Here is a 288,358-nt window from a genome sequence, read left to right on the forward strand (position 1 = left end):
ATTTATTAAGATTAAAATATAAATTAATATAAATAAAATGCTATACATATAAATCATTATAATAGTAATTATTGAAAATCATTTCTTCTTAACCTGAATGAGTGTCTTGTGTATTCTAGATATCTGTCCTTTATGTTTTAGGTTTTACAAAAATATTAAGCTATGGGGGCTGGGGTTGTGGTTCAGCGGTAGAGCATTCATCTAGCATGTGTGAGGCCCTTTGTTCAATCCTCAGCACCACATACAAATAAATAAATTAATTAAATAAATGTATTGTATCCAACTACAACTAAAACATATTAAAAAATATTAAGCTAGTCTCTGTCATCTATCTACTAACTATCTGAAGTTTTCTTTTCCTTAAATAGAAAATGCTTAATTTTGTAGTCAAACTTTTGTTTTTTAAATTTTTATTTTGACTATATGCTTTGTGTACTTTGGAGATTTATTTGAGAAAATTTTTCTTCATTTTTCAATATCACAAAGATATTTTATATTTCTTTTTATATTTAGTTTCATATTTCCTTTTAATCCTGGGATTCACTTCTGGACTTCCCTGTTAATTGGTCCACCTGTCTCCTATTTACTTATTCAGCACACTTGTATGTAAGAACCTAGAGGGATACAAAATATAAATATTCATAGACAGTTATTCATGTAGTGGGGAAAATAGAGAGCTGTATAAAAGATTTCACATTCACTCTACACACATTTAGAAGGTCTAGCAGATGAGGGCACAGGAGTGAGCCTGGGGAAAGGAAAGGTTGAGGAGATGCCCTTGTGCTGTGCCCTGGAGTGATGGGGATTGGAGGCAAATATGAGAAGGGGTCACATTCCAGGAGAGGTTGTTCTCCACAGGGTGAGCATCTATATAGCCTTCTGGAAGCAGAAAATAAATACTGGCAAAGATTTGGAGGCTTTCAAGGCCAAGTAGAGGTGCTGGGATTCAATATGACATACAGCATCCACCATGTGTGTGCGAGGGAAAGACCAGGAGGTTAGTAGTGACATCCCCACTTCAGTGTTAGGTACTAAAAATGGGTGGACTGGGATAAACCAGGAAAACAGGAAGTAGGGAGATGAAGGTGACAAGAAGTATTCAAATCATCTTCTCTAGCAGTGGGAAGGAACCTTACCAGATCAGGTCACAGAAGCTGAAGTGTAAGGTGGCATGATGTGTTGAGGGAAGAAACAATGGCTGGGGTTTGACTTCTGGCAAATGAGGCACAAGAGAGCTCCCCAGGCTGCAGGCCTAGGTTTCTGGAGAATGGGGAGCCCCTCAGTGGTGCATTGGGCACAAGGTTTTTGTCTTATAAATTGTGTCCCAGGTACAGTGAACTGACACTTAGCAAAACTTGACAAACATTTAATGAGCAAATTAAGATGTGGAGTTGGAGGCAATCACTGATCCCTCTAAAGGAACATGCCTTACACAGCTGGAATACAAACAGAAGGGTAGAAGTTGATATTATCCCACCCCATGCTCCACTCCCAGCACCCACAGAAAACAGGAAGAAAAACAAGCAAAGGTGACAGAGAGGAACAATCAAAAAGGTAAGAAAACAAGTCAAATTAGTATCTTGGAATCTTGGGAAGGGTTTGGAGAAGTTTGAGAGCATTGCCAAATGCTGCAGAAATCTTTTGCTGGTCACTGGTAGGTTTGTGCAGAGCAGAGGAAAACAACACAGGGTTAATATTTATTGATGGGGAGAGGGTATAAGAGTATCATCAATGTGGCAATATCCTCCCACATTGGGCTGGATTCACAGAGCACAGATTCTTTAGTACTAACTGCAGACACACCCTGAGTTAACAGCTGTAAGGAAGGAGAGATAAGCATGCAACCCCAGCCCGACCTTCAAGAACCAGACAACCCAAGTGTTTGACCTGAGATCATAAGGGACTGGAAATTAATTGAATTTTAGACAATGAAGAGAAAGTTTAGATTTCCTTGGAAAAAGCTTCAAGGGACCCACCTGGCATTTCTCTTAATTTGCATAGATTTAAAAGCTGTGCCACAATTAACTTTTACACTGAAAAAGCAGTATGGGTTACCATTAAGCAATCTTTCAAAAGTATAGCCAGTGAGTCATGAAATATTGGGGTGGACTATTCAGCTTATTCAAGTGTAGTTTATTTGGATTTTTTGAACAATTGATCAAATCTTTGTCATGTACCTTGAAGAATAGTGCTAGGGAACAGCCAGGTTGGCTCCATCCTGGTGCTCCAGAACAGGAGTCTTAAATCAGGTCTAAGACAGGGTCAAGGGCTATATGAAGGGTGAACAGAAATATGTGGCTCTTGATTTTCAAATTTTTACCAAGAGAATATTAGTTGTTGTCTTCTCCATGCAGCTACCAAATGTCCGATTCCATTTCTTTGAGTCTGGAAAGAGGCCGCAATGATGGGAAGACGGTAGCTACAGCATCACATGGCGGAAGGCTTCCAGTAGATTGCCAGCTGCTCTTCTCCCAAGTACCCCACAGGATGTCTGCAAGGTTTCTCACTGGTTCCCAAGTCAAGAACGGAAGGCAAGCTTTTAGTTAGGCTCCTTTGAAAAACTAGTGGAGTTCTAGCAAGGCCAATCTGTTGACCAGTCTATTTCTAAGGCTTCAAGGTGTTCAGCCATGCAATTTGTGTATTATAGAGTACTGAGCCTCAATCACTTTTAAATTCATGGTTTCTCATATTTTTGTTTGTAGTTTCCCAAAGGTGCTTCTAGTAATGGGCCACCTGACTGGGACATGGGTCATGCTGGGATTTTTCTAATAGCCTGAGTAAAGGTTTCTTTGTGAGCATTCAGAATTCTGAACCTGCACACTCTGTCTTGCAGCTCCAGATATGATGGGTATGGTCTCCTGGCTGACTCCAAAGCTGTCCTAGCTTTGTCGGGAAGAGCAGGCTCTGGTGGAAGACATAACAATGTGGCATATGACCTCTTCCTGTTGCAGGGGCTGTGGTTACCCTGAGATATCAATAAAAGTTCAAACTGCCAGAGGACTTTGTTTTGCAGTTATTCGCATCACACAGGTTTAAAAGCAATAGGTGGTGTTGGTAGGAATGCCTGGTAGGTACACTTTTCTTAAGAAGTACAGGCTTTCTTTATCTGACTAAGAACTATTTGGATGTTTGCATGCCATTAGGCTTGTAAGAGGAATCTTAAAATATAGAGAACAGGCTCAGATCGGGCTTCCTGTGTCCAGCCCATTTGGTATAAAACATAGCTACAGGGCAGGGGATATAGCTCAGTTGGTAGAGTGATTGCCTCACATGCACAAGGCCCAAAGTTCAATCCCCAGCACCACAAAAGAAAAAAAGAAAAAAATATAGGTACAAAATTGCCAATATATGGACAAACAATGTGTCTACAATGTGTTGGTGGCTTGTGTGTACTCACACATCCCTTTGAAAATCCACTTCTATGGAAAAGAGCATTCACTCTACATCAGAGGTCATTTCTGCAGAATAGCACTAAACCATCTGCTTCTCCTGCATTTTCAGTGTAGTGGGAATTCTTGGATGTTGGCAATTCCTGAGACAAAGAATCTGATTATTTAGTGTTTAAAAACTCCAAAGGTATTTAAAAAGAATCAGGAACATGTCATCTTGGACAAACATGATAGATTCACCTAGGTAGGTTTATCTAGGAAGTTCAGGGCAAAACTTATCTAGGTCATGTTCTATCAAACTGTGCATTGGCAGGGACACTATGGGCAGAAGTACAACAGGAATTTCAGAATAACTGCTCCAGGAGATGTGGCAATTATCTTCATAGAACATGAGGTGCATATTATTATTAGAACACATTTTTTCAGTCTTGACTTTTAGCATCCCTTATGCAGTATCCATATTACAGGTGTTCTATTATAAACCTCACACTGCTGCATTTCTCTTGCTAAATCAACAGCCATGCTTCTGGGCTGTGGCATGCTATTTTCTTGCAACTAAACCAGCATTCATGATGACCCATCTTCCCTGAAAATTAGCCCTTTGAAAAACCATGGGTCAATAACAACAATCTCCCTATTAATACTTAAAGCATCAAATTCAGTAATCTACCAGGAGAATTTGAACCATGAATCAGAAATAATTACCACACTTAAAAGTCTAAGAATGCACATTCTTGATTAGCCTGGACTGTGTACAGAATTATATTAGAGGAGAGGCGTCTAAATAAAAATGAAATGTTTTTGTAAGAATCCTCTTCTGGTAACAATGGCCCCATGAATTGACTTTTCTATTCCACTGGATTAAATATTTTATGTACCTACAAACATAAACATGCCAGAAAGAAAAGTGACCAAAAAAATGAGGCTGGCATGGAAAGAAATTGCTGATTATGAAAGTTGTAATACTGTCAGTGATTCACAGACCGGGGGTCCACAGCCGACACCTTTAAGGTGTCTCCCTCCTTAGCTGTTATTTGTGCTCTAGTAATTGCTGGTTATCAAGGAACACTGAATGACCAGCAATGACTGGAATGAAGGGGGAGGGGAAGAGACAAGGGGCTATGGAGCACAACCCAGGAGGAGCAAGCATATTTCTGCACAAATAACAACTCCAATATAAATTGTTTCAAGTAGTGTGTCCAACTGGAAAAAGGATTTGGGGGTTTTTGTTTGTTTGTTTGTTTAAAAAAAAAAAGACTCATAAAAAGGAATTAGGGTAATTGTTAGAGATTACCAAAGGTTTATTTGGAATGACACAGCACGGAAAACATAATTATTACAGATGATTTGTGGATACAGCATACATCACCTATTTTCTTTTAGGACAAATCTGTGAAGATGAATTGCATAAATATAAAGATGTGGGAATATATAGGAGCTATTTTAAATAGGTTCTTTGGGGAGGGATGGATTAATATGCCCCATCGTCTAGCCATTCTGGTAAAGGCAGAAGTGAAGACCACTTAACTGCTCGTCCTGGACTAACCTTGCTCTAGCCACAGCAGCTGGACAGCTGTGTAATCGGGCCCTGCTTTCTCCAGAGGGGCAGCAGCTTGGACGTGCTATTTGTCATTTCATCTTGAAAACTGCACATGACAAACACAGATACTGTTGACTGTTTTGGCAATGGGATGGCTGGTTTTGCCCTGAGGCAAAACTGCAACTGTAATGCCAGACAGAATAAGAGCAATGCATGTATCAATGACACTCGAAAGGCAAAGAGCTACAACGGAAAGGAAAGAAAGCAACTATGCATATGTAGCCTTCTGCATACACATAGACCCAGCAGTCATGGGAACTAGCTCGTGTGACTGTGTGTCTGTATATATATGTATATGTAGGTGTGCAGAAAAAGACCATTGAGAACATTTGCAGCAGTTTAGTTTTAAACACAGTAAACTTGAAAGGGAGAGAATAAGATAATCTTGTACTACAGGACAATTCATCACATCTTCTGCAGGGCAGCCACTGGATACCGTACACTTGGTGCAGAGAAATTAAGGTCTGGTCTGGAGAAAGCTACTTTAGAATTGGTGGGAGGGGAATCAAGTACAACAGTGTCCACAGTTGGGACAAAGCACAAACAAACCTGTAATCGACCACATGGGAACTGAGTGAGGGTTTTTTCCTTAATTCGCATTTGTTTTCCTCTTACACCTTTTGCACACATGCTCTACCGAAGGTCTTGCCCAGCTTTGTCTGGCGTCAGTCTGGAAATCGTTAAGAGTGTAATAGCAAAAGTGAACTCCTTGGGATTTTGCGAAGGTTTAAAAACCCAGTCATTGAGCTCTTTCAGAAATACTCGCAGCCTTACTCCAGGCGTCGAGTGAAGTTCTCTGGAAAGAGGCCTTTGTAGGTGGCCAGGTCTCTGTACTGCAGCCAGTCTGACTCCTTCACTCCCACCAGCCAGCCTGCATCCTGCAAGACAAGGACAGCCTTTCAGGGTTTCATTAACTACCAGAAGCATGTGTACTTCCAAGAACTAATATGTGATTTGTTGAATCAGTTTTGTGGTTCTGCCCTGATGTCATGGTACATGTGAAGTGGTGGGATATGACCAGTGGGGAAAGCAAATAATTTAGGAGTGAAAGAAAAAGAATGAACATTTGAAATTATTTATTTACTCTATAGGGTTAATTGAATTAACATTCTAGTTTTGTATGATGGCATAGTGAATTGATGTCATCTAGATCATAGCCTGAGAACAAAAAATACATAGTGTTCAAGGAACATGTGGGTCCAGTATCCTGAGAATTCAAAGGACTCCTGGCGAAGGTTACAGAAAGTTTGTATTTCACCCTGAGCCACTTGTTTTCAGGAAGAGTCTCTGCTCCACAGCTCACATCATATAAGCCCAATAAACACCCTATCCAGGTCATAACAAAGACTAAAAGTTACATATGTACTGCCTGATTTTGTTGTTGTTGTTGTTGCTGCTGCTGCTATTAATGCCTGATATTTCAAGTTTATATAAACTACAAAGCATTTTAATATTGGGACATTCATATCGGAGATATTCATATATTCTTTATAAATTAACATTTTTCTGTCATATGGGAGGAAAACCATTATCAAAATAAAGACTTTAAACCATAGAAATGTTCAAGAACCCATCCATGATTGGCTTACAAAATAGGAGAGGATACTTAAAACCGAGAAGCAAAGGCCACTGACTGCCTTCGGCCTTCAGCAGGTAAGCAGAGCCCCACTGGACACAGTGGAGTTGGAAGCATGCAGACTGAGACCGAATGAAGTGAGACTAGTGGGAAATGACTGTCTTTATTATGTTAACCAGCGCAGGAAAAGATCTCACTTAGGATGAAAGATGGCCAGATTTAATCTGAACCAATCCCCAGCACAGTTCAAGTACATCAGATAAAATGAGGTTTCAAAAATTAAATAAAGAAGCTGAATACATTCCCTTTTGATATCATCTGAGACTATAAATTGATGCTGCCATATAGACAAGAAATATAAGCACTTAGACAGGCCAATTTTTGAAGGCAGAAAAAAAGAAAAAATACTGAGAAAAAAAATGACCCAATAAAATAACTGATAATATTCTCGCTGATGAGGAAAAGTGCCTCTTTAAAATTATGATGCCATATATGTGAAGGACAAAGTCCTCCTTAAAGTAAAAGATGGTAACTAAATATTTTCTAAACCTCTAGTATGCAATATAAAAGGTCATTTCCCTCCACACAATTGTCTATATTTGCCTTTATTTATAGTGAGTAAAAAATCTAATGGGGGCCAAATAGAGTCAAGCATTTTAAAATTGGTTCAATAAAGGAAAAAAAGCCAAACACTTCCAAAAACCCATAATCAAGATATATTTCAACATATATATTCTGAAATAAAACTTAAATCTCAAACTAAGAATATTAGCTAATCCCAAATCTTAGTTAAGAAAAATTAGATTTTTCCTTATTAATTAGATTTTCCTTATTAATTTCCTTAATTGCTTAAAATATGTGGTAGACAAGGATTTCCCATTCTGATAATGGCAGAATAATTTCAATTAGATAAATGATTCTGCAAAGAATAATTAGAAATACTAGAATAACTCTCTCTACATGCACATGTATATATGTGTGTATCTCTATATAAATCTATCTATTTTATAATGTTATAAAATATGTAACATAAAATACAAGTTACATAGGTGGGTACAGTGCTGCACATCTATAATCCCAGCAGCTCAGGAGGCTGAGGTGGTATAATCGAAAGTTCAAAGCCAACCTCAGCAAAAGTGAGGCACTAAGCAACTCAGTGAGACCCTGTTTCTAAATAAAATACAAAATAGGGCTGGAGATGTGGTTCAGTGGTTGAATGTCCATAAGTTCAATCCCTGGTACCCCCCCCCAAAAAAAAAAAAAAACAGTACAAGTGTACATATAATGAGGTAGGCATTAATCATGGGCACAACTCTTCAAGGAGTGCAGCAGGTGAGACCTAAGCTGATCCTGTCCTCAGTCCATGTGACATAGGGCATTCGGAAGAAAGTGTTTAGGGCTGCTGGAGAAACTGTACATTTATAGGCAGATAGATTATAAAGGAGGGAGCCATGGTGGGGTTCCCAATTATGCAGAGGCACTTCTTGAAATCCTTGGCTGACCCCCAAGCTTGCATGCATAAGGCGTACTCCAAGAACCACGGAGGAAAACAATAGCAGAACTCGGCTGAAAAATCGAGTAGAGATTTAGGCATTGCAAATGGGGAGTGCATGGGGTTTGGAGTTTGCATTCCAGCAAATTAAAAGTATTAATAAGGCCTGTGGATTTTCTATTGATATCCCAGGAATCCATGACTTAGACATAAAAAGTCCCAGGACTAAGAATCAATGCTAACTAAAGGCACCCAACCTTAACAGTATAAAACCAACTTCCACAAATTAAAGGTAATTATGCAGTGATTTAAATATCTTCTAGAACAAAAATAAACAGAACATAGTCATTGGAGATTATCTACCTCTATGTTCAGTATTAATATAAATATTATTACACAGAAGGAAAAAAACAAAAAAGATGGCTCTAAAGATAAAAGGCAATCAATGTAAATATGCCCTGAAGTGGTAGGTATTAATCATTTGAAATTATCAGTAAGCAATTTAAAGCAGTTATTATAAATATTGCCAAGAACCTAAATTGAAAGACAGTGATAACAAGAAAACAGATGGGAAATCTTGGCAAAGAAATGGAAATTATAGAAAAGAACAACAAAGAAATGTTTGAACTGTATAAGCATAATATCTGAAACAGAAAAGTCACTGGGTTAGCTTAACAACAAATTCAAAGCTGCAAAGAAAGAGTCAGGGTACTAGAAGACAGATAACAGAAATCATGTAACGATAGAAAATATATATAAATCCCTCCCCACTGCAAAAAAACAACAAAACCAGAATCTTAGAAATGAAGAACAAGGACATAGAATAATTGGAAATCCAGAAAAAAAAAAGAATGAGACTGAAAAAAATTAAAAGAAATAATAGCTGAAAGTTTTCCAAATATAATGGAAAAAATCAAGTTGCAAGTCTAAAGAGCTCAGTGAGCCCCACGTATGAAATCATACACAAAAACACCACCTAACCACAGTATAATCAAATCAGTGCAAGCCAAACACACAGAGAAATGTGTCATGGAAGTTACATTGTACATTGAAAAATAATATTAAACAAATCACATCTGATTTCTAATTATAAATAAGAAAGACTGTAAAACAATGAAACAACAATTAGAAGACTTAAAAGAAAAAAGTCAATTCAGACTTCTTCCCCTTATGAAACTATCTTTAAAAATGAACACAAATGAAGACAATTCCAGATAAACAGAAGCTGACAAGATAAGTTGCCAGCAGATTAGTACTTTGAGAATTGCTAAAGGAAATTTTTCAACCAGAAAGGAAATGAAAATAAGTAAAAACTCAATTTATCAGAAGGAATGAAGAACATTAGAACTAGAAAACATGTTGGTAAATGTAAAAGATGGGTTTTTAAAAATTTTATTTCTTTAAAAATTAATTTATAGGGATGGGATGTAGTTCAGTGGTAGAGTGCTTGTCTAGCATGCATGAGGCTCTGGGTTCAATTCCTAATATCTAAATAAATAAATAATAAAAATTTAAAAAGATTAATTTATGGTGAATGTAAAACAAATATAAACCTATATAATGGAATCTTTAATGTTTTTGCAATGGTTGATTTTTTTGCCTATATTAATAATTATGCTTTGTCACTTTTTATGGAAAAGTCTTTTTAAGATTTTAATAATAATAGTGTTAATCCTTTCAAGGAGCCAACTTTTGGCTATATGTTTTAGGTTTTGTTTTATTGCATTCATTTATGAATTTATTTTTATTTTTTTCCTTCCTTCTGTATGCTTTCTGTTCAACTTGACTCTCATTCATATTCTTAGGCTTAAAACTAAGAATCAATGATAACTATCATTTTTTAAAATTTACACTATTATTTCTGTGACCCATGAAATATTTAGAAGTGCATTTAAAATTTTTTAAGCACTGGGGCTTTCATTGTTTTTGTTAAATTCTAATCTTATTGTGGCAGAGACTCTGGGTGCTTGACCAGCCCCTGATTTATGTTGGAGGCAGGTGTCATCACCAAAAGAAAGAACAAAAGGTTGGAGCTGTATAAATCTTAATCTCAAACTCTGTGGTGGTCAAATTTACTTTTTTTATGGCAAGGACTCATATATCTCTTTAGAAGTAGAATGGAAGTCATAGATCTTTGCTCCAGAAAAACGCGTTCAGAGACCCATGGATATACCTCTTTCAAGAGTCCACAAATCTTGAACAGGAATAAAATGGGAGTTCCCAGCACCTTAGTATCAGACCACTCTACTAGGAAGGTTTTGGAGGTTGCTGTTTGTTCTGTAATGGGATTTCTTTTAAGGTGGGGTATAATTTAAACATTTAATGCAGAGTTGTGAGGGTACAGTTCAACTAATTTTGACAAACATACCCACACCCCATCACAATACCTAGCATTTCCATCTCCCCAGAAAGTTCTCCCCTGTTATTTCCCAGTTAACCTTCAGCCCTCAGGGTTGAAGGGGATTTTGAAGGGGATTCGCAAGCAAATTCTGTATTTCCTGAAGAATGGTATCATGACATCCCTAGGAATGGTCATAGAATAAGATCATTTAATTGCATACAAATGAAATCATGCAAAACAGCCGGGAAGGGTATCCTTAAAATGAAGCTAATAGTGTGCTGGGGTCCAAAGCCCTTAAGCCCTTTTCAGAATTGGACTGCAGCATCTGAGAGAACAGAGGTGTTTTTAGGAAGTCACTGTGTCCTACTGTCCCTCAGGAAAAACCAAGCTGGCCTGAAGCATCTTCCAACCTTTTACCTGGTCAGCTTCTGAATCCGAAGGGACCACCAGCACCACGTCACCCCTTTGTAGGGTAAGTTCATCTGAATTTGCTGCCTCAAAATCATGTAGTGTTTCCACCTGCAAAATATTTAAATCACTTATTAATTTTAGAAAGAAGAAATGTAATAGCATGGTTTCTTAGTCAGATGGTAAGCAGGCATGCTTAGCAGCATTCTTCAAGTGGGATACAAAGATGAAGATACAGACAGGGTTTAATGTGAGGTGTACTCAAGAGGTTCATGTGCTGGAGGGTTGGTCCCCAGTGTGGTGGTATGGGAGGGAAGGGAACCTTTAAGAGGTAGCGTGTAGCAGGAGGTCATTAGGGCAGCTCCTTCAAAAGGGATTAATGTAATTCTCATAAGACCCTTGTTAGTTTTGTAAGAGGGTTATTATAAAAGAATAAGACTAGCCCTTTCCCATGCTCTGGTTTCCTGTCTCATCATGTGATTTCCTCCTACTTCCCACAACACCATCTGCCATGTGATACAGCTGAGGGCACCCTTCCCAAAGCAAGAGTCATGCTCTTGAACCTCCAGAACTGTGAGCTACATAAACCTCTTTTCTTCATAAAGTATCCAGTCCTGGGTATTTCATGATAGTAATAGAAAAGAGACTAACACACACTCCAAGGAAAAAGAAGACCTCTAAAGACAAAAAGGAAATACTATTGTTGTTTACTTAATACCCTTGATTCTTACTGACTTATATGAACTTCTATGAGGCCATTTGCAATGTATATTTAGTAATGCAATGCCCCCTGCAATATCGGAGAATATTCTATTATTTACTTTTTAATTCATCATCTCTTTTTTAACGACTTTCATATTATAATCACTGATGCTTTATTATATTTTGTTGTTTAACTTGAACTAAAAATGCCCTGCTGAAAGTTCCTCTAACTCTGGCTTCTGTCAAATAACTAAAAAACTATCACTTGCATATTGTATAGGAATTATTATTTAATCTCTGTGATCAATTTCTTTGTAAATAAACTTGATCCTTTTCTTGTCCTACTATGACAACCTGTTTTACTTTACCCCTTCAAAAATATCTTTTTAAAATCATATTATAGAAAAAAAGCAAAAAGCTGGGCATGGTAGTGCATGCCTGTAATCCCAGAAGCTTAGGAGACTGAGGCAGGAGGATCACAAGTTCAAAGCCAGCCTTAGCAACTTAGTAAAACCCCAGAATAAAAAATTTAAAAAGAGGACTGGCAATGTGGCTCAGTGGTTAAGTGCCCTTGGGTTCAATCCCCAGTAAAAACAAACAAACAAACAAAAGAAACAGAAAGAAAAGAAAAAAGCAGAAAGAACAACGTAATGAACATCCATTACCCCATCTCCCAGCTTGAATGACTAGACAGTCTTGGCAGTTTAATTTCTCTCATGTCCCTCTCCTAAAACCCATCCATGAGATTAAACAACATGCTTTTAAAATATATATTTTAAAGAATCATAAAATAAAAGAGCTGGAAATACTATATACAAAATTAACTCCTCTGATCACAAACTGAGGCCTAGAGAGGGGTTAAATAATGTGTCTACATTACACCAGTCAGCAAGGAAGCCAGGGATGGCCCCGCCTGCCTTGGCCTTGCCTGGCACATGGCTTCCTTGCCTTCATGTGCTCTAGTTAAAACACAACACAGCTGGACACAGCCCCCTAACCTACAGAATTCTCCATATTCATATATTTATAAATATAGAATACCCATACCACACCCCCTTGAGGTAGCAAGACAGCCATCACTTTCTAAAAGAGAACATTCCACTATTTAATGCTACCCCATGAATACATGCAAATTTAACACTCTTTAAAGGCAAAAAAAAAGTAGCTGTATTTGGAAATATAAAACCAACTTACAGAATTAAAAATTCCTAACCAGGTTCTATTAGAGAGCCCTATCTGCCTTTAACACTTGGCTTATGTCAGGGTTTTTAAGCAACTGCTCATTTTGTGGGCTGAGGACCATTGAGTTTATGAAGACTATAAGTAGCCTCTCTGGGAAGAACCTTCTTCCCATTAATGTAGGCTCCCATTTCTTCCTTTTCACAGAAACCTATTAATATCTTTATTCGTTTGAGAATATTTATTGGCTCCCTACTGTTATGCACTAGTGCTTCTTGCTTCCTGCCCTGATGATCCCTTTGGGGTGCACCTTGGTAAACAGGTGACTTGGAGGAACTGGTCTGAGCCATGCTGGACAGTCAGGCTGGGGGAAATTAACCCCTTTATCACCCAGGGGGAGTGCCCTGTAGTGAACTTCTCATTTATTATTCTTTGCTAAAACATGGAAAGTATTACTGTAGGTTTTGCTTGTCCTGCAGCATAGAACTCCTGCCATTTTCCAAGGTGAGTTGAGGTGAAGGAAAGCAGTTATGAGAAAAAACAATATTATTGAAAAAAAGTACAAGTAACATATCAAAACACCAAAAGTTTTTTGGGGGATTGAAGAAGGGTTGAGGCAAAGAAAGGACAAATGACCATGAGGAAGACCTTGTAGAGAAAGCCAGGAGGCACTTCTGGAGAGGCCTCTCCTGCAAATTGATCAGTAGCACCCGCTGGTGCGGAAGGCAGGGCTTGAGAGTCCTCTGGGGGCTTCTGTTCTGTGGCCAGCTCTGGCGTCTCACTGGTAGGGCCCAGAGGAGCCACATCCTCAGTGGCCTCCTTAGTCTCTGCACCCAGGGTCATTTCATGTTCTCCTTCCCCTTCGTTGTTGGAGGCGGGCTCAATGACAACAGAAGGGATGACCTTCTCCTGGAGGAAGAAGAAGGCAGTGGTGTCAAGCAGAGCCTGAATAACAATAAATGTCTTCCTCAGCCACTTACACTTCCCTGCCCCACTATCCACCTGCTGTTCCCTCAGCCCAGAAGGCTTTTGAACTTTGGGTCTCTGTCTTGTACCTTGGCTTCCTTTCTGTCTCTTCTAAGTACTAAACCCTCAGTGGGATTCATGCTTGGATCCTTGAGCAGTCACACAGCTTGGTAAGTCCGTGGAAACTGGGAGGAGGGATGGAGACTGAAGGGGAAGAAGCTGTATCATGTGGGGTCAGGGAATAATCCTGAGCAGGAAATGCCAGGAAGGATTCCATGCAGGCTGATTTCACTTTTGCAGCAGTCCATTGCTGTCCCAATCGCAAGAGCTGTGCTGTGTTGATTTTGTGTGCTGCTCTGTAGCACTGATGGATTGGGGCTAGCTCCAAATCCACGTATGTATTTAACAGCCCACATTTGAACATGGAACCTATGGATAGGCCCTTGGTAAAAGAAGCCTGCTGGTGATTCTGAGGCACTCTTCATAAGCACAAAAGAGTAACAATACTAATACAATTTTGTAACAGTTGGCTTCCCAGTGTAACAGCTGCTCCTTTAAAGTTGAAAAAGAAGGAGTCTAGCCATTATCTTGTTAATTATTTCACCACCTTAACTTCCTACAGGCATTCATCAAATGAAAATGGAAGTGGAACAGAAACTGTCCCCTAAAGCCTGGGTCCCTAGCACCAGGAGGATGTCAATAGGACCCAAACAACCAGAATGATGACACACCTCTGGTCCAGGAGCCTGACTAAATAGACAAATGTCTATTTTGCCCTCCCTGCTTTGTTCTTCCCTATTTAATCCCAATGCTTCTAGGAAGCAGCAGGCAAGACAGAATAGCTGTCTTCCCAGTTTGGCAAAATTGCAATGAATTAATTTTTCTTTTTATATGATTCCTGATGAGAGTGGGGAACCAACTCCAGCCTATTAGGACCCCCAGAGGCAAAACCCTGACCTGTGACTCCAGTGACATTTTCACTGCTAATATTGATTTTTCACTGTGTGCGTGACACTGGGCTAAGTCCTTTATGGGCATTTCCTCATTCCTTACAACAGACTATTGTTCTATTCTTTCTCTGGTCTTCCCACCATTTTTATTTATTTATTTATTTTTGGTACCAGGGATTGAACTCAGGGGCACTCAACCACTGAGCAACATCCCAAGCTCTATTTTGTATTTTATTTAAAGATAGGGTCTGACTGAGTTGCTTAACACTTCACTTTTGCTCAGGCTGGCTTTGAACTTGTGATCCTCCTGTCCCAGCCTCCTGAGCTGCTGGGATTGCAGGTGTGCATCACCGTACTAGGCCACCATTTTCATTTTCTTTATTATCTATGCTCCATTCCTTTCTTCTATCACTTTATTACAGTTTCCTTTTTTCCTTTCTTTTTTTCCCATATTTTTATTAGTGCATTTTAGGTGTACATACTGATGGGATTTGTTATTACATGTTCATAAATGCACATAACATAACAATATAACTTGGCTAATATCATTCCCCAGCACTAACCCCCTTCCTCCCTGCCTCTCACCCCATGGTTCCTCTCCTCTACTGATCTCCCTTTGATTTTCCTGAGATCACTGCCCTCCCCTACCTTTCTTTTCCTTTTTCCTCTCTAGCTTCCCATAAGAAAACATAAGACCCTTGACCTTCTGAGTTTGGCTTATTTCATTTAACATGATGGTCTCTAGTCCCATCCATTTTCCTGTAAGTGCATAATTTTATTTCTTTTTGTGGCTGAATAAAACTCCATTGTGTATAAATACCACATTTTCTTTATCCATTCATCCATTGATGGATATCTAGCCTGGCTTCATAATTTGGCTATTGTGAATCGTGCTACTGTACGTATGGGTATGCATGTATCATTTCTTTTTCATCATCCTATGGTTAGGCCCCATCAGCGATAGGCACTGGGGACCTGTGTGGAACCGGCAGATATCAAGTGGATGCTAGGACCATTCTGAGAATTAAAGGATATGTAATTTTTTGATGGAATGGGAACTTACAAGATGGCTACAAACCCATTCCATGTGCAAAGCATTATCGCCATTAACCCCCAGATAGAGCTCTCCAGCCAGCACTGTCTGCCCATATGTTCTTTCTTGAGGATACTAACCTGAGGCATTGCTGCTTCTGTCTCTGTTGGTTGAGGTCTGTCCTTGTCTGTAACCTCTGTGGGTTCAGTATCAGTTTTGGCCTCCTCTAGACTTCCTCCCTCTTCAGCAGGGAGAGCTACCTTCTCTGCCTCTGCTTCCTCTACCAGGGTCCCCTCTGCTGGTAAGGTGGTTCCTGCAGCCACATCCACGTCAGTTTCAGGGATCTGTAAGGCAGAAACAAAATAGGGCATGTCTGATTCTTCTTGGGCTTCCCACTAGGCCTCAAACTTTCCCTACCTCTTTTCTCCCCTTTGTTGAATCTCATGAGATTTCAAAGCTTGCTGTGTGTAATGTACAAATCCCAGGATTTGGGTGCAGCAGAGTCTGATATCAGATCATCAAAGCTGTCTTCTTCCTGAGCCCCCATCAATTTGACATTGCTCAGCTTTCCCTGAAGTAAGGTGTAGCAAATGGAGTTTAAATGGAAGTGACATGTCATTCCTGAGACACTACTTTTAAGGTGTGCATGGCCTCCCCTTCACAAGTTATTTCCATTTTTCTTGACTGAAAGCAGAAGTTACTGAATGAGGGGGGTCATCCAAGTCACAAATCCCAATATCTGGGTCATAGAGGAAAGTCACATAGCAAAACAGCCTCATTGTGCAATATTAGAATTTTTTTTAAAATTGCATTTCAGTACAAATTTTCAAATTTTTGTGGGGAAAGTTTCCAAAGTTAAATCATTCTCAGGGAAAAATAAAGGAAGGGTTTCTCAAATAGATCTCCTGACTATGATGGAAAAATAATTTTTGTAATCAAATATGTGTTAAAATAATCCAAACCTCTGTAGAGTTGTATGTGGGCCAGAAAAACATCAAAATCATATTTGGGGTCTTTACTGGAAGAATCAAAATAGAAAAAAAAGTCTTAAGGAGTATTAAAAACTTGCAATAATAAAATAAAGGAAGTGTAATCAAAAGTTTTAATTTTGAACAAATTTGTTTGGAGTATGACTCTTTAATAAGATTCTGATAACATCCACTTGGCAGACCTTATTTGAGGGGTTCAAATCAGAAATACTGAGGAAGGATACTAGATTGATCTCATATAATATACCCAGGATACAGATTTCAAAAATTGATCTTTTTCAGAGATGTGATTAGCACCAGCTATTCCTTGCCTTTACTGAATAAATTCTACCCAGTTCTTTTGATCAAGTCAGGAAAGTCCTAATCTTGGAAACCTCTGAACACTGGAATGGCATGGAGCACACTCTGTGTGGGTATCAGATGGAAAATGAGGGACATAAGCCACACAGCCAACCTTGTTATAATGTACTTTCCAGAAGCATCCTCATCAGGCAATATCAGAGTTTTAGAAAAACTTCATTTCAGTACAAATTTTCAAATCTTTGTGGAGAATCTTCCAGAAGTTAAGTCACTTCCGGGGGGGGGGGGGGAACCTTTCTTCTGCCTCAAACTTACAATAAATTTAATAATAAAAATAACTTGGTACCAAGTACCTTTTCTACAACATAGTTTTACATTTATGAAAAAAATGTAAATAGCTGTGCTATTTGTTACATAATGAAGTGCCACTCATATTCTCAGAAATTTACTTTTCTCTCTCATATAAAATCCTCCTATTATGAGAATTTGGCTTTCCTACAAAGTGAGCAATGACCCAAAATGTAGTTACTTGCCAGAACATAGCCTTCATTTCTTTATTTTCTACCGTTATTAAAACGCATGAGTTCCGAAAAGTAATTCTTTTATGTGAATTGTAAGAGATAATTGTTTAAATTGAATCATTAATGCTGATAATTATTGGAGTAGGTTAATAACTACTTGGGGATTCATATTTTGGTGAATGACTGAAAATTCACATTTAGAAATTTAAGAAAATTACATCTCTTGTTTTACAGAACCATCCATCTTTTAATGGATGTTATTATTGTTGTTGTCAAAAGAATAATAATCAGATCATAAATTAGGAGTGCATCCTAATTCCCCCCAAAACAATGAACAATTGCTTGTGTATGTGTGGTACTGGGGATGGAACCCAGGTGCACTCTACCACTGAGTTACACCCCCAAATCCTTTATTTTTTTTTCTTAAGACAGGGTCTCACTAAATTGAGCGGGCTGGCCTCAAACCTTCCTCCTGAGTTGTTGGGATTATAGGCATGTGCCACTGTGCCCAATTACTCATAGCTTTATTTTGAGAGAAATCAGCAGACTTTCACCAGAACATTAAAGACCTAGCAAAGTTTCTTCCACATTGGAAACCATTCAAAAAGACAATGTGTAGATAATAAACTTAAAGACTCAAATGTAGAAGGTTAAGTAGTATGTTCACACTTCTGAGTTATTTATCTGTCACCTATGAGAATCCCAGTGGTTTCAATAGCTTTGAACTAGATGGACGCTAAATACATACAAACTGTATGGATAAACAGAGTATATGTACCACTACACACACACCAACCCACAAAGACACATTACTGTAGATCAAAAAGCAGACATTATGTTATTTCATAGGACACCCCCAACTATACATAAATGCCAAGCACATATTATTAGTAATTAGATTTCTCTGTCACCTGAATTGACCAGACCTCTTTTTAAGTGGATATTTTTCTGTGACTTGATGTGCTGCCAAAAAGGTAAACTTTTTAACTCATTTCATATAATTCTAATCACTAGTTCATAATTGATCTCTATTCTCTATATATCTACCAATTTGACTGTATCAGATTTTATGTTGCAAGATATACATGTTATCATCCTTCTTTTGCTGAATAATTTAAACAGGGCTTGTTGGCTAGACATGCTTTAGTCCTAATGGCATAGTTGCTTTGCCACCAACCACCAGCAGATGGAGGCCAAGGGCTCTGTCTGACTGCTCCCGTGTTCTCAAAGCTAAAAGAAGCAAGTATCCCAGACTCAGCACCTCAGCAATTGATTTTGTAATAGATAGATAGATAGATAGTGTAGATAGATAGATAGATAGATAGATAGATAGATAGATAAAATTTATATACAGAATTGTGTATAAGAATAGTAACAAATGAAAATCACTAAAATATTGAAATAAATGCTGTCAAATACAAGGTACTAAGGAAACCAGCACTTTGAATCTAGATAGGAATAGCCAAATAAATTGAAAAACCTATTTGAAAAAGGAAAAGAGAAATTAACCCTCCCACATTCCCTTCTGAGTCCATTAGTAATGAATTTCCATTTGTCTAGATGCTGTTCAGTATTGCTTTGATTTTACAGGGTTTAAAAACATTACATAAACAGAAGGATTTTTCACTCTCTGTACTTCCCCATAGCTTTTTATTTCTGAGATTGGGCTGAAAATCTTCTCTTTCTGTCTGGAATCTGTTCCACAGTTTTTTCTCTCCTCTCAATATTTCCAATGTATATTTACTGACAACAACATTAAAACAAAGCAAAGACCCCTCCCCATCCTTACTAAAATTAGGTGTTAGCTCCAGATAAATTAAGTAAAGAATGGAAGGGTTTGGGGTCCCACAGTTAACCTTCTTTTATTCTTTTTATTCATCTCACATTTTGGCTATTTTTAGATCTAGAAAAGAAAAACATTTTCTACACCCTGCTTGCTATGGTAGATGTTACATCTGCTAGGAAACCTCAGAGATAAATGACTGCTATTTTCTCTTCTAAAAAAATATTACCTAGGAAGACCAGAGGACTGAAACTACTCTAAGTATCTCAAGATTCTGATAGTCAATACTATCCAATTTTTCTCTTCACTTCAAATCTTAAAACACCATCATCCTATCTTCTGCTAACACTGTACTATCTATTGGCTAACTATATTTATGGTTGAAATATCTCATGCAAAGAGAGACTGAAAAAGTTCTCCCTGACCTTGGATACATGTGGTTTACCATATCCATGAGGTCTATGAGGCACAGGCATCATGATTACTGCTGACTTGGATATGCATCCCACAGAAGTTGCATGTACCAGCACAGAATTCTTCTTGGGGAGGGTGAGCTGTGGTTTTCACTATACTATACCATATGGACCTCCCTGCTTTCTTATCTTCTGCCTTGGAGGAAAGCAATATGACTATGCCATTCATGCCAAGGTCCTTTCAATACCAATAACTGTGTTAGCAAAATATTCTGGAAGTGGAATGATGGATACAGTACAACAACAGCCTAGGTGTCAAATCTGCAAAGTAGGCAATCCGAATTGGGTGACAGAAACTCCCAGCCCTTCCATGAGATGGCACTCTGAAAGCTAGACCACAAGGACTGAAACCCCAAAACATGTAAGAGTAGTCACAGGCTGTAGGAGAATTTGTGATTGCCAAGGTTGATGTCATCTATTCATTCATTCATTGTTTAGTTGGCAGCATTAGCTCTGAACAATGCCTAAAAAGCAGCTTGCCAATGTTACTGTTCTAGATGAGGACAACTGAAGATATTCCCTCAACTAAGTATGAAATTCCACATTTATTTATAAGGTAGATTATTTTAACTGAGAATAGGCATATTTCCCATTTAAAAAAATGGATATCAGGGATTTAAACATGATAAAAAGAAATCACTCATGATATATTCTATGTATTTGTATTCATGTTGTAATTGTACAGGGGTTAAATTCCTTTATTAGGTAACACAGACCGTGTTTTTTTATATATTTATTTTTTAGTTTTAGGTGGACATAATATCTTTATTTTACATTTATGTGGTGCTGAGGATCGAACCTAGTGCCTTGTGCATGCTAGGCAAGCGCTCTACCACTGAGCCACAACCCCAGCCCCCACAGATCGTGTTTCTTAGAAAAATTGTACCAATGGCTATACAGTCCTTTTATTAATTTTTTATTTAACCATTTGTTTAACAGTTCTTCTACCATTAAATACCAGTTGACTGCCAGTTTTTAAGTATTATAAATGACAAACTGAGAAAGAGCTCTTCAGTTTGTAAACAAATAATTGTACAGCCTACATATTTAAATGATTTAAATACACTGCCATCTTTATTTATTTATGTGTCTCCATGGAAATAATTTTTAGGTTTATCCAAATATTTCATTGTGAAAATTTCAAACATAAGAAATCAAAAGAATTATATAGCAAACCTTCAAGTGCTCACCATCAAGGATCTTCATTTGACAGGTTGCTACATTTCTTTTACCATGTCTTCAACTTATCCATAAAATTGATTGGATTCATCTTTCAGTCAATTGCAATATATCTTCATAAAATGTTTTTGAAAAATTTTATGGAGCATCCACAGACCCTTAACAGCTGTCTTTCTGATGTTTTCATACATGACCCACTACTCATTTGGAGTAGATTACTACAATGTGATTTTTTCTTAACTCAAAACCTATACGTTGCTACAACAACTTCTGATTGTGTTTAGAAGTGTGAATATGAGGTCTATCTCATTGTGTTTTTTTTTTGTAGCACTTTTTTATTTCCAATCGTTTGTGTAACTTTGTTTTTTAGCTTTCAATTAAATAAAAAACAGTATTCTCTCCTCATTTTGCCTTTTGATGGTGATTTTGTATCATCTACATGTAATAATTCCTTCAACTAGGAAAACTTCAGCTCAAATACTGAAGATCAGGAGCTGGAGAGAGATTCATCAAGTCTTTATACATAACCACCTGATTTGAATCTTCAAATATAGGTTCCAAAGGATGTAGTAGCATGGGAATAAGAGCAGGCCCCAAGGCCTTGATGCTTTAGAAGGGCAGTTGTATAATCTGGGGATAGGGGAGGTAGTTTCCAGTTGCCTTGTACCTAGGGTGGGGATGGACGACACTGCCACATATTTCTCTATTTCAGTCTCATTATTATAATTCAAGGAATCCTATGCTTTGCATTAAAGTGTGTGTGTGTGTGGGGGGGGGGAGTCCTGATAAAAGTTAATTTATTTTTTTGTACTCTTTTTAGTGTTTTCAGTTTTCTCATAGTATCTTCAATTTATGCCCTCCTACAATGTATTTCATGTTCTCTAAAATATTCCTGAGTAAATTACATCAATGATAAGTAAAAAAATAAGATGTATATATTTCAATTTTTAGCTAAATATAATATACCCTTTGATGGCTACAAGACAATTAAGTCAGTGTATAGCATCTTCCTGACATTTCTCTTTGTGAGATCCCTGGCTGAAAAAAAAAAAAACACTAAATTCCAGGCTTACCAATTTGCCCCAAGTATAAAGAATAATAATCCTGATGCACAGAGGGCTTCTGCTTATCAGTTTCTAGATGTGCATTCCCTGTGGGGAAAACTGACATTTACTGTGAATCTATAGTTTTCCAGGTGCCAACTCAGAGGGTTCACATTCATTGCATATTGTTCTCTAACACTCCATTAAAGGTAATTCCCATTTTCTAGACAAGTTAACTAACAGAGTTTAAGTAATTCACCTAGTCAGTAAGGCAGGATTAGAACAGTCTATGTTCTGTGTTTTTCCACACTAGTCTGCATCGAAAAGACAACATGCTCCTAAAATTCAGAAGTTGTACCGTAATTATGAGAACTGGAGCACCTCCTCGTACTCTCTGGTTCCTACTGACATCTCCAAACAAGCTGCATTTGATGAAGAATATGAGTGCATCCATACACACAGCTGATGCAATCACCCACATTCTTGAAATGCCACTCTTTAAAATAAGATGCATTTTTAAAAAATTCATGTACTATTGGGAAACCTAAGAAACTATGTCATCAAATCCCTTTATCGACAGGGCAAATTACACAATAAAAAATACCAATAAGATATTAGTTGGATAGAACTTCTTTATCTTGTTTAGGCCAACTGTCCTAAAGATTTCACTATTTAGAAAGCACAAGAAATGGTGTGTGTGTGTGTGTGTGTGTGGGGGGGGGGTTCAACTGCTCATTGGCTGGATTCACCCATTGTAGTGCAACTGAGAAGAGTTAGAAATTGAACACTTAGATATTTATAATATGTTCATGAGTTAGAGATTAGCAGTATCCCAAGCTAGAAGGTCCAGATGGCTGAATGTTCTCATATGCAAAAAAGGAACTATGATGGAGTAGAAGTAACATCGGAGAAGAAGCTGGCGTTTTAGTTCTGTCTCTCCCGCTACCTGGTAGTAGAACTGGAGAAAGTCCCTTTGGACCTGACTGTGTAAACTCAAGAAGATAGCAAAAGGAGATAAGCATGGTGAGAATCCCAGCCACAGGCTACTATTGCCTTTCACTGCCCACTCCTAACTCTAGATCTAACTCAAGCTCTTGACTTGTCTAAAGATCCTGGTATTTTTATGAAAAGACAAAATTTTCTTCAGGATCCATTTTAAAGAAATGCTCAAGAGGTAGCTATAATCCCAGGGAGGAGAATCCTATAAAAAGACACAGGCTGGTGGCTAGTACTCCTCTTCACACAAATTATGTAGAAAACACACTAAGTCAAAAATTTACCCCACTCAGACAATAAAGGCAAATTCTCCCTTGCAATGATAGCCCCAGTGGAATTCCTTTCAAAGGTAGTATCTGGTACTGTACATTTTTTTACACATTTATGTACTTTTTATTAAAGGAATTTAGTAGGAATTACCCTCCCTAATTTTCATCTCAATCATCTTTTTCATCTGCTCTCCTAGGCTTGCCTGCAGTCCTATCACAAAGTCTTAGCTGCTGGGTCCTGGTGCAACCAAATGGCTGGCAGCAGGTTGCCAAGGCAACAACTGTTGGAATTAGCTACACAACTTCCTTGAAAAATTAAGGTCTTCTGCAGAGGTACCAAAGATAATTATTTCATTTTTGTTAATTTGGCCTTTGAAGACATGGCAGAATATCCAATAATTACTCATATCAGTATTTAGAATTCATGATTTATCTACAAAGCAAACAGGAGTGGTTGAGTCTTTTGAAACTAAAGTAAATATTATGCTTGCTCAGAGATGGAGAGATGTGAAAATAGTGGTTTCTGGAGCAGCCACAATGGACAGTTTCTATGGAACTTGCCAATAGTTTGTTAGAGATTGTTTAACTTGACTTTAAAAATTTTTTTTTGTAGTGTTGAACATCAAAGCCAGGGTCTCATGTATGCCATTAAGCAAATGGTGTACCACTGAGCTATGCCTCTATCCTTGGAGTTGTTTTTTAAAATGCCTTTGCTTCAAAATAAACATTTTATCCTGCCTAGCTATATCATCTTTGCATGATATGTAAAGCAGTGGCTGTCACTGATCAAACTGCCTCCTCCTAGGTTTTTACTAAAACTTAACCTCTCTTGGTAGTTTGGTCATACTATATATCTTTCACTTCAGGCCACACACAAGACTTCTCAAAGGTAGCATTTGAACTGCTTCACACTCAATGTTGGAACCAAAGGCAATTTTCCAGGGAAAGGAAGAGATATCTGATTTCAAATCAAGCACTTTTTCCTTATTATGCTTATGGTTCCTGCTCATGTCTATGTAAGACTAACACAGAGTGGTCTAAGCAGCAAAGGGCCTTTGACTCTGGAGGTTTTGAGGGGATGAACAGAATAAGAAAGTGCAAGAAGGGTATCAGCACACATTGATCTGGGGGTTACATTCATGTTATCTATGAACTCAAGAAATCTCTGCACTGTCACCCATAGAGTGAGAGAGCTGAACCAGTAGAACACAGCAGTGTGATTCTTTCAGGTCTAAGTTCTGACCCCACATATGGGGTGGAACTGGGCTTGATATTGGGGTTTAGGGCTTTAGTATTGAAATAAGTTGTCTTTCTTAGCATTTGAATGGTAGTATACAGACTACCTAGTGGTACTGATGGCCAGGAATGGTTTCAGTGGAGTGTTATGAAATGAGGCCAATATGAACTAAGAAAGAGATTATGAGTTTTTTATCCTGAGGTCAATTACAACTGAAGCCATATTAGAGACACTGAGCTGAAGTACTAGATTTAGTATGTGACAAAAAGGATATGTCAAAGTAGACATATAATCAATCATATATTGTATGAGTCCATTTATATGAAAAATCCAAAACAGATAAATCCATACAGCTAGAAGGGCCACTGGCAGGAACCAAGGACTGAGGGAGAAAACAATGGGAGTAACTGCTAAACAGATGCTAAGCCGTGGATCTGGAATGTGCCCCAAAAGTTAATGTGTTGAAGATTTTGTCCCCAAAGCAGCAATATCCAGAGGTGGGGCTTTGGGAAAGTTATTAGATAATGAGGGCTCATTAGTGGATTAATCCATTTGACAGATGCATAATGGGAATGGACTACTGGGGGGAGGTGGAAACTGTAGGCAGGCAGGGCATGGTTAGAGGAAGTGGGTTACTAGCCCCTTTCTCTCTCTCTCCCTCTCACTCTCTCTCTCTCTGATTCTCAGATGCCATGAGGAGAGCAGCCTTCCCCTGCCATGCCCTTCCACCCTGATGTCCTGCCTCACCTCAGACCCAAAGCAATGGAGCCAGCGGACCATGAAATGAAACTTCTGAAACTGTGAGGTACAATAAATCTTTCCTCATTTAAGTTGCTCATGTCAGGTAGTGTTGTCACTGCAATGAAAAGCTGATTAACACAATGGGTATGGGATTTTAACCCGGGGTCATGAAAATGTTTTGGAACTAGACAGTGGTGATAGTTGTAGAACATTATGAATGTACCAAATGCCACTAAACCATTCACGTTTAAGTGATTTATTTTGTTATATGAATTTTACATCAATAAAAAGTACATGCTAAAAGTAACAATTAAAAATCACTAGGCAGCCAGGCATGGGGGTGCATACCTGTAATCTCAATGACCAGGAAAGCTCAAGCAGGAAGATCACAAGTTTGAGTCTATCCTTGTCTCAAAATAAAAAAATAAAAAAGCTCAGTGACTCGGTGGTAACATGCCCCTGGTTTCAGTTCTCAGAAGCACACACACACACACACACACACACACACGGCTCCCCCATTGTGCAAGAACAATCTGAATCCTGATGTTTCTGTTCACATATAATTATGATAACACTGAACAAATAACATTACAGAATTCTCACTTGGGCCTTTGGGATATCAAATCTCAGAAAGCAGAGAAGATGGATGTCTGTGTGTGCTACTCAGCTGCTGCTAGGTGGTTAAAAACAGTACCAGCCACGTATCCAGTAACAATAGCTCCTTGTTCTGGAGATGGAATAAATAACAAACCTAGGCCAACCTGCTCTGAAATGTGTGATGATGGCCCCAGTCTCATTACCTTCATTTTATTCTTGGATACCTTCATCTCTTCCTAGAAAAGATCAAGGCCCAGACACTTGAAATTGGATGTACCTGGAGGTCATCTGCCTTTTGTCCTCCATTTAAAACCACCTCAAAGGAGGGCACAGCTGAGACAGCATCCCAGTTCTCTGAATACTCACTGTGCCCTGGCAAAGAAGGCCAGGAAATCCCCTACCAAAGGACTCAGAGTGAAGGACTCCAGAAGAGACAGAGTCCTCTTAAGAAGAACAATGTTGTTGGGACACAGATTCTTTAGAAACCAAAAGGAAATCTGTGATGCAAGAGACAGAGATATAAGGTCCCTTATCATATGTGAAAAGAGGCAAAACTGGAAAAGCATTGTCATTGTCCCAAGGCTGCCATCTCCTTCCCAAGCATGTGTTTTGCCTGCTTTTGTTGATTTGCTTCTCATCAACTTTTCACGAGGACGATCATGATAATATCATCAAAATGTAATTGATGGAGGTACTTGATGTGCCAGATGCTCAAACTAATGAGACATATTATTTCTAAGCCCTCATAGGAAAAATTTTAAGTTTTGTAGCTTAATTGCAAATAACAATCATTACTAACTCCATTTTTACATCTGAGACAATGAGGTTTAGATGCCACAAAGATACTCTGAAGCAGAAAAAGAAAATTAGCACTGCTTTTGATGACAAGTGCCTTTTTTTTCCTAAATAGAAAAAACCAAAGTATCTGAATGGGGAAGGAAGGAAGGAAGGGAGGGAGGGAGGAAGGAGGGAAGAAAGAGAGAGTGGGGGGAGGAAGAGAGAGAGGGGGAGGGAGGGAGGAAGAGAGAGAAAGAAGGAGGGAGGGAGGGAGGAAGGAAAGAGGGAAAGAAAGAGAAAATGAACATATTTTCATTTAAAGAGACTAAACTATAGAACTTTTCAAGACTCCTAAACAACAGTGTTAACCAAACAGCAAAACAACAATTGAGAATTTGCTTGGCATGTGTCACACACCCTGTTCTGTGCTGGGCACTGTGGAAGAAGACAAAAATAGAATCTCCTGTTTGGCCTGAGGAATGCTGAAAATATAATTAGATGCTAATGGAAATATAATCAAACTCAGAAACTAACCATTTCTACAATTTTTTTTCTGAGAAAGGTAAAAAGCTATGTCTATCTCCAAGGCTCTTTTTAAAAAATAAAAGACACACATACACATACATGTGTATTTTTTATCATAAAATTTTAATTTAAAGCATGCATACTTCAATTTGAGCACTTAGAGTTTAGAGTTGAGTGATTCTGTATCAACAAAGGACAGACAGTAAATCAAGTTCCCTGGCTTCATCTAGTCTTTGGTATCTTCTCTTACATTGGGAGATCACATCTTGAGGTACAGTGGAAACCCCAGCTCTCATGCTTACTCTGCACATGGAGAAAACTGAAATACTGTTCCCCATTTATATGACTGCTGCAGAAGGAGTCCCTGAGCTCTGTGTAATGTCAATCTCCACCCCAAGTTTGGAAAGCAGGATGCAGGAGCCATGTCTGTTTCCTGCATCACTGTGTTCCCCAGGGCTAGAACTGTGCCTTATAACTAGGAAGATTCAAATATCCCTCTCAACTGAGAGAAAGAGAAATGAACACAGGCATTCTATTCAAGCAGACAGAAATATTCCTATCAAGGGAGTTCAGAGGATATACTCTGGCAACTCTAGTATATTCTTATTGGAGTAATTTGTCTTGATGAGTCAACATATGTTTGTTAAAATTTTTAAAAAACAAACCACAGCAAAACCAAAAGTAGGTACTCAAATAATTGGGTCAATAACGTTTCATCATCCCCATGATTCTCCAACTATTCTAAAAACATCTTTACTTCAATTTTTCTTCTTTTACATGTTAAGTTGTACTAACCTTAAATTTAATTACAGCACATTATTTCTTTTAAAATAATAGGCAAAAAAAGGGTCTACTTCACATCAGCTGACAGGAATTTAGAGAAAAATAGAAGGGGCCTCCCTTAAAGAAAATGCAATTAAAATTTTATTCCTTTAAAAGAAATTGCACAGGGGCTGGGGATGTGGCTCAAGCGGTAGCGCGCTCGCCTGGCATGCGTGCGGCCCGGGTTCGATCCTCAGCACCACATACAAACAAAGATGTTGTGTACGCCAAAAACTGAAAAATAAACATTGAAATTCTCTCTCTCTCTCTCTCTCTCTCTCTCTCTCTCTCTCTCTCCTCTCTCAAAAAAAATAGATTAAAAAAAATAAAAGAAATTGCACACATGGTAAATGGTCAACTATGACTAAATTATATATTATGAATTGATTCTATACATATATTTATCTGCATTTTTAACTTAATTCTCTGATGAAATAAATATAATAAAATAAACACTGAAATCCATTGTTTTCTGAAGTTTGTTTTCATTACTCACATAACAGAAATGTCTAGAAAAAGTAAAGTAAGAGTGTTGATTTTAAAATGTATCCTGTAGACATACTGGTAAAATTTGATTTTCTAAGAAAAAAACAAAGACAATATGTGGGAAATAAAACAACAAAACAAAACAGAAATATAGTAACTAAATGTTTCTTAAAAACCTCAGGTTTCTTTGGGAACCACTACTAAAATTTCCTGTTCTATAAATTACACTTGATCTTAGACTTGATTCTTCTTTTCTTTTCTTTTCTTTTCTTTTCTCTCTCTCTCTCTCTCTCTCTCTCTCTCTCTCTCTCTCTCTCTCTCTCTCTCTCTCTCTCTCTTTTAACAAAGCCACCACAAACTTCACCTCACCTCAGATGAAATGCATTCTGTCAAAAGCTGAACTAATAACTGTGTGGTGACATTTCAGCAGTAAAAAGGATTACCTCCAAAGGTCACATCAACCCAGTCCTGACGGATGACAACCATAGCCGCCTATTAATTAATGCTAGGGACAAGGTGTGGGTTTTTATTTTTATAACTAAATACCATACATCTAACAAAAAAAGAAGTCTTTCTTTTATATATATAAAAAAGAACTCAAATAAAATGACCAGAAGAAAGAAGATATATATCTACTCTCAAAATCAAAACTATATTCTATGTGGTATAATTCTTCTATGTAGAAGGGAAGAAGTGCTTCATCCAAGTCTATTTAGGAAACATGAAAAGCAGGCACTTTAGGTGAGTATATTTTGGTGAGTATATTATTTAACACTATTACTACTATTTCTCAGCCCATATAGAGAAATGAACTTGATGTTTATTTTTCTTTTTGGAAAGAGTGGTTCACACTATGAGCTCTGCATCTATTATTCTTATATCATCTCTGGGTCTCAGGACATGCCTGAATCCTTCCAAAGACACTCTAATTGCCTTATATTTCACAAAGAATTGCCATTTTTGATCGTCTAAAGTTTACCTATAAGGTGGAAAAGTATTTTTAGAATAAAAATTCACCCAAATAGCTTCTTATCCAGCATTAGGGATTTAGTAATGGTTGATGCTTGTACAATAGTTGGCTAAATATTTTTTAAATCACCCTCAGTTAAAAAGATTATAAGTCATGTGCAGGTTCAGCGACCCCAGTTAGAAAATCCAAAATCTGAAATGCTCCAAAATTCAAAACATTTTGGGATCTGACAAAATAGTGCCGGAAATAAAAAATTCCACACTTGGCCTCATGTGAGGAACACTAAAATATATTACATAAAATTACATTCAGTTTATATGTATAAAAAATTATGAAACATAAATGAATTTCTTGTTTAGACTAGGGTACCATCTGTAATATATTTCAGTATGTATATACAAGTAAGTATTCTAAAATTTTAAAAAAAATCTGAAATTAAAAATATTTCAGGTCTCAGCATTTCAGATAAGGGATACTTAATCTGTAATATATTAGGTACTACTTAGTAGGTATTTGATAATGGGTAGTTGTGAATATTATTAATTAGAAAACCAATGAACTTGGATTTTATTAAAAAGTTACTTCTAGAACTTTAGAATGGGGATAAGTATGAGTTGGTAGGTGATCATGGCAGTCTGAGAAGGGATCAGAAAGAATCCATGTAGGTGTCTGTAGGTTAGCTGTCTACTCACATCTCCCACCTACTGCACATCAAATGCTGTCCCAGCTCAAAGACATGGGCATTATGCATTAGGCCTAACACTGAATAGCCTGGGGCACTAGTGTCAGTGTAGTTCAAAAGCACTGGTGAAGATGAAGACTGTGCTGCCATTCAAAAGAGAAATTTGATGAGAACTTTTGGAATCAATTTCCTTCAAATCCTAACCAGTATCTGTTATTGTTTGGATATATGGTATCTCTCAGAAGTTCACGTATAAGACAACACAAGAAGTTTCAGAGGTGATAAATGATGAGAGTTGTAACTGAATCAGTAGATTAGTCCATGGCAATGGATTAACTGGGTGGTGACTGTAGGCAGGTAGGATGTGGCTAGAGTAGATAGGACATGGGGACATGTCTTTGGGGTTAATATTTTGTCCCTGGTGATCAGAGCTCTCATTCTCCTTCCTTGTTGTCATTTCCTGATCTGCTTCTCTCCACCCTACCTTTCAGCCATGATGTTCTGCCTCATCTTGGCCCCAGAGCTATGGAGTTGGTCATCTATTAACTGAGACCTCTGAAACGGAGCCCAAATCAGCTTTTTCTCCTCTAATTGTTCTTGTCAGGTCTCATTGCTACTACAATCAAAAAGCTGACTAAAACAGTGTCTTTATAACTCCCTGTCATTGGGCATATTCATTTTAAAATCAACTATCTCCTTAATTATAGCAGTAATTAAAAAGACAAATATGTGGAGCGATTTACCCCCAGATGAACACATTTCTTGTTTTCCCTACAAGACTAGATCTAACTCTATGTCTTTAAATAGAAAATATGATAATTGAGTCATTATTAATTACTATGTCCAATCACTATCTATCCCTATTATTTATTTCTCTACTTATAAACTGTTGATTTGATAAATGAACTACTCAGTGAAGTGACCTCATGCAGTAACATGAAGTATAGCTTTCCTCTTTCTAGGCATCTAACCTAGGAAATCCTACTTTCAGTAATAGGGAAATTGTTTTTCTTATTTCTGTATATTCTGTGAAGGCTGTAATAAATAGCACCTTAATTGACATTATTGAGAGACATTTTACTGCATTTCATAAATATATACCTTTCACTCAACACTGGCATTTTCAACTTTATATTTCATGAACTTGGTGCATATTAGATCTCATCCCAGTTTGCAATGAGAATTTTTTTTATAGCAGCATGAATCAGGGTAAAAGCAGGTGTCCAGACAGACAGATGGATCGCCATACATCCTCAAGGTCCCCATTATCCTCAGAGACAGAACAGAGTTGATTTCCATTATTCCTAGCTGTATACATAGAAATCCTAATAGATTCATGGGTTTGGAATACGAAATTTCAGTCCCTCACTGTGCCTTTACCAACATACAAAACTAACATTATATGCAATTAGTGTGATCACACAATCTGTAAAGTTCTTACTCTTATTTTTATCACATATAAGTTGGTCCCTAGTTAAGGATGGGTCTCCAGCCATCATAGGTGGAGCACTGAATTGACAAGTCTGATTCCCTGCAAGTAATATCACAAAAGGGAGAGTATCGGAAAGAATCAAGGTGCCCTTCTTAAAGAGTCATGCCTGTGGCAACACTGCAGTTTTCTCTAGATCATAACATCAGCTCTATGGGTATCTTCCTGTTTTTAATAAAATGAAAAGGCATGTAGTTTCATTGTCAAAGTAACAAAGGCTACTTGAACTGGGGGAACCATGACAGATACGAAATTTGTTTGGACAAAGTGAGGCATGGATGGGAAGTGATACACAGGGTCAGGAGATGAGCAAGATGATGGCAGCAAGGTGAATGGATGGGGAAGGAAGGCTGCTCTCACCACTGCCTCCTCCACTGGCTCCTCAGCCCTAGTTTCCAGTCCAAGGTCCAGCCCGACAACAGGTGCAGCAGCAGCAGGAGGTTCCTCTGCTTTTGGCTCTGAGGGTGGAACCTGTTCAGATTCAGCCTTGGATTGTTTGTTTTGGGGTTAGAGGAAAAAGATTCAACATGTCAATAGGTAACATTATAGAATATTAGATAATAACGTTTTTTTTTTTTTTTTTTTGTCATCGTATAGGTAGCTACTAACTTCATTAAATCCGTGCTGGAAACAGATAAAATTCCCTTCCATTTGGCATAATGGACCATTACAGAAATGAATCTTGTTAAGCTTCTCTGTTTTCATCACCAACAACTACATGCATTTCATTGAAGTCAGGCAAACACCACAATTTTGGCTACTCATTTCTTTTTGACAGCTATAAAAAGTTCTTAAAATGATACTTTCTGCTATTTGGAGGAGAGACAGAGAAACCCTAGGAGGGCCCATATTTGCTTGTTGAGAGGAGTGAGGAAGAAATTTCAGGGAACACAATTCTGGGATCTTTTAATGCTGTTAATATGTATTGTACAAAAAAAAGTGAGGGGCCATCCCCATATTTAGATTAAAATGTATTCATTTGATTCTATAGGTCACTATGAAGTTAGGATGCCATCTCCAAAGCTAGGGGACAGCAGGCCTAGCCACATGGCTGCTTGAAGCACAACTATAAATATTTTGTTTGTCTGTTGTAAATTTCTAAAATAATCCCTCTTTCCCTTCTCTCTCCGACAAAATCCTTCGCAATCCATTTAATTCATACAATAAACTAATTCTTCAAAGAACCACAGAGCAGTACTTTCCATGGTATCAATTAGATCCTTTTAATTGTGTGGGCAAGGTGAGGTCTTTTCATTCCCCATGGGACTTCTATACATACATATCATCTTAATTCTAATTATATACTGAATCAGATCTCTGGCATCTCTTAGCTCAAGACTTTTTGTTTTAAAATTAACACTATAAAATAACAACAGACCATTAAAATGCCATAGCTAATGTATATCACCACAGATACTGCCAATATTCTCTCTTTGTCATTAATGTAATAAACATATTTATCCAGCATGACCATTTCACTAAATAAATGAACACTAGAGGGGTCATTAAGATCTTTTTCCATCAGAACTTTTCCATTTAAACTGCAAAAAAATTTTAAAATTATGTTCCAAAAATAGTAATAAGACTCCAATTAATACTTTGGAGAAATCAGTTAAGTTCTATGAGATTCTCACCTTAAGTAACCAAAAGCTACATCTGTTTCTCTTGTATGTTTACCTAAGTCAGTGCACATGACAAGTTTCATGGAGAAGTTACAAGAAAACTTATGCTGAGGTTATATAAAATAAATAATGAATTGCCTAGTGTTGGATAAATATATAAATTACATTTTTTATGCCCTCCACCAAACCATTTATTGTGATGCATGCCTTGACCACACCACTGATCTTTTCAAAGGACAGTAAAATTAAAAGACACATTGGTAGACAAGTATGCAGAGATTTGATATTTTTATAGGCTTTTATAACCTTTAAGAGATGGTCTGACACAATTTTTAAGAAACAGTGAGATCGAATTTACTCTAATATGATCTCAGGTGTTCTTTATTGGAAAAGACTTCACTTTTATTGTTCAAAAAGAATTATCTTCATAATGGAACAAGTTTTCATAGCAGATGCTATAAAAGCTCAGAATATGATATTTCCACCTGGGAAGTCAAGGTAATTTTCTCCAGAGGATGGTATCAAATGACCTACACAATGGAGGACATAAAGGGCTATTTGACAAAGCACATAGAATTCCCTGGGCAGGTGCTATTCCCTGGCAGGTGAGTCTATGCTGTGGAGGAAGTCTGAAGGCAGATTTGGAGGCAAGAGAAGTTTCAAAGTATGAGTCAAATACATTTATCATTCTATATTTAAAGAAATGCAAGGATAATTTAAAATGCAAAACAGTTGTTTGCATCAGAGTCTGGGTTTCTAGAAGTCTGAGAAAATTCTGAAATTGTATGCTGTAGCAAGAATAACTAAGGTGACTTTATAAATAAGTCTAATTGCATTTGCTTGCTGAAATTGAACAATGTAATGGCTGTACAGAGGATATAGGTCTGGTTATGTCCTCTTAAGCCACAACATATTTTACCATATTATCATATCATACCAAATATTATGACATTGCAACTTAAATTAAAAGGAGATAAATGTAGCTCACTGAATGATAGGTAAGAATGAAGCATGATTGCACATAAAATCTGCTATTCTAATTTAGAAATAGAAGTGTCTTCTATTTCTTTTAAGGTAGCATAAAATCTGTAGATATTCTTTCAGAATAGAGAGAAAAACAAATATAAATTGTAAGCAAGATCTTGTGGAAAGATCTAAATAGTTCTACAGGAATTGTGCCCTGCCTCAACCCCACCCTCCTCTTTTTTTTTTTCCTACAGGATATCTCCCTTGACAGATGCTGCTAATGACTTAATATCATGTTAAACTATTTGGGAGTGCTGGTAATGATTTCCTATTATCTGAAGTAGCAGTCACTATACATTCAGAGAAGAGAGAGACCATTTAAATGTATTGGTGGCCGCAGAATGCTACAATGGTTTTGTTTGGGGTTCAAAAATGGAATGCTTCCCTTAGAATAAAATTGACAGCGTGGCCTTGTTGTGCATGTTCTGGAGTCCTCTGTGATGAGATGAAGCCAGGTCAATGCAGAGGCAGAGAAGATGGTATGGAAGAATGAATTAAGAGTCTATTCACAATTCAATATGGTGCCTGCCTTCTCAGATCTTGGGAGAGCTATTTTAGAGAGAATTGCAAAGGTCCTTGGGGGAAACTCTGAGCCCTGAGCAAGGTTTTGGGGTTCAAAAGGGTTTCATCTTGTACTTTAGGGATGATCTGTGGGGCCATGAGATGCAGGCTGGGAGATGTATAGCTGAGTACTAGATTTCAAGCCTACCTTCTCAGAACAGTCAATGAAACATTATTTTTAGGGAATTTTCCTGCTCCTAAAAAGATCCTGTATAATCACAATATACTGAGAAACATAGGATCACTGTGATTTCATAGTTCCTCACAACATAAGGAATGTTAGCAGCACCTCTACTGCTGGGAACGAGAAGCTAAGTTCCCAAGAGAAAGAAGAGGCATGGTGTCTGTTTCAGAGAAGATATATGGAGAAGGGCAGGCATGAAAGCTCCTACAACTAACTAAGGACAAAAGGAAATGTTCAAAGAAATTTAAAAGCCATAGGATTCTGGGCCTGAATCTTCTTCATCAAAGTAATATTGTTACTTTAATTATAACCAAATAATTATAACCAAATAATGGTTTTTATGCTAGGATTTCTCAATTTTTCTTAAACAATTCACAATTGATAATTAAAAATCTCATCCTTCAGATCTATTACCCAGGCTGAGATTCATCAATGAACATGAAGAATGAGTCTCTCTGGCTCCAAAACTGACACCATATAATTTCTTTTGGAAGCATTCAAATATTTATTTGCAGGCCATAGAGATTTAACTTGGTAGTGGCAGGGGAAAAAAAAGTATAACAATCTACAGGCAAGGTAGTAGAGACACACTTGTCTTGCAAAACTATCAAATTAACCTTTAAGACAAATGTCCTAGAACAGAATTCCTATCTTAAAATTGAAATAGTCTAAAATGAAAAATTCATTCTACTTAAACTTAATTCCAAGTTTCCAGAGAGAAAGGTGGAAGCTGGGATAATCATACATTATGTACATGGGAAAATCATAGTGTTGCAAATAACTCTCATGAACTAACCCTCACAGAGACAAAGTCTTCTGTAATGCAGCAGTGTCAAGCTCACAAATCACATGTCTCAAGGTCTCTTCATTCAGCTTTCTGGTAAGATACTGCTGAAAGGGCTTCCTATGGTAACTGCAACACCAATCTTACAGAAGAATCTCCTTTAATGCCAAGTCTAACTCTTTCTGCCTCCTGCTCATTCCCTAAGATTTCTCTACTCTTATTTTTCATTGAATTAGGAACCACAACTCCACACTCTACATTCCTTCTTTCTATAACTCACAAGATGAAGGGATGAGATGAGAAGCAGGGTGCTCTTATTTCCAAAATAAAAAATAATAAGAAGAAGAATTTTGAAGCATAAATTCTTAAAGCAAATTCATGTTCAATCCTGTAGCTTAAGTTCCAATTACATGGAAATATTCACATCCTTGATAGATCCACTGTTCTCCACTGAGGCCTATACCTAAAATACTTTGGTTTTTGCTGGGAACACTGTGCCTTTTATAAATAGGAGTAAACAAACTCAAAATCACAGTAAAATTTTATAGATGTGTTCCCTCCTGATTTCTACAAAAGAGGCAGCTGCAGAAATCACATTCTAGATATTCAAACTCTAGACAAACCAGAATGATCAATTTATATTAGCATTACCACATCTGGTGGTATCTGACAACTTCCCAAAGATACAGACCCACATCAACTTACCAAGCTGCCAATCATACTCTGATCTGTCTGTATTGTAAATAATGAAGTATCCTGGGGCTGAAAATGAGGAGAAAACACTTCTTTAAAAGATATTTAAGTTAGCTATTGTCAGTTTGTTGATAAATACATTTCTAAGTTTTAAAGGTCCCTTTTTAAAATCACTGAAACAAAAATGAAAATGAAACATTAACCATAGTTATTCTAAATATAAATCTTGGTTAACAGTACATTGTGAGAGTCATAAAAGCAAAGGGCACTGGCTTTGGGGACATCTTTCTTGCATAGATTCTCTTCTGGATAGTGACACCAAATTAGAAATTAGTAGTTTTACACCTGAAATTAACCTTCAAACTTTTTAAAATAATGGCAATGCACTCTCACTATATCACTTAACAGAAAGGGTTATTTATGTGTTATTTAAAACCTTTTAAAAGGATTTTCATTGATCTGAAACCTCAATCTAGAAGACATCATAAGGAATAATGGTCTCTGACACAAGGCTCATCTCCCATTGTACTGGTAGCCAAGCTCTGTACCTTCTGGATGGGAGACCAAAGAGTCTTTCCCAGATAATCTCACCATCTCAAGGGAAAAAATATGCCTGAAGAATCTGACATCAGGGGCTCCCCACAGAAAAGAGGAATCAAAGACTTTGGTTAAAGACGGTCATTTGAATGTGTGTAATATAATTTTGTTACCTACAGAATCTAAACTAAACTACTATAAAGGGATATTTTTTTAAAGGCATAATACCACAGGATGAGACGAATGGGAAGAAAGATAATTAACAAAATTTTAATTTGGAAAGCCATTGAATAAGCACTAAGTAACTTGGTGGAGCCCAATGATTTGTGTTGAAAGATGATGACAGAAATGTCACAAATCAACCCAATTCATTGCTCCCAAAGAATCAAGGATTCAATGTGTAGGTAACCAAGGGAAATGGGAGGCAGGGGGGCTGCTCAAGACAGGGGAACTGGTTCAAAGTCTATCAAAAAGTGACCAAAGACTGGGGGCTATAGCTCAGTAGTAGAGTGCTTCCTAGCATATATGAGGCATTGGGTTTGATCCTCAGCACCACACAAAAATAAATAAATGAAGTAAAATTACTGTGTTCATCTACAACTAAAAAAAAAAATTAAGTGAGTAAGTCTCAAAATACTCTCACCTATTCTGAAAACACAGCATGAGCCTTCCTATCCAGCAGAAGACTTTCTGCTGAGACTAAAACAGTGGGGTTCTGGGCTGGGAGACACAAGGGTATATTAGGAAAGTAGAAAGAATAAGTGAGCATTTATATAATAAGTATGGAGAACATGTGTCTTCTGTTACAGTACAGCCAGGCTTATACTCCTCAAAACAGGAGACCATAGGAATCTTCCCTAAGGAGTCTGACCAGCTTAAAAGAAAAATCCTAAAAAATCTGACATTAGGAGCTCTCAACAGAAAATATGAGCTGGAAAGTCCTACAACAATGCCCACAGTCAATGAGGCCTACCAACTTATACAAGTTTCTACTTAGTTTCTTATCATCCCACTTTAAATACGATTATTCAGTCAAGATTCCAGAGATTTGAGAAAAGCCTCAAAAATGAAAAGGAAAAACTAAATTTTAAAAAATGCAAGTGGAAGAAACAAAGAATTTGTATGAAAAAATATAGCTACAAAAATGGTTACTAATATCCTCAGAAATAAAATGGAAGATGTGGCATTCATAATACAAGAAGACGATGCTATTAAAGAACAAATATCCAAGAATAAGTAGAGCCCTTGGAAAATGACAAACGTACAGGATGAAAGATCTGTTGGAAGAGGTAGAAAGCAGAGAAAGTGGAGAAAATGAAATGAGAAGAAAAGGTTAATTGGACTATTTCAGGAAGATATCATATGAAAAAGAGAAGCATTGCAGAATGAGAGAAAAAGAAAACCAAAAGAGAAATCGTTAGTGAAAAAAAATTAACTTCAGAATTCCCCTAAACCAAAAGATATAAATTTTGGAATAAAAGGATCTAGAACAATGAATGAAAAGAGACTCAGATCATAACCCATCCTTGAAAAATTTAAGAAACCCTGAGCTTAAAAGAAGATTCTACTGCTCCAGAGAAAGAGTGAGAGACAGAGAGAGAGAGAGAGAGAGAGAGAAGGAAGATGAGCAGAGAGGAATGTGGGGAAGGAAAGAGAGAGAAGGTTTCTTAAGTTTCAAAAATCATAATATGGTTTTCACAGGCAACATTTAAGAGTTAGAACTGAGTAGAGGAATGGCTTTAAAATTCTAAAGGAAAATTCATTTAAAACTTTTCGCATAATATTAAAACAGTTCTTTAGGTATATGAAGACATTTTCAGATGTGTAGAGTCATGATTATACCTCCTACAGACATTTCCCTCAAGAAGTTACTGGAGGATGTGCTGAATCCAATTGAGGGATTAAACCACAAATAAGGGTGATTTTCATCCAGAAAGCAGGAGATGGACAGCCCAGAGGGATGAAGGCAATCGTGGGATAAACATTACGGGAGAACAGCAGGTCGTAGGCTCAGAGTACACAGCTCCAACTACAGTGAGCCCAGAAGGAGAGCAATTTCTTCAAGATGAAACTGCTTTCATATCCAATATTTCAACAAAATGAGAAAAGGTTTATTTAGTTCTAGAGTAGGGGGTTCCCCTGGCACCTAGAAACCTAAGCAAACCAATCAACAGGCAAACACACAAGATTCACAAATATCCTCTAAACCAAAACAAAAAAAAATTGACATGAAATGGAAATGTAAACTTCATGACTTGGCTGTTAGCACTTATGTCACTAAAATATTGCCACAAAATGACTGGATGACTATGAAGGAACTCCATCAGAGGAAGAGTAAGATGCAGAAGAGAACTTGCGGGTAGGAGTAGAACACACTGTAATTTCTCACCTTCTAGAGATTGAGTCAATAGATAATGTTTTAGAAATAAAGATGTAGCATTAAGAACATCACATGCACTGATACAGGGTAAAGCTATAGAATGTGTTAAAAAAGAGAAGAAAATATATACACTTCTATAAAACAAGAAATGGAGGAGATGTATGATAGTCTAAAGTTTTAAAATGGAAAACTGTGTAAACTTCATTATTATTAAAATTATATGCATTAATAACTATTAGAAATATAAACTTGAAACAATAAGGAAAGAATGATGATCCCTGAGGTGCAACCTTCCAAACAAGGTTTTTGAAGATGGAAGAGATGCATTGTGTCACCTGTCTTTGTGATTATGTGTCTCTCTATTTGGGTACAGGAGTGGGTCTCAAGTTTTTATAGGTAACATGGGGAACAATAATGAAAAATTTAAAAAGAGAATTAAATTTATGAATATATTATGAATATCTGTTTATATAATTCTAAATGCTAAAATTATCAGAAACTGTGCATGTCTTACATTTTGACATGAAGCATTCATAACAGACAAGCCTATTTGAGGTCAAACTTCAAAAGGTTATCAGAATCAAAACCAGGAGCTTGGTAGCCACAAGGCCTGCCTTTTACATGGATTACACCTGGCTACCCACTGGGACCTATAAAGAGGATGGGACAGTCCATCTTGTGGCTCCTTCTTCTCAGACTCCCAAGGAAAATGCTGGCTTGTTGGACAAAGTCAATACGTGGTTTCTGATCTTTCAATGGCGTTTTGCTGAAGAAGCGTGAAGAAGTAAGGCTCTATGTATGAATTTTGTGTGGCTCCTCTATGAAACCTTAGAAGGAGGCTCCTAAAAGCCTCTGATATTTTCTAAAGACCCATCTCCTTAGTTCAAAACGATCCCCTTTACTCTTTTCCAGCAGCTAAATTCAGGGGATCTCTCAGATCAAGACAAATTCTAATTACTAATAGATTAATCAGCAAAAAGTAAAAGTTCACACTATAACTAAAAACACAAGTATTAGCTAGCTGAAGTCATAGAGAACTTAGCGTATGCTGGGCTAGTGCCCTATATTCATATCTCATCATAATACTCCTACAGTGTTGCTAATTATTATGTCTCCATTACTCCATCTGTAAATAGTGGGGTCAAATTTTGTTCTGATGCTCTTCATTATATTCAACCAGTGGCATAGAGTCACATTGAAAAATTTGGCAGCATTCTCAACAGATAGATCTTGTTAGAAAACAGATTCCTTACCTGGGTAAATCCATTAAATGAACCACCGGAAGCCTAGACAGAAATGGAAATCAGAGTGTTATTTTTTTCCCATCACTTTGACAAAATTAATAAATAACCATTAGACAAGTCAGAGAATAATAACTACCACACATTTTAAAATAATACAAAAGGTTGCTGTGCATGAAAGTGCTGAGGAAATGTAAAAGACCATGCTGTATTATTTTAAATAGGCTGACAAAAAATGAAAGATTAATTTTACTATTATTGTTGGTATGTGGCTCAGTGCTAAGGAAAACCGACTTTCTTAATAATAATGAGAAGATGATTACAGAGAAGGACCATGAGGGGTTAAATAGCTCTCTTTCTAGGACGTACCTAAAATCCAGAAGGAGCTTTTCAATCATTTCTATAATCCATCATTTTAATGAACAGCAATTATGGGACAGTTTCAATGGGCCTGGGTAGAAACATTTCCTGTGTTCTTATTAGAGTAGAACCACTTCAGAAATAGTAAGCAAATTTGTACTGCTTGTGACTTAGCACATTTTTACTACTAAGTAAAAATGAAAGTAGAAATAATGGACTCAGAGAATGGAATGGTAAGAGAAGATTCTTATTAATTCTCAATAGTAGTTATTCTGCTTTGGGAGAATTTTTTTTTTTTTTTTTTTTTTTTTTTTTGGTCAACCTATTTGTGATTGGTTTGCACAGATTTGAAGAGGTACATGACAATCTGTCCAGGAGATCAATTAGACCTCCAAGCAGATAGTGATGGATAATGAAGTAGGTAAGAGACATTAGGAAAAACGGATCCTACGGAAGTCTTTGGCTAGTCTATGCTACATACTGGGGTAAGTACCTCGTCTTTATCAGCCTCTATTTCTTGGTACAACAATCCATATCTCTGGTTAGCAATTTCATCTTCAGATAAATCTGAGTTGTTGATGTCATTGTCTTGGGAACCATCAGAACTCTCAGTGCTAGTGTTCCAGGAGGTTCCCAGAACCAAAGGTCTAGCTATCTCCTGACTCTGTTCTGGGCAGCTAGCAATGGCTTGTTCCCCACTTACATCTGTTTTACTCTCAACCACATTTACATGTTCCCAGCAATTATCTATGGCTCTCATATCTCTTATAGGCTGGTGGTTATTAGAATCCAGACAATTGGTAAATCCACTTGCTTGGCTATCTGGTATCCCAGGGAATTCTGGTACATCCATATTATTTACTGATGAATTTAAGGTTGGCTGACAGATTTGACCTGGATCTGTGTTTGCTATTCTTGGCAAGTTAATGGAACAACTATATCTCTCAGTTGTTGTGCTTTCCGACCCTTCTATTAATGAATCTTTTCTCTCAGATGAATACTGATCTCTTTTGTTTGCATCAGTTTCCAGGGAATAATTAAGGCTCATCCCAGACTGAACTGACATTTTTGTTGATAAAACAACATCCTGATTGCTATCCCTGTCATACCCAGGAGTATTTAACATATTCTCACACTGAATTTCTTTAACATCTGCCCTGTCCTGTGCTGGGTAATATATCATCGCATGGTTGGAAGGGTTTATTAAATTATTCTGTATGTCTTTTCTAGTTAAATCCCATCCCTCTGGACCAGCATCTTCAATATTAGATACAGAGTTGGTCCGGAGAAGAGGTAGAGTCAAGTTGTCTGCATAATTGGCAGGTTTAGCTTCAGAACCTTCTGTATTTTCACAATTATTGATTATTACTTGAAACCTATCATGTGGCCCTTGGTCTCTGTTACCAAATTCATCTTCCATATCTACTTCTTTCATGTCATTTTCTAATAGGTCAGTTTTCTCAAAATAATTTTCATAGGTTTTTACACTTTCCTTACAACTCACTCTTAGATCTTTCATAGTTTCCATTTCACTAATTTTGAAGGCCTCCTGATTCTGCTCTGCTATTGTTTGGGGATAATTTACTGCTTTGTTTCCTGTACTTTCCTGTTCTTTCTCTTCAAATTCCTCTGTATCATTTACTGCCTTGTTATCAACAGTTCCAGTGTCTACCTGCTGACATGTCTCCACACCTGCCCAAACAGAATCTTCTATCTTCTGTTTCTCTTTTTCTTCATCTGACTTTTTAACATCTTCATGACCTTCTTTGAGCAGGCCAGCTATTTCCATGGCTGGCATCTCTGCATCAAGTAATTCACACGGCTGTTCCATCTCCATAGTAGCAGCAATGGTAACTCCAGCCCTGTTCCCGGGGTTTGGGAACAGCGATTCATTTCCACCTGGAGGGGCTGGCCCCAGGACATGCTCACCCTGTTCGGCTACAGTGGACCAGTCAGCAGAAGAAAATATTATGGTGGATAATCTCGTGTCTTTCTTTGCTTCAGAGAGACATGCAAAGTCTTCTTGAGTCATAGTTGGGGTAATTTCCTGGCTGACACTGTCTGTACTAGCATCAGGGCCCCAAGTAAATGCAACTATGTCATTTTGACATCTTTGAATTTCTTCAGCCAACCCACTGTCTGGAGTTTCCTCCATGATCAGGTTACACAGGGAAAGACTTTTTGAAGAGTCAGTCTTTAAAATATGCAGAAAAGCAAAGAAAAAGAAAACATAAGATGAAATAGACCATGGTAAGATTTGATGAGAAACACAAAGCTCTTCATTAGGGTGACACCAGTTAAACAACTAGAACGTGTTTAAATTAGTTGACTTAAGGTTAAATCCATGACTAGAAATGCCATGGGGAAAAAAGTTCGTTCTAAAATTCACCTCATATATAAACAATGTTAAATATTTTAAATTCCAGAATTTTCTGGATATTTACTTACCGGTTGTACCAAATCAGTGCTTGTCTGTATGCATTAAAAAGAAGAAGAAGAAGGGGAAAAATTCACTGGCAAATTAAAATCTCATGCTATTTAGAAACTATATTCTGCTGAAGGCTATTGCTTTTGTTGGTTTGGGATTCAATTTGACAACTGATTTTGCAATAGGAAAGATTTGTTCTAAAGTTAAGACTGCTGTGGAAAAGGTATAATTGAAACACAAAGTCTCTGTGATTTTTTAGCATTAGCAAGGATATTTTACAGCTGGTCCATTACTTCAGCTTTAGCAGACTCTGAAATGCAAAGTTTCAAATAAACAAGCAAGTCTGAGAACACTAGAATAAGATCAAGCACTAGAGGTCAAGAAATTACAGAGTATCATATACTCTGACACAGTTATCTGAAGAAAATCTTCCCCAAACTCATCTTTCACTTGGTTTCACCTTTTGAGGTAGGTCTATGGGTGGAGAATGATCTGATATTAACCACTGTGACTCCCTGAGGGACTCTCCTGATGTTCTTCCCTCAACCTAGAAGTCATTTTCTGTAAACAAGGAAAAATCCCTGGGATGTTGAAAAGAATAAGAACTATGAGCAATTATGTTCATCATGCATTCTTACCATTCCTAAGAAGTCTGTCCTCTGAAATAGTCAGAAGCTCCTTTTATATAATACCTTCCTCCTCACCATACCCCTCCCAGCTAGGGAAGAAAACTGCTTTACAGCTTCAACTAAAGATATGAAATATGCGAATAAAAAAAAAAAAAGGACTAAAGACTCTGCATTGTCCCCTTAATTCCAAGAAAATTAATATAGAGTTGAGGCTAGAATTCAAACACCCTGAATGTCAACCCATCCATCATGTTTTTTTGTGTGTGTGTGAATACACAAGTAATACCAACTCACTACAAAAAGTATAACTTAGTCATAGGTTGTTTCACCCTTTCAACTGATAGCTTTAGCTCTTCTCTTGAGAGCTTTCCCTGATTCTCAAAGAATCCTAAAGAATGCAGTATAAACCTGCTGTTCCAGAAAAGAAGAGAATGACCATCATTCTTTGAAGGGGAAAAAGTAACAATGTCATTTCAGAATACCAGACCCACTAAGAAAAAAAAAAGAAAGAAAGAAAGGAAACATGAAAATCAAGTTGGGTTCTTAAGACCACATAACCAGAGTTTTTCCATGACAAAGGCCCTTCCCTAAGAGATTCCAGACTTGATACAGGTGCCACTGGTCTCCTAATTTCATGGTACTAATGTAGCACCACAAAAATCTGTTCTAATCTCTTTCCCAAATCTAAGTTCTGAAAATACTCATCCTTGAACATCAGACTAATGGAATAAACACCATCAGGAATAATATCTATTTTTTTTAAATACAAACCACCCAAAGGGCTAAACACTCTACAAATATATTATTATTTAATTCTCTCACAAATCTCTCAGATTGGTGTCATTATCCTTATTTTACAGATGAGAAAACTAGAGGCTTGGAGAGTTTTAGAAATTGCTCAGAGTCACAAGATTATAAGTCACAAGATTATAAGTATAAAGTTAAGAGTCAAATCCAGAGTAGTGTGGATCTAGAGCTTAAAATGTTATTAACCAAGCTTCATGAAATATAACAATGAAAAAAATGTTTCCTATCACTTTGCATTTTTTCATCTACATTTGACCTATATTCTATTTAAAAGCAACCACATATATGCACACCTTTCACTACACTAGCTCCTCTGGCCAGCAAGGTCCACAGGAGAAGCAAATGGATACAACTTCACATTCTTGACCTCTAGTGATCCAGCAGTTGGGACCACCGAAACACTTTTCTCTCCCAGGATCTCTATGTTCCTGATATACACAGAACTGTTGAGAGTTAAAGATTATTCTAGGGTAATATGCTATCAATAATATAAGGATCTTCTTTCCATCACAAGTGAAATAAAATGTAATAAGATTTCCAAATTTGTACACATCATTATGGCATTTGCCAGTAAATGGATGGAGTTGTAGAATATCATGCTAAGTTAAATAAGCCAATCCCCAAAAAACAAAGGCTGAATGTTTTCTCTAATATGTGGATGCTAATTCACAATGAGGCAGAGGGCACTAGAGAAGAAGAGCGTTATCTTAAATTAGGTAGAAGGAAGTGAAGAGAGGAGAGGGGATGTGATGTGGGGATAGGAAGGACAGTAGAATGAAACAGACATTATTACTTTATGTATATATGTGACTGCATGACCATTATGATTCTACAATATGTACACTCAGGAAAATGAGGCATTATATCCCATCTATGTATGATAAATCAAAGTGTATAAATGCATTCTACTGTCTAATTAAACTAATTAAAAATTAAATTAAAAAAAGATACATTGAGTTATTAAAGGTCTTACCGTCCATAAGTCCCAGGGTAATGTCTGAAAGGAAACATACAAAAATATTATTAGTATATAAATTGTAAGCATCTGAAGAAATACAGATGTAAAGATAAATACAGAAAGGTGATCAAAGTTCTTGAAATTGCACACTTTTTTTTTAAGCATATGGTAAAGCACTGTTCACAGAACTTCTTTTATAATGGAACTGCTCCATATCTTTCCTATCCAATATGTTTTCCACTATCATATGTGACTCTTGGGCACTTGAAATATGCTGATGTACATAAACAAGTTTGAAATTTTACATAATTTTACTTAAGTTTAACTCATCACATGTGGCCAGTAGATACCATATTGGATAACAAAATTCTAAACAATTTGCCTTTTGCTATGTAAGTAGAAAACTATAGGTGAAATATGATGAATGGGGTTATTTTAACACATACACACACACACACACACACACTCACACCATTAAAATAAACAAGGTGTCCAGATATTAGAGACTAATTATCACAACATTAAAGAAATAGAGATCTTAATCACTGCTCATGCTATTCCTCTATCACATTCAATAGGATATATTATGATCATTTTGATGGCAAATAAATCCCAGAAAAGTAGTTCTTCAATTTTCTAAATTAGATAACACACAGCTAAAATAATTGGTAATCATGTAAATTACCAGGGTGCCCACGAGGACATAGGAGCAGATTACACCTACTAGTGAAATTTCAATTATAAAGTCTATTGATCCTGAGGATTGAATCCAGATAGTTTAAGTGACTTCCACTGTGGGTGGGAAGATTGGGGAAGATCTTTCTTATTTCCTTTGTGATTGAGAATCACTGCTGAAGCCACATTCCTTCATATCTGTGTTTTTTGAGGCTAGAACATGTTCACCTTCTTGTTTGAGATCACTAAATGTGAACAGAAATCTAGAAAGCCTGGCACTCCCACTTTAACTCATGGTTTCCAGAGGAGATTATAGATGTTTCATTTGGATTCCGTACAATAGAGAGTGGATCCTGTGTTTCTAACTGATTCCCCCATACCATGCACATAACACACTTGGCCTGGGCTAAGTTTAACTGAACTGAACTGCCTGTTCTCTATCTCTATGCAGCTTCATTTTTCTCCGGCTTAAAACTTTCTCATAGAAAAAGAGACAGCAGAGTAGAATCGCTCCATTCAAAGGCACACTCTTTTTGTACATGGATTCCTGTTTTATCTAATATGCATTTTTGATTGTACAGATGGTTTCTGCTCCCTTGCTTCACTGGTCCTGAAGAAGTAGAAACCATGCAAGCCAGTACACATCTCTGCATACTGCAGACAGCACCAGTGTTTTCTGCAAAGGAAGGCAGCTATAGGAAACACCATGCTTATCACTCCTCAGGATCATGAAAGGATGTGTTAGCTCACATGGACACTGCAGAGATCACAAAATGAGGTGTTCTGCTAGCAGCAAGAACATCAGTTGAAAACAAGAGGTCAGCAATGGGTAAAGAAGATAATGTTGAGTAAAGTAGAAGGAAGGCCAGCAGAGTCTAACTGTCTTGTGCTTACTGTCACTCAGCCTAAGCATTTCTTCTTTAGGGAAAGAGAAGAGATGTGATTGGAGCTGGACAACAAGACTACTCTGCAGTGAGATGACTCAATTGCAGCCCCCTGGAGACCAGAGAAATTTACTACCAGGCCCCAAGGAAAGAATCCAGGGATACACACAGAGTTTGCCCTGCCCACAGAGTGTTTCCTTTAGAACAAAGACTTTTGAACATATAATCAAAGTGGGGATTTTTGTTTGTTTCATTCTGAGAGAACCCTTTAAGCAGAGAATGGCAGTGTACATCTGTAGTCCCAGAACTTGGGAGGCTGAGGGAGGAGGATCCCTTGAGCTCAGGAGTTCTAGGCCAGCATGGGCAAGATAGTGAGATCCTTTAAAAAAAAATCTGTATTAAATTCTCACAAAGCTGCATAATTTATGGGTTAATTATAAGTTGATATAAAAGATGTTTCTCCCTTGATTTAAATTAATAGAAATACTATGGAATCTCACCCACTATTTATAGCATCCACTGCAGAAACTTTTGCTTCTTCCATGAAAATAAGGAATTTTGCAAGTAAGGTGGAGGAAGCCCCAAGAATTCTGCTATCTGCATACAACACCAGAACTTTGAGAAGGATGTGTATGTGATTACCTGGACATACATTTTCTACTTTTCTTGACCACCAGGTAGAACCCTCAAACTTGTTAAAGTCTACTACTCCAACATTTCCCAAAATATATTTTAGAGAACATTCCAATGAATGTTAAGAAAAGTTTGATTAAAGCAGTTCTACTATCAACCAAATTAGGGAAACTAAGTTAAACAAATAGTTCTGTGAGTGTGTGTTTATAGTTGCATGACTTCTAACTGCCCTTCATATTCTAATGCATATTGTTAATAATTTCCTATGAGAGGTTCAGCTTTCCAAAATATTTATCCAAGAGACCCATTATTTTGCAAGACATATTTAAGGTTAGTGTCTGGCCTAGTTAATTGGCTACCTATTATAATATTAGACTTTTACTGTTATTATTTTACAATAGGGAGGCCTTTAGATACCCAATCATGTTCTAGAACAAAGAGCATGGATTAGAGAGAAGCCTTATTTATCTAGGTCCATATTGAATAATTTGTTCCCCAGTGGTTTACTGTAAAGTACCAATAAGGCTTCATTCAGTAAATTGAGCTAAGTCTTAATTTCACAACAAACTTTTATTAATTAATTTATAGTATATTCTAACATCTTTGGAATTGTCCAAATTCAAATGTGAAGCCCCAATAATATCTGAAATATTGATATATGAGCTAGGAGCACAGATCAGGGATATAGCATGTGTTGAACATGCATGAGACTCTAGGTTTCATCCTCAGCATCAAAGACAAACAATAAACACCAAATTTTGAGTCAATTTCATTCTACTAACATAGACAATTGTAAACCAACCATATTCCAGAGGAATCATATGCAGGCCATCAAAGCACCTGCTATCAGTATCTCTGACAGAGAATCTTTTTTACAATAACTATTGGAATCGAATCGAGAGCAAAGAAATGATGAGCAAGAATACATTTGGATAAGGAAGGCCAGTTCAAAATCAAGCTGTAATCAGGATTACAAAAGGGGATTTCTGCAAGGTGAAAGATGAGCACAACACTATTAAGTCCAGACTCTCAAGACTGTAAAACTTTTCTATTGAGTCATAATCTCATGGTTATTTCAAATATGCCTTAACTTGCAAAATGCAAGGAATAAACTAGAGAAAAAAAGGAAGAAGAATAATAAACCCAAAGCCAAAATGAGAGTTTTATTGAGGGAACTAAACCAACATTATCATGGAAGCCTGGACACTTTTGAGAGCAAATGTTCATTACTCTATGAGAAACAATTCCTGGGCAAACAGGAATGTATGGTTATGCTAGCCCTGTGGGAAGAGAAAACTAATGGTAGGGGGAGGTAGGGAGAATAATTGATGTTGAGGGCCAAGGATATAGCTCAGTGGTATAGCACTTACCTAGCTTGTGCAAGGCCCTGGGCTCAATCAATAGTACCAAATAAATAAATAAATAGAATAATTAATATTGATAAGATCCTCTTTATACCCACCCTTCCTATCAGGAAAAGCTCACATGTAAGACAATGCAAGAAGGTTTGGAGGATTAATGGTTGGGTTATATCTTTAAACTAATCAGTGAATTCATCCCTAATGGGTTAACTAAGTTGTAACTGGAGGCATGTGGGGTGTGGCTGGAGTTAGTGGTTCACTGGGGATGTGGTTATGAGGTAAATATTTTGTATCTGGAGAGTGGAGTCTCTCTCTGCTTCCTGATCATCATCTGAGCCACTTCCCTCTGCTATACTCTTCCTCCATGATGTTCAACCTCACCTTGCGCTCTGAAGAATGGATTCTGCTGTCTATGGATTGATACCTCTGAAATCATGAGCCCCTAAATAAACTTTTCCTCTCCTAAAATTGTTCTGGTCAAATCTTTTAGTTGTAGCAGCAAAAAAGCTGACTAAAACACTGATCAAAGGTAATAGTCAATTTGAAAAAGACAGCTGTCATTGGTTTTTATTGAGCTTCTGAAGGTTTATGAAATATCATCCTCAAACATCTATAAATCACTTGATACCTGAGACATGGGTGAATGGGTCACTCCAGCAGAACCCGCAGATACCACCTCAGGCTTGAAAGGGTCAAAGTCCAAATCCAGTAAAGTCTCCTCTTTCTTCACCTCAGGGACTTCATTCTGTTAAAACCAAGCAAATAATGCATCAGCTTAACCTGATTCAGCTTCATGATATATCTCATAGAGATACCCTCTAAGATAATTATTCATCTCCTCCAAACATACTGATAGTTTACCATTTTGTGGCTCATCCACACACTTCTAAATTCACTCATGTGGTGAGAAATAACTAGCTCCTCCCTGACTAATCTACATCACAATAGGACATGTTTCAGGCTCCAGTTCCTGTTCTTTGTCCAGTTAAAGTCCAATCAGTCAATAAATAAGGTCTTTGAGAGGTATCCTAATGCTTCTCAGATGCAGGGATCTCCTTCACTGTTAGCTCAGAGAACTCAGGTCAAACAGTTAAAGATGAAGAAAGACATAAAATAGGTCAAGACTTATACCATTTTATAGTGTCCCACTGTTGTGATGCTCCTAGGTGAAGCCAAGGAAAGAGACCAATGTGTACTGCTGACCCTATCTCACCTGCCCCATCCCCTCAGGTTGCCCTATCCCTTAATTTAGTTTTCATATGATCCATTCTTCATGCATATTATTGTTTCCACTGTTTGTACGTGAGAGGGAAAGTGAGAAAAGAAAGAGAACTCTCTGGGAGAGAGCCATGCCCCCTAACATTCTCTGCAAGATGATCCCCCACAATAACACTATTGATTAGAAAAGAGGTAAGCCAAATAAGACACAGGATGAAAGTCCTGCTATGATAGTAACAAAAACCTAAAATATTAAGCACTAACACTTGTTCATTTACTTGTGGTATCATCACATAGGCAAAAGACAAGGGCTTGTGAAGTTTGTCTAACCCAGGCTCAAGTTACACAGTACAGGGTAGAACTGAGCCATAATACCCAAGAACTATGCAACAATGAAGAGAATTGCAGTGAGTTTCACACAAATTCAAATTAAATGTTTTTCATATTTGATAAGTTTCATTTTTGAACATTTTGTCATCTTGAAATTAACAGGTCATACCAATGGGTAAATTATTACATGAAAATAGAAACGTTTGGTGCAAGATATTTAAAGCATAGGAGTTATTTCCATTATTATTGGTCATGAGCATTAACTTTTCAAAACTTAAAAATGGATGAAAAGCTGGGGGGAAGGTGCAATGAATGATAGTTTGTTTAGCATATCCACACTCACTGTGAAAGGAAAGCTCTGCTTATATATCAGCTTATTAGCCTTATTAGCATTTTCCATTTTACAGCATGATTGCTCATCATATACTTTTTAAAGTTTCATAAGGACAATGTTCTCTGAGAACCTTTCTTTCTTTAATAATTATAATCACAAAGCCAATTCTATTGCCCCGTATTCAAAATCTGCATTACTTTTGGTTTTCACCAATTTTTGTATTTGTATTAAAATTATATATTTTAACTTACACTTAAGAATGTTCAAGACATTGCTCTAAGAACTTGATGTATCTGAACATCACCCATGTCAATGAACTTTGGTGCATTCTAGTGATGTCAATATTATTGCCTTTAAAATGGTGACTTTACCATATACTCCAAACTGCATTTTTTCTGCATTGTCTAATATAATCCCTACACAAAATCAAGTGGAAATGATATCAGTCCCCACTTGCAGGAACCAGAACAGGTTGAACAAGGCTATTTATTGCTCTATTCCTATGCTGCAGTGCAGGACCACATCAAGTCGTCAATGACTCCAGTGCCTTCTGGGCCACTGCTGATCTCACATCTCTCAAACAGGGACCCCAAGGATCTGCAAGTTCACCATACAAATTTATGACACACAAATATGTCCTTTATTCCCTCATGAGCCTAAAAAATATACTTAAGGAAGCATGAATGAAAATTCAGAGATCATGTATGAAAAGAGGGTTGCACTAAAGTGGGCTATGCTCAGACTGTGGTTGAGATAATCTGTAGTTACACCTCAATTTTGCAACTTGCTATGTGCATCTCCCTGAGCTTCTTTGAGACTTGTTTTCTTCATGCATAAAAAAGTGGTAACAATACCTAGTAGAATTACCATGAGTAATAGACAATAAATGCACTGTACATAATATAGAGAGGATACTTAGATGAATGCTAATATTATTAATGACTATTAACAACATAGCTCTATAACAACATAATGACTGTTAATCCATAGCTCTGTATAATTACTGTCATCAAATATTCATAGTATTTCTTTGACTGCCTTCAAAATGTGCATCTGTTTTCTTAAAGCTCAATTTCTACTAGTTTTACCACTTAATTATGAGAATTATCTTTTAAGACATATATATCAAAAATATTTTCATAGAGCTCAAAAAAGGACAAAAAGGGATTGCCTGTTTACAAAATATTACGATTTAAAGGGGCAAAGAAGTACTACAACTTCATCATTGTGTCTTGAAACATAGTGAGATGTAATATCCCTTAACACAGCAAGAGAAACTAATCCTTTCCCAGGCATTTCACCTACCTCATCGTTACAGTCTAATCTAGTGTGGTCCTGGTCCCAACATTCTAAGTTCTTGGTGAACTTGATCTTTAGTACTCTTTTTGCCAAAAAGAGACTGGAAGAAGTGACCTGGAATGTGCTTCTATGAAGGGAATTCGCTATGGAAACCACAGTGGGGGAAAGCCATCCAACGGGAATGTATTAGAAGTTAAACTAATCTTCTATGCTGTGTTTCATAAGGCTTCTTCTCACAGGGACATCTAAGTTTATCTGTATAGCACTGGACCTCTTCTGACATGCATATACAATGTGAGCATGAACCTTATGACTGGAAGTTGCTCATTATAGATGGATTTTATTTCCCTGTGCTTTAACGTAGGGCTGACCATGTGTCATACTTTGGCCATTGGGTATTACTCAATATAGTGTAAGCAAAGTAATGAAATGTGCTTGCATGGTCAATTTGCATTTTTGTGTTGTTTTGTTTTCCTGCTATTCACTTTGAAATGTGCAGCCATGGATAATCACTGGTCCAAGGAGGAAGAGACACATGGAGCACACTTAGAATCATCTAATCAAACTTCCCCAAACCAGTGAGCTGGTGTAATGCTTAAAAGGAGCTAGAGAAAAAGAGACACATCACATAGAGAGGAGTCAAAAAAAAGATCACAAGATTTCTCACCAGAATTAATGGAAGCAAAGAGACATGGGAGCACATCTTTAAAGTTCTGAGAGAAAGACACTGCCAACTTAAAATTTTATGCTCCTTGAAAATGCTTTTTAAACCCCTTTCTTTGACGCTCATGAGACTCAACTCAAAGTGGATCAAAGACCTAGTCACTAGGTCAAAGACCCTGTGTCTAATAGAAGAAAAAGCAGGCCCAAATCGTTACCATGTCAGTTTAGAAACTGACTTCCTTAAAAAGACCCCTACAGTGCAAAAAATAAAAGCAACAATCAATAAATGGGATGGACTCAAACTAATAAAGCTTCTTCTCAGCATAGAAAACAATAACATTAACAGAGAGCCTGCAGAATGGGAGAAAATCTTTATTACATTTACCTGAGATAGAGCACTCATCTCCAGGATATATAAAGAACTCAAAAGACTCAACACCAAATAAATAAATAAATAAATAACCCAATCAACAAATGAGCTAAGGAACTGAACAGATACTTCTCAGAAGGAGATATACAATCAATCAAACATATGAAAAATTTTTTTACATCTCTAGCAATTAGAGAAATGCAAATAAAAATTACTCTAAGATTTCATCCCACTCCAGTCAGAATGTCTATTATCAAGAATACAAGCAACAATAAATGTTGGTGAGGATCCACATTGGTGGTGGAACTGCAAATTGGTGCAACCAATCTGGAAAGCAGTATGGAGATTCCTCAGAAAACTTGTAATGGAACCACCATTTGACCCATGTATCCCACTCCTTGGTTTATACACAAAAGACTTAAAATCAGCATACTACAGTGACATAGCCACATAGCAGCTCAATTCAGAATAGCTAAACTGTTGAACTAACCTATGTGCCCTTCAACAGATAAATGGATAAAGAAATTGTGCTATCTATTCACAATGGAATATTACTCCACCTTAAAGAAGAATGAAATTGTGGCATTTGCAGGTAAACAGATGGAACTGGAGAACATCATGCTAGATAAATTAAGCCAATTCCCCAAATCCAAAGGTCAAATGTTTTCTCTGATATGAGGATGCTAATTCACAATAAGGTGGGAGGGGCTAGGGAAAAATAGAGGTACTTTGGATTAGGCAGAGGGGAGTAAAGTGAGGGGAGGGGGTATGGGAGTAGGAAGGATAGTAGAATTAATTGGACTTTAATACCCTATGTATATGACCAGTGTGATCCTATGTCATGTACAACAAGAAGAATAAGAAGTTATAGTTTATCTATGTGTGGTGTGTTCAGTATGCATTCAACTGTCAGGTATATCTAATTAGAAAAAAATAAATAAATAAATAAATATGTCTTTTAAAAAACAAAAATTAAATGAATACCTTTCCAGATGTACAACAGAAAGAATAAACCACCATTAGAACCACATTAAAATTAATATGGAAGGACATCTTTCAGGTAGAAAATGATAAAAAATGGAACTACAAATCTACAAAATGGATGAAAAAACACCAGAAATGATAATGGAATAGGTAAATATAGATGATATTTTGTATAGTTTGGTGTCTTTAAAAGATAATTGAGGGTTTAAAGAAAAATAATAACAAATTTAAAGTGAATTTTATAAAATAGGTAAAACTAAAAACCATGAAAACAGCACAAAAACAAGAAGCAGAGATTTGGAAGTATACCACTGTGAGATTCTTCTCTTTGTATTATATCTGAAATGGTGTCATATCATTTGAAGGTACACAATGATAGTTAGCATGCATACTGAAAGCCTTAAAGGAACAATTAACAATACAACAAACTAGGATAATAAACAAAGAAAATAATAAAAATGTTCAAAGAACCCCCTCAAAAAAAAAAGAGAGAGAAAAAGAAATAGAAAGGCTAAATGAACAGAGGAGACAGCAGAAAAAAAATATCAAGGTATTAGATTTAAGCCTCACCATATTAATAATCACCTTGAATGGAAAATGGTCTAAACAATGCAATCAACAGGGGGAGATTATCGAACTGGATAAAAAAAAAAAATCCACTTAAATACTCTCTAGAAGGAACTAACTTCAAATGCAGAAACATAAATAGGCTTAAAGCCAAAGGATGGTAAAAGATATAGGTTTGGAAGAAGTTACCAAACATCAAACAAAGTAAATTTAAAATTAAAGAAGATAACCATGGATAAAGACATTTCCTAAAATAAAATGCAGTCAATTCCTATATACTTATAAATTAAAGAGCTTCAAAATACTGAAAACAAAAAACAAAAAAGTTGCAAAGACAAATATAAAAGCACATAATTTTACAAGAAAAAAATAATACTCCTCTTTCAGTAATTTAAAGAAAAAGCAGAAAGAAAATCAAGGTTAAAAAAAAATTAGACAACACCATGACCTATACATGACCTAATTATACTTTTCAAATCCTCTACCCAACAAGAGAAGAATATACTTTATTTTCAAGTGCACATGGAAATGTAACATGATAAGCAATAGTGAGGAATACAAAAGAGGTCTTAATAAATTTTAAGGGGCTGGGGATGTGGCTCAAGCGGTAGCGTGCTTGCCTGGCATGCGTGTGGCCTGGGTTCAGCCCTCAGCACGACATACAAACAAAGATGTTGTGTCCGCCGAAAACTGAAAAATAAATATTAAAATATTCTCTCTCTCTCTCTCTCTCTCTCTCTCTCTCTCTCTCCCCCTCCCCACCCCTTTAAAATAAGAAAAGCTATTTGGAGTCTTCAATTTAAAAAATAAATAAATAAAATAAAATAAATTTTAAAATATTCAAGTTATACAAAGTATGTTCTCTAATGCCACTGTAATTCAATTAATTTAGAAAACAGAAGGACCTCTGGAAAACCCAAATATTTAGACCATCCAAGATGATTTCTAAAACATCCACAAATAATAAACTTTCAAATAACTAATGAATAAAAGACTAAAGTGGGAATTAGAAAATATTTTAAATTTGATGAAAATGCAAACAATATATCAAAATTTGTGGGATGCTGCTAACACAGAACTTAGAAAAAATTTTACAGAATGAGGCCTCTTTATATGATAAACAAAGAAAACTTTCAAATCAGCAGCCCCAGCTTCTCTCTTCCTCACCAACTAAGGGGAAAAATTTTTTAAAAAAAAGTAAGCCTGAGAGAGAAAACATTGATAAAACCAAATGCTAGTTCTTTGAGAAGACCAATGAAATAAATAATTCTTTTTAAAAAAAATATTAGCCAGACTGATCAGGAAAAAAAAAAGAAATAAGACACAAATTTTCAGTTTCAGGAATGAGAAAAGGGGCATCATCCCAGATACTACAGATTTTTAAAATAATATGAAAATACTATGAGCTACTTTATTCCAAATACATTTGACATTGTAGATGAAAAGGGCAAATTTAGTGAAAAATACAAACTACCAAAGTTCACTCAAAACACAGATAATCTAAATTGCTCTATATGTATTCAAGAAATTGTATTTATAATTTAAAACATTTATCAAAAACAAAATAAGTAAACAACAAAAAAAAAAAAAAAAAAAAAAAAAAAACAGGCCCAGATGGGTTTCCTGGAAAATTTTACTATCTAAGGAAGAAATAGTAACAGTCCTACATGAAGTCTCCAGAAAACTGAAAACCAACAAATATTTCCAAATTTATTCTATGAGGTAAGCATTACTTGGTATTAAAATTGGGAAAAAAGATACTATTGAAGAAAAATAATAAAATACTCGACTAACATTCCTCTTGAACAGACATGGAAACTGTAGACAAAAAATTGACACGCTGTTCTCTGTCTCTCTATCTCCCACCCCTTTCTACCCCCAAATATATGTATAAGATAGCACATATGGTCATATAAGGTTTATTTGAGAAATAAATGGTTTGAAAATCAATCAGTGTAATTCACTAAACAAACTAAAACAGAATACTTGTCTGATCCCCCTAATAGATTCAAAAATAGCATTTGAGAAAATTCACATCCACTACCCTTCAAAAGTGTCAACTAAGTAGAAATAAAAGACTACTTACTCAACCTGATAAAGTCATCTTAAAAAACCTACAACCAATACTATGTTTAACAGTAAATTACTAGATGCTTTTATCCTAAGATCAAGACGGGATGACTGCTTTACCATTTCTATTCAACATTACACTGGCTGTAGAAGACAATGAAATAAGGCAAGAAAACAAATACACAGCCAGGCATGGTGGTGCACACCTGTAATCCCAGCAGCTCTGAGGCTGAAGCAGGAGGATCATGAGTTCAAAGCCAGCCTCAGCAAAAGTGGGGTGCTAAGCAAGTCAGTAAGATCCTGTCTCTAAAATACAAACTAGGGCTGGGGATGTGGCTTAGGGGTCAAGTGCCCCTGAGTTCAAGCCTCAGTGCCAAAAAAAAAAAAAAAAAAAAAAAATATATATATATATATATATATATATATATATATATATATTAGAAAGAAAAAGGAAAAAATTGTCTTAATTGCAAAAGATATGATGACCTATATAGAAAATCCAATGAAATGTACAAAATACAAAAGTTTGGCAAAGCTGCAAAATACAGCATCAATATAGGAAAATCAGTTTTATTCGTAATAATTTTGTGAACAATCAGTGCTACAATAGCACTAAAAATATAAAATATTTAGAAATAAAGCCAAAAAAGAACGTGGAACAGTTGCACACTGTAAACTACTATAAAACATAACAAACAGAAATCAGAGAAGACCTTAATAAAGGGAGAGATACACTCTGTCTATGGGTCAGGCAACTCAATATTGTTGAGGTGTCATTGCCCTACAGATTCAATGCAATGCCAATTAATAGTACATAGGGTTGAATAGTGTTCTTCAATATTTATGCCCATCTGGAGTCTATGAATGTGACTTTATGTGGCAATGAGGTCGTTATAGATATATTAATTAACTTCATACTGGTGATGGTTTTATGGGTGTATACATGTGTCAAAATTTATCAAATAATACACTTTATGTGCAGTTTACAGAATGTCAATCACATCAAGCTAATTAATAAAAGACAAAAAGAAAAGAAACCAAATGATGGAAGTGGTTAAGCCTAGGATAATACATTCTTTCACTGCAGTGTTCTTCTGTACCTAAAATGATAAGACCAAACTGCCATAAGAATATTTTGCTACATTTGTAGTAAAAAAAATAAAAAACAAATCCCAGAACTTATTTTAAAGAATTTTTTCAAAGCTATACATTGTCTTCACTACGTAAAAGGGGAAATTGTGACATTGTACAAAAAGAAATTATCAAAAAAATGGATTTTTTCCTGGAAATTTATACTTTCTAGTTTTTGCTTTTTTGCCTTTTACTAATTTTTTTCACATTGGCCATATATCTTTGGGGGCATCCTTTTTAAAAGTTATGAAATAACAGACATTGCAACTTATAGTTACAACTACAAGACATTCAAGAATAAAACATATAGCTCCAAATCAGCCCCACAGCTGCTCACATAGTAATTTCTTAACTCATAATAAGTAGTATTAGGAGGCAATAGGTACTATGTACAGAAATTCTTGATCTCATATTCTTTCATTAAACATATTTTAAGATATGTGTTTCATTAAACACTATTTCTCAGGTATTCTGTTAGACATTTGAACTCCTCAAAGAGGTCAAATAGGCAGCTGAATGTGGAAAGGATAAAGGACCTTTTAGGAGCAAGGTGGCCTATTAGGATTTATTTTTCATGTGATATAAATTCTTTTCATTTAAGAGTAATAAAATAATTTATAATTTCTAACAATGAATCAAGTTTTAGCATTTTGTGAATGAGTATGATGAAGCAGCAGCCTGGGGAATTTCAACTTCATGGTTGGAAGCCTATGACAAGATTGCTATAGATGGAGAATTACAGTTCACATGAATAATAATATTAACTATAGTATATTGACAAGGTTCAAGCATCTTATATTTGCAACCTTAGAATGGAACATCTTTCAATCATTTAAAATAATGTTGTCATGTATTAGCTCCATGTTTGCCAGACATGGAATGAAAAGAATGGTACAGTGCAGATCTTTCTATTCACAATCTAGACTTACCAGTTGCTCTCCCATCACATTTGCTTTTAATGCCTACCCCCATTTAAAGAATCCTGCAGTGCCCTAATGATTGGACACACAATAAACTCAACGCTTCTAGGGAAATGCTGTTCTAGTTTTTTGTTGTTTTGTTATTTTTATAGAACAAGTTAGTCAACTGCAAAGTCATTCTTAGTGCAGTACCTCATGGGTTTTATACACACTATGACTAAGAGTGTAAAAGTTGATAGTATTGAGAATAAAGAGAGCAGAAAGATGGAGTGGGCCTAAACTTTGAACGAGTTTCTGTTATGACCAGTGGATTAAACTGGTTCCATGAAGACCCTCCTACTACTACCTCTTGGTATTTATTAATATCACTGATGCATAACCACCTAAAGAATTTACAAATACTGAAACCCAAACAAGCTCTGGAATACATGCATCCTGGACACTAAAGAGAGAGGCAGTTAAATAAATTTGATCATTTACTGGATGCCTCATATCTGCTATTCTTCAGGTGCTTAAAATGCTGGCACCCTGTGACATTCTGCTTCCCATGACTGCCCTCAGAGCACCATGGTATGGCAGAAAAATCATATGTGTTTGCTCATCTGATAAGTAAGGGATAATGACATAAATCCCAGAATCAATGTCAATGTTAAATTATGTAGACCTTACATATAGTATATTCAAGGACCACAGATATTTTATTAGAATCTCTGGAGTCTGAGAAGCTTAGATAATTATAAAGCTAAATAATATAATCATTTAAAAATATTTTCATAATATTATATGATAAATAAACTGCACTGCTTAGTTATGTCTGCTCAAGGACATAACTAAGCTTAATGACATTGATGATCCACCAGGGTGATAAACTGACTAAATTTGGGCTTGAAACACACTGCAATTTATCTCCCTTACAAATTCCATCTTAATAATTCTTTCTCTATTAAAATAATGTTAACATGTTTATTTTGAAAAACAGCAAGTAAAAGAAGAAGCAACTGGTCCAAAAGTATCCTACATTGAAAAGAGAGCCAATGTACTACTTAAAACAAGGTTGCAAACACCCAGCAAGTGAGTGATGTGTATGTCCATAATTACAAGCAGGCTTCATCAGGATTGCAGAGAAAAAGGAGGCCATTTCATGCACTGATTTTGCCAGTTGAAAACCTATTTCAATTTAATTGGCTAGGAAAAATTGGATGATTTTATAAACTTAAAAGGAAAGATGCAGTACTGGGCTGCAAAACAGAGATACGTGTGGAAAATGAATGGTATTAAATTGGTCTCAACACTCAGAGGGCTGAAAGACTATGCTCATGTCTTGTCTGACAGGATAACAGACATCTCCACAGGAGCCATGAATAGGCTTGGAAGAATAAGCTTGAATGCTCAAAGGATAAATCCCTCTGGATTTGTAAAAGGGAAAACCATATCAAAGAGAGAAGATATGCAATATTATTACTGGGAAAAAAATTAGGAAAAATTTCTGGGATTTTCTGCTATGGAAAAAAATATTCTAAAACAGACATTTCTTCTTCCTCTCTGCCACTGTACAGAAAAAGGTACTCCTAGACTTAGAGAGACCCACCTCTGACCCTGCATCTGAGAGGACCCATGCTTTTAAGCACATTTCTTAAAATTTTCTAAGTCCTTCTCTGGTAGTTGAGACCAGTTGTGGCTGTCAATCCTGTCTGGTCAGGACCACACAAGTTTGCATTAAGACATGCATTGGACAGGATCTACATATCTCCTCTTGGGGTACTGTCCAAACCTATTCTATATATAGATTTGATCATAAGCCCCAGGAATTCTGGGGCTCATATTTTTGAACTTGTCCCAGAGTATGGGGGCCAGGTCTGTTTTCAGGAGGATGATTGGTGAGTAGACTGCTCCCCCAGGCTGGATGGCATTTCACTTATAGAATACCATAAGACTGGGTACCAGAATGTTGATGATATGCTCATTTCAAGTGACTCAAATTATTAATATGGAAAAAATACTTGCTCAGGACCACAATCCTTTAGAAAGACCTTGGAGAGAGGGGAGAACACATTTCGATTGAAAGTCAAGTCATCAATCTGGGATAAAATGTAGTTCAAACATTTTTTAAAGAAAAAAGAGAAAATCTTGCATTTGTGTGTACATGATTGCTTTATTTTTTATGGATCTCTTGTTAAAAAATCTTGTTTATATCCATAGATTTGGTTTCCAGATACATAAGATCTTTTAAATTTTCATTTCCTAAAATATTTCACCAAACATTTATTTCTCAGGAGCAAGGTATTTTGGATGGGGGGTAGGGAGATTGTTTGAGAAACTCTGGCTTAAATGAAGTTAAATGGAGCTTCTTTTGTTGCAGAACTTCCCAGAGTCTTGAACATGCTGACATGCATTATGAAAAAGCAAATGTGGATGCAGCCCCCACCCAGCACCCGCTTTTTCACAGCATCCAATGAGATCAGTATTCCTCAAGAACACATTTTTTAAAAGTGCTATTTTAGAATAATGCTGGGACCACTTATAGAAGACTTTTTCTATTTTTGTTCCTGGGAGGGCAGAAGAGGACAGGATACGTTGGTTCTCTGAAAGGTCTATTTTTGTAAACAGTGAACCATAAATGCAAGATAAGCTTTTTGGTCTGACAACTGGGCATCTCCTTATGATTCAGTAAAGACTTTTCCTAGAGAAAAATCCCATGATATAGTTAAGGTGTGGGCCATTAGAGGGCTCTGTAGGCCTGATAGATCTCTATTTTCAACACCAGGACACACTGAGAGAATCACTGTGTGATGACACTGGGTGGTGTGAAGATGACACGCTGACACTTAGAGTGAGCTATCCCCAGACTGGGTGCACTTCAACCATTACATTTGGAGCAAACAGCAGGATTAACACAAATACTTTTTTTTCTCCATTAAGTTCTTGATAAAAATAGCAAACTGGAGATATAAACTCATCTTCTAAATGTAGGGCAATTCAATTAGAAAAAATTAAAATTAAAATAAAACTTAAAGGGATCATTGAATATGAATGTTATCTGGGTAAACCCTTTTCAGATACCTCTCAGCTTTCTAGTTCTTGGTACTTCTTTGTGGTTAGCAACTCATTTTCTCCACACATTGATTGCTATTTATTCCCTTTTACCCATTCATCAGTATACTGCCAGACACATTATATCAAGATAATGCAATCCATTCATTTATAACATGTAGCTTGGCATTTAGTGTGAACAACACATCTAATAGTGTAAGCACATAGATGTATCCAACCGTCCTAAATAAGTAACATTTTTAGTCATATTATGTTTTAATATTATAGATATAAATGGACAATCAAATGTACACTTGGCTTAGTTGGAAGAAATCTGTTAATTCACTGTGATAGTTTGTGAATGAGGAAATTCTACCACAGATTTGTACCATGAGAAATCCTGATTACCTAAAACCACTGTGGTTCCCACAGTGGGGTCCCAAGACCAGCGGCATCAACACCAATAGAAAGCTTGTTAAAAATGTAAGCTCCTGACCCCACTCCAGACCTGATGAATCAGGAAGTCTGCTGGATTGGCTTAAACAACATAAAATGGCTATTTATAGTTATAAACAAGCCACTAAGTTATGAACAAGCCACTAAGGAGATTGTTAAAACACTTCAGGAAAAGACAGGGTCAGCATATTCTTAAATAAAGCTAGATTATCTCACTAAATAAGCCAGAAAGGAGAGTGAAATGCAAATCCTGCTTTGCTTCCTCTCTTTACATCTTGACATGAGATGAGTGTCATTTAGTCAATGGAAACACTTCACATTGTAGTCCAGGGTCCAACTGCTGGAGCTGAGTTCCTTTGCAGATTCAGAAAAAATGACAGAAAACCCTTTCTGTCTCCTTATATCTCCTTCCCATATTTAAAGAAAATGTTTCAACACTCAAATGTAGAATCCTCAAATGCAACCCCATAACAATGTCTCTGGAAGTTGTTTTTTTTTTTTTTTTTCAAATTTGGTCAGCAACCAGCAACCAGTGCTGGTAGAGAGGTGTCCCAGGGTCTGTCACAAAGTGCTAGCAAAGCTCAGAGGGGGCGGTTTCACCAGTGATTTGTGTCCTGATAGGAGCAGTAGCTGGAGAATGGATGTTTCCATTTGGAAAGATACTTCCTCTCCCTTCCCCAACTCTTTAACTTTTTTTGTCACTGTCATGCAGCAATAAAAGCAAAAGTTAATGTTCCCAGAAGTACTTAGGAACCTCTCTAGGCATTTGTAATTTTCAAAAGTGCTTTGAGTTGTTTTTTTTCTCCTACCCATCAAGGGTCCTTATCTAGGTGCCTGTAAACCTCAAATAAAAAAAAAAAAAAAACATTTAAAAAGAAAGAACACTCTGAACCTCATCACCACTTCAGAACTAGTCTGTGTGTCATGTTCTTGCCACTTCAGTTGCCTCATCTCCTAAATGCAGATGTCATTACTGAGTGCACAGGCTTCAAGAGGACCACCATCTCTACTAGTGATGGAATTGAGAGGATGCTCCTGGAGGGTCCAAGTAAAAGTACCTGCGTAAGAGCATAATTCCCCTAAAGCATTCTCAATGTGAAAATCATGTAGCAAAAGAGAAGAGTAGCAAAGAAAAGGGGACAGTACAACTTAGAAATCAAATCTGCTAAAGCTTGGTGTCAGAGCAAATGGCAAGAGCTGGGTAAGATCATGTGCCCTAGCATAGCCATCCCTGGAGGCATCTGTATGTCTACAGATAGAATTTGCCCATGCATCAGTCAACATACAATTCCCCCTCTCAAAGGAGCTGCTAAACCACACTGCAAACTCTAGTTAGCTCATCAAATTCAGCATCCTGTACAAACAACCTAAGAAGGAAACCACATCTCAGAAACCAATGCACCCATTGACAAATGCCTTAAAAGGGATAATAAATAATGATTTTTCTACTGCATCACTCCTGAGTTCAACTTTCTGACCTTCCTGTTATTGCTACTATACCTGAGAGGTGACTAAAACTGGGATATTAAACATAGCATTATTATTGATGTACTTGGTAATTATAGTATTATTGTTAGCACCTCTAACAAAATGTAAATATAGTAGGGACAGGTCTTCAGATAGCTATACTTGGGACATGTATACCCAGGCATCTTTCCAAACAGTGTGAACCCTAATATTCCCATTTGCTGAGTCATAGAGATGATAGAAGCTGAATGGCAGAAGACTTAAAATTATTCAGTCTTCTAATTTTATTTTCCTATTCTCTACTAGGAGTCATTATAAAAGAAATAATAGAAGACACAAATATAAATTAGTTTATATACAGATATTCACTGAAATGCTGGGGAAGTAATAGAAAAATTGGAAGCCACCTGTGGCCAACAATTAGGGGTTGGTATATCCAATGATAGAATAGTAGGCTTAAATAAATTTCTGCAAAGACATTACTGTGACATAAAAACATGCTCAATATATATAAGTAGCAATCAAGATTATATAACAATACAATACTCAGGGTGGAGGAAAGACTAAAATGGTCCAAAGTACATTAGTGGGTATATCACAGTGACATGATTTTAGTGATTATGAAAATTCTTCCTGTTTTTTCAATATTTTTCTAATTTTCTATAATAAGTACAATGTTCTTAGTATAAAAAACGAGAACATTCATATAGTGTACATTTCCCTTATAAGAAAGCTTTAGGAATACAAAGTAATTAAAACAAACCAACATGACAAGTAAATTCATATTGCTGATTATATTGTCTGCCACTTGTTCTAGAGCTGACCTCTGAGAGTCCCTCCACCATGATACTTTCATGGGCATGCCAGCTCTGTACAGGCACTCACCTGGGAAGGTGTTGTCACACTGATTTCGGGAACAAAGTTGTCCTCAAAGAAGTTGATGATATTCTCCTGCTGCAGATCCTTTGTTGGGGTGACTTTAGGCAGAGGTGGGACAGGAGGTCCTTTTCTTGTCTAGAAACATTGAATATAAACATTAAAGCAGCCAAATAGGACAAGCAAGACAGGCAGAAATGTCACAGGAACAGAACTCGATGGAAAAATTAATCTCAAATGGAAACTTGGACCTGGATATAGATATAGGCCTAACTAATTGAAGTAAAGAATGCAGGATGTCTCCGATGGCTCTCTGGGCACTGACACACTATGGTCCAGTAAGAAAAACCCAGGCTGTGAGAGTCTGTTCATCTCAACACAAACACTCTATGCAGGGATACAGGGCCCGCAAGGTTTAAACTAAGCCAACATCTTCTGTGATCTAAACTGAAAATGATTTCTCATTTCAACAATAACTTAGAGTTTCAAAACTAAAACCAAGCAAGCTTTTTATTAGAATCACTGAGATCAACTATAGGCGGTTTCCATTTCACTTTCTGCTCCAGGATTTTGAAATGAGAACTAAAGATCAGTTGTAAATACCTTCTTATGACTTTCGTTGGTTTTAACCATATTCATGAACACTTGAACTGGGCTGGGAATTCAAATTTTCCTATAGGCCTTTTATTTTCACCCAAAGTAGGAAACATAAAGATGATAATTTTCCCATTTGGTTACTTTCAACGGGCCCTTACTGTTTCTTTCAATCATTTGGTCCACGCAGTTTTATTAAGTGGCTACTCATGCACAATAAACTGTGAGTAATACAAAAGTGTGAAATGATACATAAACTTAACTGCTTTTCTTGGCAGTACTTGCCCCAAGTACAACCTAAAGCATTAAAAAGAATGAGGAAGGTAGGATTAAATGAACCTTTGAAAAAAAAATAATAATTCTTTTTTTTTCTTTTCTTTTCTTTTTTGCAGTACTTGGCCTCAACCTCAAGTCCTCATGCATGCTGGGCAAGTGTTCTACCACTAAGCCACATCCCTAGCCCATGAAAGGTAGGCTTCTGAGAGCAAGATAGGATAGAAGAAAAGTACAAGCTAACCCGAGGAAGATGAGAATGTGGCAAGAAGTCTCAAGAGGTTAAAACATAAAGCATGGGAAGAAATATAAAAGTCAAACAAGAGAACTGGATTTCTCAGTGGTAATTACAATGCCTACAGGCTCACAGCTCAGTTTTCCTAGTTGGAAACATCTCTTAATGGCCCAGCACCAGAGAATGAGCCATGGGGTCACCTCACATGAGTTTTATCCCCCAGTGTGTGTGGTCTCCTACCTGTGAAGGCGACCTGGGCCGTGCTGGTACAGGGGACGCAGGCGCTAGTGTATGATTGGGACTGGCTGTGGGGCTTGGCAAGGGTGAAGCCTCCTCCGGTGGTGATGGTGTCTTTGCAATGCGGAGAGGACCTGAATCACTGGATGAACACCGGGGGTTAAACAAGGGTCCTTCTGAGAAACAGGTCTCATTTGATCAGAGATTCTCCATGCCAGGGAACTCCTGAAACTTAACAGGTACTGGTATCCTACTCCCCACTTCCAGGGTTATTCTGGTTATTAGTAACAGAATGGTTATAACTGGTACCATTAACTGTCCACTCTTAGCCAGACCCAATGCATATATTATTTCTTATCTTCAAAACAGCTATGCGCTATTGCCCCACTTTACAGATATGGAAAGTGGGGTGCAGAAGATTGAAAAAAAATAACCTAAAAGCTCTCAGCAATATAGTGATTCTGAATTCAGGTCTTAGTAATGCAAACCTCTTGTTCTTTTCACTATATTAAACAGACTAAAGATTCTTCCAAACATCAGCTGAGTTAATTTAACCAGTTTCACTTTATACCTCCAAAAGAATTTTGGCATATCAAAGTCTATAAAAATAACTATGCATAAAATGATAAAGTTCATATTCAAAGGCACCTTAAGAGAGTATTAATAAACCTTTTGTAGAAGTATGCTTTCTGATAACATTTTAAAATAAATTCAGTTATAATTTCTCTCTACACCTTATAAAACAATGACTCAACTCAGACACCCTGAAATGTGCAAACAAACCATGTGATGGGCAAGATTCAGTGATGTTTGTTGAGAACCTACCATGTTCCTGGAACCAAGCCAGATGCTTAGAAACAGCTAAATGCAATGAAGAAGATCAGGACACATCTTACTCTAAGAATTTCTAAAGTCTACAGCTAGAAGGAACAGAATCTGTACCCTAAAATTAACAAGCACAAACACAACAGCATGGTCTACATATTTAAGGGCCTTTAGAGAATAGACATGCCACATGATTGGGGCCACCTGCCAACAATCATGGCTTCTGATGGGAAACACAGCCCCAGTCTAGGCTCCAAAGAGATTCCACCGAGTTCACTCACCACCTCATTCTGTAGAGGAATGTTGGAAAAAAATGAAAGGAACATTTGTTAAGTGGTCATGACCCCACTTTCTCCTTACTTTATCTGATTCAGCAACACTGAAATTTTCCATGAATTGTTTCTCTCATTTCCATTTAAGGAAGCAAGCCTTAAATATTTTTAATATACTTAATTTTAAAATATCCAAAAGTCATTTTGATAGTCCTATTCTAATTCTTCCTTTGTTTCTAACCCAATATTGTAATCACCATATTTAAACATTAACTCTGCCCTTTTCATATGTCCCTTTAGGCAATGTTCTTTCCCTTAGAGAACTTGGGATAGCAGCTTTAGCAGGCACCAAAATTTTGAATTCAAGAGTAGAAAATGAGAAAACTAGTTATCTCCAGAGGAATCCAGACACGGGCATATGTAGATGTTTGTGTATGACTATGTGTATTTCCAAAAATGCAACTGTATGATTGTTTGCACTGATTGATATTAAAATTGCAAACATAGAATGTCAGGACTGCATTTTACCTTAGAAACTATTTCAGTCAGTGGTATCATATTTTGTCCAATGATTTTAAAATAAATGAAATATTTAGGCTGAGAGTTTACTGGATTTACTCAAAGAAAGCAAAACAAGATAACAGCAGAATCATAAAACTAAAAGCAGGATCTTCCGACTTCTAGTCTAAGACTTGCTAATCTGCATTCTCTGAGTAGCCAGTGCCTGAGAAGGATGAAAAAAAGGAACTCTCATACATTGCTGGTGGGACTGCAAATTGGTGCAGCCAATATGGAAAGCACTATGGAGATTCCTTGGAAATCTGGGAATAGAGCCCCCATTTAACCCAGCTATCCCTCTCCTCAGACTATACCCAAAGGACTTAAAAACAGCATATTACTGGGACACAGCCACATCAATGCTTATAGCAGCACAATTTACAATAGCTAAACTGTGGAGCCAACCTAGATGCCCTTCAGTGGATGAATGGATAAAAAAAAAATGTGGCATATATACACAATGGAATTTTACTCAGCAATAAAAGAGAATAAAATCATGGTATTTGCATGTAAATGGATGGCATTGGAGAAGATAATGCTAGGTGAAGTTAGCCAATCCCCAAAAAACAAATGTGAATGCTTTCTCTGATATAAGGAGGCTGACTCATAGTGGGGTAGGGAGGGGGAGCATGGGAGGAATAGATGAATTCTAGATAGAGCAGAGGGGTGGGAGGGAAAGGGAGGAGGCAGGGGATTAGCAAGGATGGTAGAGTGTAATGGACATCATTATTCAAAGTACATGTTTTAAGACACAAATCGGGTATCAACATTCTTTATATACAAACAGAGATATGAAAAATTGTGATATATAAGTGTAACAAGAATTGTAATGCAAAAAAAAACCAAAGTACATGTATAAATACATGAATTAGTGTGAACATACTTTATATACAAAGACATGAAAAGTTGTGCTCTATATGTGTAATAAGAATTGTAGTGCATTCCGCTGTTGTGTATTTAAAAAAATAAAATCAATTAAAAAAAATAAAATCACAGGAGAGAGTTAGTGTGAAGCCAAACCTGGCATACAAACAATAACTATGTGCAATGAAATAACAGAACAGTGTTTGCCAGATCAGTCACAGCAGAGTATGAAAAGCTGAGGACTCGCCTACTTCTTTCCTTTCCCAAAATGCATTCATCATAGATGTCAGCACCAATGATAAGAATCAGTAGTAGGTGTCAGGAGTTTGGACAATTCCTTTCTCTTTCAGAGAAAGGAATGAGTGGGCAAGTAGATTATTTATTTATTTCAATTGCTCTCAGGGCCTATATTAAGCAGAGAGGCAGCTAGTAATTTCTTCTGTAACAATAAGAACCCTCATGGGGCAGCCAAAGACCAGAAGTAAGTGTAAAAGCAGAGAAATGAGGTGAGAATTAGCCTCTTCATAGCAAGACTCCTTTCAGACTCTTATAACATGCTGGTCTACAGACTGCAGAAATTTCAACAAGTAGCATGATGAAGGTACAGACAAGAACTCAGCTCTGAACAATGGCCTACCTGGGAGCTCCTTGGATGGTGAAGGCCTTGTCAGCGTGCTGGTCGCCCAATTTTGTCATCACTTCATACAATTTGTGGCAGAGCTAAGGGGACAGAAGCCACTTGTCTATTAGCTGAACATTATCCTTGTGCAAACCCAGGATATTTTCCCAGGGGAAAAACATTATCTATTGAGAAACTAAGAATCTTATGAGAGTTAGGGTGGTCTCAGGACCACTGAAATTCTGCCTATGGCTCCACTTTAAAATCCACATCAAAACTCAAACAAACTAAACATAAATAGATGTAAAATATCAAAACATACTTTTTCACCATTTTACAGAGTAGATAACAAAAGCTTACCATTTAAACTTATTCTATTAGAAATAGTCACATAACTACCCTGTTGAGCTAAGAAAATATCAGTCAAGAACAGAACTGCTCTCTGAATATATTGAGACCCTTTTTTCATCATCTTAAAGTAGCACTTGACATTCCAACTTCATAAGCTCACCGAAAAGGAAAAAGAGACTGTGAGGCTGTAACAAAATCTTCAAAAGTGTAAAGAACTATGTGGTCACTACAAACAACTGCAAACATTACAGAGTAATAACACACTGCCACAAGAAACCCTTCCTTTACTTTGCATTCCATTTGTAAAAATAATTATCATTACTCACCACTGCAATTTCCTTGTGAAACTTGGCCTCAAGGCTGGAGACATTTTTGAAAGTATTAACATAAAATCCAACTCGTCTACCATGTGGAAATACAAAGAGAGATAAGAGAAGGAGAGAGTAGTTAGCAAAAATCAGATTTACAATGGCAATGAAACATATGAAAACCAGGTGTTCTTATTTTGAGTAACACTGGATGAAATAAAAATACTTAAAGCATTCCCAACCTTACCTCATCTGTTAATAAACAAAAAACCGCTTTTGGTACCCAGCATGGCCTTCTCTGAAGTTCAGTTACAACCTCAGGACAGTGGCTTTCAAACTTCAGTGTGCATCAGAAACACTTGGAGCATTTGCTTCTGATTCAACAGCGGGTGGAGACTGAGAATGTCCACTTCCAACAAATTTCTAGGAGATGCTGATGTCTCTGATACAGAGACAACACTTTTGGACCACCATCCTGAGAATTTGTTTGTATTTTAGGCATAAATCTTGACAATATCAAGATCAAGGTTTTTTTTTATTTTTATAAAACATAATAGTTTTAGAATTCATTGTACTCCATGTATGTATAATATGTCAAAATATACTCTATTAGCAGGGCACAGTGGTGCACACCTATAATGCCAGTGGCTCAGGAGGCTGAGGCAGAAGAATCACGAGTTCAATGGTAAGGTACTAAGCAACTCAGTGAAACCCTGTCTCTAAATAAAATACAAAATAGGGCTGGAGATGTGGCTCAGTGGTCAAGTGCCCCTGAGTTCAATCCCTGGTAGCAAAAACAAAACAAAACACTCTACTGTCATATATATCTAAAAACAATAAATTAAAAAGATTTAATGGTCTAATATCAGTATTATATATTTGTACTCCCAACTCTGTGTAATGGGAAATAACAAAACCCATAAATTAATCCTAATTGTTCAGAAAAAGTAAGAGCATACTATTATTGAACAAATAAAATCATAAGCTGCATATCAGCAATGTTTCAAATGTGTTTATGACGGAAAACCATTGGGGGAATATCCTGGAACATAAGCAAAGTCCCCTGGTTCTCATTTTTAGGACCCTAACAGTAAGTGTATCAGCCAGATGTGGATTCAGCCCCATTTCCCCAGGATACCCCTGTCTCTAAATAAGGAATCTTTGGACTCTATGTTAATTAACTCAATCCTACTGAATACATCTGACAAAATTAATACTTTAATTAATGTACATTTTTGTTTCAATGACATTCTTAATATGAACCCCAATAGCCTTACTATTTAATTAGATTCTAAATCTCAATCCTGAATTAGTAAGGACTTTGGTACCAAAAGCATAGGTAGATCTAATAGTGGACCAAGTTATATTGAAAGATTTTATAATGTAGCTGGGTAATAAAATGTGCCTATATACAGTAGGCATCCATCTTATATAGATAATGAGATAAAAGGACAGAAAATAATGAAACTCTTGTGATTTAGTCACACCTTGCTGTGAGTAGGATATCCATAAGCTGAGGAGGATAAAGGCTCCCTCCTTATCAGAGCCAAGAGAAACAGTTGCCACCTAGGTAATTTTATATGCTGCCTCACTTAATTTTCCTAACTATGTCCTAAGGCAGTGATCACCATTGACCAGGAAAACTAAGGCAAAGAAAGAATAAATGGTCAAAGTCATATCATTAATATGTGAGGAATGCGTATTTGAAAACAAAAGGAAGAAAATGCAATAGAAAAAAAACATGGACAGCTTGAAAGAAATGCTGTTTAGCAAGGATTTTGATATTCCACCAAATCCTGTGCTTAAATTACATTGTTTATGATTTTAAACAAAATAAAAGCTTGAAGTTCAACTTAGATATTCAGAAACTAATTAATAATTGGGTGGTAAATCCATCCCACCAAAAGAATTTCTTCTTTTGTGACTAATACTGTACCTTAAATTCCTACTTAATCTTAGTTTCTTATACCCACAATCATTGTGTGACCCTGATTTCATATTTTTCTTTTAACTTATTTCAAATCACAGACTTATTCATATATATGTGACTATATACAGTTGGCTCTCTATATCCATGGATTCTGCAACCTCTGATTGAACCACAGATTAAAAATATTACAAAATCCACTTGCACTGAATATATACAGATGATTCTTTGTTCCCTAAAAAATATAGCATAGCAAATATACATATATACATTTATATATGTGTATATATAGTAATTGTATTAGGAATCATACATAATCTAGAGATGATTTAACATATATGGGAGGAAATATGTAGGTTATATACAAACAATGCCATTTTATATAACATACTTGAGCAAACGTGGATTTTCATATCTGCAGAGGGTCCTGGAACCTGTTCCCCACAGATACCAAACACAACTACAGATATTTACATACATGTATATAAATGCATATAGGCGTATATTAATAAGGAAAATACTGGCACAGTGTGTTCAGGAAATAGTTAAGTACTCAGAAATGTCAGACCAGAGGTGGAGAATGACAGTCTAGTAAGGTAGAAGGTTCTTTAGGGTAGGGGCCCTTGCCAACCCACAAAGCATGTTTATTTACAGGCATGGGCAGTGCTTAGACATGTTTCAGACACTTTTTTTTTTTTTGGTACTAGGGAGTGAGTCAAGTGGTGCTACAACTAAGCCACAAGCCACATCCCCAGCTCATTGTTTGTTTGTTTGTTTGTTTGTAGAGACAGAGTGTCACTAAGTTACTTAGAGCCTTGCTAAGTTGCTGAAGCTGGCTTAGAACTTGCAATCTTCCTGCCTCAGCCTCTAAAGCTGCTAGGATTACAGACATGCACCACCACGTCTGGCCAACATGTTTCAGATAGAGGAAAGAAGAGGGATTGTACCTGGATTTGAGGACACTAACCAACATGGCAGTTTGTTGGAAAACTGAGCAAAGAGTACTCATTGTACTCTTGCCAATAAATCTTCCTGGGGCACTTTGAGTTGATAATCTGTGACCCAGCCTAGAACTCCAATCAACTAAGACTATGTTCTTGACACCTTTCCCCCTTCAATCCCTCATCAAAGGACTTATCAAGCTCTGGGAGCATGTACAGTGGTAGGCTTCATGAACTTACAGTATAGTTGGTGAAGCACCCAGAGGGGCTTATTAATGGACATACACTCTTTTCACACAATAGGAATATATTGAAAGAGAAATACAGAAATTACAAAACCATACATGAGGGTTAAGTACCCCAAATATTCATGTCCCACTATATGTCAAAAATAAGTGGATATAACAAACAGCTAAAGAAACCAAGAGGAGAGGGAGTAACAGGCCCTGTGCCAGCTGCAAACATCTGCTGCAGAGGTCAAATAGGCTGCCCAAAAGGATAGGTTGGATTTAAGTAAAAGGTTAAGTACAGATGGGAGAGAAAATATTGTTGATATAAAGTTGATAGAAAAGTTGATAGAAACTACAGTTGTTTCTTTTTATTGTGATAAACAAAGCCCTGATGAATACCTATGATTTAAACTTTGTGCACAATTTTATAATTTTATTGGAATATGTTTCTTGCATGTACATTCTGGTGAAAGAAATGGACAACAGAATTTTGATCTGTCAAACTGTTCCCACCAGGCTGGGCCATTTATACACCCTCGACTTTGAATATGACCTTATATATAAGGTACCCAATGGTATGCAATCTTTATAAATTTGTTACCTAAAAGTTGACATCTCACCAGCTTTTGTACTTATATTCCTATAATTAAGAATAACACTTTTTTATCTATTGACCATTAATTTTTCTCCTTTTGTGAATCCCCTATTCATATTTCTAGCTTTTTAATCATTCTCAAGGACTTTTCTATTAAGTGTTGGAATGTGGATACATTTAGCAAAATATAAATCCGATTCCTCTATGCTTAAATTTTGTTTCCTAATATACAGCATAACTTATGTTGTTTTATCAATTATTATTTAGAAAATTAATTGGTACAACAACAGAAATGCTTTATTTAAAATAACTAAACTAGTATCTATGTTTTTCTAATACAGTGTTTCTTTGTAGAATTTAGAAGTTAACTAGTATGATTTATTTATATTTATATTCAATATTTGTGAAGCAATTTATCATATAGTGATTTTCTCTAATTTATGAAATCAGAGACTCTCTCAAAATAGGGATTGTTTTTGATTAGGTCACTAACATGGTCCCAGCACCTAATAGAGCACCTGGTACTTAGTAGTGAATAATCCACAGATGAATGGGTGGATGGATGAATGAATGAATGAATGAATGAAAAATCCAAGGAATAATAAACTTGGCATCTGTTTCACTGAAACTTCTGGTTTATAAAAGACTAGTGTCACCAGCAGTGAAATATACATACACAAGAGTACCAGACTCTGGATTTCGATATTACCTGCTTGAAAGACTTATTTCATAAGTTCTTCATCAACAAGGGACTGTGAGACACTACCAGGTCCATAAAGGACTTCTCTGTGGCATCACTAGGCCCTTTGTGATTAGCTATCAAAATTGACTTGATTTCTTTATTAGATATTTCCTTTTCCTTGGATCCAGTGGGAAGAATTGACAGCTGAGCTTATCACAGCCTCAGTTTTCAAGCCAGAACACTCTCCCTCTACAATGCCCAAAGAGAAACCATCCTTTCCCAGAGGTGGATATCAGGGCTTCCTTGGGACCCCCTCAATGGAAGGAGCCTTCTCTGCTCTCCCGTTTACCATGGAGATGGAGTGGGAGGAAGAGGCATTTTCTCCAAACTCTCCTCAAACTCCTGCTGCTGAAATTTATGATCTATGTACTAAACCTCTTCACAGCTCACTGACATCCTCCCAACTCTCCCTCCCAGTCCACTCACTGAGCACAAGGGTGTGTGTCATGGATTCCTACTTTCTCCTTCACCCAATCCTAACACTAACACAGCAGATCTCAAAATCCATGTGACTGCTTACCCCAAACACAAGGCCCCAGCTCATGACTTCAACATCCCAAGTACACATCCTGCCATGACCATGGCGCATCCTTGCTTTTGCCATCATTCCCAACTGCTCCACCTCTGAAATGGGGCAATCCAGTGACACACTTACTAACCTAATTTTCTAGCCCATGGGATTCCTCATGCCTTCATTTCCATCCACCTGCTGACCTTTCTGTTAACATTTGTGAAATCAATGCTCATTTTCTTCCAGCTCTAGCCCCTGCTCAGGTCCAACTCCTGCTTTATCAAGCTTTGCCCTGTGGCATAGACCCCAGTGCTCTCAGGCTAGTTCTCTCAACACCCTCACTTCTTATCCTTATCCCCTAGTGTCCCACATATATTCAGTACCATCCCACCTCTGCCACTTCCACCACCATCTTCTCAAAATGATAAGAGCTATTTTTCACAGGTTTCCCTTGCCCCATCAAACTCTCAATATCTGCCATCACTAATCCTCCTGTCCATCGTAGTCAAGATTCATTGTCACTGCTTTCTCACTTCCCAAAGTCTCCAATGCCTGTAATTTAGCTCCTGAAACTACACTAGAAATTCATCAGAGGCAACACTGAAACATCTCTAGAAGTTCACCAGAGGTGATATACCTGCTTAATCTTTCTACATATGATATTCTTGGCACTTACTCATTTTAAATATTCTCTCCTTTCTTACCTTTTTATGATACCGCTCTTCAGAACTCCTGGTGCTTCTCTGATTATTTCTTGTTAGGTTTTTCTGCAGTCTCCTCTTCTGCACATCCCTTACACATTGGTACTCTCAAAGTTTCCGTCTTTGACCCTCACCTTGCCACCTTGCCATATGATCTGTCTTACTATCTATCTGATCAACTTTTAGAGCATCATTACCATCTGGACTCCCAATCCTCTTTTTGAGCTCCAGACTTACCTTAATAAATATACGATTTGGACTTCCTAATGATTATTCAAATTCAGCATTTTTCTAAAGCTTCCTTTTCTTTATATATTGCTTTTGTCTTGGAGAGATGCCCTCCTTACCCACTCAAACTATGTACTATGTCACTTTGTATTAAATTAACTTGTTTTATTTTCTGCATTGAACTTATTGCCTGATACATATTGTTTTTTTACTTATTTTCTTGGTAACTGCCTTTCTCCATCCTTCAAAGTAAGCTTTAAGAAAACACTTCCAGGGTAGAAACTGTGGTATTTAAAAGAGAATTTGACACATAATGGATGGTCAGTAAATATCAGAGGAATGAATGACAACTGAATCTGGCCTCTGCCTCTCTCCTGCTTTCTCACAACAAGCCTCTCCTGGATACTCTCACTCTGATTTCATGCTATGTTAAACTAATTAGTGTTCCATGAACCCACAGATATGCTTAAATCCCATGCCTTTATTAATGTTCCTCTTCAATCTAGAATATCCTTTCCACCAAACACTGGCTTTATTCATTTTTTTAAAAAAATGTAACAACCATTCTTTTTGGAGTCCTTCTTTCTTTGTAATACTTCTCTTTCATCCCCTATGAATTATAAATTCCTTTAAAACATACAAATCTACTCTAGTATTTTTTTCTTTTGAAACTGAACCCACATTGCCCTCCAACTCATAGTTCATTTCTCTTCTCCTTTACATGCCAAAAATTTTGAAACAGTTTTTCATGCATGGCAATAATGGAGGAGTAAAATAAGAAAAAAGACATGAGACATCCAGAAAGCAGTTATCAAAATGGAAGACATAAATGCTATTTTATCTGTATCTACATTAATGGTAAATGGACTAAGTACACCAATCAAAAGGCAGAGGTTGGGAAAATGGGTAACAGCACACACACACACACACACACACACATACACACATACACACACACACCCCAATGATCCAACTGTTCACAAGAGGCATATTTTATATTCAAAGATGCAAATAGGCTGAAAGTAAAAGACTGGAAAAGATGGACCATGCAAAGAGCTATAAAAGGATAGTAGCACTTCACTCCTACCACAACACCATAACAAAAATGTTCTGTCCCCTCAGATACCACAAGGCTATAGTAATATATGCCAAAATAGATTAAATGTAATGTAAAGAGAAAAAATAGACATACAGATAAAATAATTAAGAAATCACACCAATTATAAATACATATACAGTTAAGAATATAGCCCCAAAATACATGAAGCAAAAATAGATAGAATTAAACAGAGAAATAGGCCAAATAATAGTTGGAGACCTTAATGCCTCAGTTTTAGTAATGACTAGAACAACTAGGCAGACTATAAATAAGGAAATGCAGGACTTGAACAATACTGTATCTCAACTGAACCTAGCAGATACATACTGAACATTCCACCCAACATTCTAAAGGGTATGAACACCTTAATGCAAGATTTCAAACATGTTCATTACTGTGTGTCCTATGCATTTCACCATGGAGGCACAGAAGATTTGAAGTGCTAACTTCAATTTTACAGTTGAACAATACAGCTGGGAAAAGAACATAAGTACAATGAAAAATGATAGATTGTTTCCTTTGGTTGCCATTTAATTTTCCAAAGTTAACAGCTTCAAAGATAGCAGGCTGGAGAACCCAGGAATGGCAGTACCAAAAAAGAGAAGTTATGTTGAAAGAATGAATAAATTCAGATGAACAATGAGATAATTGCATATGCTTAACATTGAGTAATGGCTGAACATTGAGGGAGATATTTCCTACAGGCTAGGTTTACAGTAAAGTAGATATAATTTAATGTAGCTATTTCAGTAGTTCAAAAGTTAATACTGTCTTTTATCAGCCAAAATTTGAGAGCATTAAGGATGACCCTGGAAATAGACAAAGTTCAACCAAGATCATCAAAATAACTATGGTTTTGGAGGTTAGGTAGAAAGCTCTACCTAAATAGAATTTTGTCTATAGGAAGATGTTATGTTTGGATAAGAGGTATCCCAAAAAAGTCCCTGTGTTAATGGAGAAATGTTTGGAGGTGAAATGATTGAATTATGAGAGCAGTAACCTAATCAATCCACTGTAGTCTGAGTGAACTGATTGTGTGGTGACTGTAGGAAGGTGGGGCATCGCTGGAGGAGGGGAATATGCCCTGGAAGGGTTCATCTTCCCTGTGGCCCTTCCCCAAACCCCCTCTCTGCTTCCTAGCTGCCCTGAATGGAGCAGTGTACTTCTGTCCCACATTTGTGCCATGATGTTCTGCCTCACTTGGGCCCAGAGCAATGGACTCAGCTGAGGATGGACTGAACCTCTGGAACAATAGGCCAAAATAAACTTTTCCTCCTCTAAGTCGTTCTTGTTGGATATTTTGATTACAGTGATGCAAAAAGTGACTGACACATTTTCTTTATGGCAACCATGTGGGGGAAAGCTAGAGGATTTGACTTAAATCAATATGTCATGCAAGCACAATTCTATTTATTAGGGATGATATCATGAGGGTGCTGATGGAAACCAAGAAACATGAGACCTCACTTCACCCAGCAAATTGTTGGTTCTACTAAAGAGTAGAAAAAATAGAACAAACTATGGAAAAGGCACTTTATGTCATGATAAATGAAGAGCACCAGTAAATAAGAAGAATATTTAGTGCCTGAAACAGAAATAGAATTCATGTTAACAGGTCAGGGCTGAAAGTACAGGGGTTAGCATCAAGCCAGAAGATTAGACAAGCTCTTAGAATAAGGAAGTTCCCTGAATAGCTAAAAGGGAAACATTTAAGCTCCCCTAATGCCTCTAATGGAGATGTGGGTCTTTATCTGAGAAATACATCAAGGTCTAAAACAGTGTCATGCAATATATCAGCAGCTAAACACATCTGGTTGTTCAAATTTTTAAGCAAATTAAAATAAATTTGAGTTGAAATTCAGTTCCTCATTCATACTAGCCATATACCACGGGCTCAGTAGCCACATGTCTATACTAGACTATGCACGTATAGAACACTTCACTGGATAGTACTGAAGCAGCACAGACAATAAGGACAACATAAGGGATATTTACTGTTCTTGATTTTCTAATAGGGGCAGGTGTAGCATGTTCAGAAACATTTTTACCTTGACCATAATGATGGTAACTCTTCTTGTAAGTCAACATTAAACTCCTCAAACACTTTCTGTGCTTTTTGAAATTCCTCTTCTGCCTAGAAATTATACATAACATGGTTTACATTTAAAAAGAAAAACAAGCCATTTCTATACAGAACAGAATCATTTAGTATAAACTAGGAACAGCCTTATGACATCCTGGAAAGATTTTGGAAAAAAAGAGACATTTGGCTAAATTCTACACCATTTTTTTAATGAAACATGGAATATTAAGACTCATTAAACAGGAAACTGGATTGATTACAATGGCTACTCCTGAAGTTTCTTTGCAATTTTTCATTTTTTTTAAATTGTAGTTTTATTTTTCTACAAAAACTTTTTAACTAAACTACATGTCTAGTAAACAGCTTTGCTCTGGATAGTGGGCATGGATACTCCCCCAAGATAGTCCCAGTCCAGTGAGAAGCCTAAACAATGCAGTGTATTTCCAAGAGGGACTTATTATCCATTATGGGGCATGCTATAGGAAAGGTGGTACAGGGAAGAGAAAACATTACATAGAGAGAAGGTGATATTTTAACTGAATATTAAGAATCAGAATCTGCTAAAGAAGTGGGTCAGGTACACATCACAATACATAAAGGTGGTGGTCCTTTGAATGGTAATCTAGCTTAATGAACATGAGAATTTGTCAGACTCCTTTACCTTTCTGCACCTTAATGTCTGTGGTGGGTATGAAGGAAAGGTGAAGCAGGTGAAGTGTTGAACAGGGTGCCTGGTATCTATGAAGCCTCTGTGAAGACAACTGAAATTATGGCTGCCAAGGAACTGAAATGTAGGTTGCATAGGCTCTGCTGAGGGTGTGTGCATGAAAGGAGAAGAGGATGGGGCAAGACTTGAAAGTCAATAAGGACAGGCAGGTAATTCATAACCAATTTGTGAAAGTCTTGCATGCCATACTAAGGGATTTAGAATTTTTCCTATAGGTAATGAGAATCATTAAAAGATATAAGCAGTAGAGAAACATATATAATTATGTAGAAAGACCATTCGGGAAGCTGTCTGTAGGCAGATGAGAAAAGGCAAGACTGGAATCAAAGGCAGTGGTCTATAGTGTCACCTATAGGTGACATCAGTAGCTGCCATCTGTAAATTGTAGACATACATGATAAAAGCTACTGAAATGGATTTCTAAAAGAAAAGTAATGTCATGGAAATTTAGCATATGTCTGCATTCTCAATCATGAGCTACATCTGAATATTTCATGCTTGGTTTCCCATCTGAATCTACATTTCAGCATGGATCATAGATCACACCATAGAAAGAAGTGCAGACACACTTTCTTTGATCTTGCGATACTTGCAAGGGGACAAAGTTTATTGGGATCAGAATGTGGGAGTCTGTCTTACCCATATGAACTCTATAATAACATAAAAACTTATTAAACAATAACAAAAAGAAGCCTGTAGCACCATGTTTAAGTTTAAAGCAAAGCTACTACAAGTCATAAGACATGGAGAGTAATATCAACCATGGAATTTATCCCTACCTTAGAGATCCGGCTCTCATCCTTCCTTTTGGAGCTCTGCAGGGCTTCTAGGTGGTGGCGGGCACTGTCATAGTCCACCAGTTTTCTGCTGCGCTTAGCAATGCGATTCTGCCAACAGGAAATACAGCACTGAGAAAAGATACATGGTCATAGTCTCCCTTTGCCAAACACCAAAACACTTTCCTTGTCCAGAGCAGCTGAGGACTCTGAATGGAAATCAAGGTGAGGGGTAATTTCAGTAGATAAAGAACCCTGGAAATCAGACTACAGCCTCCCATGCTTTGTGTGGAGACCATTAGGTAAATTTCTCCCTTCTGATAATAACTAGGTTAGCCGTGAAGAGCTAAAGGCATAGGTTGCTATCAAAGATCCAGAAAATTCCAGAATTGTTAGGAGGAGCAGGTAAATCTTTGCTCCCATTAGCCTCTACTCTAAATCTTAAAATGTTCCCATTTGAAGAGAGTGGAAAACTATGTTGGATTTGGTGTTATAATCTTAATTACATACATAACATAAAAGAAATTCTATAAAATAGATTTACTTCCTAAGGAATCCTCTTTCCTACAAGCATATCACAATCCTTTATTCATTAAATCACCTGAGCTGATGTGGCACTTTGGAACAGCTGGTGTTCTACACACAGGGGAAACTGCCTTAATGGGCAAGCTTGTTCCCATAGGCTTCCATTGGATGTTATGAGAAAATTGAGGCAAGACACTTCCTTGCACTGCAGGTAAGAATGAGCTGGGTGATCTATGGCTGCTAAGGGATAGGTATAAAAATGCGTCCAAGGACCATTTTCTCTTAACAAGAAAAATCTTTAAGCTGCTAGAGGAGGAAATTCAAAACCTTCCTGCCCACAGGCCAGGTAAAGGCCTCTATTTCTAAGGAAGAAGCAGAAAGGCAAAGTCAACCTAGTCAAGAGAGAGGGATAGAAAACCTCTAGCTTTTTGATATAGGCCAATATAATTAATATATGCACAAGAGTAAAAGAAAAATATCTCAACACATAGGGAAGGAGAATAAAACTTCCTGGGCCCAAGTCTTGACTCCTACAATAAACATGGTCTGCTCCACTTGAGCAAGGAAGGGAGACTCCAGCTCAAGACTAACCATGATTATAAGACAAACTGCTTTACTTTGGATTACAGATGGTGCAATCCTGTGATCCCAGAGTCTTGGGCAGCTGAGACAGGAAGTTCGCTAAGATAAGGTTAGCCTCAACAATTTAGCAAGACCCTAAGCAACTTAGGGAGACCCTGTCTCAAAATTTAAAATGGCTGTGGAGCCAGCTCAGTGGTAGAGCACCTCTGGGTTCAGTCCCTGGGATAAGGAGAAGGAGAAGGAGAAGGAAAATGGCCAAATGAGCAATAGCTGCCAACCACGGAGGAAGGACAAGTACACGAAATATAGTATAAACATATAAGGAAAACTTGACTCCAATAGGGAACAGAACAAAAGCACTGAAAAAAACCCTCCACACCCAAGGACCCAATATATTTGGGTCAGAGAATAAGTAAAAATCAGATTTTGACTCAAGAGTGAAAATGCCATAAATCTTGAATATAAATAAGCACACAGCATTAGCAGTCAATTTTTAGAAAAGTCTGCAAGCCATAATGTACTGAAAATAACAACAGCAACAACAAGAACCAAGTCCAATTCAGGTCCTGATTAGATCAATTCCATGCCACACACAAATGGACTAACAAAAGGACTTGCCTGTTTCTAGGCATAAATATTACTTCAGTCTTTACTATCCTAAACATAATGTCTGTACAATTGAAAACTATAAAACAAAAGAAAACATATAAAACAGTAAACAATTAGGTTCATAAATTACCTAGATGATGACAGTAACAAGCAGGAATTTTAAAATAACTGTGACTGATATGTTAAAATATCTAATTGGAAAAAGTAGACAACATACATAAACAGATTTTCAGCCCAGACATGGAAATTTTAACAGGCAAATGTAAATGCTTGAAAAATGTTAAAATGGTATCAGGAAAATTTCTTCAATGAATCCATAGCTAGACTAAAAATAGGTGAACAAAGAAATGGTGCAACTATGAAGATAAATTATTCCCATTAAACACAAAAAAAATAAAGTTGAAAGGGAAAAGCCCACAGGGAACTGAGCACACAGGATCAATAATACAATATAAGTAATCTAACATAATGTGATTGAAGAGATGAGAGGAAGAGTCAGAAGAAATATTTGAAGAGATAATGGCTAAGAATTTTATAAAATAATGACATCAAAGTACTGGTCTAAGAAACTCAGAGAATGCCCCAAAAGGGATCATAAACAAACAAAAAACCAAAGTTTAAAGGTAAAAATCACAGCAGGCTAATCTTCAGGAACTATGAAAGGTAGAACACAATGGAACATCTTTAAAATAATGAAAAATAAAAAAAATAAAATTATATCTACCAACACAGAATTCAATACCCAATAAAAATATCAAAGATGAAAGTAAAATAAATAATATTTTCAGATGAACAAAAATGGAGAGAATCTATTGCCATGTGGTAGAGTGCTTGCCTAGCACATGTTAGGCACTGGGTTCAATCCTCAGCACCATATTAAAAAAAAAATAAACAGAATAAAGGTATTGTGTTTTTTTAAAAAAACATTGTATCATCTTAAGAAAGAGAATTTTAATCTAAGTGGAGATACACAATGAAATGGGTACCAGAAAGATTAAAAATCAAGATAAATACATGATATTATCTTCTCTTATAATTTTTTGAATAGGTCATTGGTCATTCAGAGTAAAAAACAGAAAAAAATGCATTGTGGGGTTCATAACACATGTAAAACAAAATGTATTCAAATAGTAGCACAAATAGGAATGTGGCCCATTCCTATAATCCCAGGGGCTTTGGAGGCTAAAGTAGGAGGATTGCAAGTTCAAGGCCAGCCTCTGCAACTTAGCAAGGCCCTAAAGCAATTTAGCAAGACCTTGTCTCAAAATACAAAATAAAAATGGCTATGGATGTAGCTCAGTAGTTAAGTGTCCCTGGGTTCAATCCCCAGGCAAGAAAAAAAAAAATTCAAATAGTAGCACAAATAGGCAGGTGAACTAGAAGTATGTATTGTAAGGTTAGTAGATGTGGCATGAAGTGGTATAAAATATATAAAGTTAAACATGGCAAGGTAGAGTAACCACTAGAAAAATAAGTTACATAAACAGGTATAGTTAATGGACAAATAGTATAAAATATTCTGATTCCTGAGTCCCAGACTAAGAGTCTATTTTAGTTAATCTGAGACCAGGCCTAGATAATTGTCCTTTTAAAAACTCTCCCCAGGGGTCCAGTTACGCCTGGCTAGTCTAGTAATAAGAACTATTAATGGAGAATACACATTTAAAACCATTAGAATTTGAAATAGTAGGAAGAAGCAAAAACAATAATGCATATGTTTATGTTTCACATCCCATGGATCCTCACAGCAGCCTACATATAGATGTGGCAGAGATTGTCCCCATTTTACTTAAAGAGAATTTGGAGTTGCATCAGAGGAATCTCTAACTTGTCCAGAATTGTTCAACAAATCTGTGGAATAGATGACTTAGATTAGAAATAAGACCTACAACTAGCAACAGAAGGTGAGTGAGACAAGTGAGACAAACTCAAATTTTAAGAAGGCCACTTACTCTCAGGATTAAGTGTCTTCTATTTCTAGGACCATCACCTGCCTCACCTGACCCCACCCTGCTCATGAGTGTGGTTAGTGCCCTTCTAATCACTCTTGCTATGTCTCTGACAGACTCGTTGAGTCAATGACCATCTGTCACTCTGCTATGCCTCTGCAGCCCCTTCATATCTGGTGATAGGTGGGTTGGGACATTTAATCTTGTTGAGCCACTTTCAATCACTTTTATTTTACCCACACCTACCACTTCCAACTGGTGTTGACAGTGAAAAGCTTTGTGGCATAGCCAGAGTTGCTTAAAGATGCATGATATAGCCCAGACAGGGCACAGTGAAGTCCTTCATTAAGGTACAGAAGGCACTGAGTGCTGTTAAGGTGATAAAAATCATTATTTTGAACAAACATCTAATGGTCACCTTCACAGGTGGCACGACCCTAGAGGCAATGGCCCATGCGACTATAAGCAATTCCTACAAAGCCCTGCTTTATGGAACCTGCCTTCTGGCATGGGAACACCTTTAATGTCTTCCAAGTAGCAAATCTTGACTTTTGGAAGATGAATCTAAATTTTGAAAGGGATGGAATTCAATTACTTCAAAGTCTGGGAATCAGGAGGAAGAGTAATTTTATTTTTGTTCCAGAACAAGAAATGAAGTAAATAATGTGACTCATTTTCTCTTGTAACTGACAAGTCAATTACAGAGGATAACTTAGCAGGGTAGAAGTGACTATTTTAAAGGCCATCACTCATTGTGACACATAATGTTTTCATGGTAGAAAAATAGATCAATCCTATTTGTTTTCCTATATGATATTTGGGAAACTTGGGGGAAAAATACAAATCTCTCGAGGGTAGAATTCATACACATTAGCTTTGAAACATGATACAATTCTTATGTAACCATCCAGTAATAAATTTAATTAAATAATAAGTAAATTTAATTAATATTAAACTTACTTTAAATAATAAATTTAAATAAAAGTTCTTGATATTTCCCATTGTGCACTGAATTTCGGCAGTGAAGAAAACAACTTATTATACATTTTTTTTTAAGATTCAATAATAATCCCAATTTGAAAATCATTTGGCATCCTGCATTAAAAATCTGCTTAGCTGCTCGTGCACAACTGCCAAGATGGAATCTAAACTACATTTTACGATAACTGCTCACAGCTGTAAGCCTGCCTGGGTTGGTGAAAAGCAGGGTCTTTTTATAACATTGACTTTAGATGTCAATGCTGCATAATGGGAAGCATAACACAGGGTGCCCTGCCAATCACAGCTGGAAAAATCAAACATCATCCCCTCATGAATGGGTACTTCATAACACTCACTGATAGGTTGCAGTAAATATTTGGAAATTTGCCTGAGGTTTTAACTGCACATGGACTGTTGATTTTAATGAGATCGAGGAAGTCAATTAAGTTCCATGCTTTGAAAATTCTCCACTCAGTATTTTTAACTGTTATGTTCCTGATCATTAATAAGTCATTCATTACATAATCACTCGGGGCTCATTTTATGAAATGATGCAGTCTATACCTACTTCTTACTTCTATTCACCAACTAATGGTGTGCAGAATAATTTGTCTATTCTCACACAAGAAAAATCTTCCAAATATTAAATACAGCTATCTGTCCTCTCTCCAGTTTCATATTATCTCTTCTTAGATATACATTGCAATGTCTTAGATTGTTTGTTGGGTTACATGGTTTCCCAAATATCTATCTTGTTAATAGCCTCTGTGTAAATTTTACTCTTCTCAATGTAGCTTAAGAGACAGGGAGAGATTAGAGGGAAATTGCCTCCATCTCTTTCCATGATGCATGGAAAACCATGATGTATATTTACTCTCAGAGTATCTGGCAAAAGACCTAGATGATATTATTTCTGATTCTCTAGATGATTCAGCAACTGGAGGATCATCTTTCTATGAATTCAACCACGGATTACAAGAAAAGAATTGCTTAAAGTAAAAGTTCTTCTGAGTTCTTTATCTCTTTTGACATGAAGTGAACTGAAAGATTGAATTGATATAATCTATTATGGCTTTTTAAAAATCTATGTTTCACCACAGATACTTCTATGTGTATTTGTCTTCTGAAATTATAAGCTCCTACAGAGTAGGTCCAATTTTTAAATAACTATCTCTGGGTAGCACTGTAACAACTAAGATCTTTACAATTTGTTGATGATACCAAGTTTTTGTTCCTGAAACTCAAAAATCTTTCAAATGTCATCTTCTCCAGTCAATTACATGTTCCTTTGCTAATCTAGGTCATGCTATGAATGTATAAAATCTATTAAATAATAGCAAGCTGCTTTGGAGTTTTCTGGTAGGAGGATACAGTATTCCTTATCTTCTTCTGATTTATTGGGTATTGATTTTTGAAGATATAGATTGTTATTTAATACAATTGCTACTAGAAGATGAAGGATATAACCTGGCTTCTCTTCCCTCATGGATACACCAATTTAGCAGCATCACATGAATCAATCCTGCTGTGAAACCCAGAAAATAGTTGAAAAGGTCCTGCATTCTAAGATAGTGCAAATCAAAGCAGTGGTTGGAATGGTTTCAACTAGCATGCAGCCATTTGCACTAGTTGCTTCCTCTAGCTCAGCCCAGAGTAAGTGGGCAATAAACCTCAACTCCAAGCTTTTACCTGGGGAAGGAAAGAGTTAACTTCTCAAATACCAATTTTTCCAGGAGCTTCTTAAAGGACCGGCTTCTGTCTTGGAATAATAACTATACTCTAGCCACCTGGGCACCAGAGAGTACTAAGATGGCAGTTTGATCTACTACACAATTAGTCACTGCAATTCATTCTTCAAGCTCAATGCAAGATCCCATTTTCTACCTGGAGAAAGAAAACAACAGCATCCAATGATCCAAATTTCAGGGGACTCTTGTGGAACTGGCTTCAGTCCCATTTGTGTCAGAATATTAATGGGGCCCAGCATTCTCTAGATGCCCAGATGTTGCTAAGAAGAGAAATAGTGAGCTAGATTAGCACAAAATTCAAGAGGCCTCCAAAAATCTCTGAGTGAGCCCACTGGTGAGGGCCTTTTGTACAGGCCAGTCTGTGTTTTGTCTAATGCAGACACCAACACAGAGAGTCAAGGAAAATGAAGATTCTAGGAAAGCACTTTCTTTTTGTTGTTGTTGTTTTTGTTTAATACTGAGGTGTATTTTATTCTTTCCTTAAAAGTTATGTCATTTATAATAATGTGTACATTAAATGTGGTTTAGAAACATGCAATTTTTTTTTACAGAATGCCTTTATTTTATCTGTTGATTTTTATGTGGTGCTAAGGATAGAACCCAGTGCCTCACACATGCTAGGCAAGTGCTCCACCACTGAGCTACAGCCCCAGCCCACAAACATGCATTTTTTAAAACAAAAGTGTTTTAGAAAGTTCAAATAAGAAATTGTATGTATAGCTAGTTTTCACTGTATTACTGTTAACACTTTCTATCTGTTATGCTAACATCAGTGAGAATCTATCATGTGGGTCTCTGTGGCCTTGGGCCAACAGAGTAAAGGTGTCTAGACTGATCCATTTAGGTTATTGTCCAAGGCCCCTTATATCCTAAAAGCTCTCTGTATATTGGCCAACTACCTTTAGATGAATAGTGTGGGAACAGGAAAACTTCAGTCATCACTATGAGTGTTTTGTTGCTAAGAAGTTTCCATATGTCTCTTGGCCAAGGCTGGTGCACATTTCTGTAGTTTCCCAGTGTTTGACCATGTCTACAGTAATCACACAGAAGGTAGAAACTCCATTGTAACCAGAGAGCATCAGAAGACTCCTAATGAAATACTACAGATGCACACACTGATGTTGATTCATGGCTTCCTCATCCTACCAGAAAGATAGGACATGGCTACCTTACCTGGCTCTTCACCTTGAACACAGAAAATAAATGAGAGGCTGGGATACATGTAATGCTGCTCAAATGGTTCAAAAATTATCTTCCCCTCCAGTGTCAGTTCCAAACTTGTCTATTTTGTCTATTTTACCTAAATCTAGAATATACACTTGTCTATTTTTTTTTATTTTACACAAGTGTCAAACAAGATAGATGTATTAGATAAAATATTTTGGGGTCCAGATGCAAATGTATTTAAAATAATTATATATTAATATTTCACTTTGAACCTGAACATTTCAAGGAGAAGAAACTTACCCAGCTGCACTATGGCCACATGCAAAATAACTAGTAAACAGGAAAGATAAGATTTTGCTATCTGGTTACAATAAAGTTTCTCCCTTCTGTGTCATTACTGTTTCATTTAATGCACATACTTATCCAATGCTACATAATAAAAAGTTTGAATGTAAAGAAGATTGGAACTTTTGTACCTCTGATTTAGGATTTTTTTTTATCTACAGGCTTTAAAAGAATTCTGGAAAGAAAGAAAAGCTGAAGCAGTTCACTAAAGCAGACAATGTAATTTCTGTAACCAGATTTCATTTCAAAATCATAGGAATAGAATAAAAATCCCATGCTTAAATAAATGAAAAGTTACGAACTGTCTTTGATGTCAGTTTGAGTACTTTTAATTCTCCTTATCTTGCCCATCTTTCAATAACTACATGAGACCATTCAATTCTTCCCTTTATATAAATAGACTAAAATACCTTTATGTCAGGAAATTGGCCCAGGTAGGTATCCAGTGTCAGCAAGGACCCATCCACTAGTTTTTGATGGAAGTCTTCCCATAGCACATCACATTTCTAAAAGAAAAGGAAAAATAAAGAGATACCTGCTGAAATATTTTAATTGGATGCCTTTCCCTAAACTAAAATTCTAAAACATTTGAAACTGTAAAATTATATAAATAATAGTCTCCCAGACATTAGATATTAAAAATAATGTAGATTACTTAAGAATATGAAAAAATAGGGCAATTTGTTAATTATATATTTAACAGTACAAGCTGAGATCTCAGCTCATTTTTAAAAACTGTATTTCTGATTCTGAATGACTAAAGAATATAGAATCTTCAAAGGGCTCCCAAATCCCTATAGATGGACTTTGGAGCTAAAAGACTGAAAAATTCTACTGAGACACTTAAATTCTCTGAAGGAATTCAATAAATTAAAAATCAACCCAGACAGAAACAATTAACCATTGCTGAAGCTTTCAAAGACCTATCATAAAATTTACAGTCTACTGGAAAGAATCTTACCATTTATGGAGTATCAACTATGATAATCACACAATGAATATTATTATTTTTATTACTACTACTATTGCTATGATTACCCTATTATTATGTGGGGATACACATTTAATTTTCATGATAGTCTTCTGAGGAAAGATGTGTCATTGCCAATGTATAGAAGAGAATACTGAAATCCATAGAAGCTACCTAACTTGGCCAAGATCATACAGTGGATAAAGGAAAGACCTAAGTGTGTACCCAGTTTTATCTCCTTGAATTCAAAGCTCATGACTATCAATTAATCCAGGCTACCTTACCAGAGCAGGATTCATATCCCAGCTGTGTAACTTCAGGAAACTGAACCTTCCTGAATTTCAATTTCCCCAGTTAAATGAGTAGGCAAAATAAAATACTTATTAGAATCCCAGGCACCTAGCAGGTGCACAACAATATTATCTCCACATTTTTCCTACTGCTACATTTGGGGTCCCCTGACATGGTCTGCTGCTTATTCTTCAGTTTATCCTTTTTATCTTCTTAATAATTGAACCTCTAATTTCAGTTGTGCACACACCTGCCTAGGATAAAGATTCTAATTCCCAGATTCCTTTAGCTAAGGGTATCCATGTGATAAAGTGGCCAATTATGTACTATAAGGAAGTGTCCCCAAAAGAAGGGTATGGGCTAGACCCATATTCCAGAGTTCATTCTTACTAAATAGAATGCAGAAATGAGAGATAATGTCCACTGCACAAAGGGTCCTCTTGAACCTGAAGGAGCAAAGTAAGGATAGCAAAGAGAAGGCTCTGATACTTTTGGGTCCGCTATGTCATCTGACCTCCAAATTCCTGTATGTGAGAGATGCTTCTATTTTGTTAAAAAAAAAAAACTTTTTAAAATTTGCTCTTGTATCATTTTCACACTTCAAACCCTAATCTTAATTGTTATAATCCTCAATTCAAGAATTTTATGCAATCAAGAAAATTTAACTCCACTGTAGAAAAGGTTTATTTTCATATGAGTAGATCCTCTGAATACAAAATACCCAGTTCCTTCATCATCAAAAGAGCCCATATTTTCATCTGCAGCTAAGGATTCAAGGATACTGTCAGCCACAAGGACTGAGATTAAGATAGAAGCCACTTTCTTAAGGAACCAACATTTGCCATATGTAGACTATAATGATACAGTGTTCTGAAAAGATATTTATACAAGTTTCTGTTCTTCCCTTAAAATTTTCTCTTTTGTGTTGAATTTTTAATAATGCAGCATTAATCAGAAACTTACAATGAATTAAGCATTTAGCAACAGAGTGTTGAAACAGTGTCTTTATACTGGGAAAAAATGTAAGAAGATACAATAGCATAATAACTTCATTTGAAAATGATGTGTGGAAAATGTTTTGGCCAAATCCATATCCTGAAAGTCTTTGAAATATGTTATAGGACCAATGATAGCTTTTCTAATAAATAAATCTCTGTTTTTATCTCAGTCCCAATGAGACTATGAAGATCCATGTTGGGATATCAGCCTGGAGCTCCTCTGTTGATTCATGTTTTCCGAGGGTGCCTAGACTTTCCTGAGCTTTGACTGTGACATCTGGTTCAGGTTTTTTGTGCCTAAAGGAGCTGTAGTCATTCACCCAATATGGAGGACATGACTGACTTTTGTTTTAACAAAGGATTTAGAGAACCCCTGGCTGGCAGCTTTAGCACATCAGTGATCCAAACAAGCACTAAACACTAACTGGGGACATGAACACAAAGGCTCAAAGTTATGAGTAGGTACAATGATTGTTCTCATTTTGTAGATGAGGAGAGTAAAAGAAAGAACTGGTTAGTGAAAGAACTAGTTTTAATAATGTAATGGATGCTCTTCAAAGCTGTTGCCTGTTAATTCAGGGAGAGTTGGTCAGCAGGAATTTAGGGACTAATAGGTGACATTACTATATAAAATCTCACCCATAATCCAGTTTTGTGAGAAATGGGTTGCTAATACCTGTAGTATAAGACTAAAAAAGGCTACTGTTATTTTGAAGAAAAATAATCTTTATAGCTCTCTACTCAAATGGTTTTTATAATCATCTTTGCCTCTCATTTGAGTGTGGGATAACCAGATAGCAGAACTGCCTGTCACTTTCTGGGAACCTGTTCTCCCTTTAAGATTAGGACATGAAGGAAGGAGAGGGGGCACGGGCAGTTGGAATGAGCAGGATTCAGTGGGAATCTCGTGGACACCACTCCACCTCCTGCACACTGCCACCCCAGATCTTACCTCGCCAACCATTTTCACATCTTCCCGCCCATACCAATCTGGCTCATAGACTTCATGCAGTGACTCAGTGAGCTTCATGGAGGCTTCTTGCATGCCTGAGATTGGAGAAAAACAACTCCTGTTACTTCAAAATGGATGTGAAATCTCTTCTACCTCCCTCTCTAAGTGAGAAAAAAAATCTTAAAATATTGCTAAATATTTAAGGAAGAATCTTGAAGGCAACCTGCCACATACAGCCACAGTCACATCTTTCCTTGAGGGCCTCTAAGACATATCACATTGTACATTGTCTGTTATTTACATGATGATATGTACTGTATCTTTGAAAAAAAATCAACACCCAGCCCTATTCTGAAAAATGAAATAAAAATAATAATGTGTCCTATTATCACTCAACAAATGGCATTCAATCACAAATATGTAGATCAGTGAGAATCATATTGGTCTATGAAACTGAAGAGGTCTGAAAATAAAGTTAATCCTAAAAAAAACTTTAAGTATGAGAAATAAAGCATGTTTAGAAGCAGATAAAAACAAAATAAACACTAATTTAGGACATAACAACTGAAGGTAATTCTGTGGTTTAAAATAATAAAATTTCTTGAAGTGGTTGAAAATGGCTCAGAATTTAAGTTGAAGAAGCTTAAAAGTTTAAAACAAAGAAAAAAGATTGCATTTCTTCACTATTATTAAAACCATGAATACGGGTTTAATTTGTTTTTTGTGATCTTGGGGATCAAGCTCTTGGCCTTGTGCATATAGGCAATCACTTTACCACTGAGCTACATTGTCAGCCATTTTTATTTTATTTTAAGAGAGGGTCTCATTAACTTGCTGGAGCTAGCCTTAAATTTGCAATCCTCCTGTCCCAGACTCCTGAATACCTGGAATTGCAAGAATATGCCACTGCACTGAATACCATTTTAAATCAAAACTCTCAGAAAGCTTAGTGTTCTTAAGCCTATAGGTCTAAATTTTCCTTCAAGGCAAATCTGGTATGTTGCAAAATCATGGCTATTAATAATAGTAAAGATATAAAATTTGATGGTAACATGATGATACAAAGCATCATCAAGTTTTTTCCAGTAACCTTACTCCCACTGCAGAACACAGAGGTTAGTGCTGGGTCACCAAGGAGATGACTCATGGCAGAGACCAGAACAAGGTACCAAGAATGGCCAGAGCTTGTAGCCGCTCAGAATCTATCTAGTAGCTAAAAGGTGGAAACTGCCCAGGTGGGTGTCTTGGCCTTTGTCTCTCATGGGTATGAAAAGGGGCTGGATAAAAGGAGAAGAAAGAAAACCAAACCTCAGGGAATTAAAGATGGAAACCACTGATTAAACTAAAAACCGAACTACATGGCTGCTGGACAGTACTAAATTTGGGGCTCAGTTCTAAGATAAAAAGACATAATAAAAGATGTCTGAAATGATGGTAGTATATCCTTGAAGAACATGGATAAAGTTGCTATGCAGTTTGGTACTTTATCATACTATTTCATTCTCTAGACAGAGAATGACCCCCCCTTGGCTCCCCCTGATAACTATAGATAAATGTTTGGTCTTTAAACCCCAGAGGTTTGAATGTGTTTCAGAGTCACATGAGGTACAACTGCTTGCATTTTCCTCTCCATAAAGAATATAAATCATTAAGCATCATCAAGGATGCCCTTGAAAATGCAGTGTACAGCCCACACAGTTAAAGTGAGGTGGCCACCCCTTCCAGAGTGAAGGCAGGGAAAACCAGTGATGACTGAAGTCTTTGGAGACTCTGATGAAACTCATGTAGGTGTAGAGACAGCCAACAATGATGCAAAACCCTTCATCCATCCCTTCACACTGTGAATGTGAATAAGTGAGAATAGTTTCCCTCATGACTGGGTTACCATTGACATGACAGCTACATTATCCCAAGTACCACAATCACCCCCACCGAGGTAAATCTATATCAAGAAATGTATCCCTTGAATTTATGCCAAAAGCTAATCATTAATTGTTCCCTTTCTACAATTCAGATGCCAAACAGCTTATGCAATTTCCTTCAACTCTTTGTCTTGAGTCTGATGGAAATTATAAATAGCTATATAGACAGATTCTTAACAATGTCTTAAGGGGAAAAATAAAAATGATAACATTGGAGGACAAATGACCTTTGTAGTGAAAAATGAAACTAATGTAAGCTCAAAATAAAATTATCCAAGATTTGAATCATAAAGACTGAAAGTAAGTACAATGTTGCAGTAAATAGGTCTGTTAGAAGTCAAACATAACTACTCATCACTGTGTAAATAAGTAGTGATGGGTAATTTGGATAGAAGTCATTGTGACTTAGAAAATGGTTTCTGAGATATCTACTCCATAGAAAGTACTTTGATGGACACACAAGGGAGCAAGCTCAAGCCTCACTTCCAAGAGGATGCAGACAGCTGATATTTCAGCAACTGAGAAATGCTATGGTATTAATGTGTCTTCCAAAGCTCATATTCTGGGAAGTTGGTGCCCAATGCAACAGTGTTGAGAGGTGGCACATTAAAGAATTGAATGGGATGTGGAAGCTTTGCCCTCATGAATAGATTACTACTGTTATCAAAGAAATGGGTTTGTTATTGTGAAAGTGGGATCCTTATAAAGAATGAATTTGTCCCCCTATCTTATTCTCTTTTGCCCATGGGATCCCTTCCACCATGCTGTGATACAGAAAGAAGGCCCTCACCAGATGGTTCCCCTTGATCTGGACCTCCCAGTCTCCAATAAGCCAAATACATTTCTATCCTTTGTACATTACCCAGAAGCACAAGACAGACTAAGACAAGAACTTACTCTGCTGATGCAAAATAATAGAGAAATAAATATCTAAAAACTAAAAGTCAAGTTCCTTCAAAGCAACTCAATAACTTAAAACAGAATATATGCTAAATACTAATACCAAATATTTTCTTAAAAGATCAGTGATATCTTGCAAACCCTTGCCCAACATCCTAAGTAGAAGAATTAATATTTTACTATTGGATGGAACTTTTCCCTCTATTCAAACATTTGGATCTTGTCCAAAGGCATCTAATGTAACATCTTCTATTTTTATTTGCAGCCAAATTTGTGAGTTTCTATTTTCATCCTCTCTGATTGGTTGCATATATTGCAGTGCTACATGAGTATTCTTTGCTTGCACAGCCTGAGGGTATATGTTCTAGTTAAAAATAACTCAGTTTAAATATATTATGACATTAACCACAAGCAATGATGAACCATTAAAAGAATGTCTGAAAGATGGCAAATATCTAGCAGCTTTGCCCCTTGTTTAGAAGATAGCTATTTAAGAAGATAGCAGCTGCCTCAGAGGAAAGCAGGAAGGGAAGTCTTTCTCTTAAAACTGCAAAGAAAAAAGCAAGTATAGGAGCAAAAGAAGAAAAAAAATAAGCAGATGGTGGGGTAGCTCAAGAACAGTCAACCCTAGCCCCTGCCGTCATGCCTGCAAAGTCACATGGAACCAATACATATTAATTATGACATCTGGGCCAGGTTCCACTTAGAGAAAGGTTTTCTGTGTTCTTTTCCATGTATTTGGCCTCCAATGCTGCCACATATGCTAATTCGAAATCCCTAGTGGACATCACTACATGAATGTCTCACCAGCATCCCAAATCTCACTAGTCAAAAACACACTCCTAACTTTCCTATCTACATCTGTTCCTCTTCCTTTTCCCATCTTCATGAATGGCATCCAGTTTTCCCAGTTAGAGTACTAGAAGTCATCCTAGGTCATCCTCACAAAATGAATGTGTCACCAAGACCTACCAATCCAATCGTGTCTGTGGCTAAAATCCACCCCCTTCCTTCCCTGCTCACTGTATCTGCCCTGTATTATGTACTCATTGTCTATTATTTATATTAGATGAAATCTAACCCATGAAAAGGGTTTAGCAAAGTATTTGGCACACAATAAATATTCAAATGTCAGTCATCATTATAAAAAATATTTTTGGAGCCAATATGGCATAAGAATCAAGACTATTATTTGCAATCAAGCAGCCTTTGTTAAAATCTTGGTTTTACCACATGCCATCTGTGTGATTTTGAGCAAACTATTAATCATCCTGAATCTCAGTTTTCCAAAGTATAAAAATGCCAATAAATAATAGTACCTTCCATAATGTTATGGTAAGAATTATATGAAATGAGGCATTTTAAAAAGTACATCTTGGTATCTGGCACATGAGTATTAAGGAAATGTTAGCTATTATTATGTTGATTAAACTATTGGACTAGACCTCTAATACATCTCCTTGCAGTTTCACTCCCTCTAAACTGAATTCCGTACAATCTCAAGAACTATATTTCTGAAGTTCTAATTTGATCATGTGACTTATTCCCTTGCCTACAATTATTAATGATTCCCTCCACACTGACAGAATAAAATCCCAAGATGATATGATACATAAAGCACTTCTTTATATAAATACTGCCACCTTTACACATCTCAACCAGCTCAGTCTTCTGCCTTCACCACTAATCTGTTGGTTCTCAGAGAGTCCATGCTTTCTTTTGCCTTCTGGTCCTTTGGCTGCTTCTGCTACTTGGAATGTTCCGCCAACATCCACCTCTTTGTCTAGCATATTTCATCACTTGATGATCACCTCTTGCCTATTCCTGAGTCCACTGAAGAATAAGTTCCTTGGCAGGGCCATTCCTGACCCTGTCTCCTGCTCTTCAGATAGTAAAAAATAATATTAGCTAACTAATAACTCCAGCTAAACAATTGTACTAAATCAGAGGTGAATGTTACCCAGAGACCAATAATAATAAAAGAAAGAGTAGAAGCCATTTAACTCAGTTCCACAGAATTCCAGTTTTAGAGCTTTGGAGGGCTGAGAAGAGAAATGGAGTACTATATGAATGAGGAACCCAAGGCACAGGTTAAATATATCTCCCCAGAGCTCTCTTCTTCCTCCTCCACTGGTTTCATTTCTTTGCCTTGCTTGGAAAAGGCTAGAAACCAATGCCAGGCCCTCTCTGTTCCCCATGTTGTACACTGGCAGGGCTGCACCTGCATCTGCTTTGTGCAAGCCACAGACACACGAGGGCCATGTTTCCTGATAACCTTCCCCGACCTCTATTACCATTCTGTGTACTTTCCATCAAGAGGGCTTGGGAGTGAGACTGTGAGTGTGCATTCTTGCAACCTGCCCTCCCTTAGAATGTAAGCCAGCTGCAGTCATTCTTATATAAGGGCTCAAGCTCACTGTCTAACAAATCTTCCTAGAAATCTGTGGCATGTGGGTGGCATTTATTCTTAGTTTTCAGCATAAGGGCAGATATGTTTTGTCCTTGTGTATTCTGATTATTGTTTCAATGGGAATTTGGAAGTAGGTGGAATGAAACACCTGTGCTCAAGTACTGTACTTGCCAGAAAGCCAAATGGTCTTGTAATTAACACTCCATCCAGTCTCTTACACATTCCAAGAACAACCTGTGCTTGGTAACATGCCGTAAACAACACATACACATTACCTTTGATTGCTGCTAAATATCCTCGGAGTTCTCGCTGAAGTCTGGTACCCTCTGCCTGAAAAGCACACAAGCACAGAGATGCTAAACATTTTGGCTATATTTTGCATGCAAACATGTAAGAAGCAGTAAGACTCAAAGTGACTATCACCAGAGCTCATTCTTAAAACAACATAAATATGTGGACACAGACTAAACAAGGTAATAATGCCCATCATTCTAGATATTTATAGAGATTGTATTCAGTTTGAAAGAAGAAAAGAAGGCAAAGGAGATTTTTTTAACAGTAGAATATATGACTCACCATATAGCCTCCTATATATTCAAGAGCTATGGCTTCATTTTGACATATGGGGAATAATGGTGCACAACTGATCACCTGTTTCCAACACAGTAGCCACTAGTGACATGAGCACTACAATGTGACGAGTCCAAGCTGATTTGTTCTATAAGTGTATTACCCTGTGAGGGTATTGTATACAATGGAGTTCAGAGGCTGAGTAAAAAAAATATTTCATTAATATATGCTATATATATTAAAATGACAATATTTAATATGAGTTGAATAAACTGTTATTATTGAAGCAATTTCACTTATTTCTTTATACTTTTTTCATGTGGCCCCTAGGGCCCTTGAAATTATATGTATGATTTGCATTGTATTTCTATTGGACTGCATCAAAATTGACAAATCAATAAATCATAAATTTTGACATAAGAATGCTTGTTTTGGTTTAGATTCCCCTTAGAAAGTACAAGACTCTAAGACATAGACTAAACTAAAAGACATTTAATTTCTTAATAATCCAGGAAATTATGATAGCAGAGAAGAAGAGTGAGGCAAGGCAAAGAATGGAACCAATGTGGGTGCATGACTGTGAGGCATTGGATCCCATTCCCACTGGGGAACTCAGGCAAACCAAACAAACATCTTATAGATACTCTAAACAAAGATCAAGGGAACAGAGGCATTTATCCATCAACTTTTGTCATTCATTGCCCCTGGGGGACATTAATCCCCAGTATGTCCAGTCAAGATCAGGGAGTTCTCCAGTAGCCAGGGAAAGCTCTCAGACAAAGAGCCATCAATACTGGAAGTTACAGGTCAGTCTGCTGGCCTTGAAAAGTGGGTGCTAAGAGCAAATGGATGGGCACCATAGTGTCCACTTAGACACTGCTACTGAAAATATAAAATCTACATGCAATTTAATTTTCCAATATCTCTCCTTTCCCTCTCTTCCTTTCCTGTACTCTACTGGACCCCCTTCTACTTTTTTTAATTGATGTATTACAATTATACATAATGGTAAGATTCATTGTGATGTATTCTCACGTGCACATAGCATAATTATGTCCATTCACTCCCCAGTAACTTCCCTTTCCCTTCTCTCCTCCCTCTCATTTGCTCCCCTTCCTCTATTTTACTGGTCTCCCTTCTATTCTCCTGAGATTCCTTTTAATTTTTTTTCTCTCTAGGTTCTGAATATGAAAGAAAACATGTTGCTCTTGACTTACTGAATCTGGCTTATTTTGCTTAGTGTGATTTTCTCTGGTTCCATCCATTTACAAGCAAATGACATAATTTCATTTTTCCTTTATGGCTGAGTAAAGCTTCATTGTATATATATACCACATTTCCTTAATCTATTCATCTATTTTTTTCTTTTTATAAATTGATTTTTTAAAAAAATAAATGACAGCAGAATGCATTATAATTCCTATTACACGTATACAGCACAATTTTTCATATCTCTGGTTGTATATAAAGTATGTTGACACCAATTCGTGTCTTCATACATGTACTTTGATGATGATATCTATTACACCGCACCATCCTTGCTAATCCTCTGCCCCCTCCCTTTGGGTTCCTTGGAAATCTGAGAATGGAACAACCATTTGACCCAGCTATCCCTCTCCTAGGTTTATACCCAAAAGACTTAAAAAATAGCATATTACAGGGACACAGCCACATCAATGTTTATAGCAGCACAATTCACAACAGCTAAACTGTGGAGCCAACCTAGATGCCCTTCAGTGGATAAATGGATAAAAAAAATGTGGCATATACACACAATGGAATTTTACTCAGAAATAAAAGAGAATAAAATCATGGCATTTACAGGTAAATGGATAGCGTTGGAGACGATAATGCTAAGTGAAGTTAGCAAATCTGCCCCCCAAAAAAATGCCTAATGTTTTCTCTTTTTTTTCTTTTTATTTGTTATTTTTGGTTATATGTGACAGTAGAATCTATTTTGATATGTTTATACAAGCATAGAATATATCCTAGGATCCCAGTCTTGTGGATATACAGGATGCTGAGATTCACTGTGGTATATTCACACATGTACATAGGAATGTTTAAATCCATTCATCTATTGATGGATACCTAGGTTGATTCCATAGTTTGGCTACTTTAAATCGTGCTGCTATAAACATGGGTATGCTTGCATTGCTATAATATGCTGATTTTAGTACATTTTGTTAAATATCAGGATGTGAGATAGCTGAGTCATATGGTGTTCCATTCCTAGGTTTTTGAGGAACTCCCATAATTATTTCCATACTGGTTTTACTAATTTGCAGCTCCACCAACAAGGTAAAAGTGTTCCTTTCCCCCTGTATCCTCACCAGCATTAATTATTTGTTGTTGATGACTGCCATTCTAACTTGAGTAAAATGCAATTTCAGTGTAGAAAAACTACATACATCTGAACTGCATAATCATTTAACAAAATTACAGAGAATGACTCCATCCTGAGTTCAATAATAAGATGAACTAAAATAATTATATTCAATTTAACACATAATTATTAATATTTTCACAAAATGTGTGTTGTGGTATTATCCTGCTTCCCCAATAAATTATAATCTAGTAGGAGAACTAAAATAGCTTAGAATAAAAAAATATTTTTAAAAAAGCATTGGAATACAGATGACATTTAGTTCTGGGACAGCCAAAGTGTTTTGGGGTACAAAGCAATGGCAAAATGTCCTTCATGCTTAACAATAGATGTTGACTAATACAAAGAAACTGAAGGGAAGTGTTTGCCTTAAGACTATGCTTGACTCCAAGCACATTCAATAGAGCACTTGCAGAGTTCAAGCATAGTGACATTATTTTTATGAAATCTGTGTAAAGTTCAGGTAAGGTTGTCTGTATTTGAGTAAAGCTCCTGCTATTTTTGCAGATCTGTAAACTCAGTATAGCAGAGAAAAGCTTAGGGTTAATTCATGTGGTGGCACACATGAATTTCAACCAAAATAGTTCTATTTAAAATATAAAATCAGAAATCACCAAATTTCTACACAACAAACTCACTTTCTAGTAGACCAATGTGGTTTAATATCAAAACTCTAAGTGTCCCTCAACTTGCTGAGCATTCAGAAATCTACTGTGAAAGCAAACTGCCATAATTTAGAGGAACAAAAAACAAATCATGGTGGATTTCTAAGACAGCAAAGTATGGTGTAAAACTTACTAGTCTAGGATGAGAACACACTGCTGATAAACACAGATAAAACATAAAAGATGGATGAAGATAAATAAAGAGAAACTCTTATTGAAAGCCATCGATAAAATGAAAAAGATGAAAAGGATACAGAGAACGAACACTTGGAATCCTCAGTACAACCAAGAAAAAAATTTAGAAAGAAAGAGGTGTCTTTCCCCTACTGAGTATCCAAGATATGCAGGTATGGTGTCAGGTTCTGATTACACCCCCTCCCCACTTATCAGAAGTTTTACTTTTTCCAGGTTCAGTTGCCAGTAGTACCATGGTCCCATAATTAGAAATTCCAAAAAAAATTCACAAATTTTAAATTATGTGCCTTTCTCAGTAGCATGATAAAATCTCATGCTGTCCTGTCTATCTTGCCCAGGCACACAAATCGTCCCATTGTCCAGTGTATCTGCTCTGTACATACTACCCACCCATTCGTCACTTAGTAAGTATCTCATATATTGTATCAATTGTCACTGTTTTGCAGTCCTTTTGTTCAAGTAACCCCTATTTTGTTTATAAATGGCCTCAAAGCACAAGCAAAGTAATGCAACTGGGATATGCCAAAGAGAAACCAAAAAAAAAATGCTTCAAGAGGAAAGTAAAAGTTATCTTCTTAAGAGGAAAATCATATGCTGAGGTTTTAAGCTATTATTGTCAATTTCCTGCTGTACCTAATTTATAAAATTAAACTTATCCTAAGTGTGTATATATTTAAGAAAAAACAGAACTCATTAGGTTCAGTACTATCTGTGGTTTAAGGCATCCATTGGGGGTTTTGAAATGCATCCCAGATTACTGTATGTGAAATACTGAAAGCAAATCAGATTTGGAAGATTTTACTATTGTCAATCTATACTGCGTCTCCCTACCAGATCTGTTTTGGGAATAAGATTATACTTCCTATCTCAGCAACATCAGACTAGGTTGTAGGGATTCCCGACCCAAGACATAAGGGTAAAAATGACGTTCTATTTCCAAGCTGAAGCCATAAGATTCATCACACGGTCTTGCCATTTCTTTTCCCTCTACCATGAATCCTGAATTGATTCAGACAGGGACTGCTTCTCTGACCTGAATTCCCAAGAAAGGGATTTGGTGCAGCACAGCTGCTGTTCACATTTTCATATGTGAGAATAAGCACCTACGAGGAAAGCCACTGAGATGTTTTGACCACAGCATAAGTTAGCCTCAACTGCTTGATGAAATGAATCACTACCAGTAGCAGAAATGCCAACATGTTAGGCTGAAATCTAACAACAATGAAAAGTCCCAGCAGATTTGATGAGCAGAAAAGCAATAAAGGCACTTACAGAAAGAAACATGACAGAAAAGAAACCAAGCTAGAAAGATTCAGAACCAAGTGGATGGTTCGACAATGAAATCCCAAAAGATGCAAAGAGAAGAAATGGTACTCAGAGAGAGAAGCCAGGGTTCAGAATCACCTTTCTCATCAGATAGCACATAATCTATCTTAAATTAGACATGAGATTTCCCCAGACAAATCCAGACCCAAACCAATCCAAAGCCTAAAATCCTAAAAGGTAAAATTAGGAAAGTGTAAATCTCTTAAGGCCACATTTCTCAAACTGGGTAAATGTACAACCTGGGGAAGCTCTATGGTTTTTCTGGAATACATAGAGCCACAAAATAAACTTACATCTCTCTGTCACATGAAGGTAGTGAGGTGGAGACGAGCAAACTGGAATAGAAACCCTGATTTTGCAGCCATTGAGACACGTGCTATGAAGAAGAATAAAAACTGCACACATGAGAGGCAGAACTTCGCAGACATCTCCAGCTTTCTGTCTGCTCTGCTCTTCAAGAGTCCTAGCATGGAAAAATTTAAGAGGCACTAAAGTAAAATAAAGCTCACTTCCCACCCAGAAGGATGCTTTTATCCTCAAAAAGGCACACAAGACCCACCATGAAAACATGACTATGAGTCACTAGGCTTGTTCAGAGTATCGGGAACCAGCAAAAGAGTAGCAGGGAATGACATTCATTTCCCAAATATTCAAGGAACAAAGTATGTCAAACCAAGCCCACAATTAAATTGCTGCCTTTTCTTTCAAAACAAGAAACAAAACAAAATAATTCAGACTCCACTCCACATACTGAATTTACCTCACCAAAGAGAAACAATACTTTTTTGGAAAGTGTAAAAACAATAGATTTACATATATATTCTAAGTGGAAGAAAAAGCTCAAGTACATAATAATGACTTAAATAGATGAGTTCAATTTAAGCAGATAAACTAGAGGCTAATTTGAATGACTTGCTTCTTTTGCACTTTTTACATTAAAATCTTTAATTTTCCCCATGAGCATTAACGTCACATAACCATGTTGAATTTCACTTAAAATTCTACCTGAATCAAAAAGGCAAAAAGCTCTGAAGATAAAGTCTCCACTTATAATATATTACAACCTTGTTTCGTCTGCACAAAACCTGAGGCCCAACAAAATTTTCCTAACTTCATGTGAACCACAGATGTCATAAATTAACACATTTCTTATATGTATGTCTACATCATTTGATACTCATCAATAGCATATTCCAGGATGTGTAGCATGAATTGGCTATGTGATCTAAGGAGAATTGTATAATATCTCTAAACCCTAATTGTTTCTTTGTAATCTGAAACAAATCAATACCTTCCTAGCCCCCTCTGACATCACCTAACTGTTCTATAATATTCTGTCCTATGGCTTTTGTTCCCTTCCTTCTCTTTGTCCTTGAATCACGTTCCCTGCATTTCAGCTACATTTGACATATTGACATCTCATTCTTTTTGGAAATTGTTCTTCCTTGGCTTATTTCCATAACACCACCCACTCCTGATTTTCGTTTTCTCCATCCTTTTCTAATGGTTCCTCTGTTTCCTTTAATGCTTCCTCTGTGTCATCACAGATCCCAGCACTCAAAACTGGTTCTCTTTGTTTTAAATTAACAAATTTTTTTCACCTTGCTCATATTTCACTGAATTTGCAATTCATTCCAAATTCCTCAGAAAATTGCCATTTCGATAGTTCAGCCATGAATTACGTATTCTGTGTGTGTCTGTGCATGCGCGCATGGAGAACAGACTCAAAGTTCTACACCCTTGGGGCTACATGCCTGTTATTTTCTCCTTTATTGCTTGATGTCATTCCCTACAAGGTAAGATTAAAATTGTTATGCTATTTCCTGATCACACTCTCTGAGGGCTCATGGCAACAGGAGGGGAAGAGAGTCTATTATAATTAAGTTGTCTGAATTGCCTAGCAAATATTCCTCTTTGGACAAGATCCAAGAAGGATCTGCCGCCTACGAAATTCCTCGCCCTGCCATATACTGCAGTAGAATAACATGGCTTCAGTGTTGGTCAGAGGTCCTTTATTTTGCCAATTGAATCATTTATCAGTGTCAGGAGCTGCTGCTTCCAAAGCCCAGCTGGTCCTGCAGGCTTCACTTTCTTCCCACACAGTCTGAGGGAGTTGGAATGTTTTCCTTCCTCATTAAAGCTACTCTCACCCACTCCCTCCCTCAGGGTCTTGTATTTCCACAGGGTGGGGAGAAGGATGCAGCCTTTTAACCTGCCTGCTCTTCAGCTCTCCTAGAAAACTAGCCAGGTCTCATCTTGAATATATCAAAAATAAATAGGCATGCACAAAGTAAACATGGTTTAAATCTCCACAAAGTTCTGAATGCCACTGCCTCTAGTTTTTTAATTTTTTATTTAATTTAATTATTTTAATCATTTAATTAATTAATTTAATTATTTATTCCCATGCTAAGTTGTACTTTGACACTGCTGTTTTTTCTTCCCTTATCCCTGTGTTTATTTCTTTAATCATATTTGTCCATAAGTATTAGAATAGAGGTAAAAGTCAAACTAAATAGAGAAACAGTAAGGTAGGCAAATCAGCAAAGGATGTTTCAGAGATCTTTATTACTTAATACAAAGGAATCATATCCCATGCCTAATTCAATGTGTTTCCATGTTGTTTTGCAACAGGTTGATTCTCAGTAACAAAGCTTCCTTAATTCTTTGCATATATGCCAGGGGTTGGAGCATGAAGGTGGAGGGAGCTGTTCCCAGACAGTCTGGGCTCAGGGGCAGCACCTTGGACAAGGGCTGTTCAGCACCTTGGACAGCCCCCAAGACACCTATGTGGTTTTCAAACATTGAAAGGCATGATCTGTGTAGTACCAAACAAGCAGCATTAATGCTATTGAACCAAAATTTTCTAGCACACTCTGGTCAGAGCACATAAGGGTGACACACAACTTTCTCTAAAATAAGCCATGTCCCTGATAAGAAGAGCTACCAGAGACTTTGAAAGTCTCTTGAGCAGGACTGCCATAAGGTATGATAAATTGCATAAGAAAAATAATGAGTTTTGTGTTTATTGTTTAGATACACTGAATTCTGAAGCATTAAAATATATTAGTGCTACTAAATGCTTATGCTGAAGACTTCAAGCACTGCACAGTTGGGGTCAGTGGGAACACACGCCACCATGTGCATAAGGATGTGTATTACTGTGTCCCTGATGGTACTTGCAAAACCAAACACAGTAGATATTATTACTAAGGTTATACAGGCCTGGAAAATAAGGCAATAAATACTTGATACCTGTTCAACAGGCAATAGCTTCGTGAATTCCTTATTAAAATATGGTAAATGTAATAATTACTGACATCTTTATAAGTAACTTTTGCCATAAAAGGGAAAAGAAAGAGGAGGAACAAAATCTCATACATAGAAAACTTTTTCATTGAACTACCTCTCTAACTCAGAAACTAACTGTGAGCTAGCATTTAGAAAAATGCTCAGGTGGAAAGCCAGCAGTATGAACAGATGCATGAAACCTGGATCTGAGAAGACAGTCACAAAAGTGTGACTTCACAAAGCTGAATCCTGTCATCTCATCTGTGACTCTAAATCCATACATGTTCCCATCATTACATTATAATTTTTGGCCTTTGCTGACATTTTTCTCTTGAAAATAGCTTAAATAACACATAAAAATTAAAATTGGCTCATTTTTTCAGTTCAGACAAGCTAACTCAGTCATGAAATTAATGTTAATCAATGTACTTATCGTTTCTGTAGCTTAGAAGAAAATTAGATTATCAAGGAGATGAGATTTAATGAGGACATAATCAGCACCTTGACTAACAGATGACTAATTAGGCAGAACATCCAAAAACACTTATGATCAAAGACGAAAGGTTTCTGAGCACTGCAGACACTCTTGGTGTGCTAGGAAATGGCGCCCTCCGTGTGACAAGTTCATGTGCTGTTAAATTGGAAGAAGATGCAGGAATTTCAAAGGAAAAAGCATTGAAGTGTCTGAAATTTACTTTTCCATTTCCTCACTTTAAGCTCTTTGTAGTAACAAGAGCTGTCATTAGGAACACAGCACTGATTTCATAAAACAATTTCTATGACTTTTTCAGATGCCTTTTCATAGATATTAATACAGAAGATGTGAGAATAAATAGGGATGGATATTTGAAATCTTGGCATTGGACCTGGGGGATAGACATCACAGAGAACATCTCAGCATCCACAGTTGTATCCAAAATTTGTGGCCCAATTTCCAGCTGCTCTTGTCATCAATTCCAAGAATACCTATGATCTGAAGACCAAAGTAAACATATGTTCTATCTTTCAACAAAACAAAATAAGAAAGCTAGCTAATAGTCACTAGTACAATTTCTCCATTCATTTCCTACAGGCAAACTAACTTGTATACCAATCTGTACTCAGATGTTTTGGAAAAGTTAATCCATAGTGTGTGCAATATGATAGAACTGTCTAGTTAGCATTATCACAGCAGGCAGGCTGAATACATCTGAAAGACATGCTCTACTGCAACTGAGTTTATGACCCTTGAGAAGCCAGCTTTTCTCCTGTGTGTGTGTACGTGTGTGTGTACGTGTGTGTGTGTGTGTGTGTGTGTACACATGCATGGGTGGGTGGGTGGGTAGGTGTGTATAGCAATGACTTATAAGGTGCACTGAAGCATTATTTAAATATCTTTCGACCTTTACCTTAATGCCTAAAACAAAGAATTGAATTTATCAGGGGAGGGGTGGCTGATTCGGAAATCACCCAACCACAACTCTGCCAATTGTTCTGTATGTTCCTTTCTATGGGTCTGAATGCCAGCTATATCTATAGTATTCTCTCATGAGCAAATTGGGCAGGATGTGAAAACACTAGAAAAACAATTGGTGTTTTCAATTTAGAGGGATACATGAATGAGAGAGAAGGAAGTGCTTATCTGTCATACTCCAGTCACTTAAAACACCTAAAATGTTCCTGAAGCTGCCATTCACAATGCCTGCATTAGCTTGTTAGGGCTGCTATAACAAAATACCACATACTGGGGAGTTTAAATAGCAGAAAACTACTGTCTCACAGGTCTGGATACTGAAAGTACAAAAGCAAGGTTTGGCAGGTTTGGGTTCTTGAAGCCCTCTCCCCTTTGCTTACGGATGTCCACCTTCTTGCTATGTCCTCACACAGCTGTGAGTGTGTGTGTGTGTGTGTGTGTGTGTGTGTGTGTGTGTTTTCCAGGTGTCTCTGCCTCTTCTTATAGGAACACCAGTCTTATCAGATTAGGGCTCACCATATGACATCATTTAACCCTATTCATTTCTTTAAAGACCCTATCTCAAAATATAGTCCCATTCCAAGGTACTGGGGGTTGCACTTCAACATATGAATTGTGGGAAACACTAATAAGTCTATGACTGACTAATGTCCTCAATGGAACCCTTTAACATGGAAACATACTCACAAAGAATAACACTCAGTGAGTAGTCACTTTGTTCCAGGGACCATCTCAAGTGTCACAATTCAACTGTTTCATAATAACTTGATGAGGTTGGTACCATTTTGCAAATAAGAAAACTGAAGTACCGAGGCTGAGAACTTGCTCAAAGTTACACAACTACTAGATGGCAAATCAGCATTTGATTCCAAGTATTCTGAGTTATTTAAGCCTTAATTCTTCCTCAAGAATACATAAGGTCACCCTTGGCTCACGACTTCAGTGCTCTAGGCTGTGAAGACATGGGTGTTGATGATGATAAGGGATGAGGCTGTGCAAGAAGAGTCAACTGTTGACATGAGGACAGTTTAACTAAAGGTATCATTCTCCATGTTCTCACATACAGTCCTCATCTATAAATAAATATACCAAAATTGTTCACTTGTTTTTATCAAAAGCTCACGATTCCACAGAATTTATTGCATAGTGATAAAGTCTGTGGGTGCTAGAATCACACACTGCCTGGCTTTAAAATATGAGCTGCCTCTCCGACTGTGCAATCGTGGGGAAGTTACTTAGCCTCTGTAATTCTCATCTGTAAATAAGGGTGACCACAGGACTCACTTCCTTGCGCCAACATGAAGATTGAGGGAGACGCTCCAGGTAAAGTGATCAACAGAACACTTGGCACCCTGCAGAACTACCCTGCAGTCCATACATGTTATATGTCGCTGTTATTGCTCTACACAGTACTTTTTAAATGATCAGCTGTGCTATCAGTAGATGTTTCATAAATGTTTGATTGAACCAAGTTTTGCTACATTTCATAATACAAGAATATCAGGAATATCTTCATGAGAAATATAAAAAAAAAACCTCCCCAAAACAAGATCCTTGGAAGTTTGTAATGATTCCTTATTTTTCATTTGTACTTCTAGGTATCAAACACACGGTCAAGTTTCTCAGAGAGTTTTTTATAGTCTTCAATATTACAGTAATAGAGGATCCCAGAGTACACAGAAACAATTATACAGATGTATAATAACCACTTAACAAACGATATGGAGAAAAATCATGTTAATATGATAAATTGCTGCCTAAGGAAATTCAAACACATGATTCCAGTAGTCAAAAGAATAATCAAGCTTATTTCCAAAATGACAATTTTTATGACATATACTCAGTTTTCTCATATGTAAAAAAGAATTATAATTATGGATCACTGTGAGAATCAAGCAAATAGTACCCCAAACACACTATAAATACCAAAGTACTATTTGAGGAAAGGAATTATAATAAATATGCTTTATCACTACTTTTGTCTAAGGCAGTGTGGTGGGGCTTTGATATTTGAAAAATTTTAAAGCTCCTTGGAAGATTCTTATAAATAATCAGGTGTGTGATATGCAATCAAGGAAACCATTATGTTTACTGTGTCTTTATAACCTCAGGCTCATATCTAGGTCCTAACATCACAGGTGATTCTTTACAGGCACAAGTCAAATAAAGAACTCAAGAATATGTACTTTTAAAAGGCCTCCAGGTGATGGTTATTGGAAATCTCTAGTAAATTTTTTCACTGAGTCCAATGAACACTTAGTGTGTTGATGGAAACTCTAGTACATAGCTCTAGAATAAGATTGTTTAAAAAAGATACTTGTCTGGCTCCAGGTTTCATTCAGCCACCATAAGACATGACTGCCAATGCGCTTACTTCATTGAGATTTCTACTCCAGTGACAAAGTCAACCACAGGTTTTACAGCATGGCTTACAAAATAGAATCACAGTAGATGTAAACCAATAAAACAGATGCAAATCTTAGAACCAACTGCAGCTCATTTACGCAGATGTTCACAGTCATTTCAGATAGTCTCCCCAGGCCTAAATAAGAGATATGCCTAATTCTCTGTATCCCATTACCAGAATGGTACAGCCAGTCTGAGGATTTTTTAGAAGGAGCCTCAAAAGTTGAAAATGAGCTTTCCTCATAAGAATAGTGGGAGATACTTGGAATTGGTCTCTAAATGAATGCTGAGGAATGGGAATCTAAGCCTTCTGAGTCTGCATCATTAATTAATATTGAAAAGTGAAAAACAACTAAAAGTAGGTAAAAAAAAAATAGGATGGAAACCTTCAGAGAAATACCATGAAGAGCCTCCTTTAGAAGTGATTTGTTTATTTTTTTTTTATTTTTTTTAAAAATTTTTTTATTGGTTGTTCAAAACATTATAAAGCTCTTGACATATCATATTTCATACATTAGATTCAAGTTGGTTATGAACTCCCAATTTTACCCCAAATACAGATTGCAGAATCACATCGGTTACACATCCACATTTTTACATAATGCCCTATTAGTAACTGTTGTATTCTGCTATCTTTCCTATCCTCTACCATCCCCCCTCCCTCCCCTCCCATCTTCTCTCTCTACCCCATCCACTGTAATTCATATCTCTCCTTGTTTATTTTCCCATTCCCCTCACAACCTCTTATATGTAATTTTGTATAACAATGAGGGTCTCCCTCCATTACCATGCAATTTCCCTTTTCTCTCCCTTTCCATCCCACCTCATGTATCTGTTTAATGTTAATCTTTTCTTCCTGCTCTTCCTCCCTGCTCTGTTCTTAGTTGCTCTCATTATATCAAAGAAGACATTTGGTATTTGTTTTTTAGGGATTGGCTAGCTTCACTAAGCATAATCTGCTCTAGTGCCATCCATTTCCCTGCAAATTCTATGATTTTGTCATTTTTTAGTGCTGCGTAATACTCCATGGTGTATAAATGCCACATTTTTTTTATCCATTCATCTATTGAAGGGCATCTGGGTTGGTTCCACAGTCTAGCAATTGTGAATTGTGCTGCTATGAACATCGATGTAGCAGTATCCCTGTAGTACGCTCTTTTAAGGTCTTCAGGGAAAAGTCCAAGAAGGGCAATAGCTGGGTCAAATGGTGGTTCCATTCCCAGCTTTCCCAGGAATCTCCATACTGCTTTCAAGATTGGCCGCACCAGTTTGCAGTCCCACTAGCAATGTACAAGAGTACCCTTTTCCCCACATCCTCTCCAGCACTTGTTGTTGTTTGACTTCATAATGGCTGCCAATCTTACTGGAGTGAGATGGTATCTTAGGGTGGTTTTGATTTGCATTTCTCTGACTGCTAGAGATGGTGAGCATTTTTTCATGTACTTGTTGATTGATTGTATGTCCTCCTCTGAGAAGTGTCTGTTCAGGTCTTTGGCCCATTTGTTGATTGGGTTATTTGTTTTCTTATTATTTAATTTTTTGAGTTCTTTGTATACTCTGGAAATTGGGAACAGACTCCATAGGAATCAGCACAGTGATGTTTGAAACATCTGTAGTTTGGGTCAATTTTTAGTTTGGCTTAAAGCTTTTGATTTATATAGGCCAAAACTGAAGACAGAATCTTGATGATGAATAGAACAAATAAAAGTAGTTAATAGATAGACATGTTCCCCAATAAATGTGTCAAGTTTTTGCTTTCTTTCTTCCATCTGGCACCATGGACAGCATCCCTAACATTTATAAGAAGTAGGCAGACTTATTTTACATGAGCAAAGACAAGAGATTTAATAAATGTGTTGGATATTAAATAGATCATAGAGGGATGCAGAAAAGGTTCACAAGCAAGGACCAACACATGCTTTTGACACCTATACTATCTGCTCGCTTCCAAAGAAGTCAATTGCATTAACAATCATAGTGAGTTTTAATTAGAAAAAAAAAACATTAAATCAAGATTATAAAGAAAAAATACATGTTTCCCACAAAAACAATATTTAAAAAAGAGAGTGACCATCTTAATTCAGTGTTTAATGGACAATTTTCATTGTTATTTTGGCCATATAGTGACTATTTATATAAATAAATTAAACTAAGACACTCATAATGACTACTAAGTGAACTACTTTATAGGGTGAGGTCCTTTGGAGTAACATCTAGTAAACACCCATTTAGCCTGGGAGTCTATCTGGAAATGGGATTATGAGACGGTATAGAAATAATATTTTTTTCTAAGAATACTAATTTGGGTGAGGGAATACTCAAGCATTAAAGGTAGATGAAGAAATTAGGACATCAAATTATATCATAATGTTAATAGTACTGTGATATCATGTAAAGTCTATTTCTTTTGTCTACCATTTTAATTGCTGCAAAAGAAAAAGGATTTCTGTACACTTACAACACAAAGTTGACAAAGAGGAATTGCATTTGAATTGTTCATTACTTCTATCCAATGCCCTGTACAATTCCATGCCTGATAGGCACTCAATAATTAGGTGATGGGTCAGTCAAAAAGGCTTTTGAAAGACACTTATCCATAGAGAAGTTATCCCTGCCTTTTAGCTGCTAGCTAGTAGCAGCATTGTGCTCCTCCAGCTGTGTACTATACCCAACCTCCACCTGTCTACTCAAGAATACAGATCACCTGATCTCCCCTTTCACTGGTGAATCATCACATTTTCTTTTCGGACTAAATGATAATGAGTCCCATTAGTATATAATTGACATCTTTAAAATATGTACTCTGGACCCTACTTCCTCTGCCAACTGAAGTCCTATTTCTTTGTTCTCCTCTGAAGCAAAACTTGAAACCCAATGTCCACAAGCCTCCTGATATCATGTACCTTGCTCTATTTATTTCCCACTTACTTGTTTTTCCACACTCTTGCCATATTCTACAAAACAATATAATCTACTTATATACTGTATACTTATTTTCTTGGAATACAAGATCCAAAATGACAATGATCTTTGTCTGTCTTGTTCACTGATGATTCTCAGTGGCCTATATCAGTTCCTGGAATATAGAAGACAGTCAGTCATTGCGTGGCAAGTGTATACCTTCAATAATTGTATTAGTTTGTTCTATATCGGCCTCCATGTATTATAACCTATTAAACAACCTCAAAATATTTTTAAAGTTGATTTTAAAATAAAACACTTTAAGTGTTATGAAATTTTTGTATGCTTTTGGTTTTTCAATATTATAAAACTCCCACATAAATAAGAATAAAGAGCTCCCCTAGGTGAAATTTACTTCCAGCGATGCAGCTGTTTATACTGATTTTCTCTGTGATTTTTGAGCTTAAACTTTAATAGGAACCCTTTATAAATTCAGACAACAAATTACAAAATTCTCTCAAAAACAATTATCAGATATTAATTAAATATAGTAATGCTTTTGATAAAAGGCTCTTTCTTTCAGAAAAGATAAAACTTGCTCTAGAATATAATACATCAGGAAAAAACTAAAACTTCTACAAAATGGAGAGCTTAACTGGGATTCAAGGATAAGAAAAATTATTTTGCATAATTAAAATTATTTACTATATTGTTTGTAAAAGCATGAAAACTGTGAAGATTGAAAATACTATATGTGCCATCAGATCTTTATGGAGCATCATAACTACCAGGGCAGCTTCAGAACCTAGGGTAGAATAATGCCCAGGCCATGTCAGAAATACCTCCTTGGATATCCTACTGAGAAAAAAATTATAATAAAAGAAGTAAAATAAGCTACAACAAAGAGGGGCTTCAATATTGAACAAGTAAGGAGGCATATAGCATGCAAATTAGAGGGTAAATCCAGAGCATATTTGTGACAAGGAGGCAACTCAAAATTAGCTGTATTAAGCATCTCACAGGTGCTAATATTCATGGAGTTTACTTAAAATGATTAAAACAGGATGTCTTTCTTTATGTAATAATCTGATGAGGACACAGGTACGAATCAAATAACTGTCACATATGAAAACTGGACTACAAATAATGAACTAGTGAAATAAATAGAGGAAGAGAGACTCCTGACAAAGGGGGCTAGAAATCCAAAAGGTGAACTGTATCTTGAGTTGACCTTAAAGAAGGTGCACTTGGATATGAACATGGCAGATGAGGTAAGGGCAATCATAAGGGAGCAGGTGCAGAGAGGGAAGTGGGAAAGAGCTTGGAAGCAAGCAGTGTAGTCTCAAATGACTCCATCAGACACTGACCACCAACTATTCACTGCATCAACTTCCTTTCTGCCTTTAATTACAACAGAGCATCTTGATTCAGATAAGTCTCCTTAATGTGATCCCTCAAGAGAAAAGATATTTGCTTGGCTGGTTGGCTGCTGAGCTCTGCCAAGTACTAAAAGAGGAAGTACGATCACATCCCTGGGTATGGACAAAGAAAGGTTTAATGCCCTTAATGTGAAAGGAAGCCCAAAGCAAATTGCACCTAGAAATAATTTCATTTTTTTATAGAGCAGGGGAGTAAATAAAGAAAAAGAGCAAGCAAGTAGAATTTGTCCCATGTCATGTAAATAAATTTTTTTTCTTAATTGATTTTATTCCTTAAATACATGACAGCAGAATGCATTACAATTCTTATTATACATATAGAGCACAATTTTTCATATCTCTGGTTGTATATAAAGTATGTTCACACCAATTCATGTCTTCATAATGATGTCCATCACATTCCACCTTCATTGCTAACCCCCTGCCCCCTCCCTTCCCCTCCCACCCCCTGCCCTATCTAGAGTTCATTTATTCCTCTCATGCTCCCCTCCCTATCCCACAATAAGTCAGTCACCTTATATCAGAGAAAACATTCAGTATTTGTTTTCTGGAATTGGCTAACTCCATTTAGCATTATCCTCTCCAACTTCATCCATTTACCTGCAAATGCCATGATTTTTATTCTCTTTTATTGCTGAGTAATCTTCCATTGTATATATATGTCACATTTTAAAAATCCATTCATCTACTGAAGGACATCTAGGTTGGCTACACAGTTTAGTTATTGTGAATTATGCTGCTATAAACACTGATGTGACTGTGTCCCTGTAGTATGCTATTTTTAAGACCTTTGGGTATAGACCGAGGAGAAGAATAGCTGGGTCAAATGGTGGTTCCATTCCCAGATTTCCAAGGAGTCTCCATACTGCTTTCCATACTGGCTGCACCAATTTGCAGTCCCACCAGCAATGTATGAGTGTGCCTTTTTCCCCACATCCTCACCAACACTTATTGTTGTTTGTCTTCATAACAGCTGCCATTCTGATTGGAGTAAGATGATATCTTACCATAGTTTTGATTTGCATTTCTCTAATTGCTGGAGATGATGAACATTTTTTCATATATTTGTTGATTGATTGTATATCCTCTTCTGAGAAGTTTCTGTGCATGTCCTTGGCCCATTTATTGATTGGGTTATTTGGTTTTTTGGTGCTTAGCTTTTTGAGTTCTTTTTATACCCTAGAGATTAGTGCTCTATCTGATGTGTGTGTGTGGGGGGGGGTAAAGATTTGCTCCCAAAATGTAGGCTCTCTATTCACCTCACAGATTGTTTCTTTTACTGAGAAGAAAGTTTTTAGTTTGAGTCCATCCCATTTATTGATTCTTGGTTTTAGTTCTTGTGCTATAGGAGTCTTATTAAGGAAGTTGGGGCCTAATCCCACATGATGGAGATTAGGGCCTACTTTTTCTTCTGATAGATGCAGAGTCTCTGGTTTAATTCCTAGGTCCTTGATCCACTTTCAGTTGCGTTTTGTGCATGGTGAGAGATAGGGGTTTAATTTTGTTTTGTTGCATATGGATTTCCCAGCACAATTTGTTGAATAGGCTATCTTTTCTCCAATACATGTTTTTGGTGCCTTTGTCTAATATGAGATAATTGTAATTTTGTGGGTTAGTCTCTGTGTCCTCTATTCTATACCATTGGTCTACCAGTCTGTTTTGGTGTCAGTACTGTGCTGTTTGGTTACTATTGCTCTGTAGTATAGTTTAAGGTCTAGTATAGTGATGCCACCTGCTTCCCTCTTCCTGCTAAGGACTGCTTTGGCTATTCTGGGTCTCTTATTTTTCCAGATGAATTTCATGATTGCTTTTTCTATTTCTATGAGAAATGCCATTGGGAAATTGATTGGAATTGATTAATAAACAAATATTCTTAATGGAATAATAATGTATGGGCACTACCACAGACAAGAAGTCAGATTTTCCTGTGTCAAAATAAATATGTGGACTCAGACATAATTTTATCAATTGCAAAATTTATTGCTGGAGAGATTTTTGGAGAAGTACAGATTTGGTAGAACATGTATCAGTTCTTACTTTAATATACTTCATTAAAGGAAAAGAAATTCTATCACCCACCCTATTGCACGCTGCTCTCTTTGTCCATAGACTACTCATTATTTGTGGTATATTTCACATGAGGCCATAGCTTTCCATAGAAAGATTTCCTTACACATTCTTTGCTAAAATGTCACCAGAATACTGTTCCCTGGTTTTCCATGTCCATCAACAACCTTCATGGGTCTCCCTCCTGCATCCAAACATTTTCCTTTCCCTTCCTTTAACACCTTTCCCATTACATAAAGAACATAAAGGTAAACCTTATCTAATTAATACTCATAGTTTTCTGTTGAGTATACCTACCAACAGGCAATAAACTGAACATGAGGGCCACTTCACCCATTATACACTTAACAGCATACTGTTTATTGAATGTGATGGCTGCTGGTAAGTAGCATTGTAAATATTTTGATCACTGTGATTTTAAAGAGCCCTGTTATATCTGTATAAACATTATTTAAACTTATTATTTTTTTCACCCTCCTCAGCCCTGAACAAATTATATTTCTTTTCTCAAATATATGACCTGGAACAATGTCCGTTTTAGTTAAAAGTACTGAAAATAGACAATAGAAAGATGCTCTATAATAACAAACCTGTAATTTGTACCAGAGCTGCTCTGGCAGGAATGAACCCTCTTCCCAGTGCTGAGAATACTACTGATTTCCGTCAGTGGCCACTGTAGAACAGGGATAATTGGAGTCCAAGCTGTGAAATTAACTGCTATACTTCTAATAAGAATTTCCCGATAAAGCAGAGGGGAAACTAGTTACAAAAGATCTGCTTGGGATCTCTAGGATCACTGCACAAGGTAAAGACAATACAAACCTCAGATGAGATCTCATACTTCAAAAACACAAGAAAAATGTTTAATCCTTCAAGGGCAAATGCAAACACACCATACATCTTTAACTGATAGCTGTCATGCCAGCAAAGTCTAAAAGGCAGATTGCCCCCTAAGTCCACCAACTATATTAACTACCTACTACCTTTATTTTAAGACATTAATAATGCTTATCAATTGTTATAAGTATATATGTAATAATGCTCATATGTTTCATATAGAACAGCCCCTGGATCAATTTCATCCCACAGACATGGATTTTTTTTATAATCCTCATTATAAAATTGAATTAGGTAACAATATTTAATAACGATATTTCCACTGACACAGAACCAGATTTATTGGAAGTAGGGGGAAAGCTCTCTGAGGCACAGAAGTGAGGGCAGACCAGTAAGCAAAGGGGACTGTCAGCTGGGGCACTGAGTGAATGTGGATTCTTGGCCAGCAGTCCTCAGGAGTGGAGGGAGGAGACAGCACAGTGGATATGAGTCAGTCACAGCTAGAAGCAGGGGAAACTCTCCACTGGAGTAACACAGCAGATGGGGAGATGGCTCACATGGTCAGAAGACTGGTTACATAAACTGGCAAATACACCATTAAATACATATATCAAAAGCAATGGAAACCAACTTTCTTACTCTGAAAGAAGGAGATGTGAATATAGGAAGGGGGTCAATTAAAATAAAGCAGGAGATACTGAATGGCAACTTGAGGTGTCATGGTTTCAGACAGAATTAGGAAGTGTTCCCTCCTCTTTCCCAAAATAGTATGTGTAAAATTGGTATTAATTTTTAAATGTGAGCATTTTCCAGTGAAACCATTTAAGTCTGGAGAACTCTTTTTCAGGTTTTAGATTACAAATCATTTATAGGACTATTACAGGACTATTCAGATTGTCTATTTCATCTTTCAAGCTTTGTTACTTGGTGGTTGTAGAGCTATTGGTCTTTTGTGGTTGTAAAGAGTGTAAAGTACAAGTTGATGGTATTATTTCATTATTAACCTTTAAATGGCTGAGGATCTAAAGTGATACCTTTGTTTTACTTCTAATACTGGTAATTTGTATCCTTTAGTTATTGTCACTCTTGCCTACAAGTTTCTCTATTTTTGTTGTTGTTTTTGTTGCATTTTTCTCTCTCATTTTCCTGTTTTTAGAGCTATTGATTTTTGCCCTTATATTTTTATTTCCTTCATTTTTCCTGTTTGGTTAAGTTTATTTTGCACTTCTTTTTATGTTTCTTGAGGCCGAGACCACATAATTGGTATAAGACCTTCCCTGTTTCTGATGCACATATTTAATGCAACCAAATTTTCCTCTGTTCTGGCTTTAACTGCTTGTAAAAAATATGTTTTCATTTTCAAGGCCATATATTTGGTGCACTTACCTAGTTCCCCAAATAAACAGGATCCTACTTCTAGATTTCTAATATTTTCTATATTCTCCCCCTATTAAACCATAGGATGTAGAAAGAGTCTCATTAAACCCAGTGAGGTGTCATTGGGTCATCATTCGAATTGACAAGGCATCCAGCTTCCAGCATGACAAGCAGGGGAGGAAGAGAACTCTGATACTGTACCCCAAATCACACCTATTAAAGATCAGATGCTCTTAGTGGATTTGATCTATATATATTGTGAATAATCCACAGCATGACCACCAACCAAATCCTTATGCATATTTTGTCTTAAAGGTACTAAAAATAGATGTCAAACATAGAATTTTCAAGTACCAATCAGGAAAAAACTTGAAAAATTTGTATGAGTTAGTGCAATGAATGCACTGAGTCCTTGGTGTATTTTCCCAGGACCAGTATCATGGGCATCACGTGAGAACTTGTCAGACACACAGATTCTCAGGGCTCACCCCAGACCTACTGAATTAGGAACTCTGGGAGAGGAGCAGGAATGTGTCCTGCACCAGATGTGCTTTCCGGATGATTCTGAGCCAATTCCAGTCTGATAAACACTGCTCTGGTGGACACAAAATCCAATCTCTGAGCTTGAAACTTAGAACCCAAGTTTAGTAACCTGACAGGAAGATCTGCAGGCTGAGTGAGGTTCTTCATGCTGTCATTTAAAATTAGACCATTATTCAAAACAGACCTGATGGAGCCACATAAAAGGTGAATGTATCAACCTATTCGCATCCTGGTTATCTGTCATTTTTAAAAAGTGTTTGAAGGCATTTGCTAAGTATTTGCAAATTGCAAACGTATGCACAGAATACGTATAATTTACCATAAATTTAAAAAACTATCATAAGTTAATGTACTATGGTAGTATACTATTTATTTACATGCTCTTAAAAATCTTTTATTCTGAAGGTTTTAAAAATTTTAATCATAAATATATGGTTCTAAATAACTCTCATAAAACTCTTTCCAAAAATAACACAGTATGCATCTCTTTGATCCCCGATATAAAAATATACTCTAGGAATGCACTCAAAATTATAATTATTGCTGTTAGTCAATTTTAGAAACGATTTGTTAAACTTCCATGAAAAGCACTGGGTCCTATGAAGATAAGAAAATGAAAACAACAAGACAAGCTGCCTGTCCCAGGAGGATCAACTCAAGAGTAAGGAGAAGATCTGACCCAGCCTTCAATCACTGTAGCAGCCTAATAACTTTAGTCACTGGTTCTGAATTCTCACAGGTTGAGAGGATGCCAAGGTCACAACATTTCCTAGTTTGTATAGGTTGAGCATTCCTATTCCAAACATCCAAAATCTGAAATGCTCTGAAATCTGAAACTTTTTGAGTAATGATATAATACTCAAAAAATTTTTAAATTTAGGTGCATTTTGGATTTTGGATTAAATTTTCAGATTAATGATGCTCAAATGGTAATGTATAATTAATACCACAAAATACAAAAATCTCTGAAAGATGGTCCCAAACATTTTGGATAAGGAACACTCAACTTGTAAGAAACCAAAGTCAGGCCATTGCTTAGGAGGGGGCACAGAGAGAAACAGCAGGACAATACTAATCTACTGTTTCAAAAATGAAATGGAAAGCTACTGATACAGGAAAAGGAGAATCAAGTCCTGATCTTAGGCCCAGTCTGAATTAGGGTGCTCACATCCACACCGACTATGATGCGATCCAATATTTGGTTATCTGAGCCCAGGCAGTCCATGATGTATTTTGTTATTGTAATTAGCACACCTGCCCAAACCGTGGCATCTTCCTGGGCAAGTTCATTGACAGGAAGGAAAGAGAAGCCAACAGCCTTCCTTCCCTTGTAAAACCTTTTCCCTGCTCACTAACAGATCATTGGCAGGCAGCAAGATGCACTGACAGTAGCTGGTGTTCACACAAATCAAATTTGCTACTTATCAGCAGCTCTGATAAGAGGTAAAATGGAATAAAAATGCCTCTGGGGAGGAAGCACTAAAATCAGATTTGTTTTCTTCCTTGTGGATTTTTATAATCCATGCTTTCCATAGCTCTCATCATGGAAAATTTTGAATTCTTTATAGAGGAGTTCACTCTGCTTTCCTTTGTTAAACACTCCCTTTCCCCCTGCCTCACTCTCCTAATTAATTGTTTACAATAATGTAAGATATTTTTCATGCAAAAATATCTTCCAAGTGAACCAAAGGGGGCCATGAGTCTTCTTGAGAAATAACACTTTTCACGTTTCCAGTTTATTTCCTTCACTCTTATAAAATAGAATTGCTTGTTTAAATTTCCCCAAATTTTTAATTTTTACCCAGGTTTTAAAATCTGCTAAAATTCTTGAGAGAACTAAGGTATAGCTTCCAAGAGTGATTTTATGCAATTTGCCCCATAACATTTGAAAAATGTATATAGTGATAGGAATAGATGGTAGAATGGCCCTATAAAGCCACCCATGCTGCTTTCCTGGTGGCACAGATCATTTAACCAATATAACTGATGGTTTAATCAATCTAACTTTTCTCTAGTACTTTAGACAAAAACAATCCTTATCTGGTTCAGTCAGGAAAGTCAAAAAATAGCAATAAAAATCCATTAAAATCAGAAAATTCAAACTGCTTCCTAGACATGAATGTATTACTGAACTGATATTTCCCAAATTAGCCTTCTGGGATGTCAACTGTCTCAAAATGTCATTAAAATGACAAAGAAAAAAAATGCTAGGGCAAAGAACTAATTAACTCCATAGGGATACATCAGACCTGAAGTCTAGGTTTCAAACAGTAGATTATCAATAGTTAAGCAGGGAAAACTATAAACAGAGTCACTTCTTCAATATAAACCCAATCTTTTAAAGCAGACATTTGGGATTGCCCTGCAAAGCAATGGGGTATTAATTGACAGGTTTTCCTGCAGTCCAAGACAAAGATCTGTATGAGTGATACCGGGTGAGAGTTCACCAGAAGAGGGCAGAAATTGATGCACAGATGGTTCTCCTTGGGAAGACTAGGAGACAACTAATTCTATGGGCCTACATCTAACATACCTCTAAGAATTCTCTTTTCCACCTCCATCAGTCCATAGGTGTCTATAATATTCAGTAATTTGGATGTGATCAATTGTTCCTGTTCCTCTTTTTTTACAACTTTCCCCCTTTCTTTTCTAATTTTTAGATAGAATAATATCCCTACTCTGTTGAGTACTTACCTGCTGAGACATTCAGAAATGTGTTCTAGCAGATCTACATGGTCTACATGGTCCTACTGATCTACATGATCCTACACATGCTGGATTTTATAACACCTCTCAGTGAGGAAAAGAAATAGCATGTGTCCAGTGAGAAAAACAACAGAAACACTGATACATATAGGGAAGAAAGGAACCTCTAAGATCAGGGATTTTTATGCAGGAACAAAGGAGGCAAAATAAAAATTGATGATTTTTCCATTACTGTTGTCATCCAACGGCCATAATTTTCTTTGTGAACACTGGTAACTCCAATAATAGCAGGAAATTAGTCCATGTTCTTACATTGGCCCTCTGTCCCCATTTTCCAGAATCTATGGGCCCTGCCTTCTTCCTACCCTACTTCTAGTATGAAACCTAAACCCCAGAAAGTTTCAAACATCAATCCAGATCAAACATCCCTCTAAAAAGTGATATATTAGCCAATTCTCAATTGACCAAGTATTGTCAATCAAAACAGGTCATTTGAAAAGTAGTTTGTAGTTTTCCATATACGTTAAACACACACCTGTCCATAAAAGGAGCAAACATCACACACACACACACACACACACACACACAAACACACACACACACACACACAGTCTGAACCTTTGTTTTTCATTATCACCTCATCTAAGGAATCTTCTTAGACATTTTTCTTAGTTATACACCCCATGAAATTTTAATAACATAGATGTACTATGTATTTATGTATCTAATGTATGCTTATCTATTTTAAGCATTAAAAGAGTGAGACCTTTCTTGGACCCACCAAGAACCAAGTTCCATCCATTGTGAGAAGTGTAGTCCCTCACAATAATGCATGATGTTGAAGCATGCAACAATTGAAATCATTTTTCCAGAAATATTTACTGCCTCTCTAATATTGGGTGGAATAGAAATGATCAAAACAACATCTTTCCTTTAGATCAGTCACTTGGGACGGAAGAGGTCCAGGACAGCAAAATCTTTGTCTCCTGGTGTTCCAAGTCCCAAAACTCCCTTTCTGCAGTGCTTGCTCCCTTGTCTTCTACAAAAGAGTCTCCACAATGAACAAGTTAATTCCAACCCCATTGTTCTTTCTCTATTTCAATTTTTTTTTAAATTTTAAATTGTATTAGTCCATCTTCCGCTATCAATAAAACAAGACAACAGACTTGATGAGTTATAAAGAAGTTTATTTTGGCTCATGGTTCTGAAGGCACGTGGTTGAGGGCCGACATCTGGAGATGGCCTCTTTGCTGACAGTCCTGAGGCAGAGCAAAGCTTCACATGGCAAGAGACAGGGAATATGTGTGTGTGTGTGTGTGTGTGTGTGTGTGTCTGTCTGTCTGTCTGTCTGTCTTCTGGTCTCTGTCTCTTCTTTTTATAAAGGCCCTATGATGCAGACTTGGGACTCCACCCTGATGACCTTATCTAATCCTAATCACCTCCCAGAGATTCCCCCCTAACACTATAGTAGGGCTGTTTCCACCCCCTAAACACCTCACTATGGAAATTAAATCTCAACACATGAACCTTGGTGAGCCCTAAGTCCTATCCAAACCATAGCATGTGCTAACATACATACACTGTTAAAACCATCTCCCACTCCAGAAATGAGATTAACGGACTCACCTCTTGCCGTTTGAAGTTCTGGACATATTCTTCAAACTGTTCGTCTTTTGTCTCATCAGCTTTCCCCAGTTTCTGGAGGACCTATTGTGAATAAAGCAAAATGTTTTGGTACAGTTGTATTTTCAGAGGAAGCTGTGTTTTCAGTGAACAGGCTGAAAAAAGCTGCTGCCTTGCTGTAAGGAGTCTGAGGAGAATCCTCCCTCAACACTGTTAGTTTTCCTGTTCTGAAAGCATTTGGCTTGGTGACTTTGTAGTTGAACAGACATGGATTTTAATCACAGATCCACCACTCACAAGCTGTGTGATTTTGTACAATGGTCATGCTACATTGCATTTTTTTAAATTATATATCTGTTTCCTCCAGGAGGCTGCGCATGACTTAAAGAGAGAAGCAATGCCTTTCTTGTTTATTGGCCCAAAGCATCTGACACAAAGCTTAATACATAATATGTATTCAATTATTTGTTAATCAACGAAGCAGAGCTGTTTGACTGAAGTATTCTTCTATTTCCTAGGGATGGTATGAAGCTCTCCCCAGGTATATTCTGATGCTCCCCTCAATTCAATAAATACTCAGTCATGGGACACACAGGCCCCATGCTAAACACTGGTCATCGAGAAATACAAAGACAAATAAGAAAGGCCCTAGCACTGGCCCTAAAAAAAATGTGTATGTAGTGGAATAGACAAGGCACATCCATAAATAAGAGATTAAAGATGATGTATTAATAGCCATATGAACAGTTGCATAGTGTTATTAGCAATCCATAGTCCTTGGAGTTGATGTCTTTAGGGAATGCTTTCTAGAAGTTATTTACATTGTGCTGAGAAATTTGACAGAGCTCTTTCCAGCCAAGGAAGTGGCCCAAGGGAAAATCACAGCAAAAAACATTACATATCATGAGCCTGGGCATGAATAGTCCTGCTTGCCTAAAGCACAGTACAGGGTACCAGGAAAAGCAGAAAGTCTCTTGAGGACAGAGCAGAAGGATCCAGACCATCATGATTGGGTTCACTGTTCAATCCTGAATATTCCCTCATCTTGTACCCAAAATATCAACTAACTCAAGAAAATAAAACTGTAACCATTGCCCCCATGGCATTAACTTTTAATGACAAAAAAATAAATTTAAAAATAAATAAATGAGCATTAAAATATATAATGATATAAACCACATCCTTGACTAGGTTTTGCAACAGATTATGCTACTATTTCCCAAAATTGAACCCAGAGCCTTATGCGAACTGAGAAATATTGAAGTGGCCTTTTAAAGAAAGGACAGAATGAGAATGTCATCTAAAACTCAGAAAAGTCATCTAAAACTCAGGAAGTCATCTAAAACAGTGATCTCTGGTGGTTCTTCAGGGCTATGCTTACACGTAGTTTGCACTTTCAATTGGCTTCCACTGGACCATGCTGTTTCACAACTCCACAAGGATGGAAGTTGACTTGAAGAATTTGATCCAGCAGAAAGGCAAATATTTCTATCCAGGGGATAAGATTCCAAAGGTGATGGTTTATGTCATTGACTAGTTTTGTATCTAACCTGGCAATCATATTCTAAAATTCCTTTATTAAATAGCCTGTAAGTAGCTCCTCAGTATGCTTTGAACAAGTTTAAACATCTTACTGGAGACCGCATTAATTAATGAACTGAATAAAATCTTCAATCTAGTTTATATTTTTTTTTCATATGCTAGTAGATTTTTATTTCAACTTGGGGAAGTCTACATTGGACCTGCCATTTCAACTTCACTCTCATTAATAGGAAAAAGTTCTCCCTAAATGAAGTGACTCATTCAAGAACTTCAACTGTGAACTTTTAATAAATCAAAGGTGGATCCTGGCCTTCTTTCTGGCTATAATACCTCCACCTGGAAGCCAGCTGCTGCTTCAACTCTATGCTCACCAGGCCAGTCTCTTTTCCTAGAGGATGTCTAGGGCCATGCAAGGGTCTCCCTCTGCTTGCTGCCTCTTTAGGAAATTCATCTGCTTTGAATTGTGCCTGGCATCCTCCAAGGCTGTAGTTAGAGTCAGCTGGAACACAGGGAATACCTTTTGGTGCTAAAGCCAAGATCACTTGGGATGTGCCAAATAACCCATCACATACTAGCCCACCTTTTTCTATGTTGAATGGGCTATCACAGGATCCTGGAAAGGGATATGAATAATGATTTCCTAAAAATATAACCTTCTCTCCCAAGTGCTGGAGGTTTGTCTCTGCCAAAGCAAATGGGTTAAGTGGTCTTGGATACATCAACCACGAGAACAACTGGGTCAAGCAATGTTACGACATCTGATTCCAAGGCAGACATTTTCTAGGGGTCATCAAGGCTGGAATTCAAAGAATCCAGGGTTCTTATAATCACTGAGGTTTATGACTCTTACTGTTCCTATCATTTATTTCATATTTTTAGAGTTGAAACACATCTCCATATTTATTCCTTAAGTGCTTATTCCTCACCCCTAGCTCATTGCCTGTTTGGTTCTTATTCTCCTTCTGCAGGGGCTGCACCATGGACCTGAAGGAGAAATGTTTCTTCAGTCTTTTCCACCTGGAGGGCAAATTGTCACTAAAGTCTCAAGCACAGCTGTCCCTTGTAGAGCAGTCAAGCCTGGGGAGGTGTTGCTTCTCATCCTAACTCAAACTGGTTGGAGCTGCTAGCTCTGGGCCAGGATTAGGAATTCTTAGATTTTCTCTCCTTTTTGGTCCTGGAGGCCATGATGCTGAAAAAGAGCCCAGGAGCCAGAGTTTGAAGATAAATGGCCAAGAAAAGCAGAAAGTCAGCCAGGATCACATCTTTCTTCTTCTTCCCCACAGCAGCAACAACATCTTTGGCCACCTCTACAGGGCTTCCATCCCTGGGCTGTGTTCTTGTTAATAGCTCCATATCTGGACCCATCAGTGGTAATGGCATTTGCAGAGAGGTTGGTATAGATGTAGCCAAGGCTGATTACAGTCACCTGAATCTCATCCTGTTCCATCTCAGCATGCAGACAGTCAAAGAAGGCCTGGGTTGCATGCTTGGAGGCTCCATATGCTGATTGAAAAGAAATGCTGATTTTGCCCTAATGGTGATGATGTGGCCTTGCCTCCTCTTGATCTTGGAGGGCAGGAGTGCTTTTGTTAGAGCAATAGGGCCAAAGTAATTTGTCTCCATGACTCTCTTCAACATCCACTGTGGTGTCTGTAATGGTAGCTGATCCCAGCATTGTTGATGAGTATGTCTACATAGCCAAAGCACTGCAGGATCTTAGCTGCCACAGCCACAATAGTCCCAGTGTCTGTAGGGTCGAAGGTCACTGCGTAAGGCTTGTGCACCTGCCCCTGGGAGGTAATAAAAGCAGTGAGCTCTCTAGTGAGTTCTTTGGGGGCCTCTACATTCTGGCCACAGAGCACCAGCTTAGCTCCATGGAAGGCTCTGGCACACTCTGGTTGCTGGAGAGCCTACAGTCTTTCGATTTTATGCTCTGGCCTTGGAAGGGACATCAACTCAGAGATCTACTTTATATTAATTTAGTCTTTAACTTTTAAAAGAAATGATCCTTTAAAAACAAATTCAAGGGGCTGGGATCATGGCTCAGTGGTAGAGTGCTTGCCTCACACGTGTGAGGCACTGGGTTCAATTCTCAGCATAAATAAATGAATAAAATAAAGGTCCATCAACAACCACAAAAAAAAAGATTAAAAAAACAGGTTCAACTTAGAAGTGTTACATGAAAAACTTTAAGAGGCAAAAGTTTAAAGCCTATAATAGGTTACAATTAAATAAACAAAATGGTGATTTGTTGGGTAATAAAAATTGAAGTAGAATTTCAGGGTCTCTCCATACCAGCTTTAGCTCTCATTTTCTGCCTTGTTGGTGAGCACCTTGGACAATGAGACCTCAGCAACCTAGAGGCCTCACTGAGGTCAGGCATGCAGGCCACTGCTCAGAGCACCTTACCTTAAGAGGAGTCCTCAGTTTGATTTTTGGCCCCTCCCCCACCTCCAGCTAAGGAGCTGCCCCCTTAGGAGCCTGGACTTTGGCCACTATCTCCTTTTTGTTTAGTGAAGCAGCACCATTCTTGTCCTTTTTTTTTTTTTTTTTTTTTTTTTTAGTAACAGGGATTGAACTCAGGGGCACTTAACCTCTGAGCCACATCCCCAGTCTCACTGAGTTGCTTAGGGCCTTGCTAAGTTGCTGAGGTTGGCTTTGAACTTGTGATCCTCCTGCCTCAGCCTCCTGAGCCAATGGGATTACAGGTGCTCACCACTGCATCCGGCTCAATTTTTTAAATTTGTTTTTAGATATAGATGACAGTAGAGTTTACACTGGCATATTCCACATACATTAAATATAACTTATTCTACTTAGGATTCCATTCTTGATGTCGTACATGCTATGGAGTTCCACTGGTGGTGTATTTATATTTGAACATAGGAAACTTATGACTAATTTATTGAACTTGTACTATTATTTTGTTACTATTATTGTGACAAAGATAAGCAAAGAAAAATTTCATAGTCCACACTTGCAAGAGAAATAAAAATCAATGACTAGGGATTCTTGGCCTCCAATAAACCTCCCTATTTTCATTCTAAGAATAATAACTCTAAAAAAGGAGAATCTGGCTTTATTGTCCCATTGTTCTATCTGCCTTTTTAAAAAAATGCTTTATTTTAACCTATGTCTACCAAACCACCTTCTACCATCCCCCCACACACATACTCCCCCACACAAAACTAAAGGTAATAGGATAAAGGCACCTAGCATTTATCACATAGTTTTTACCCCTAGTTCTCAAAGTCCACTAATTCATACATGTTAGAATACTCAAGATGGTGTAAGTCACTGAGAAGCAGCAATTCCTCATCTGACAGCAGCAGTTCAAGGCCAAGGAAGATTGCAAACCTCTTCTGAGCAAGAAGTAGCAATCAAAATCTCAGTTCTACAAATTCATAGAGAGTGAATGGGTGCTGCTATCTCAGGGAGTGGGAGCACAAAGCTACAGATGTTTACTGAAATGCAGAAGATGATTTACACACTCTTTGGTCCTCAAAAACTTTCTATATGGTACCTATTTTATCCATGTGACAGCAGAGGAAATAGGTTCACCCGGTTGGTTAGTGATCTATTAGAGACCCCCAGGAAATTTCCCGTTCTGAGTTCTGATGCCTCTGTCACCACTATGAATAGACTTTACCCTCTTATGGGAAGCACACAGATAGACACATCATAAACATATTCTCATCTTCTCATTAAAGGACTTGAAGCCCACTGTACCCTGAGAAAAGCAGAGCTTACAGGCTGCATAACTACAATAGTGGAAGGACCATTCACAGATCCCAACTTAAAGTCCTCCATTTAGATTTCAAATCGTGGTCCCTCACTTTTCATGTTTCTAAAAATTTACAGTATAAATAAAATAGCCAAACAACCACAAACACTGATCTTAGGTGTAAAGAGAGATAAAAGAATAATAACTAGATGATGTCATTGGCCCACATTTTCTCCTCTAAGGAAAATAATAAGGTATACAGAACTCTAGAGTTAAAGCATACTGCAAATTTTTGTTGTTGTTGTTCCTTTTAGATACACATGACAGTATGTTTTGACATATATTTACAAACATGGAGTATATCTTATTCTAATTAGGATCCCAGCCTTGTGGTTGTACATGGTGTGGAGATTCACTGTGGTGTATTCATATATGTACACAGAAAAGTTACGTTTGATCCATTCCACAGTCTTCCCTATTCCTATCCTCCTCTATTCCCGTTATTCCCCTTGGTCTAAGCACACTGCATCTTGATGCCAGTTGCCTTTGACAGCAGAAGCCACAGAGGAGATGGGAAAGTCATGGGACAGAGGGAAGAGGGGACCTGGCCTTTACTAGGAACCTTTTAAATGCCAGTAGTTACATCACCAAATTTCATTTCAGCTGATTCTCACAACAGCTTGTCATCCCTAAGTTAGAGTTGAAGGAACTCAGACTCAGAGGAGGGACAACCTGCTCAAAACCATTCACTTTGCTATTATCAAAATCCATATTTGATCACATTCTTCCACCCATTCCCCATATCGTCCTCTGCACAGAGAGCAAATCCTCCTAACACAATCCTGAAATATCCTGGCTCATATGTTTTTCCCACCTAGATTCGAGTTATAATGTTATTAATAAGCCTAAGTATGAATTTATTTAACCAGTGTCCATATAGACCAGTCTAAAAAGCACACTATTTTAGAAAAAGAATTACGCTAATATGTAGAAAATGGTGGTTTTACTCTATTCTAAAAATAATTGTTCATAAAATATACTATTTCTTTTTTCCCAATCAATAATAAATGAAGATATGGTTTAAAATAAAATACTATAGACTTACACATACATTAAAAAGTAGTCAGAATTACTCAATTTCATTGCACAAACCAATATCATATATAGATAACAGGAGAGGTATCTTATTCTTCAGTGCAAATTTATTTTACAAAAGCTAGAGGGATCTACTAATATAAATATAAAAAGGGAATATAATCATTGTACCAAATAATAATCTCCTGTTACTTGTATAAGAGTCCCTTTAAAAGATGGAAAAAAATACACTGCATTTTTAAAAGAATTGGGCATTGCCACTAGGAAAGAATTGAGAGGCATAAGAAAAATAAAATTATATATATATATATATATATATATATATATATACAGATATATAATATATACATATATGTGTTAATGCAAGACTATATTATAGGTTAAAAAGTTAATACTGATTATTTCTGCATAGTAAGATGATGATAAAGCTGATGATAATTTTCTTCTTTGTAATATTCTGTACTTTACACACTTTATTCAATGGTTATATGTTGCTAAGGTGTTAAGAAAAAAATCATAAAGATAAACAGGAGTTTTTAAACACTATATCTTGTATATAAAATAATTATTTATTAGATTCTAGTATAAGCAAAGGAGTTGGTTAATAACTGATTAAACAACTCTCCTCAAAACATATTGATGAGTGAATCAATGTCAATTGAAAGTAAGACTTCCAGAAGCAGCCATCAGGGGCTCACATTCAATTTAGCAGCTCATGTATGAGGTAAAGGTATCAATAGTATCTATTTTCTAATATTGGGTATAACTACCAGGGATATGTATGGAAATGCTGAGCTATAATGCCCAGCATATAGTTAACGCTCAATGAAATGTACCTATTATTTTTATAGATATTATTATCTAACCTTATTGAATAATTTCCTCTATTGTGAAAGCTTATGTAGACAGAAAAATGGGGAAGAATACTGAAAAAGTTATATGATAAGAATCAAGATCCACAAACAATCTTATCTAACAAGATGAAATTCAACAGGGAGAAAACGTAAGACAAAAATAAAATTGCATAAGTACCAAATTTATATATTTGACTTTCAACTAAAATGCAATGGGATGGATATTAGAAATGCAAGATTTCTGCCCTTAAGTAGGAACAAGGAATGACTTTAGCAGATAGTCAATATGATTCAACAAAGTGATGTTGCTGCCAAGGCATCTAATATAATCTTGGGCTGCACTATTAAAGCTTAATAGCTGCCAGGGAAACAGTCCAGTAAGCTCTCTGAGGTGGACACATTGGTAAACACATAAATTCACAGGCCATATGGAGCCAAGTAAAAGAGAACCCCACAATGCAAAGAGAGTTGACGTCATGTGGTAAGAGGAATATTTAATATAATTTGGTATCTTATAGGGAGAAGAAAAGATCCAGGAGTACAGATAGATCCAGACATTTGAAGGACCATCATAATCAAGAAGGATCAGACTTTTTCTGCCCAAAACCAAGATCAAGAACTAGCATCAGCAAGTAAAAGCTACATAAATTAATTAATTAATTAATTAATTTAGTTTATAATAAAATTGTCATCATTTTCTAGAAACTTAACAGTTGTTGACGGAGGTAATGAATTTACTTCCCTAGAAGTTATCTGAGGCTAACCAATAGTTAGGGTGCTAGAGAAGAAATTTATTCATCACATAGGTGATGGACCACATCATACTTCAAATGCATTCTTTTTCATGGCAGGGAGGGTTACCAGGGATTGAGTTCTCAGGGGCGCTTGACCATTGAGCCACATCCCAAGACCTATTTTGTATTTTATTTAGAAACAGGGTCTCACTGAGTTGCCTAGCACCTATTTCAAATGCATTGTAATCCCAGAACTTCATTTATCATATTAGACATTTTCCCTAGAGATGAAGACAAATCACAATGAGTAGCAGGCAGGGAAGAAAGCCTTTTCATACTTACAAAAGACTGTGGGCCAGACATTGTGCAAAAGATTCCAGAAAAAGGTAAGATGCATTATCTAGGGCTACAATAGTGTGATGGTGTTGAGCACAGGGTGTGAGATGTGCAGCTGGAGTAGAGGAGGTTGGAGCAACAGGCAGAGGGCAGACTACAGAAACCTTAGCCGAAAGACTATGGACTCTAGCTGTCTTGTATAGACCATGGAGAGTCAATGAAATATTTCCCTAGAGGAAGTCCCACCATTAGATCTGTGCTCCTTGGTAAAGATGCCAAGGACGAATTAGAATAGAACAAGAGTGAAATAATGAGGTCAGTTAAAGAGTTACTTAAATAACCCAGGCAATAAACAACAGAGCATGAGCTAAGGAACAAATAAGACAAATATTTAAGAAATAAGATATAGTACTTCATAGCTTATGAGAGAAAATGATAAAGGTCAGAAAAGAGCCAAGGTGACCTCAGATTCTTGCTGAGGTCATTGGTGGTTCCTTCAAACAAAACAGACATCATTTTATACATCAAAGTTTCATATACCACTGTGGCATCCAGGTAGAGATATGGCAAACAGCTTAAAAGACCAAGGTTCTGAGAAAATATTCTCAGCTATAGATATTCTTGGAAATCTCCAGAATAGAGTGGTAGTAAAGCTACTGGAGTGTATGAGAATATCCGCAGGAAATAGGGTGTGAAGAAAGAAGTGGACCAAAGAGTCCAAGAGAAACGTTATTTGAAAATGGGCAGAACGAGAGAATCCTTGAGAGGAGATTAGAGAGCAAGAAATATGTTGGAACCAGGGGTAAATTCACAGAAACCAAAGAAGGAGACAATTTCAATGGCTACAGAGAAGTCATGCAAGATAAAGGCCAACAAAACTAAAAGTGTCTGTTGAATTTAGGAACCAGGAAGATGCTGGTAACTGTGCTAAGAGCTATTTAATAGGATGGTAAAGTAAGAAAACAGACCACAATAGACTAACTAGGAGGTGAGAAATCAGAGACAGCAAGTACTCTGCAGAATTTAAGGGCATTTCAGAGTCCATGGAGAACTTCCCGAACTGGGTAAAGCTCAACCCCATTTCTAGGGAAGGAGGAACCAACCACAGAAAGGAAGAGACAAGAGCTATAAGATACAGGATTGCACAATAAGAAAAAGCTCAAAAGGAGATGACAGTGCCGGGTGGGAGGTATGTCAGGGATAGAAGGGTTTGTCTTGCTTAGAAAAAGGTACAACTACTTCTCAGAACTGCAAGGAAGAATGAATGGGAAGGCAGAGAAGTTCACCTGTATAGAGGAAGGAATCTGAAGGAAGGAATACAAAGTAGATCCATCTTCCTTATGAGGTTAAAAAAATAATAATCCACCAAGAAACCAGGGGTATCAGGTCATACAGCAAAGATCCCAGGGAGATGGGAATGGTTCATATTTAGAACTGACAAAGGTCAGGACCAGAAACACACAACAAGGCTTCTGAACAGAACTGAAGGCCCAGCAGAGGCAGAAATAAGGGACAGTACAGATGCTCACATTTGAAGAGTTTTATGATTTTTCAATATGGGTGATAATATACATCTGCTATATACCTTAAGACATCAAAGACACTGAAACTTAGAATTAAGATCATTAAAAACCTATCTTTTGCCTTGTTTAAGGTCACTAATATTTTGACAGTGTGTCGAAGGCTTAGATGACCTCTCCCATTCCTCCATTGGCTATGTTGAAAACACCAACTCAGCCTGAATAGGAGGATGGCTATAAATTCTCATATCCAATATGCAGATTTTCACATTATAATACATCTTCCCCCTACAAGATAAAGCAAGAGCATTCTATGACTCCTGTCTTTTGGTTTAGGACTTGGATCTTTTATTTCAAAGATAATTCTCATCTGCATTGACACCTCCCTATTGTGGAACAATAAGATTTTTGTTGTTTCTTTTGAGGCTACTATTTGTATATGCCAAACAATATACTAAGATGAATATGCTTCTCAAACTGTACTCGCTTTCAATAACATTCTGAAATATTCTCCTAGGACTGTGCACTCATCCATCTTCTCATCCTCACTCCAGGCTCAGAAGTCCCAGTCTTAATAGACATCATGACACAGGCAAATAAAAAAATAAATAGGAAGGAAAAGCAAGAAGATAGCAACTTGGAATATTTTATCTTAAGCCCTTTTTTAGTGTCTCCTAAAGCAGTTAGTTTCTTGGCTTCAATTGCAAAGGACTGTCCCAATAATATGGATCTCACATTCTTTTCTATAGCAATTGCTCCTATATAAAGTGCCCCCCCAAAGTCACTAAAACCTTGGAATTCTTTTATTTGGGCAGTTTTCCCATCCTGTATGGCTAAAATTTTAATCAAGTTTTAATTCTCCTAAATCAATGAGAATCAAATTTTGACTGTCTTAAGTACTGAGAGAATAAATGCCTTCTCCTAACATTTTGTACTAGTAATGGAATAATGTTCTGGCAGCTTTTTAAAAAGTAGTTCCATTGTAAGTCAGAGGGAAAATTCATCATCTTCCATTGCACATGGAAACACCTTCTGTTAAAAGAAAAGATCAAAGCAAAGTCAAGCTACTGTGAAGTGTGACCCCAAGCAAGAAAACCAGTACTATGATCAGATATGGGGAAGTTGATATGGGCACAGGATGCAGATTACAGAGAAGTTCAAGATGAAGGCCATGAGGAGCTTCAAAGGCAAACTTTTATGCATGACTTGATACTGTGCCAAGAACGATGGTTAAAAGAACTTGGCAGGAGGGGCCCCTGGGATTCCTTTAATAGACTGGTGCAATGAGACAAAGACGAAGACTAGACAAGCATCCAACTCTGGGTGACTCATGCTTCTCTAAGACTCTAAAAGTTAAGAAGGGAATCATACAATTTAACTAGTCTTCTCTGAACAGGGAGGCATTCCTTTCTTCACAGTTTCTGTCTTATAAAAAAAAGGAAGAGAACATATCATCATGTTTACATTACCCACTGAATCCAGTAAACTATGTAGGATGGCCCAGCTACCTTCTGGACAGGACATGGAGGCCCTCCATCCTGCCCACAGCCGAATGACTCACTCATTTCTTTGTCCACAAGTTCAACTATTCACCTGCTCGTCCAGAGAGCATTTATCTAGTGCTTGCTCTGACAATCCCAGGTCCCATAACCTAGAACTGGAGGAAAAACCATTAGAGGAAGTCGCTGCAGTGTAGCTACTTGTCCTAACACATCCTACTGGGCAAGTACCACACTGTTTCTCAAACTTCAGGGTACAGGTTGTTTGACCCCTTTCTGGGTGGATTGTATGACTTAAAGAAATGACTTTAAATTGCCCTAACTAAAGAGAAATAAGATGAATCACTAGAAAGTCATCTTTTCATGTGGTCCATGAACTTTCGAGGTCTTTACATTATCCTCTGGCTTATCTTTTGGGGGATAGATATTTAAACCACTTTTGCATCCACTCCGTATTCTGTCAGATTTCAATACTATATTAGCCATCCTGGCATCAAAGCCTCTCAGGTTGATATGAGTCTTACTACTAATTCTGGGGAATAATTTTTAGAGGGTGAGCAAGAATAGATAAAGCAGGGAATGTCCTGTTGCTGCTGAGTAGCTTTTAGACTATAAAAATGTTTTTTCTGTCTCCTTTCAGCAGTTTCTAGACTGTAAAAATCAGAGCACAATTATACAAAAAAGAGAATCTGCATGTTTCAAAAATGGTAGACTCAACCTAAGTAAGACAAGTGCAAGTGAGAATTAGAAAGTTATGCAGGAAAGTATGCAGGCTCTAAAGAAGACAGAGATTAAGTGAGAAGGTCCTTTATTGTCACTGTAGTGACAGTAAATACCAGCCAGTGCTGCTTTCCAAGCACATATCTCCCTGATAAGGTTACATGTTCCAAAATTCTGCTCTTCCATCCTTCCTACTCCCTTAAAGTGAAGGACATCAGGTCCTCTGACTTAAAAAAAAAAAGGAGAAAGGGTGGACATCTTGGTATAAATGAAAAGACAGCATGATATTGATCTAGCAAAGATGAAGGGATTATGAGCCCTGGCTTCTGAGGCCCTCTTCTATCTAGGTTGGGTCACCATATCTCAGAACTACTTTTCTATGAAACCTGATACCTCCAGTATCCAAGCCAGTGTACAGCAGGTAGATCAAAATTCAGTGGAAGTTGCTATAGCATGTGGGTCATTCCTTGAAGTTCTAGGAAGAACCATGTCTTCCTTTGCAAATGGCTCCCCTTCAAGGACACAGTGCTATCTTGTGTCAAGATTACATAGGATAGGATAATATAAGGATCCTCCAGCCTTATTAGATTATTTAAATTAACCCACTTGCTTCTTAGCTAGGGCAAGAGATTCCTCCACCAATCACTGGAGCAATTTTTGAGAGAAAACTCATGACTGCCGAAACATCATCAAACTACTTTGTACAGAAGTTTCTCTAAACATATATGGCCATTGTCTTAGTCAGCTATTTCACTGCTGTGACTAAAAGATCTGACCAGAATAATTTTAAAGGAGTAAAAACTTATTTGAGGGCTCATGTTTCAGAGGTCTTAGTCCATAGAAAGTTGGCTTCATTTCTTAGGGCTCAAGGTGAGACTGAATATCATGGCAGTAGAGTGCAGCAGAGGGAAGCAGCTCACATGGTGATCAGAAAAAGCAGAGTGAGCTCCACTCTCCAGATACAAAGTTATACCCCACGCCCCCAATGAACCAATTTCTCCAGAAACACACCACCTGCCTCTAGTTCCCACTCAGTTAATCCCATCAAGGATCAGTTCGCTGATTAGTTTAAAAATATAATGCTATCCTTTCTCCTCCAAACCTTCTTGCGTTGTCTCACACATGTGAGCTTTTGACTGACACCACATCTAAACTACAACAGGCATGGAAGCCAGGGGGGTTCTACTTCCAGCAATTCACCATGAAGCAGCCCCATTCCTGGTAGCTTTATACAGATTCTTCAGGACAGTTTTATGATGATTGTTACTCACTATACCAAGAGAAGATGAATCAGCAATTTGAAAACAGACCTGCAGCACAAATATCAATGTTGGTTCAGATAGGACCTAAGTCCACAAACCCTCTCCAGGCTACCCATTGGAAGCTACAGTTTGCCTAAGGCAAAAGAGGTCTTCATGCTAATGAATAGGAAATTGAAGAAAAGGAGAGTCGTCGGGGAATAGAGAATGTTCTTGGTTTTCTTATTCTTGGGAAAATGTCTTACTATAACTCCATTGATATCTAACTTATTAACTATTACCTATGAAAATTTAAAATGTTTCAAGCACAGTTCTAAATACCTTATATTTTAAAAAATATTTAATGCTAAATTTTATGATTTAGGTTACTATGGTTATCCTCCTTTGATGGACAAGGCCACTGAGGGAAGGTGAGTATAGTGGAGCTATGTGAAAATTACAGGGATTAAGTAATTGACCACCACCATGCACAAGTGTATAACTGAGCCCAGATTTAAAGCAAAAACTCTGAAGCCAGCCAGAGTCAGTATCTAACCGCTAGGCTATGAATTCCTAAAGATTGAAGCAAGGAAGGGAACACAGTCTGGCATCTAGACTGTTCACTCAACAACTGAGTGTTTCTCCTCTACTTAGTATTTCACCCTAAGTAATCATATCAGATTGTCAGGAATACTAATAGAGCTACAGCTTGACCCATACTCTTGTCAAATTAAATCCATATAACATTATTTCCATCCAAAATAGGTTACTACCCTCACTTATGGAAACCTTCCAAAGAGCCTTCAACTAGCAAAAGGCCAAGGACATTACCTTCTTGTAGAAATCTTATAGAACAGGTCACCATGGATGACTCACTGGAACAGCAAGAAATAGTCTGGAAAGAAGCTAAACATCCTCACTTGATTCCAGAGACATCAAGACAAGTTCATTCCATTAGTACAGGTGGTAAATTCCCAGGGAGTTCAACACAGAGCTCAGGCTTGCCACCACATCTCCCAACCTGGGAATTAATATTGTCAAAATGGCTGTACTACCAAAAGTGTTTTACCGATTTAATGCAATTCTTACTAAAATCCCAATGACATTATTTGTAGAACTAGAAAAGGCAGTCATGAAATTCATTTGGAAAAGTAAGAGATCCAGAATAGCCAAAGCAATTCTTAGCAAGAAGAGTGAAGCAGGAGGCATCACAATACCAGATATTAAAGTATACTACAGAGCAATAGTAACAAAAACAGCACGGTATTGGCATCAATTTAGACATGTAGGGGCTGGGGTCATAGCTCAGTGGTAGGATGTTTGCCTGGCATGTGTGAAGCACAGGGCTTGATTCTCAGCACCACATATAAATAAATAAAGATCCATTGACAACTAAAAAAACAATAAAAAACAATAGACATGTAGACCAATGGTACAGAATAGAAAACACAGACACAAACACACATAAATACAGTTATCTCATACTAGACAAAGGTGCCAAAAACATACTTTAGAGAAAAGATAGCCCATTTAACAAATGGTACTGGGAAAACTGGAAATCTATATGTACCAAAATGCAATTACACCTCTCTCTCTCACCCTGCACAAAAATCAACTCAAAATGGATCAAAGTCCTAGGCACTAGAACAAAGACCTTGTACCTCACAGAAGAAAAAGTAAACCCAAGTTTTCGTCATGTCTGATTAGGACCTGACTTTCTTAACAAGACTCCTAAAGAGCAAAATCAAGAATCAATAAATGAGATGGATTCAAAAAAAAAAAAAAAAAAAAAAAAAAAAAAAAAAATTCTTCTCAGCAAAGGAAACAATCAATAATGTAAATAGAGAGCCTACAGAATGGAAGCAAATTTTTACCACACACACATCGGATACAGCACTAATCTCCAGGATATATAAAGAACTCAAAAATCTTAATGCCAAAAAATAATAAATAATCCAATCAATAAATGGGCTAAGGAGATGAACAAACAGTTCTTAGAAGATATACAATCGATCAACAAATATATGAAAAAAGTACAACTTCTCTAGTAATTAGAGAAATGCAAAACTAAGATTTCATCTCATTCCAGTCAGAATAGCAATTATTGAGAATACAATAAGGACAATAAGTGTTGGCAAGGATGTGGGGGAAAAGGCATACATTGCCAGTGGGACTGCAAATTGGTGCATCCAATCTGGAAAGAAGTATAGAGATGCCTCAGAAAACTTGGAATGGAACCACCATTTGACCCAGCGATCCCACTCCTTGGTCTATACACTAAGGACTTAAAATCAACATACTAGAGTGACACAGCCACATTAATGTTTATAAACAGCTCAATTCACAATAGCTGAACTATGAAACCAACCTAGATGTCCTTCAGTAAATGAATGGATAAAGAAACTGTGGTATATATACAGAATAGAATATTACTCAGCCTTAAAGAAGAATGAAATTATGGTATTTGCAGGTAAATGGATAGAGTTGGAGAATATCATGCTAATTGAAATAAACCAAACTCAAATAACCAAAGGCTGAAGATCTTCTCTGATAAGCGGATGCTGGTCCATAATGGGGGGAGGGGCAGTGAAGGCACTTTGGATTGGGCAGAGGTAAGTGAGAGGAGGGAAATGGTATGGGAGTGGGAAGGATAGTGAAATGGGATAATATTATTACCCTATATACATGTATGATTACACTACTGGTGTGACTTTGTACAATGTACCCCCAGAAGAATGAGAAGTTGTGCTCCATTTGTGTATAATGTGTCAAAATGCATTTTACTCTCATGTATAAGTAATTAGAAGAAATTAAAAAAATAAAAAGTCATATATTTAAGAGAGGAATTAAGACTTCAAAAGAGAAATAATTCTTGATTGATTTATCCCAAGTGTAAGCTTTGATTTTGGAGAAGTTTTTAAAGAAAACCAGAAGTTTTAAAAGCTCCAAAATGACAAATATTCCCTACAGGAAGAAAAGAAGTATCATTAAACCAAATGCTATAGTGACAAACAAGACACTGGTTTTGAACATTGAAGATTCACATTCCAGAACTGCCCCTCAGAGTCAGCTGGACAAGGTTTTTATATTTATCCAACAATTTCCTCATGTATAAATAGTAATATGAATATTCACAGTGTGGGTCTGAAGATCAAATGATAAAATATGTGTAAAAGTTTTATTTGAATGCCTAGCAGTAAGTGCTCAAAAATGTTAGTTATTAAAATTATTGATATCCTAAAATAATGCTAAGGAATCTTTAAGTACTTGAAAATAGAGGCTGTAGATGACTCCTCGAGCACCCATCTATTCTGAGATTCTGTGATCACACAGCTGCTAACTAGAGGTATTCTCCCTTTAACGAAGACAGACCTATGGGAACAATCACAATAATATGAACTTTCCTGAATTGAGACCTGCAGAGTGAGTAACTCAAAGACTGGCTACGTTTTCCTTGAGGGGGGAAAAAAAAAACAGACCATAGCCTTCCTCTAGACAAGGCTCTGCATCTAGGATCCATGGTGAGATACCAAAGAATGGCCCGAAAGGAGATGGCTAATTCAATATGGGTGTGCCTTTAATGAGGAAAGGGTCGCTGCTCTCAGTCTGGTGAAGAAACACTGCTCTGATGACATCATGGGTTCTGTGGAAAGAAAATAATTCCGAAAATCAAACTAATTGGTCCTCACTAGATCAGTTTGGAGATCTGTACAACTTTGGCAAAATTTTTAACTTCACTGAGCTTCAGGTTCCTCATTTTTAGAAAAAAATCAGGAAAATACAAATTCTGAGATTACATAAGAACATAAGCAAAAGCACCCAGCCTGACTCTGAACAGTGTTTAATGAGGGTGGGTTCTTTTTCTTCTCATTTATTTAATATATTCACTTCAATTTGTCATATAAATGGGCTACAGGGAGCTTAGATTTTATACTACACAGTTCATTGATCCAGCAGATGAAGCACTCAGGAAAGTTAGGTGTACTGCCAAGGTCACATCATCAACTTTCTATGATATAGATGGACCTTTTAAGGCTAATGGAATACTGTAACGACTGTGGAAGTATCTTTGTTTAGACCATACTTTTCAGGCAATTCTCTTCCTGCAGCTCAATAAATATCTCTTGAGCCATTCTCTATCTAATTCCCAGACCCTTTTACATGCCAGCAACACTGACAATGTCACCAGGAGGAACTAAGTGGCTGTTCAGGTTCCTAGAAATCATCTTTATAGGTGACTGCTTCACATCACATGAAGCATTTGAGGTGAGTTTTGTAGCTGCAGGGAATGGAATTATTCCACATGACTGACCCTCCTTCAAACCAGAGGATCCAAAGCCACCATCAGACCTGCTCCGACATCTCTTTCTGAATCAGGAAAACCTAGGCCCGGGGACTTAGGGTGAAACCTGACATTATCCTATAACAACTTTGTTTAGATTATATTTTCAAGACTAAAAGTCACTTAAAGAGGTAGTTTTGGTTTTGTTTTTGTTTTTTTCTTTGGTTGTTTTTTTGTTTGTTTTGGTTTGGTTTTGGTTGTGTGTGTGTGTGTGTGTGCGCGCGCGCGCGTGAAACCAGAATCTTCACACCAGTATCCTTTGCATTCCTGCCTAGGGCTTCTAAGTGACAATGGGAAGCCCAACTTCTTAGAGTAAACCTTCCTCCTTTTTTATTAATTGATTCCCTGCAAACACATTGTGATTAAAAAACTTTTTAAAAAGACAACTTACTTAGACAACTTTTGAGAAAAGTTTCTTCATAAACTAATACCAGGAGATATTCTGCATAATCTCAGGGTGGGATAACACAAAAATTCCACAGATTCTTGAGTGGTCCCACAGAATCCATGCAATATACCCCAAATGCCAGAGCTGCTGATTACCAAGTATTTTAGATGGATCCAACAGGTTGTGTGACCCCCAAAGCAACCTCATTAATGTTTTGTATCTTTAATATTTATTGAGCCAAAATAACAGTAACTTGATTTAAAAAAAATTATACAAGTTGCAGATTCGAGTAGAAATTTTTAAAAAAAGGATTTTGCTAATAAGTATGAAAAAATGGTTCTTCTTCTGAAAATGACTTCCAGCACAGGCTAGACACAATATTTTCAGTTCAATATTTTCAGTTTGTCTTGTTGTCTAGAAAGCTGTGCTAAAGAAGGAAAAAACCCTGAGTACCTTCTCAACCTTCCGGGTACACGTAAACAGAAAGGTGACACAAAGTGCCTGAGAGATGCTGCTCCTGAGTCTGGCTGAGGGCCACCTGCACACAGCCCCTGGCTTCTGGGCACTCAGTACTCAAAACACTCTTCACAGAACAGGCATTTGCCACAAACGAGCAAACAAAATAATAAATGGATGGATGGATAAATGAATAAGTAAATCATAAAGCACTATTTTTGCATACATTTCTGTACTTTGACCTATTCCTTGATTTTCAGTTTTCTGTAGCTATTTTTAAAATCTAAGCAGCACAAAGCAAATAACTACGGAAGAGAAGCTATCAAACACATTCTGGAAGGAGGCCCACTCCAGATTTAATTTTGGATTCTGGTAGTGGGATTTCTATAATCCTGTGCTTAACATGGATATTTTAAAGCTGAACACAAAATCTACATGAATTTTTTAAATAAAATTAGAATTTTATAGAAGTACTGTGCTAACACTATGCTGCTTTGGGACATATCACCAGACTCTTGTTTGCATTTGGGAATATTTTAGGGGGACGTTTTTAAGAAGCATGGTTCTGGTGCACAAGAAATACTGCATGATAGATGGGTAGGAAGAATATAATTGCATTCTGGAGACCCTGAGTGATACTTCCATAATTCTTGCATAAGTAAAAATGGGAGTTCATAACCCACTTAAATCAAATGTATGAAATATGATATGTCAAGAGCTTTGTAATGTTTTGAAAAACCAATAAAAAAAATCAGTGAATGGAAATTTTAGAAAATCCTTCCACTCATTCTTCATGTCCTCTCTAAGTACTATCAAATGCTTCTGTGATTCATTCTCTCTTTGCCTCTTTAAATTCATAGTGTACCCTTCTCCACCATGCTCAGCATTCCAGGAAGTTGACTACGAAGGGACTGCGTCCTGCATTGGCCCTCTGGCTACTGTCTGGAGTCAACCCATGAGAAGGGCCAGCAGGAAATAGAAGAGTGGGAGAAAGGAAAGATTGAGGCTGGAACCCCTGGCTCCCTTGCAGCCAGCACCATCCATGGGAGCCTCACTATACTCCCTTTAAAGTGTTCTTCCAACAAGTACATCCCTGCCCTCTATGCTTGGAGAATAGCTCCCTCCTCTTCTTGGTAGGGAGTCCCTGGCACCCTCCACAGCATTAGCTTCTCTATCACTTACTGGTTTCCATTAACTCTCCCCACAGAGAATTCTGGATGAAAATATGGACCTCAAAATCCCTAACTCAAAATCTTCTAATACTCTGTATCTCCCAACTATAAGAAGTAATCAATTAAAACAAACCAACATACTTCTAAGACAAAAGAATACAATAGTGATGACTAGAAACCGGAAAGGGCTGGAGGGGCTATAGAAAGAAGTTAATACCAAAATACCATTACACAGGAGAAATTAGTTCTGGTGTTTTACAGCACAGTAAGGTAACTTTAGGGGCATTTTTGAGAAGCACAGTTTTGGTGCACAAGATATGCTGCATGATAGATGGGCAGGAAGAGAGTCTGAGTGATACTCCAATAATCCTTGCATAGGTGCAATTCATTATATATTTCTAAATAACTACAAGAGATGACTTTATAAAGTTCCCATCATATAGGGATGATAAATGTTTAAAGAGATGGAAAAGTTGATTACCCTGATTTGATCATTACACATTGTATACATGTTCTAAATTATTATACTGCACCCCAAAAATATATTTAAACATTATGTGTCAATTAAAAATGAAAATATATGTGTCAGCATGCAAAGATGATCTAAAGCAAACCAGTACAATTCATTCTACCAGAAACAATGTTCATGATAAGCAAATTTGATTATACTAATCCCACAACAATGGGTTTTGCCAGCTACAACACTTTTCAGGAACATAAGCCCTGCAGTTGGCAAAGGATAATTATCATTAAAAAGTGTTTAGTAGGATTTTTTCAGCCTTTGACTAAATGCATTTCAAAGGGCAGAAGCTGTTTTTCCATTTTAATGATTCCAAAACTTTTGTCATAGGAGATTACATACATAGTTTCATCAATATTATGAAGAGATTGATTTTCTCTTGTTGCAATATCAAAACAATAACAACCAGAATCCAAGAAGACTCTTTCAAAGAAACTAATTCTAAAATTTTTAGAATTGCATTAAAATGTAAATTAAACTACCAACACTCAGAACCCCTTAGATTTGGGAAGAATAATGTTGCTGAATTTACTAAGTTTGCTAATGTTAACTGCCAAAATTTTTTTGAAAAAAAAAAAAAAAGAATAAAGAAAGTTTGCTACTGCCCACTCCCAGGTCCTTTAGAAGTCAACTTACAGATTGGAAAACTAGAAAGTTGATGACTTACTTCTGTCCTACTAGAAAGGCAGTTTCATCCAAAATGTTTAACTTTAACACCTTATAAATCTTAAGTAAAAACAACCAACCACAAAACAACTAACTTCCTATCAGTTTTATTCCATATTCATGGAGAAATTGAATTCCATATGGGGTCTCGGTGATAGGCACAGAGGACCTAAGATAAAAAACACCTGGGGCTGACTGTGTTTCTAGGACAAAACCTCTCCCCACAGACTGCATCCTCCTGAGATGATTCCTTTACATTTACTGGTTCCCACACCTAATGATACAAAATAATACAGAAGTACTTCTCTGCCTTCTATTTGAAAAGGACCCAGATATACCTGCTTTCTAAAATGTTAGCTCTTTTCTTCCCACTCCTATTTAACTCCTGTTAAAGCCATAATTTATAACACCTAATACTTGAGATAATTTTGAAGTCTGATCAATATAATGTCCAGTTGATCTAAAAGAATCAAACAATTTCAAACCTTGTGATTGTACAGCTTCCATGAATGAATCAGTCAACTTGATGAGTGTGTTCAGTAGTAAGTGGAACCAATTCCTTGCTGGCTGGAGTCTTTTCATCCTGCTTACATTTCCTCCTCTAAAACCATGCCACTCAACATGAGTCTGATCTCACCAGCAGTATCAGCCTCCCCTGGGTGCCTGCTAGACATGCAGAATCCCAGGCCACCCCAGAGTGGAATCTCCACTTTAACAACATCCACAGGCAATTCATCTTGCACTGAAGTTTGGAAAGCTAACTCTAAAATGACAAATTTCATATAGATACAGACAAAAGTCAGGATAATTAGTTTGAATCTGTAATGATCACAGAATAGCACCCTGAATGCTATGAAAAATGAATGCATGATCTCTGTTTAGTGTTTCTCACATTTTCTTAAAGCAGAGAACTGAACTTTTTTCCAAATGGTTAAGTGTTCTAGATGGTTGAGTGGGTTCTGAGTGTTGGTAGTTTAATTTACATTTTAATGAAGTCATCACAATTAGATTTTTGTAAAAGGATGATTCTGCAAACCACTCCATAGGAAGGGAATTATTCTGATTAGTCACTTTTTTTTCCCCAAAAATGTGAACTTCTGGCTCAGTGACATTCAACAGCTTCATATAAATGAAACAGTAACATCCATGAAGTTTTTCCTGGCCATGACCCACAATGGTAAATAGTCGCTGGCCTTGCTCAAATCCCCTGATGAATGATCCTGCCCTTTCATGTGGAAATAACAACTGAAACCAGATGAGCTACATCTGGTTTTGGATTTCAGAACCAATGTTTCAAGCAACTCAAATTGCAGGCAGTGACTTTCAATATCAGGTAATCGCAGTTTAAACTAAAATCAAATCTATGTCAAATGTTCCATAAAGATGTTTGCATAAAATAAGACTTAATTCAATAGTTTGCATGTGATACCATCATTAACATTGCACCAATCTTTCCTTCTTCCTCTGAGACACAACAGCAGTCAAAAACCAAGCGTCCTCTCAGCTCTTGGCTGTGAATGAAGCACCACATTTGCCCCATGCTAGGCATCTACAAGTTTTAAAAACAGCCTTTGCTACCTTCAAACTCATAATTGGGAAAATGCAAGTTTCTCTCCCCATCATTGCTTTCTATCCTTCTTCCCTTATTTCCTCACCTTTTATTAGGATTCCCATAACTGACTTTGGTAGCATAAAATATTCTTAAATTATTCTGTGAAAGGGGGCCAGAATTAGCAAGAGAAAGTTGCATTTTGTAGAAGTGTCTCTCTAATGTATGTGAAGGGCAAAAGCAACTTCCAGGAATGTGCAGAACCTCAAACCTCTCCCTGTATTGTCCATGGACCTAGGACCCTGTGGGAAGAGTCAAAAAGACGATGGGAGAGGAGGAGAGGAGGAAAGGAGGAGAGGACAAGGCGAGAGGAGAGGCAGATAGATACTGGCTGCACATCCGAGGGAGGCTGCTTAGGAATGTTAAGAAACAAACTTTGAAGAAAACTGACATCTTCATCATGCTCAGGCTTCCATGTGTGTGCATGAGCAACTGTAATGTGCTTTCTTTCTGAATGCGGACTGTATCTCCACTCGGTGAGTGTTAAGGGCCAAACTAAAAGGTTACAAAACTAATTAGAAAGTCCAAAGATAAACTGTATAAACATAAATAATTTGCTCTATAAAGTATCTAGGAAATAAGATAACTTCATCTAGCCTCATTATTGCCAAGTACATTTCAAATTCCTAAAAGGAAAATGTAGAATGTTGTTTTCCAATTTCTTTTTCTTAATGAGAAACTCTTTTATTTATTAATATGGGACATGTTAATTAGTTTTAATGTGATTTATTTTTTTTCAATTTTCTTCTTAGTTGTAGATGGGCACAATGCCTTTATTTTATTTATTTGTTTGTTTATTTATTTATTTATTTATTTATATGCAGTGCTGAGGATGGAACACAGTGCCTCACACATTTTAGGCAAGTGCTCTACCATTGAGCTACAACCCCAGCCCCTCCAATTTCTGTTTTGACCAAAGAACTCTTTGGCAAGACAATCTCTACCAATTACACCTGGGTGAACCCCTGGATGGTACCAGAGACATCCAGGAACTGCTTCAGGATCACCTGGCAGGCCTCTGATGCAGCAGGTCAGCAGCAGAGGTCATTCTGATGAGCTACAGAATTGCTCTCATTTGACTGATGTAAGCAAATCCTTAAACATATTCCAAATGAGTCATAATTTTAATATCCAACTTTTATGACTCTCAGAAGTGAGCCATGACTCAGCAACATAAGCTCATAATTGGATATCTCAATCTGACCAGGTACTAGCTCTCAGGTAAGTCACCAAAGCTCTCTGAGTTCTGTTCCTCATCTGCTTACCAACCCACATCTCAAAGCCTTCTGAAAACCACTTGTTACCAGAGTCCTTATATTATAATCCCTGCCAGGGACATTTAGGATACTGGGACACATGCATCAGCATCATAAATTTTCCTGTGTTAACAATTCAATATAAACTGGCATCAAATAAGGGACAGAAGAGCTTTGGAGAAGGTCCAAAGCCAGCTCTGCCCAGTATAAGCAAACATTTTGTCACCTTCTCCTCTTCTCCATCACCATTTCACCATATAGGTGACAAAATAAATGAAGTACATAAGATCATCTGTGTAACACACATACATTGGGACCTTCTAAAGACAAAGACCTAGCTTTTATCTAACCCCGAATCCATTCTCTGCCACCCCTGTGCCCTGGGGACTGACCCAATGAACTGGTTCCCCCAACCTCCCTGGCCTCAACTGCCACAGGTGGACCAGGGGAGGTGAGCAGGAAGTGAATGGCCAAGGCCCTGATCCATTCCTGCTGTGAGCTGTTGCTGGCAGCAATTAGGTTCCTTCACACCTGTCTGGAGACACTTCCTTTATGACTGCAGCTGTCCCTCAATCCAGTTATACCATTTCCTCCCATATCTCTTCAGGCCTAGGAGTGCTTACAGCTTCTTGCTGCTCTTACTGGTCTCTGGAAAGCTTCACATCCACTGTTGGTTCCCCTAACACTCCTACACTTCTACAAACTGTCCATTCAGCAAAACCTCTTATCTGAGCTGAACTCTGCTTCCTGTCTGCTGGGCCCAGCTGACAGAGTACTATTTCATTTCTGCCTGAGAATCACTGTGCCGGTGTGACCATCATGAACTCAAGAGCAGTTCAGACCACCTAGTTGCAGTTTGAAAACAGATATGCAAATATACATAGTCACAGAACAAAAATGGTCTCCCAGAATTGGTTGGAGGAAGTTCAAACATTGACTTTTTAATGCACACCAAGTAGTATGCAATTATAAATTATATGGAGTCAAATCTCTGGAGCTCCAATTTCAAAACAAGTCTGTGCTCTCGCAAAGACAATAGACATTAACTCCGGTTAAGGCCCTTAAAAAATTGTCCTCCTGAGCTTTTGTTAAAGCTGATGGGGCCTTGACTGAATTTGATTTTGGTAAAATAAGATTCTTAAATGTTAACTGATAAATATTGGAGCCTGGTAGTTTTCATAGTAAGACCCTCTTGGAAGGGCTAGTGCTTCATGCTTAAGGTCTCAGCCTTCAACTCTACAGGCTGGAAAAGAGCTTTGGCTTTTCCTACAGCAGAGGAGAGAGATCATTTACAAGTTCCTCCAGAATTATTCAGAGTACTGAGGTTATTGGTGAAGTTACAACCAGAAAGCCTGGTTTCTTTAAGCATCACTAGATTCTGCCTCGAAAAGAAGCACCTCTCTAGGAGCAGACCCAGGCTGGTTCCTTTCTGCTGCATCACATTCATTACCCACACTCTTCTACTTCACCCACCAGCTGGGACCAGCTACCTGACACAGGGAAGATGCACAGAGCCACATTCCAGGCACTTTCATCAAGCCCACAAAAGCCTTGCTCCCTTTGAGGTCCAAGAGGGAACTTGGATTTGCTTCAACAATAATTTTGATGGCCTCTCATGTTTAGTAAATAACAGAGTAAACCTGGGACTTCAGTAAATCCAAGGGCATCCTAGACCTTCCTGCCTGCCCCAGATAGAAGTCTCAGGAGAACTCACAGTCATGTTCTCTAGGAGGCCTTAAATTAATACATGAATGTTGTCAGGGCATAATCTAATTCAATCTTTTTGTAGTATGATTTGGTAGCATCTATCAAAATCCTTAAAAATATCCATACTTATTGTCACAGAAATTTTACTTCTATAAATACTCTCAAGAATTAGAAGAAGGGCACAGATATCTTTACAAGAATGTTCATTATTATAACTTATTATGGGAGAAAAAGTAGAGATAAATTATTTCAAAATAGAGAAGTCGTTAAATACATTACTGGGGTTCCTATTTCTCACATTATGGTAAGCTAGAAATCTAGACCCACCCTCCCACCCAAATTTCCAGATAAAATATAATTAGCATTATACATATATATTGCTGAGCTGACAAGAAAGTCAGGAATTTCAGGTGGCCAATAAGAATGAATTGGGAAGCTTTACCTTTAGGGCATTTTTCACTGTTTTTACAGCTGCACTGGTTGTACCAATCAGAGATAAAACTTAGACTGGCTACCCCAGGGTGGGAAGTCTTCCAGGATACCTGCACCCTCTTCTCCCTGATGCTGCCTAAAGCTGGACTCCAAAAGGCTACATTTTCAGTCACAGTGAATTAGCACTCTACCTGTGCTAATTAGCCCTTTACCTGTGCTAATTCTCTCCAGAAGGACAGCATAAGAAAAATTGTCTGTTTTGCCCTTGCTACTGGGAAAATGGAAAGAAATATATTCCTTGAAATAGCGAGCACAGTTTGGCTGCACCGCGTGTGACGTGATCCTAGTACTGGCACATTGATAAAACAGCACAACCTGACCATCTGTAGGGTCAATGGAAGGAACCTCAAGCAGAGCAGTTAATTTAAAGCAGTCCTGCGTGATGGTGCCTTCAGGGCCTGGCTTTGCCAAACACAAGTCCCCTCTGGATCAACTTAACTTTGGCCCCTTCCTCAAAGAATTTCCATGGGCAAGGTTCTAAGAAATATTGTAATAAAGATTGCTACACATAATAATAAACAAATATAAGTCCAGGATCTTCTAAAATGGAGAAAGAGTCACAATATTTTAGTATGTGAAAAAGTTATAAGACAATAAGAAAATTATGAAGATACAAACAGATAGATTTACAATAGATAAATTTGAAGGCTGTGCAGAAAATATGTGAAGGTCAACAGGGATAGAATAAAGGTTTTTCTTACTTTTTTCTCAAAATTTTTAGTGCTTCCTAAACTTTGGAAATTAGAAAAAAAAATCTGTGAGACAAAATTTAACCTTGGGGAAAAAACAACCCAAACTTTAAGAAAACATTTGATCTAATTCCTGCCATCTTTTGGTTCCCCTAAATAAAATTCTACCAGAAGCATCAGTGTGAGCATTGTGTAAATTTTACTGTTATTAAACACCTTCTACATGCCAGACCCTGTAAGGCATAAGATAAAGTTGAAAAATACCCAGTCCCTGTCTTCAGGATCTCATGGCTAAGACAGGAATTCCAAAAGGAACAAGTATGAAACCCAGTTGTGCCTGATGGACTTACACACCAGGTACAGGGGGAAACTTGAGGGTAGGAGGGGGACTCATCACACAGGTTGGGTCAATAGTCAAGGAAGGCTTTCTGCAGGGAATGAGCCCTGGCCTCCATTTGAAAGGAGGAACAGAAGTGACTTGGGCAGGAGGGAAGGGAAAACGTGCCTCAAGCAAAGAAGACATATTGCCCCCACCTCCCGCCACCCCTTCATTCTGTCCCCGGCTCAGCTCTATCTTCTTCATAGCAAATACCGGTTGCCAACCTACATTGTTTACGCAGTTGTAACCTTGTGTGCTGTGTTTCCCTTTTTCCATCAGAAGTTTCATGGAGGAGAGGACTTTGTCTGAGATACTTCTCTATCCTCAGCAACTAAGACAGGGTCGAGCAGATATTGAGTGCTCACACCTTCATAGAATAAATGAAAGAGAGGCAAGAAACAGGAACACGGAAAAGTACAATTCTTCAGTTCATTCTTGTCAGAAGGTACAGCAGACTAGGACACCGGTCAAGGCTGGAAGGAGTCACAGATCCATTATTCCAAGAGCAATGGGAATCCCTTGAGGAGGTATGAATCAGAGAATGATATGGTCTAGGACAGCAGCACAGAAAACAGTAAGGTACAAAAACCATGGGGCCACTGAGATGGCTATGGTCATAGTAGGCAAGAAAGAGAAAAATGGAGTGAATCAAGATGCAGCACTAGGCAAATCCTTTCATTCATTCCACAACAACTTAACCTACATGCTCTTGCCTAAAGGAGACACAACTGTAGGCAGTATCATCGTAGCTGTTGTCAGTGCCTAGGCTCTGCCTTAATCTCTGGTTTTACAGCTATGAACAGGACCAAAACCCTTCTCTCATGAAATGAATACTGTGAGATATAAATCTTAAAAGGAAAAAAAAACCCAAATAATTTCAAGTAGGGTTTGGTGCTTTGAAGAAAAATAAAAGAAAGGAGAAAATAGATCCATGAGACGTTTAAGAGGTAAAAACTGCATGAGATGTTGACCACAAGGTTGCCTGGGCATTTAGAAGGCTAAACATTGACTTCACTGCTAAAGTAAAGAAAGTGTCTAGAAACTTTCTCAATAGTCCCTCCAAAGCACAAACTAAAGCTGATAGGTGTGCACACTGATAGTGTGGAACTTCCATGATATCAAGGCCTTTCACAACCCAAACGTGTTAAGTCCAGGTGAGGTGCACCTGGCCAAAAACCACAGAGTGAGATTCCAAAGAGAGAGGCTGGCCTTTGATAATTTAGTTCTTCACAGTGAGGGGGCCTAGTTTTAAATTGCATCTTGGCTTGTTCAGAGGACTGAAAATTTTCTACACCAAATGAATTGTCTCCAATGCCAAATTTTCCTCAGATTAAATCTGAGAACCATTTCAAACAGATTAATGCTCTTTTTAGTCAGCAGGATAGTGGGAAGAGAGGAACACCAGGGGAAGGAGGCAGGCAGGAGCACTGAGGTGAGGCAATGTTTTCGTTTGAAGGAATGTTTGTAGGTTAAGGGATGCAAAATAGCATGTTATATAACAATTTTCACATCTCCAAGATAGTTTCCTTTTTTAAAAAGGTGCTGGGTGTGTTCAGTGTTAGTCCTGTGACAGACACCTGGACTCTGGTGACCCAGAGAGGTCAAGATGGGGGAAAGGGTAGCTCAAGTGGGAAAGATAACCACTGTTTCTGTACTCAGCACCTCTGCACAGAGCAGACCTGCATTCAGAACCTTGTTTACCCTTCTTCCAGTTGTAGCCACACCCCTTGATTTATCCTTGTAATGAAATACCATATGGGAAATAGTGAGATATATAGATCCTGAATCCAAGAACAGTTTTTGTTGAAAAACTCAAGTCACACAAGACATGTCCTTTTCATGTTCACTGTGTCAAAATATATAATGCATGTGTTTCCAGCCTTCTCAGAGTGCTAGCAGGCATGATATATACAGCTTGCTGGCTGCCAGCATTTTGCAACCTGGCCTGTGGGCAAGCCCAGCAGGCACACTGTGGAAATTACCATCAGGTCCCCAAGCCACATTTCTTCAACTCATCTCTTCATTATGGCAACAGCAAATGACAGAACAGTCAAAGGGTTGCCTAATTTACAGCTCACCCACGCAAGGTGAATACAGATGAAGGACAAAGAGGGACAAATCTAATTTTTAGGCTGGGGAACAAGAGACTGGCTTCTACAGAATGTCCTGGAAGAAAGCCAGACTTGTGTTTCCGCCACACTAGGTTTCCAATGGAATGGGGAGCCAGGTATCCCAGCAGTGTGCTCAGTCAGCCCTCCCTAACAATAGTCGCAGATGCCCAGCTGGAGCCCTGATTGTATTATGTAGAAACTAATGGAAGCCCCACCTTGTCTCACTGACAAATGGGGATGTCCAGTTTTAACAATATGAGTTATGGAATGCTTACGCCAAGATCTGCTTTGTTTCACTTAAGCCTCAAAAATATTGTGAAGATAGGTACCATTACGAGTTTCATCTTCCAAATGAGAAAACTGAGGCTCACAGGTGAGAGTAAATGATGCAATGTCACAAAACTAGTAAGTGGCAGAGTTAGGATTAAAAATCCCCAGCCTGTGTTTTAAAACACCCATTGCTTCATTGATGCTGAACTTGTCAATTATTTCAAGTCAAGACACCTCATGTTCCTTGTGCTGATGGCACCTGCAGACATGAACTGTTGTTTGGGATCACTTAACCAGGTCTTGACTGAGTTAGTGTAGGTCCCCTCAAACACAAAAGTAACATGGTAAAGTGTATGAGCCCAGACAGTTCTGTTTTGTAGGAAATTCTGCTAACTGAAATTCTGTGACTGCAAAAATTGACCTTTTCCTGTGTGCATACTACTTTGCAACCCTTGTGAAGCTCCTCCCATGAAGAAGTGGATGCTTTTTCTCCATCCCTGGAATTTGAACTTGGCCATGTAATTTGCTGTGGCCAATGAAAATTTGGTGAACTATAACCAGTTGAGGCTTGAATAGTTCCTACTCAAGAATGTATTTTCTTCCTTGGGAACCTGGGAACCATCTCTATGAACAAATCCAAGATAGCATGATGAGGAGGCACACGTAGTGAAGTCACCCACTGTCTCAGCCACTAACTATTGGTAAAGTAAGTGGGGTCATCATGTACCATCAAGCCTCAGCTGAGACAGCCCAGATCATGAAAACTCCTCACCCGACCCACAGAATTAAGAGAAATGATGTTTGTTGTTTTCAGTCAATAAGTTTTGGGGGGGGGGGCTTGTTCAACAGCACAAGTTAGCTGGCACAAGTACTTAAGAGAGTTCTGACATTTTGCCGGGGAACTTCAGTAGTACAGTGTGACTCTGGTTACCTTTGCCTCAACCGAGCCACACTGATGAGTTATCCCTCTTCAAGAGACAATAAGCACAATATATTATCTGTTTTGAAGCAGCTGCTTCAGGTTTTGAATTCAATTCCTCCTCTTAGGGGGTTCCCAAGCCTGCAAAAGCAGAGTAAAATCACTTAGCATATTTCCCAAATATATTTATGCATTAACTTGACCTCCAAATTCGTATTTTACTGGTCTGGACTGCAGCATGGCTACTTTGTTCTGTAGAATCAGACTGTTGTAGTCTAAATTCCAGCTCTCCAACTGGCTAACTGACATATTATTTTCATCACTAGTTCTCTCAAACTTGGGATGTCAGCAAACCTTATAAATCCATCCATTTATTAAAGAAAGTTAACCTCTCTCCCTGGGAAAGTTACTTTTGGCTAAGCACTTGACTTTTGGCTGTGTGTGTGTGTGTGTGTGTGTGTGTGTTGTACTGGGGATCAAACCCATAGTCTCACTCATGTTAGACAAATGTTCTACCACTGAGCTACACTCCCAGCACTTCTGGCCTTTTCTGAAACACATTCTGAATCTCAGTATTTGAAGGCTCTATACCCAATATCATCAGCAGGCACATAATTAACCTCATAGGTCAAGAGGACAGCTGTTGCTATGTGAGATCTAAGGCATGTCATCTAACTTCTCCTACATTCATCCTTCCCATCTGGAAAGAGGTAGGTTTTGAATAATGAGCTATGAAGTCCCCTGCCAGCTCTGAAAGTATGATCCTACACTAGTTACTCAACAATCCTAGCTACATTATCAATACCTGGTTCCTCTTGTGAGGTTAGGAAGCAAACCCTTTCTTACCCTCTGAAAAACATCATGCTTACAGCCAAGAAAGAAACAAACAGGGGTCAAGAAACGCTGAGCGCTACCCATGTGTCAAGCATTGTGCTAGGCACCTACCTGAGACAAGCAAAGCAAAATGTGGAGATTCTTGAGCTAATCACATTTAGAGGTAGAAGAGAAAATATATACTGGCAGGGCTATATGACTGCCACACAAGTGACCCCTAAAAAAGGGAGGAAGGCAGAATTATTTCAAGACTCAGATGAAGGGAGGCACTAAGAACTGAATATTGGTGTCCCTCCAAACTTTGCATGCTGGTACCCTAATCCCCAATGCATACGGCGGTGGACACTTTGAGAGGTAATTAAGTTTAGAGGAGGTCCTGAGGGTGGAGCCCCCATAATGGTATTGCACCTCTGTAAGAAGAGACCCCAGAGCTTCCCCTAATCCCCTGTGAGGGCACAGAAAGAAGGCCATTACCTGCTGTTTTAGTCAGCTTTTTCACTGCTGTGACTAAAAGATCTGACCAGAGCAATTTGAGGGAAGAAAAGTTTATTAGAGGGCTCACAGCTTCTTAGTCCACAAACTTGTGGAGGTCTTAGTCCAAAAACAGTAGATTCCATCCCTTAGGGCTCAAGGTGAGGCAGGACAACATGGCAGAAGAGTGTAGTGGAGGGAAGCAGCTCACAGGATAATCAGGAAGCAGAGAGACTCTTCTCTCCAGATACAAAATATATACCCCCTAAGTCACGCCCCCAATGAACCACTCAGCTAATCCCATTGGGGATTAATTCACTGAGTAGGTTCAGGCTATAATACAATCATTTCTCCTCCAAATCTTCTTACATTGTCTCACCCACATGAAGTTTTAGGGGACACCTCACATCCAAGCCATAACACCTGCAAACCAGGAAGACATTCTCATCAGACCCAGAATCTGCTGGTACCTTGATCTTGAACTTAAGAGAAATAAATGTCTATTGTTTAAGCCACCCAGGCTGTGGCATTTTGTTATAGCAGCCCAAGCTTTTATTCAACATACATGTACTGAGCCCCACCTAAAAGGAAGACTGTGGAGCTTACTGCTGAAGAGTTCAGGCTATGGGGGTCTTATTTGTAGATTTAAATCTCAACTATACTACTTTTCAGTTGTATGGCTTTTAGAAAATCTCTTTATCTCAGGGCTTTCCTCTTGCAGAGCCCATAGCCTCCCAGGAGAAGGGTGGTATAGCTATTTACCAAATACCATAAAGTGAAATAATTTAATCATGATATGTTTATTAGTGGTGCCTAACCTTGAAATAAATAAATGAAAAAGGATTGATTTACAAAGGCTTCTCCTTTAGAGCAGAGATAGTTTGGCTTTGAACAGCATTTATGTGTGCAATTAACAAGCTGCCCAGGTTGAGAATCACAGAAACTACAAATTTGTTCATTCACAGCTTAATGAGCATCTAATATATATAATGAGAGTTCTGAAAAGAAAATTTGTTTCTAATGTCTTTTCCTCAAAAACACATTTTAATACAAATAGATAAATACAATATGCTTAATAATTGGTTTCCCAACTGGGTACAAATGTACTTGACTTGCAGGTTCTGTTTATAAGAAAAGATGTTAACAGACTAAAAAAAACTCAAAGCAGCCTTCATGAAATTACCACTTTCTATTTAAAAATCTAAGACCAAAGGTCACAGGCCTCAAAAAGAAACAACAATATAAACAGGGGCCACCTTTAGAACAAATACATTTCTCAAAACTATCTTCCTTTATTTCTCCTTAACTCTCATTTTTTCATTTTTTTTTTGTTTGTTTCATTTTATTCCAGGGACTTAGCTGCTTTTCTAGCATTTTCTTCCTATTAACAGGTATAACTTCTTTTTCATTATAACCAAAAACAAACAAACAAACCCTAATGATTTGGAAAAAGCAACTTGAGGCAAAGGAAAATATTGTCCTAATGTTGCCAAGCTATGGAGGAGCTCAAACTTTCTTGAAGCTCGTTAGCTTGTTAACAACATGCAAGGGATAGAATTACTGACAATGCCCACTATCCCTAAGCCTTCAGATCACATTCTGCAAAGGTAGCTGCCCATGCAGAAATATGCTTTCATCAAATAAATGTTAACTACCCTTGGCTTTCAACGGCAGCAAAACTGCACCATAAAGCAAAAACTTAAATTGAAAACACTGAGAATGTTTTGTACACAAGAAAATGAAGTTTTTATTTACAGTATTACTCTAATCCCAATAGTCGTCATCGTCATCATCATCATCATGATCATCATCATCAAACTATGGGATTATTATGACTCTCCTTTTGAATCTATGCCAAAAATTATATTTCTGTATGATTTTTCTATCACCATTTCAGGAACAATCAATGTTTCAACCTTCATTTTAGTTTTGATAGCATCTAAAGTTTATGTGGCAACTATAGCAATAAAATAGGCCTCAATGGGGATATTTATACATTTTATAAGTTACATTTATAGTTTTTCATCATATATTATTTTGATCTAGATTCCATTATCTCTAAAATTTTACATATTATACATTTTATATATTAAACATGGTTCCAAATTAGCTTTTCCAATATTTTTAAGACTAACCTAGTTCTTACTTATTAATGTTGAGGGTTTTTTTGTGCAAAGGCACACTAAATGAATTTAGGTAGACCATTGACATGATGTATAATTGCAGATATGCAAAGAATCCTTCCTTTGAAAGCCATGATTACTCCATAATGGATTAGAGCTAATATCTACCCACTCTCTTGTCACAGAAGGCTGCTTGAAGAATTAGAGGAGAACTACTGTTATGACTACTATAATTACTATGATTATTCTGATAATTCACTTTGACTTAATAGGAAAACAATGCTCTTTGATTAGTGATGTCTGCTTCAGGCACAGGGACAAACACAGTAACACATGCACTGCCTATTTTCCATACCTGCCCCAGAACCTTGACAGATTTATTACACCTCTTGCCCAGTAGTAAGATATCTTGGTTTACATTGGGGCATGTAAACAGCAGGACCCATGGAAGAGAATGGAATTAATGAAAATCAAACCCTAGCACTAACAGATCCATCAACATGTAAGAAATGCCCAAAGGAAACTGGATGATTTTGAAATAGGTAGACACTGATTAAATGTCAAATGCACTCACGTATATATGCCTGCACATAGACACACATAGAGTAGCAACTGCTACTATACTATGCATGAGTATATTTTTGTCTCTTTGTAGTTCAGCTTCCAGTGACTCAGGAAGCAGAGAGCCTCCACAGCATAATGGGGCAGCAAGGAAAAGCTTCTAGGAGGAGCACAGGAGGATTGTAAGTAGAAAGTAACAAGGATGTGATTTTGGGGGTGTGGACCCTTTATTCCAGCAAGAGATGAAAGTGGACTCATCTGTGGTCTGATTCTCTACCAGCTAGACCAAACCACCCTTAAAAAGTCAAAAAGATCTTTTCTCTCTTTAAAACACTGGAGATGTTATTGCGAGCTCCCTCCTGGTTCACTGGGAAGGAAAAATTAATTTAAACTGATATTTGTTGTTTCTACATCTCAAACAAGCTCAGACAGCCATGGAATAAAGCCAGTAGTTGGCTACATTCACTGCTGTCAACTAGTATACCTCAGCATTTTAGTTGCCCCCTTTGGCCACTGGGTTTTTCTGTCTACCCTCTTATATATCTTGGGGTGGATTTTCTCCTCTTCTCTATGTGCAAACCAGTCAGAGCACTCAGCCACATCATCTGACTCCCAGACTGCTGAGCTTGCAACCACCAGGATCAGAGGTTGTTCACTTTCAATGCAAGAATTTATTCTACGGCATCCATAATTCCCTCCTCTGCTGGAATCCTTCCAAGCGGGGATAGCTCATTAGTTGGCTAGATAAATTGCTCCATTTCCAGTTCTAATTATTAGAAATTTTTTCCTCCTTCTACTAACAATAATGCAAACAAGAGAAACTTCTCCATGTGCCTGCTAGGTGCTACATTTAGTGATTTACATGTATCATCTCATTTAATAATCTAAACTAGCACTGCTAGTGAGAACTATAAAATTTTCTAGTGGACACATGAAAAAAAATTGAACTAAAATTAATCTTCATACTATATTTAATGCACTATTTCTAAAATATTATCATTTTAATGTTTGATCAATATAGAGATTATTGATGAGATATTTACATTCTTACTTGCATTCATTTTTCCAAGTCAAGTATAAATTTATACCTAAAGCAAATCTTATTTCAAATAGGCATACTTTTGGTGTTCAATAGTCACACACGGCTAATGGCTACCATACAGGACAACCCAGCTCTAAACAATGGGGACACATATTGAGTTATGACAAAAACAATGTTTAGAAGAGCCCAAGCTCACACCTCTGGCTCAGAACCAGATTTGAATTCAGGCCTAACAACGTGGATTGTGGAACAACAAAGTGCATGCTTTTAGCTGGAAACTGTACTACCATTAGGAGATATGGCTTTCACATTGCACTTTTTAAATGGCATTCCAATGTTATAATCCAACTTGCATCTACTTTGCTGATAATAGTCTGCATAATATGAAAACTGAGAAACAATTTATTCTACCTAAGGCAGCAGTTTAGCCCAGAAATGACACTATGTAAAACTACTCTCATCATAGTATTTTATAAAAAGAAAAAGGAATGTACTATAACTGGCAAACAGCTAATTATGACACAACATTATGCATTTTACAATCTCAAAAGTAGTTTTTTAAAAATTACTTTACACTTAAGCAATTTCAAGTGCTAGCTAACGTTTTAATGTAAGTAGCTTAAGTTTGCATGTGTATTTATATTTATTATAAATACACAAAATACTGTGTTCAAGTGATTACACATTTGTACCTAAAGGAAATAAGGACCTGCTCATATTATATGAAAAACAGAACCTCCTGGTAAAAGTACCTGCCATTAGCACAAAACACAGAACTGGAAACTGGAGCTGTCGGGGAAGCAAAGGTAAGAAAATAGAATATAAAGAAAAATAAAGACCAGGATCAGACTGCTTCTCTTTTTTAATATATTGGTACAGTTTATATATAAAAATATGGGAAAGTGTGTGTGTGTGTGTGTGTGTGTGTGTGTGTGTGTGTGTTTAAGAAATGTGTAAAGACATTAGAATTCTGGAAGTCTTCTTGGATAAAATGCAAATCCTGGCCCAGGGGATGAATAGGTGGGGAGGTAATCACTGTGACAGCACCACTCTGAGTAGGCAGACCACAGCACAAAAGGCGATAGAAAAAAGTGACATTAATGTGCCTTTTGAGGTATTATTTATATGTTCTTTTTTATTAATATGGAGATGGAAGCAATTTTCAGGAAACAAAAACCCAAAATGTTCCAATTATGTTACATTTGTCAGGTCATAAGTTTCTTGGAAATAAATTTCTGACACAAATCAGTTACACTTCTTCCATCTAAATGGTAATTCGCCACGACAGCACAAATTTTACATAATGCTGCTCAGTGCAAATGGGTATGCAAGAGAGCCTGCCTGGAAACTGCCCTGGTGAGTCCCAGAAATTAGAGGTCCAGGTGTCCACATCTGTTGACAAGGCTCAGTCTCAACCCAAAAGCGGCCCTTTGAAGGAGAAAGCATGCTCAAAAAAGTAACACACAAAGAGCAGCTTTAAAATGAGTAATGGATCCCATATTAGCAATCAAGACTCTGTGGTGATGTCGTCTTCAGGCTTCACCTTTGTTTTATTTTGTTGATTAATGAAATAATCACCAACATTTCAGGAGTTTACAGGCAGCAGCTGGAAGAGTTGAGAAGCCAAAGGGAATAGTGAGGAATTATAAAATTAGCAAATCGAACAAAGGGTACAGGTGCTCCCACACCTGAACTGAATAGACAAAGGAGGAGGTGATGCTATAATAAGCCCAGGGTCAAGGTCACCTGATAGAAGCAGGCACCGTTGAATGTTAGCCCTGGAAACCTACTACTGGAATAAAGCCACCCAAGATGAAGTGAGTTTGGGAGAAGTCCCCTTTCTCCGTATTGCCTGCTCTCCAGTCTCCCAATGCTACCTCTCAGCTAGAAGCCAACTGACACAGAGCCTGGGATATGAAGCCATCTCCAACAAAGAGGGCAGAGGAAGGATAAGGAAGGCTTCTGAGGACAAGCAGACCCAGCACCTGACAACATCTGAGCTGCATCACAGCACCACCATCTGACTCCAAGGACATGCTTTACTGTAATCTGCTTTGGTGTGGCGCCAACAGTCTATATCAAGAGAATGAAATGTGTCATTGTTCCCATTATTGACAAAATGGTGTAAGGACCGATACTCATTACACTGATTCATTTGAAGACTCCAAGGAAAAATTTTTCTGCTGCTCCCAGTACCAAAAATATTTGTCCTTCTCTTCAGTAATTAGGGATGAGGATTGTGGAACTGCTGTGACTTCTAGAGCCCCACTCTCAATCCCAGCTTAAGTGTGGCTAACTCAGTCCTTCCCTGCTCTATTTCCACTTTTTCTTTTCTCTTATTTTTAATACTTGTCATTTTTTACTGTTTATATTATTACAAGCTGACTTGGTTTTGAAATAAGTAGGAAAGAAATACAAGAAATCCCAAAGGGGTGTGCATGTATCATTTTGAACATGTGCTAATGACAACCATAAAATAATATGATAAATTGAAGGCATGAGTTTTGCTATCACACTAAACTAATTTTAAAGTCTAACTTAACTCTGTGCCTTGTCATATGTCCTGCTGCAACTGTTTATTCTGTTTTTAATTTACTATTTATTAGTATAAACACTTATGCTTTGCTTTATTGACCTATACACAATAGGCTTTTGTTTCTATAACTTAATCTATCAATCCTTAATGGTTTTCTGGGCTGGCTACAAATACAGGGAGCTCTTCCTGATCTAATAAGATCTAATAGAAATTAATTTGTGTTTTCTCCTGATTGTTTTATGGGTTCTTTAAATTTAAAAAAAAAATAATGCTTTAAAACATAATAACAGCAAACAATTGTATAAAACCTACTTTATGCCAAACCCTGTCCTAAATTATAATTTTAAATAATAACCAACACAGTGACCCATTTAATTTTCACAACCACCCTAATGTAGCAGGTACCATTGTCATCCCCATTTTACAGATGAGCAAAGTAGAGGCACACAGAGGTGAAGTAACTTGAGCAAAGTCACACAGCCAATAAGTGGTAGAGGCAGGATCTGAACCCAGGTTCTAGAGTCTCAGTGCTCAAGCACAGTTCTATGCCACCCCCGAACTGGCTTTTTGATGGCAAGTATAAGGTGAAGGGCTAAAGTGTTCTTTCCCCACTAGTCTGCAAACAGCCCCACCAAAGTTAGTGGAACTATCCTCATTTTCCACAATTAGTGATGTTGACATTATCACATACATTCTCATTTTCTTTGGCATCACATACGTGCCAGACCACAGAGATGAAGCACAGCTTTGTTATTCTCACCATGCACTGCAGACTACCTAGGACCACTGGGAAGGTAATTTATCAAAATCACACCTCAGTGACTTCTGTCCCCATGCCATCTGGCCAGCAGTCCATGAATCAGCCTTTCCTGTGTCCCCACTCAAGCAGCAGGGCCCTCAAGACACCTATGAACCCGCTATAACAACACCGAAAATTGGAATTTCAGCCAAACTACTGCCCTCTCATCAGCATTTCTTTAATTACAAGATTCAGAAAGCTGAAATGAGATTCATAACTGCAGCTGATGTTCGCATAGCCATGGATTGCCACTTAGGACAAAAAAAATGACTAGTCTGACAATTGTCACAAATAAACCAAGAACCCCACTACTCAGTATTTAGGGGATGAATACAAGAATTGAGAGAAGTGGTTACTAATGCTACCTTCATGTGCTAGGACTATGGGTGAGGTTTTGTATTGTATTTTTCGAGGCTTTCAAAATTTAACATTTGCTACTATTACCTGAGTTAAAACCATTATTAAGACATTTCACAATAACAAATAGTACAAATAATCCCAAATTCCAGGTTTCCTGTTGTATCCTTCCCCTGTAGGCAAATGTGCTTTTAGCCCCACTCTGGGTAGACCCTCCACTGGGCACTGGGGATATAGAACCAAAAACATTTAGTCTTATACATCAAATTTGGCTTCTTAACCTAGAAGATATAGTCATAGATATTTGTGTAGTTAAATATTAATCTTTAAAATGGTTAAGAATGGACAAAATGAAGAGTGAACTCTACAGGTCAATGCTAGGATTCTAAGGGAGACTTCAAGCCCAGCTTGATGCTCTTGCCATCTTGCCTGACCTACCTCCCACCCACTGCCCTGTAGACTGTGTTCTCCTGGGGGACTCACTGGGATCGGAGCCAAACAGAGGAGATGGCTGCCCTACCTGTTCTCACCTAACCTGGTAGGGACATGATGGGAGGGGCCTCAGGGATGCCTTCTAAATGGACAAATACTTTATAAGCCTCTGGGCTGGACTGCTCATAAAGTTTCCAAACACCTGTTGAGATATGATACCATGTAAGATCAAGCATAAGAAGCCAGGCATGGGGCACACACCTGTAATCCCAGTGGCTTAGGAGGCTGAGGTGGGAAGATCTCAAGATCAAAGCCAACCTCAGCAACTTAGTGGGGCCCTAAACAACTCAGTGAGGCCCAGACTCTAAATAATATTAAAAAAGGGCTAGGGATGTAAGAGAAACTGAAAGTCCTTCACAGCATGCCTTTGAAGTGACCGTCTAATGCCAGAGAATAATAAACCTTTCTAAAGAACCCATTCCACTTTGGAAAAGTCTAATTTTAAAAAGGAAAGAAAGAAACAACAAAACGAAAACTTTCTAATATTGAGTTCTGCAACTCATTGCCCATAATTTCTTTTTATTGGTTCCTAGTCCATTTCCCCAGAGCAAAACTAATCCCTTCTCCACATGACGGTCCTTCAAATGTTTGATTTAATATCCTCAGATATTAAATTATGGCAATTTCCCTTATAATGTGCTCCTGTTATGTTATTGTTATTTTTTCTTGTTTTCATACTTACCCACCTGAGAATACCTAGAATGAACCATATGGGACCATACAGGAACTCATTTGAAGTCTGGATTAGATGTCCAGACAATCATGTAACCTCTGCCTTATTTATCATCTCAAAATATATAAGACAAAAGAAGGGGACATGGGTGGTTACTTACTGCTCTTTTCCATTTTTATTTCTAAAGGAAATGCTAAGGAAGTGGGACAGAGAACCGGCCTGAGCCTGAGAAATTACTGCTTAACTCTCTACTGTGTCTAACACAAGGAAAAGGTGTTGGGCATATGGTTACAAATATGGACTCTGCCACACATTGATTGTTTGACATTGGGCTAAAATTTTCTTAGACTTTCAGGAATTAGTTTTCTCATGTATAAAATACAATGATAATATCTACTTGACAGGGTTGCTTTCAGAAAACAAAAGAAATAATGCATCTGAAGCCCATGATATGCTCTCAGTGAGCTGTAATGATTATTATTATTTCTTAAAGAAGACCCAGATGGGGTTCTGGCCATCCACCTGATTCTCTTGTGTTCTACCTTTAAATCAACTATATAGAATGTGAGGAAATTTGAAAATGGATTATGTAGAGGAAATAAAGGATTGCTGTTTTCAACATAAAACGTTATTAGAGCTTATAAGTTCTACTAAACAAATAACATCCAAATATTAATTTTAACAGCTCAAAAGAAAGAAGAATAAGCCACAAGAAGCATACAGGTTTCAAAATGCATACAGGGGAGGTAAATCACCTCACTCCTGGGGTTTCCCTCTTTGGCCCAGCCCTCGACCTGTCAGTTCCAGGTTTTCATACCAGTCTTCCGTTCTCCATATGCAGATGCTAAGAAATGGAATCCACTGGAAAAAATAACTTCCTCCCTGTAAAGTAACAGGTTTATACTCTGGTTTATATGTTTCACTCTTTTCTAAGTTGGATTAGCATAAGTCACCTGCAAAGAATTCTGGGATACCAATCAACTTTCCTAAAGGCAAGAGCATCATCTTTTAATTTTTCTTCTGAAAACACAGTGCAGAATTCAAAAAGAACAGGTGTTGAACAAGTGAAAGGTGAGGGAGGGAAGAAAAGAAAGGAAGGAGGGAAAATGTGGAGAGAATGAAGAAGAACTGAAGGAAGGTATGAAAAGAGGGAAGAAGGAAGAGGAAGGAAGGAAGGAAGGAAGGAAGGAAGGAAGGAAGGAAGGAAGGAAGGAAGGAAGGAAGGAAGGAAGGAAGGAAGGAAATGCAAGAGAATCCTCTTGGGAGCCAGCACTACAGCCATCTTCTGGCAAATACCACAGACTTAAGATTGGCATCAAACACAACTCTGCCACTTAAGTAGTCCCTGATATGAGTGGCAAGAGACCTAGCTACACTGTATTTAGTAATAAATGACAGAGATTGGACTGAGATCACTTGCTCACATCAACATATGGAACCATTTAGGCTCTGTGTCCGTGTAGTTGGTACCCTCCAAGTAACCTTCAATTCCCAGGAAAAAATAAATCACTCCCAACTGCTGCAAAGTCAGAAAGACTTCAAGAATAACCCAATATTCCCTTAGTGCCCAATGTGCCTGCTGAGCTGACCATCAATAAATAAGCAAGGAGAGCTTCAGTTTCTCCAACATCTTCCACAAAGGTAGGTACTAAAAGATGCTCTCTCTGCAAATATAAGGAATAAGTATGTAGGATTGCCAGATTTAGCAAATAAAAATGTATGCTATATTTGGGACATATTTCTACTAAAACAAATCCCAGAACTTTAATTCATATAAGTAATATCAGTATTTATCATATTTAATTCAAAGTGAAATATATTTAAATATTTGAGACATTTAAAATACCCAAAAAACTATTGCATGTCAGTGTAAATAACACTACATGATATTTTTATGGCCTTAGGCTTTACATTTTTTAAATATCTTTACTGCCTGGCTTAATAGAAGAGTGTTAGATTCTCATATCTACTTCTGATTTCAAGCTATTGAGACATCACATATCCTATAGCCTCTAAAAAACTACACTGTACACTTGTAAGAGAATGAGAGGCATAGAAGCAAATAACATCTTACTGTTATTAATGATGGCTTTACCAAGCCTCTGTAAGGGTCTTGGGCTCCCCCAGATGTTCCTAGACCATTTTCAAGAACAAAGACTATATCAACTAGGGATAAATGAAAAAACTAGGAAAAAGCCAACAAAGGTGTCCAATCTCACTGTGGTGGTACCCATTGCTGGCTCCAGCTGTTCTACAGGGTACAGCATCTACATCAGTGGGAGAGACAGAAACACACTCTTGGCCCTAGCTCAGGATTGTCTCCAGTGTCCCTCTCCACTAGGACACTGGTTCAACAAACATGGCCAGACTCTCTTCACCACCCACTGGTTCCAATTTTCCTTCCAGCATTATTCTTGAGAAAATATATAATATACACCAAATACAGGTTGTCTTCTCCTGATTGGTGGCTATAATAGTTGGAACATATTGACTTATGAGCAATGATTAGTTATGATGGATAACTTAATGTCCTAATATGTAAGAAATGTCTGGTCCAGAACTCTTCTTACAGAAGAAGCAATAATTGTGTCAGGAACAAGATGATACTTGTACCAATGGCTGTACTCTCAGAATAATTCTTTAGTGGAGAAAGGAATAATAAAAATGGATAATGGGTATACAGCTTTTACATCTGTAGACAAATCTGAACTGATGATGTTGTCCCTCTACCTAAATTTAATGTTGAGTTTCTCTGTAACCAAACTCTTTTTATATAAATTACATCTCAGGGAAAGACAAGCACAAAGTTCTGAGAAAATGCCCACAATGTGGAAAAGGTACATCATACAATGTTGGTGAGACAACTGCAAATCAGCACAACCACTCTGGAAAACAGTATGGAGATTACTCAAAAGCTTAGGCTTGAAACCACCATATGATCAAGGCATCCCACTTCTCAATGTTTAGCCAAAGGATAAACTAAAATCAGCATATTAAACTGATACACATATACCAATGTTCATAGCAGTGTATTCCACAATAGTCAAGTTATTGAACCAGCCCTGGTACCCATCAACAGACGAAGGGATAAAGAAAACATGGTATATACACACCATGGAGATTTATTCAACATAAAGAAGAATAAAATTATGTCATTTGCTGGTAAATGGATGGAACTGAAGAACATCTTGCTAGGTGAAATAAGCCAGACTCAGTAAATGAAGGATCAAATGCTTTCATCTGAGGAAGCTAAAAAGAAAGAGAGGAAAAAAAGGAATTTTATCCCTCTCCTCAGTCTATACCCAAAGGACTTAAAAACAGCACACTACAGGGACACAGCCACATCAATGTTTATAGCAGCACAATTCACAGTAGCTAAACTGTGGATCCAAACTAGATGCCCTTCAGTAGATGAATGGATAAAAAAAATGTGGCATATATACACAATGGAATATTATTCAGCAATAAAAGAATATAAAATCACAACATTTGCAGGTAAATAGATGGAGTTAGAGAAGATGATGCTAAGTGAAGTTAGCCATTCCCCAAAAAACAAATGCCGAATGTTTTTTTGTTTTGTTTTGTTTTAAATATAAGGAGGCTGATTCATAGTGGGATAGGGAAAGGGAGCATGGGAGGAATAGACGAACTCTAGATAGAGCAGAGGGGTTAGAGGGGAAGGGAGGGGGCATGGGGTTATTAATGATGTTAGAATGTGATGATCATTATTATACAAAGTACAGGTATAAAGACACAAATTGGCATGAATATACTAAGTATACAACCATAGATATGAAAAATTGTGCTCTATATGTGTAATAAGAATTGTAATGCATTCCACTGTCATAAATGAATAAATAAATATAAAGAAAAAAGAAAAAGAGATCACAGGAAAATAGAAGGGAGACCAATAATTGAGAGGGAAGAAGGAGGGTAGGTGTGGAAAAGTACTGAGAATGAAATATAAGATTATGTTATGTGCATGCTGGAATATTTGGCAATGAATCCAACTTACATACATAATTATAATGCACTAATTAAAATTTAATAACAATAGAAGGGAGGTCAGTAGATTAGAGCAAGAGGATGTAGGAGTGAGAAGAAAAGGGAATGGAAAGGTCTTGGGGTAGGAGATTGATCAAATCACATTATACAACTGTACAAATACAGCATAATGAATCCATTATTATGTATATTATAATGCACAAGTAGGAGGTCAGTAGAGCAAGTGGATTCAAGAGAAGGAGAAAGGGAGGGAAAGGAAAGGTTCTGGCGAAGGAGACTGATCAAATTATGTTATATGAATTATGAATATGGCACAATGAATCCCACTAATATGTATAATTATAATGTATCAATAAAAAATTTTAAAATCCTCATAGTGTAAGATCAGTCCCTCACTTACAAAGAAAGAGTTACATAAAAAGCTCAACAATGTCCAGCCGACTTTTGATGTTCACACACATTTATAGACTCTCATCAGAGCACTGCTCCAATTCTATGAACATAAAACACTCTCCAGAATTTGCTCCTATTCTGGAAAAAGAATGTTTGATTATAAGATCTTTCCACTTAATTGATAAGTCTCTCTTTCTCTTCCTAGTGTTGAAGACCAAAAAAAATATATACACAAAAAATATTTAGCATATATAAATAGTAAAGGCTCATTACTCTGTTCCTGAATTCCCCCAGTGAGATAGTACAAGAACAAAAGCCCTGTATTTCACTAAGTGTGTGAAACCCTGTATTCTTTATCTCCTCCTTCCAGGATCACAATGCACAATAGTGAAATAAAAGTCCTCGGAAAGGAAGAACTTTAACTGATTATTTCCCAAATTGTTTTCTCTCGAACCTCAACCCTTTTTAGAAACACCTATTAATATTGCCATGTCTCACAGCCTGTGCTCTGGGTTATAGCCTCCAACACCAAAACTGAGGTCACCTGACCCCATAGACATGATATCCTGGGTGAATGAACCCCTTCTATAGCTGGGGTTATTTTCCCTCAGCCTATATCCTGAGGATCCTGGGATATTCCCCCTCCATATCAGGGCTGTTACCTGAGTATGAGAGGTTACAAGAGAGATGAAAGGATGATGATGATGACAATGGCAATGATGATGATGGTGATGGTGATGGTGATGTTGATGATGATGATGATGATGATGATAAGAAGGTTCTGAGGAGGCCGAAATAATTGCACTTGTTCTCAAAGCAGAATCCACCCCAAAAGTTCCTCTACTACCAAATCAATTCAAGCCCAGGGCAACTAACAACATGAAATTAGACTCTTCTTATGATCAAAAATCACACCTTATTCTAAAATAAATTTTAAAATTATACATTATTTTAATTGTTGAAAAACTGGAATTGTAGAATCAGCTGATTCCATTATATTTCTTTGATATGTTTAATAAATTTTCACCCAAAAAGACAAAATAGTTCACTTCCTACTCATTCATTCATGAATATTTCCTAAAAGTCTAGGAGTTCTGGTAACACTCTAGGCACTGAACAGCTACCGAAGGAACACGCATAAGAAACCCCTGCTTAATGGGTTCATTAAGCAACCTGTTGCTGGAGAACAGATGAAGTCAATTTTTTAATAATAAGTAATATATATATATATATATATATATATATATATGTTTTAAAATAATGATGTGGAGGATTTTAAAGCAGGAAAGGAGGAGGGAGAGTTGGGGGGATGGTAATCTTCAAGAGGGGACAGAGGGAAGACCTCACTTGACAAGGTGATATTTGGTAATGGTATACAGTTGATAACAGAGTAAACCCTACAGCAGAGGAAGATGGTAGTCCAGGAAGATGAGACTCCAAGTGAAAAGCCCAGAGGCACCACAAGGAATCAGCCTTGGTGGAGGGGAAGTTGCCAGAACGCAAGTTATGAAAGATAATGGAAGCAGGGGATAGTTCAGGTAGAGTTTTACAGGCCTTTTGAAAGCCCTGGTTTTCTTTCTGAATGAGAGGAAAACTTGTTGGACTGTTTGAAATACAAGAGAGATTAACCCACCTTTCAACAGGAAGACATTCAGTGGGGGAGGAGAGGGACAAAGGACTATTAGTAACTCTGTAAGACATTATGGTGGTGGCAACAACAGCTGAAGTAGTGAAAAGTAGTAGGAGTCTAAGTCTAGTGTAGAGTGTGAGCTAGTGGGTGATGGACTGGATGAGAAAAGTAAAATAAGAGTTGAAAATGACTCTAAGCAACTTGGAAGATGGGTATTTGATGAACTGAAGAAGACTATGGGAAGGAAAGTTTGGCAGAAGAAGAAGATGGAGAGCTTAGTTCAGCACATGTTAAATCTGAGATGCTATTAGACACCTGATGAGGGAATGTCAAGTGGGCACTTGGACACGAAGATATGGAGTTCAGGAAAAAGGTCAAAGCTGGAAATATGTGCTAAGAGTATTTGTGTACAAATGGTATTTTCAAAATTGAGACTGTGTGATATCCACACCAAATAAATAATGTAGATAAAATTAAGGAAAACGTCCAATGACTGAGCTATGGGGACCTCCAACACTAAAAGGTCAAGGATATAAGGGGGAACAAGCTAAAGATATAATAAGTCTGGTACCATGGGAGACAAATGAAGAAAATATTTTAAGAATAAATGAATTATATACTGTGTCAAAAGGTTTGGGTATATTGAATGAGACAGGGAGTAAGAACTGACCACTGAACTACATAATGTTGAGATCACTAATTACCATGACAAGAGCATCTTAAGTGGCATGGTCAAGTAGAGAGCCTAAGTGCAGTGGATCCAGGAGAGAAGAGGACAAGTTAGATATAGATATATATAGATATGATATAGATAGATACAGAGAGAGAGAGAGAGAGAGACATGAGCAGTGTAGCCTAGGCAACCCTGGAGGGTGCCTTTCCATTGGGTCCACAGCATCAAATCTATTTTCACTCTTATTCTCTCATGAGAATACAGTGGACTTTTCCAGAGGCTCCATGATGTGTGATGACATCTTGTGCTGACAGTTAATGAAATATATGCCTGAGTTTTATTTCTGTTTTAATCTCTAATATGGGAGATATCCAGGAATATAATTCAAAATTCTCTGGAATCATCAATTGTTTATAAGAGTTTAAAAGGACTCTGAAATCAGAGGGTTTGAGAACTGATTAACTGATAGATAGATAGATAGATAGATAGATAGATAGATAGATAGATAGATAGATAGATAGACAGACCGACCCTAAAGTGGGAATGAATGTCATGCTCCTCCACGTTTTCTCCATGCTGCATTTTCCCCAGGTTTACTGCCTAAGATTCTAAGTCATTCACAATCTCTTAAACTACTAATCAATCATGAGCTTGAATGACAGAGTGGCCTTGGGAGTTGGCATATGGTAAAACTTTAGCCCCCAAAGACATGTAGAGGACAAACAAGGCCCTTAGTCAAAAGCTGACTCTATTCAGCAATCTGTGAATCTAAAAGGCTCTACTCTGAAATGATCTCATTAATTCAGGGCTGGATTTTAAAATGACATGACCACCCATACTCAAGCATAATCTGGTTCATAGATTCAAATTCTCTTTGTCTACATTAGATTTTTATCTAAGGGGAAATTTAGTTTAGGATGGTTCACCATACATAATAGTAGACAATGTATTGACAATCTTATGGTTTATTAGTGATGGGAATAGGGAATTCTCTTAATAAAAATGTCGAAGTTAGAAGAATCACCACAACTCTGTTTACTTATTCTCAAGACTAATAGTCATCAAAGCTCTATTTTACCCAAAACAACTGATGAGACCAAGTCTGCATTCCTGTATTCCAATGTAGTAAAAAGAACCTAGACCTTGAAACTTGACATACCTGGGCATGACCATTTTCTAGCTGAGTGACTGTCAAAGTTTCTTAACATCTCTAAGACTTAATTCTCTAATCTGTAAAACATGAATTTCATAGGCTTGTGAAGATCAAATAAAGCAAGTCATACAAAGACCCTAATAAGGAACCTAGCAAATGGTAGAATTTTTAATTCATCATTTCAGTAATTGAGCATAGGCTACCCACCTTTTAATAGTTAGTGGTGAAACAATATTAAGACACACTCATGAGAAGCCAGAGACATACAATAAAGGATTTATGGGAACAAAACTTGCATATAGAGATTCACAGTGAAGCTTCCCACATTCATTTGAGGATAACACCCTCCTTTTAGGATAGACACATTCTTATTCATCCAATACATATTTATTAAGTGCAATAATATGCCAGACACAGTGACAGACAATGGAAATGCTAAAGAGAACAAATCAGGACCCTTACACCCTGGGAAGCTCACAGAGTAACAAACCCTGAACAAACGTAGTACAGAGGGATAAAGCTTTGAGGACCACTCACTGGGTACAACATAGGCATTGTGAGGTGGGCCAGGAGCCAGTGCATATTTTGCTATCCACCAAGTCCTGTTCTGCCCTTTCAAATGAGTAAAAACTCTTGAAAGCTTTCCCTAAAGAACCCTTCTATACCATCACCACTGTCACATGCTGTGTAACTGAGTTCTGCTCTAAAATGACAGAGGAAGAGGGCATTGTCATTGTATTTGGGATATTTAGATTTTGATCTCTATCTGAGTAAATCCATGAAAAATATTTTGTTACAGCCAGTTTATTTTTATATGTGCATTTCTATTTTTTAATATTTATTTTTTAGTTGTAGTTTATTTAATACCTTTATTTATTTATTTTTATCAGGATCTAACCCAGGGCACGGGCTAGGCAAGCGTTCTACCTCTGAGCACAACCCCAGCCCTGCGTTTCTCTTTTTTTAATATTTAGGATCATTAAGAGTCCATTGTTTTTTATATATTTAATTTGTTCCAATCCATCTTAGTCATTGTCTTCTTGATGCTCCTATTGTGACCTCTTGAGCCACTGGGAGTGCCTTAGAGTTGACATCTGTGTCCTTTTAAAGTGACCTAGGTAGTGTTCAATAAACTTCTTTCCTTTAAAGATGATAAAACATTCCAGACTCATCTTGTACATTTCCTGCCCTCACATGGAGTCAGCTATTTCTCCAAGGAGCCTTTTGGAATGGACATTTGAGCAGGAAATTATTACTTTTCATGGGAAATAGGGCACTGTTGCATGACTGTTATTGCTTCTGGGTTTCTTTCTTAGACATCTGAATCATTCCAGATGCGGCCATCCTCATAGGGTGTCTCTGTACATAGCTTAGTCTTGTACCACCACCAAGAATGTTTCTTTTCCAACAATGACATCGATGAAGAAATGTCTCCTAGAGGCAATTATACTGCAAAAATTAAAGCTTCCCACAGGGATACGTTTTTTTCTTCTCTGATGGGTCATTCTTGCATTTAAACATGAATTGCAGCATGCGGTATGTGGTAGAAAATGGAAAGGACCTTCTAGAGATTTGGAAAGCCAGTTGCTGATGAAAGAACTAGGAAATTGACATTCACAGGCAGCAGGTTTCCTGGAAATTTTCCCTCTGTACGCTTCTGGGCATATGTCCTGATTCCATCACTACTGCAGCAGAGACCTGAGCAGATGGAGTCGTGTCCTCACGACTTTTACCTAAATAAAACATCCATTATATCATATTTCACAATTTGATTCAAGTGGGTTATGAGCTCCCATTTTTACCCCATATACAGATTGCAGAATATTTTTTTTTAAATATTTATTTATTTATTTATTTTTAGTTTTCGGCAGGCACAACATCTTTGTTTGTATGTGGTGCTGAGGATCGAACCCGGGCCGCACGCATGCCAGGCGAGCGCGCTACCGCTTGAGCCACATCCCCAGCCCAAATTGTGAAATATGATATATCAAGAACTATGTAATGTTTTGAACAGCCAACAATAAAAAATTAAAAAAAAAAAAACATCCATTATGTAAAGACTGGAGATTACATTACGCCCAATGTACAAAGATGTATATATATTTTAAACCAAATAGTCACCAGGGCTACATTTTCTCCAGGTGCTTTGGGTTTCAGATGAAATTTCTGGTTCAAGTAAGAATTGCAGAGCAGTCATCTCTGAATTCTCCATGACAACCAGGAAAAATGGCAATTTTCAATTTTGGGAAGCAACAAGCTACACATTCAAATACTTAGGTGTCTGAGTCAATGATTTAGAATCTAAATAATTCACACAATTATTATTTTATTGGTGCCAGTTAAGTGAATAGCAGTATTACATTTTTCCTTACAACAACATTTTGGGTAGATGCCACTATTATTTCCATTTTACAGAAAGGATTCTGAGAATCCTTGAGGCTATGTGTCATGCAGCTATTAAGACACCATGTCAGGCCAGGATTGTCTGACTTCAAAGCTCTTGAACTAAACCATTACTTTTCAAGAAAGAAGTGGTTTTTTTTTTCCAGATGGCATGAGAGAGGGGAGGGGGTTTAACCTGGACACTAATTTTCAGTTGGTAGAGAGATGCACAATCCTGTTAACTATGGCAGGACACCCTTGACACTTATCACAAGCACTGAGGTGATTTGTCTACCAGATCCTAAGGACATACTCTCAGCTTAAGAAAAGTACTTCTTTTTACATACATGAATCTTTTAGGAAACAATGCAGCAAAAGGGCTTTATACTAGGTTCTGCACTATTTTACACATCACAGATCCAAATTTAGCATAAGCTTTTGATACATGGTTCTATTAAATAGCCTCAGAGACGATTGTGCCAGTGGAATTTTCCCATCTACTCTAATAGGCTATTTAAATGCAGCAAAGGCTATTTTTGAAATATCTCTCATCATTTAAGTGCAATATATGGTAGAATTTCTAAATCTCAATAATGCTTCAATGCTGGTTGCGTCTCCTGATGGGATCATTAAATATAAATGTATGCATAGCTAGGAATACACAGAGGATTTAGCTTATATAATCCCTAAACCAGAGGACAGTGGGGTTGCAGCTATCCTGAGAGATTTCTTTTCTAAGCTTCACCTCTTTGCACTGAGATAACGTCTTCACACTTCTTTTGAATTAACTTTTATCTCTTTTGCCATTTTAAATAACCTCATCCTGTAAATAGTGACATGATACATTGAACAACACCTACAAGACAGCTAGCTGCATGAAGTATAGACAGGAAAGTAAAACAATGCTTATTACTTCCAGATTTTTCTGCAAGAAGGCAATCATTCCAAAATTTGTTTAAATGTGAAAAAAATTAATACTGAAGTTTTCTAACATACACATAAGTAGAGAGAATGCACCCAGTCTTCTGCCATTCTTGTATCATATGTTCATTCCATTATCATTAGTTGTTGTTTTTTTAAAGGCATTCTCTGAGCAAAATAATTTTTTTAATAATACCAGGGATTGAACTCAGAAACACTTAAACACTGAGCAACATCCCTGGCCTGTTTTTATATTTTATTTAGAGACAGGGTCTCACTTAGTTGCTTAGGGCCTTGCTGAGTTGCTAAGACTAGCTTTGAACCCTTGATGGTCCTACCTCAGCCTCCCGAGTTGCTGGGATTACAAGTGTGCACCACCATGCCCAGCCCAAAACAAATCTTACATTAGAATCCTAGTGATGTATGAAATCTTATCTTTTTAACTGCAGAATATGAAGCAGCAGACTCTTCTATCTTGTGGTATCTATCATAGAGCATCTCAAAACAAGAGCATCTGCTCAATTTTAAAACTACTCTAGATAGTAACTCATACTTGCAACCAACCAAGATATGAAAGTGATGATTGCTAGTGAGTCGGCTCTAAGCAACACAAATTAATCTTTTCTCTTACATATATTATATTCTCATAAAAACATAAGGTCAATATGGAAGTAACAATCTTGAACTAATACAGTGTGCAAGATGATAATAGATGGCTCCAGCCAGCCCCACAAAGGGACACACATACAATCTTCATTCTGCCACATCAAAAACTAGAGGGCACAAGCTTAAGTTTTGCTTCTTGTCATCATTATATCTGTCATTACCATTTTCTGATGACAGACCTAATCCTGTACTCTATGCTAAGCACTTTACTTATCTCTTTAATGTGCCACAGGATTTATCTTTTTATCCTCAATTTGCAGTTGAAGAAATAGAAGCTTAGAGACATTAGTGACATGTTGAGCAGAATCTAGAAACCAGGTTCCCCGGACTTCAAAGTCTGTACTCTTTTCCCTGGGACACACTTTGGTCCCAAGTAATACTAACCCAGACATAAACATACACACACACGCACACACACACACACACACACACACACACAAAGCCCACACTTATTCTAAAATATCAGTGCTAATGAATGGAATGATCAGCACCTGTATAATGTCTGGTGAAAATCTGGTACCCTTACCAAGTGTTGTACAACTTTTTTTTTTTAACTCAATAAAAGAATACAGGAATCTAGAAGCAGACTGTGTGCCTGCCTGCATGCTGAGCTCCACAACTTTTCTTGCAGTTCAGAGGTCACGTTTGACATTAGGAAAGAGCTCTGGATGCCAATGTCTCCTAGGACAGCTGGGACAAAAGTTTTGGCCACTGTGACTGGTACCATCAAAGACCAATCTTGACATTTAACTGAAAGTGCTTAAGGAGAAGTATTTCTAATGGAAATTCTCAGCCTACAGTCCCTGAGTTATCAGTGATATTTAAGTCCAGGTATTAAAAAATCTTCTAATATTTAAATAACACTTTGAAGTAGCAGGGGATTTGGGGAGATATTGAGAGTTAACTAATGAAAGCTTGCATTAGTTAACTAAAAAGAAAGCACTACCCTTATAACCTAAGCTATTCCTTAGGGGCTGGAAAATGCAAATCGAAGTCCTCTGAACTTAATTCTTTGAAGAAAATATTTAATTAGCAAATTTCTTAAATAATGAAAGAAACCTTCAAATAGTGCAAAAATACAAAAGTTCCTCAGAGGTGACCCTGCTTTGATATACTAAAACATAATGTCATATATATACCAAGACCTTTCCCCATCCCAAAAGAAAATCTTCATAATTTTTGCGACTACCTACTGTGCTCATTCTCTGAGCTGTAAATTGTAATGTTCGTCCTGATATTAAGCCTGTCTAGTCTTAGATAGTCACCTAGGCTTCTCAGCTTCAAAATTGTGAACTTCAAAATAGCTTATGAATTACTATTACTGGTCTTTTTCTATAATACTGTCCATCTTATCCCAAATAGACCTTTGTTCCTTAGCTTTAGTTCTGCATCAGACTCTCAAACACCCATACCTAATAGTGGGATTCCTTATTATCTTGAATCTACTCCACTGAATTTGGGTTTCACATATACCAAAAAAAAAAAAAAAATCCAAGCATATATTCACTCATTATTTGCTTTTTTCTCTCGGGATGAACCTCTCTGGATTAGCAAAAGGCACAATGATTTCCTAAATGTCACTCTCTGTACTAGACACATTAGTGGTCCATCAAAATGAACCTATCATTTAATTAATTTATTTATTTTTTAGTGCTGCAGACTAAAACCAGGGCCTCACATATGCAGTGGTACATGCCTGTAATCCCAGTGACTCAGGAAAACAAGGTAGGAGGATTGAAAGTGTAAGGCCAGCCTCAGCAACTTAGTGAGACCTATCCCAAAATAAAAAATAAAAAGGGTTGGGGATGAAACTCAGTGATAAAGTACCCCTGGGTTCAATCTCCAGTACCAATTAAAAAAATGAATCTATCAAGACCTAAAACTATTCTTTGTTTTACTGATACTACCTACGTACATAGAAGACTATATTCTGTGCCAAACCATTTTATCAGGGTGGGAGAGGCCCTATGGAATTAATTGATATGCATATCAGGAAGGAGGGGAAAACAGCTTCATAAAATGCATTAGAACTAGCTTTTATTCAAAAGTCTATACTCTCTTTACCTTCAAACCATAATTATAAAGGACTCTAAAGATGCTAACTAATATATATTTTGCTGAGATTGTGTCTATAATTGTTAAAATTTCATTAAAGATTTCATGGGCTACGAAACCTCCTGGCCCCCAAACCACCACTGCCTCATAGGTATTTGATAAAATAAGATTAATAATTTAATAAGAAATTATACAAATGATAAAAAGTCTGTAAAAATAGGTGTGTCCATTCTTCAGAAAGCATCATAATTTTTATTATTAATCCAATTCTAATTTCAATGAATAAATGTATTAATTAAACACAAAAGTCTGATTATCAGACATAAGGTAGATATCAGATCATCTAAGATCCAGCCCATACAAGATTCAAGTGTGAGCAGTCTCCAAGTTAAGGATTGCTGCCCCCATATACAATACACAATTCTTGGTAGATATGGTTCAGCTGCCAGATTGCATCTAACTCTCACACATCACTTCCCCTATCTCTGAATCCCACCAAATTTCTTACTGCACCCATCATGCCCACTTTTACCCTAATACTCCACTCAAGGTTGATATGACTTCATGTATTTGTTCATTTAATTAATTTATTTATTTTTTAGTGCTGCAGACTAAAACCAGGGCCTCACATATGCTGAGCAAGTGCTCTACCACTGAGCTACATCCCAGCTCCCAAAATGATACAACTTTAAAGTTTAAACATCCTATATGGATTAAGTTCTTTATATACTACTTGGTAATTTTTTTAATAATAGAACATTTAATGACTTTTTCTCTAGACTACATCAACCTTGCCCTACAGTATCAAAACAGCTGCATCCAAATCACAATGATCATGTCAAATGTCATGTCTCTTAACCATTTATTAGAGTTATTGCAAGATAACAGTCTTGTAGAATACTGTTTCTTCCCAACCTGAAGATAAGGTTTGATAAACTAATTATCCCTCTAAGAACACAGATCTTAGATCTAGTACTTTATATTAAATAGCTCTCAATTACCAATTGAAAATGAAAATCTTCACATTAGGGTAGATACACCAACCTGCTATAATCAATGCTAGACAATAGTCAAGGCCCAGAGAGGGCACCCAAGAAAATACAGCTCCTTTGTCACAGGCAACACTAGGGAGATGACTTAAAATAATTCAGTGGGTAGAAATCACAAAAGAACACAGTCAGGATGAAGAAAATAACAAACTTTCCTAAGAGATGCTTTTTGTTTGGACAAAATTTCCAGGGACAGCATCAGCCAGGACTTGAGAGAATGCTTTACCTCAACATGCACAGAGTGACAGAGTGACACAGAAATTAGCTGAATAAGTCAAAAAGGGGCTCTTTTGAGAATAATAACACCAAGAACAAAGATGCAAGTGAAAGGCTAAAAAAACTGTTTCATAAAATCTGAGAATAAGAAACTATATTTCCAAGATCTTCATAGAGATTTTCAAATATATACTAATAAACTAATATATGAATATTATAGGTAGGTATCCAAATATTTAATTGCAGGCTTAAAATTCATATATGCATGGGAGCAGTTGAGAAGGAATCGCACCAGTTGCTTATATTCAGAATATGTAAATATCATTATTACCACTTTAGAAAATTCAAAAGATCCCACAAAGCTATTTACAGAGAGGTACTGCTACCCAGATTGATCTGTGACAGAAACCCATGGTGGTTCCTCCACTAATCCACAGAATCTTCCAAAATACATCCCATTATTCAGTCTAGGACTAAATGGAGGGCCTACTGAGCCTAGGCCTAAGTTAGCAGGTCTCCTCTGATTCCCACAGCAAGCTCTCCACTTCCCTAAAGCTAAGGCAATTTCCAGGTAAAAATTATCCCAATTCTTATCAACCAAGAGAGAATAATTTACAAAACCTCCTTTTTTTGTAAGTCCTACTCTCTTTAATCTAAAAGGGCCCCCAAAGTGGGGAGATTCTTCAAGGGTCCCCAAAATCTCATAATCCCCTGCCACAAGTACAGTAAGCTCACAATCACACTTGTGATGCTCACACAGTTGTACTCAGTGTGCTGCTTTCTCCATGCCCATTCTTCTATTCACTGCCCTGACACTTGGCCCTGGGAACCAGCTATCAATTCCTTCAGGTCTTCTAAAGTTAGTCCTTTTATTCAATGTTGCCTGAGGTCACTTACAACAAATGTTATCTTTCCCTACTCACCACTACCTTGACACCTCTTTAGCCAGTTGAGTGGAAAGAGAAATGACCTTGGGTCAAATAGATTTGAGGTCTAAGGACCATTAGGTGTAATGACCTTAATATTCTGATAATCTAATAATCTCAACTCAAAGTCATTTTTTTCCTACGTGCAATTCTACCTATGTGATATTGAACCAGTTACTTAATGTCTCTGCATCTCAGTTCACTGATCAATAAAGGGGCAATAGCAATACCTACTTTACTGCTGATTAAATAAGGTCATGAACTTTGATAAACTGAGGATGGTGTAGCATATTCTAAATTCCTAAGGACTGCTGAAGCTGTGTCTCTTTAATCCCCCTGACACACCCTCTCCATAGTTCCTGTGAATCTCTGAGTTCCATCCTCCACTAGACTGCAAGTTACTTGCAAGTGCAGATATTGTTTGAGTCCTTCTCTTTATATCTTATAAAGTAGTGGCATAATAAATATGTTTGCTAAATGATACAAACAAAAATCTTTCTAAAGGAATGAAACCATAAAGCCTCTTAATTACAGGTCAAACATTTAATTATGTCTGTAAAAGAGTCTACTTAACTCTGGTGAAACAGAACCTGTTATTTCAGTGAATGAAGTGTGCTTTGATATTCAAAAGGAAGAAAGGAAGAGGGAAGAGAGGGAGGGGAAAAGGAAGAGAAAGAAAAATATTGAGGAACTCATAATGCACTTAACAACTGTGTTTTCTAAGGGAGCAAGTGCTAATGAATTCACAAAGGTTATATTCACAGAACCAAAGGATAACAAGCAGTGTTCCTGGGTGGCTCTTATATTTAATCAAATAAAAATATTAAAGGACTTGTAATTTCCCCTTTATTGCTCTCAGTTCTATCACAGGAGCTGGATGCCTCTTATAAAAATAGTAAGTGTTAATTTGCTGCATTATTCCATAGCTTTGATTTAAAAGGAGGAATGCCACATTAGGTCTTGCTTGGTGACATTCTTTGATTAGCTTTCATTTCTTCATCAACAAACATTTACAGGGCATCCACTGAAGTACCACATACTGTTCCGAGCTCTGGAGCTACAGTAGAGAACATATAATCAAAAATCCTTGCCAGAGGTTGTAGTCAACAAGGGAAAGTAATAATGATGGGACCAAAAAAAAAAAGTAAATATGAAAGATGTTAGATGGTATTAAAGCTCAAGGTTCAATACAGAAGTCAAACAGAGAGAAGTGGAGCCTGGGAGAGAGAGGGGTGCAGGAGAAGAGATCCAAGAGGGAAGGCTGCGCCAGATGATAAGGCTTCTGGGACATAGTGAGAAGCGTGGCTTTGCTCAGTTACATGGGGAGCCACCTGAGTGTTCTGAGAAGACACCTGACATGCTCAAACCAATCAAGCTGGTGGATGTGTGGAGGAGGTCCAGGGCAGAAGCAGGAAGCCACATTGGGAGACTGGTTCCATAACCAAGTGAGAGAGACTGATGGCCTGGATCTGCAAAGTGGTGAACAGTGATAGAATTCCAGGTATGTTCTGAAAATAGAGCCACCATGATTTATTGATGGACTGGATGTGGGGCAAGAAAGAGAAGAGTCTAGGGTGACCAGGTTTGTGCCAGGATGGCATGCAATATACATGAATGATCCCAGTGGATCCCAAGTTCCTTCCAAAGATCTCTTTGATGTCCCCAAAACATGCCAGTACTTTTCACTTTGAACATTGGTTATTTGGGGGACAGCAGCCTACATTTACTCCCTGCCAATTTTGCATCAGACTTGTGCAAGGTAGTTCGAAGGGACATGATCTACACTAAAAACCTGTGAGAGAGTAATTATTATACTGTTTTATGGTAAAGAGGGCTGAGACTCAGCAGAGATTGGTAATCCACCAAGAGGGAAAGCCAAGCTAGTATGGCCACATCTTCACATTTCTATAAAGAAACTGGAAATCCAGATAATTACATGCAGTCTTTATATTTAAAAATATAGTTAAAAATTTTGACAGTTAAAAAAAACACACAATATGAGCCAAACAAACAAACCTGCATCCTGAACATCTCTTAAGGGAGGCCCACTGGGGCAAGATGGAGACACCAGTGCTTGTAATTCTAAATATATTATAAAATGATATGTTTTTTTTTCAAATGATCATTCTAGGTGATGCAGAAGCAAGAAATCTAAAAAAAAAAAACCTTTAAATAAATATAAGACAAGATTAGATGTATGTCAAAAAAGAAGTACAGATTTTAAGACTGATGTCTGTACCACTATGGTTCTACATATCACAGAAAGAAAAATCACAAATGGCCTCTGCCCTTTAGGAGAGAAACTCCTGGCCATCAGTGCTCTGAGCTCCAGGACTACTGAGGGGTAGAAATATGGTTCTCCATTTACACCTCTGACATGTGGACAATGGTCCATACCTCATGTATGAAAGCAAACTGCTCCTACAGCTCTGACCCTATGTGTCTGCCTTCACCTCCTACACACACTACCTTGCTTTTCTGCTTTCCCCTCAATAGTAAGCAGAGTGGTGGGTATAAGCATATGTTCTGAGGCTGGTGTTCAAAGCAAGACATGTTATGGTCTTGCTAAGTTGCTGAGTCTGGTCTTGAACTTGCAATTCTCCTGCTTCAACCTCCCAAGCCACTGGAATTACAGGCATGTGTCACTGCTCCCAGCTCATCCGATTTTTTTAAAATTTATTCTGATTAGTTACACACGACAGTAGAATGCACTTTGATACATTATATATAGATGGAGTATAATTTCTCATTCTTCTGGTTGTGCATGATGTAGAATCCTACTGGTTGTTATAGTTATACATAGGGTAATATATATAAAATACATGTATAATATTATATATGTAATATACATAGAGTAATAATGTCTGATTCATTCTACTATCCTTCCTACTCCCATACCACCTCTGTTCCCTTTACTCCCCTCTACCTAATCTGTAGTGACTGTATTCTTCCATAACCCCATCCCCTTATGGTGAATTAGCGTCTGCATATCAAAGAAAACATTTGGTCTTTGGCTTGGAGGAATTGGCTTATTTATCTTAGCATAATATTCATTATTATGAATAATATCCATCCATTCATTGGAAAAATGCCATAATTTCATTCTCCTTTAAGGCTGAGTAATATTACATTTTGTGTATAGATAGATAGATAGATAGATAGATAGATAGAGATAGATAGATAGATAGATAGATAGATAGATAGATAGATAGATAGATAGATAGATACCACATTTCCTTTATCCATTCATCTGTTAAAGGGCACCTAGGTTGGTTCCACAGTTAAGCTATTAATAGTGAGTTAAGCTGCTATAAACATTGATGTGGCTGCATCACTATTATACCCATAGGACTTAAAATCAGCATATTATACTTGATGCAGCCACATCATCCTATGGTTTTGATACAATAAAGAATAAATGCTTCATCCCTTTTGCTTGTTTGTGAAACTAAATGGTCATGACATACACAACTGCAGAAATTCATGCAGCTTTATAAATGCTATTGCATTTCCATTTAATAGGAGTTGATCATCATGAAAATTTTATGTTAACTAATTAACGTCTACTGAATATTTCCCCTGTGGAGGAATAGGAAAAGGGCTGTACTGAAGTACTAACATCAGCAGGCCATGCACTTCACCTAGATGACTCTGAGTCAGCTATGTAACTTAAAAGTTCAAGGTAAAATTCATAGATATATTTTATACAACCAATTGTGAATGTGATTTGATACAATTCCTTGTCTGGAATTTTAAATAGAATTGATTATATATGTCCTATGCTTAAATGAATGATCTAACTTTTTTCCACGATAAAAATAGATTGTTATCATCTTTTGCAAGCAGAGAAAGAAATTACTCTTACCAAATACTAAGAATACTCAATAGAGAGCAACATTAACACCTGATAACTGATGTCATTTTTCCCAAATGATGAGTTCTTAAGATTTATTATGATGAGATTTCTCATAATAACTAGTTCATATGTGTCTTTGATTTTATATTTCAACTTTCTATGATTTTTCCACTGATTTGTCCATTTATGTTTGTAATATTTCCAAAGAAGAGGCTCACATTTTTTCACTGAAATTTTGATAATTTAAGTCATTCATTGTGTTTGCAGTGTTTCAACATCTGACAAGGTTGACTTCCACCCTCCAAAATTTTAATTTACAGAGCTTGTATTTTATATTTGCAGTCAGCCCCTTTCTTATTCCTTGTTTTCTTGATGGATATTCCAGGTTCATTTTTCATTTATTATCATGAAGTCAAGTTTATTTCCTGCTTTTAACTTTATTATTTCTTTCTCCTTTGTCTTTAGATTGTACTTTCCAAGATCTTTGAAAAACAGCTTTTTACTTCATTTCATCCTTTCTTGGGTAATCTAAAAGCATTTAAAGCAATTGCTTTTTCTCTCTGTGTGGCCTGGCACTTATCCCGTGGCTTTTAGTGTGTGATGTGTTCACTGCCACTCATTTCTACACAGTGTCTAAATATACTTTTGATTTCCCCTTTTTGATGTAGGTTATTTAACAGTACTCTGTAATTTTTCAAGGAGGTGAATTGTGATAAACCTTTTCAGTTATTTTCTAATTCTTTGAGTTGTGGAGAGATGTGGGCTGTGTGATTTCTACACTTAGTAATGCAGTGGAAAGATCTTTGTAGTTTAATATGTATTATACATGTAAATATTCTTGAAACTCTGGGAAAGAGCATATATTCTGAGTTTATAAACAAAATAAAGCACATGTGTTCTGTAGTTTACATGAAAACACTTACCTCTATATTATATCCCTGGTTCAGAGGTCACAATAAATCACTTATGAGGACTGGGGTTGTGGCTCAGTGGTAGAGGGCTTGCCTAGCATGTGCGAGGCACTGGGTTTGATTCTCAGCACCAGATATAAATAAATGAATAAAATAAATGCCCATAAACACCTAAAAAGATAGTTTTTAAAAAATCACTATGTCCTCCGTTTTATATATGGTCATATATCTATATAACTATGTAAGTTGACATGTCCATACACATAAAATTATAGCAAGTACTTGTATTAATAGTTTATCATTTATATTAAATGAACTTGAAATATCCTAAATATTTATTTAAACTTTAAACTTATAAATATTATTTTAGTAGTAGTATCATAATCAATGGGATTAATAAAAATGAATTAACAAAGCTCTTATTTTCAAAACTATTTATTCTAGCATTCTACCATTATAAATTTCACCCTGCAAAGCATCATGATATAAAATATTCTTATTATTTTTTATTTTCTTGCAATATATTCCTTGTAGTGAAATAATTTCACCACCATTTTTAAGGACTGCACCTTCTGATTGGCCCTCATCAAGAAGTAACAAGTTGTTTTTATCTTTAATAGTTTAATGAGGCAAAATATAAAATCACAATTTAAATATACATCTTTTATTATGAATTAATGTGAATTGTTTCATATTTTTATAAATCACTTTTACTGCTTCTTTTAAGGGCTATCTAGGCCAATAATTGGTCCATTTCCCTGCTAAAATATAAATATTTTAAATTAATTAATTCTAATTAATTGATTTTTAAATCTATTAAAAACATTTTGATATAACAGGGAAACAACTCATTTGTTACAAGAAATGCATTTTAGTTTCTTTTTAATATCAATACATTTCTAACAAACCTATGTTTCAAAATGTTCTATGACAATAACTACATTATTGCTGTTATTTTTATCCTTAGAAAACTCACCCTCATCAAAAATTAAATAAGACATTCAACTTAAATTTCAGCATTTTATTTGATTTCTTTCTTTTTCCCCCAGTACTACTGGGAACTGAACCCAGAGCCTCACTTTAAGGGTTTAGATATGAGGTGTTCTCCAAAAGCTCATGTGTGAGAAAATTCGAGTACGTTCAGAGGTGAACTGTCTGGGTTATGAGAGTCTTAATCTAATCAGTGGATTAATCCACTGACAGGGATTAACTGGGTGGCAACTGAAAGCAGGTAGGGTGGGCTGGAGGAAGGGATCACTGGGGTGTGGCTTTGGGGTTTATATTTTGTCCCTGGTGAGCTGAGCTCTCTCTGCTCCCTGGTGCCATGTCCTGAGCTGCTTTCCTCCTCCACACCCTTCCACCATGATGTTCTGCCCCATCTCAGGCCCAGTGCTACGGAGTCAGTCATCTGTGGACTGAGCCCTCTGAAACTCAGCACCACATAATTTTTCTTTCTCTGAAATTTTCTTGTTGGGTCTTTTGGTCACAGCAGCAAAAAAGCTGACTGAAACACTCACACATGCTAAGCAAGCACTGTGAACTGTACCCACAGCCCACCATATTTCTTTTTTTATATTTAATTCATCTGAAAAGTATTTTTGTTCATAGTGTAAGGTAAATACTTAAATAATTCATGATCTCTCCAGTTAACTGCTTTTCCTATGACCAACTAATGATGATTATTCCTTCCACATATTTTGCCACTTCCCTTTGTAGTAGCAATGCTTTGGGATGAGTCAGCCTTTTCCTAGAGTTTATAATCAAACATAACTGTGGATTTTTGAACAATCACCTCACTGTTACAGTTCACCTTTATAGTATATTAAATGTAAAGAGTGTCAGTTCTCTAAAACAACAAAGGAATCCAAAATATTGCTATGTACTTTCATCTTCTGCTAAGATATGTTTTAATTGAGATTACACACACACATATAATTTTTTAAACAGGAACTGGCTATGTTGCCTGGGATGGTCTCAAATTCCTGATCTCAAGTGATCCTCGTCCCTCTGCTTCCCCAGTAATTGAGTACCAGGCGCATACCACTGCACCCAGTCAGATAGTTTTGTAATATCGTTTAGTTTATAGCTGTGGCTCTCAGAACATAATTTTCTTTATATAAGTCCCATGAATTGTTTAGGAGGGCTGACCAGGGTCTATATTTTGTTGTTTTTGTTGTTATTATTATAGACGGAATAATTTTTCCTTACTATCTTGTAAATACTATTGGTATATAAAGAAGCAGGAATTTTGTTTCTTTGTCTCCTGTGCACTAATGCACTGAATTTCCAATTAAATGATTCAGATACTTGAGTTTTCACTGAACATCACTTTTTCCTTTGCATTTGTTTATCATGCTGCATTCATAATATTACTGTTTCATGCCTCTTTTAAATTTCCGAAATTCCAGAACCACACTAAGTAACAGTGTTAACTAGGAGGTCTTTTTCATATTCCTGATTTTTAACTGAATGACTTAAATGGTGCCATATTCTGATGCTCACTGTAAGATTACTATTAATAATTTTTTTGCCCTGTAAGGAAAGATTTTATTTTAAATCAGGAATGGGTAGTGAATTGTATCATACATTTACACACACCATTTGAAAAGCAACACTTTAGTTTTAACTGTAGCCTAGTGCAAATTTTCAACCATTATTTAATCCAGAAAATATGGTAATTTTCTATTCTCCAAGCTAACATTTAAATGATATGCTAAATATTAAACCATCCTTGCATTAAAGAAACAAATCCTAAATGGCTACAGAGGATAATTTCCTCAATGACCTTCTAAATTCAGTTTGCCAATCTCTTTGATGGTGCTTTTATATCTACATATATTAGTTAGTTTGGTATGAACATTCTTTGTTCAGTTTTCATAAAACATGATGACTGTTACAAAGTGAGCAGGACCCTCATAAACATTACCCATGCTGGCATGGAGCCAAAGGTTCAGCATGCCCTCTACCATACAGGAACCCTATTCACAAGATCACTACAAATGATTTCTCATTATGCCAATACTCATGTTTTCCTTTAAGCTCATTAGCACCAAGATTCCAAACTCTCTTGAGACTCCTTGTCATCCTGTGGCTGTTCTCTTTCTCTCCAAAGCAGGCTTTATCACTGTCAGTGTGCAGTGCCACCTTACCTGTCACACCCATCAACACCTAACTTGCTGTCATGGAGATCAAGAGAGAACACCCAGTCATCTAAATTCCAGGGTCTCACTCACAACCACCATCACTGGGCCAGTTCACTCATGAATGCAACAGAAGTAGCCCCAATGTATCCTGACACCAACTGGAAGCATCTGTCCCCAAGGAGCAGATGTCTAACTGCACTCCACTCACTGATCTGTTAAAATAAAACACTATTAAAAAGGAAGCTCCCTTGAGGGATGAAGCCAAAGTCTGTCTTATTCCACAACTATATTTATGTTTTCTTTCTCCAATCCAACTTAAATCATTTTGTTTTGGGCTCTTTAAAATCAAACAGTTACCTTTTCAATGCCTAGGACACTAAAAGGTACATTCTAGTCAAAACATTTATAAAATATTAGAAAATCCAAGTTACACATGATTCATCTTCTTATTCCTGCAAGCATCATTCTGAATATGAAATGTTTGCAGGCTTAAAAATATTAACACAATCCTCTTTCTCACATAAGATAATATAATGGAAAGCCTAGGACCTAAGAACCCTATAGAACTGCTTGGAAATTCCAGCTTCCTGTGTGACTTTGTATGAGCGCCTTAAGATCCCTGAGTCTCTACTGTTTCCACTTTTGCAAGATGGGATAATCATAGCTACCTCTTCAGATGGATGGCAGGTATGAGGAAGAAAGTAAACATAAATCATTATGCCAAACAGCAAGACTTCTCACCATCTCAATTCACCATTGCTTTGTAATATCCAATAAAGAACCCCCAAACCTACTGAGGATCTGTAGTGTCAGTGTAAAACCTCTGGCACATTATATATATATATATATATATATATATATATAAAAGAAATTCCAATGGAAGGCAGCAAATAAAGGCCTTGAAGCCCACTGGTCATCCCACCGCTGCCTTTATTATTCATAATGGAAGATGATAAGAATAAGCCATGCTTGGGTGGCCAGGATCACTGAACTGGCCAACAGCAAACTGTACCACAGAGGCCAACAATGAGAATGGAATGCCCCATCCTCAGAGCTGCAGAGGTGCATCCCGACGAGTGAGTAGCCTTCTCTTGGAGCCATTCTTCATGTCACATCAGTAGCCCAGCTTTCTAAATCCACCTCTGTTCCAGGTTCCTATTGCTGCTATTAACAAATTACCACAAACTTTTTGGCTTAAGACACAAACTTATTATTAGTTCTGGAGGTCAGAAGTATGAACTGAGTTTACTAGGCTAACGTCAAGCTAATAGCAGGACTTTTCTGGAAGCTCTGGAGAACTCATTTCACTGCCTTTTGGTTTATGGAGACTACACACATTCCCTGGCTATTGGCCCTGCATTGTTCCAGCCTCTGCCCCTGTGGTCACCTCTCTTTCTCTGATTCTTCCACCTCTCACATGCCTTTATAAGGACCCTTGTGATTATGTTGAGCCCACCCAGATAATCCAGGATAATCTCCCCATCTCCAAATCCTTAACTTAATCACACCAGCAATGTCACTTTTGCCAGGTAGCATAAGATACTGACAGCTTCCAGGTATCAGAATGTAGCTATCTCAAAGGGTGCACTTTTCTTCCACTCACAATCTCCAACTCCTTGACAGGATGCACTGAGAACACATATCACTTCTATGGTATTCCCATCAAAATCACACATCCTGAATCATGGAATCATGAGGAAACTGGCATGCCAAACTGAGGGAGGCTCTACCAAATCACTAGCCTATGGTCATAAAAAAATGTCAATACCCTGAGCCAGTGAAAGGCTGAATACTGAAATCAAAGGACACTAGCAATATTGTGGCTAAAAAGGGCACAACTGTTGAATCCTGAGTCAAGTCAAGAGATTTGATTATAGTACCTTATCAACTTTCTTGATGTGAATATTGATTTTGGACATTGAACTACTCTACAACTTTTTCTATAAATTTGAAATTACGACAATATTAAAAGCTGAAATAAAGTAGAATGGGAAAAAAAATCACATTTAAAAAACATAGTTGTCCATCTTGGAATTCCAAAGCAAAGAAAAAAGGTACTTGAAACACGTTTGAAATTTTTTTTGGTGGGGGGGGGGGTACCAGGGATCGAACTCAGGGGCACTCAACCACTGGGCCACATTCCCAGCCCTGTTTTGTATTTTGAGACACAGTCTCACTGATTTGCTTAGAACCTTGCTGTTGCTGAAACTATCTTTGAACTCGCAATCCTCCTGTTTCAGCCTCCCTATCCTCTAGGTTTAAAGACGTCCACTTTTGAAATTCCTTTCCATCCTCTCAACCTCTTTTGGACTTCATAGGAGCCATATTCTTCATACCACCTAAATCATTTTTGGTCACAAGCCAGGCACAAGTTACAGCTACAAATGCATACACTTTCATGGTAACCTAAAATGAGGATGGCGGTTGGTTTCCAAACAATGCATGTGGAATGACTGAAGTCACCAGGGAGCCAGGCCTTCGTAACTATTTACCATACAGGCTCTGAAACCCAACATGCTAAGAGGCTCATCAAATCCAGAGTGACAGCTCTTTGCTAGTCCAGAGCACAACAGAGTGCTGACTTTCCTGGCTCATATGTCTGGGTGTGTATGTGACACATCCTTGAGGCTTAAACTACTGTTGGCTCCCAGAGAAGAAAGTGCTAGCTACCAAATCCACCTGAATTGAATTCAGGACCTGCTCTCACCCTGGAAGCAAAAAATAAGAAAAGAGATAGGGGTTTTGACAAAGTGTGTGTGTGTGTGTGTAGTGCATGAGAGGCTATGTCTTTCTGCTCTTCCAGAACAGAGCAGAAAGGCCTTAGGTTAACTGGCAGAAAGAATCAGCTCAGCAGGAGAATTATATTCTATACTGATTAAACTATTGAGCAAATTTCTAGAAAGTTTATAAAACAGGCAGATTGTTGGGAACGACCTGATGTGATCATTTGTAAACACTACAGCATGGAAAGATGATTGAGCCTCATTCACTCATACACAAAGATCTTTCTAAATAAAAGGGGAGACATTTGCACTGTCCCCAACGAAGCACACATAGAAAAGAAAATGAGTGATTAACAAATTTACAAAACAAAGAATAATCACATGAGGCAGCCAGATTTTAACTATTAAATGATGGCAAGACAGAGATTGCAAGAAATGTTAAGGACTTGATAACAAGTCCTCCAACTCCCCAGATCTGAGCCTCTGCAACTTCAGCTCACCCACTGCATCCATGGATGGGGTTACGGTTGTGAACTGGGCACGGAATTGAAAAAGGAAACACATAGGAATGAGGATGAACATGCTTTGCCCAAACCCAGCAATAATTTGCTCATAATCCAATCATTTTGCCAGTAAGCTTTCTTGCATTGTCTCACAAACATGAGCTTTTGGAAGACATCTATTTTCTAAACCATAACACAGTACCAGTTACCCTGAACAGCACCCTGAAAGCTCTCACACTTAAGTAAAGGTGATTGTAACAATTAGAGCAAAGGAGAGCATAGGTTGAGTTTGGGCTGGAATCCCCGCTCTGCCACATTTGACTCTTGAGTTGAACAGATGACTTCACATCCTAGAGCCTCAGTTTCCTCAGTAACCTCCTCCTGAGGTTTGTCAGCACTGAAATTCAGTACTTAGTATTATTACTGAGAATCCTGCCTGTAATAAAATAACTGACTTTGTAAACTAAACAAATGAGGCCCATTCAAATTTCTTCCTTCTCTTTTCTTCTTATGCTGTCTGTAACAAGCATCTTTTTTCATTTTTTTTCAAATGGCTATCTTTATTTGGAAGTACAATGTGATTCATTAAAATAGCTTATCATTTGTATTTCCTGTCCCTCATAAAAATGACAAAGAATTAACAGCAATTCATTTTGAAGCTAGGGAAGATTAATAAAGAATGTGCACCACATAAGCACAAATTTCTTATGACAGAGAAAACACAATTAGCTTAACTTCACTTAAGTCTGAAAGCTTTGGGGGTGCTGTTCAGGGTAACAGGTACTGTGTTACGGTTTAGATAATATGTGTCTCCCAAAAGCTCATGTGTGAGACAATGCAAGAAAGCTTAGAGGTGAAATGATTGGGTTATGAGAGCCTTCATTCAATCAGTGAATTAATCCCCTGATAGAGATTAACTGAGTGGTAACTGAAGGCAGATAGGATGTAACTGGAGAAAATGGATCATTGGGGGCGAGCCTTTGAAGAACATATTTTGTCCCTGGCAAGTGGACTCTCTCCCCTACTCCTACTGGTACAATGTGCTCTGCTACACCCTTCTGCGGTGAAGTTCTTTCTGACCTCTGACCCAGAGCAATGGAGTTGACCATCTACAGACTGAGACCTCTGAAACTGGGAGCCCTAACGTTTCCTTTCTATGTTGTTCTTGTTAGGTCTTTTGGTCACAGCAACAAAAAGGCAGACTACAACATACTGCTTTGGAACTGGATAGGTCTAGACCTAAGTCAAACCAATGTGCGGTAAGAAGCAGGGAGCTGCTTGGTGCAGAAAAGTAGCAATAAGAGCAAGGGAGGAACATGAAGTCTGGGTGTCGAGAACGAGAGCCAGAGGAAGAGGAAGAGAGAGCATTTTCAGAAGGACGCACTGCCACAATAAATGGAGAATAAACAGAGATGAGCTGAAAAGTACCTCCACAGCATTCTTCTGTGTATTCTGCAAAGGACTTGCCCCTTTGATTCCCTTTTCAGAAGCCTTTCTGAGGCCTTTTTAAAGGATCACACTTTGTTCCCCATGAAAACCTAAAAGGAAGAGTCTACTTAGTATTTCTACTTATTTTAGAATTTTGATCCAATATTCGTTTTGAACTTATAATGTAATTTTGAGTAACTGCAGCCTAAACTTGCTAAAACAGGAATCCCATCACCACTCTTTCAAGGTAAGCTCTCGCTTCTCACAACTGTGTACTATAGGAAATGTCATTGTCCTTATATGACAAAAGAAGACACTGAAGCTCAGGGAGATCAAGAAACACAAGCAAGCTAGCAAAGTAAGTAAATGGAAAAGCAGTCCATTGGTCCACACTAGCCCCTATGCTTTGGGGTTCAGGAGGGGTTTATGCTTTTAATTTGTTCTGTTTCTCCTTTTTTTTTTTAATTACGATGAACTTCAACATAAAATTCATCATTTCTGTCATTTTTAAATGTACAGTTCAGTGAAATTCAGTTATTTACATTGTTGTACAACTATCACCACTATCTAAATCCAGAAATCTTCATCATTCCAAAAGGGAACCCTATATCCATTAAGCAGTTGCTCCTGTTCTTATTTCACACCAGAGCCTGGCAATCCCTAATCTGCCTTCTATGTATATGCCTATTCCATATATTTTATATATATGGAATCATTCAGTACACAGTCTTTTATGTCTAGCTCTTTAACATAATTTCCCCAATTTATCCATGTTGTAGCATGTGTCAGAACATTATTTCTTTTTAAGGCTGAATAATATGCTATTGTATAATTAGCCACATTTTGTTATTTATTCTTTAGTGTCTGAACATTTAGCTATTTCCACCTTTGGAAATTATGAATAATACTGTTATACATGGGAGATTGGTTATAGGCCCCACATACCAAATCCTGCAGTTACTCAAGTGCCTTATATAAAATTGCATAATATTCGCATATAACTTGTGAGTATCCTCCCATGTACTTTAAATCTACTATAGACTACTTATAATACCTAAAACAAGGTCAGTGCTGTGTGAGTAGTTATGTTGTATAATTTAGGGAATAGAGACACAAAAAAGAGTCTGTATAAGTTTTGCAAAGATGCAGCCTGAAATTGGTTGAAACTGTGTATGTTGAACCTACAAATACAGAGGGCCAACTGCACAAGTTTTTGTTTGAATACCTGTTTTCAGTTCCTTTAGGAAACCCATGCTTGTAATGACCACACTGCCCAACTTTTCAAAATGGAACCAAGTCCCATGACAACTACTAAGCTTCTAGGTATCCAGAGGCTCACAAAATGTTTGTTCATGGGGACAATGACTGAGAAATGACCGAAATTATATCAACTGAAGTCTTTTCAATTTTATTACTAATTGCTGAAAGTCCCAAATAATTATATCATACCCAATACCAAAGCATCGATCCAGAACTTAAAGTTACCTCATTTTCTTAATTAAAAACTGCCCTTTAACTAAACTTCCAAAGCAGAACATGCAAAACACTAAAATAGCTAAAGGTATATTTGGTTAAACATTAACAGTACATTCCAATTTGGGGATGCTAAGTGTAGTTTATAACATGTGCCAAACTACCATCAAAGAGGCCATAATCAAAATCAGGAGTTTGAGAGGCGCTTCAGAAGACTGTAGAGCCACAAGTAAAGCAAAGTAGAGCCACCGAAAGATAGAGGGAGGGAGGTGATGGAAGGAAAGTAAGAGGATTTCTTTATTGGAGAATAGTCTAATGTCTGCTAAGTCATCCATTTCCATGACCACACAATAAAATGAGTGAAGGGGTCTCAATGCTACAAGGATGAACACCAGGAAGCTTGCCTAACTTTCCTGGCAATGGGTTTGATTTAAATTGCAAAGACCACTGAAGGTACTGGGAACAGAATCTGAGATCTCCAATACTCAGGCTTTTGTGAAACTAATGTTGACATTATAAACATTAAGCATATTAATAATTCCATTTATCAAGCTTTATGAAAATTACTTATAAGACAAAACCTTCTTTTACTTTCTCCCTTGGTGAAAAGATGAATATAAATCAATGATCTTTAATGGCTCTTCATAAAGTCATATGTGGGTGTCCCTGTGCACAAGGCTGAAGCCTTGTACACAGGAACATAGGAGGGGTGCAGAATCATGGGCATCAAAGCATGACTACCTGGGCAGCTTTCAGGTGCTGTCTCACCATCACATCACTGCCTACAATTCTGACAGTCTGCACTTCACCTTCCTGGAAATGGGTGTCTGTCCTCTTGTATAAAAGTAAGAGCAAAGCTTTTCCCCAATACTATTATGAAGATTAATTTAAACAAAAATAATTAACTCCCTGGCAAAGGCATCTTTCCTTTCTTACCCCTTCCTTCTGCCTTCTCTTCTGAGTAAGCTCCCTATCCTTCAAATGTCACTTTGACTGTTGTCTAGGACTGCAGAGTCTATAGAGTACAGAATATCCTAACTAGCCCCTCCAAAGACCCCAGATTTGAAAGAAGAACTGATAATTTTGCCTGTTGTATATGTCCCCAACCCCCAATACACTGATACCACCAATTGTCACTACCAGCACCAATGATCATCACGACATCCAACAAGAAATAGAATTGAGGGCTCTTACAGATAAATGAGGGGGGAAGCCTGCATGTGTTGTCTGTGATATAGAGCATTCTGGAAATGTCTTCTGCTTGCCTCTCTCCCATGCACAATAAAAATGCCTCAGCAGCTCATTGTTTTAACCCATGATGTGCAGCCTGCATCACCAACCAAAATCAACAATAACCATTTTCTTTCAACTTGTTCATTTCCCCTCTCAAGCCCTCATTTGGAATGTCTATGCAGAAGACAGGTGATGGAGAAGAGATGTTTTCTGAGCAACACAGCCAGCAGTTTAAATGAGTTCTTAATCTTTTTGCTACTGCATTAACTGTGCCTTATGTTGATTATAAATCATCAGGCAGCAGAGAGCATGACTTTCAGCCAAAGCAAAGCTTAAAGAACAATGGGTTTTGGAACTGATTCCATTCTCAGGAAAGGTAGAATGACAGGTGAGAAGAGGTAGATCATCAAATTACAAGGCTGAGAGAGGGGCAGGATGCTGCAATCAGCTCTCTGCTTGCAGATTTGGCTCAGATAAACAGGAATTATTTTCAGTGACAATGAATAGTATCAAAGGCAGAAGTCTGTACAGCACACACAAAGGCACAGGCACAACAATCTGGTGATGCACAAAGGCTCTCATCTTCAATGAAGGCTTTCTTTTATTTCTATTTGACTAGGTTGCCAATAAAACCCCTCAAAGTCAACTTGAGAGGCATCTGCCCCACCTCCTCTGATGCTCCATCAGACCTAGAAATCCTCCTGCCCAAATTCAGCCACAGTGGCTGCTGACTCAGAAGGCATCCAGACATTTATCAGAACAGTAGGCACACTACACAGTGCTGAGGCTACCCCCAAAAGTCCAAGAGGACAGTCAGTGAGTAATCTGTTTCAAACTACAGTCCATCCTCAGTGCAGCCACAGAAAGTCACATCCTCCAAATGACCTGAAGCAAGAATATGATGCAAAGTCAAAAGATCTGGGTCTAAAGCTATGTTCTATACCCTCGATTTTAAATACCTGTGCCTTTTTGAAAAGTTTATGGTTTTATGATATAAAGTGTACATACACCTAAGGAGAAACTACCCCTGAGATAGACTGCAGATGCTTTTTTATAAATGAACATGTGTTACATGCATCATCCTAAAATATCTATTTGTAAAAGTGGAAATCTAGTTTCAGAACACATTGAAAAAAACTCATTAATCATTAATACATCCACCCCATAACTATTTTCTAAAAACTATTCTACTCAAAATTCAGTGAAAAGAGGAAATAACATAATATACAAGAAACCCAGTAACAGAAAAAAAAAAATCCATAGATGGCTACATATAAGCAAAAAGACACTTTTTGAGCCATGTATTAAGAACTTATTATAACTTAACAGCACTGTGCTAGACATTTTACTTGCTTTATCTACTAATTTTTCAGTAGTCCTTTAAGTGTTTTACAAATTTTACAAATGAACAAAGTTACTCAAGGAAGCTGGATGAATTCTCCATGGCCAACGAATAAGTAATTTGAAGACATATTTGAAACACAGGTCTTTACAACTGTTCCTGCCTTATAAATAAATGAACAGGAATGCAAAACATTCAGTAATATAGCACATTAAAAGATCATTTAATTTTATATTTTGATCTAAAATTAAAAAGAATCACAAAGTACAAGAACAGAGCAGTAATAGAGCAAAGAAAGAAAGAAAAACAAAAGTGGGGTGGGGAGTACTCAGATATTAAGTCAAATATGAGGTTCAATGATCCAGCAATCCTACTTCTGGGTATTTATTTAAAAATTGAAAACAGTATCTTGAAAAGATGATAGCACTTCCAGGATTCCTGCAGCACTGTTTACAATTGCCAAAGTGAAGAAACAACCTAAAAGTCCATCAATGGTGAATGGATAAGAAAAATGTGGTACATAACATAATGGAATGTGACTCAGCCTTCAAAAAGGAAGGAAATTTATGTTTTGCAGTTTCAGCTTGTATGGTCATTTTTATGGTCTTGCATAACTGTGCAAAGACTATTTATGTATGTATAAGTGTACATGTATATATACATATAGAGCCAGCTTTATAAAACAAAAGATAGAATATGCAAAAGAAAGAAGAAAATTCAGCAATATGCAAGAAAAAAACATGGATAATCCTTAAAGATACCATGTGAAATGAAACAAGCCAGTCACAGAAGGACAAATATATAGCATGATTCTACTCATATGAGGTATATAAAATAGCCAAATTCATAGAGCCAAAGAGTCAAAAGTGGTTGTTGAGAGTAAGAGAAAGCAAATGGAGAGTTGCTAAGCAATGGGTCTATGGTTTTAGTTAAACAAGATGAATTAATTCTAGAGTCGGCCATACAACTTCATACTTATAGTCAGTAATACCACATCATGCATTTAAATTTTTTTAGAGGGTAAATCTCATGTTAATTGTTCTTACCACAGATTTAAAAAAAAGAGGTGGGGGAGGTAAATTTCTCTTATCTGGGAAATGGAATCCCATTTTTTTCTACAAAATTATACTTATCTGACCAGCCCTGTGTATAGTTCTGATTCCTAAACTTGAGGTTTCTACTATGGCATAGAAGAAAATATCCTTTTGAATTCTGTACTCTGGATGGAATGATAACTTCACATCTGTTATTTGCAGCAATCCAGAAGAAATTAAAACAAGAGCTAAATTCTATGCACCAGCCACAGGTTATCTCACCTAAGTCTGCCTGCAGGGATTAGCTCACCCTGTCTGCAGATATTTTTCCCATGCACTGGACTCAGATATAGAGTTCAATTAATTCTCTGGTTTATAAGTGTTAGTAATAAGAGTTAATAATGAAAACCACGATTTTACTAACAAGATAGTCAAATTACAGGGAAAAGGATGAACCCAGTTATTGTAAATGAAATAATCCAAACAGAGACTGTCCATACAACTTAATAAAGCAAGCTAAGCAAACAACCCAGGCCTAAGGAGACACCTCTGATTTATTATTTCCCTTCAGCTCCAAAATTATGGGCCTGAATTCAATACACATTCTAATAAAATTGATTTTTTTTTCTTTTCTTTTCTTTTTCTTTTTTTTTTTTTTTTTTTTACTGCTATCAGTGTGAAAATGCCACTAGAGTTTTGAAAGAGACTTTGGAGCTTGAATAGAGGGAAAAGCTGATGCCTTTTCAATCTTACAGAACCAGGTCCTTTCCTATAGTCTAAACTGTTTTCTGTAGGATTTATATGAATGATTGATATGCACAGAGCTTTGAGGAAAAGAGAATAAAGACTTGTCTTTCTATCTTGGTCTTAACCTAAAGCAGGTTCTCGGCATGAAGGGGAATCAAGATTTTCCAAAGGTTCCCAGAGTCTTGCCCTATGGCTGGGGACCAGGGCCACAGGAGAAAAGGACCACAGGACCCACCTGGGAGGTACCTGAGAGCAGGCAGATGATGTCCAAAAGTGTGTCTCCACCTCTGGGTCTAGGGCTCCTCACAATTATACTTGAGTGTGACCAAAGGAAATATGTTTTCTCAGTTTAAACAAGGTGTTTCTCTTTGGGGCCCAAACAGATGTGTGGAATATACACTTAGAGCCTCTTTTCACCATCTATTCTAAAGGAAGAATTAAAACATATAAATATAGCACAAATTTGCCACCTTGAGAAATACTCCGAAATCCAAAGAAAATTAAAATAGCTACCATTTAAATTCTATGGAAATACTACATCCTGCGCCAATACTTGCATATTAGCTCTGATTCAAATTGCAGGGTGAAAAAAAAATAGCATCATGTTATGCATTTACTATGGAAAATGCAGAGGTTCACAGAGACCATCCCCAGCTGGGAACTGAGAAGGTCCATCACGGGCCAGTTCCAAACATTCTGACCATCTGAACTGCTTCCAAACTATAGCAATATCTTCTTTTCAGTCTGGCACCACAGCTTACAGCTTACCAAAGACACCCTTTCTAAAGTGTCATGTTCAACTCCAAATAGTCCCCTGATAGCAGCATCAGTGTCTTCCATTGGCAGATGATTCATACCATAGTTCAAGGGAAATGACTGCCCAGGGGTCACACCCCAAGGTCATCCACTGATACACCCTACTGCCCAGGTATCTGCCTTCCAACTAATTTGCATAAAAATATCTCCCCATGCTCCAAGGAGGTCTTAACTAAAGAGAGAAATCTCTTCAACCCACATTTTGGATAACTTCCAAGTAATCAAACATCTGCTCATTATCTCCTGTTTGAATATTTCTCCATGCCTGAGTCATCTTTGCACCTTCCAAATCCTCTCTGCTTCCACAGCATGCAAGCTCATATAGTAGACTGCAAAAGTCAGTGAAAATGCAAAAAAGTAGAAAAGTAAATGCACATTTTTAAGCTGAGCTGAATAAAATTGCCAATACTTTTTTTGTGTGTGTGGTACTGGGGATTAGAACCCAGTGCTTTGTGCATGCAAGGCAAGCACTCTACCAATTGAGCTATATCTCCATCCCTAATACTTAAATTTTTTGATTCACTAAATAATGTCAATTTGAAATTATTCAAACTAAATGTTAGGACAAGGTTTAAGCTTCAGGAATAAAGATGAAAAAAAAATAAAAAGGACCTTTTGCTCCTTCTTGCAATTGTCCTAGTTTAAGTTGCCCAGGATGCCATTGTGGCTTCACAGTGCAGGGAACTCAAGTTCCTCCATCTCATTTTCCTGTTTTACTTAACACCTGGGATGGCTCCAGCTCCATCACCCTTCAGAGGATCCACATCAAAACAGTGCAGGAAGGAGAGGATCAAGACGTAAAAGTTATTGTGCCTCTGTGTTTACCTTCCACTGGTCAGAGCTTAGTCACATGGCCACAGCTAGCTGCAAATGAAGCTGGAAATGTCTTTAACAGCAAAATCCAGCATTGTGCCATTAAAGGAAAAGGGAAGAATCAATATTATGGGGCAACCTGTAATCTCTGCCATATATCAAGGGAAAGAACTCGAACTGTCATAAAACAGTACAGAGTTTCTATGATGGATCACGTAGAATTGACTGAATTGAAGAGAAAATATAAAACATCTGGCAAGATGAAAATAGAGTTATTGAAATAAGTGAAAATCAGAATGCTTAGCATATGCAAGTTTCTGAGAAGCAGCTACAGAACATGCAAAAGGCTTCTGAGGCTTAGGAAACACCTGCCCTTTGTAAAAGTTTGCCCGTTGCCAATCTGGTAGCACACACACACCCTTGCTTTGATCTGTTTCTTCCCAGGTTGTAAGGTCATGTTTTGGTGGCATATGTTCCTCTTATTTCTCCTAGTGCTCAATTTAGGATAAGCTGTAAAGGTTTTGAAAGATGTTTATCTTGTAAAAAGTGACATGAACTCATATACTCAAGAATTCTTCATGACTTTTCCCAACCATCAGTGCCTCCTTCCCAGGCTCTATAAAACTTTGAGCATGATATTTCTTAAAGTAGTGTAAGTTGCTGGAATAAAACTGTCATACCATCAAAAACATATGATTCTCATACTGGTTTGTCCCCACTTTTAAAAAAGTCAGTAAATAAAACAATGCCCTTAGATAAGAAGAGGATAACTGAGAGTTTCCAGGAATATAAAAATAAAGACACATACAGTAATGAAGGAAATATAAGGAATAAAACCAGAGAATGATATCCCAAAAAATGGCAAAATGGAAGCAACAAGGCTTCATTCTCTCCCACAAAAAAAAAAAAAAATACAAATTCAGTGGTGAAATTACTACCCAGGGGATTGGACAGTTTAACTCGGGTACAGTACTTGCCCAGCACCCAAGAGGCCCTGAGTTCAATCTCTAGAACTAAAAAAAAAAAAAAAAAAAGAACATTTTCAGGTATCAGAAGTTCTTCCCTACCCTCGGCTACTGCAGGAGACCCAATATTTTCCTAATATTGCAGAGAAATATCACTAGAGGATGATGATATTGAATGGCAATGTCTTCAGTCTTTTCAGAAAATATGGACTCTCTAGAACTAGAGAGTCCCAAGGTCAAATCCCAACTGACACATAACTAGCTAAGGAGTCTCAAACCAATCAAGTAAGCTTTTCCTTCGTGTGTGTTACACTCTTCATCTATGAGATAGAGATAATAATGGCACCTACTATGAGGGTTAAATAAGTTAATATATGCTTGTAATAGTGCCTAAGAGATAGAAAATACCCAATTCTTAATGCAAACAAGTCTGAGTAGAAGAATTAAGATGACTTAAGTGAAAATTTTTTCATAATCCCTCATTTTCTTTTTTGTGTCTCTAAAGCCACATAGGGCTTCCTCCTATGGTGGTAGGAAGTTGTCCCTGTACCCATGATGGCCTAGAATGCTCTGTGGCAAGAGGATATAGAGAATGAAGAAGAAAGCATTTCCCTCCATGGAAAAGAAAAGATAGAAGAAAAAGCATTCGAATTCCTTCCCCTTTCCCCTTCAAAGCAAGAATAACATCAAGGACAGAGGGAAGGTATGGCCCTTATCCCCCACTGATTGCCTGGAAAGATTACTCCTTGGGCTGCCTCACTCACCAACCTAAGGCACAGCTACATCACTGTGGCTGCACAGTGACAAGACAAAGGAGACCAGAAGTTTAGATTCCCCAAGTGGCTCACGATACTCATGTGGTGAAGACACAGGGATTTGGAAAACTGACTGGGAAAGTTGGCAGATTTGGGGGGCTAGGGTCCAGTTGCTGTAGCACTGGTCATGTGGCTGTGCAGCATGGCCTGAGAATCAGAGCCCAACGTCACTCCAGCCAATTGACAGGGGGATGTGCTGTGCCAGGAAGAACCAGGGTGAAGCGGAGCTGGTCAGAGCAGGCCATGTCAATGGGCCTCACCTAAGCCCAGAGGCGCCAATGATGAGTTAGTGTACCACAGACACCTGAAGGGAAAGTCATTTATGTGGGAGCAAGACACTGTTCAGGAGACAGAAGGAAGATTAGGGCACACAAAAACCCTGGTATCACTGTGACAGCAAGCACCCTATGCTCCCAATCCTTACCCACCAATATGTATAGACACCCTCTGTACAGTTTCTCTAAACAGGTGAGCTGCAGTGTAAGTTAAAGGTAGTGGCCATGCCCTCACCACTGAACTCAAACGCAAAATGTTGACAGGTTCCTCCAAGAGAAGAGTTTCTATGATTAGGCATAAAATATGTAAAGATAAAATCATTCCATAATTAAATGAGTTCTATGGTGATATAACAGTGGACAGGCACAACTTGGTTTTCAATATCAAATTTATAACTAAAAGATATAAGCTTCTAAGCTCTCACAACTTGAATGGAATGTAAATTTGGAGCACTACTTTGGAAAACTGGCATTATCTTCAAAAGCTAACAATTTTCACCTTACTGAATCAGTAATTCCATTCTGCTATGATATGGATATGGTTTGAGTGTGTACCCACAAAAATCCATGGGTGGGAACTTAGTTCTCAATGTGGTGATGCTGAGATGGTGGGACTTTTAAGAGGTGAGCCTAGTGCATGCTAATTAGGTCAATGGGGGCACAACCCTTACAAGGGATTCATGTAGTTTTCATGTGACCCTGGTGAGTTACCAAGAGATTCAGCTGTTACAAAAGAGCAAGTATGACCTTGAATATTTCTTGCTTTCTATCTTATCATGTAACTGCTCTCTCTATATATAATACTTCCAACATAATGCCATCTGCCATGTTGCATTGCAGCCAAAAGGCCCTCACAGAGCTGAACAGTTGAAACCACCTCATCTTGAACTTTCAGCTTCCAAAAAATATGAGCCAAATAAACCTCTTTTCTCTATAAAGTACCATACTCAGGTATTCAGTTAAGTAACAGAATACAGACTAGGTATTAATCTAAGAGAAATGAGTCGTCTGGGCAGCCAAAAGACATGTATAACAGCTTTTATTCATAATGGCCAAAAATTGGAAACAACCAAATCCTTTCAACTGGAGAATGGATAAATAAATTGTGAGACTTTGTGCAGTATAGAATTATTCATTGATTTAAAAAAAGAATGAACTACTCTTGTATGCAGCAACTTGAATGGATTTCATATAATTACAATAAGCTAAAGATCTAAAAGAGTATATGCCATACGATTCTATTTATACTCAGTTCAAGAAGGCATGAAACTAACTTGATAAGTTAGAATCAGAATAGTGGGTAACTGGGATAAAAAATGAACAGAGGAAGGTAGTATTAGCTGAAATGAGGTATGAAGGAGCCTAACTCTATTCAGGAAATGCCTTATGACCTTAGCATCTAAATTGCAGCAGGTTTATATATATATATATATGTGTGTGTGTGTGTGTGTGTGTGTGTGTGTGTGTGTGTGTGAAGTTGATAAGATTGTCACTAATTAGTACATGCATGTCATATCTCATTCTAAAATTTCTAAGAAACATATATACATAAATGTGGGCAGTCTTTCAATTTCAATTTGAGAAAGCAACTCTTAAAATTGAGAGGAGGGTTATCAATGCTACTACACTACCCAAAAAGAGGCTGCTGTATAGCCAAATTGTACAGGGTCTCATCTAATGCCCTCTGTAAATAAATGCCTCTGATAGAGGTTTCCTTCTCACTTACCTGGGCCACCACTACATAAAAACCTCTAGCTGCCATAAGATGAACAACTGTAGAAAGGCAGGCTAGAGTAACTTAAGGACTGAATTAACTTAAAAAAGTTTTATTATCCCTTAAATAACAGATCAAAATAATTATATTAAAGTGCATGATGGCCGGGCGTGGTAGCGAACTCCATTAATCCTGTGGCTTGGGAGGCTGAAGCAATAGGATCCTGAATTCAAAAAACTGCCTCAGTCATGGCGAGGCACTAAGCAACTCAGTAAGACCCTGTCTCTAATAGGGCTGGGGATGTGGCTCAGTGGTTGAGTGCCCCTGAGTATAATCCTCAGTACCCCGGCAAAAAAAAAAAAATGTGATGATAAACTGGAGTGGGAGAAAGCATCCCCCCCCCCTCCATATTCAGGTTCAAAACAATCACAACCTGACTGGGTCAAATCTTGAAGTACTCATATATTCTTCTTTGTCAAGGAGCAAGGAGCATGACCACAAACAGAACAAACCATCTTGGGTGCCTGAGTGCAAGGAGTTCTACCATCTACCAATCTACCAATGACTTTATTCTTCCTCCTCTTCAGAATTTTGTGATCTGCAAAAAGTTTAATGGACGTGGATGTGTAACCAATGTGATTCTGCAATCTGTACACGTGGTAAAAATGGGAGTTCATAACCCACTTGAATCAAATGTATGAAATATGATATGTCAAGAGCATTGTAACGTTTTGAACAACCAAAAAAAAAAAAGTTTAATGGAACTGTTTAAGCCAAAAACATTCCTTAATACTTTATGTTTCACAGAGTTTTAATTTTGTTTTGGTTTGGTTTGGTTTGGTTTTTTGTTTTTGAGAATCTGATAAAAAATTTTAAGGATCCAGAAAAAAAATGCATAAAATGTTGCATGTATTTTAAGGTGTTATAAATAATATTGAATAGCTTGTAACAAGGAAACTTGTTACAAGCTATTTTAAAGGAAACTGTAAGACTATTTAGGAAACTATGAGACATTTTCTCAATAATATAAATCATTTAGTAGAATGCAACTGTAGTTTTAGTTACAAAATGGCTAAAACCACTAAGTCTTTATACTTTTTTCTAGTTGGAGTTGTATTTAATAAATATGCAAATACAGGTATCTCCTACTATCATCCTATTATCAATTTTTTGCTCTATCATTTTAAATGTGTGAATCAGCTAAGTATTACTTAGTAGAGCCAGTTTCATAAGACAAATATTTTTGAAAGATGCACCAACTTACAAAAGCTAATGTAAAAAAACAATGGAAATGCATTTTTTACTTTAATTCATCTTTATCTCATCTGATGCATAGGACAATTAGATAAACTAATAGTTGCAAATCTTAATGATGTGCATACAATATGTAAAGACATAATTTGTCTGATAATTCCAGCACAATGGATGAGGAAAAAGATAAGTTACACAACAGTAAAGTTTTACACACTATTTAAATTGTTAGCATTAATCTGAACTAAATTACTACAAATTAACCCTGAGCAATCACAATGAAAAGAACTACAAAAGATAGTAAAAGAAACAAGGGAATTAAAATGCCATGCTGAAATACCTTTTTAATGCAAACAAGAAAGGAATGAGAAATAAAGGAACAAAAAGGAAAAAGACATAAATGACAGACAAATTCTACCTTTTCAATAATTATATTAAGCGTAAGCAGATTCAATACTCCAATTAAAAGATAAAAATTGGCAAAACAGATTTTTAAAGTCCAACTATATTGTTTACAAAAGATATAACTTAGAGTCAAAGACATATATAGGTTTAAAAGTATAAGGATAGAAAAGATGCATCACACAAACAGTAACCAAAAGAGACCTGGAGAGGCTGTAATAATAATCAGGCAAAATAGACTTTATGACAAAAAATGTTACTGGATACAAAGACATCTTACAATTACAAAAGGGCAATCTATGAAGCAGATATAATAAATCTAAACACTTATGTACCTAGTAAAAGTACCATACACAAAGCAAAAACTGACACAACGAAACAGAAAATTCAACAAGACAATTCCAATACCTTACTTCTGATAATAGAACGAGACAAAAGGCGGACTAGAAAGATGTGAACACTATACACCAACTAGTCCTGGAACACATCTACAGAATGATCCAACCACTGACAGAAGAATGCAATTCTTCAAGTATACATGAAACTTTCTGCAGGATAGATTATATGTTAGACTATAAAACAAGCCTCGATAAATTTTAACAAATTGAAATCACATGAAGTACATTCTCCAACTACAACTGGATGAAATTAGAAATTATGAAGAGAATTTGGAAAATTAACAAATTTATGGAAATGAAACATCAAATTCCTAAACAATGGACCAAAGAATAAATCACAAAAGAAATGAGAACATGCTTTGGCATAAATAAAAATGAATATACAGCATACCAACACTTACAGGATATAGTCAAAGTTGTGCTTAACAGGAAATTTACAGCTATAAGCACCTATATTGACAGAAGAAAGCTGTCAAATAATCTAACCTTCCATGTTAAACTAAATACAAATTTATTCCAAAATGAACAGAAGTATGGAAATAATAAAGATGATACTGGAAATAAATGGAATAGATAATACAAAAACAATACATAAAATCAATGAAACCAAAAGTTGGCTCATTGAGGAAATTAACAAAGTGACAAATGTTTAGATACACTGACCAAGAACTGAAAAAAAGAAGACTGAAATTATTAAAATTTGGAATGGTACAGCAGACCTTACAGAATAAAAAGAAATATCATAAATAATTATATGCCAAAAAAATGGATAAATAGACTAGGTAAAATGGAAAACACACAAACTACCAAATCTGACTGAAAAAGAATTAGAAAATTGAAATAGACCTAAAACAAGTAACAAAACTTTGTTAACAATTAAATTTTTTATCCACAAATAAAAACCTTTCCTAGATTGCTTCACTTGTAAATTCTCTCAACATTTAAAGAATTAATATCAAACTATTCCAAAAACTAGAAGAATAGGAATCACTTCCCCATTCAGTCTATGAGGCCACTGTTACCTTGATTCAAAAACCAACAAAGACATCATAAAAAAAAACTATAAGGAAATATCTGTTGTAAATATAGACACATAAACCATCAATAAAATACTAAAATGAGAAAAAAAAGAAAATTTGAGTTCCTAGAAAATGGTATTCCTTCACAGTGGACCCGAATTTCGCCTCTGAGTTTTGACCACTCTCCCTACCAGGAACTTTAAGCAGTCTAATTGTGCCTCATCCCATAATAAAACATGTAAGGTCAATGTAATTATAAATAAGTCCCTCAAACTCACCCCATTTCCTCCTGTCTCTACCAAAAATATGCAGCAGGTTTTTAAGCCTAGTGTTTTTTTAAGATTTTTTTTAAGATGGACAAAATATCTTTACTTTATTTATTTATTTTTATATGGTGCTGAGGATCGAACTCAGCGCCTCACATGTGTGAGGCAAGCCCTGTACCACTGAGCTATAACCTAAGCGCCTTAAGCCTAGTTTTCATCTCACTGCACTTTTTATAGTTGTTGCATTAACCAGCATTGTTTTAAAAATATAATGGCTTTTACAGAATCAGATTACACAGAATCCAATTTTCCACAAGATTCAACTTTCCATGCTACATAGTAACATTCCTAATAAGAGAGCCATTTGGCTCTTGATGAAACATTTCCAATCCGACTTCCAGAAAATAGATTGATTTCTTTGAAATTTAGGGTAGGCTCTTTTAAGCATAAAGGCATTTTTTAAACATCCTATAGCATACTCCTTTTTATCATTCTCTCTCACTACTTCAGAGGTAAATTTACTCTTCATATCATAACACTGAAGTGGTCCTATAAGCTTATAACCACCACAAAATCTCAACTAAAGGCCCCTTCTCTAAAGCAGTGTCCACCTAAAGAACTTAAAAATGTAGATGCTCAAATCTTTCACTAAAAAGATTATCATTTGCTAAATCAGTAACTCAACTCGGCCCAAGAATCTGCACTTTTAATTTGTCCCCTTCCCAAGTGTTTCTGACCACACTGCCCTAGAAGAACTTGCTTTCTAGATTCCTTCTCTATGCTTAACAGGAGTGACTATGAGTCAATGCAGATCCTCAGGGGAGCCCGACATTGAAGGACATATGTCCTAACCCATAATTCAAGAATGATAGTGGTCCCCACAGACAGAAGCATTTTGTGAAGTGGTAGAAAGAAAAGTTCAGAAATCATTTTCCTAGAGGAAATGATTTAGAGAAGAGCCCACTGAACAGAGAAAAAGCTGAACAGGCAAGAAGAAGACATTGTACTATAGAAATCTGTAGGTTAAACAGGCAGGATTTTGTGTACAGATGTCTCAAATACTAAGAAATCATAGATGGTGAAAGGTTCCAATCTCCTACGTTGTGCTACCATGAATTGGAAGATCCTTCTAAGGCTTAGACCATTTACACTATTTAAGAGTTTGCAACCACTATTAGGTAGCAGAGAAAACTGTCTGCTACAAAGAATCTCTTCCCAAATTTAAGATTCCCTCCTAATAACCAGTAGAATAGAGAAAGGGGATCAGGGGAGGGTGGAGGGGAGTGAAAGGGAAGGTATTGGGGAATGAAATCAATCAAATTATTTTATGTGAATATATGAATATGTCACAGTTAATCTCACATGCATAATTATAATGCACCAATAAAAACATTAAACAAATAAAAACTGAAAAAATGTCCTCTAAGCAAGCTGATTATTCCTAAGTCCAAGACCACTGCTTACAAAATTATCAATGAAATCCCCATAGTAAATCAGGTTGTCACCAGCCTTAATATCCCCCTTCTATTAGGTACATACCCATTAATTGTATGTGTGTGTGTACATTCTCTGCCAGCAAGGGTTCATAGAAATATATATCTTTACATCTTTGTACCCCTAGAAACTACATAGCTATTCATTAAAAATATAATTAAATTCTATAAGAGGAAAATATAAGTTGGTATCTAACTAGGGAACAAACCCAGAGAGATGCATATTATATATTCACGTATAAATATAGACAGTTAATTAAATGTGAAGAATCCACATACAATCCAAATGCAATCAAATCTTTTGAAGGCAGAATAACCTTTCTAGAACTATGACATTAAATGACTTGATAAGTATTTCACTTTTGTTTTGGCCTTCTGATGGTTAAAATAAGAGACCCTACTCTCAACAAATCCTTGAAAGCATGCTGGGTTGGACTTTACTGCTATTGTACAAAGCAGTCTTTGTATGACTAGCAATTCAGAGGGTGAGTCATTTCTGAACTAGTGTCCTGGCTCTATATCAAGGGGTATCTATGCTCCAGAAAGACCCTTTGGCATGTAAAATCGGATCACACTAAAGAGAGATTGCTACTACAGTGAGATTATACTGATTAGGGTCCCCTTTGCCTAGTTAAATATCTGAGTGGTAGAAGATATTACTTATTAGGCTGATATTTACAGTCCATTCTATATTCTACACTATAGTTCTTGTTTATGCTCAATGAATATGAGCAAAGAGCCAAGGTATGGAGGGCTTTATGACTCCCATATTTACCCTATCCTAACCCCCATTTGTCTGATGGCTTCAGTTCATCCTTAGGATCTTAGTTTAAAATCTACCTTCTTATAATGTAGGGTTAGCAGTTCAGTATATAGGCATAGGCAATGACTTTCTCAATAGTATCCCTAAAATTCAGGAAATAATACCAAAAGTTAATAAATGGGATGGCATCCAATTTTAAAACTTCTGCACAGCAAAGAAAATAATTAAGAATGTTAATACAGAACCTACAGAATGAGAGAAAATCTACCTTCTGAGGGAGAATTAATATCTGGAATATATAAAGAGCTCAGAAAACTTTACACCAAAAATCAAATAACCCAATTTTATAAATGGGAAATGAACTAAACAGACACTTCTCAAAAGAAGAAATACAAATGGCCAACAAATAAAGAAAACTTATTCAATATTATTAATAATTAGGAAAATTCAAATCAAAACTACACTGAAATATCATCTCACACCAGTCAGAATGGCAGCCATTAGGGTAATAATAAATGCTGGAGTGGATGTGGAGAAAAGGGAACAATTTTATACTGTCTGTGGAATGGTAAATTAGTACAACCACTATGGAAGTCAGTATGGAAACTCCTCAAAAGACTAAGCAAGGAACCATTGTATGACCTAGCTATAACACTCCTCAGTATTTTTCCTGATGAATTAAAGTCATCATACTATAGAAATACATGCATATCCATGGTTATAGCTGCACAATTCATAGTAACCCAACTATGGGAACAGGCTATGGATGAATAGATTTTTTTTAAATGTGGTCTATATACACAAAGGAGTTTTATTCAGCTGCTAAAAAATAATGAAATTAGTCATTTTCAGGAAAATGGATGAAACTTGAGACCTTTATGTTAAGCAAAATAAGCCAGACTTAGAAGGTCAAGGTCGGTGGTATGTTTTCTCTCACATGCAGAAGCTAGAGGGGGAAAATGGAAAAGAAAGGTGGAGAGGTGATCATATGAAAAGCAAAGGGAGATCAGTAGAATAAGAAAGGGAGAGGGAAGGGAGGAGAGGATGGGAGAGATATTGGTGAAATTGTATTGTTATATCATGTGAATGTACTTATATACAACAAATCCTACCACTATATACAAATATAATACACCAATAAAAAATGTGGAGGGGAAAAAAATTCTACCTTCTTCAGGGAAGGCTATCTAATCCTCTCATTCTAGGTCAATTCCCTGGTTACATCCCAAACTGTAATCATAATTTTAAATTATGATTTTTAATGAATAACTATGTAGTTTCTAGTGTGTGCATATATTTATGACTCTACCAACTCTTTCAGGTCTCTATGTGCAACTAGGACAGCTTTGTTGACTGCTATTTAATGATATATGCATAGTTTGGAGATAGTATAGGTTTGGCTCCAGACCTCCACAATAATATGAATATCACAATAAAGCAAGTGACATGAATTTTTGTCTTCTAGTGAATAGAATAATTGTGTTTACACTATGCTGTACTCAACTAGTTGTGTAGTAGCATTGTATATAAAAATTTAATGTACATGAGTGACTTCCTTTAAAAATGCTTTGATTAAAAAAATGCTAGCAATCATCTGAGCTGTTGGGAAAAAAAAATGGTGGTGATTGCTTAATATAGGGTTACCGCAACCTTGAATTTGTAAAAATCACAGTATCTCTGAAGTGCAATAAAATGAGGTATATCTGGATCTAGCACGTGCATTTCACAAATTAGATTCTCAATAAATGTCTCTAAATGAATGAATTCATTCTGTCACACTGACTTGACAATAGAATAGTTAACGATTAAGAGTATATAAATTTATCATCTGTTATTCAACAAAGTTTAGGTGCCATGACAAAAGTCCATTTATGCCTGGGTCCATGAATATGTTACTAAATCATTATAAGCACTTTAAGACAGGGGAAAAACACATATATGCTTATTAATATGTCCAATTACTATATGTTCAAGTTCTTCCCAGTCATGAACTAAGCTTTCAACCAAATAACTGAATCAGAGTAAGATGAAAATACCAAAATAGTTGTTTACTGTGTTTGTACATCTGCTCTAAATAGCTTCAAAATCAATAATATGACCATGACATAACAACTTCTTTAAAACTAAGACCCTATCCATAGCTTTATATGTCACTCCAAATAAAGGATCTGCTCAGTGTGTTAAGGAAGTACAATTGTAACCAAACAGAATACTTAAATTTAGAATTTGAATCAATAAGAATGGCATCTCAGCATTCCCATGCTGAAAGTCACTCATGGTTGTAATCTTAGGAAATAATAACCATATATCACTTTAATAGCACATGATGCTGTATAGAGCCTTGTTATATCCTTAATGGATAAGTCCCTTGAACTCTGTAATGATAGCATTTTCATTATGTATGCTAGCCATTATTGAGAACATCTAGATATTCTATCTGTAACTCAAGGACTCTTTGCACCTTTTATATCTTTCACAGAAGTCCATTGGCCCACATATTTCCTCAGGAGTTCTACTCAGATAGCTCCTACTGTAAAAGGCTAAAAAAAAATAAAATAAAATTGTGTTTAAACAGAAAGATGCAAGTTTCCAGACTATAAAATGTAAGAACAATATGTCATTTTAAAAACATTCTTTCCCTTCTCATTTCCTCCCAAGTTGTGTCACACCTTTAAAATTTTAAAATTTTGTTTAAAATTTAACATATGTGTAAAGGTAAATATATGCAGACACACACACACACACACACACATACACACACTCACCCACACCCTTTGATGGACTGAAGTAGCCCAAACAAAGTCAAGTTATAAGAAAACATATCATAGGTCCTCTAGGGCAGTGTTTTCAAATCAAAGTCTTAAAATCAATTTTGTATATCCCCAAAAGAATTTTCTTAAAAGTGGAAAAATGGAATGGAATGGAATAGATAATTCCAGGCACAGTGTGTATACTGATTTTAAATATTGTCTAATGAAGGAACCCTGGGACTATGGGCAAATCTTATAGGAGGGAGAAGCTATATGTGTATATGTACAAAGTGAAGTGGAAAATAAGACCAGTCATTGATAGAATTCACACATTTGGAGCTCAGGCATACTGGAGTAGGTATGACCCTGGTGAGAAAGGCTCCTGGCCCTGACAGCGCCCTCAGATCCACCATTAAGGGCTCTTTGTCTCTGTTCACTGCAGTGATCATCTGAGGACAAGAATGACACTTAAGTCCTGGATTCCTTTGTAGAACTGAAATTCATGAGGCTAGAGTAAAAACCACTGACTACTGCAAAGAGGAAAAATTCCCTGTATTTCTGGACTTATCACAAGGGACCCTAGGAAGGAGTACAAGATTCTTATAATAATAGGATGAGTTGGAGAAGTCATTTAATTTGAATATTTAAAAATGGGACCTAATTTTATACCCCAAGTGGGCCGTATTGCTTATATAAGAATATCAGCTTTTGTAATTAGTTGTATTGGTCCATAGAAAAGTTTATTTTTAAAATGTGACATGGAACCTACACACATATCATATATGTCATATAAAGGAAAATAGAGTCTTTTGCTAATATTAAAAGCTGAGTTCCTATAGTGCTGATTCCCTAGTGTACTCAGTCCAGAGAAAGAAGGATGCATTGGTATATGTCCAGTTATATGAAGGAACAACGGAAGAAGAAAACCTTACCCTGACATATGTCTTCCTAACAATTACTTTTAATTTTGACAGTCTCTAAAAACAGAGAAAATTATTAAAAAGATGGTATCTTAGTCCAATTTGTGCAGCTACAATAAAATACCTGCATATGGGTAATTTATAAAGAACAGAGATTTACTTCTTACAATTCTGGAGTCTGGGGAGTCCTCCATCAAGGTGTCATCACATGACCATATAGCCTTTATGCTACATCATTCTATGGCAGAAGATGGAAAGACAAGAGAAAGCAAAAGAACTGGCAACCTCAAGCCTTTTTATAATCAGCACTGATACATTCATGAGGGTAGAGCCCTGAGAACATAAACACCTCCTATTAGGCTCCACCTCCCAACACTGTTGCAAGGGGATTAAGTTTCCGTTATGCTTTGGGAAACACATTCAGACCTCAGAAGAAGGTATACGTTTTATGAAATGAGAAGTAGACTACAAAAAAAAAATGTCTTCAGAAGATCTTAAAAGGGTTCAGTCTCCAAAGTGCCCTCAGATGTAAATGAAGTCATATAAGCTACTCTTCTACAGACAGGTTCACAGAGAAATCTTCTAGGCAGAAGAGGGTCATCTTCCTCCTATTGTATTTACATACAAACATACATACATGCATGTGTGCACGCACACACATGCACCATCCACATGTTTCTCTTTGAGAATAAACCTAAACATGGGCATCAACAAAGCAACATTTCCCAAAAAACTATAATGTCACATAAGTAAGCATGCAGAAAGAGACATTATTTTTCTTGCTATCTTACCAGATCAATATGGAGTTAAACAACATGATTTTGACAATATTTGATTCACTTACAAAAATGACAGTTCCACACAGTAAAACCCTCATCATAACTTCACAAAAGTCAGAGAAAGAATAATGTGGAAGGATTCTTCAATACTATGTGTTTGCAGGAGTAGGACGTAAAGAAGCAAGAACATAGAAAATCAAATCACTAAATCATCACTGAGTACATAGGACTCACAATGCATTTGGTTCTGTCTTCAAGCAACTATGATTTAACTGGGAAGATGTATTGCATGGAAAAAAATGGTAACTAAGATGATTATGTAATAATCATTTGGGACAGATAAAATGACACACAGCATATCAAACTGGACAGGTCCTTAAAATTTAAATAGTCTAACACCCTTACTGTAAAAAAAAATAATAATACTAAAGAGGTTGGTATTATAACATATCTAAGTTATCCTGCTCACTCAAATCATGTTTAAAAATGTTTAAATGTAGTGCTTCGCTGATTTAAATATTGCATCAAGGTCAAAGAGAGTTAAGACCAAATAAATGTCACTAGTTTTTCACAAATAGAGAAAGATGGTAGAAAAATGAATCCAGAAGGATCAAATATTTAAATAAAAAGGCTTCTGGTTAAACAGGACAACTAATTGTATGTGCTTATTTCCATCTCCTCCCAAAGCCTAACTAAAATGACAGAAAAAAGAAAATTTTAAAAATGTTTGAACGTACAAGGACAAGAATAGGAGAAGCAGGGTTGGTGGATAAAAGTTCAATACATTTTACAGAAACACAAAATAAAATAGAGAAATAGAAACAAATCAGTAGAAGAGAGGAAAATACAAACAATAAAATAAAGGGGCTAGGGTTTGGCTCAGTTATAGAGCACTTGCCTAGCATGTGTGAGGCACTGGGTTCCATCAGCACCTCATAAAAATAAATAAAGGTATTGGTATTGTGTTCATCTACAAATATATATATATATATATATATATATATATATATTCATCTACAAATATGTGTTCATCTACAAATTTGTAGACGAACACAATACCAATACCTTTATTTTATATATATATATATATATATATATATATATATATATATATACATATATATAATTTTAATAAAATTAAAATTAAAAATGAACTTGTACAGGAACAACCAATGAAAAGCATCTGAATCTCACTGCAGTCATACACACAGAAAGGCTTAAGACCGGGCTCCTTCAAGTATTATGGGTGAAATGAAGCACAATACTGGGTATTGTTTGCATATAGATCAGTCGAGACTTCAGGTCCCTTCCTCAACCCCATCCCAGGCAAGGGAAAAACCAAGATGGCAGCTATTTAGATTTAGTAAAAATAATAAAAAAAAAATCCCAGACTACAATAAATGGGCAGAGCCTCCAAAAAGGGATGTTGCCAATGTGAGAAACCAGAAAAATTATATTTTCTGATATTTGGATCCTTGAATAATAATGCTGATTAATATCTGACAGATCTGATGAAGCAAAAAGAAAAATTCTAAAGAATCCATAGAAAAATAAGTAAATTTTAAAAACAAGGCAATTATTAACTTCAGGGAAAACAAAAAGCTGAGCCCCAGTCATGATGGCTCATGCCTGTTGTCCCAGCTACTCAGAAGGCTGGCAGGAAGATTACTTGAGCCCACAAGTTCAAGACCAGCCTGAACAACATAGCAACACCCTGCCATAAAAATTTGATTTTAAAAATGTGGCATGAACTTAATTTTTAGGTAGGACTTCATAAATTTAAAACTGCCATTATTCAGTAGGTACCACTAAGAAAGTAAAAAAAAAAAAATTAGCCACTGCCTGGGAGAAAATACAGAACATCTGGTGAGGACTCACATCTTGATTATACAGAGAACACCTACAAATCAACACAAAAGGCAAATGAAAAACATAAGCAAATACTTCAACAGACCCTTTGCTAAAGAAGATATCAAAATCACCAGTAAGTACAGGAAAATGTGCTTACTAGGGGAATATCAGCAAGGAATTAAAATGTTTAAACATAAAAAGACAAAGAATAGGACAGGGAAGAGAACTGATGGGTATCTGGAATGACAGAAATGTTCTGTAAGTCAATCTGGGTGGTACCTATGCAGATATCTATATAGATGGAAATTCACCAGCTGAACACAATATTTGTACACTTTATTCAACAAAAATTATACTTCAAACTTAAAAAAATGTAATCTTTAGCAATCAATGCTTGTAATTATATATGATGGGAAGGGGAAATAGATAAAAGAGAACTCAATCTTTGCTATCTTCATCAAACATTAAAGCATTGCTAGTTCAATAAAGTTATATAAGAAATCTTGTGGTTAGTAAGAGCTGTGTGTGGGAAGCAAAACTGGAGGTTGAGAGAGAAGGACAATGGACTATGTTTTACATAAGAAGTCTTTTACTAATATTTGATTTCTAAAACTGCATATATATCAATTTGATGAGAAATTCTTTATCAAATAATAAATTATTTGTTAACATGATAAACATGATATGGAGAAAGCCTTTTAGAGATGCCTCAGTGGCATCTTTTATTTTGCCAGCCAAGCATCCTCTCCTCCTTCTGTACTTATTTTCCTTCCTCTTCCTCTATGAGTTCAGGGGATCTGTCTATCCCATTTTAGCAGTGGCTTGTGACTCAGGCCCAATTCATTCATGGTGCTGGCCCTTGCCCTTGATCTTAGAGACTTTTTTTCTTCCAGGAATAGACACAGGTTCAGTTTGGGCCAATAAGAGTTATACCAAAGAGTTCTGTGGAAATGAAGAAGGAAAGAATATTCTTGCCTGGAGCATCTATCAGCCATCTTGCCATCAAGAGAGAACTTGACCAAAACTGGGGCTGAGTGAATGCACAGCACAGAGAGGAGTTAGGGAGAAGACAATTGAGCCCTAATATCTGTGGTTGTGTCCCTGATTTCACACAGGTCAAAACTTTATCTATCCCTGCCCTTTTCATGATTATAAGAGGCACTATGGTGGAATGGGGAAGCACTGGACTGCTTAAGTCCAAATCCCAGCTTTGCTATCTACTGACTGTGACATTGAGCATGTCACTAATCTCTCCCTTATCTATAAAATGTGAGTAGTAATAGTATATACCTCAAAGAATGAGTTAATATATATATAATAAGCACATATATATGCATGTATTTATTTATGTGTAAGGATAGGTACACAGTTTAATTCAGATATATATATTAATACATTAAAAACATACTTAAATTTATATGTACAAGAACCTAATATAAGTTATTAGCTAACCTTATTATTCACAATTAAATTCCATTTTTCTCTAAGCCATGTTGGGTTGACATTTCCAAGTGGCAGGATCCTGACTTTATGCAACTACCAAACAAGGAACCATACAAAACAATCAGTACATTTAAGCAGATATACATAAAGCATAACTATTCTCTTTAGGAAAAAAAATCATTAGAAAAATAGGAAAGGAAGAAAATGTGTTTGCAACCTTTAGGATTCATATATTTTTTGCTCTTACAAATAACAAGATGGAGATGCTGATAGGGGCAAAATATGAACACATGATTCATGAATTAAAAACATAGGAATGCAAAATAAGTTTCAATTTCCAAATAGTAAATGAAATGAATGAGGAACTCGTTTTTTTCCAATGACAAACCTAAAGAGTTATTTTAAATTTTATTATCCAGAGTTGGCAAATGTCTCATGGACTGCTGATGAGAATGGAAATTCGTACCACCTTTCTGGAAGGCAATCAAGCTGTAATAAAAATAAGCATAACTTTGACTCAAAAATTCTCCTTCTAGAAATTTATCTAAGGAGAAAATTATGGGTGTATGCAGAACTTCTCCTTATGAGTTTGCTAACTGACTTACGTTTACATACATAAACATTAGAAAATTGATATCCAAAAAATATAGGGTTTTCATTAAAATCCATACATTCCAATACAATTCAGTCATTTATAATTTTGAGGTAAAAGATATGCATTTATAGAAGACTATTCATGATTACTAAAGAAGTAAACAGGTTATCAAACCATATAGTATATGTATGTTTTATTTTATATGTATGTTTTAGTTGTATCAATATTTACATACACACATGTAAAATCTACTGGGATAAACATTAAATGATAGTGAAGTCTTTGGGAGGTAGAATTAAGAGATTATTTTTGGGGTGATTTCTTCTGGTTATATGATATTTCATTCCTTCTCCAATGAGCCTTTTTTGACTTCTGATAAGAAAAAAAAATGTATTTTAAATTCACAAAAAGCTATAAGTCACCTCTACGGATAATTTCAGTAGTGCGTTTGGATGTATGCAAACTGTTAGGTGGAGCAGAGGTGATAAGAAAGTCAAAGAAGTAGACTTTTTAGGAAAATATGCCTATAAAACTAAGAAGCACAAGGTCTCAAGAACATATGTGTCATATGGTTACTGAAACAAAGAGTTCATTGGAGAAGAGTCTGGAAAAGCAAAGAGGGGAGATGTCTCATGAAGCCCCAACAGCATCACACTGTACTGTCCATTCTCTAGCAACTTCCATCTCAGCTTTGCTGGGTTGCTCTTTTCCCTTTGTGCTAACCATGTCCCAGTGTTACACAGGATCAAAAAGGCATGAATTTACCCAGGGCAGACAGCCTCTTGGTGTCTTAACCCTCCCATCCTAGATGCAACAGGCATATTTCATCAATAGCCATCCCCAGAAAAAAAAAAAAAAAGGACACTTTGGGCCCCACAAGAGGTTTGTTAAACCCTCACTCTCACAGGAGAATGAACACAATCCACAACTGCAATCTAATACACACAAGCTTCATCATGACAAAAAGGGAAAAAGTGAGTTTTCAACAATTCATACAGGCGTGAATGCTCTGTAAGAGAGATTACATTTTCTTTTCATTTATTTTGGGCATATTAACAGCTGGTGACCTAGATTAAGAAATAATTTAATATGTGAAAAGGCAAACCATATCACTAAATTCCTTCACAGATGGAAAGTGGATTCAGTGAAAAGCTTCAAACCAAAGAGTCAAGTAATTACTTGGGTAGGAGAGATAACTACAAGTAGATGAAATGAAGTATTGAAAACTGGTGAAGAAATCTGATCCAAATCTCAAAACCTGCAGATAGATCTGTGGCTGTTTTCTGAACATGAAACCAGGGACTAGAAAGGGACAGGAAGTCTTGCTAATTCAGCCGCTGAGGGAGCAGCAGGAGGAGGATCCCCGGGTTCAGGATGAGCTAGGGTAGATATTAAAAGAAATACAATCCTCTTACTGCATTGAGAGTGTGCATGTGTGCAGAGAGGGAGGGACTAGCAGCAGCCACCAAGCCTCTCTGCCTGTGCTGGCAAAGGGATCAGTGCCCCTTCTGCTCAGCTCCTTGGGGAAGGCTAGAACTGGGGAGCAGCCTGAGCGTGGGTCTGAAGAGAGAAATCCACTGTCCTAATGAGTAACACCACATATCTGACTCCCAGGAAAATGCCAAACACCCTATATCCCAGGAACAGAAAACACTACCACATGAAAGAGAATACAATTCAACTTGATCCCAATCATGAGGTTTGTTAGCCAGTATTCATTTTCAAGTACAATGCTCAAGCTACAATTAAAAAAAAAAAAAAATGTCCCTTGCTCAGGACACCAATGAAGACCTTAGAGCTGTCAGATACAACAGTCAGCAGGAAAGCCAGGCAAGCCCAGTATCCATCCCATACCCCCCTCCCCCCAACTGCTCGGGGCTGCACTTGCTTGCTATGTACCTGGGTTTCCCTTGTGTATGTATATCCTGGAGGGAGAAATGAATTACCATGGCCAATTTACTAAGGGGGTTTGCAAAAAAACACGGATCCCAACCCGTATAATCTATATACATATTTTTAATGCAATAAAACATCCCGTTTGTGCAAAAATGCTCTGAGAAGAACTGTTTGGGTTCAGGTCGTATTTATTTTTGACCTTCCAGGGAAGGACATTGGCGTCAAAAAGAATACAAATATACATGAAAAGGGGAAAAGTGTGTTCTGCTTTGAACTCCAGGGTTCCCAGGAGAGCACTCTACAAAGGTGCTAGTTGTTTGCGATCCAGTCTTATTGGTCCAGAGATATGGGGGGGAGCTTCTCTGCTAGGTCGTTCGTTTCTACCGCACTCAAGTAGCCACGAAATCCCCCCAGAGGACTGAAGGCTGCCGCAATCTCCCGCCCCATCTGCGGCCCGCGTCCCAGCTAGCTGCCTGCGGGCGAGCTGGAAGCCGGCGCCAGGAGATGCTAGCTGAGGGAGATGCAAGCTCCTGGAGAGATACAAAGCTCGGGAAGATACAAAGCTCTGGGAGATGTGCTCTTCTCGGGTGCAGAGAGCCACAGCACCTGCGACAGCTGGTCACCCGCGCCGGGCCCAAGAAAGAAGGGAATCGGCGACCCCGGGCGGGCTCCGGAGGACAGGCACAACCTGGTGCCTCTGGGACCAGGGTCTGTGGGTCCCTGATGCTCCCGCTGCCGGGTCGAGTGTCCGCGTCGCCTGGCCCCAGCCCGGCTCCGTAACGCGCCTCATCCGGAGGATCTGGCCCCGCAGGCGCAGCCAGTGACCCACAGTTCGCCCCCACCACGCAACACCTGCCCTGGCCTCCCGCCGCCCTCTGCTGACCTTTTCCTGTGCGCGGTTGAGTCGCTTCTGGACGTTCTTGGCGAAGATGCCAGTCTTGATGTCGGCCATGGCTGCGGGTCCCGGGAGCTGAGAGCAGCTGAGCGCGCAGCACGGCTGGCGGCGGCGCGGAGGAGCGGGAGGAGGAGGAGCAGGGAGGAGGAGGAGCAGAAGAGGCGGTGAGGAGCAGCCAAGCGAGAGCTGGATGAGGGAGGGGTGCTGCGGTGGGACCCGCTTAAAGCCACAGTGCGGAGGCGGGACGCACCGGGACTGGTGGTGACACCGTGCGGGGAGGGGCGGGACCAGAGAAAGAAAGGGAAGAAGTCAAAATGTCCAGAGGATATCACGATGATGGAAGAGGAGGTCAGGAGATGAAAGGGATGCAAGCCACGCAGCATCCCCAGGGCCCTGAAGCAGCTCAAGGACCTGGCCAGAAGGCACCCACCTCATCCACCCTGGGAGTTTGAGAAGGACTGGATGCCTCTCTGCCCGCAGTTGGCTTACAACCCAATGATGGGGGACTAACTGGAAAACAACCAAGTCACTGCAGGGTCGTAATACTGCAGTTGACAGGAAAGGGGGAGTGACCATAAGTGGCACTTGTTTAATTTTAAGACTTGATGGGTGGGGACGTCAATGTTGAAAAGGGTCAGCTCCTACAGGCTGATGCTATGCCCTGCCCATCTCTGAAATTTCTGTGCTGTGCAGAAAACCTGGCACACTCCCTCCCCAAGAAGGTGAGAGGAATAATCAAGTCCTTCATAGCCTCAGGCCAACCCAGGCTCCCTAACTTGTTGCTTCCTTACAAACCCTCTGGCAACTTTAACTTTGCAGTGCTCTGTAGGCCAGGCTGAAAGCAAAAAAAAAAAAAAAGATAGAGATAAACTTGTCCTAACATACTTAGAGCTCTTGAAGGCTTTGACCAATATACCTCAGACTATAGGTTTATGTAGTTCTTGCTTTGAGTGTGAGGAGAGGAACACAGGTGGGCCCAGTAGAGACCAGAGGTGGTCAAGGGAAAGTGAATTCCAGTGAGTGTCCTGCTGCTTCTCTGAAGAACACTGTTATTTTGGTAACTCCCAGTGAACTGCCCCCTAGTATTCACTATGGGGCAGTCTGTAGTCTCCTTCATTCTAGAAAGATGCTTATAGCCAGTTTTAACCAATAAGATGTGGTACAAGGGACTCTATGCCAATTCCAGGCTTGAGTCTTGAGAAGCCAGGCAAGTTATGCACTCTGGGGAACCCTGTGCCACCACATAGGAAATGCAGCTACCCTGCTATTTGGGGCGGGGGGGGGGGGGGAATCTATGGAGAGGCTACATGGGAAGGGAGAGGCAGAGGTTACTTTACTTGAAGAAAGGGAGAGATTTGAAGAAGGGGAGAGACCCAGATGTCCCAGCCTCCAGCCAATTCCCTGGCTGAATGCGGCTACACAAACACTCAGAATGCAGAATGGTGAGCAAACTAAGTAGTAGTTGTTTTAAATCACCAACTGTCGTAATAATTTGTCACAAAACAGTCTGTAACTGGAATACCTAGTCTATTTGCTTGGCTTTTATGTCTCTAAGATGGCTATTTGTTCCAGTTTGCCTAGGAATAAATGGATTTCCAGGACACAAAATTTTCATTGCTAAAACTGGGAAATCCTAGGGAAGCTCAGATGAGTTGATCACCATCCAACATCCCAGTTAAACAGAAGTTTATGTCAGAGAGACATTAAGAGAAACTTGATTCCCCTCTTGGTCAATATGCAGTGGAAAGACTCTCAAAAACCAGGAAGTTAAGTCAACTCCCTCCAGCATGGACCTCCAGAACTTTAGCTGTGCCTTAGGGTTTTGATCTTGGGGATCAAAGAATTAGAATTCTGGAAAAACCAAAATGTTCTGGAGCTTGTCAGTCCAAGGTCAATGTTATGATGTGGCCACAAACCCATCTCTGCTTTGGCACTGAGCCAGCTATAGTTCCCTCTGCGAGTATCAATGCCCTCTCTCTAACAGGCAAAGGACAGGAGATCCAACTGGAAGATATACTTTTTCTCTGCCTCTGAAGAGCCCAAGTCATCAGTTCCCAAAAGGACTGTTCTTTGTCTCTCTTAGAGTTATCCCCCTCAACCACATTTTTGGAACGCAACAATTATCTCTTGAAATAAGATTGCAAATGATTAACTTTTGTTATTCAGATGTTCAAATATAGTTCTATAGTGTGGATGGTAAAGGGAGTTTTGTCATTTCTTGATAATTCTATTTGGAAGGCATACCAAGCATATTAAAAAGTTGTTAAGTGTGAACAGCTATCAAACCATTTCATTCCAACCAAGAGATAAATCAGTGTCCAATTTCAGGTGGCCATGTGGCTTATTCTATTCACTCTGGAATAATGACAGCACTTCAGCTGCACTTAGTAGGTGTTCTTTAAGTATTTGTTGAAAATGCATGATAGTAGCTTTTGAGCATTCATCATACCAGGCATGATGCTAAGAATGATGAATCTACTTACCTGCATGGTAATGCAGGTAATAGAGACCCCTGAAACATGTGCCAAAGTATATCTTTATTTCTTCCCATAACTGCAATAATAATAATACTGGGGAGGGGTGAAGGATTGGGAGAGGAGTACAACTACAATGATCTAACATTTTTATGACATATAGTGGAGTCTTTTTTATACAAAATCTCTTGTAGGGCTGAAATTTATTAATCATATGTGTGTCTATGTTTGCAGAGAGTGTTGAGTGCCCAGAGCCCACCCATTAGGCCACTCCTTTATTCCTATGGCTATCTCTAAGGAACCACCTAAGAACCATAAAACTCCATTGTAAGAATTGGAGGATCACAGCTCAAAAGGATCTTAGTGGTCTTGTCCAGTTCCAGAGTGGTAGGATGGTGTCTGTACATATACTCTCTTCATTCCCAATAGCACTGGGCATGCCCACCATTTCTTAATTGCTTGTACCTCTTCCATATTGGCTGTTTTTCCTCCTCAGTCAGATGAGGAAAAACGTGACCCATCCAGTCCTTCTATACTTTATTATTAATGAAAAGTAACCACAATTCTCTCCTATTTCTAGGACAAGCCTAGATATCAAATTGTATTTAATATTTATTCAGGTAGGTTTCACAAAAGCCATCACTACTCCAACCCCAGATATTTCTCTGTGTGAGGCAGAATTCCTGAATCAATTTTTAGTTCTGATTCATCTGTCTTCCTTCCAAATTGCATTTCAAATTCGTTGATGAGTCAATATGTGATTTATGACAGGTTTTGATAATGGCTGAAATAGGCCCAGAATTACTACTCTGTAATCACAGAACTCATCACCTACATTTTGATGGCACAGTTGAGCCTCTCCTATCTTCATGTCTCTTCAGTCCAACTTAGACCCTCAAGGAAGATGTCTAAGAGATCTTTTTTAAAATACATCTTGCTCTCTGTTAACACTTGGAAGTACTATAATACAAAACTGTGTATACAGTGATTTATGTGCTACAACATATTCTAATTAGTTGCAACTTCTTTCTAATTATTGTGTTTTTCATATCATTTTATATAAAATGAGGGAGACATTCCATTTAAACATTTGGTTGAGTTTAACTGAAATTTCTGTCTCAGCCAAATCATGATTACTTCTTATACTTACCTCCTTAAAACTCAAATGAAATTTTATTTTCTCCAGAAAATATTAAACAAAAATGGGAGTAAAATTAGGATGTTCTATACAAAATTTTTTTGATTGATTATCTTCTACATTGCAGGCAAAAACAATCAAGCATAGACTCAGTCTACCTTTCACATTAGGCCAACCATCTACAATTTAATTGTACATACACTTTTACTAAATTTTGCCTACATGACTACCCTTTCCTTTCCTAATTTAACCAAGTCTAAACATAAGGACATCCTAGATTCATTAATAATGCATCACTGATGTATTCTGAAATGCTGAATAGGAGGCAAGAGCTTTGTTTTACACAGAGCTATTGGCCACTAAAGAAAACAATGTCATTGTATTAAATTGCCTAATAACTTTAATGAATTTCAATACCACGTTTGGTGCTCTTATGCAAAACAAATTCTCCACCCCAAATTATTTCAACATGATTTAATAGCTTATAAACCAACTGAGAGGTCAGGGAGCAAAACAAAATAGAAATTCTAATGAGCCACAGATCTTTCTGAAAAAAGAGACAAGTTTCTACAAATATTTTATGCTCTTTTTCATCCACAAATAATCTATTAAAATTATATGTATAACACAGGAATCAGCATTTTTATGCAACTGAGAGCACCTTCTTAATTGCTTTTATAGCTCATCTATTTTATCAGGAATAGTTTTTCAGCTTGGACAAACCACAGCCTTGTAACAGTGATTTACTTCAAAACCTTTAACAGCTACTTAATTTTATCATATATAGATGCTCCTTGGCTTTCAATGGGGCTATGTCTCAATAAGCCCATTGTAAATAGCAAATATCATGAGTTGAAAATGGACTGAATCCACCTAACCTACTAAACATCACAGCTTTGCAACACAGTGCATTGTAGTATCCATTGTCTCCCCTGGTGATCAGGAGTCCACTAGAAGCTTCAATTTGCTGCCACTGCCCAGCATCTCAAAAGAGATTCATTTCACATTATCAGTATCCCAGAAAAAGATCCAAATTCAAAGTACAGTTTCACTGGATACATATTGTTTTCACACTATTCTGAAGTCAAAAATCCTAAGTCAAACCCTCATAAGTTAGGGACTATTGGCAAAGACTGCTTTGGTTAAAGAAAAATATTTTGGATTAAATTTATCCAAATATACTTTTATAAGAATATAGCTATCCATATGTGTCTGCCTTTGATTAGAGGGCTGCATCTGTTTTCTTACATGTTGTCTTCTGCCCCTAACCCTCTTCTAACACAAGGATTGTTCCAGAACTGCTCCTGGAGCTATGGCCCCTGGCACAGTAGAGGCATTACCTTGTACAGTGGGATTCATCATCACAGTGCCTCTCCACTCAGAGCCCTCACTCAGCCAAAGCCCTTGAATAATAAGCTCAGCTCACTGCTGAGCCTCATCAGAGTTATGCTATGTGCATGGAGCCTGCAATAATTATTATTTTTCTCTGTCCCAAACATATGCCTACTCATCTGCAGTAGTTCCTCTTCTCTCTCCAGAGGCCACACAACCTTACACCTGTTCTCACGTCTCAAATTTCCTCAGTCCCTCTACGACTCTTCTCTATAGTCCTTCAACCTTCTCCTGCTTGGAATCAACTTCATGGAAGTCAAAGCAGTTGAGTGATGAGGGCAGGATCATTCCTGTTACTATGATACTCATTGACACTATTATAGGTCAGCATTAAAGTTCAGACTTTCAAGAGGTCTTGTCTAGGACAGAATCTATCTGGATAGAATCATCTCCCTATAAAGGTGTGTTGAAGTTCTAGCCCTTGATGCATGGAAATGTGATCTTATTTGAAAATAGGATCTTTAGAGATGTAAGATGTAAGTTAAGACGAGGTTATAATGGTGTAAGTTGGGTCCTTTGTCCAAATGGTTGATGTCCTTATAATAAGAGAAGTCATAGAGATAGACACACACAGAGGAGAAGTTCATATGAAGACAGACATAGAAGAGTGATGGCCATGTGGCATCAGTCACAGAGACTGTGTAATTTTATAAGATGCTTTTTAAGGAACACACTGTCACCAAAAAACACAGAAGCCAGGGGAGAGAGCCTGGTCCTGCCAATAGTTCAGTGTTAGACTTCTAGCCCCCATAGTGGTGGGAGAATAAATTTCTATTGTTTTAAGCCACCTAATCTGCAGATTAGCCCTCACAAACTAATACAGAATCAAACCTCTTTCTTCTGAAAACAGTGCATCTCAGAAAATTTACCCCTCAGTGCAAAGAACTGGCAAACCAATTGCCAAAGCAAAATTGTCATTAGCTGGAGCAGCCTATGTTCATCTGTCACCTTCTTTTGAAACAATGTAGTTTTGTAAGTGTATGATTTGCCTTATTTTCCTTCTTAATTAAGTGAGAAACTCAGTAGCTTTGGAGTGAGCTTGTTGCATGTTAGGTTCTTAGGAAGCTGAGGCTGAGATGGAATTAGGGATATGGGTTAATTAGAAATCAATGAGCCTGTCAAAATAAAGGGAAGGTTTGTCAAGGAAGTGTGCAAGTATCAGGCAGGCCTGACAAAGCCTTGGCCCATCTGCTGGGGACTCTGTCCTGAGCATTAATAGGGTGTCTCTGGCTGGAGCCTCTATATGCTGCCTACCAATTACAAGTGGCAGAGGAGTAGGGTGAAGATGGTTCAGGCAGCTCTTGCTGTAGTAGCTAATCCTGAAGGGACTAGCAGGTGGGGGCTGCTGAGACTGTTGAAGTGGCCCTTCTCTGTAATTCAGATGTCGAACTCATATAACATGCAGTAGGCTCATGTTCCTGGTTCTGCTCTCCACACATCATCTCTTCTCTCTTCCCCTGCCTTATTATCCTGGCTTCTCCTACACTGAGATGTTCCTGAAGTTATCCTAGTACTGACTTGACCATGCTCTCAAAGCCCAGGCTTTTACGTTTGAACTTGGGCCATTTGCTCCTTCTGAACGAAGTTAATTATAGTCACCTGTGTTATCAGATTTCTCAATTGTACAGTTACCATTTTCCATTTCTAATATATAAGAAACTTGTAGAGAGATAATTGGAGGCCATTTAAATACCCTTACCCCAATCAAGCACGCATAATTCTTGCCTAAATCTGTTTTTACTATGAGAGCTTTTAAATAGTGATTTTTTAAAATTCCTTCAATGCTACTGTATTGAATAGTCAGAATTCTACTGCATGGAAGAGCTGTCTCCTTTTTCCAATGCATTTATGAGTTTTTGATCTATTCTTTGTTGAGTGTGGAGTCATAGATTCTTATTTTATTGAAACTCCTCTTGTTCTTATGTATCTTGATGCATAAATTTTCCCAGATTTGGCGAGTGAAAGTCCTTTCAATTTTTATATATATATATTCATTTTGGGGATCTCTTTCCTGTTTTCTGGAACAATAAGGTGTTCTAGGCTCATCTTCCACTTTTCCTACCAAGTTCTTGAATATGCTATTCCTCCATGGATCCCTCATTCCTTTTGGTAAAGAATAGTATTTAGTGGGCTGGGGCTATAGCTCATTGGTAGAGCACCTGCCTTGCACCACCTAAAAATAAATAAAGATACTGTATCCAACTACAACTAAAAAAAATTTTTAAAAAAAGAATAATATTTAGAATCCAACATCTAGGCTCTACGTTTGCTCACTGCTACTGATTATCGTTGTTTCTGGGTCTTCCAACTAACAGAAAAAAACATATATATATATATAATGTTTTATATATATACATATATGTGTGTATGTGTCTATACGCCACAATAAAAATTTAAACTTCCTCAGGGAAGTTATTTTACTTATTTAAAACAGATTTGTTAACTGTGTGATTAAGTTGATGGTTTTTCCCATTTTCGTTTTTTTTATTTTATAGGCTGTGTAGAACATTAACATGAATCCGAAAATCAAAATTGTATGTAAAGATGTCCCCAGAGAAATGTCACTGCTTCCCTTGTGCTATCAACCCAGACTCTCATCTTCATCCCTTGTTGGGAGCCAATTTCATTAGTTTTTTTTAAATTATTGTTCCTGTTTCTTTTTGGAAAAAGTGTAATTTTTCTTCTTTTCTTTTCTTTTTATTCACATATTTTTTTCAGTTTTCCTTAAAAATATATTCTAGAAATTTTTCCCCTTAAGTTCATAGAGATTTTTCTTATTTTTTTTTAAACTAGTCTATAGTTCTTCATGGTGTGCATTTACCAGAGTTCATTCACCAACTGTTATTTTTCTTATTTTTCTTTGATGCTTGAATTATTCCAGACCAATGAATAATTTGGCCAGTGAAAGCAGTCTCATGTATTTGAGCATTTAGGTAATGTACAATATTTTACAATTACAATTGTAATTGTAAATATTTCTGCAATGAGTAACTTTTGATCAAGGTGTATCTTCAAGGTAAATCCTTAGGAGTAAAATTCATAGATCAAAGAATATATGCCTAAGTACTTTGGTCAATATTACCAAATTCTCTTTCACATAATAATATTATTTTATATCCCATCAGCAAAATGTGAAAGTACATCTTTTCCCACCAACTTGAAAACCTTGTCCAGATTTAGGGGTTTTTATCAACCTGATGGGCAAGAAAAACTTTATAGGAATTAAAAACTTCAAAGAAATATGATTATTTCCTAAATCTCTCTCTAAGGTTAAGAAGAGATTATGGAAGGTCATGTGTCAAACTCCAAAATCAAAATTAGCTACACCTGTAGGTCTACTTCTATCAATGTTTTTTAAACTAGATTATAAATAACATTCTCCTGTTTCTTCATGAGTCTTATACTTTTTAAATTTTATGTTATGTATAAAAGAGTAGAGACCAGATCAAATAATATGTGGTACAGTCTTTTCTGTCAGGAGGCTCAGAGGAGGCGATGATCTCTTTGATCTCACTAGGAGTTAAGCTTTGCTTAGTTGCAGTTCACATCTTGTCCTATCAAGAGTGAATTTAGATCCCCTCCCTCCAGCAGGGCTCTGCTAGAGATTCACCAGTACAATTCCCCTCTGTACCTGAGGGTTCCATATCCAAGGATTCAAACAACAATTGACCAAAAAATACTCTAAAAATAAATAAATATATATATATGTATATATATATATATATATATATATATATATATATAATTTGTATTAAACATGTACAGACGTATTCCCTCACAGTACAATATAATAACTACTTAGGTAGCTTTTACATTGTATTAGGTATTTATAAGTAATTTAGAAATTATTTAAAATACACAGGAAGACATATACAGGTTTTGTGCCACTGTCACATCATCAAGGGACTTGAGCATTCTCCAGTTTTGGTATCAGAATAAGGGTCCTGGAACCAGTTCCCGTGGTTACTGAGGGCCAATTGTAATTACAAGGCTATGAGATTTCCCTCTGCTTCCCAGCTTCTCATACTACTAAGGGAGTGTGCTCTCCTTGACCTTATAAAAGTTGAGCTGGGTGGCAGCTGGGTTTTTTAATTAATTAATTTATCTTCTAGTTTGAAGAGTTTGGTAGGTGATGCCAGGTCCCTCCAGCTATCACTAATTCAGAAAAAGCAGGAGACTAGAGGGGCTCCTTTCCATTAAGGGGTTGTGTTACTTTTCTGAGGCTGTTGTAACAACTTGTTATAAACTTGGTTGCTTAAAACAACACAAATTTAATTATCCTACATATCTGAAGATCAGAGGGTTGGCACAGATTTCACTAGGCTAAGATCAAGGTGTCAGCAGGATGCGTTCATTTCCAGAGGCTCTGGGGAGGATCCATTTTCTCTTTTTTCCCCAACTTTCAGAGCTGTATTTCTTGGCTCATGGCCCTTTCTTCCATCCTGAGAGCAAGAGGTGTCATTTGAGTCTCTCTGACTGTTGTCATTTTCTCTCTTCTAATTCCTTCTTCTACTTTTAAGAACATTGATGGTTACATTGTATCAAATAGGAAAATATCCCCATTTGAAGGTCAATGGATTAACTGCCCTAATTCCATGCATAGCCTTTGCCATGTAATCTAGCATTCACAAGGTTCATGGATTTGGACTTTGAGGGTCATTATTCTACCTACTATAGATCTTTCCAGATTCCATCCCATCTTGCCAGCCCAACTTTGAACATTCAGCAGGTTTCTTCTTGTGATGGAAAATTTCCTTTGATATGGAAGGCCCACTTCCTTAGTCATGTCTCAGGTTGAGGTCTCTGGAAAGCAGGCTATGTTCAGAGATGGGACCCAGTTGTACCCTGGGGTCAGCACCTGTGGAAGGAGGTGTGTTAGTGAGTTGGGCTGCCCTATCAAAGTACCAGAGACCAGGTGGCTTAAAACAACAGAAATCTATTCTCTCATGCATCTGGAGGCCAGAAGTCCAAAGTCAAATTGTGGGTAGAGCTGAGCTCCCTCAAAGGCTCTAGGAGACTCTCTGGGCCTTGCCTCTTTCAGTTTCTAGCAAATGTGACATTCCTTAGCCTCCAGCTTCTCACTCCAGTCTCTGCCTCCATCTTTACATGTTTATCTTCTCTCTCTCTCTCTCTCTCTCTCTCTCTCTCTCTCTCTCTATATATATATATATATATATATATATATATATATATATATTAGTAACTATAAGGTTAGGAGATCTCCCTCTGCTTTCCAGCTTCTCATACTACTAAGGGGCTGCTCTCCTTGACCTTATAAGAGTTGAGCTGGGTGGCAACTGGGTTTTCAAATTAATTTACATATATACAAAATTAATTCAAAAACCAGTTGCCACCCAGCTCAACTCTACCTGATAGGGGAGAAATATATATCCCCTATCAGATCTTATTATTCCCACTTAGATAATCTAGGATAATTTTATCTAGAACCCTCAACTCAATTACATCTGTAAAGACTATTTGTCCACATAAATTAACATCACAGATTCTGAATATTAGGCAGTGGACATATTTTTTTTTCCCAAGGGAAGAGGAGAGGCATCATTCAATCCAGTACAGGAAGGGAGAAGGCAGGTTTGGACAGACGGAGAATTTGAGCTGCAATTAAGGCCCAACTGCCTCAGCAAGACACACAGAAAGATCTGGAACTGAAATAGCCCATCCAATTTCTAGAAATTTCCAGAACTTTCTACACCTGATTCATAAAATGAAAGGCCTCTCTTCTGCAGCTGAAGCAATCCCTGTAGGGCTGTCAGCATTCCCACAGCTGAGCCAACAGTCCTCCTTTGTAAGGGAATCTGGACATGACACGTGCTACTCAGATTCACTTCTCCATATGCAGCTGGGGAACAAACCTGCCTCTCATTATAGTAAAACTCTCTCCAGCTTCTGACCTGGCTTCTGTTGTTCTGGACCCTTGTCATCCCCATTGCCATAAGTGGCCTAGTCCTATAATGGCTTCACATCAACCATGGTCTATAGAGAAGAGCCACCCTGAGCCTCTTAATGATGTCAGTGCTTCCCTGATGACCTCAGCAAATGTCATTTCTTCTAGGTTTTTCCCACTGAACAGGATCATCTTTTGAGCTCTCTGGCCTTACACAGTACATCCAGTTCAGCATGACCTTCCCAGCACTGAGTAATCCCTTCCTCTACCATCTGCAATAGTAGTTCTCAGAATAGGCCATTACTTTGCCCATGCTAACCAGGGTAGTATCCTTGCCAGGCTATTAAGCCCTGTATGTTAGGGAAGTACAACTAAATCATAAACTCTCCTCATCCAGTCTTCTCTTTGGGGGCCCCTTTTATCAAACATGCTCAGCACTCAGTCCTGCACATGCTCTTCCAGTTCCCATCAGTACATGACATGCTATCTGGAACTCGCAGCTCCTTTGTAGTGTAGGCCTCTCTCTTTTTTTAGGCCCTGCACACGCCTGATTGAGACATCCTGTGACTTCTCCCCAGTTATAGGCTGAGTAACAAGGAAGGACATGGTGGGGAGGTGTACATCCCTAGGCACATTCCTACCTTTCAGTGGAGAGATTTTGGATTGTATTCAAAGGAAGGGGTGCACTGTGCTTGTTACGGAAGGATGGGCTACTGATGAAGATTCAGAACTTTCAGAAAAAAATCACATACTTAAAATTGTCAGGGATTTTAACACAGATATTCCTAGCCCATGTGTCAGTCTCTCATTCTTCCCTGACCTTGGTGTTGCTGGTCTGTGTGGCCAGGATGTCAGGGATCTCCTCCTCTGAGGATGAAATCACCTTCTGCCTTTTCTGTTTTCCCATGGTAGGACACTTTACAGAGATTGTTTGCTTTCTACCAGGAGGATACTCTGATATTCACACTGGTCTTTCAAGTGCCAGTTAATTGCTTCCTGTCTTTCCTTATCTTTTTCTAGAATGTCAAATGAGGTTAGCAATAGGCATCTTTTTCCTACATACCAGTACTTTTCAAGGTCCAGCTGATTAGTTTCACCACCTGCGGCCTTGCTTTCCACGCTGATTGTAATCAGTAGTCATCACAAATGAAAGTTTTAATGGCTGGACTCTCACCTCATGCCACAGACTAAGTGTACATAAGTGTACCACTTATCACCCCTGACACAGTCCTCACTGCCAGGTAGCCAGGGGGCACCAAACTTCCACTTGAATGTTCACTTTTCTGAGATGCTCCTGGCATTAACTTCCTAGGTGGAGTTCTCCAGGCAGTGTCTCTAGTTGGGGTCTAATAGGAGGTTTATTCAGTAACAAACTTCTATGGAAGGGAGAGAAAAGAAGAAGATCCAGGCAGAAATAAGCCACCCTGCAATACAGAACCAATAGCCTTAGCCAACTTCCCAAGTAGTTCTGAAATAAAATAACCAGTCACAGTTTCTCCAAATTGGGCCAAAATGTCTCAGACAGTCACTGAATAGGTGCCATCCCCAGAATGGCATGACTTTGAGTAAATTGCATCTTTATCTAAAGCAATCTTTGAAGGGATTAACAGCTAAAATCTCTCTCTGACAGCATTCCCAACAGGCCCTTCTCTGAAGGAGTTTTTGACTGTCACATCCATACTGCCAAACTATTCCCACATGTGGAAATGAACATGAGCCATTCCTCATCCAGAAAGGGCTTGCTGTGCTCTGCAATGTATTTCATTTAGACCATGTTGTATCCACAGCTTTTCAATGGCACTAAAGAAAAGGAAGATATTTTAGCTTACATGTTGTTGTTAGAAAGGAACAAAAATTTTTCATAATCTCAACAGCCTGATCAGTAGTGAAACCCCTTAATTTCTTTTTTATTTTTAGTTGTACATGGATAAAATACTTTTATTTTATTAATTTATTTTTATGTGGTGCTGAGGATCGAATCTAGTGACTCATATGTGCTAGGCAAATATTTTACCACTGAGCTATAATTCCAGTCCCAAACTTTGAATTCTTAAATTCAGTTATCTTTCAGTTCCAAAAAGCATGATACTATAGAAGACTGGTCTCCTCTTTTCTCTTCCTTCTGTAGATGTTGATTCAAGTGGGGTTTTGGAGCACAGAGGAAAAGAGTATTCTTAGCTTGATTCACTTACCATGTGCCTATTGATATTCAAAATTGAAACCATTTGACAGAGCTGAAATGATGAATGTTCCAGAATTTCCCATTGATTCTTCTTTATAACATTCAGTCTATGCTAAAATCACCGTCTTGTCATTTAATTGCTTCAGTGAATTAATCACAACTGTTTTAATATTCTCATCTGATAATTTTAATATGTAAATTTCCTGTCCAAATATTTTCCTTTCTATTCCTCTTTTTTCCTACTCTTTTCTTTCCTTCCCCCTTTCCTTTCTTCTCTTTCTTTGCATTCCAACTTATTTTTTATTTCATACCAGACATATTATGTAATATACTGTTAAGAGAAATTGAGGTTTTTCAATGATGACATCTTCTTCCTAATAGGATTTACTTTTGCTTTTAATGAGCAGTTAGAAAAATAAAGATCACCTTCATTTCAATACAGACTAAACTCATTTTAATCCCCTTCCCCACTTTCTTTCAATTCTGAAAGTTGGGAAATTTATGATTTGCTCTATTTGGAATATCTGCCCTTTGGTGATGCAAAATGGATGCTCCATATGTTCAAGGGTCTCTTCTTTCTTTGAAGGTCTGTCCTTTTTTGTTATGTCCCAGCCCCATGGGAATTTCAGAAGTTCTACTCATCCTTGTTCTTCCTAAGTTTCAATATTATCCTCAACTTTCTAGCCTTGCAGTTGCCTGTAATCCCAGCAGTACAGGAGGCTGAGGCAGGAGGATCAGAATCAAAGCTAGCCTCAGCAACTCAGTGAGGCCCTAAGCAACTGAGAAAGAACCTGTCTCTAAAAAAATAAAATATAAAAAAGTGCTGGGGATGTGGCTCAGTGGTTAAGCACCCCTGAGTCCAATCCCTTGTACAAAACAAACCAAACCCTAGAGAACAAATAACTGTGCCAAATATCAGCCTCAGCTACCACTTTTCCCTCTTATGTGGAATCTTGACTTCTCAAGTCCTCATCACCTTAGTAGCTCTTGGAAGCCTTCAGATGGGGTGTGTGTGTGTATGTATATGTTCACCTATGCACACACATGTGCACACTTGAGGAACATATGCATGCTACATTCCACTCAGCTTTTCTACACATTCTCAGCAGGATGGTTTACCTAATACAAAATATTCCATCACTTCCAGAAAGCACAATTCCAAGTCTTGTTTTATCGATTCATGTCTTCAGTAACTTTCTATACAATAAAAAGCAGCTCTAAAGAATTTCCTTCTGTTCCTTGCGTTGTATTTTTATTTATGTTGTGCTCTGTCTTTTGCATTGAGGAGTTCTCACTGCACCTTATTTTTTTCTGTGATATGTTTACAGGCCACTGTCCTATTTCATTCCATCTTAATTATGCTTCCTTGGCCCTTCCCTGACATTTTGTTTGCTCTGATATAATCTGAATGATTTCTGGACTTTCTTCCTGCTGTATCCGGGCCCAGCTTGCTTGCTTTCTTCCAAGGCCAATTTGAAAGCTGAGAAGTTCATGTTCTCTCTGCTTTTTCAAAGTTGGAGAAGTCTCAAGGGGTAGAAACATTTTTGTGCAAATGTTTCAGCTCTTCACTTACTCATTCATTGACAAATATTTTTTCATTGTATAAAATGCTCCATGTACTAATCTAAGCAGTTGAGATCCATGAGTGAACAAAACACAAAATTCTCTCTGTATCTTAAGTCTTAGTCTTAGTGGGGGAAGCAGACAACACACTAAGCAATAAAATAGTAGATCATCTTAGAAGATGATGAGTGCTGTGGATATATGAAAGACAATAAAGACTGGGAATGCTCAAGGTAGAGACACTGGCAGTTTCCATTTATAATTGGGTAGACAGTGTAAGTGTCACTCAGCAGGTGAAATTAGGGCAAGGATCTGAAGAAGGAGCCATATGGACCAATGGAGGAAAAGTATTGTAGGCAGCAGAAATGGCTAGTAAGGAGGCCCTAAATCAGGAGATGCCGGATGAGTTCCAGGCATAATATGGAGGCCATCGGTGTATGAATGCATCAACCAAGGCAGCGAATAGAAGGAGGATGCAAAAAAAGGAAACAGGAAGCAGATCAGACAGGACACTGAGGCCATTGCAAGGACTGTGATTTTTACTGTGAATGAATAGGGAAGCCAGTCTCCCTCCTTCCCTCCCTCCCTCCCTTTCCTCCTTTTCCCTTCCTTCCTTCCTTCCTTCCTTCCTTCCTTCCTTCCTTCCTTCCTTCATTCTTCTTGCTTTCCTGATCTTTATACTGTATTATCACACATAAAATCCACAGATATTAATTGTATAGCTTAATATGTATTTACCAACATAAACAAAAACATAGTTATTGAATGTCAGCAGCACCCCAGTAGCTTTGCATTATTTCCCCACGTCTACATCCTCCCCCCAGGGAAACTACTCTTCTGACTATTATGTTCAAAGATATAACCCACTTGAATCAAAGTGTGAAATATGATATATCAAGAACTATGTAATGTTTTGAACAACCAACAATAAAAAAAAAAGATCAGGGTTTTTTTCCTTTCTATTTTTGAACCATGGTTGTACTCACTCATTTTGGATATCTCCCCAGGAGTGGAAATGAAGCCTTTTTTGCATAAAGTAGTGATACTGTCTGACTTGATTTTAAAATATTCATTGAGCATAGATGAAAGTAGCAAGGGTTCAATAGAGGAACCAACAGGAGTCATTGTAATGACCCAGGAATTGAAGATGGTAGAATAAAGATGGTAGACCAGGTGGTAGAATGAAGGTAACAAGAGAGCTCTCAGTGGAGTCAAAGGAGAGCAAAGACAGGGATGTCCAAAGAGGTAGCTTCTCTCCATTGTGGAAAACACTGGCTAAAGTTCACAGGACTTTGGTGATTTTACCAGTGTGAATTTCATGGGTGAAAGATAGAGGTAGAATTAAGAGCTCAAGCTAATGTGTTCCTAATGGAACTTTTATTTCTTTCTTTGAACATTAGTTTTTGAAGCTTATTGAATTCATTTAGGGTCCTTTTCTTATTTTATTATAAAAGGCATTTGGGGAGGGTTTTCACTGTCATTGATCACTCTGTCACATATTGGGAGAAGAGAAAATATTTACATTCACTCTTTAACCAGAACTCATTTTTTCAAAAGAGAACATTTTTATACCCACTAAGATGGCTACAATTAAAAAGTCAGATAAGAAGTGTTGGGAAGGATGTAGACATTAGGATCCCCATACATGGCTGTGGGGAATGTAAAGTAGTGCAGTCACTTTGGAAAACAACCTGTTTCTCAAAAAGTAAAACACAGAATTATCATATGATCCAGTAGTTATACTTCTAGGTATATACCAAAGAGAAATGAAAACACATGCTCACACAAAATAATCTGTACAGAAATATGTACAACTATTCATAATAGCCTAAAAGTGGAAATAATCCAAATGTTCCATCTTCACATGAAAGGATAAATAAAACATAATATATTTATACCATGGAATATTACTCTGTCATAGAAAGGCTGACTTCATGTAGCAGGGTCTTAAAAACAAGACCAAGGGAGGCAGATGCAAAAAAGCTACATATGTTATTGTTCCCCTTATATGGAATACCCAGAAAAGGTACATTTACAGAGACATTTCAGAAATGTATTAGTGATTTCTTAGGACTAGGGCAGGAGAGGATGGGAGGATAAGTGGGAGATAGCAAAAGAGCAAAGTGTTTCTTTTTGAGGTGATGAAAATGTTCAAAAATTAATAGTGGCAATGGTTACATAACTGTGTGACTATTAAAAAATAATTGATTTGTATTAAAGAAACATTGATTTGATTGAGTTGTATAGTACGTGAATTTTCGCAAACTGTTACCAAAAACAAGCAAAATAACTTTATAACATTTGATGCAGAAAAATAAAAATACAAAATGGTCCATAATCAGTCCCTATAACTCCTGACGATGTTCTTAAAAAGTGAAATAATACATATGTGTTGACTCTAATCAAATGTTATTAGAGAAAGACACAAAAGAGTGAGAACTGTGTATCCCTCTCCTCCCACAAAGTCCTTGAAAATAACTCAGGTTAAGGAGCCCTTATCCAAAATGGTTTGGATCAGAAGTATTTCTGATTCCTTTTTTTTTCTTCAGATTTTGGATTGTTTGCACATACATAATGAAATATCTTTGGGATGGGACTCAAGTTTAAACATAAAACTTATCTATGTTTTACATATACCTTATATCTGTGGCCTAAATGTAGTTTGATACAGTATTTTTAGTGTTCCTGCATTTTGACTGCAACCTGTCACGTGCGGTCAGGTGTAGAATTTTCCATTATGCCATCATGTTGGTACTCAAAAATTTGGATTTGGAGCATTTTGGATTTCAGATTTTTGGATTAGGGATTCTCAACCTGTCCTATTGAGATTGAGTTCAGGTTCTTTTCAGAAAGCATTTTATACATATCCTGACATATACCTAGTGCATATCATCTTTACTTTGACTTAACACAAAGAATCACACTATTCACACTGCTCTGCACCTGGCACTTTCCACTTTGTATTGCTTAGATACTTTTTCACTGAGGCACAGATGCAGACACTCCTTGACTTGCAGGGGGAGGGGGTTACATCCTGATAAATCCATCATAAATTGAAAATATCTTAATTCAAAACTATAGTTAATGAACTAACTACTGAATGTTATAGCTCAGCCTCACCCACCTTAAACAATCTCAAAACATTTAAATTAACCTGCAGTTCTGCAAAATTTCCTAATACAAAGTCTATTTTATAACAAAGTATTGACTATCTCATGCAAATTATTGAATACCTGTATCCCCAAAAATGTTGGGAACACAATACACTGTAAAGTGTCATTCATTGTTTCTTTTCATTGTCATGTGGGTGGTTTGAAGCTGTGGCTGCTGTCCTGCATAGCAAGACAATTATCTTCCTGAATATCAGTGGGTGTGAAAAAGATCATAACTCAAAATACAATTTCTATTGACTGTGTACTGTGTCAACCTAAATAACAAACAGAGATTCTCCAAAGACAATGAATTTAATTGGGAATAGCAGAGAACTGCAATGGGAACATGTATGCCATAGTAAATTATGGACATATTTGAGGGAGGCAAATAAAGACAGGTTTTTATTTTTCCTAATTAGTTATACATGATAGTAGAGGGCATTTTGACACATCATACGTAAATGGAGTATTACTTCTCATTCTTCTAGTTGTACATATTGTAGAATCACACTGGTTGTGTAATCATTTATGTACATAGGCTAATAATGTCAGATTTATTCTATTGTCCTTCCTACCCTATAACCCCTCCCCTCAATTTACTTCCCTCTGCCTAATCCAAAATACCTCTGTTCTTTCCTAGCTTGCCACCCTCCACCATTGTGAATTAGCATCTGCATATCAGAGAAAACATTCGGCCTTTCGTTCTTTGGGATTGGCTTATTTTGCTGAGCATGATATTCTCCAGCTCCATCCATTTACCTGCAAATGCCATAGTTTTATTTTTTAAGGCTGAATAATATTCCTTTGTGAATATATAGCACATTTTCTTTATCCATTCATCTATTGAAGGGCATCTAGGTTGATTCCATAGTTTGGCTATTGTGGATTGAGCAGTTATAAACATTGATGTGGCTGTGTCACTGTAAATGCTGATTTTAAGTCCTTTGGGTATAAACTGAAGAGTGGTACAGCTGGGTCAAATGGTGGTTCCCGTCCAAGTTTTCTGAGGAATCTCCATACTGCTTTCCATAATGTTTGCACCAGTTTGCAGTTCCACCAGCAAAGTATGATTGTACCTTTTTCCCCACATCCTTGCCAAAATCTGTTGTTGCTTGTATTCTTGATAATTGCCATTCTGACTGGAGTAAAATGAAATCTTAGAGTAATTTTGATTTGCATTTCTCTAATTGCTAGAGATGTTGAACATGTTTTCATATAATTGTTGATTGATTGTATTTCTTCTTCTGTGAAGTATCTGTTCAGTTCCCTAGTCCATTTATTGATTGGGTTATTTGGGTTTGTTGTTGTTGTTGTTGTTGTTGTTGTTGAGTTTTTATTTATCCTGGAGATTACTGTTCTCTCTGAGGTGTGTGTGGTAAAGATTTTCTTCCATTCTGTAGGCTCTCTGTTCACGTTATTGATTGTTTCCTTTGCTGAGAAGAAGCTTTTTAGTTTGAATCCATCCCATTTATTGATTCTTGATTTTATATCTTGTGCTTTAGGAGTCTTGTTAAGGAAGTCAGTTTCTAAGCTGACATGATGAAGATCTGGACCTACATTTTCTAAGACACAGAGACAAATCCACATAATACAGTTATCTCATACTAGACAAAGGCACAAAAAAATTCATTGGAGAAAAGATAGCCTCTTCAACAAAAGGTGTTGGGAAAACTGGAAATCCATATGTAGCATAATGAAACTAAACCCCTATCTCTCACCGTGCACAAAACTCAAAATGGATCAAAAACTGAGGCACTAGAACAGAGACCTTGCACCTTATAGAAAAGAAAGACAAGGGTTTTTAAAGGTCAAATGAGGAGGGTTACTTAAGTGGTTTAGAAACAAAGGTCAGTAACAAGGATGACATCAGTCCAGGTTTGGACAGACAGTTTCAAGAACTGAGGTCCTTGTAGAAGTATTTTTGTGTGAGGTTGCAGTGGTTTTTGTTAAGGTTGTGGTTCTTGGTTGTGCATGTTAATAGATATACGTGCATAAGACATACTCCTTCATAGCTCTCAGGTTTTATTTACTTATTTTTGATCCAAGTGACTCTATTTTTATTCTTACAGTTTGCACAATAAGAAAGTACAAAAATTGAAAATTAAACCTTTGCAAGTAAGGGATCATCCTTCCATCTTTCTCGTGTTCTTTCATCCCTTATTCCCATTTTGCCTCCAATCCTCCCTTTCTTCTATTCTTTCTTACTTTCTTCCCAGAAGGAGAAATTTGGATGTTTTTTTTTTTTTCACACAGACTTTTGCCCAGAAAAAAAAACTTTTTAAGTGTATGTCTTTTTTTTTTTTAACAGAAGGAATTCTACTATAAAAATACTTGGGTTTATTCCTATAAATTTTCAGATTACATAAGTAATACCTTTTTACCACATGAAAATAGTATAGTGTGTGAGTGCTTAATTAATGAAGACACACGACTTACTTTGTGCCAGACCTTATTCTAGGTGCTTTAAATACTGACTTATTCAGCTAAAATCGCACTAGAAGTCTGTGAGATAAGAGTTGCAAATTCATTTCACCAATGAGAAAACTGAGGCACAAGGAGGTTAAGTAAGTGGCACCACTAAAAGGGAGATGGACTGGACTTATTCTGTTTGGCTCTAGAACTTACTATACTCTGTGACCTGTTCCAGATCCAAATGATGCCAGAGGCACTAAGAAACCTATCCTCCTACAGTAACCAACCACCAATGACCAAAGATGAATGTCTTTTTGAGCATATATTCATGAACAAACACACTTTATATAAGCAAAACAAATATACAAATATATGTACATATATAAAATAAATATATACAAAATACATATGTATATACAACATTGGATATACATATGTCTATTGTACATATGTACATATATACATTTGTATATAAGTGTATATATGTACATATATAAATGTGTATATGTACACATGTGTGCACAATGAATATGAATTTATATATAAAATATATAAATATGTATATATGTACACATATAAAATACATATATATATATAAAATACATGATATATGTAATTTACATATACATATATAAACTATACATAAATATATACATACATTTTATATTAAACATGCATTATATATGTTATACATGTATCATATACATATATAATATACATATATTTATGAATGCATAAATATATAAATAAACATATATGCATATATATATTATATACATACATAAAGTCAAGAGCTTTTTTTTGTCATTGGCTTTCAATGACAAATAAGATCATATACACTCCTCTGCACTTGCATTTTTAGTTTACCAGTCTCATAAAATTCCTCCAAATCGATCGGTGCAGCTCTACTTGATTCTTCAATGACTTCAAGATATTCCTTGATCAGACAGACCTTAATTTACTTAATTGTTCCCCTATTGATCTCTTGTTTTAAAACTTTATTGTATTTTTTTAATGTGGTGCTGAGAATCAAGCCCAGTGCCTCACACAGGCTAGGCAAGTGCTCTACCACTGAGCCACCACCCAGCCCTCCCCTACGGATCTTTACTCACCTTGTTTCCATGATTTTTGCTGCCACGATTGTGCTGAAATAAACACCTGTGTATCTATTTCTTTTGCATGGGTACTTCCATACTTAGAGATTTCCATGAGTTATATCATTCATTTTTGGGTTTTTTAAAAAAAATTATATCAGATTATTTTCACAGAAAACTGAAGGATGCACATATTTATTAGCAGTAAATGAGCATCCTCATTTCCTGAGAGTCTCACCAGCAGGATGTGAAATTCATTTTTTATTTTTGCAGATATCATTGGCTTGCACTAATAATTCATTTTACTTTAATTTGTATCCCTCCCCCCAACTTCTAGGAAGCTTAAAGATCTTTTGTTGTTGTCATTGTTCTCCCAGGACATTCGAATTTGCCCTTCTGTGACTTGCCTGTTAGTAACTCCACCCAATTTTCTATTGTCATCGTTTTGTTGTTGTTATAGTAAGTCATAGTGCTTTGTGCATATTTTGATGCTATGTTCATTGCAAAGTTTTTTTTCAATCCATTACTTGTAGTCCACATTTGTATTTGTTACATTTTACCTTTTAAAATATCCTAATATTATAGAAACATGACTAATTTCTGTAATAGCCTTTAGCAGTTTCTTGCCTTACCAACCTCCCAACATATATATTTGGTCTCCTACATTTTCGTCTAAGATTTTATGGTTTTGCTTTACTTTATTTACATTAAAGTTTTTAATACATCTGAAATACATTTGAGTGCAAGGTGAGAGACATCAAATTCATTCTTTCCCCAAGCATAGCCAAGTTTGCTACTATTATTTATTAAATAAACCATGGTTCCCTACTGAATTAAAATGAATTTTCCACATATTAAATTCCCACAGGCAGCAGAATCTATTCTGGGGCATCCTATTATATAAAGTTCCACTCCTCTTCTTGCATATTCCTATGATAATACTATGCTGCTTTTATTACAGAGACTTCATCTATTTTAATATCTCATAGATTTCTCTTTCTCACAATTTCCTTTATTATTCTTGAACTTTATTCTTCCATATAAACTTAAGCTCATTTAATCCAATTTAAACATGTGCATCAGATTTCTATTTTGGATTGCCTTCAATTTCTATATTAACGGAAAAATCCATATTTTCATGATATTAAATTTTCCCATTCAGGAATGTGGTGCATCTTCCCGTTTATTCCTGTTGTACATTATGCCCTCATAGGGAAATGACCACCTATGCCTTCATATGGAGGCTTGAATGGTAGGCTTGCCAAAACCCTTCTTAACTCCACCCTGTAATAGGAGAAAAATCTTAGAGCATCTTTTGCATCTGCCATGTGATGTCCCTCACAGTGACTCTGACGTCATCTCACACTCTCTTGTTTCTTTGAAGACACTTCTATTCATTTTCACTTTCATTGTTTCTTTGGGCATGTCTTCCTTTCTGCTCCTACTCCTAATCCTCAAAATTTGCTGAAACCTCTCCTGGTTTTTGTCATATGGACAACACAATCGACTCCACAGCTCCCTCTAGTGTGTTCTGCAAGACCTGCACCTGCTCACACATCCTAGTTTCCCCTGTGAGGGAACCATCACCATCCTAGCAGTTCTTCATTGTAGTAAGCTACTAATAACCCAGACTCACAAGAAACTCAGGAAGTGGGGTGACTCTGCCTGGAAACTTTCAGAGGAACGCCTCATCTGCACATTATTCTTGCTGCTGTCCCCCAGTGCTCTCATGTGAAATTATTATCCAGATCTCATAGACCTGGCTGCCATAGGAAACTTTCAGCTGTCATTGACTGATTCTGAAGCTTCAACATTTGTCCCCCAATCTTTCTAACACTAATTCATTTTCTGACTATGTTTTTCTTGTCACTAACATTCACAATTTTGACTCCTTTCAAAGTGCTTCAATTTTGGATATATCTGTCACTCCAGAAGTGAATCAAACTAAGCAAAGAATGCCTCTTTGTGCTCTCTTTTTGCAAAGGGAAGACTGGTCTTCTCTACTGGCATGTCTTCTAAGACACACCTAAGATGATGACCTAAATGGTGCTTGAATCCAGGCAAAATGGTAAAGAGCCACGTTTGGATGGATCAAGGATTGATGGTCTCAATTTCTCCATGCTGCCAGATTCCACCTTACCCCAGTGTTTGAATTTAAAAACTTTCAGTTCCACAAGGATCCATCAGTATCATTCTGAAAGATTTTCTTTGTATTTGTAATGTGTCGAATCTGCGGAATGTTGACCCACATAGATAGATGAAAATATTCACCTAAAATGTAAGTAAATTTTCAGAGAAGGCATCTTTATAAACAAAGAATGATAGACCTGTCACTTCTAAGTCAACAACCAGAATTAAGAATATATCTTAATTCTGGAGACATTGACAGGTTTCCTCCTAACTATCATTTGCCCATCTTATGGAGTTTGCTATGCTGCTTTTTTTCATGGCTAATTTTTTTTTCTGTTGAAAAGTTTATGACTATTGTATAACATTAATAATCTTGTGTCAGTTATTTAGCTCCTTTCTGTCCCTGTTTTCTTGTATCTAAAATAAGAATAAAAATAGTATTCCTTTCATAAAGTTCTGTTGGGGGTTAAAATAGCTGATAAATGTTAGGCCCTGGGGAAGGCACCATGGTTGGTGTCATACAAATGGTTGTTATCCTCAGCCTGCTTATCACTGAGGTTTCCTCCCACTCTTTCTATTCAATGTAGAATTATTTGGTGAGCCTCCTAATTCTGGTTTTTGTTTCCTCTCTGTTGCCATTGCCAGGACTCTTCTTTTGTGATCTCTCTGCATCTTTGGGGAATATAAAGGAAAGAAAGGTGAGTCGGTTTGTTGAACCTTAAAACATTCTCATGGTCCTCATGAGGTCCTTCCTATTCAGAAGAGGAGGCATCACAAAAGCCTATCCTATAGGAGGAGACTTTCATCCAAGTTTATACAAACTAAGACCCATAACATCTTCTCAAATCAGCTCCTGACCCTCACATTCGCACAATAATCCACATCCCATGAGAAAATTTCAACTTTCATCTTGATTGGCTTTTATGCAAGAGAGGAAGGCAATGGGTGGCATTTGATGCTCCTCTTCAGGAACAGCTCTCCGAATCTTCCTCCTGTGGGTTCCTGGCATCTTGTTCTGCAGCACCTGCTCTTAAGTGTTTTTTGACAATTCCAGGCACATCAGAGTATCCAATGTGCCTCTGAAACTGACATTAACCACATCAAAATAAAAGCAGCACAAATTAAACCAACCCACACTCCAAAATAGAAAAAGTATCAAAAATACAGTTGTACCAAAGGTACCCATCTGTGAATTCAACCAGTTATGCATCAAAAAATTTCAGGGGAAAAAAAAAACTTGCATCTGTACTGAACACATGCTGGCTTTTTTCTTTATCATTATTCCCTAGACAAGACAACACAACAACTATTATGTATCATTTACATTACTTTAGGTATTAGAAGTAATCTAGAGATGATTTAATATATGTGGAAGGGAGTGTGGGGGCTGTATCCAAATATTATTCCACTTTATAGTAGGGTCTTGAGGGTCTGTGGATTTTGTTATCTACAGGGAGTACTAGAACTATTAGACTTAAATCCTACAGAGAGTGAGTAGTATGTATGTTATGGTTTAGATATGACATGTCCTCCAAAAGCTCATGTGTGAGACAATGCAAGAAAGTTTAGAGGTAAAATGATTGGGTTATGACAGTTTTAACCTCTTCAGTGCATTAATCCCCTGGTAGGAATTAACTGGTAACTATAGGCAGGTAAGGTGTGGGTCACTGGGACATGTCTTTGAGGTATATACATTGTTCTTGCTGAGCTGGGCAGTCTCTCTCTTTGCTTCCTGGTGCCATGTCCCCAGATGGTTTCCTCTGCCATGATGTTCTGATCACCTTAGGTGCTGAGGAATGGAGTCAGCCATCTATGGACTGAGACCTCTGAAACCATAAACATTTCATTCTCTAAAATTGTTCTTGTCAGGTCTTTTGATCACAGTGATGAAAAAAAAGCTGGCTAAAACCATGTAGTTGTATTATGCTAATGTGAATAATTAATTCAGTTATGACTATATACACATATTTAAATAAGTATTATTGAGCGTACACATGTATGTCATGCTGGGCACTGGCAACATATTGGAACAATAACAGGCACAGTTCTGTGGGGAGGTAGCTATGACAGGCTACCCAGAAATTTTCTGAATAAACACACTAATCAAAATGCAAATAGTCTTACTTAGGTAAGTGTTCCAGAAAAAAGCAATATAGTATAGAAAGATGACCTAAGCTTGCAGAATATGAAATATTGTCTGAAGAAATGACATTTGATGCCTAAATTATGTCTGGTGTTACCTAGGGAAAGAAAAGGAAGAATATTCCATGCAGCTAGGTCAGGACTCAGAAAGGTCCTGTGATGGGAAAGAAGATAGCCAGTAAGAGATACACAAGATATTTGGGAGACAAGAACCACTGACAGAAGATTTGTGGAGGAGCAGTCTATGTTTGTAAGTTCAAGTTCTGACTCCCAGGATCCAGATGAACTTGGTTCAGACTACTTACTTGGTTATAAATAGTCTAAAGTGCCTTTGAGACAAATAAAGAGACAATACTAAGTAGGTTATTGAATATATGCATTTGGAGCTCAAAGGAAATGTCGAAGCCAAAAACAATAACTGCAGATATAAATAGCTTATATACAGCAGTTAGAACTAATGATCTTGGATACAGTTGCCTAGAAAAAAAAAAAAAACATGTACTGGGAAAGAAAAAAAAAAAACTGGGCCTTAACAAGCTTCAAGTTTAATGATTTGAGTAGCAGATGAACCCCACAAAGCAGGTAAATGGGGCCAGAGGGTAGATGGGAAACCAAAACCAAAAGAGGGCGCTAAGTAAAATCCTAAGAGGCCTTTGATTTGGGCTGGTTTCCTGCACTGGGCCCAACAGATAAAATCAATATAGAGTTCAATCACAATCACTAAACTTTGATTGGTTGCAAGAGGCCCTGTAACCAATTAACTAAGCTAGAAGCAATTGATTGATTGCTTGACAAGGCTGTGGCCAATTAAGTTGTTTTCTATACCTCACTTCCATTTTACTATAAATGCTGTTTGAGAAGGTTTCAGGCCCTTGTTTTGGGAGCTTCCCAGTTTGTGAACCATATTTTATTTTATTTATTTACTTATTTTTTTTGGTCAAGTAAAGTCTACTGAGTTTAATTGGCTTAAGGAATTTTCCTTTTAACAGTTTTGCAGTAGTCAGCAGGAGCCAAAGCAGACCTCCAGCAGTCCCCAGGAACACTGAGTACCCAGAGGAAAGTGGTAAGTTCCCCCAAATCCCTGTGCTCCCTGTTTTCCTGTGGGTATACTCTCTCTCCCTACACACACACACACACACACACACACACAATATTCTCTCTCTCTCTCTCTCTCTCTCTCTCTCTCTCTCTCTCTCTCTCCCCCCCCCCCTCTCCCCCCTTCACCGTCTCCTGCATTCCCGTCTCCGCCTCTCTCCCTCCTGTCTGAGCCAGCTCCATCCCTCCGACTCTCCTTCCACCCCTGACTCCGTCCTCTCCCCCGACTCCGGTGTCCCTCCCAGTCACCCCACCCACCCATCACTCCCTGGTTACTAGAAGACAGAGAATGGTTACTAGAAGACAGAGAATGGTTACTAGAAGACAGAGAATCATGAGTTCATCTGGATCCTAGGAGTCTGGAACTCAAACTTCTAGAACTCCATCCAGGATTGGTTTATGCCCCAAGATTAATAGGTTTAGGTTGCTATGAGAAAGCATATTCCCTGTTTGTTGTTTGTGGTATCTCCTGGGTCCAACAGAAACTGGCTTGGCCCAGGGTCTGTTTGAAATCCCTGCCAATTTTATGGATAAAATTCTTAGAACCTGTATCTACTTTAGAGAAATGGGTGAACCTTACCAGAAATATTTTAGAATTACAGTGGCCACAATTAGAAACTTTTAATTTGTGTCAAATTGTTTATTTGTAGGATACATTAGAAAGAAAGTCTCATAAGCCCTCACAGAAACAGTGGGAAACAATGAGGTGCATTTTTATATTGGCACCAAGAGGCTCTTAAAAGACTGATGGTGGAGAGTTCTTTATAAAAATTAAGCCCTTGGCTTGGTGGAGGCGGGGTTTGCTTCTTTAAGCACCTTTGTGTCTTGGTTAAGATTTTATGCTCAGAACATTAAGATATCATAGTCCTCCTGGAAGATACTGTGACTGACCTGTTAGTTAATGGACCACACCTTGAACTCAGCAATTTAGTCCAACCGGGTGGGAAGCTGCTTTTTTGTTATTGTGAGACTATCTTCTTATTATGTGAAGGAAACTCTTATCTATGAAGGGAGCCTCCATTTATAGAGGATCTCACTGGACACTGGGAAGAAAGGAAGGACTGCTATTATAGGTATTTACAAGTGGACAAGGCAGAAAGATTCGGGTCAATATAACAAGCTTTGCTTATGACCATTTGAACTAGGCTTTCTACTTAGGTTTGTCTTGGCAGATAATGATATTAGGCCTGAAATCTAATGGCAAGAAGCAACCTAGCTAAAAAACCAGTCAGGGACATAATTGGGCAGGTAGATCAAGAGAAAAGAAAGAATTCTTTCACTTAACACCCTTGCTGAAATGAATTAAATAGTCAGGACATAAAGAAAATATCCTCAGAGTGAGTAGTTTTTAAAGAGAATAGACCAATAGTATAAAATAGACGGTTGATAGTGAAGTTTGTCTGGGTGTGGTGAAGTCCCCTCTCCTGTGATGAGTTCATTTGCAGAAGACAACATTGTTTTGGTGCATTGGCTTTCACAGATGAAGGCATTTCAGAAAGCCCTGCCCTGTTTACCAACTGGTAATTAATATAGTAAGGCAATATATTTTGAGGGTGTTATTTTCCTGAACTACTTCAATGGCTTATTTTGTTTAACAGGCAATTCAAGCCTAATGAAAAAATGGGTAAACCAGGTGAAAGTAAGTGGGAGGCAATTTATGGATGAACTTGGCAGGAGTCGTTTTAAGTTTTAGAGCCATGTTGCAGTGAATTGGGTGATAAATATTTATGAAATGTCTGAGTCATTTTCAAGTAAGTTAAAATACTGAAAACTTTTACAGAGGATAAATTTGTGATTCTGACCAGTGAAAGATTTCCTAATTGCCTTTATTGATTGGAATGAGCTATTCGAAATTGTCTGAAAACAGTTGTTTACTGCTTCTATTGAGAAAATGAGGACTGTCTTGACTAATTGGAAACATTAATGAATGATGAATTGGTAAGACCAATAAGCAACACCTGGCAGTTAACAGATACTTGAACATTTCTGTCTAATACATTTTATTATATATATTTGCCAAAGACAAATGGCAAGCAAGGCAGATGTAGCTCCTTCCCTAGGGGAATGTCACAGGGGAATGGATGCATACACACTGTACAAGTAACGAAAAACAAATTAGTAATCACATCAAGTACTGTCAACAAAGAGGGCTGTCCATTCACTAGTATTTTCAAATAGAAGAATGATTGGGTTGAGCTCATCATGTCAGTGATTTTTGTTGACTTTAATACTAAGAATAGAGCTGGTCTCATAGTTTAATATTTGATAATTCTGCCTGTGGAGCAGATTGTATGTGGTATAAGAGAACTTAGGTATGTTTGGGTGTCCCAGTAGACATTAAAAATATTGTCTTAATGAGAAAATATGTTGCTAAAAATAATGAAATGGTGCTTATTGACATAATGCTGCTATATATTACAGTTCAAAATTGCCAAGTTTTTACTAGAAATTAAGGTTACTAAAAGTTAAATTCCAATAAATGGTAATTAAAACTAGAAATAATAACAATTACTTGGGCAAGGAAAGTTAAGATGTTTTTGGTTAGTGAAGCTACAAAGCATGAAAGATGTGTTTTTTAAGGGGGGAAAAAAGTAACTTTTTTCTTTTGACCTAAAAGTAGAATGATTGGTTCCAAAATAAGCGAGGAAAAATGTAAGACAAATAAGGGAATTGATAACCTTATAGAAAATTTGTGAAAGATGAATTTTATGTGTGATCAAACTGGATACATTAGAAGGGAATTATTTATAAGAATTAAACATTAATATAAAAAGGGAACAAAATTCCAATTTTTCACATGTTAAAAAAATTTTATTGAAGAATTGATCAGTTCTTAATTGGAAACAGAACTTTATTAGGTCTTTGGATTACTTAGGAAATCATATTCAGTAGTCCTCATTAAAGAGCTAGGATTGGTCCTATGGCTATGTGGCTTTCTGTATTTGCCTTTAGAGCCTTTTGATTGTCATTCTGTTTGACCGAATGACTTGTTCATGATGACCTGTCTCTTGATCAAGAGTTTCAAACCTTTGATATTTGAGACAAACTCCCAAAATCAAGTTCTAGATTAGGTCTTTTGACTTTGAACTAACTTTGGGATATTTCGGAGCAGCCATTCTAAAATGATGCTAAATCATTGAGTTGTAGGAATAGTGTTATGATTTCCAAAAATTGCATGAAGTTCATAGAAGTCTGATAGTCCTGATAAACTACTAACATCATAATTCCAGATATTATCTTATGTATGCAACAGAAATAATCAAATTTACCTGTCAATTTTATTATTGTAATGGATCTTGAAGTGTTTAATCTTCAAGAAGTTTCAAGAAAAAAATCTCTGAAAAGTAAGTTTTTGATAACCTTTATATCCTATCACTGAAGTTGGTAAAATTCCTAGAATGCAAATAGACTGATTGGTTCATAAAACTGTTATTCCAACATCAGGAGCAATAGGAATTGACTGAGCAGCAGGGAAATGTTTCAGCAGAATTTCATGCTAAGTCAGCTAATGTTGCGATGGTTGGGATATGCAATTTGAATGATCTCCTGAAGATTGATTTACTGAAATGCTATATAGAGTTGGAGAAAGAAAACTGGTATAAAAGGATGTAAATTCAATGTTGAGCATAAGCTCAAGTCATGGAAGGCCTGGTCAGCTTAACTTGTCATTATTGAGTTTAAGTTTCCATTATCAAAAGTTCCCTCCTGAACTCATCATGTAATGAAAAGATGATACAAATTCTGGAAAAACTTTGGCTTGGTGACTGTTCAAAAATTGCTAACATGGTTTGTGGCCAATTTGGTTTGACAGATGAATAATCCAGGGAAAACAATCAAAACTTCAGGTGGTATATTTCTGCTACTTGATGGACCATTTGAATATTTACAAAGGGATTTTGTTTAAGTGCTACCTTTAATGGTATACGAATTTGTTCTTGAAATAATCTATGTTCTCTGGTTATATAGAAGCTCTCCATGTAGGACTACTGATGTTTTAATAGTTTTTTAAAAAGTTATGGGGGGTGGTAGATGTAGCTTGTGGTAGGGTACATGATTAGCATACATTAAGCTCTGGGTTTGATTCTTCAACACTCTTTGAGCACCTCTAGAGACATCTCAGCAACAAAAGTACATATTTTATTGGGCAAATTATAAGACACACAGGATGTCATGAACATAGTGGTATTGCCGTTATATCAATCATCCTCAATCCTCTTGAACCATTGAAAGGATGAAGAACATTTAAATTGGCAAGATCAACTGCACTGCTTTGACCAAAGTTACTGTCATTAGTTTTAATAAATGGAATAGTTACAGAAAGGTCTGTGTTATTAGTAACGGAACCTTTTATATCTCCTCTCCTAAATTATATGACTAAATTCTGGAAAAATTTAATGTACTGTGCCAAGGTATATTTTTATCAGGCAAAGGAATCTCTTCATGATCCATCAACTGATGATAACCAGACATTTCATAATTTAGAAACTGAAGACTAAATGTTCTAGAAATGAAACTTTTAAACTGCTCTTAAACTGTCTCAGAAAAGACTATATCGAGTTATTACCACCTGCCCTACAGTCAAGCTTCATTGTCTAACCCTTTCAACTTCAGGGGGCCCAGTCAGACTCCTGGAACTATACACCTGTTGGAGACCCTAGGGCAACACTAAGAAAAATCTTGCCCAAGAGTACACAACATCTTATTTATGGACTGCTTTTCCTAAGATCAGAACAAGACACTCTATCATAACCATACTCTTATCCCTCTTAATTATTCTCTGCTTATGCCTCTTTTGTTTGCCATAACTAGAATTTCATAGTCGATGACTTTTGAAGGTGACTTGATGGGGTGGTAGATTTTTCATGCTAAGCCAGGATCTTTACACAGCCTAAAGGATTTTTGGTCTGCTCAGTGGATGACTTTAGGAACATCCTTGGCATAGAATGTTTTAAATAATACTAGATGTCCTTTTGTCTAGACTCCTCTAGTCACTAGTTTTTACTCGACACTTTAGTTCAACCTGATTGTGCGATTCTAGCTGATCAAGGAGGTGTCTGCAGTTAATAGTAAATTTTGTTTCATGCAGAAAAATACATTATATATTGCGGACTCAGGTGCAAAATATTAATGAGCGGGCTATTAAAATTGATACTCTTCATCTCATTTGCTCTCATCATTCACATTTGGTTGGTTTGGTTCATGGCGAAGCTAAGGAGCATGTTCCAAATTCTTGCTATTATTCTTTCAATAGTCATTAAGAGAAATCTCCCTGATGTGCTATATTCTCTGAAAAAGCCTCAAATTTCTGTGTGTAGTCATCTGTTGAAAGCTAATTGCTCTCTCTTCAGCTAGAATGACAAGAACTTAAAGAAATGCATGATCACGAGGGGAGTGTAAGCTATGGACTTATACATGTTAAGACCAGAAACCCAGGAAAATAATGACTGAGAGTGGGGCCATCACCCTAAATATCTGTCACATTGTTGTATAGGTGAGAGTCTGACCAAAAGGGGGGGGATTTTTTTTTTACAATTTTAAATAAAATTGTAAAGCCCATTTATTTGGACTAGACTCCTGCATGTAGTCCAACAGATCACCCCAATCTAGAGTTTAATCCCAATAACTGAGCCCTGCAGCCAATTAAGTTATAACCAATTGAGTGTTTGACTAAGTGGTGGCCAGTTAAGTTGTTTTGTGTCGCTTCCAATTTTCTATGAATGCTGCCTGATCATATTGTTGGCTGGAGTTCTCAGAACCTGCTCAGGTTCAGGGAACTGCCTAATTTGTTGTTTTTTTGTTTTGCTTTGCTTTATTCAAATAGATGCTACTAAATTTACTTGGTCTAAAGAACATTCATTTCAACAGGAAGAGTTATAAGAGTTGGAAACACATAATAACATGCAAAAGCTGCTGAACTGTGTAGTAAGATACAGTCTGAACAGCATCAGATGTATTTGAGAACCGGAAGATCACTGTCAATCTTATCAGAGCTTCGACAGAGGAGGAAGGTAGGAAGTAGCAGGCAGTTCAGGACATCAAGCCTGAAATAGGCTGAAAGATTGGTGATTAAGAAAATGGAGATTGAAGTTACAGACTTCTTTTAAGAAGTCTGGTTGTGAAGGAAATGGGTGACATGAGAACATGATTTGAGATAGGTTTTGTTTACCTTTTTAATTGTGAAAAGTTATAAATATGAAAGGTGATGTATAATATGTATATGAGGATATGTGCATGTATTCATGTGTATATATGGTGTGGGTATATAGTATGAATCTACACCCAGCTTTAGGAAAAAAACAATACTAGAAGTTTAAAAGTCCTTGTGGTCCCTCCCCAGTGGCAACCTGATGAAGGAAGAATTTTTGTAAGATACAGAAGATTCAACCATGTTTAAAAGGTGATTGGGGAAGGGTCTAGTTAGGAAGGGCTGGTTGAATTTGCAAGGGAGAAGAAAGAACATTTGATAGATTCCTTTGAATAGCAGAAGCAAATAGAATCCAAGGCACAGGAGGTATGGACCATGTAGAGAGGTGGAGAGAGCTCTGAAGATGTGAAGATTAGGTAGTTTAGGAATGAGGATGCTGAGGGAGTTCCTACTGATAGCCTCATTTCTCAGTGAAGCAGGAAATGAGCTCATGTACTGAAAACAAAATTTTCAAAGAAGAAAGATTTAAAGTAGTCATCATTAACATGGAAAGTGAATTGCTCAGAGAAATGTAATTGGTCTATTTCAGGCTGGTTGTGTGTTTATTAAGCCTTTTTATACATCTTTATGGGATAAATTATGATAATTCAATGCATATACACAATAGGTAATACTCTGTAAAAATCAGTAAAAAGTCTTTCCATCTCTTCAAAAATTAATCACTTATGTGTTTGGGATTTTGTACTGTCATTTTGAAATAAATCATAGATTATGTTAACCAACAGTTACTCTACTGTGCTAAAGAAAAACCAGAACTAACTCTCCACTCCATTTTTCAGTGCCCTTATTGAAGTTCCTTCTCTTTCCCTCTCACTGCCCTTCCCAGTTTCTAGTAACTACAATTTTATTCCATTCTTCCATGAGGTTGACTTATTACTTTTACAAATGAGTAAGAACACATAGGATTTCTTTCATGGCATCTTTCACTTTAACATAATGACCTCCAGTTCCATCCATGTGCTACAAATGATAGGATTTCATTCTTTTATGGCTGAATAATATTCCATTGTGTATACATAGTACATTTTCTTTATCCATCTCCCGAAAGGCATCTGGGTTGATTCCATATTTTAGCTCTTATGAATAGTGCTACAGTAAACATGGGAGTGTAATAATTTCATCTCTTTTGTGTGTGTATGTATGTGTATATATATGTGTGTGTATATGTGTGTGTGTATTTATATATATATATCCTGTAATGGAATTGCTGGATCATATAATTGTTCTACTTTTAGGTTTAGAGGAATCTCTGTACTGTTTTCCATAATGGCTATTCTAATTTTCATTCAGATCCTCTTCCTCCACATCCTTGCCAGCATGTGGTATTTATTGTCTTTCTGATGATAGCATCTTACCCCAATTGGGGTAAGATGCTATCTCCGTGTGAGGGTAAGCATTTTTTTCATACATGTTGGCTAATTGTATATCTTCTTTAGAGAAGTGTTTAGATCTTTAGCCCATTTATTGAATTTTTTCTGTTTTCGGTATCCAGGAGTTTTGAGTTCCACACATATTCTGTATATCAATCCATTATTAGATGAACAGTTTACAAATATTTTCTCCCATTCTGTAGGTTAGTCCTTCTGTTACTTCCTTCTTAGTTTGATAAAAGCCCCTTTATCTCTTTTTACTTTTGTCGCTGTGACCTTTGGGTCCTATCCAAAAACTAACTGCCTTCAATATTGTCTTATAGTGTTTCCTCTGTTTTCTTATAGTAATTCCATGGTTTGAGCTTTTACATTTAAGTCTTTGTTATATTGAGTTGACTTGTGTACAGTGAGAAGACAGGACCTAATTTCTTCTACATTACAAGGTTCTACAGCACCATTTAGTGAAGAGATGGCCTTTTCTCTACAATGTGTTCTTGGTGCCTTGGAAAAAATATCAAATGGCTATAGGAACATGGACAAATTTCTGACTATTTGTTTCTTTGTCCATGTGTCTGTTTTCATGCCTGTAACATACTGTTTTGGTTTCTGTAGCTTTACTGAGTGTTTTGAAGTCAGTTATTGTGATACTCCTGGCATCACTTCTGTTTATCAGGATTGCTTTAGTAACTGGGCCTTTTATGGTTCTACATGAAATTTAGAATTTTAATTCTGTAAAGAAAGTCATTTGTATGTTAATGGAATTGCATTAATCTAGAGATCGATTTAGATAGCATGGTCATTTTAGAAATACTAATACTTCTGATCCATGAACATGGAATATTTTTCATTTTTGTAAGTCCCCTATAATTTCTTTCATCAGCATTTTATAATTTTCATTGTAGAGACGTTTCACATCTTGATTAAGTGTATTCCTAAGTATTTTAATTATTTGTAACTATTGTGAATGGGATTGCATTCTAAATTTCAGCAAGTTAATTGGTTTATAAAATGCTATTTTTTTGTATCCTGCAACTTTATTGAATTAATCGATAAGCTCTAACAGCTTTATGAAGTATTTTTAAGTATTTAGGATTTCCTGTATATAAAAATTACATAATCTACAAACATGGATAATTTAGCTTTTCCAACTTGGATGACCTTTATTTCTCTATTGCCAAATTGCTCTTGCTAAGACTTCCAGCTATTATATCAAAAGTGATGAAAGTGAACATTGTTGTCTTGTTCCTGTTCATAGAAGAAACATCAGTTTTTCCCCATTTGGTATATTGGTTATGGGTTTTACATACATAGTCTTTAGTGTTTTGAGGTATATTCCTCTTATCCTAATTTGTTAAGAGTTCCATCAAGAAGGGATATTGAATCTTATTAAGTGCTTTTTCCTTTTAGTGAAAATGGCTTTGGTCCTTTTTATTTATTTTAAATCCTAGGAATTGAACACAGAGGTGCTTTACGACTCAGCTACATCCCCAGTCCTTTTTATTGTTTTGAGACAGGGCCTCACTAAGTTACTGAGGCTATCCTCAAGCAGAAGATCCTCCTGCTTCAGCCTTCTGAGTCACTGGAATTACAAGCATGCACCACCACACCCAATTCAAATGATAGTTTTGTATCTGTTGAAACAATCTATGGTTTTCTCCTTCATTCTGTTAATATATAACATTTATTAATTTGCATATGTTGAATCTTAGATTTCAGGAATGAATCACTTGATCATGGTAAATGATCTTTTTGATATTATCAAAACAAATTCAATATTATATTTTATTGAGAATTTGTGCATCTATGGATCTATAGATTTCTTTTTTATTCATATTTTTATTAAGCATATATTATCAAGGTATCTTAGTTTGCTCAAGTTGTTATATTAGATATCACCTATCAAGTGACTCATAAACAATGGAAATTGAATTCTCAGTTCTGGACTGGGGAATCCAAGACCAAGATGTCAGCACATTCAACATCTAGAGAAGCCTCACTTCCAGATTCACAGGTAGCCGTCTTTTTGCTGTTTCTTCAAGGGGCCTGAAGGGTAGAGGGTTCCCCTTTAATAAAGGCACAAATTCCAATCATGAGAATTCCACTCAGGGCCTTTATTAAGAGGTTGGGTCTTATCTCCGAATACCATCTCAATGGGGAATAGATTCCAATATCTGAATTTTGAAACACAAATATTTAATTTATAGCACAAAGCAAGGATTTGGATCTAAGATTCATTTCACCACACAGGGCAAGGTATGAATCTTATTGACACCACACATCCGGCCTTGTCTACATTGAAACACAATATTGGGTGAGTGTATCCAGACTAAGGTAAAACATCATCCTAATGATGAGGGGAAGGCTGAGTTTGTGTCAGCAATTCAATTTCTTAATTATGAGAAAATGTACAGGTAAAGTCTGGGTAATTAAGCTGGCCTTTTTATTTGCATTATTTGCATTTCTGGTCACTTGATCAATTAACCAATCAATTATATTTGCACATACTAAAAAATCAATAAATTTACCACACCCTGGTTTAAAAAAAAAGTAGATCATGTATAAAATTGTATTTCATAGAAAATTAACCCTTTTGGTTAATGTATGTAGATGCTCCATTCAGGAGGTTATAAATATTTGATATGTCTTAATGGTATATAAATCCATTAATCAGTATGAAATGTCCTTCTTTGTCCCTTCTGATTAACTTTGGCTTGAAGTCCACATTATCTCGTAGAGGATAGAAACTCCTGCTTGTTTACAAGATCCATGTGAATGATCATTTTCCCCCATCCTTTTACCTTCATCTGTGGATATCTTTGCTTATTAGGTGAGTCTCTTGGAGACAGCATATTGTTGGGTCTCTTTTTATAGTTTATTTTGTCAATGGATCTTTTATCTTTGTTTATTTATATGCAGTGCTGAGGCTTAAACCCAGGACCTCACACATGCCAGGCAAGTGATACAGTCCAGCCCTAATCCAATCTGCCTGTCTTTGGTTGATGAGTTTAGGCCATTTACACTCAATGTCATTATTGAGAAATTATTTTTATTCCCTGTCATTTTGATTTATTTCTGGTTTTTAACTTGAATTATTTTCTCCTTTGACTATTTTAGTATAGTTCTTCCCTTTGCTGGTTTTCACTTCAATTTTTCATTTCTTCATGAAATATTTTATTGAGTATGTTTTTTAGAGCAGGCTTTCTAGTGGTGTATTCTTTTACCTTTTGTTTATCATGGAAGGCTTTATGTCATTAATTCTAAAGCTTAATTTTGCTGAGTATAATATTCTTAGTGTCCATTTTCTTTCAAAGCTTAATATATATTCCAAGACCACCTAGCTTTGAAGGTCTTTGAGAAATCAGTAGTGAACTGGATTGGTTTCCTTCTAAATGTCACTTGTCATTTTTCCCTGGAAGCTCTTAAAATTCTATCCTTATTCTGTATGTTAGGCATTTTCATCATAATGTGGCTTGGTGTGGGTCTGTGGTAATTGTGTATATTTGAGGTTCTGTAAGCTTCCTATATATGATTTTTTCCATTTTATTCTTTAGGTTTGGGAAACTTTCTTATTTTATTGAAAAGATTGTGCATTCCTTTGATTTGTATCTCTGAGCCTTCATCTCTTCCAATAAATCTTAAATTTGGTCTTTTCAGGTTATCCCATATTTCTTGGAAGTTTTGTTCATGATCTCTTAACATCTTTTCTCCATGGTCAACTTTATTTTCAAGATTATATATTTGTCTTCATTGCATGAAACTCGGTCTTCCAAGTGGTCTAGTCTGTTGGTGATGGTTTCCATTGAATTTTTAATTTGGTTTATAGATTCCTTCATTTTGAGAATTTCTGCTTGATTTTTTTTTTCAGAACCTTTCTCTTTATTGAGGTGATCTATTACTTCCTGTATTTTCTGATTTCACTCTTATATCATCCTTTGCCTTGCCAAATAGCTTTACTATGTGCATTTTAAACTTTTTCTGACTTTCTTCCACTTTGGTGTCAATGGATTCTTATTGAAGTAAATTAGTTTGTTTGAGGTGATTTGTTCTCTTGTGTGTCTACTCATGTAACCATATGGATCTGAGGCAGTAGAGAGTTTCTGCCCTGTAGACTTAGTGTCCCTGAACACTTCCAGTACCTCACAATTTAGGAGAGACAAATAATAACAACAAGCAATGCAAATGATATACAGCATTAAATCAAATAATTCCTGCTATGATGTCTACAATGTTGTCAAAACAAACAGAAATTATATCATCAGTTATTGCCTAAAACAAAAACAGTAAGTTTGCAAAAGCATTTAAAATTTCAAATGGTAAACAGGGAGAAAACAAAAGTGATATAGGATGTGATGATTATGAGGGAGGAGGAGAGAAGATAAAAGTAAAAAATTAAAGGAAGAATGAAAGAACAATAGACATTGGCTGTTAGCCAAAGGAAAGAGAGAATCCAGGAAAACATAAATGAGACAAAAAAAATATACAAAGTAAATTTTTTAATTAAATAAAAATAAAAGAATACAAGACAAATCAAAATATACTAATCAAACATCCTAGTCCTCATAACCTGATCAATGAAAAATAACTGGTTTCAAAAATGCTAGAAATGAGAAAAAAATAAGAATATGTATAAATGTCCATGAACCATTAAGGTCAGAATTAAGTAGAGAAAAAAAAATGATCTCAATGAAAAGTTAAAAAATTGTTTCTGTTGGAATTCAAAAAATTCTCAGCTCCCTTCTCAGCAGTTAGGTGGGGTTGTCTGGAGTATGATGCTTGCTCCATCTCAGGGAGGGATTGCTAGAGTGAGAGAGGTAATCCTGTAGGTGGAACTCCTGGAGGCAAGGTTTAGGCTTAGGTAGGCTCCAAGCTCTTCACTGAATGCCAGTTGGCCTGGAGATTTTAAATTGGCATACCTCCAGGACCCAGCAATTGCTGGTCCACCCTGAAAGACTGCACTGCATGGATCTCTCCTAGGTTCCACTCATGTGATGGAGGAGCCAGTTCTTCATCCACTATGTTACCTGCAGATCCCACATTTCCTGGTCTCAGTTCAGTCTCCAAACTCAATCTCTCCCACCAATGTCCTTTTGAAACAGCCAGGCCAGGGTGTTTCTCCAAGCTGGTCCTCTAAGCAGCTAGATTGGAGAGGGAGTGGGAGAGCCATTGGTTTTCCATGACCAATATTCCCCTGTGTAAACCTCTCTCCATATTTGATTTTCTTCTAGTTACTTAGGCACACTATGTTGTGCAGTGTGCGTTAACCAGACCTGTATTTTTGGCCAAACTCAGGTTTGCCAGGAATGGGTTCCCCCAGCTGTTGGCCCCCATGCAATGGCTGCAGAATGGTTCATTCTTCTGCCCTTTGCACAATGGAATAGATGCAGTTTCTTTCCCATACAAGGATATTGTGCAGCCCACCTTTCAGTTGAGTCTGGCGGTGTCTTTGATCTATACTCTCCCGACCATGACATGCAGATTCCTTTAATTTCCTTCTCCCTCCACTGTGCTTGCAGAGGGACCACTCTGGCTGGTGTCTCTGGCCACAGCAGCAGCTGTGGCACTGGGAATTTCTTATTATATCCAACATCCTATTATATCCAGTTCAATCCTTGAACTGCTTTGAGTGTCCAGTATCAAATTCCCATAAAGTCCCCACCCCTTTTTCTTTTTATTCATCTACCTTGCTGAGAAGCTGTCTGCTTTCTTTGTTTCACATCACAGAGCAGCCAGGAAAGCAACTCTCTTAACCCCTTCAACCTGGATCTGTAGATTTCTTTGTTCTACATTTTTTCTGTTTTTTTTTTTTTTTTTTCCTGTGAGGGAAATATTGGCCTCATAAATATTTTGGCAGAGTTCCTTTCATTTCAATTTTTGGGAATATTTTAAGAATAATTAGAATTAATTATTTTAAAATGTTTTTTAATAGAATTCAACATGAATTCTGGCCATAAGATCCTAGACTTTTTATAGATGAGATTGGTAGACCAGTTAAAAAAATATCATTATTCATTATTGATCTGTTTAGATTTTCTATTTCTTGATTCAGTCTTGATAGGTTGTTTGTGTTCAGGAATTTACCCATTTCTTCTAGGTTTTGCAGTTTTAAAGTATTTAACTGTTCTAGTGGTTTCTTATGATCTGTTGCATTTCTGTGGTATTGGTTATTATACCATTCCCTCTGATTATATTTATTGGGTCATTATTATTTTTCTTGGTTAGTCTAGCTAAAGGTTTATCAATTTTGTTTATCTTTTCAGCAAACCAAACTGTTTCACTAATTTATTTTTTTGTTGTTGTTTTGGTTTCATTTCTGCTCTGTTTTAGTCAAATTTTTTTTTTTATCACCGTGACCAAAAGACCTGAAAGGAACAATGTAGAGAAGGAAAAGTTTATTTTGGCTCATGGTTTCAGGGGTTCAGTCCATGGTTGGCTGAATCCATAGCTCCACACCCAAGGTAAGGAAGAGCATCAGAATGGAAGGGTGTGGCTGAGGAAAGCTCAGGACACTGCAAGTGGAAAGGAAGGAGCTCTGTTCACCAGGGACAAAATATGAACAATGTAGGCACTCTCCGTGACTTCTCCAACCACACCCTACCTGCCTATATTTACCTCCCAGTTAATCCATATCAGTGGACTAATCAATTAAGTTAAATTCTTGCATTGCCTCACACATGATGTCTTGGGGAATACCACGTATCTAAAACATAACATGCTGTAACATAGAAGGTCCTTTGGATAGGGTTGGGGGAGGGTTTGATTATTTGGAAACTCGGTCTGTTTAATTTCTTCATCTTTGATATCAGTAATGTCTATGAAGGCCTCAATAGCCTAGACTGCAGCAGTTCATGCAGGGAGCTCAACCACTTCACAATGGACATAGTTTCCTCAGACTCCACAGAGTTGAGCCTTGATGATACTCAGACTTATAGTATCAGCTGACAATCTCAGTGGTCAGGATGTGGAGAGGACTGTACCCATGTCCTCTGGGCAACCATTGTTGGTGTCAAGGGTTGTGCATCAGTTGACATGTTTTCTGAGCTACAGGATGTGAAGCAGTCCTCTCAGGACGAATGTAGAAGATTCCTGGGTCTGTAGCACTGACGCCAATAGTTCTAGAGCCACAGGATGAGATGGGACCTTCACCAAGTTCCATGATATTATCACTGGTGATTTTAGGGTCTGTGACAGCAGTTACCTTAGACTCAAAGTTTTGAAACAGAAAGATGACCTACTATAGATCCCAAGGGTGACTGTAGTTAGTGTTGGGCCTAGTAGCACTATAAGCCACTTTCAAGCCATGGGACTCGAATACTAACTTTTCCAGGGCCCAAGGGACAAGTACCAGTGATACCAGGAATTTGGGCACCAGCAGCTATGGTCTGAAGTCTATACTTGCAGAAGTATAGTGCAAGTGGAGGATACCCTCACTAAGTACCCAGGAATATGTACAGGTGACATTCATACTTTTTTCTTATATCCATGTTCCTAAAAGTGTAGGACAATGAGGGAGATGTCCTTACTTTTCACAGGTTTGAGCATGGGTGATACTGTAGCTTGTGGCTTTGGTATTTGTGAAGCTGCATAACATGGATGTGAATGTACCTAGGTCATGTGGAGCAAGCTCTGGTGGGGATGCGTCTTGTGGCATTGGTAGCCACAGTCCTGGAGATGCAGGATATGGGTGGGACATTTCCCTGGTCCACAGGAACAAGCTAAAGTGATGCCAAAGCTTTTTAAAATGATCATCAGCAGTCCCAAAATCATGGGCTAGGAATGACACTTTCCCTAGTTCCTGCCAGAGAAACACATGCTATTGGGGGTTGGGCAATTCTTGGAGCTGTGGGAAGTGGATTGCACCTTTCCCAGCTCCTAATGGACAGATACAATTGAAGTTGGGACTTACACCAATAGTTACAATTATAAGGCTGTGGATCAGGGAGGAGACTTTCCCTAGTTCTTGTGTGACCAGCTCCTGCAGGGTGAGTGCAGGTGGTGGTGGCAGTGATTGGAGCTACTAGTAGCTATTCCTGATGATGTAGGAAGTGGTTGGGACCTTTTCCCAGTTCCCTGTGGATAGGAACAGGTAAATTTGAGACTTTGCAACAATAACTATGGTTCCTAGGTTGTGGAGACCTTCCTTATTTCCTGAGAGGCAACTGTAGCTGGGACTCAGGTTTATAGTTACAGCAGCTGCTGGTCCTGAAGCTTCAGGATGTTGAGGAGACTGTCTTCTTCCCAGTAAGATGTGCATCAGTCCAAGGCTTCTTGTGGCATCAGGATGCTAACTGTGGGCCTCTAAAGCAAGATGGTGTCTAGAAGGGTGAATTGTTGTAGCTTGGGTTCTAGAGGTTGGGGGAGGCCCAAAGTGGTTTCTTCTTTGGAGAAGAACAGTCACTCTTATACCATACAGGTCCCCAAACTGAATTTAAATCTTATAGGACCATGGAGTTCTCTTGAAGTTAGGATTACCATTCTGCTATAACTGGGGTCGATGGCACTTTCCCATCTATCTTTCCCTGGCAATGCTGTTCCCTTGTTCTGCCTTCTAGGTTGACTTTCTGACTCTGTGCTGTTTAGGGTTCTTGTTGGTTTCTGACTTTCAGAATTCACCCTCCAATACTCCTTGAAACAGTTTTTTTTTCCTTTTATTGATCTCATTTTTTGTGGCAGAGTTGTAAGCAGGGCACCTTTATTCAACGATCTTGTCTTGGAAGACATGTATTTTGAATGCCATCAATCTGCTCAGTTAGATACCTTTCTGCAGGAGCATTTGGATGTTTAAATGCAAGCATAAAAATTCTGTAGGGTTATAGTTCTGCAAGGAACTACAGGAAAATACTGAAGATTATGGTAATAGGGACTGTTGTCTAGAGTTTAAACAGAATTTATACTATAATAGAGATGAACAAAAGGAAGTAACAAGACCTGGAGTCCCAGTGAATATAAAGGATAAAGAGCCTTTGTCAAAAATTAATGATTTTGGAGGTAAAACAAGTTTGGATATTGACAGGTCTAAGCTGTGGTTTGTAATAATCACCTGACCTCCAGTCTTGGACATCACTTTTCGATGATGTCCTTCATTTACTTCTGTCCTGTAGGATGAACAGCTTCTTATTGGTAGGTTGGGCAGAAGTTACTCATGAGCATCCAGCTCCCTCTTGCTTATCTCCTGTGCTGCCCTGGGAAATGCATTATGCTCTGCTCCTATGACTTCCTCATGAGAAGCCTGTATCTGTTCAGCCAGTTAATTCTGCAGCTCATGATTAGGAAGATTTTTGGTCACACAGTTCGGTCACCATCTGTAATAATTGAGTATTTCGTCTCTTTCACCTTCCCTCTTTTAATTGGTTTAGAAATTAGAGAAAGGAATGGGACTATTTACTGGCCCCTCTCCTATCCAACACCATTACTTTGGAAGACAGTAGCTTGAGAAGAGAGAAGGTTATGAGAGATGAAGTGATCAAAGAACAGAGAATTTGATGTGTTGGGTGGGTTTTCTCGGTAGGTGTTGAAGTCACCCAGGATGCAGAACTTGGGACCAGAAAAGATTAGAAACCAGGTTTCAAAATTCTTTATCCATATGGATGACTGATCATGTGATCAGGCTAAGGATAGGGTAAATTCAGTGGTGTGAACCTCTAAGAAGCAGTTGTTTTTTTTTTTTTTTCATTTTTAACTTTATTTGGGGGAAAGGTGGTGTCTTATGTTTGGAATTGGAAGTGGCAATATGAAGTGAAGAGGATACCTGTGGTAAGCCATTCTTATAGACCGTGGCCGCCATTAGAAGATGGCGCCAGCTTCCACTGTGGCCTGTGATAAACAACTCCTTATATGGAGAATTGGCACGCAATCCCTTACCACCCTATGAGAGAGATCCACGTGGCAGCTTGGGATTGGTATGCGGGAGGCTTTATTAGGCTGTGCTTGGGCGCTCGGCGGCGGGGGGTCACTAGAAGATGATACATGAAACAAGGCCTGAATAAACTGCTGAAAGAAGAATCCTGTGTCGTGTTTTCCCTTGCCGGCGAGGGGTCGCTACAGATACCAACTCCATGCCTACAAGTGGGCCAAGACCAAATCATGGAACAATACAGGGAAAAGGCATAGTGGAAGATGAACATCCAGTGGAGCTTACATCTTGGCACTGAGGAACAAAAGCAGTGATTTGAGGCAGGGTTGAATTAGCCTAGTTTCTTTGAGAAGTGACGTTTAGCATGCTCAGCCTTGAATGAGAAGGTGAAAGGACTCATTTCTGGCAATTTCAGTCCCTACTCATGTGAACTGGGGTTTTAACCAACCTAAAAGTTCATAGTCTTTGTGTTTGTTCAGTTTTCCCTGAAGATTTCAAGCCAACTGTGATGTGGGGAGGGGTCCACAGACTCGTGGTTGGAGGTGAGCTCTGTGGCTAGAAGCTCATGAAGCAGGCTGTACCCAATCCTCCTCAACCCCCCATTGTGAAGACCTGCTCCCCCCACTGCAGATATTCTTACCTATGTCCCTACACACAGCAATTAGAAGGGTTTTTTAAAAAATTAGAAGCTTGGGCTGGGATTGTGGCTCAGTGGTAGAGCACTCCCCTATCACAGGCAGGACCCAGGTTCCATCCTCAGCACCACATAAAAATAAAGGCATTGGGTTGTGTCCATCTACACCTATAAAATAAATATTTAAAAAATCAGAAGCCAAAACAGATTTAAGATCATTATCCATCTTAGTTCCCATTTCTTTTTGATGAGTCTTCAATAAGACTATACAGACCAACACAGCAGGTTTCTAGTATCAGGGCATCTAACTGACATTTTGAAGTAAGCTAAGAAAAGCAGGCCAATGGCCGGTTTCACTATCTTCTCCCGCTCATGGAACAGAGTAGTGCCAGGTGGGTGACAAAACAGATGCATGTAAAGGAATAACATAATTTTTCTACCAAATTCAATTTCCTGGCATAAATTCCTATTCCTTCTCAGCAGTGAATAACTAGATATTTATCTTGTCTCTTGCAGCTACTCTAGTTACTCCTATTTTAAAACTTCATCTCACTGAGGTAAATAATCCACTGAAGTATGGCCTCGGGCATAGCTTCCTTGCCCAAACCCTTTCCTAAGGTCTTCTGACCACCTACTGATCCCATTTGTATTTCCACTGGCTTTGGTGTTCCCATCTGGGAAGGAGAACATGTTCCTCTCCTACAGGCTGGTGCACTGGGTGGCTATCTGGGAGAGTCACACATCACACACCTCCTCATTTTCTCATCCACATTTTCTTGGCATTGGTGCCTGTTTTCGTCAGCTTTGTGTTGCTGTGATGAAAAGACCTGACAAGAACAACTCGGAAAAGTTTATTCTGGCATATGGTTTCGGAGGTTCAGTTCATGTCAGCCAATTCGATAGCTCTGATAGCTCTAGGCCTGAGACGAGGCAGAACATCCTGGTGGAAGTGTGTGGCACAGGAAAGCAGTTCAGTTTATGACAGCCAGGAAGCAGAGAGAGAGCTCTGCTCACCAGGGACAACATAGAAACCCCCATAACCACCCCCACAGTGACCTACCTCTTTCAGCCAGACCCAACCTGCTTAGAATTAACACCCAGTTAACCCATATTAGTGGATTAATCCAATGATTAGGCTACAGTTTTCATAATCTAATTATTTCACATGAACACACTTGCATTGTCTCTCACATGAGCTTTGGGGGGACATGTCATATCTAAACTTTAACAGTGCTCACCCATAACTTTAGGCCCTCCCAGCTCCCTCCTCCTGGATATGCCCAACATTAACTTTTTATATGGAAGTTAGATGATTTGGGGATGCCTAGGTGGGCCCTCCTGCAGCTTCATCACCAGGTGATCCTAAGAAGTCAGGACTGCTTCTCTCACACTCTGAAGGCATTCTGCCTGAGTAGCATGGGCTGCCTGCACATCATCTCTCTCAGCAAACTGCAGAGAGAAGCAAGCACCAGTCCTCTGTTGCCTTGAGACCCACTGTCCAGTAGAACAATCTGGAGCAAAGATTTGGGTGCAGTGATTAAGGAAGTTCTTTTAGGGGAAAACAAATAGTAAGGGAATGGGGAAGGAGAAATAGGAGGCGAAGGGGAAGAAGGCAAGCAAGTTTGGGGGCAGATTCATGAGGAGATGGCTGAAGCCTGCATTCAGGAGAATTCTAGAGTGCAAAGAAGTCTCAGAAATGTCTGGACCTGAAATGGGGCAGGGGCAGGCAGTCATCCTCCCAACCTCCCATCCTTCCAAATTGGAGTTGGACACCAAATCCTACTTTCAAGGAAATCATATGTTCCTGCAGATAAGGCAGCTTCAAGAAGCTGAGAAAATCCTCACAGGTGTGGAGCTTTGGAGGATAAAATCGAACAATCCCAGGGACCAGGCAGAGCAAGGGGTACCATATGTTCTTCCTTCCTCCCTCACAAATCCTGCTCCCCAAACTCCTCCTCCTCTGCCAGCTCCTCCAAGCCTTCTAGCAGGGCCAGCAAGCAGTTCTTGCAGCCCATTCACCCTCTCCAGTCCATTTCACATCTGGCTGGTTTGTCATTGCCATCTCCAACGTGTTAGTCTTTGGTTTTATATTTGTGTGTACACATGTTTGCACACACACATGTGCTTGTACAAAAGCATTCGTCATGGGGAACAGGAAATCATAAACTCACCATTGTTCTGAAATTATCAGTTCATCTATTATCACAAAGCAAGAGTGTTCCCTTTTGTGAAGCCCATATACTGCTCCCCTTCTTCATCCAGGCGCCTGGATGGGTAGCATCAGGCATATGACAGAATAGGAAACCAAACACATTTACTGGGTTTATAATACTGTTCTCCTGCCTCACTTCTATTAGCAAAATGCACTTTGAGTTCTCTTCCGATGGGTTCGATTTCAGCACGTGGTTTTTTTGCGGGGGAGATAGAATGTCCCAAATCTGCTTTTCTTGTCATAGTACCTATGTCTGGTCCTTTGGTATACTACATGCATATAACTGAATACACACACACACACACACACACACACACACACAATGTATTTCAACTGACCAAAGGATTAGAGGGGTGAGCAGGAATGATTGTTGTGTCTTAAAGGCAACTTTCCAAGAAACAGGCACATAACTGGAGAGATCCAAGGCACAGTCGGAATAAATAGGGAGCTGACAGAGATGGTTCGTGGCAGGGATAATAACTCTCGGGCTGATTTATCTGTTTATTGATAAAACAAATTCCATCACCCACTAGGATTGAAATCACAGTTTTGGTCATAAAATCCTGAACACAGAAAAGGGTTAAATAATTAGTAATCGAAGTCAAGTAGACACATGGGAGGAGGAGGAGAAAAAGGAGGTGGCAAATCCAAGAGACTGCACTAGCCACACAATCCAAGAAGTTAGTCTCACTGTGGTTCCCTTACTGGCACTGGATACACAGTCTGAGGATACTGAACCAGGGCCACCTGCCTACACCCAGCACTAATGAGCCAAAGGCTCTGAATGTCACACACTGGAGCTCCAAGGCATCTGTGGAATGTAGCTGCTTTTGGCAGTTTAACGTCCCTGTGTGGTGTCCTGGCTGAGAAACGGATTCAAGGGGAAAACAAGCTGTAATAGCAAAACAGCATCCTCCCCACAACCGCCTGCCTAAAGGTCTGTCAGAAGCTCTGCTTGTTTCGAAGTTGGCATTAAATGGAACTAAAAGCATCTCATTTCCCAGTAATCTCATCCCAACTCATCAGCTTCTGCAGCTGTGCAATGAGACATGGGGTCCCCTGACATACTCTCATCCTCAAAAGCTGGTTTTTGCTGAGGTCCTCACTGGATCAGGCACCAATACATCATGATTCACAACCCACTATTCCCCTGGCCTCTCTGCTGAGGGACTAAGAATCAATAACCCAATGAGGAATGTGCCAGTTGTATAAATAGATAAGCATAAAATTGTCTGAATAAGAATGCGTTTTTGGATTGAAAACTTTTGCTTAATTAAATGCAATATATAATTTTGAAATTTTTATTGACTCAAATGGTTTTGTTGCATAGGCTTATATAATCTATGAAAACCATTTTCACATATAAAATATGTTCTAAAAATAACATATTAACTTCAAAAATATTTCCAGTCCATTTTTTGTCAGAGCATTATAATTATACATAGCATTTGGGTTCATTTTGGCAGAAACATATATGCACAGAATTTAATTTCAGTCTCCTTCCTCGACCTCCCCCTCACTTTTTCTCCCCTTCTTTCTCCTCTGTTTTTTCTCCTCTCCTTCACTAAACTGCATTTCTTCTTCTTATATAAAGGTGAAATACCCTGTGGTATCTTTATAAATAGATATAATTTTGTTAAATTCATTCCATTTTTCTTCCCCCTTTCTCTTCCTTCCTCCCTCATATTTTAAAACTAAAATCTTCTTTATATTATCTAAGCATTTGAAATAACTTAAGCAAAATAATTATTCTAGGTACATATTCACTTACTGTAATCCATCTCTCAGCTACAGCTGTTCAACTGGCACTGAAAATTTCCTAAGCAAGTTTTTTAAATGATTGAACTTCTAAAAAAAATCACTAATAATTTTCAAATGTGCATTTTATGGTTTATAAGCTTAAATTATCCCTGCTATCTCTTGACTCTTCTCTGTATACTGTAATCTATTTGAGTTGAGAAAATTCTTTATAGGTACTAAAGTGACAGGCAAGTCCAGAACAAATTCTGCTAAATGGAGAATGTGCTTAACTGTAGTTATTTTTAACTGAAATATGTAAATATTCAGCCTAAATATTTTCATAGGTCTTGCTTTGATTCCATTCAAAATATCTTTAAATCTTTTGGACTTTTCTTCTTTTTCAATGTACATGACGGAGTATATTTTGACACACATACATGAGTATAACTTATTTTAATAAGGATCCCATTCTTTTTTCTTTCTTCATGCTACTACTTGTACTTTCATCTTGGTTTACTACTAGCTGTTAATTATTTCTTTTTTATTTATTTTTTAATATGTTCTAAGTAGTTATACATGACAGTAGAATACATTTTGACACATCATACATAAATGGAGTATAACTTCTCATTCTTCTGGTCATACATGATTTAAGATCACACCAGTCATGTAATCATATATGTACATACGGTGGTAATGTCCAGTTCATTCTATCATTCCTACCTCCATACCCCCTCCCCTCCCTTCATTCCCCTCTGCCTTATCCAAGTATCTCCATTCTTCCCTACCCCTGCTTCTTATGAATTAGCACCTGCATATCAGCCTTTGGTTTTGGGGGATTGGCTTATTTCACTTAGCATGATATTCTTCAGGTCCATCCATTTACCTGCAAATGCCATAATTTCACTCTTCAAGATGGAGTAATATTCCATTGCGTATATATACTACAATTTCTTTTTCCATTCATCTGTTGAAGATAAGTTGGTTCCATAGTTTGGCTATTGTGAATTGAGCTGCCAAAAACATTGATGTGGCTGCATCACTGTAGTATGCTGATTTTTAAGTCCTTTGGGTATAAACTGAGGAGTGGGAGAGCTGCGTCAAATGGTGGTTCCATTTCAAAGTGGTTGTGCCAATTTGCAGTCCCACCAGCAATGTACTGAGTGTGCCTTTTCTCCCACATCCTTTCCAACACTTACTATTGCTTGTATTCTTGATAATTGCTATTCTGACTGCAGTGAGATGGAATCTCTGTAGTTTTAATTTGCATTTCTCTAATTGCTAGAGATGTTAAACATTTTTTCATATATTGATTTATTCCTTTGAACTGTCTGTTCAGTTCCTTAGTTCATTTACTGACTGGGTTATTTGGGGATTTTTTGGTACTGAATTTTTTGAGTTCTTTATATATCCTGAAGATCAATGCTCTGAGGTACATGTGGTAAAGAATTTCTCCCATTCCATAGGCTCTCCAGATTGTTTCCTTTGCTGAGAACAATCTTTTTAGTTTGAATCCATTCCATTTATTGATTCTGGATTTTACTCCTTGTGCTTTAGGAGACTTGTTAAGGAATTCAGATTCTAGGCCAATGTCGTAAAGATTTGGGCCTATTTTTTCATCTATTAGGCACAGGGTCTCTGTTCTAGTGCCTAAGTCTTTGATCCACTTTGAGTTTTGTGCAGGGTAAGAGATAGGGGTTCAATTTCATTCTGCTGCATATGGATTTCCAGTTTTCCCAGCACCATTTGTTGAAGAGGCTATCTTCTTTTCAGTGTATATTTTTCTGTATGAGAACTGTATTTATGTGGGTTTGTCTCTGTCTCTTCTATTCTGTATCATTGGTCTGCATGTCTGTTTTGATGCCAATACCATGCTATTTTTTGTTTCTGTGGCTCTAGGTTTAATGTCTGATGTCGTGATGCCTCCTGCTTCACTTTCCTTGCTAAGGATTGCTTTGGCCATTTTGGGTCTTGTTTCTCCAAATGAATTTTATGGCAGCCTTTTCTATTTCTATGAAGAATGTTGAGATTTTAATAGGAATTGCTTTAAATCTGTATAATGCTTTTGGTAGTGTGGCCATTTTGACAATATTCTGCCTATCCAAGAGCATGGGAAATCATTCCCCCTTCTAAGATCTTCTTCAATTTCTTTGTTCTGTAGTTTTCATTGTAGAGGATTTTTCACTTTTGTTAGATTGATCCCCAAGTATTTTATTTGTTTGGGATTATTGTGAATGGGGTAGTTTTCCTAATTTCTCTTGCAGTGGATTCATCACTGATGTATAGGAATACCTTTGATTTATTGGTGTTGATTTTTTATAAAGGATCCCATTCTTGTGGTTGTACATGGAGCTTCACTGGTGGTATATTCATATATGAACATAGGAAAGTTATGTCTGATTCCAATCTTTTAAGTTGTGGCAAAATGTTGTAACATAAAAAGCCATTTTTATGGGCAGAGTTTTGTGGCATTAAGTACATTCATAATGCTGTGTAACCATAACCACCATCTATCCACAGAATTTTGTCTCTCCTTGAAAAAACTAAAACTCTGTGCCATTAAACAATAACTCCACATTCCTCTCTGTCCCCAACCTTTGGCTGCCCTCATTCTACCTTCTGTGTCTGAATCTGACTACCCTAGATACCTCGTACACAGGAGCTGGTACAGTATTTATGCTTTTGTCTCTGGGCTTATTTCCGTTAACAGAATGTCCTCAATGTTTATCTAGGATGTAGCATGCATTAGAAGTTTCTTCCTTTTAAAGCTGAATAATGTTTAATTGTATGTGATACCACATTTTGTTTATCCGTTCATCCTTCAGTGGATACTTGGGTTGCTTCCATTTTCTGGCTATTGTGAATAATGTTGCAATGTAGATGAGTAAACAAATCTCTTTGAATCCTTGATTAACATCTTTGGGGGTATACAGTGAAATTGATGAATCATATGGTAATTCTATTCTTAATTATTTTACTTTTTTCCACCATTTTACATTTCTTTCAGGAGTACACAAGAATTCCACTTTTCCCACATACTAAGTAATACCTTTTGTTTCTATGGTTGATAGAAGGTATCATAATGGGTACAAAATTATATTCCATTGTGATTTAAGTTTGCATTTCACCTACGGTTAGTGATATTGAGCATGATTTTATGTACTTATTGGCTACTCGTGTATCTTTGGAGAAACGTTTGTTTAAGTCTTTGCCCAATTTTTAGTTGGGCTTTTATTGCTGTTGGAATTATAGGAGTTATTTACATATTTTGGATATTCCTAATCAGATATGATTTGTGAATATTTTCTAAGGATTATCTCTTTCACTCTGTTGATTGTTTTTTTTTTTTTTTAAATTTGATGTAGCCTGATTTTTTTTTTGTTGCCTGTCAAAATTTTTTATAAACTCAATAAATACAGATTGTGTCCTACTTAATGATGGTTTCACATATGATTTTAGACTTTATGGTGATGCAAAAGTAATACACATTCAGTAGAACTGATATGTCAAATTTTGAATTCTGATCTCTTTATTAGCTACTAATGTGTAGGAAAATATCCTCTGTGATGCTGGGAAGTGTTATCACAGCTCTCAGTAAGCCACATCATCACAAGGGAAACCAGCAACACCTTACAGTATAAGAGCAATTTTGACTTATGTTATTTTCAGCTTATGACTATTTACTGGAACATGATCTCACTGTAAGTCAAGCATCTGTAATGTGTATCTGATTCTTTAAATGATAATAAATTCAGATACTGCAATATTAGTAGATTCCATGTACAAATCAAGGTATTCAAAAGTGCAATTATAGAACTTCAAAATTAATCTTAAACCCCTTTTGATCTCACAATTTCCTCTATTTTAGAAGAGATGCATGTCAACATCCTCTTGTCTACAAGTGTTTTGCAGATGCACTTTTATTTTTGTGGGGGTGGGGGGTAGGTGGAATACTGGAGATTGAACTCTAGGACACTTGACCATGAGCCATATCCCCAGTCCTATTTTGTATTTTATTTAGAGACAGGGTCTCACTGAGTTACTTAGTGCCTTGCTTTTGCTGAGGTTGGCTGTGAACTCTTGATCCTCCTGTCTCAGACCCCTGAGCCTCTGTGACTACAGGCATGTGCCACCATGCCCAGCCCAGCTATGGGGTTTTTTGTTTTCTTTTTGTTTTGTTTGTAAAGTTCAAATGCTGATATACTTGGGACTACAATTGTTGAATATCTTGAACCAAATGCAAGTAAAATTTAGATTACTCAATTACACACAAGTCCCACATGTAGGACACTTAATTTGGTGTACAAAGTAATTCTTTAAAGACTCAAACATTTCTCAACTACAATCAATTTAAAGCTGCAAAGAGATAAAGACCTACATTGTCCTTGGTCACTGTTTTGGTTTTCACTCTCAGCTTACACATACACAGAGCACAGTTAAATTGTACTGGTTTATACAAAGCACTTAAAAAAATGACAAATATAGCTGCTATTTTCATTGCTGCATGTGTGAATGCAAATGTGAATTACATGCTCCACAGGTTTCTTAATTTAGCAAGAACCTTGTTTTTTTCTGATTCTGCTGCATCAAAGTATATGTTTATTGAAGATGCTATCCTTCCTCCATTGCATGCTTTTAGCCCCTTTATCAAATATAAGAAAGTTGTAGTTTTGTGGATTGGTCTCTGTGTCCTCTATTCTGTATCATTTGTCCACCCGCCTGTTTTGGTACAAGTACCATGCTGTTTTTGTTACTATTTCTCTGTAATATAGTTTGAAATCTGGTATCGCTATACTGCCTGATTCACACTTCCTGCTTAGAATTGTTTTTGCTATTCTGGGTCTTTTGTTTTTCCATATGAATTTCATAATTGCTTTATCTATTTCTACAAGAAATGCCATTGGGATTTTGATTGGCATTGCATTAAACCTACAGAGAACTTTGGGTAATATCGCCGTTTTGATGATGTTAGTTCTTCCTATCCATGAACAGGGTATATTTTTCCATCTTCTAAGGTCTTCTTCTATTTCTCTCTTTAGGATTCTGTAGTTTTCATTATATAAATCTTTCACCTCTTTTGTTAGGTTGATTCCCAAGTATTTTATTTATTTTTTTTTGAGGATATTGTGAATGGGGTGGTTGTCCTCATTTCCATTTCAGAAGATTTGTCACTGATATACAGGAATGCCTTTGATTTATGCATGTTGATTTTATATCCTGCCACTTTGCTGAATTCATTTATTAGCTCTAGTAGTTTCTTTGTAGACCCTTTAGGGTCTGTTAGATATAGTATCATATCATCCGCAAATAGTGATAATTTAAGTTCTTCTTTTCCTATTTTTATCCCTTTAATTTCTTTTGTCTAATTGCTCTGGCTAGTATTTCGAGAACTAAATTGAATAGAAGTGGTGAGAGAGGGCATCCCTGTCTTGTTCCAGTTTTTAAAGGGAATGCCTTCAGTTTTTCTCCATTCAGGATGATGCTAGCCTGAGGCTTAGCATATATAGCTTTTACAACGTTGAGGTAAGTTCCTGTTATCCCTAGTTTTTCTAGTGTTTTGAACATAAAGGGATGCTGTACTTTGTCGAATGCTTTTTCTGCATCTATCAAGATGATCATATGGTTCTTATCTTTAAGTCTATTGATGTGGTGAAGAACATCTATTGATTTCCGTATATTGAACCAGCCTTGCATCCCAGGAATGAATCCTACTTGATCATGGTGCACAATTTTTTTGATATGCTTTTGTATTCAATTCGCCAGGATTTTATTGAGGATTTTTGCATCTAAGTTCATTAGAGATATTGGTCTGTAGTGTTCTTTCTTTGAAGTGTCTTTGTCTGGTTTCGGGATCAGGGTGATGTTGGCCTCATAGAATGAATTTGGAAGAGCTCCTTCTTTTTCTATTTCTTGAAATAGCTTGAAAAGTATTGGTATTAATCCTTCTTTAAAGGTTTTGTAAAACTCCACTGTATATCCATCCGGTCCAGGGCTTTTCTTGGTTGGTAGTCTTTTGATGGCTTCTTCTATTTCCTCCTTTCTTATTGGTCTGTTTAAATTGTGTGTATCTTCCTGACTCAATCTGGGCATATCATATGACTTAAGAAATTTATCGATATCTTCACTATCTTCTATTTTATTGGAATATAGGGTTTCAAAATAATTCCTAATTATCTTCTGTATTTCTGTAGTGTCTGTTGTGATATTGCCTTTTTCATCCTGTATGTTAGTAATTTGAGTACTCTTCTTCTCTTCGTTAGCATGGCTAAGTGTCTGTCGATCTTATTTATTTTTTCAAAGAACCAACTTTTAGTTTTATCAATTTTTTCAATGTTTTTTTGTTTTGTTTTGATTTCATTGATTTCCACTCTGATTTTAATTATTTCTTGCCTTCTACTACCTTTGCTGTTGTTTTGCTCTTCCTCTTCTAGGGTTTTGAGATGAAGTGTGAGTTCATTTGTTTTTTTTTTTGTTTGTTTGTTTGTTTGTTTGTTTTTTAGGAATGAACTCCAGGCAATGAATTTCCCTCTTAAAACTGCTTTCATTGTGTCCCATAGATTCCGATATGTTGTGTCTGTATTTTAATTTATCTCTAAGAATTTTTTGATTTCCTCCTTTATGTCTTCTGTAACCCATTGATCATTCAGTAACATATTGTTCATTTTCCATGTGATGTAGGATTTTTCCTTCTTTTATCATTGATTTCCAGTTTCATTCCATTATGATCAGAAAAAATGCATGGCATTATCTCCACACCTTTATATTTACTAAGAGTTGCCCTATGGCATAATATATGGTCTATCTTTGAGAAGGATCCATTGCTGCTGAGAAGAACGTGTATCCACTTGATGATGGTTGATACATTCTATATATGTCGGTTAAGTCTAGGTTATTGATTGTATTATTGAGTTCTATAGTTTCTTTATTCAGCTTTTGTCTGGAGGATCTGTCCAATGGAGAGAGCGGTGTGTTGAAGTCACCCATAATTATTGTGTTGTGGTCTATTTGACTCTTGAACTTGAGGAGAGTTTGTTTTATGAATGTTGCAGCACCATTGTTTGGTGCATACATATTGATAATTGTTATGTCTTGTTGGTGGATGGTTCCTTTTAACAGTATATAGTATCCTTCTTTATCCCTTTTGATTAACTTAGGTTTGAAGTTGATTTTATTCGATATGAGTATGGCCACTCCTGCTTGCTTCCAAGGGCCATGTGAGTGGTATGGAATTTGCAGGGAAATGGATGGCATTAGAGCAGATTATGCTAAGTGAAGCTAGCCAATCCCTAAAGAACAAATGCCAAATGTCTTCTTTGATATAATGAGAGCAACTAAGAACAGAGCAGGGAGGAAGAGCAGGAGGAAAAGATTAACATTGAACAGAGACATGAGGTGGGAGGGAAAGGGAGAGAAAAGGGAAATTGCATGGAAATGGAAAGAGACCCTCATTGTTATACAAAATTACATATAAGAGGTTGTGAGGGAAAAGGGGAAAAAAACAAGGGAGAGAATTAAATTACAGCAGATGGGATAGAGAGAGAAGATGGGAGGGGAGGGGAGGGGGGATAGTAGAGGATAGGAAAGGTAGCAGAATACAACAGTTACTAATATGGCATTATGTAAAAAAATGGATGTGTAACCGATGTGATTCTGCAATCTGTATATGGGGTAAAAATGGGAGTTCATAACCCACTTGAATCTAAAGTATGAAATATGATATGTCAAGAGCTATGTAATGTTTTGAACAACCAATAAAAAAAGTATATGTTTATATTAGTCCAAAAAAAAAAACAATAACTTGCTGGGTACAGTGACACACACCTGTGATTCCAGTGGCTGGGGAGGCTGAGCCAGGTGGATCAAGAGTTCAAAACCAGCCTCATCAACTTAGACCCTGTCTCTGAATAAAATATAAAAAGGGCTGGGGATGTGGCTCAGTTGTTGAGTGACCCTGGGTTCAATCCCCAGTTAGAAATGAAGTTTGTTTGTTTGTTTGTTTTTAAGTTGAATTTCTCTCAAAAGTGAACACTTAGGCTGCCTGAGTGCACATTTTTATTTGGAGTTTCAGGAGCCCATCCAGTGAGTCAGTAAGTGAGATGAGTAAGGAAAGCCAGCACATAATGGGTTGCTTCTAATTTAACATGGTGGGCTTACTTAGCCTTAAAGGAAGTTCTGGATGTCCCTGTGAAATGCACACCCGGAATTATCTCAGGCAAGGGGCCAAGGAGCTGAGGTATTTATATCCTCATTCCTTTTAATTAAGTGATGCCACTGAGAGAAGTGTCCCAAGCACTTCTGGAGTTAATTGTGTGGCAAAGTGAGTTAGAGCAGCTTTCAGCAGCAGTCTACTAACAAATATGAATGTAGTGGAAAACATAAAACTAAGTTTTGAACAGAGCACTGATGGCTTTTGCTTCCCTTTTTTTTTTTTTTTTATATTGAACTCATCAGTCTGGTCCAATCAGAAGACAGAACCAAACCAGTAATGAAAAGAAGATATACAGAGGTCAGAAAACAGTGCCCATGGGCCAAATTCATGGCCTGCTTTTGTAAACAAAGCATTATTGTAACACAGACATACCCATTTGTTGACATTGACTGTGGCTGCTTTGGGATTACAATGGCAGAGGTGAGGAGTTGTGACAAGATATATGCCCTATGGAGTTTAAAATATTTGATTTGTCCCTTTACAGAAAACACATGCCTCCCCATGATTTAATGTAAATAATTATTAAGCTATGATAAGAAAGTAGCTATGGAGATACAAAGAAAATTCTGAGAGCTGAGAGAAAATATATAAAGGAAGAACAAACTGGCAATTGGATTATTCCCCAAGGATGAGCTCATAATTCAATGAAGAATATGGGAATGGTGGAGAAGTTGCTGGGTTCCCCAACCACAGCTAGCCCAGATTGCTGGGCAAGTAGGAGCACAGAAGAGTCAAAGTTGGTGGGCAGAGTGTGAGTACCAAAACAGTACTGAGGCCTGGTGCACATCATGTTTCAGTTGGGAGGGCACAGAAAGAACTATCTGGGTCAAAGGCAGGCCAAGGTGGTGGGCACAGATACACACAGGGAGTCAGGCACCAGGAGTCAGGGCACTGCTTCAAGTGCTACTGTAACTAGGGAAAGAAACAGTGTACCTTGCTTGGGCTGGAGTTCCTGGCTGTCTGGATGTGATAAAGGTCAGGCAGCCAGCTCACTAGAGGACCATTTCTGTGGGACTATACATGTGCACATAATTGGGGCTGAGGAGACAGTGCAGGGCTCATTGATTATGGGCCACAGACCTATGTTATCTGGAACTCCTGATTATACTGCGACTACCTAAGTTGAGGGATGCAGAAAGTACAAGACACATGTTAGGGAAAGCTGCACTTTGTAGTAACATTAGTGTTGGAGAAACTGAGGAAAAAGTGTATTCTCCAGAAGTAAACCACAGTAGTACCAAGAAGGGAGCCCCCTTCCTCCTTTCTGTCCAGGGGTTTCTATTTTATAAAGCTTAACATTGTGCCAGCTAACCAAGGAAAAATATATAACAGCCCAGATCCATCATCACAGAGTAGGCAAAAAGGTTGAATCTGGAATCCAGAATCAGCAAGCTGACAAGCAACACAAGTCTGATGTACCTTCTGGTTTCCCAATCACTGTTATCACCACAATCCCATATCAACAAATATTTGTGAAAATTTATGTTCATCAACTTCCTGGAAAAAAAATTGAAATTCAGTACTTAATTTTTTCATTAAACATATACTTTAAAGTCTGTTACTGATGCCAATTTTAAGTAAACAAGTATTATAAATGTAAAATAAAGCCAGGGTAGCAACACCATATGGACTTTATTCTGCATGCTCTCCAGTAGGGTTACTCAGCTTCTATTTCCTAACCATTTTCTATTTACTTTGATTTGTCACCTGGGAGCTTTTGTTCATCATGCACCACAAAACATGGACCAGGATGTAGCCTGCTGGTAGCTACACCAAGGGGCCATCATGGGTAGTAGCATCCAATATTTCTCTACTACCCCAGAAAGAAAAGGGGGAGCTATTGCTAGCTGCCTACAGTTGATATCACTTTGTTTTTATCAATGAAAGTGGTACTATAATTAAAAAGATATATGGATGTATACTAATTGGGAAAGAGTGATCATGTTATCTGTTTTCACTTGTTAATGTGAAAATGATGCTCAGTTCATAGGCAAATCACCCACTCTTAGATGAGACCAGCACAACAGACAGAAGGACAAAGTGTGGCTCTACCAAATCCATCCCAAGGTCTTTCAGTGTGACTACTAATACTACTACTTTTAAAAAAAAATACAGCCAACCCTCCATATACATTCTGTATTGTGGATTCACCCAACCACGGATGGAAAATATTTAAATATAAATTGCACTTGTATTGAACACTTATACTGTATTGTTCAGGTAATAGCAACAAAAATGTAACAATTATTTACAAAGCATTTACATTGTGTTGGGTATTATAAGTTATTTAGAGATGAGTGAAAGTATACAGGAGGCTATATGTAGGTTATAGGCAAATTACCCATTTTATGTAAGAGAACTGAGCATCCATGGATTTTAGTGTCTGGGGAAGCTCCTGGAATCAACTCTCAATAGTTACTGAGGGAGTACTTTAAGGACAGAGGATAGATTGGTTGTACATTGGCCAGGTCTTTCCCAGGCAATTTGGGATGAATAGTTCTCCCACCAATTCCACACCAGAAATGCATAAAGCTGAATTGGAGACTGCAGCTTACATCAGGATTACCAAGCAAGATAGATCTCCCATCTGTCCTCCTTGTCTGAATTCAAACAGGTTGCAGAGGGCAGGGCAGGTCTACTTTCTTCACCCAGGCACAGTGGGCCATGGGCAGAACAGGCTTGCAGCAGGGTTCAGTGCAATGGCCTAACCCAGTAGTGAAACGTGGCCCAAAGAATGCCAGATTCAGACTGATCAGATCAGTCACTCCTCCCTTCATGGAGATGGGTGAGTGGAGGTATGGAGAGAGAGACATCAAAGGACAAAATACTCCTGACTCTGCACCTTACCTCTGCCCCATTTAGCCATGTAAGGTCCTCTAGGGCACACCTACTTTACCCTCCTCCTTCACTACCCACACCCTTTATACCCACACCCAATTCCAGTGTCCTACCTCTCCTTCCTCTAAAACATAACTAGACTCAAATCCATTCTTTCCAGCCACTGTTCCAGCTTCATTTTCTTCAGCCTGAACTCCTACAACAAAGTCTGCTTACTAGATTTTTGCCTCCTCACTCACCACCAAAGATATCTTCCTACAGATTTATGAAGTCTCCTCCCTCTAATGGACTTTCATTAATAATGGGATGACGTTCAAACTCCTTGGCCTAGAAGGCAGTGATTTCTGCAATCAGTTGAGCATCCAAGTTATCTAGAGTAGTGCTGAAGACCAAAAAAGAATGGTGTCCATCTCAACCTCGCTGAATCTGTGGTGGTGAGATACAGGAATCTTGTATAGTGCATTCCATACAAGGGCCTTCACATTGTGGCCCCAATCTCACTTTGTCTTTTCCTGCAACCCAACATATCTTTTTTTTGGGGGGGTGGTACTAGGGACTGAACTTGGGGCCACTCGACCACTGAGCCCCATCCCCAGCCCTGTTTTGTGTTTTATTTAGAGACAGGATCTCACTGAGTTGCTTAGCTCCTCACTTTTGCTGAGGCTGGCTTTGAACTCTCAATCCTCCTGCTTCAGCCTCCCAAGCTGCTGGGATTACAGACGTGTGCCACCACAACTGGCCCCACCATATCTTATAACTACATAGACTATTTTCCATTTATCTACCATAACACATACTTTCATGCAGAGTAGTTTTTTAATATTCTCTAGAATAGTTTTACCTGCCCACCTCCATCTTTATTCTTCCAGATGCTTCAACATCTAGCCCCAATTACATCTACTCTGTGAAGTCTTATGTATCCATTGTGAAGAATTGGCCTCTCCTCAGTGTCTTACAGAACTCATAATTAACACAAGTCCTATTTTTCTTGGAGTTTCAAGAGACACAGAAAATAACTTCTCTTGTCTAATCTTAAGAAAAACTTAGGAGATATCATATGGAGATAAAAATATCAGCTCCAATACTGATAGACTGGAAGGTGAGACTTAAATGTGTAGTAATTGTGACTTGCTATCATGATTTTCTGTCTTAAACTATTTATGTGCAGAACCTGTCCTACTGTGCTTCCTGTTAGAGTGGCAGAGAGCTTAAGAATAGGGGTGGGATAGAAGGAGAGACCAGCAAAGTAGGTCCTTTTGTCTTTTCCAAATTCTCCATCAGATGCATTCACTCAATCTGGTGAGCAGTGAAGGACATAAGAGAGAATAGTATTGGAAGCATAGTATTGTCCAATAGAAACATGAATTTTGGAATAAATACACCTTTCTAATATACTATATTTTTATATGATCCTCTCTCATATCCTCCCTAAGCTCTTAGAATCCCGAGAAAGCTTCTGTTTACTTTTGCATTTCCTTTGCCTGGTATTAAGTTCAATAAATATTTGTTAAATGAATGTTTAATCCTGAAGTGCTCTTCAACAGTATAAATTTTAAAAGTAGTGATAGCTCAAATTTCTAAATCCAATAGCCACTAGTAGCTTCTCAATTCCAGCAGTCTGACATAATTACTTGGTTTATTGATTTTTTTTTTTTTTTTTGGCCATCGTCTACAAGTGTTATTTGTTGTAGAATTTTCCCAGATGAGTCTATTTTTAGTTGTTTTCTTAATTTAAATGCAAATAAGACAAAAGCCAGTGTCCTATGTCCTGCTGCTGTGAACACATCTTAAGAATGGTGTCTAAATATTTGCTGGCTTCTTTAAAAGAAAATGACCTTGCAAGGCGTTACATATCTAGATTGTTTGGAACCAGATGAGAAGCAGATGATTCTTATTTCCAGAAGCCTTCACATATGAAAGGGATTGGTAAATAACAACAGAAAAGTATCCTTCTAGAAAGCTGGTAGAGGGAAACTGTCAAGTTCCTTCTGCCTTAGCTAGTCAAGTTGTGGAATAGTTTAAAGATCAGTAAAGGTGGGGAGAGGCTATAATGGATGCTAGGAATCCAAGAATGAAATGAGAAGATAAAGGCATTGAAATCATTGGAGTGGGAAAAGGGCAAGTTACTTGCATCTTAGAACCATAGTTTCTTTCTATGAAAAGGGGAGTTAATATCACTTCTGCAGAGTTCACTGTGATTATTGAGTGAGGCCAGGTGTGGTACCTGGGCAAGCAGGCACCAGTCATTTGTACATCAGGCTAACAGCACTCAGTGTCACAGAGCAGAAACCCTGCTTCTGTCAACTCTTTTGGAGAACAGACTAGAAGCATTTTTTGAGCAATTTTTCAGAAACTCCTTCTGAGGCATTGCCCATATGTTCTATGGTTGATTTTTTTTTTTTTTCTTTTGTGAAAACGTAAACAGACATCTGGGCACTTTCACCACATTACCATTGCTGTACTATTTACCTTTTTTACTTGAGCACAAGCTGTGAGTTTCAATGCTCATCTGGTCTACTTGGCTAAGAAGATGACATTTATACCACTTAGAAGTGGTTGACATTTAAATCTTAGCAGTAACTGTTGGAACACTTCCAGGTTAATCTTGGAAAATTGATTTAAATTCAATTTTTTTTACCCCCCATAAGAAACAATTAATAATGGTTACCTTTGGAGAGAAACCTGGAGGAAGAGGAGGTATGACAGGCAGCCTATACAATGGTCCCAGTGGTCCCAATGACCCCATGTCTAGTATTCACACCATTGTGAAATCTCTTCCTCTCTGACTTACCTCTAATGAGTACAACTCAGCAGATGTTTCCAAGATTGGGTTGTAGAATGACTGTGGCTTCCATCTTGAGTGTTCTCTGTTGCTTTCTCTCTCATCTGCTCACTAGAGGGAAGCTGGTTGCCATGTTGTGATCTACCTCATGCAAAGGCCCTTGTGGCATGGAACTGGGGCCCTCAGTCCATTGTCTATGATGAACTGAATTTCAACAACCAAGTGAATGATCTTGAAAGAAGATTCTCCCATAACTAATAATTACATGAGACTGCAGCCCCATGACTACACCTCATGAAGTTCTTTGAGATAAGCAGTGCCTAGACTGCTGATCTGCAGGAACTGTGACATGATAAATGCTTTATTAGGCTAAGGTGCTAAGTTTGTTACCCAGAAATAGATAACTAATCAGGAAGAGATTATGAAGAAGTGATAAAAAGCAGCTTTTACCTTTTATTTTATGCCTGCTATGCTGCATGAATTTAAAATTTTTATATGTATTATATTTACTCTTCAAAATACTGTCAACAGATGTTATTTAGGCTGGTAGATTATAGCAAATTCTGCAAATTGGCTCACTTAGCACAAATTCCAACAGCTTCTATTCTATTTTGTTCTTATACTTTTAAAGCTACAAAACTTTAAAAAAAAATAAAATTAAACCCTACATTTCCCAGCCTCTCTTGTGGCTGGGAACACATATGACCTAGTTTTCACCAAGCAAACATACTGCATGTAGACTTTAGAAAGAAATTAGCAATTTGAGATGATAGCATATTCTGGCACATCTGCAGGTAGAGAAGTTTGTTATTTTACAGTAGCTGTGGCACAGGTTCTTTGGTCTCAGTGTAGATTAGATTCTGGTTCTCAGAATCAAAAGTGCCGTGTGGTGGAGTTTCCATAGGAACAACTTCATAGAGTAGCTGGGCATTATTATTCTTGGAAGGCTGGGTAACTTCCAAGATAAGAATTTAACTCAACACTTCTCCTGATCCTTCTCAAATTTTAAGCTAAATTATATGAAACTTTCCTTTTGGTGTCTGCAAACATAAGGGTTTACTTGTTTTTATTAGAATAACTTTAATTTGATTTACTTTAATGTCCCTCACCATAGAATATCACTTGCGGTGGGATCAGGAGTTACACGTATCTCTGTGTTTCCATTGTATAGACTCGGTTTCCCTAAGTGGTCTGCCTTGTGGCTGGCCAAGCTGCTTTGTATTAGGTTGTCAACAGACGAAAACATGCAAGGATAATGTTACCAGACTACCTAGTTTCATTTTCAATCTATCAATTATCCGAAGATCTGGGCCTAGGAGGGCTTCTTCCCAAGGTACGTAATAACTTAGAAGTACCCTGTATAAGGGATCCACAGTGAAGACCAAGATGTGGATAGTTTGATGTTACTGCCTAAAGTAGAGGACAGCAAATGAAATAAGCATATACTTAAAAATACTTTCAGAGTTTTGAACATAAAGGGATGCTGTACTTTGTCGAATGCTTTTTCCGCATCTATCGAGATGATCATATGGTTCTTATTTTTAAGTCTATTGATGTGGTGAATAACATTTATTGATTTCCGTATATTGAACCAGCCTTGCATCCCAGGGATGAATCCTACTTGATCATGGTGCACAATTTTTTTGATATGTTTTTGTATCCGATTCGCCAGAATTTTATTGAGGATTTTTGCATCTAGGTTCATTAGAGATATTGGTCTGTAGTTTTCTTTCTTTGAAGTGTCTTTGTCTGGTTTAGGTATCAGGGTGATGTTGGCCTCGTAGAATGAATTTGGAAGTTCTCCCTCTTTTAGAAGATTAACATTAAACAGGGATGAGAGGTGGGAGGGAAAGGGAGAGAGAAGGGAAATTGCATGGAAATGGAAGGAGACCCTCAGAGTTATACAAAAGCACATAGAAGAGGAAGTGAGGGGAAAGGGAAAAATAATACAAGGGGGACAAATGAATGTCAGTAGAGGGGGCAGAGAGAGAAGAGGGGAGGGGAGGGGAGGGGGGATAGTAGAGGATAGGAAAGGCAGCAGAACACAACAGACACTAGTATGGCAATATGTAAATCAATGGATGTGTAACTGATGTGATTCTGCAATCTGTATATGGGGTAAAAATGGGAGCTCATAACCCACTTGAATCAAAGTGTGAAATATCATATATCGAGAACTATGTAATGTTTTGAACAGCCAACAATAAAAAATTTTTAAAAAATGCTTTCAGAAAAAAATCTTTCTCTAAAATTAAGGAAAGCAGTTATCAAACTTAAAAGAACATTTACAATGAGTAACTAGTGCCATTGCATGCAGTTGGCCCTCTGTATCTGGAGGATTTGAACATCCACAGATTTTGGTATCCTTGGGGTGATCTGAAACCAATGCCCCATGTTCCTTATAAGAATGAATGTATTCTGGTGAATTTGGTGAACCACAAGTTAAAGATGGAGTCTTATAAATAATTATATTAATTATTAAAGTTAAAAACAGAGTGGGGACTGGGTGTAGCTCAGTGTTAGAGTACTTGCTTAATATGATCAAGGCCCTGGGTTTGATCCCAGCACCACAGAGGAAAAAAAAAAAACAGAGGGTGAATTCAGGCATCTTCTAAGTAGCACTGTATAATAAATAAGGAGACAACTTTCATAGTAATGATACTCAAACATGATCTGCAGACTGGCAACTTTAGCATCGCCAGGATCTTGTTACAACTCCAAATTCTAGAGCCTTACCCCTGGCATTTCATTTCTCTGCAGGTGTCCAGAAATCAGTCCTTTAATAAGCCTTCCAGGTGGTTGAGGCAGGCTAAGCTTTAAGAAGCACAGCTCTAGAGTTTTGTGAAATAAACACTTCAGCTCACGACTTTTCTGCATGCTAAATTGCCATTTGCATGCAAAAGTAACAGACAACCATCTCTTATCTGTATAATCTCAGGAAATAATATTTTTCATGAGTATTTGAAAGAGGGTAAATTGAATGAAGAAATTCAGTTAATGTAAGAGCTAAGATAAAAAAGAGACAATGAAACATTTCAAGTTTAGCAGCAGTCAGTCCTCAGGCAGGTACAACAAGGGAGCCCAGGGGCCAGGATTACCTGAAACTGGAAACTTGGCAGACCTGGGCAGTGAAAGAGATATTATTATAGACTTATGGGAGCTGATATCTGAGATGGACAAGGAGAAGATCAACAACTCTGAATTGCCCTTCCTCCATCCTTCCAATTTCTTGTCAAACCCTCCTGTGGCCAACACAATCTGAAAGGGAAGGGGAGAGGAGGCATTGTTTCTCAAGAACCTAAGAAAATCTCTTGCAGAGGAGATACCCCTCTATGGTTCAGGGCAGAGCAGGGGAAGGTTGAGGCATGACTCTGAGGATGAGTAGGCCCAGGATTGGTACAAAGTGTTCATGCAATCTACTAAATGACTTAAAAAAAAAAAAAAAGGCCTGGCAGCATGGCCCTCTTCATGTACCTAAATGCAGTTTATGGGGCCTTGTGCTTAAAAGGGCTCCATATGATTTAATGCTTTGCTATTGTCATCTGAAAGTTCTTGGTAATAATTGAGCAAAGATCCCACATTATTTAAATTTTGCACTGATCCCTATAAATTGTATAGCTGTCCCTGAGTAATAGTAAACATTAAATTATTTAAACATAATTATTTTCATAATAAGAGTTTAGACATTATGCTTTTTTATAGAAGAGCTACATCATGTTAAAAATAACCATAATAGCCCCCTAAGAAGCTTTTTGTCACCAGAAAGACCAAGGCAAGATTAGAGGGGTAAGATGTCTATTCCTACCCCTCAACCTCTAGGGAGGCAAATTGAGCTGTTCAAGTGGCTTGTGATTTAATCAATCATGCCTATGTACGGAAGTTTCCATATGCATTTAAAACCACAGGATTCACAGCTTCCAGATAGTGGAATGCATGGAGGTTCCTGGAGTGGCCTGCCTGGAGAAGGTGGGGAAAGTCCAAGCCCTAGCCATATGCTTTGTCCTAGCCATCTTTTCTTCCTTCAGCGTTCCTTGGTATCCTTTGTAGTACCCTTTATAATAAACCACTGAACTCCAGCGACTGTGAGCTACTCTACAAATTAGTCAAACTAGAGGAGGGGGTGTGAGAACCTCAGTTTATAACTAGTGACTCAGAAGCACAGGCAGAAAAACCTGGGGTTGTGACTGGCCTTCAAAGTAGGCAAGCTGTCTTGGGAACTGTCTTCAGCCTGTGAGATCTGATGCCATCTCCAGGTGTAGGTAGTGTCAGAGTTGAACTGGAAGATAACCTTGCTGGTTTCTGCTCAGAATTGTTTCCTTGCGGGGGGTGAGGGGAGAAATTCTCACATCTTTTAAGGTCACAGAATTCTTTTGTATTTATTATAATTAGGTGAGAGTATATAAGAAACTAATTTTTTTTTTGCTGTATTGTCAATGTCTACAAGATATACAATTAAAACAGAAGGACTATGATTACAAGAGATAATCCTAAGATAAGAAGAATCAATTTTTTAAATAAAAAGAAGGAAATGCCAACAGATAAAAACATGGGTAATCAAGATACTATCAAACTGAAGGCAAGCAAAGAATATTAAACTTGCCTAAGAGTGTCCATTTATATGAATAAAGTGTCTAAGAGCGTCCTAACTTCCATGAAGACATAGCATCAAAATATGTAAATAATTTTTTGTATAAGATGTTCTTGGACATGTTTGTGAAAAGATAATATGACAAAACTGAAAACTTTTAAGTTTTAAAGAAAATTCATTCCAAGAGAGCTAATTTATAGTAAGATTTCTAATTACATTTAGATCTGCACCATCTATTAAAGTAGCCACTAGCAACACATGGGCACTGTGGATTTAAGGTGAGATGTGCTATAAGTATAATATACTTACAGTGTTAAAAGCATCTTAATTGTCAATATAGGAATTTTTAATTTATCATATGCTGAAATTATAATGATTTGGATATATTGGCTTAAATAAAATATTAATTAATTCCATTTGTAGCTTTTTACCTTTTTAATGCAGCTACAGAAAATGACCTGTGTGGTTGTATATGCCCACTGAACTCTTCCATTGGATAATCAACAATCAAATATTATTCCCCAAAATTTTTTTAATTTTTGCTTACTTTCATAACAGATGCCTGCTTGTGGCTGAACATTTGCTGCTTTAAGCACAGCTGATAAATTCTGTCTTTATTATGAGATAATTAAGCTTATGAAAAAGTTAATTTTTATCATTAGCACCAACACATTTATAGTTCAATCATTTTAAAATAATGGGGAAATAAAATTAGTATTCAGATAACTTCACAATACAAAACAGAAAAAATAATAAAAGTAGATTGTTACCTAGCTGATGGGCCCCACCACCAGAAGAAAACCACTCTGGGAGTTTGGGGTCAATTCATGTAGGAAATTCTGAATGCAGCACATCAGAACTTTATGGAGAAACAGCAACAGCCTTTTCAAAATGCATCCAGCTTTTTTCTACAATTTTACCTGTAAATATATCAACCACATTTTATTTAAACAAAAATATATTTAATAAAGTAGTTTTTCTTTTTTTTTCTTCACTCCATACACAGATTGCAGAATCACATCAGTTACACATCCATTGATTTGCATATTGCCATACTAGTGTCTGTTGTGCTCCGCTGCCTTTCCCATCCTCCACCCTCCCCCCTCCCCACCGCTCCCCTCCCCTCCCCTCCTCTCTCTCTACCCCCTCATCATTAAACAGTTTTGACTTTTATGAAAATCGAATGTAAAAGCAAGAATTTTCTATAAAACAAAAAAACTTGAAAATATAGAAAATGACAAAAACAGAATCATAGACATAAGTCTCCTGCAGTCATAGACTATTAGAAAAAGTTATATTATAGATGAATATTATATACACATATATAAAATACATATATGTATATTTTCTTCCATATATTGAAAAATATAACTTTTTAAAGAAAACTACACATATATCTTCTCATTGGTGTAAAGATTCACCATTATTAAATGTCACATTTTCTTAAATCTACCAATAAATTCAACGTACTTATAAACCAAAACTTATTTTTGTTATTTAAAGTTTAAAAGTTCACATAAAATAAGGTATAATGAGAATAGCTGGAAGAAATTCTAAAAACAATTAATAGAGTAGGTTTGTCCTTTACAAATAAAAACACACAGAACTATAGCAATTAAAATAGAGGTTAAGGACTACACAGAGAATTACAGGAAATTGGTATATGATAAAGCATTGCTTTCAATCAGTATGGGATTTCAGTCAATGACAAACTACTTGGA

At 37.3% G+C, this 288,358-nt stretch overlaps 1 protein-coding gene and 1 pseudogene across 2 annotated transcripts; both read right to left on the minus strand.

The window, feature by feature from the left end:
* Positions 1 to 4,473: 4,473 nt before the first annotated feature.
* On the minus strand, positions 4,474 to 219,672 carry Amph (amphiphysin). 2 transcript variants are annotated; one of them, XM_046460616.2, is made up of 21 exons: positions 219,519 to 219,669; positions 122,827 to 122,907; positions 97,314 to 97,368; positions 91,807 to 91,901; positions 89,006 to 89,101; positions 80,693 to 80,800; positions 79,152 to 79,237; positions 70,148 to 70,223; positions 69,489 to 69,571; positions 66,336 to 66,474; positions 65,003 to 65,131; positions 49,907 to 50,023; positions 45,741 to 45,764; positions 43,352 to 43,375; positions 40,556 to 40,588; positions 36,398 to 36,454; positions 31,876 to 32,001; positions 15,777 to 15,980; positions 13,336 to 13,596; positions 10,816 to 10,917; positions 4,481 to 5,867 (listed from the first exon to the last, which is right to left on the minus strand). In XM_046460616.2, exons 1-21 carry the CDS (start codon positions 219,585 to 219,587, stop codon positions 5,760 to 5,762), a joined length of 2,073 nt encoding a protein of 690 aa, XP_046316572.1. In that variant the 5' UTR covers positions 219,588 to 219,669; the 3' UTR covers positions 4,481 to 5,759. The 2 variants fall into 2 exon arrangements, with proteins under 2 accessions (XP_058440440.1, XP_046316572.1); XM_058584457.1 differs by lacking the exon at positions 31,876 to 32,001 and having other exon boundaries at positions 4,474 to 5,867; positions 219,519 to 219,672.
* LOC124103973 (dehydrogenase/reductase SDR family member 7B-like) lies at positions 125,185 to 219,082 on the minus strand (annotated as a pseudogene).
* Positions 219,673 to 288,358: the final 68,686 nt, after the last annotated feature.

The sequence above is a fragment of the Marmota monax genome, unplaced genomic scaffold (genome assembly GCF_021218885.2).
Source record: "Marmota monax isolate L192 unplaced genomic scaffold, Marmota_monax_Labrador192_F-V1.1 WCK01_AAM20220418_F8-fsc00107, whole genome shotgun sequence".
NCBI classification, from domain to species: Eukaryota; Metazoa; Chordata; class Mammalia; order Rodentia; family Sciuridae; genus Marmota; species Marmota monax.

Coding starts and splice junctions, on each gene's coding strand:
- Amph (XM_046460616.2), bottom strand. CDS start 219,587: ATGGCCGACATCAAGACTGGCATCTTCGCCAAGAACGTCCAGAAGCGA. Junction 79,238..80,692: donor ATGAGAGCCGGATCTCTAAG/GTAGGGATAAAT, acceptor TATAATTTCTAG/GCAGAAGAGGAATTTCAAAA. Junction 66,475..69,488: donor ACCATCCAAGGAGCTCCCAG/GTAGGCCATTGT, acceptor GTGTTCATCCAG/TGATTCAGGTCCTCTCCGCA.